We start from the raw sequence: 288,358 nt of genomic DNA on the forward strand, positions 1-288,358 counted from the left end.
ACAGTCTTTTTGCAGAACGAATAAATTCTAAATTTTTATGATCCGTGAGAATGGTTACAGAGTGCTTAGCCCCTTCCAACAGATGCCTCCACTTTTAAAATGCTTCCTTAATTGCCAGCAGCTCCTTTTTTTCGATGTCATAATTCTTCTCAGCAGAAGACATCAGTCGGGAGAAATAAGCACAAGGATGGAGCTGCATTCTTTCGCTGAGAAAGGATAGCTCCCACAGCAGAATCTGCAGCATCCACTTCTACGATGAAAGGTAGCTCTGGATCTGGATGTACCAGTATTGGTGCAGAAGTGAAGAGAGTCTTTAATTTAGTAAAGGCGGCCTGTGTCTCTGGTGACCACAAAAAGAGCACCCCCTTCTTTGTCAGCTGCGTAATTGGAGCAATTACCTTGGAGAAGTTCCTTATAAATCTTCTGTAAAAGTTGGCAAATCCAACAAATCACTGTATTTCCTTAACATTCTTAGGGACAGGCCAATCCACCACTGCTTTGATCTTATCGGGATCCATGCTCACACCTTCAGAAGAAATGATGTATCCCAAGAACTGGATCTTAGTTTGTTCAAACTCGCATTTCTCTAGTTTAATGTAAAGTTGATTCCGCCTTAGTCTCTCGAAGACAGTACAGAGGTGCTTGCGGTGTTCTTCCAAATTATCAGAAAAAATAAGAATATCATCCAAATATGCTATTACAAACTGATCCAACAAATCTCGAAAAACATCATTAATGAAATGTTGGAAGGTTGCGGGAGCATTGCAAAGTCCAAAAGGCATAACCAAAGACTCAAAATGTCCATATCTGGTTCTGAAAGCAGTTTTCCATTCATCTCCGGGACGAATGTGGACCAGGTTGTATGCTCCTCGTAAATCTAATTTGGTAAAGATCTTGGCTGAGCGTAGTCTCTCAAGCATTTCTGGAATTAGTGGAAGTGGATAGCGATTTTTAATTGTGATCCTATTTAACTCCCTGTAGTCAATACACGGACGCAGGGTGGAATCCGTTTTCTCTACGAAGAATAAGGCCGCTCCAGCAGGAGAAGTTGAGTGTCTAATAAACCCTTTTTTTAGATTCTCATCAAGCCACTCCCTGAGCGCCTTCAGTTCAGGTTCAGATAAGGAATAAAGATGGCCAAAGGGGATCTCTGCCCCTGGAAGCAATTCAATGGGACAATTATAAGAGCGATGTGGAGGCAGCTGATCAGCATTTTTTTATCACAAACATCCTTAAATTCAAGATATTGTGGGGGCAGGTCTTCGTATGACTGGGTAGTTACCATAGCTGCTTGCGAGTCCTGGGTTGGTGGTGGGCTTACTTGGTAAGATCTTTTGCAATGTTCTTTGCAATAGTCAGAGGTAAGTTTTAAAGAACGTGTCTCCCAGTTGATGGAAGGATTATGGATAGAGAACCAAGGAATTCACAGGATGATAGGGAATTTAGGCGATGTATCAGCTGAAAGCTGATAGTCTCCTGATGGTCAGTCTCGATTAAGAGTTCAAGTGGGACAGTCTTGTGGGTAACAGGTCCTGAAGACAAAGGTGAGCCATCCACAGTTTCCATATCAATTGGGGCAAATTTATTTCTTTCTTGTATGTTATTATTTTGGGCAAATTCAATGTCCATGAAGTTCCCCCTGGCCCCTGAGTCCAGCATAGCGGAGCAAGGTATTTCACTGCTTTCAGTGATAAGCTTTACAGGGATGACAAAATGAGAAGATAACAAATTAACTTTATGAGCTTCTTGAATCAAAGGAGAGACAGACTGAGAAATTGAGTTTATTTGTTCAGATACCATAAGATCTGTTGCCGCAATTGTTCTTTTAAATTTAATGGGACAATTGATTGCGTAATGCCCAGATTCTCCACAATAAAGACATAAGTTTTCTGAACGTCGTCTTTCTTTCTCCGGAGTTGAAATAGATCTTTTAATAGCATCCACCTGCATAGGTTCAGGAGTGTCAGAACCTGGAAGAACTCTTGGACCCTTAGGAGTATACTGAGTAGTAGAAAAACGCATGCCACCATTACTGCCTAGAATTCCCTGCCTCTCTTTTCTCCTTTCAGTAAGTCTTTGATCAATTCAAATACATAATTTAATAAAGGCCTCAAGGTCATCAGGGCTTTCTACTCGGGCAAGCTCATCTTTTACTTGTTCAGAGAGTCCTTGACGAAACTGACTCAATAGTAGGCAAATTAATGGAAACCCTATTAAAGGATAGGGTTGTGGAACATCTTAAATCCCATGGATTGCAAGATGAAAAACAACATGGGTTTACTTCAGGGAGATCATGTCAAACAAATCTTATAGATTTTTTTGACTGGGTGACTAAAATAATAGACGGTGGAGGTGCAGTAGACATTGCATATCTAGATTTTAGTAAGGCTTTTGACACTGTCCCACATAGAAGACTTATCAATAAACTGCAGTCATTGAGCATGGACTCCCATATTGTTGAGTGGATTAGCCAGTGGCTGAGTGACAGACAACAGTGGGTTGTAGTCAATGGAGAACATTCAGAACAAGGTCATGTTACCAATGGGGTACCTCAGGGATCTGTACTGGGACCAATTTTGTTTAATATCTTCATAAGTGATATTGCAAAAGGCCTCGATGGCAATGTTTGTCTTTTTGCTGATGACACAAAGATATGTAACAGGGTTGATGTTCCTGGAGGGAAACGCCAAATGGAAAAGGATTTAGGAAAAACTAGAAGAATGGTCAGAACTCTGGCAACTGAAATTTAATGTGGATAAGTGCAAGATAATGCACCTGGGGCGTAAAAACCCAAGGGAAGAATATAGAATGTTTGACACAATCCTGACCTCAGTATCTGAGGAAAGGGATTTAGGAGTAATTATTTCAGAAGACTTAAAGGTGGGAAGACAATGTAATAGAGCAGCACGAAATGCCAGCAGAATGTTTGGATGTATAGGGAGTAGAGTTGAGCGGACACCTGGATGTCCGTGTTCGGCGGGTTCGGCCGAACTTTAAAAAAAAGCCTGGGTCCGTGTCCCGGACTTTTGCCGAACTTTTCCCGGACACCGAACCCCATTGAAGTCAATGGGGACCCGAACTTTCAGGCACTAAAATGACTCTAAAACACCAATGGAAAGGGCTAGAGTGCTGCAAATGGCAACAAAAAAAACAACAAAAAAAACAGAAAAATAAAACAATTTTCTTCATCTCTGAAGGATGAGGCCCATATGGAGTAGGAGGGAGGTTGAGGTGGTGGTGGATGTGGCGGTGTCATAGGCGTGCGCACAGGGTGTGCCGGGTGTACCTGGGCACACCCTAATCACCTAGGGCACATAGCATTATCGCTCCGTTTGCCAGTGAGGAGATGGGAAAGATCTCCCTCGGACCTGCTCTGCTCTATTTCTCTTTGCCAGCAGGGAGAGTAATGTATCAGGGCCATGTACATGTAGGCAAACACATGCATGTGTATTTAAACTTTGGGGTGCACACCCTAATGCAATAGGCTGTGCACACCTATAGGTGGTGTAGGCGGAAGCGGCGGTAGAGGAGGACCAGGGCCGGATTAAGAGCATCATGGGCTTGGTGCTGAGGATTTTGAAGGGCCTTAAGGGCCGTGCCTTTGCATGCACCCAGAGGAGGAAGGGTGCAGCAATGCATACCTAATTCAACATGGGATGCTGTCTCTGAAGCCCATAAACACATCCATGCATCGGCAACTGTCCCTCCTTGTCCGGCCTTCCTGCTGTGTGGGGAGGTTCTGAGGGAGCTGCCTGGGGAAGCGAGCATAGAAGCCAGACTTCTGTGTTTACAAGTGACAGAAGAGCGGTAACAGTGAATATGGCCAACCCGGGGCCTATATAAAGGTAGGGGCCTGGAGCTGCAGCTCCAATAGCTCCTACGTTAATCTGGCCCTGAGGAGGACGAGGTAGCCAACACTGCTTCTTTTCAGAAATTTTAAATGAGGGTACACCCCAAAAGAGTGAGAAAGAGCAAAAATAGAACAATGGCTGGGTAAGGTCGGTATCCATCGCTATTCTGCACAAGGTACGGAAAAGTCCAGTGGGATCCATGCCTGGTTCATTTTAATGAACGTGAGCTTGTCCACATTGTCTCTGGACAGGCGGCTGCGCTTGTCTGTGATAACGCCTCCAGCCGTGCTAAATACCCGTTCAGATAATACACTGGCTGCAGGGCACGCCAGCACCTCCAAGGCGTAAAGGGCAAGCTCAGGCCATATGCCCAACTTGGAGACCCAGAAGTTGAAGGGGGCAGACCCCTCATTCAGTACGTCTAGGCGTGTGCACACATACTGCTCCACCATGTTGGTGAAATGCTGCCTCCTGCTAAGACGTTCCATATGAGCTGCTGGTGCTGCTGTTTGTTGTGGCGTGCTGACAAAGCTTTTCCACATTTCGGCCATGCTAACCCTGCCTTCTGAGGTGCTGGCGGTGCCCTGGTTGCGTTGGCGACCTCTTCCTCCTCCTCCTCTGCCTGGGCCTTGTGCTTCCACTTGTAATGTTCCGGTACCTTTGGTACCCTAAATTACACTTTCCACAAGTGTATGCGCCCCACCATTTACTTTTGGAAAGGTGCGCATACACCTTTAAGACTGGAGCTGTCATCACCCAGCACCGGACTAGATGGCTATTTAAAGCACCGGTTCTCACTCACATGTGTTCGTTCAAACACCATTACCTGGATGCTAACCTTGCTTGAAGCTTCCATGCTTACCTCGCTGACGGAACCTCGCCGCGCTGATCCCTGTATCCCGCTACTGGATCATCCGCCTTTCCTGAACCACCCTTCGGCTGTATCGCTAATAGTGCTAAGTACCCCGCAGGGGAATTCTCTATAAACTTATACTAAGCTTACACTATCTAGCTCTGCATAGTAAAGACTGTTTATCACATCTGCATAACTAGATTGCTAGCTCTTGAGACTACTGCTACTTTTCTGCACTGGGTTGATCTCTTTTGTATGTCCACCTGCTATTCTGTCATCTGCTACCATACAACATTGCTAAACCTTCCTGCATCCATCTGCTACTGTCTCACCTTCAAGTGTCTATCACCTACCACCTCCACTCAACCTATCCCTCAACCTTCATCATTGTGTTACCACATACATAAAGTCATTCTAGGAACCAGCTTGCTAATTGTGTGTATTTACTGGCTGAAATAAGACCTTCCACACATGATGAGTCATTGAGGTTGGGAATGGTATCTCAGCATATCTCTTACATGACTACTGATGTGGAACTATTTCTGCAGCTGAAAATCCACACCATATAAGAAACGCAGGAGCGTTACACCACTGTGGCCCCACTGTCAGGTGGGACTGGGAATGCCAGCAGCATCGCGTCTACCAGCGTGCGCTTGTACTCGTGCATCTTGCGATCGCGCTCCAGTGAGTGAATTAAGGACGGTATGTTGTCCTTGTAACGGGGATCCAGCAGCGTGGCCACCCAGTAATCAGCACAAGTTAGAATGTGGGCAACTCGGCGGTTGTTGTGGAGACACTGCAGCATGTAATCACTCATGTGTGTCAGGCTGCCCAGAGGCAACGAAAGGCTGTCCTCTGTGGGAGGTGTATCGTCCGTGTCCTCTGTATCCCCCCAGCCACGCACCAGTGATGGCCATGAGCTGGCCTGGGTGCCACCCTGCTGTGAACATGGTTCCATCTCCTCCTCCTCATCCTCCAGAACTGTGCCCCTGCTGGACAATTGTGTCCCTGGCGTTTGTTCGTGCAGGAACCCACCCTCGGAGCCCCTTGCGAATGACTGCCCTGAAAGCCTTGGAAATGTTACCTCTTCATCCTCCTCCTCATCCTGTGCCACATCCTCTTCCATCATCGCCCGAATTGTTTTTTTGAAGGAGGCATAGAAGTGGGATAGTTAAGCTGAGAATGGCATCATCTGCACTGGCCATGTTGGTGGAGTACTCAAAACAGCGCAACAAGGCACACAGGTCTCGCATGGAGGCCCAGTTATTGGTGGTGAAGTGGTGCTGTTCCGCAGAGCGACTCACGCGTGCGTGCTGCAGCTGAAACTCCACTATGGCCTGCTGCTGCTCGCACAGTCTTTCCAGCATGTGCAAGGTGGAGTTCCACCTTGTGGGCACGTCACATATGAGGCGGTGAGCGGGAAGGCCGAAGTTACGCTGCAGTGCTGACAGGCGAGCAGCAGCAGGGTGAGAACGCCGAAAGTGCGCACAGACGGCCTGCACTTTCTGCAGCAGCTCTGACATATCGGGGTAATTTTTAAGGAACCTCTGCACCACCAAATTCAGCACATGCACCAGGCAAGGGATGTGCGTCAAACCGGCTAGGCCCAGAGCTGCTATGAGATTTCGCCCTTTATCGCACACCACCAGGCCGGGCTTGAGGCTCGTTGGCAGCAACCACTCATTTGTCTGCTGTTCCATGCTCCTCCACAACTCCTGCGCGGTGTGTGGTTTTTCCCCCAAACAGGCAAGTTTTAAAACTGCCTGCTGTCGTTTACCCATGGCCGTGCTGAAGTTGGTGGTGAAGGTGTTACGCTGTCCGGATGAGGAGGCGGTAGAGGATGAGGAAGCGGAGTAGGAGGAGTTAGGAACAGGAGGCAAACTGAAGCGCCCTGCAATCCTCAGTGGTTGAAGGAAATGCGCCAAATTGCTATCCGCCTCAGGCCCATCCGCCACTGCATTTACCCAGTGTGCCGTTAGGGAGATATAACGCCCCTGACCGTGCTTACTGGTCCACGTATCGGTAGTTAGGTGGACCTTGCCACAGATGGCGTTGCGTAGTGCACACCTGATTTTTTCCCCCACTTGGTTGTGCAGGGAAGGGATGGCTTGCCTGGAAAAGTAGTGGCGGCTGGGCACGACGTACTGTGGGACAGTCACCGACATAAGGCTTTTAAAACTGTGCGTCTCCACCAGACGGAATGACAGCATTTCAAAGGCCAAGAATTTTGAAATGCTGGCATTCAGGGCCAGGGATCGCGGGTGGGTAGTGGGGGTACTTCCTCTTCCTCTGAAGTGTTTGGGAGATGGAAAGCTGAACGCTTCCACGGGACATTGTGGAGATGGTTGGTGACCCAGGTGGTGGTGTTGCTGACCGATCGTCTGTTTGCGGGGTGGCAGGTGCCGGTATCACTACAGATGTGGCTGGAGCGGCCGAGACTGCAGCAGAAGAGGAAGCAGGGTGAGCCAGAGACGTTTCTTGGTTTTGAAGGTGTCTACTCCACTGCAGCTCGTGCTTTGCACTTAGATGCCTGATCATGCAGGTTGTGCTCAGGTTGAGAAGGTTTATGCCTCGCTTCAGGCTCTGATTGCACAGGGTGCAAACCACTCGTGTCCTGTCATCAGCACATTTTCTAAAGAACTTCCACGCTAGAGAACTCCTTTGAGCTGACTTTGGTGCGCTCGTTCCCTTGCTGCGTTGGGCAGTAGCAGGCGTAGTGTCTAGGGCACGGCCGCTCCGCTTCTGCACCCTGCTCCCTCTTCTGATGTGCTGGTGGCTCTGTGCGACCACCGCCTCTTCCTCCAAACTACTCAGGTCACCTGCATGACCTTCATTCCATGTGGGGTCGAGGACCTCATCGTCCTCCACATCATCTTCCACCCAGTCTTCACCCCTGCCCTCCTTGTCGGTCTCCACAATTCTGAACGCCGCAGCAGTTGGCACCTGCGTTTCGTCATCATCTGAGACGTGCTGCGATGGTCCTTGCATGTACTCATCTTGAGAAATAAGTGGTTGGGCATTGCTGCACTCAGTCTCTTCCACTTCTGGGGCAGGGCTAGGTGGATGGCCCTGGGAAACCCTGCTGACAGAGTCCTCAAAAAGAACAAGAGACTGCTGTATGGCTTGGGGCTCAGACTGCTTGCCTGATTTGCAAGGGGGTGAGGTGAAAGACGGTTGGACATCGGCTGCAGGTGCCAACTCTGACCTTTCTGCAGTAGACTGGGTGGGAGACAATGTGAAGGAACTGGAGGCACTGTCAGCAGCAAACCAATCTACTATCGCCTCTACGTGTTCTGGCATCATCACTTCTAGAGACGTATGATGCCCTACCAAATACTGATGCAGGTTCTGTCGCCTACTAACACTTGAGGAAGGTGTTTCACTTGTGCGTGTAGCTGGTACAGATCGACCACGTCCTCTCCTTGCAACAGGAGCTCTACCAGCAGCACCACGACCCAGGCCATGGCCCCTATTTGACGGTCTCCTCATATTTCTTTAATTTAAGATCTTGCCCTAGAAAGGTGTTTATTGAATAGCGGAACAAAACAACAACAGTATCGCACGGGTGTATCTCACAGTCAAATGTGCAAACTATGCCGCAATTTAATGTTTTTTACCCCAAAAGGGTGTATATTGAATAGCGGAATAGGAAAAATTTTATAATACGGTGTATCTCACACGTACAAACACAGACTAGGCCCCAATTACAATTTTTTGTACCCTAAAGGCAGGATGAGGAGTAGGAGTTCGGAACAGGCAGGAGGCAGACTGAAGCACCCTCAAATCCTCGGCAGTATGAGATGCGCCCCAAAAATTGGAAAGGTGTATCTCACACGTACCGACACAGACTATCACGCAATTTAATTGTTTATACCCAAAGGTTTTGATTAAATAGCGGAATAGAAAATATGATCAAAAAAAGTGTATGTATCTCACACGTACAGAACAACACTAGGCCCCAATTACTATTGTTTGTACCCCTAAAAGGCAGGATGAGGAGTAGGAGGAGTTTGGAACAGGCAGCACCCTCAAATCTTCAGAAGTATGAGATGAACCCCAAAAACTTGGAAAGGTGGATCTCACACGTACCAACACAGACTATCCCGCAATTTAATTGATACCCAAAGGTTTTTATTGAATAGCAGAATAGAAAATATGATATAAAATTGGTGTGATTTATCAATAGCACATGTGAACAGCAGTGTCTTATATCATTCAGCTCTGCTGCAGGCCACAATTTAATTTTTTTAACCCAAGGCTGTATATTGAATAGTGGAATAGAAAAAAGTGTATGATTTTTGAAACCACTCAATAATAGCACATGTGAACTGAACACTGAACACAGCAGTGTATGATCAGAGTCTGCACAGCACAGCTGAAGGAAAAATGCTGCACACAGTGACTGATAGAAAAAGACTTTTCTCCCTCCTCCTCAGTGGGCAAAAAAGATTGTGTTCACTGCACCCCACACACAGCAAAATCGATGTGGACCACTGACACCTGCCTATCTCCAGCCTCTCCCTAAAAGGATTGATAAGATCGTAGATCGGGTCACTGCAAACCCCACCCCACACAGCAATATCGATTGTAGAACACACTGTCTGACCCTAAAAATCAGCAGCCTCTCTCCCTAAAAGGATTGATAAGATCATAGATCGGGTCACTGAAAACCCCACCCCACACAGCAATATCGATTGTAGAACACACTGTCTGACCCTAAAAATCAGCAGCCTCGCCCTAAAATGCCTACAACTCGCCCTGCCTAACACACTCCGACCTGTCCCTCAATTCTATGCGGACACAAATGAGTTTTGCCTGCCTGTCTGTCCCTAATCAGCAGCCAGCACGTATGTGTGCTCTGTCCCTGAACTACACAGCAGAATGACGCCGCAGCGGCGCTGGCTCTAACTTATAAAGACTTGGTCACATGCTTCAGATGGCCAATCACAGCTACTAATACAATTGTAGGCATGGCTGGGATGGCTTAAGGCACACCAGTTAAATGCTTGTTGATTGGCTGTTGAAAGCCCACCATGAAAAGCGCGCCAATGCATACAAAACCCGGAAATAAAACGACCGAACACGGATTTTTACCCGAATATACAGTAAAGTTTTCGGGTCCGTATTCGGGTAACAAAAAAACAATTATTCGGTACGAACACGAATAATACAGTCCGTGTTCGCTCAACCCTAATAGGGAGAGGTATAAGCAGTAGAAAGAGAGAAGTGCTTATGCCGCTGTACAGAACACTGGTGAGACCTCACTTGGAGTATTGTGCGCAGTACTGGAGGCCATATCTCCAGAAGGATATAGATACTCTAGAGAGAGTTCAGAGAAGAGCTACTAAACTAGTACATGGATTGCAGGAAAAAAAACTTACCAGGAAAGGGTAAAGGACCTTAACATGTATAGCTTGGAAGAAAGAAGAGACAGAGGGGATATGATAGAAACTTTTAAATACATAAAGGGAATCAACTCGGTAAAGGAGGAGAGCATATTTAAAAGAAGAAAAACTACCACAAGAGGACACAGTTTTAAATTAGAGAGGCAAAGGTTTAAAAGTAATATGAGGAAGTATTACTTTACTGAGAAAGTAGTGGATGCATGGAATAACCTTCCTGCAGAAGTGGTAGCTGCAAATACAGTGAAGGAGTTTAAGCATGCATGGGATAGGCATAAGGCTATCCTTCATATAAGATAGGGCCAGGGACTATTCATAGGATTCAGATATATTGGGCAGACTAGATGGGCCAAATGGTTCTTATCTGCCGACACATTCTATGTTTCTATGTTTCTATGCGCTGCTGGATTCCAATTGGTATCTGAAATCCAACGTCTGAATTCAGTTGTGTACTCTGCAACAGAGCGCCTCCCCTGCCGCAAATTGTGCAATTTTGCCTCAGCAGAAGCGCAGCGGTTAGGATCATCAAAAATTTGATTCATGGCAGCCACAAAATTATTGAAATTATCCTGGATGACATCATCTTTCTCCACATAAGGGGAGGCCCAGGCTAAGGCTTCCTCAGTCAGGAGGTTGATGATAAACAGCACCTTTTTCCTGTCAGAAGTAAATGCAGCAGGTTGCATCTCAAAGTATATACGACATTGATTAAGGAAACCTCTGTAATTGTGATGGTCACCATTAAACTTGAGTGGGAGGGGCATTCGTGTGCTAGTATCAACCGCAACAGCATCTCGAGAACGCATGTCCTGCAACTGTCTGTGCAGATCAAGGATGTCCTCTTGTAGCCCTTTCACTTCAGTTTGTAACTCAGCAAACTTTTCCTGGTAGGTAGTACCAAATGCCTGCAACTCAGAGATTTGTACCCTGAAAGGAGCCACAGCAGCTGTTACAATGGCCTCCATGTTTTGGGCCAGAATATTCTGTCACGATCTGGAGTCAGGCTCGAAGACCAATATCTATAGCAGCTTACACAGGAACCAGCTGGATAGGAACACAGGCAGGTCACACTGGCAGATGATGCAGGCTCACCTGAGGTGCAGAATCTAAGTACTAACCAGTGTTCACCAGCACTCCTGATGGTGGAGATGGATTTTGCTGCGTGTTAGTACCAGGTCGCGGTCCTCAGGATCGCCCCACCAGGAGATGAGCAAGCCAGGGTCCAGTAGCAGATATAGCAGGTCAGGATCAAGCAGAAGCGTAGTCTAGGAATAGCCAAGGGTCGGTAACAAGTAGTTGCAGGTCGGGATTAGGCAAAAGCGTAGTTGAGGAACAAGCCAAGTGTCGATAACGGATGATAGCAAAGGTACGGACAGCAGCAGGAGAGACAAGCGAGATATCGGCTGTTGAAGGCACAATATTTTGGCAACCAGGAAGTGCAAAGACATGGCTTATAACAGGAAGTTCATGGGAGGAGCAAAGGGTTCAAGGTTCAAGGTAATAAAGATTCACAGCAGAATCATTCAAGGATTTGTCCAAGGAGCTGTCCAGCATTCCAGGTGGCTCAGCAAGTAGAGTTATTGGCAGACACACTGGAGGTCCCAGGTTCAAGTCCATGTCCTGACATTTGGTGACCAAATGCAGTTATTGTGACTAAAAATGGATTTTTAGACACTTGGAGACCAAAAGAGTCATTTTGACCAAAAAAAAACTTTTTTCAGGCCATTGGCTTTTCCTTTATTCGTTGGCTTTCTTTTTGCTTCTCCTGAGGTGCCATCTTGATATGGCCAAGTTCAAAAGGGTCGAGGGTGGCAGCAGGGATCGCCTATGGCCACATAACCCTGAACGCACCCGATCTCGTCTGATGTCGGAAGCTAAGCAGGGTCAGGCCTGGTTAGTACCTGGATGGGGGACCACCTGGGAATACCAGGTGCTGTAGGCTTTTGGCTTTTCCTTTATTCGTTGGCTTTCTTTTTGTTTCTCCCGAGGTGCCATCTTGCCATGGCCAAGTTCAAAGGGGTTGAGGGTGGCAGTGGTGATCGCCTATGGCCACATCACCCTGAACGTGCCCGATCTCATCTGATCTCGGAAGCTAAGTAGGGTCCGGCCTGATTAGTACCTGGATGGGAGACCGCCTTGGAATACCAGGTGCTGTAGGCTTTTGGCTTTTCCTTTATTCGTTGGCTTTCTTTTTGTTTCTCCTGAGGTGCCATCTTGCCATGGCCATGTTCAAAGGGGTCGAGGGTGGCAGTGGTGATCGCCTACGGCCACATAACCCTGAACGCACCCAATCTCGTCTGATCTCAGAAGCTAAGCAGGGTCGGGCCTGGTTAGAACCTGAATACCAGATGCTGTAGGCTTTTTGGCTTTTCCTTTATTTGTTGGCTTTCTTTTTGTTTCTCCTGAGGTGCCATCTTGCCATGGCAAAGTTCAACGGGGTCGAGGGTGGCAGCGGTGATCGCCTACAGCCACATCACCTTGAAAGCACCCGATCTCGTCTGATCTTGGAAGCTAAGCATGGTAGGGCCTGGTTAGTACCTGGATGGGAGACCTCCTGTGTAGTGGAGGAGTAGTTTAATCTACATTGGCTCTGATGGTAGACAGGAAAACAGGTACTAATCCAACTAGGCAGGTACAGCATGCAACAATCCAGGTAGCATTATACAATCCTTCCCTCCCAAGAACTAGACGACACATAGGCTGGGAGTCAACTCAGAATGCCTTGTTAATTGAAAACACAATAGATCTACACTCTGCCAAAACCCCCTCCCTCTTTGAGTCATTCCACACTAACACACATTCCATAATGTGCTTACAAGGCAGACAGGAACAATAGGACAATGGAATGCAGGTATTCACAATAACAAACCCCACCCCACTAGCAGGGGTCTATGAAACACTGCTGCCATATTCAAGCAATCTGCAATATATCTTTATACATTTCCTCAGGGACACTGTTCAGTACTATTATGGTCATTCTTTCAACACAAGCCACACTCTCAGTGTCCATTCTGCTACAGCCTGGGAATACAAGGTGCTGTAGGCTTTTGGCTTTTCCTTTATTCGTTGGCTTTCTTTTTGTTTCTCCTGAGGTGCCATCTTGCCATGGCCAAGTTCAAAGGGGTCGAGGGTGGCAGTGGTGATCGCCTATGGCCACATCACTTTAAATACGCTCAATCTCGTCTGATCTCGGAAGCTAAGCAGGGTCAGGCCTGGTTAGTACCTGGATGGGAGACTGCCTGGGAATACCAGGTGCTGTAGGCTTTTGGCTTTTCCTTTATTCGTTGGCTTTCTTTTTGTTTCTCCTGAGGTGCCATCTTGCCATGGCCAAGTTCAAAGGGGTCGAGGGTGACAGTTGTGATCACCGTGAACGCTCCCGATCTCGTCTGATCTCAGAAGCTAAGCAGGGTCGTGCCTGGTTAGTACCTGGATGGGAGACCGCCTGGGAATACCAGGTGCTGTAGGCTTTTGGCTTTTCCTTTATTCATTGAATTTCTTTTTGTTTCTCCTGAGGTGCCATCTTGCCATGGCCAAGTTCAAAGGGGTCGAGGGTGGAAGTGGTGATCGCCTACGGCCACATCACCCTGAACATGCCCGCTCTCGTCTGATCTTGGAAGCTAAGCAGGGTCGGGCCTGGTTAATACCTGGATGGGAGACCGCCTGTGTAGCGGAGCAGTATTTTAATCTACATTGGCTCTGCTGGTAGATAGGAAAACAGGTAATAATCCAACTAGGCAGGTACAGCATGCAACAATCCATGTAGCCTTATACAATCCTTCCCTCCCAAGAACTAGACTACACATAGGCTAGGAGTCAACTCAGAATGCCTTGTTTATTGAAAACACAAGAGATCTACACTCTGCCAAAACCCCCTCCTTTTTTGAGTCATTCCACACAAACACACATCCCATAATATGCTTACAAGGCAGACAGGAACAATAGGACAATAGAATGCAGGTATTCACAATAACAAACCCCACCCCACTAGCAGGGGTCTATGAAACACTACTGCCATATTCTAGCAATCTGCAATATATCTTTATATATTTCCCCAGGGACACTGTTCAGTAATATTATGGCCATTCTTTCAACACAAGCCACACTCTCAGTGTCCATTCCGCTACAGCCTGGGAATACCAGGTGCTGTAGGCTTTTGGCTTTTCCATAATTCGTTGGCTTTCTTTTTGTTTCTCCTGAGGTGCCATCTTGCCATGGCCAAGTTCAAAGGGGTTGAGGGTGGAAGTGGTGATCGCCTACGGCCACATCACCCTGAAAGCGCCCGATCTCGTCTGAACTCGGAAGCTAAGCAGGGTCGGGCCTTGTTAGAACCTGGATGGGAGACCGCCTGGGAATACCAGGTGCTGTAGGCTTTTGGCTTTTCCTTTATTCATTGGCTTTCTTTTTGTTTCTTCTGAGGTGCCATCTTGCCATGGCCAAGTTCAAAGGGGTCAAGAGTGGCAGTGGTGATCGCCTATGGCCACATCACCCTGAACACACCTGATCTTGTCTCATCTCGGAAGCTAAGCCGGGTCGGGCCTCGTTAGTACCTGGATGGAAGACTGCCTGGGAATATCAGGTGCTGTAGGCTTTTGGCTTTTCCTTTATTCATTGCCTTTCTTTTTGTTTGGTGACCAAATTCAGTTATTTTGACTATAAAAGGCTTTTTAGACACTTGGAGACCAAAATAGTCATTTTGACCGAAAATTTATTTTCAGGACACTGGAGCAAAAACGGCCGGTTTTAGACAAATCTTGTCTTAAACCGGCTTTTTAAGGCTCTAAAAGACAGAAATACAGTCATTTTGACTAAATGTTTTTATCAGACCTTTGGTGACCAAATGCAGTTATTTTGACTAAAAAAGGCTTTTTAGACACTTGGAGACCAAAATAGAGTAATTTTGACCGAAAACATTTTTTCAGGCAATTCTAGCCCAAATGGCCGGTTTTAGACAAATCTTGTCTAAAACCGGCTTTTTAAGGCTCTAAAAGACAAAAATACAGTCATTTTGACAATTTTTTTATCAGACTTTTGGTGACCAAATACAGTTATTGTGACTAAAAAAGTCTTTTTAGACACTTGGAGACATAAATAGAGTCATTTTGACCAAAAATAATTTTTCAGGTCATTGGAGCCCAAATGGCCGGTTTTAGACAAATCATGTCTAAAACCGGCTTTTTAACCACTTTACCACCGGAGAATTTTGCTGTCTTACGTCCAGGCCACTTTTTGCGATTCGGCGATGTGCGAATTTAACTGACAATTGCGCGGTCGTGCGACGCCGTACCCAAACGAAATTTATGTCCTTTTTTTCCCCACAAACAGAGCTTTCTTTTGGTGGTATTTGATCACCAGTGCGCTTTTTACTTTTTGTGCTATAAACAAAAAAAGAGCGTTTATTTTGAAAAAATAACAATATTTTTAACATTTTTTTATATGAAATTCCCCCCAAAAAATGTAAAAATCAAATTTTTTAAAATTTTTTGGCCAATTTGTTTTCTGCTACCTATGTTTGGTAAAAAAAAGCACGATAAGCTTATTTTGATTGGTTTGCGCAAAAGTTATTGCGTTTACTAACTACGGGAAAGATTTCTGTCATTTTTGGTGTTTTTTTTTTAACGCGTAATGGCGGTGATCTGCGATTTTTTTTTTGGGGACTGCGACATTGCGGCGGACAGATTGGACCCTTGACTGACATTTTTGACACTTTTGGGGGTATCAGTGACATTACTACCTATTGTGAAAACACGGCCGCAAAGTGGTTGTCTAGTTCTGGGAGGGCGTACATGGACGTCCTCCCAGAACCGCGCTCCCGCCATGCCCCCTGGGGCGCGCACACGGGAGTGTCCGTGCTCGCCGGGTCCCGGGGACCCGACGCAACACGGATCGTGGTAAAGGGCCAATGAGAGCGGTCCTTTACCACGTGATCGCTCCGTCCAATGACGGAGCGATAACGTCACAACAAACTGGTGCATGTCCGGTTCATTTCTCTCCTCTCCTCGGACGCTGTACACAGCAATCGGTACAGCGTGCGAGGAGAGGAGAGGAGATAAACTGCAGCTGCACACCTCCTCTGCCTCATTGTGCCCAATTAGTGCCCCATCCGTGTCTCATTTGTGCCCCATCAGTGCCTCATTTGTGCCCCATCTGTGCCTCAGCCGTGTCCCATCCATGCATCATCCGTGCCTCATCCATGCATCATCCGTGCCTCATCCGTGCCTCATCCATGCATCATCCGTGCCTCATCCATGCCCACCCATGCCACCTCAGTGCTCATCCATACCACATCCATGCTCATCTGTGCCACATCCGTGCTCATCCATGCCTCATCTGTGCCTGCCCATGCTGTCTCAGTGCATATCCATCACACATCTGTGCCCACCCATGCCACCTCAGTGCTCATCCATGCCACATCCATGCTCATCCATCCCACATCTGTGCTCATCCATGCCATGACAGTGCTCATCTGTGCCACATCCATGCCACCTCAGTGCTCATCCGTGCCACATCCATGCCACTTCAGTGCTCATCCGTGCCACATCAGTGGTCATCCTTGCCACATCAATACCACGTCAGTGCTCATCCATGCCATGTCAGTGCTCATCCATGCCACATCAGTGCACATCCGTGCCACATCAAAGCCATGTCAGTGCTAATCTGTGCCACATCCATGCCACGTCAGTGCTAATTCATGCCACATCCATGCCACTTCAGTGCTCATCCGTGTCACGTCAGTGCACATCCATGCCACATCAGTGCTCATCCGTGCCACATCAATGCCATGTCAGTGCTTATCCGTGCCACATCCATGCCATGTCAGTGCCACATCAATGCCACGTCATTGCTCATCCATGCCACATCCATGCCACATCAGTGCTCATCCATGCCACACCCATGCCACTTCAGTGCTCATCCGTGCCGCGTCAGTGGTCATCTGTGCCACATCAATGCCACGTCAGTGCTCATCCATGCCACATCCATGCCACATCAGTGGTCATCCGTGCCACATCAATGCCACATCAGTGCTCATCCATGCCATGTCAGTGCTCTTCCGTGCCACATCAATGCCACGTCAGTGCTCATCCATGCCACATCCATGCCAAGTCAGTGCTCATCCATGCCACGTCAGTGCTCATCTGTGCCACATCAATGCCACGTCAGTGCTCATCCATGCCACATCCATGCCACGTCAGTGCTCATCCGTGCCACACCAATGCCACATTCATGCCATGTCACTGCTCATCTTTGTCACATCCATGCCACATCAGGGTGCTCATCCTTGCCTCATCTATGCCATGTCAGGGCTAATCCATGCCACATCAATGCCATGTCAGGGCTAATCCATGCAATGTTACTGCTCATCTTTGTCACATCCATGCCACATCAGGGTGCTCATCTGTGCCTCATCTATGCCACGTCAGTGCTCATCCATGCCACATCAATGCCATGTCAGGGCTAATCCATGCCACATCAGTGCTCATCAGTGCCACATCCATCCCACGTCAGTGCTCATCAGTGCCACATCCATGCCACATCAGTGCTCATCAGTGCCGCATCCATGCCACATCAGTGCTCATCAGTGCCACATCCATGCCACGTCAGTGCTCATCAGTGCCGCATCCATGCCACATCAGTGCTCATCAGTGCCACATCCATGCCACGTCAGTGCTCATCTGGGTCACATCCATGCCACATCAGTGCCACTACAATGCTTATCAGTGCCCTACAGTGCCTCACAAAATTGTAATGGGAAGTCAGGAAATGACGGTGCTCCCTGCATGTTGGGCATCTGTATGTGGCCAGGCTGTGGAAAAATGTCACATATGTGGTATTGCCATACTCAGGAGGATTAGTTGAATGTATTTTGGGGTGTCATTTTTGCTATATGCATGCTATGTGTAAGAAATGTCTTATAAATGGACAACTTTGTGTAAAAAAAAAAATGTGTTTTGGTTTTCTTTACACATTTTCCAAAAACAATGACACATTCAAAAGACTCATTATGCCTCCTAGATTATGTGTTGGGGTGTTTTCTTTCCAAAATGGGGTCATTTTATGGGGGTTTCCATTGTCCTGGTGCTCCAGGACTTTCAAAAGTGTGATAAGTAGTGTTGAGCGAACACGGACTGTATTATTCGTGTTCGTACCGAATAATTGGATTTTTGGTACAAATCTGTGTTCGGTCGTTTTATTTCCGGGTTTTGCATGTTTTGGCGCTCTTTTCATGGCGGGCTTTCAACAGCCAATCAACAATCGTTTAACTGGTGTGCCTTAAGCTATCCCAGCCATGCCTGCAAATGTATGAGTAGCTGTGATTGGCCGTCTGAAGCATGTGACCAAGTCTTTATAAGTTCGAGGCAGCCGCAGCGGCGTCATTCTGCTGCTTAGCTCAGGGACAGAGCACACATACGTGCTGGCTGCTGATTAGGGAAAGACAGGCAGGGAAAACGAATTGGTGTCCGGATAGAATTTAGGGTCAGGTCGGAGTGTTTAGGCAGGGTGAGTTGTAGGCATTTTAGGGATAGAGTCTGCTGAATTATAGGGTCAGTGTGTTCTACAAACTACAATCGATATTGCTGTGTGGTGTGGGATAGGAGATAGGCAGGTGTCAGTGATCCACATCCATTTTTCTGTGTGTGGGCTGCAGTGAACACAATCTTTTTGGGGTGCAGTGAACACAATCCTTTTGGGGTGCAGTGAACAAAATCTTTGTGGGGTACAGTGAACACAATCTTTGTGGGGTGCAGTGAAGACAATCCTTGTGGGGTGCAGTGAAGACAATCCTTGTGGGGTACAGTGAACACAATCTTTGTGGGGTGCAGTGAAGACAATCCTTTTGGGGTGCAGTGAACACAATCTTTTCTGGGGTGCAGTGAACAAAATCTTTGTGGGGTACAGTGAACACAATCTTTGTGGGGTACAGTGAACAAAATCTTTGTGGGGTACAGTGAACACAATCTTTGTGGGGTGCAGTGAAGACAATCCTTGTGGGGTGCAGTGAAGACAATCCTTGTGGGGTGCAGTGAACAAAATCTTTGGGGGGTACAGTGAACACAATCTTTGTGGGGTGCAGTGAAGACAATCCTTGTGGGGTGCAGTGAAGACAATCCTTGTGGGGTACAGTGAACACAATCTTTGTGGGGTGCAGTGAAGACAATCCTTTTGGGGTGCAGTGAACACAATCTTTGTGGGGTGCAGTGAACGAAATCTTTGTGGGGTACAGTGAACACAATCTTTGTGGGGTACAGTGAACACAATCTTTGTGGGGTGCAGTGAAAACAATCCTTGTGGGGTGCAGTGAAGACAATCCTTGTGGGGTGCAGTGAACAAAATCTTTGGGGGGTACAGTGAACACAATCTTTGTGGGGTGCAGTGAAGACAATCCTTGTGGGGTGCAGTGAAGACAATCCTTGTGGGGTACAGTGAACACAATCTTTGTGGGGTGCAGTGAAGACAATCCTTTTGGGGTGCAGTGAACACAATCTTTGTGGGGTGCAGTGAACAAAATCTTTGTGGGGTACAGTGAACACAATCTTTGTGGGGTGCAGTGAAGACAATCCTTGTGGGGTGCAGTGAAGACAATCCTTGTGGGGTGCAGTGAACAAAATCTTTGGGGGGTACAGTGAACACAATCTTTGTGGGGTACAGTGAACACAATCTTTGTGGGGTGCAGTGAAGACAATCCTTTTGGGGTGCAGTGAACACAATCTTTGTGGGGTACAGTGAACACAATCTTTGTGGGGTGCAGTGAAGACAATCCTTGTGGGGTGCAGTGAAGACAATCCTTGTGGGGTACAGTGAACACAATCTTTGTGGGGTGCAGTGAAGACAATCCTTTTGGGGTGCAGTGAACACAATCTGTGGGGTGCAGTGAACGAAATATTTGTGGGGTACAGTGAACACAATCTTTGTGGGGTGCAGTGAACACAATCTTTGTGGGGTGCAGTGAAGACAATCCTTGTGGGGTGCAGTGAAGACAATCCTTGTGGGGTGCAGTGAACACAATCTTTGTGGGGTGCAGTGAAGACAATCCTTTTGGGGTGCAGTGAACACAATCTTTGGGGGGTACAGTGAACACAATCTTTGTGGGGTACAGTGAACACAATCTTTGTGGGGTGCAGTGAAGACAATCCTTGTGGGGTGCAGTGAAGACAATCCTTGTGGGGTACAGTGAACACAATCTTTGTGGGGTGCAGTGAAGACAATCCTTTTGGGGTGCAGTGAACACAATCTTTGTGGGGTGCAGTGAACAAAATCTTTGTGGGGTACAGTGAACACAATCTTTGTGGGGTACAGTGAACACAATCCTTGTGGGGTGCAGTGAAGACAATCCTTGTGGGGTGCAGTGAACAAAATCTTTGGGGGGTACAGTGAACACAATCTTTGTGGGGTACAGTGAACACAATCTTTGTGGGGTGCAGTGAAGACAATCCTTGTGGGGTACAGTGAACACAATCTTTGTGGGGTGCAGTGAAGACAATCCTTTTGGTGTGCAGTGAACACAATCTTTGTGGGGTGCAGTGAACAAAATCTTTGTGGGGTACAGTGAAAACAATCTTTGTGGGGTACAGTGAACAAAATCTTTGTGGGGTACAGTGAACACAATCTTTGTGGGGTGCAGTGAAGACAATCCTTGTGGGGTGCAGTGAACAAAATCTTTGGGGAGTACAGTGAACACAATCTTTGTGGGGTACAGTGAACACAATCGTTGTGGGGTGCAGTGAAGACAATCCTTGTGGGGTACAGTGAACACAATCTTTGTGGGGTGCAGTGAAGACAATCCTTTTGGGGTGCAGTGAACACAATCTTTGTGGGGTGCAGTGAACAAAATCTTTGTGGGGTACAGTGAACACAATCTTTGTGGGGTACAGTGAACACAATCTTTGTGGGGTGCAGTGAAGACAATCCTTGTGGGGTGCAGTGAAGACAATCCTTGTGGGGTGCAGTGAACAAAATCTTTGGGGGGTACAGTGAACACAATCTTTGTGGGGTACAGTGAACACAATCTTTGTGGGGTGCAGTGAAGACAATCCTTGTGGGGTGCAGTGAAGACAATCCTTATGGGGTACAGTGAACACAATCTTTGTGGGGTGCAGTGAAGACAATCCTTTTGGGGTGCAGTGAACACAATCTTTGTGGGGTGCAGTGAACAAAATCTTTGTGGGGTACAGTGAACACAATCTTTGTGGGGTGCAGTGAAGACAATCCTTGTGGGGTGCAGTGAAGACAATCCTTGTGGGGTGCAGTGAACAAAATCTTTGGGGGGTACAGTGAACACAATCTTTGTGGGGTACAGTGAACACAATCTTTGTGGGGTGCAGTGAAGACAATCCTTGTGGGGTGCAGTGAACAAAATCTTTGGGGGGTACAGTGAACACAATCTTTGTGGGGTACAGTGAACACAATCTTTGTGGGGTGCAGTGAAGACAATCCTTTTGGGGTGCAGTGAACACAATCTTTGTGGGGTACAGTGAACACAATCTTTGTGGGGTGCAGTGAAGACAATCCTTGTGGGATGCAGTGAAGACAATCCTTGTGGGGTACAGTGAACACAATCTTTGTGGGGTGCAGTGAAGACAATCCTTTTGGGGTGCAGTGAAGACAATCCTTTTGGGGTGCAGTGAACACAATCTTTGTGGGGTGCAGTGAACTAAATCTTTGTGGGGTACAGTGAACACAATCTTTGTGGGGTACAGTGAACACAATCTTTGTGGGGTGCAGTGAAGACAATCCTTGTGGGGTGCAGTGAAGACAATCCTTGTGGGGTGCAGTGAACAAAATCTTTGGGGGGTACAGTGAACACAATCTTTGTGGGGTGCAGTGAAGACAATCCTTGTGGGGTGCAGTGAAGACAATCCTTGTGGGGTACAGTGAACACAATCTTTGTGGGGTGCAGTGAAGACAATCCTTTTGGGGTGCAGTAAACACAATCTTTGTGGGGTGCAGTGAACAAAATCTTTGTGGGGTACAGTGAACACAATCTTTGTGGGGTGCAGTGAAGACAATCCTTGTGGGGTGCAGTGAAGACAATCCTTGTGGGGTGCAGTGAACAAAATCTTTGGGGGGTACAGTGAACACAATCTTTGTGGGGTACAGTGAACACAATCTTTGTGGGGTGCAGTGAAGACAATCCTTTTGGGGTGCAGTGAACACAATCTTTGTGGGGTACAGTGAACACAATCTTTGTGGGGTGCAGTGAAGACAATCCTTGTGGGGTGCAGTGAAGACAATCCTTGTGGGGTACAGTGAACACAATCTTTGTGGGGTGCAGTGAAGACAATCCTTTTGGGGTGCAGTGAACACAATCTTTGTGGGGTGCAGTGAACGAAATATTTGTGGGGTACAGTGAACACAATCTTTGTGGGGTGCAGTGAACACAATCTTTGTGGGGTGCAGTGAAGACAATCCTTGTGGGGTGCAGTGAAGACAATCCTTGTGGGGTGCAGTGAACACAATCTTTGGGGGGTACAGTGAACACAATCTTTGTGGGGTACAGTGAACACAATCTTTGTGGGGTGCAGTAAAGACAATCTTTGTGGGGTGCAGTGAACAAAATCTTTGTGGGGTACAGTGAACACAATCTTTGTGGGGTACAGTGAACACAATCCTTGTGGGGTGCAGTGAAGACAATCCTTGTGGGGTACAGTGAACACAATCTTTGTGGGGTGCAGTGAAGACAATCCTTTTGGTGTGCAGTGAACACAATCTTTGTGGGGTGCAGTGAACAAAATCTTTGTGGGGTACAGTGAAAACAATCTTTGTGGGGTACAGTGAACAAAATCTTTGTGGGTTGCAGTGAAGACAATCCTTGTGGGGTGCAGTGAACAAAATCTTTGGGGAGTACAGTGAACACAATCTTTGTGGGGTACAGTGAACACAATCTTTGTGGGGTGCAGTGAAGACAATCCTTGTGGGGTACAGTGAACACAATCTTTGTGGGGTGCAGTGAAGACAATCCTTTTGGGGTGCAGTGAACACAATCTTTGTGGGGTGCAGTGAACAAAATCTTTGTGGGGTACAGTGAACACAATCTTTGTGGGGTACAGTGAATACAATCTTTGTGGGGTGCAGTGAAGACAATCCTTGTGGGGTGCAGTGAAGACAATCCTTGTGGGGTGCAGTGAACAAAATCTTTGGGGGGTACAGTGAACACAATCTTTGTGGGGTACCGTGAACACAATCTTTGTGGGGTGCAGTGAAGACAATCCTTGTGGGGTGCAGTGAAGACAATCCTTATGGGGTACAGTGAACACAATCTTTGTGGGGTGCAGTGAAGACAATCCTTTTGGGGTGCAGTGAACACAATCTTTGTGGGGTTCAGTGAACAAAATCTTTGTGGGGTACAGTGAACACAATCTTTGTGGGGTGCAGTGAAGACAATCCTTGTGGGGTGCAGTGAAGACAATCCTTGTGGGGTGCAGTGAACAAAATCTTTGGGGGGTACAGTGAACACAATCTTTGTGGGGTACAGTGAACACAATCTTTGTGGGGTGCAGTGAAGACAATCCTTGTGGGGTACAGTGAACACAATCTTTGTGGGGTGCAGTGAAGACAATCCTTTTGGGATGCAGTGAACACAATCTTTGTGGGGTGCAGTGAACAAAATCTTTGTGGGGTACAGTGAACACAATCTTTGTGGGGTACAGTGAACAAAATCTTTGTGGGGTGCAGTGAAGACAATCCTTGTGGGGTGCAGTGAAGACAATCCTTGTGGGGTGCAGTGAACAAAATCTTTGGGGGGTACAGTGAACACAATCTTTGTGGGGTACAGTGAACACAATCTTTGTGGGGTGCAGTGAAGACAATCCTTGTGGGGTACAGTGAACACAATCTTTGTGGGGTGCAGTGAAGACAATCCTTTTGGGGTGCAGTGAACACAATCTTTGTGGGGTGCAGTGAACAAAATCTTTGTGGGGTACAGTGAACACAATCTTTGTGGGGTACAGTGAACAAAATCTTTGTGGGGTACAGTGAACACAATCTTTGTGGGGTGCAGTGAAGACAATCCTTGTGGGGTGCAGTGAAGACAATCCTTGTGGGGTGCAGTGAACAAACTCTTTGTGGGGTGCAGTGAACAAAATCTTTGTGGGGTACAGTGAACACAATCTTTGTGGGGTACAGTGAACACAATCTTTGTGGGGTGCAGTGAAGACAATCCTTTTGTGGTGCAGTGAACACAATCTTTGTGGGGTACAGTGAACACAATCTTTGTGGGGTGCAGTGAAGACAATCCTTGTGGGGTGCAGTGAAGACAATCCTTGTGGGGTACAGTGAACACAATCTTTGTGGGGTGCAGTGAAGACAATCCTTTTGGGGTGCAGTGAACACAATCTTTGTGGGGTACAGTGAACACAATCTTTGTGGGGTGCAGTGAAGACAATCCTTGTGGGGTGCAGTGAAAACAATCCTTGTGGGGTGCAGTGAACAAAATCTTTGGGGGGTACAGTGAGCACAATCTTTGTGGGGTACAGTGAACACAATCTTTGTGGGGTGCAGTGAAGACAATCCTTTTGGGGTGCACTGAACACAATCTTTGTGGGGTACAGTGAACACAATCTTTGTGGGGTGCAGTGAAGACAATCCTTGTGGGGTGCAGTGAAGACAATCCTTGTGGGGTGCAGTGAACAAAATCTTTGTGGGGTACAGTGAACACAATCTTTGTGGGGTGCAGTGAACAAAATCTTTGGGGGGGTACAGTGAACACAATCTTTGTGGATTACAGTGAACACAATCTTTGTGGGGTGCAGTGAAGACAATCCTTTTGGGGTGCAGTGAACACAATCTTTGTGTGGTACAGTGAACACAATCTTTGTGGGGTGCAGTGAAGACAATCCTTGTGGGGTGCAGTGAAGACAATCCTTGTGGGGTACAGTGAACACAATCTTTGTGGGGTGCAGTGAAGACAATCCTTTTGGGGTGCAGTGAACACAATCTTTGTGGGGTGCAGTGAACGAAATCTTTGTGGGGTACAGTGAACACAATCTTTGTGGGGTGCAGTGAACACAATCTTTGTGGGGTGCAGTGAAGACAATCCTTGTGGTGTGCAGTGAAGACAATCCTTGTGGGGTGCAGTGAACACAATCTTTGGGGGGTACAGTGAACACAATCTTTGTGTTGTACAGTGAACACAATCTTTGTGGGGTGCAGTGAAGACAATCCTTGTGGGGTGCAGTGAAGACAATCCTTGTGGGGTACAGTGAACACAATCTTTGTGGGATGCAGTGAAGACAATCCTTTTGGGGTGCAGTGAACACAATCTTTGTGGGGTGCAGTGAACAAAATCTTTGTGGGGTACAGTGAACACAATCTTTGTGGGGTACAGTGAACACAATCCTTGTGGGGTGCAGTGAAGACAATCCTTGTGGGGTGCAGTGAACAAAATCTTTGGGGGGTACAGTGAACACAATCTTTGTGGGGTACAGTGAACACAATCTTTGTGGGGTGCAGTGAAGACAATCCTTGTGGGGTACAGTGAACACAATCTTTGTGGGGTGCAGTGAAGACAATCCTTTTGGTGTGCAGTGAACACAATCTTTGTGGGGTGCAGTGAACAAAATCTTTGTGGGGTACAGTGAACACAATCTTTGTGGGGTACAGTGAACAAAATCTTTGTGGGGTACAGTGAACACAATCTTTGTGGGGTGCAGTGAAGACAATCCTTGTGGGGTGCAGTGAACAAAATCTTTGGGGAGTACAATGAACACAATCTTTGTGGGGTACAGTGAACACAATCTTTGTGGGGTGCAGTGAAGACAATCCTTGTGGGGTGCAGTGAACAAAATCTTTGTGGGGTACATTGAACACAATCTTTGTGGGGTGCAGTGAAGACAATCCTTGTGGGGTGCAGTTATGACAATCCTTGTGGGGTGCAGTGAACAAAATCTTTGGGGGGTACAGTGAACACAATCTTTGTGGGGTGCAGTGAAGACAATCCTTGTGGGGTACAGTGAACACAATCTTTGTGGGGTGCAGTGAAGACAATCCTTTTGGGATGCAGTGAACACAATCTTTGTGGGGTGCAGTGAACAAAATCTTTGTGGGGTACAGTGAACACAATCTTTGTGGGGTACAGTGAACAAAATCTTTGTGGGGTGCAGTGAAGACAATCCTTGTGGGGTGCAGTGAAGACAATCCTTGTGGGGTGCAGTGAACAAAATCTTTGGGGGGTACAGTGAACACAATCTTTGTGGGGTACAGTGAACACAATCTTTGTGGGGTGCAGTGAAGACAATCCTTGTGGGGTACAGTGAACACAATCTTTGTGCGGTGCAGTGAAGACAATCCTTTTGGGGTGCAGTGAACACAATCTTTGTGGGGTGCAGTGAACAAAATCTTTGTGGGGTACAGTGAACACAATCTTTGTGGGGTACAGTGAACAAAATCTTTGTGGGGTACAGTGAACACAATCTTTGTGGGGTGCAGTGAAGACAATCCTTGTGGGGTGCAGTGAAGACAATCCTTGTGGGGTGCAGTGAACAAAATCTTTGTGGGGTACAGTGAACACAATCTTTGTGGGGTGCAGTGAACACAATCCTTTTGGGGTGCAGTGAACACAATCTTTGTGGGGTACAGTGAACACAATCTTTGTGGGGTGCAGTGAACAAAATCTTTGTGGGGTACAGTGAACACAATCTTTGTGGGGTACAGTGAACACAATCTTTGTGGGGTGCAGTGAAGACAATCCTTTTGTGGTGCAGTGAACACAATCTTTGTGGGGTACAGTGAACACAATCTTTGTGGGGTGCAGTGAAGACAATCCTTGTGGGGTGCAGTGAAGACAATCCTTGTGGGGTACAGTGAACACAATCTTTGTGGGGTGCAGTGAAGACAATCCTTTTGGGGTGCACTGAACACAATCTTTGTGGGGTACAGTGAACACAATCTTTGTGGGGTGCAGTGAAGACAATCCTTGTGGGGTGCAGTGAAGACAATCCTTGTGGGGTGCAGTGAACAAAATCTTTGTGGGGTACAGTGAACACAATCTTTGTGGGGTGCAGTGAACAAAATCTTTGGGGGGGTACAGTGAACACAATCTTTGTGGATTACAGTGAACACAATCTTTGTGGGGTGCAGTGAAGACAATCCTTTTGGGGTGCAGTGAACACAATCTTTGTGGGGTACAGTGAACACAATCTTTGTGGGGTGCAGTGAAGACAATCCTTGTGGGGTACAGTGAACACAATCTTTGTGGGGTGCAGTGAAGACAATCCTTTTGGGGTGCAGTGAACACAATCTTTGTGGGGTGCAGTGAACGAAATCTTTGTGGGGTACAGTGAACACAATCTTTGTGGGGTGCAGTGAACACAATCTTTGTGGGGTGCAGTGAAGACAATCCTTGTGGGGTGCAGTGAAGACAATCCTTGTGGGGTGCAGTGAACACAATCTTTGGGGGGTACAGTGAACACAATCTTTGTGGGGTACAGTGAACACAATCTTTGTGGGGTGCAGTGAAGACAATCCTTGTGGGGTGCAGTGAAGACAATCCTTGTGGGGTACAGTGAACACAATCTTTGTGGGGTGCAGTGAAGACAATCCTTTTGGGGTGCAGTGAACACAATCTTTGTGGGGTGCAGTGAACAAAATCTTTGTGGGGTACAGTGAACACAATCTTTGTGGGGTACAGTGAACACAATCCTTGTGGGGTGCAGTGAAGACAATCCTTGTGGGGTGCAGTGAACAAAATCTTTGGGGGGTACAGTGAACACAATCTTTGTGGGGTACAGTGAACACAATCTTTGTGGGGTGCAGTGAAGACAATCCTTGTGGGGTACAGTGAACACAATCTTTGTGGGGTGCAGTGAAGACAATCCTTTTGGTGTGCAGTGAACACAATCTTTGTGGGGTGCAGTGAACAAAATCTTTGTGGGGTACAGTGAACACAATCTTTGTGGGGTACAGTGAACAAAATCTTTGTGGGGTACAGTGAACACAATCTTTGTGGGGTGCAGTGAAGACAATCCTTGTGGGGTGCAGTGAACAAAATCTTTGGGGAGTACAGTGAACACAATCTTTGTGGGGTACAGTGAACACAATCTTTGTGGGGTGCAGTGAAGACAATCCTTGTGGGGTACAGTGAACACAATCTTTGTGGGGTGCAGTGAAGACAATCCTTTTGGGGTGCAGTGAACACAATCTTTGTGGGGTGCAGTGAACAAAATCTTTGTGGGGTACAGTGAACACAATCTTAGTGGGGTACAGTGAACACAATCTTTGTGGGGTGCAGTGAAGACAATCCTTGTGGGGTGCAGTGAAGACAATCCTTGTGGGGTGCAGTGAACAAAATCTTTGGGGGGTACAGTGAACACAATCTTTGTGGGGTACAGTGAACACAATCTTTGTGGGGTGCAGTGAAGACAATCCTTGTGGGGTGCAGTGAAGACAATCCTTATGGGGTACAGTGAACACAATCTTTGTGGGGTGCAGTGAAGACAATCCTTTTGGGGTGCAGTGAACACAATCTTTGTGGGGTGCAGTGAACAAAATCTTTGTGGGGTACAGTGAACACAATCTTTGTGGGGTACAGTGAACAAAATCTTTGTGGGGTGCAGTGAAGATAATCCTTGTGGGGTGCAGTGAAGACAATCCTTGTGGGGTGCAGTGAACAAAATCTTTGGGGGGTACAGTGAACACAATCTTTGAGGGGTACAGTGAACACAATCTTTGTGGGGTGCAGTGAAGACAATCCTTGTGGGGTACAGTGAACACAATCTTTGTGGGGTGCAGTGAAGACAATCCTTTTGGGGTGCAGTGAACACAATCTTTGTGGGGTGCAGTGAACAAAATCTTTGTGGGGTACAGTGAACACAATCTTTGTGGGGTACAGTGAACAAAATCTTTGTGGGGTACAGTGAACACAATCTTTGTGGGGTGCAGTGAAGACAATCCTTGTGGGGTGCAGTGAAGACAATCCTTGTGGGGTGCAGTGAACAAAATCTTTGTGGGGTACAGTGAACACAATCTTTGTGGGGTGCAGTGAACACAATCCTTTTGGGGTGCAGTGAACACAATCTTTGTGGGGTACAGTGAACACAATCTTTGTGGGGTGCAGTGAACAAAATCTTTGTGGGGTACAGTGAACACAATCTTTGTGGGGTACAGTGAACACAATCTTTGTGGGGTGCAGTGAAGACAATCCTTTTGTGGTGCAGTGAACACAATCTTTGTGGGGTACAGTGAACACAATCTTTGTGGGGTGCAGTGAAGACAATCCTTGTGGGGTGCAGTGAAGACAATCCTTGTGGGGTACAGTGAACACAATCTTTGTGGGGTGCAGTGAAGACAATCCTTTTGGGGTGCAGTGAACACAATCTTTGTGGGGTACAGTGAACACAATCTTTGTGGGGTGCAGTGAAGACAATCCTTGTGGGGTGCAGTGAAAACAATCCTTGTGGGGTGCAGTGAACAAAATCTTTGGGGGGTACAGTGAGCACAATCTTTGTGGGGTACAGTGAACACAATCTTTGTGGGGTGCAGTGAAGACAATCCTTTTGGGGTGCACTGAACACAATCTTTTTGGGGTACAGTGAACACAATCTTTGTGGGGTGCAGTGAAGACAATCCTTTTGGGGTGCAGTGAACACAATCTTTGTGGGGTGCAGTGAACAAAATCTTTGTGGGGAACAGTGAACACAATCTTTGTGGGGTACAGTGAACACAATCTTTGTGGGGTGCAGTGAAGACAATCCTTGTGGGGTGCAGTGAACAAAATCTTTGGGGGGTACAGTGAACACAATCTTTGTGGGGTGCAGTGAAGACAATCCTTGTGGGGTGCAGTGAAGACAATCCTTATGGGGTACAGTGAACACAATCTTTGTGGGGTGCAGTGAAGACAATCCTTTTGGGGTGCAGTGAACACAATCTTTGTGGGGTGCAGTGAACAAAATCTGTGTGGGGTACAGTGAACACAATCTTTGTGGGGTGCAGTGAAGACAATCCTTGTGGGGTGCAGTGAAGACAATCCTTGTGGGGTGCAGTGAACAAAATCTTTGGGGGGTACAGTGAACACAATCTTTGTGGGGTACAGTGAACACAATCTTTGTGGGGTGCAGTGAAGACAATCCTTGTGGGGTACAGTGAACACAATCTTTGTGGGGTGCAGTGAAGACAATCCTTTTGGGATGCAGTGAACACAATCTTTGTGGGGTGCAGTGAACAAAATCTTTGTGGGGTACAGTGAACACAATCTTTGTGGGGTACAGTGAACAAAATCTTTGTGGGGTGCAGTGAAGACAATCCTTGTGGGGTGCAGTGAAGACAATCCTTGTGGGGTGCAGTGAACAAAATCTTTGGGGGGTACAGTGAACACAATCTTTGTTGGGTACAGTGAACACAATCTTTGTGGGGTGCAGTGAAGACAATCCTTGTGGGGTACAGTGAACACAATCTTTGTGGGGTGCAGTGAAGACAATCCTTTTGGGGTGCAGTGAACACAATCTTTGTGGGGTGCAGTGAACAAAATCTTTGTGGGGTACAGTGAACACAATCTTTGTGGGGTACAGTGAACAAAATCCTTTTGGGGTGCAGTGAACACAATCTTTGTGGGGTACAGTGAACACAATCTTTGTGGGGTGCAGTGAACAAAATCTTTGTGGGGTACAGTGAACACAATCTTTGTGGGGTACAGTGAACACAATCTTTGTGGGGTGCAGTGAAGACAATCCTTTTGTGGTGCAGTGAACACAATCTTTGTGGGGTACAGTGAACACAATCTTTGTGGGGTGCAGTGAAGACAATCCTTGTGGGGTGCAGTGAAGACAATCCTTGTGGGGTACAGTGAACACAATCTTTGTGGGGTTCAGTGAAGACAATCCTTTTGGGGTGCAGTGAACACAATCTTTGTGGGGTACAGTGAACACAATCTTTGTGGGGTGCAGTGAAGACAATCCTTGTGGGGTGCAGTGAAAACAATCTTTGTGGGGTGCAGTGAACAAAATCTTTGGGGGGTACAGTGAGCACAATCTTTGTGGGGTACAGTGAACACAATCTTTGTGGGGTGCAGTGAAGACAATCCTTTTGGGGTGCACTGAACACAATCTTTGTGGGGTACAGTGAACACAATCTTTGTGGGGTGCAGTGAAGACAATCCTTGTGGGGTGCAGTGAAGACAATCCTTGTGGGGTGCAGTGAACAAAATCTTTGTGGGGTACAGTGAACACAATCTTTGTGGGGTGCAGTGAACAAAATCTTTGGGGGGGTACAGTGAACACAATCTTTGTGGATTACAGTGAACACAATCTTTGTGGGGTGCAGTGAACACAATCTTTGTGGGGTACAGTGAACACAATCTCATACTTCTGAAGATTTGAGGGTGCTGCCTGTTTCATCCTCCTCCTCCTCATCCATCCTTTTAGGGGTACAAACAATAGTAATTGGGGCCTAGTGTGCTTCTGTACGTGTGAAAAACATACACTTTTTTTTGATCATATTTCCTATTCCGCTATTCAATAAAAACCTTTGGGGATCAATTAAATTGCGGGATAGTCTGTGTCGGTACGTGTGAGATCCACCTTTCCAAGTTTTTGGGGTTCATCTCATACTTCTGAAGCTTTGAGGGTGCTGCCCGTTCCATACTCCTCCTCCTCCTCCTCCATCCTTTTAGGTGTACAAACAATAGTAATTGGGGCCTAGTGTGCTTCTGTACGTGTGAGATACATACACTTTTTTTGATCATATTTCCTATTCCGCTATTCAATAAAAACCTTTGGAGATCAATTAAATTGCGGAATAGTCTGTGTTGGTACGTGTGAGATCCACCTTTCCAAGTTTTTGGGGTTCATCTCATACTTCTGAAGCTTTGAGGGTGCTGCCTGTTCCATACTCCTCCTCCTCCTCCTCCATCCTTTTAGGTGTACAAACAATAGTAATTGGGGCCTAGTGTGCTTCTGTACGTGTGAGATACATACACTTTTTTTGATCATATTTCCTATTCCGCTATTCAATAAAAACCTTTGGTGCTCAATTAAATTGCGGAATAGTCTGTGTCGGTACGTGTGAGATCCACCTTTCCAAGTTTTTGGGGTTCATCTCATACTTCTGAAGCTTTGAGGGTGCTGCCTGTTCCATACTCCTCCTCCTCCTCCTCCATCCTTTTAGGTGTACAAACAATAGTAATTGGGGCCTAGTGTGCTTCTGTACGTGTGAGATACATACACTTTTTTGATCATATTTCATATTCCGCTACTCAATAAAAACCTTTGGGGATCAATTAAATTGCGGAATAGTCTGTGTCGGTACGTGTGAGATCCACCTTTCCAAGTTTTTGGGGTTCATCTCATACTTCTGAAGCTTTGAGGGTGCTGCCTGTTCCATACTCCTCCTCCTCCTCCTCCTCCATCCTTTTAGGTGTACAAACAATAGTAATTGGGGCCTAGTGTGCTTCTGTACGTGAGATACATACACTTTTTTTGATCATATTTCCTATTCCGCTATTCAATAAAAACCTTTGGGGATCAATTAAATTGCGGAATAGTCTGTGTCGGTACGTGTGAGATCCACCTTTCCAAGTTTTTGGGGTTCATCTCATACTTCTGAAGCTTTGAGGGTGCTGCCTGTTCCATACTCCTCCTCCTCCTCCTCCATCCTTTTAGGTGTACAAACAATAGTAATTGGGGCCTAGTGTGCTTAGTGCCTAGTGGCATAGTTTGCATATTTGACTGTGAGATACACCCGTGCGATACTGTTGTTCTTTTGTTCTGCTATTCAATAAAGACCTTTCTAGGGCAAGATCTTAAATTTCAGAAATATGAGGAGAGCGTCAAATAGGGGCCGTGGCCGGGGTCGTGGTGCTGCTGCTAGAGCTCCTGTTGCAAGGAGAGGACGTGGTCGATCTGTGCCAGCTACACGCACAAGTGAAACACCTTCCTCAAGTGTGAGTAGGCGACAGAACCTGCAGCAGTATTTGGTAGGGCATCATACGCCTCTAGAAGTGATGAGGCCAGAACACAGAGAGGCGATAGTAGATTGGTTTGCTGCTGACAGTGCCTCCAGTTCCTTCACATTGTCTCCCACCCAGTCTACTGCAGAAAGGTCAGAGTTGGCACCTGCAGCCAATGTCCAACCGTCTTTCACCTCACCCCCTTGCAAATCAGGCAAGCAGTCTGAGCCCCAAGCCATACAGCAGTCTCTTATTCTTTTTGAGGACTCTGTCAGCAGGGTTTCCCAGGGCCATCCACCTAGCCCTGCCCCAGAAGTGGAAGAGATTGAGTGCAGCGATGCCCAACCACTTATTTCTCAAGATGAGTACATGGAAAGACCATCACAGCACATCTCCGATGATGACGAAACGCAGGTGCCAACTGCTGCGGCGTTCAGCATTGTGGAGACCGACAGGGAGGGCAGGGGTGAAGACTGGGTGAAAGATGATGTGGAGGACGATGAGGTCCTCGACCCCACATGGAATGAAGGTCATGCAGGTGACCTGAGTATTTTGGAGGAAGAGGCAGTGGTCGCACAGAGCCACCAGCACAGCAGAAGAGGGAGCAGGGTGCAGAAGCGGAGCAGCCGTGCCCTAGACACTACGCCTGCTACTGCCCAACGCAGCAAGGGAACGAGCGCACCAAAGTCAGCTCAAAAGAGTTCTCTAGCGTGGAAGTTCTTTAGAAAATGTGCTGATGACAGGACACGAGTGGTTTGCACCCTGTGCAATCAGAGCCTGAAGCGAGGCATAAACCTTCTCAACCTGAGCACAACCTGCATGATCAGGCATCTAAGTGCAAAGCACGAGCTGCAGTGGAGTACACACCTTCAAAACCAAGAAACGTCTCTGGCTCATCCTGCTTCCTCTTCTGCTGCAGTCTCGGCTGCTCCAGCCACCTCTGTAGTCATACCGGCACCTGCCACCCCGCAAACAGACGATCTGTCAGCAACACCACCACCTGGGTCACCAACAACCATCTCCACAATGTCCCGTGGAAGTGTTCAGCTTTCCATCTCCCAAACACTTGAGAGGAAGAGGAAGTACCCCCCTACCCACCCGCGATCCCTGGCCCTGAATGCCAGCATTTCACAATTATTGGCCTTTGAAATGCTGTCATTCCGTCTGGTGGAGACGCCCAGTTTTAAAAAGCTTATGTCGGTGGCTGTCCCACAGTACGTCGTGCCCAGCCGCCACTACTTTTCCAGGCAAGCCATCCCTTCCCTGCACAACCAAGTGGGGGAAAAAATCAGGTGTGCACTGCGCAACGCCATCTGTGCCAAGGTCCACCTAACTACCGATACGTGGACCAGTAAGCACGGTCAAGGGCGTTATATCTCCCTAACGGCACACTGGGTAAATGCAGTGGCGGATGGGCCTGAGGCGGATAGCAATTTGGCGCATGTCCTTCCACCACCGAGGATTGCAGGGCGCTTCAGTTTGCCTCCTGTTCCTAACTCATCCTACTCCGCTACCTCATCCTCTACCGCCTCCTCATCCAGACAGCGTAATACCTTCACCACCAACTTCAGCACGGCCAGGGCTAAACGACAGCAGGCAGTTTTACAACTTGCCTGTTTGGGGGTCAAACCACACACCGCGCAGGAGTTGTGGAGGAGCATGGAACAGCAGACAAATGAGTGGTTGCTGCCAGCGAGCCTCAAGCCCGGCCTGGTGGTGTGCGATAATGGGCGAAATCTCATAGCAGCTCTGGGCCTAGCCGGTTTGACGCACATCCCTTGCCTGGCGCATGTGCTGAATTTGGTGATGCAGAGGTTCCTTAAAAACTACCCCGATATGTCAGAGCTGCTGCAGAAAGTGCGGGCCGTCTGTGCGCACTTTCGGCGTTCTCACCCTGCTGCTGCTCGCCTGGCAGCGCTGCAGCGTAACTTCGGCCTTCCCGCTCACCGCCTCATATGTGACGTGCCCACAAGGTGGAACTCCACCTTGCACATGCTGCAAAGACTGTGCGAGCAGCAGCAGGCCATAGTGGAGTTTCAGCTGCAGCACGCACGCGTGAGTCGCTCTGCGGAACAGCACCACTTCACCACCAATAACTGGGCCTGTGTGCCTTGTTACGCTGTTTTGAGTACTCCACCAACATGGCCAGTGGCAATGATGCCGTTCTCAGCTTAACTATCCCACTTCTATGCCTCCTTGAAAAAACAATTTGAGCGATGATGGAAGAGGATGTGGCACAGGATGAGGAGGAGGAGGAGGAGGATGAAGAGGTAACATTTCAAAGGCTTTCAGGGCAGTCATTCGCAAGGGGCTCCGAGGGTTGGTTCCTGCACACACAAATGCCAGGGACACAATTGTCCAGCAGGGGCACAGTTCTGGAGGATGAGGAGGAGGAGGAGCTGGAGGAGGAGCTGGAGGAGGAGATGGAACCATGTTCACAGCAGGGTGGCACCCAGGCCAGCTCATGGCCATCACTGGTGCGTGGCTGGGGGATACAGAGGACACGGACGATACACCTCCCACAGAGGACAGCCTTTCGTCGCCTCTGGGTAGCCTGGCACACATGAGCGATTACATGCTGCAGTGTCTCCACATCGACCGCCGAGTTGCCCACATTCTAACTTGTGCTGATTACTGGGTGGCCACGCTGCTGGATCCCCGTTACAAGGACAACGTACCGTCCTTAATTCACTCACTGGAGCGCGATCGCAAGATGCGCGAGTACAAGCGCACGCTGGTAGATGCGATGCTGCTGGCATTCCCATCTGACAGCGGGGCCACAGTGGAAGCACAAGGCAGAGGAGGAGGAGGAGGAGGTTAGCCAACGCAACCAGGGCACCGCCAGCACCTCAGAAGGCAGGGTTAGCATGGCCGAAATGTGGAAAAGCTTTGTCAGCACGCCACAACAAACAGCAGCACTAGCAGCTCAGATGGAACGTCTTAGCAGGAGGCAGCATTTTACCAACATGGTGGAGCAGTATGTGTGCACACGCCTACATGTAGTGAATGAGGGGTCTGCCCCCTTCAACTTCTGGGTCTCCAAATTGGGCACATGGCCTGAGCTTGCCCTTTACGCCTTGGAGGTGCTGGCGTGCCCTGCAGCCAGTGTATTATCTGAACGGGTATTTAGCACGGCTGGGGGCGTTATAACAGACAAGCGCAGCCGCCTGTCCAGAGACAATGTGGACAAGCTCACGTTCATTAAAATGAACCAGGCATGGATCCCACGGGACTTTTCCGTACCTTGTGCAGAATAGCAATGGATACCGACCTTACCCAGCCATTGTTCCATTTTTGCTCTTTCTCACTCTTTTGGGGTGTACCCTCATTTAAAATTTGTGAAAAGAAGCAGTGTTGGCTACCTCGTCCTCCTCCTCAGGGCCAGATTAACGTAGGGGCTATTGGAGCTGCAGCTCCATGCAGGCCCCTACCTTTTATATAGGCCCCGGGTTGGCCATATTCACTGTGACCGCTCTTCTGTCACTTGTAAACACAGAAGTCTGGCTTCTATGCTCGCTTCCCCAGGCAACACCCTCAGAACCTCCCCCACACAGCGCGAAGGCCTGACAAGGAGGGACAGTTGCCGATGCATGGATGTGTTTATGGGCTTCAGAGACAGCATCCCATGTTGAATTAGGCATGCATGGCTGCACCCTTCCTCCTCTGGGTGCATGCCAAGGCACGGCCCTTAAGGCCCTTCAAAATCCTCAGCACCAAGACCATGATGCTCTTAATCCGGCCCTGGTCCTCCTCCACCGCCGCTTCCACCTACACCGCCCATAGGTGTGCGCAGCCTATTGCATTAGGGTGTGCACCCCAAAGTTGAAATACACATGCATGTGTTTGCCTACATGTACATGGCCCTGATACATTACTCTCCCTGCTGGCAAAGAGAAATAGAGCAGAGCAGGTCCGAGGGAGATCTTTCCCATCTCCTCACTGGCAAACAGAGCGATAATGCTATGTGCCCTAGGTGATTAGGGTGTGCCCAGGTACATCAGGCACACCCTGTGCGCACGCCTATGACACCGCCACATCCACCACCACCTCAACCTCCCTCCTACTCCATATGGGCCTCGTCCTTCAGAGATGAAGAACATTGTTTTATTTTTCTGTTTTTTTTTGTTGTTTTAAGTTATTTCCCTATCCACATTTGTTTGCAGAGCACTTGCCATGCTCTTAACTACGTTTTGCTGCCATTTGCAGCACTCTAGCCCTTTCCATTGGTGTTTTAGAGCCATTTTAGTGCCTTAAAGTTCGGGTCCCCATTGACTTCAACGGGGTTCGGTGTCCGGGAAAAGTTCGGTAAAAGTCCGGGACACGGACCCGGACTTTTTTTTAAAGTTCGGTCGAATCCGTCGAACACGGACATCTAGGTGTCCGCTCAACCCTAACTGGAATGTATATTTTTTTCTTTGTTTGGGGTTATGTAGCAGCTGACATTGATGATGTTTGTTGTGGAGGACTGGGAAAGAGGGGCCGCTGCTTACCTAGTCCACTGTAACTACTACCTTCAATGTTTAGGGACTACTTTCTGTGTGCCTTTAGAAAATAGCTGTTGTTAAATGATTGTATTCTTGTCTTTGTGTTTCTAGGATCTACAACATCATCTCCCCTATTGGCACCCCCTCCACGTGTGGAAGAGGATAATCCTCCAGCAGTGTCGGCCGCCTCCTTTGAACCACACTGTAAGTACATTGAATGTGATTCTCCCATGTATTGTGTGTGCTAGGGTGATGTGTATCTGTGCTAATCTAAGTTGTAGGCAAAGCAAGTGCAGTTTAGCTACATGTGACAGGAAGGTTGATTAGGATTTTGACATGGAGGATTGGGAAGGTCAAGGATGGAGAATATACCATGAGGGTCGATGTAAGGGTGGCCATTTTTTGGTTTGGTGAGCTTCTAAGACTGACCAATATTTGCAAGGTCATAATGCACAACACTGTCAGCGTGGAAACACTATTGCTTAACTTTCACGTTTAGAAGGTGGTATTGGGGAGCATTACTGGACATGTTAGTCTTTCTTTGCTTTCTGAAGCCACCCTCCTCTAACTTTGTGTTAGTCTCCCTACAAAGGACATGGCATTCTTTGGACTTCTAATTTCTTTGGGGCCATGTCAATTTAATCTTGTCCTGATTTTTTCAACACTTAAAATGTGTGTGGCTTGGCTTGAACATTGTGTGTGTTTCACAACATGTCAAAAATGCTCAACCCCCGGGAATGTCCCAAATTCTAGTTCACATTTTGGGCTTTTTTTTACAGCTTCTCATGACCAAAGGCCATCTGGCTCTGAGGCCCAACAAAACATTGTTGAGGATAAGTAATGTGTCTACTTAGTAAGTGGAGAAATGCTACATGTGTATCTCCCAGATCAGGCTTCAAGTAGTTATAAAGGCAGCAGGTTGTTTATGTGAACGCATTCTATCCATTAGGATTCCAAGTCTTTGGTGTGCATATGCCCCCTTAGACTTACCAGGGCCCTTTTCTTACTGCACAAATTTTCTAGGAAACACTTGTCTGGTCCTGACTCCCCCTCCTCCTTAGCTGAGGTGACAGCATGCCAAGATTGCCTCCTGATGCTGTCACTCTAAATCATTGAGACTATTGGAAGGGAGGGGGGGCAGGCTGGCTCACAGCCTAGTGCCTGAACAGACACAGGGTACTTGGCTTCATCTCAGGTGCCTCCATAGCAAGCTGCCTGCTGTGGGTGCAATCAACAGGAGGGAGGTGCCTAGAGGGGTGTAGAGGGGCCATTTGAAGAGGAGGATCATGACTGCTCTCGTCCAAACCACTAAACAGGCAACAGCGGGTAAGTATAACCTGATTTGTTTTGCCCAGCCATCCAAAAAGGAGATGTTCACAACATTTAGAACAGGCAGGGCTGAGGCAGAAACAACATCTGAGAAACACAATCAGCACAAAACACGGCTTATGTATCTTAAAGCCTACAAGCTTCACCCAGAAGCATTAAGCATGCAGTATAGAAATAAGCCTCCCCACCCTAAAAATTCTAAACTCACACTTTCAGGGGAGTGTGGAGGGGGAAGGAGTTGCTGCTAGAGCTTTTTCATGACTGCCTAACCTACATTTAGTGTGAGTCCATTCCTTGATAAACTTTTTACTCTCTCTTAACACAGTTTTGCTGGATGAAAGCGGATCTGGGGAGGAGAGGGATCAACCCCTGCCACCACTCGGCGTCCGTCTTCCAAGGGGTGAGTCTCTACAATGTGTCTGTTTCAATCTATAGACAGTATTAGATTGAGTTTAGCAAATAGAAATGTAACCATATGTTTGGAGATAGAGAAGCACGTGTGTAGAAAGGCCTACATTAACCAGGGCCCTTACTTGGCCAACAACACTCACAAAATACCAGAGATCAAACACAAACACAAACAAATCAAGTTCAAAATACATTTATTGCATCACAAAATAAAAATGTCAAAGAAATATACATCCACCCTCAAATAACAAAAAAAAAGGGGCCCCACAATTTGGGCAATGGCAAAAGAAATACAGAACTCAAAAAATATAGAAGAAACATCAATAAAAAAATAAGAAGACAAACTAAGGTGGTGGCTCAGCAGGTGCGCTTGAACCCTGACGCACCATCTGAAACATTAGCTGCATAAAGTATAGCATCTGGTCCTATGTCTGCTGCTGCTGTTGTGGCAGTTGTAGTGGCTGCTGCTGTTGTGGCAGTTGTAGTGGCTGCTGCTGTTGTGGCAGTTGTAGTGGCTGCTGCTGTTGTGGCAGTTGTAGTGGCTGCTGCTGCTGCTGCGGCTGCTGCTGTTGTGGCTGTTGTAATGGCTGCTGCAGCTCCACCCGGACTACTTTTTTCTGTTGCTGGGTGTGCGAGGGTTGTGAAGATGTGTGGGGAGGTGTGCGGGATCATTTAGAGGGGCGGGCCACGGTGTGGGGAAAGTGAGCAGGCCGTGTGGTGGTAAATAAGGGGAATGGCCTGGGGAGGAGTGAACAGAGGAAGGTGTGGAGAAAACTTAGCCTGTTGGAAGTGGTAGTGTGGAACCAGATTGTAAATGGGTGGTGCAGGAGGCTTGCTCATTAAGGGGTGTGACATTTGGAAGGGACTGTGAAGTGCTGGGAGTGGCTACAGGAGAAATTGTCCCCTCCCCAGCTGCCTGCCAAGTGACCAACACTGGCGTTGCCCTCCCACTAACACAACCTGCGGTGGCAGGCAATTGTGCTGGTTGGGAGGGCTCTGCCACTGTGGCATCTTCAGCTCCAAACAGGCATTGGCGGCTGTCCAGCACCTGAGTGTCGACACTTTGCCGATCCTGTGGATGCTGGCCTGCAGAGATTAACAAGCAGTTATGCACATCCTGTTGAACCTGTACCAAAGCCACCTGATTTGTGGTCAACATTGATACAGATTGCTGTATGAGCCCAAGCACCCGTACCAACTTACTAGATTCAGCAGCAGGCCTCCTTGGGTCCTTTTGGAGCCGATACTCAGCAAGCAGCATCTCGGCCACATCCTGCAGAGATGGACGAGGTGGGGTAGTTGACAATCCCGCTGCATCCAATGCTGGCTGAAATAAGAAGAAAATGACAAACCATCTTTATAAACCATCATTCAAAAAGAGTTGAGATTAGTTAGACAGCGTAAACACCCCAAGTAGACCCTAGAACAGTGGGATGTGCTTCTAATAAGCACTTGCTCATTGTAATGTTATCCAAGCTAGCAACACTTCTGATAATGGGTACACATTATGGTTTGGTTCCTAATATTACAATGGCAGAACAGTGTCTACATTAACCAGTTCCAAACTAGCCCTGGTCTGGTAGCTTAATTCTTGGATTTGAAAGTCTCTTACTACACCACTGACTTGCAACATTTAAGTAACTTGTCTAAAATATGGCCAAAAAAATGCTACATGACATCCAAACATCCAAAAAAAAATACACACATGAAGTTTGACGTGGAAAATCAAAGACTGCCAGGACTTTAAAGGTCCTGGATGTTTTAGAACCTTTTGGGGCCAGAGAAATTCTACAATTCTTCCCTGACGTTCATGATCAAATTCTTGTGCTGCTGGTGCAGCGTCAAAATGTCCCTGCACAAATTTCACGCAGACAATATAAGCCACATTTATCCAAAAAAACGTACTAACATTTAAATGTAACATTTCCACCTTGTTCCCTTAGATCACATACCCCAGCATCGGATGCAGAATCCTCGCCAGCTCCTGGTCCAACTCCAGCTGCTCCTTCAACAGGGGCCTGATGTTCTTTTAAAAAGAGCAAGAAAAGGCTTAGGAAATAACCTTAGGCAGTAAGAATTTTGGGCCAATTTCAATCCTAGCTTCATGAATTAAGCATTGAGGCCAAACATTCCAAAGTGTTTCTCTGGGCTCATAGGACACTTGCTAGCACCCTCCCAAAGGCTAAGTAGGCATGGTCATAATACAAAATAGGCCACCCATGAATGATGACAACTGTGTTTTGAAGGGTAGACATATTAAGGCTAACACTCTTTCTAAAGAAATAGCATTTGCTTCAACTGGGTTACCAATAACATTCATAAAAATACACATTAGCAATACATACCAACACTTTCCTCCAGGCCTTGCTGTACTGGGGGTGTTTCCTGCTGCTGCTGATGCTCTTCTGTCAAGAGGACATAGCAATATGAGCTCTCATTTGGAAAAGAGAGACTAGTCTTCTATATTGTTTAGCACAGAACGATTTGGGACCTACCAGGAGGAGGGTCAACATTGATGTCAGCAGCCGAGAGTCCGTCCGGGTCGCCGAGCTGCATGGGCTGCGGAGGGGCTGACCTTCGTGCTGCAGATGAACAAATCAAGGGTGTTTGAAAAAGAAATGAAAAAAATTGAAGGCCAAGTATAAAAGTCTATTCATGTCACACATATGATAGTAGTTACTAATTTCCCAACAACTCACACAATTTACATCTAAGTTACTAACCTACCTCTGTGCAAAGCATCCGTATCAACGCCCTCCCTTGAATAGATGGTGTCGGGGCTAAGGATGTTCAGGAATGGCAACTGATAATCCCAGAGAGAGCGTTTGGGAGCTGGATCCAGCCGACCTTGGCGGTCATAAAGGCCCTCCGCAGCCCATGCACACAGCTTCTTCCGAACGGACCTACGCATGTCGTTGACCCTCTTCCGCACACTTGCTACATTGCGGCGTACACTACCACCCAGTGCATTTACGCATCCCGGATTTCCTCCCACAGGCGTGCCTTCTCAGTGCCTGAGGTGGCCTGGGCCCTGGTCCCTTGTAGGCGATCATATCTAGCCATATAAACCTGGACCAGGACCCGGCTCTGCTCGTGGGAGAAGTGGGGAAGCTGGGAGGCTGAGGACACACTGCCTCTCCTCCTCGAAGGTCCCTCTCCAGGACTGGGAGGAGAAGCAGCTTGTCCCCTTGGCGTGGTAACACCCCCCCCCGTCTTCCTCCTCCGGGATGGAGGCGGTGGACTCCCTTCTGGATACAGCTGGAGCCTCCCTCACACCCAAGCCAGACAATCTGCCCCCCCTGGCCCCCCTACCTGATACCCTTGCACTCTTCATTATAGGTCGGGGTGGGGCCATGGGAGAATGAGGTGGGCAGGTAGTCTGGCTGTCTAGCAACAGTAGGGATGGCCACCCAGAATGCCCTGGTCGCTAGCCACTTTACATGTAAGTACTGTAACCGCTCGAGATACGGGATATGTAGTAACTTGCTACTTTGCAGAGTTGACACTCACAGGGAGACAGATGGCAATTAACATCTGCCAATTACACTTGCCATTCTAGATAACGTGTAGTCAACATTCCTAAACTGTTTTACTTGAGCAAGTACATGTACCTCAAACCAAAAACATGTTGGTATTTGAAATAGTGGAGAGGGATGAGAAGACCTAGCAGGTGTTTAGTTGTGTCTGTGCCACCTGTGTAGTTCTTGTCAAAATGAAAGCCTGCTTGGTATCTTATGGTGTATGCATTTTTCAGAATCTGGACTTCTTGGATTGGAATCATGGCACGTACCCTGAGAAGCCTGTGGTGATGGGCTGTCTTGACCTTGCTGCGCTCCTCCTTATGCTGTAATTACATGAAAAATAAATAATTTTCTAAGGAACATGTCTTTCTTTTTTTTTTTTTTGGTGACTACAGACTTAAGTCTGTGTTGATAAAATATGTAGAGGGTCCAATACCAGACACATATATGCTTGGTGTTCATCAAATTCAACAACCATGGTAAATGTGTAAACAATTGCAGCTCAAAAAAATATGACCACACTCATACACTTACAATTGTGTTTGTTCCATTAGTGCTCTGTATATTTATGTAGGGCTCCCCCCTCCCCCGAAAATAAAACCAAAAACCAAAACAGGTTGATGGTAAAATATATCCAAGTGTAGTGATGTTGTTGTGATTTGAAACTATAACCTTGTTAACTGTAGTTAAGTTGCAAAGCAGTTAGCTATTCTGCAGAATCGAGCTGTTTGGTGAAGAGGAAGGAGTGTCTAAAATGGAAAAAAAAAGTGGCTAAAATGCACATATAGCTAAGGTACTGAACATTGTAGGGAATCTAGGAAGAAGACCATTGAAAAAGTGTGAGGTTTTAATGTGGACCTCAAGTGGTGTAGTGGATAGAATGGTTTGTTCTGCACTATGGAACCATGAGTTCAAATCTAGACAAAGATGAGATAATGAAATAGCTGTACATAATGTGAGTTTGCAAGCGCTTCACAGTGTATGTTATCTGTATGTACTTGATGTAAGTTTTGAAGCCATACAAATGATCCAATCTGTCAAGAGTTTTACAAAAAAACATCTCTCCCCAACACAACTTAGGTGGAGATGGTCAGGCTAGAACCTACAGCAGAGTGAGATGCATGAATCAGAGGATGTGTGCAAGATCCCACTAGACCACGGTGCTGTGTGCGAGTGCTCCGTTCACATAGACATAAGTATGAGAATTTGAAAAGCCGCGATCGCCATTCAGCCTACATCAACGCCGCTGAAGGCGGAATTCACCATTGCTGTCATGCTGTCCAGTTCGCCACAGCAGGAGTTCATTGATTTGAACGTGGCGAGAAAAAAAAGCCAAAGAAGAGTTAAGCTGGAGTTATAATGAATTAGGCCCTATGAGACAAAAATACAGTCATTTTGACAAAAAAAATTTTCAGACCTTTGGAGACAAAATGCAGTAATTTTGACTATTAGTGGCTTTTTACACACATGGAGACCAAAATACAGTCATTTTGACCAAAAAAAATTTCAGACCTTTGGAGACCAAATGCAGTTATAGTAACTAAAAACAACTTTTTAAACACTTGGAGACCAAAATAGTCATTTTGAGAAAAAAAATGTCAGACCTTTGGAGACCAAATGCAGTTATCTTGAATAGAAACGGCTTTTTAGACACTTGGAGACCAAAATACAGTCATTTTGACCAACACATTTTTTTCAGACCTTTGGAGACCAAATGCAGTTATCTTGACTAAAAATGTCTTTTTTAGACACTTGGAGACCAAAATACAGTCATTTTGACAAATAAAATGTTTTTTTTCAGACCTTTGGAGACCAAATGCAGTTATCTTGACTAGAAACTGCTTTTTAGACACTTGGAGACCAAAATACAGTCATTTGGACTAGATATTTTTTTTCAGACCTTTGGAGAACAAATGCAGTTATCTTGACTAAAAACAACTTTTTAGAAACTTGGAGAAAGGGTAAACTGGGACCAAACCCTGGGATCACTGACCGCAGAGGAAAAATAAGAATGCTTTAGGAACATATTAACCGCTTTACCGCTGAGTACTGGAATACTGGCTCTTCTAGGTCTGACGACGTAGACCTACATCGCCAGACTCCTCCCCTGTAGGCGGGAGTCGGGCCAGGGGAGGAGCAGCGGCGATCGCCGCTGCTCTGCCCCGATCGTCGGGGATCTAGTGTGGAGATCCGCCCGCTGTGTAAACACAAGCGGGCGGATCTCCTCAGTGACAGATCGGAGTGTTCAGCATAGCATAGCTGAACACTCCGATCTGTCCCTGGCTCACACAGTCACCTGCCCCCCACATGTCAGTAAGCACCAGGCATACATTAACCCCTCCCTCTCCAATAAAATTAACCCCTTCCCTGCCAGTGTCATTTTTACAGTAACAGTGCATATTTATAGCACTGATTACTGCAGTAATGTCACTGGTACCCCCAAAAGTGTAAAAAATGTCAGTCAAGGGTCCGATCTGTCCGCCGCAATGTCGCAGTCCCGCAAAAAAAAAAATCGCAGATCGCCGCCATTACTCCAAAAAAACACCAAAAATGACATAAATCTTTCCCTTTGTTAGTAAACGCAATAACTTTTGCGCAAACCAATCAAAATACGCTAATTGCGATTTTTTTTACCAAACATAGGTAGCAGAAAACAAATTGGCCAAAAATGTAAAAAAAAATTGTTTTTTTACATTTTTTTGGGGGGGAATTTCATATAAAAAATGTTAAAAATATTTTTTTGTTTTTGTTTGCTCTTTTTTTGTTTATAGCGCAAAAAGTAAAAATCGCACAGGTGATCAAATACCACCAAAAGAAAGCTCTGTTTGTGGGAAAAAAAGGACGTCAATTTCGTTTGGGTACGGCATCGCATGACCGCGCAATTGTCAGTTAAAGTCGCACAGTGCCGAATCACAAAAAGTGGCCCAGACGTAAGACAGCAAAATGCTCTAGTGGTAAAGTGGTTAAGCAAATGCATCTTGCAGTGCATTCCTATGGGAAATAAATCTAGAAGAGACAAAGCCAAACCTGGCTGGCTAAACCGTAGCGTTAAAAAAACTTATTAGGGGAAAAAAAATGGCCTTCAAGAAATATAAATCAGAGGGGACAGTATCGGCTTTCGAGCAATACAAGGAGGCATATAAGAAAAGTAATCAATAAATCAAGATGGCTAAAATCAACTTTGAGAGACAAATAGCGGAGGATAGTAAAAAAACCCAAAGAAATTCTTTAAATATATCAACAGCAAAAAACTAGGGCAGAGCATATTGCACACATAATTAACGATGATGGGAGGATGGTTACAGAGGACACTGAAAAAGCAACCGTGCTGAATGCTTTTTTCTCGTCAGTCTTTACACAGGAAACGGAGGGGTACACTGACCATGACTGTATGGTTAGTAGTAATACACAGGACTTGCCACTATGGCTAACAGAGGGAGAAATCAGGGAAAGGCTGGATAAAATTAACACAAACAAATCATCAGGCCCGGATGGCGTACATCCGAGAGTACTCAAGGAACTCAGTAAGGTTATATCTAGACCACTGTTCCTTATCTTTAAACAGGCAAAAAATTTGGGGGAGCATACCCATGTATTTCCAAAGCTGCTGCAGCTATGAACCAAAAGACATGTATATTAAAAAAGAATAGCGCGCAAATGCAAAAGAAATTACTACCAAATCTGAAGAGAGTCCATAAATAAAAATGGGGGTTTGGTCCCACCATATGGCCATATCGTGCGTCAAAGTACCCCATTATCAGTGGGTCCTACACTATCCATGAAAAAGAGATGAATCCAGCCTTTCTAACCCTTGGAGATAATACTCCTTGCTGGGAGAGATGTGCAAATGCACTACAGGGGACTCCTCCTATATCCACTTGATGGTGGACACTGATTGAGTACAGGTGTGTGTGGGGGGTGGGGAGGGCTGCTCAACCTCGATAGTCTGGTCAGACCGAATACATAATAAACAGGCAAAAAATTTGGGGGAGCATACCCATGTATTTCCAAAGCTGCTGCAGCTATGAACCAAAAGACATGTATATTAAAAAAGAAAAGCGCGCAAATGCAAAAGAAATTACTACCAAATCTGAAGAGAGTCCATAAATAAAAATGGGGGTTTGGTCCCACCATATGGCCATATCGTGCTCAAGCCCACTACTGCGTCAAAGTACCCCATTATCAGTGGGTCCTACACTATCCATGAAAAAGAGATGAATCCAGCCTTTCTAACCCTTGGAGATAATACTCCTTGCTGGGAGAGATGTGCAAATGCACTACAGGGGACTCCTCCTATACCCACTTGATGGTGGACACTGATTGAGTACAGGTGTGTGTGGGGGGTGGGGAGGGCTGCTCAACCTCGATAGTCTGGTCAGACCGAATACATAATAAACAGGCAAAAAATTTGGGGGAGCATACCCATGTATTTCCAAAGCTGCTGCAGCTATGAACCAAAAGACATGTATATTAAAAAAGAATAGCGCGCAAATGCAAAAGAAATTACTACCAAATCTGAAGAGAGTCCATAAATAAAAATGGGGGTTTGGTCCCACCATATGGCCATATCATGCTCAAGCCCACTACTGCGTCAAAGTACCCCATTATCAGTGGGTCCTACACTATCCATGAAAAAGAGATGAATCCAGCCTTTCTAACCCTTGGAGATAATACTCCTTGCTGGGAGAGATGTGCAAATGCACTACAGGGGACTCCTCCTATATCCACTTGATGGTGGACACTGATTGAGTACAGGTGTGTGTGGGGGGTGGGGAGGGCTGCTCAACCTCGATAGTCTGGTCAGACCGAATACATAATAAACAGGCAAAAAATTTGGGGGAGCATACCCATGTATTTCCAAAGCTGCAGCAGCTATGAACCAAAAGACATGTATATTAAAAAAGATTAGCGCGCAAATGCAAAAGAAATTACTACCAAATCTGAAGAGAGTCCATAAATAAAAATGGGGGTTTGGTTCCACCATATGGCCATATCGTGCTCAAGCCCACTACTGCGTCAAAGTACCCCATTATCAGTGGGTCCTACACTATCCATGAAAAAAGAGATGAATCCAGCCTTTCTAACCCTTGGAGATAATACTCCGTGCTGGGAGAGATGTGCAAATGCACTACAGGGGACTCCTCCTATATCCACTTGATGGTGGACACTGATTGAGTACAGGTGTGTGTGGGGGGTGGGGAGGGCTGCTCAACCTCGATAGTCTGGTCAGACCGAATACATAATAAACAGGCAAAAAATTTGGGGGAGCATACCCATGTATTTCCAAAGCTGCTGCAGCTATGAACCAAAAGACATGTATATTAAAAAAGAATAGCGCGCAAATGCAAAAGAAATTACTACCAAATCTGAAGAGAGTCCATAAATAAAAATGGGGGTTTGGTCCCACCATATGGCCATATCATGCTCAAGCCCACTACTGCGTCAAAGTACCCCATTATCAGTGGGTCCTACACTATCCATGAACAAGAGATGAATCCAGCCTTTCTACTCAATCAGTGTCCACCATCAAGTGGATATAGGAGGAGTCCCCTGTAGTGCATTGGCACATCTCTCCCAGCAAGGAGTATTATCTCCAAGGGTTAGAAAGGCTGGATTCATCTCTTTTTCATGGATAGTGTAGGACCCACTGATAATGGGGTATTTTGACGCAGTAGTGGGCTTGAGCACGATATGGCCATATGGTGGGACCAAACCCCAATTTTTATTTATGGACTCTCTTCAGATTTGGTAGTAATTTCTTTTGCATTTGCGCGCTATTCTTTTTTAATATACATGTTCCTTATCTTTGCTGACAGTATTAGGACAGGAGATGTACCAGGGGATTGGAGGAAAGCCAACGTGATTCCGATATTCAAAAAGGGGCAGAGGCATATCCCGGGAAATTATAGGCCTGTCAGTTTGACATCGATAGTATGTAAACTTCTGGAGGGGATGATAAGGGACTATATCGTAGAGTTTGCTAAAGACAACAACATCATCAGCAGTGATCAGCACGGGTTTACAAATGGGCGTTCTTGTCAAACCAATCTCTTAACATTCTACGAGGAGGTGAGCTGTGAGCTAGATAGGGGCAGACCAGTGGATGTGGTGTACTTGGATTTCGCTAAGGCATTTGATACAGTTCCCCACAAGCGCTTAATTTATAAAATAAGGTCTGCTAGTATCGACAGCAGGGTTTGCTCTTGGATACGGAACTGGCTAAAAGGGCGTGTCCAAAGGGTGGTAATACAGCGCATACTCAGACTGGTCTGAGGTGGTAAGCAGGGTCCCCCAAGGCTCAGTCCTGGGACCAACCTTGTTCAATTTATTCATAAACAGCATTGAGGTGGGGAGTTTATTAGTTCGATATCAGTTTTTGCAGATGAAACAAAATTGGGCAGGGCAATAACTGCACAGCATGAAGCAGATATCCTTCAGAATTACCTGGACAAAATAACGGAGTGGGCAACGACATGGCAAATGAGGTTTAATGTGGAGAAGTGTAAGGTGTTGCACTTGGGGACTAAAAACATAAAAGCACAATACACTTTAGGAGGGGAACCCTTGGGGAAATCAAAAATGGAGAAAGATCTGGGAGTCTTGATTGATGATAGATTAGGCAATAGCATGCAATGTCAATCGGCAGCTGCCAAAGCCAGCAGAATATTAGCATGCATAAAGAAAGGGATGTATTCCAGAGATAAGACTATAATCCTTCCACTTTATAAAACTCTGGTCCGACGGCATCTGGAGTATTCTGTCCAGTTCTGGTCGCCAGTCCTCAGGAGGGATGTGTTGGAGTGGGAGAGTCCATAGAAGGGCAACTAAACTGATTAGGCGATTGGAGGATCTTAATTATGAAGAGCGTCTGCAATCGCTTGATTTATTCTCCCTGGAGAAGAGACGTCTGAGGGGGGACATGATAGCAATTTATAAATATCTCAATGGGGATCTCAGCTTAGAAAAAAAGCTATTCGGTGGAAGGGATTGCATGAGGACTCAAGGGCATACAATGCGATTAGAGGAGAAGCATTTTAACCTCAGGCAACGTGGGGGGTTCTTTACTGTTAGGGCTACAAGATTGGGGAATTCTCTACCACAAGAGGTGGTTTCTGCGGGAAGTATGGTGGCTTTCAAAAGACTCTTAGATGTACATCTCAAGGATCAGAACATTCAGGGCTATGTGAGATGATTACAGCCACACACACCTACACAGGTTGAACTGGATGGACTATTGTCTTTATTCAACCTCACCTACTATGTAACTATGTAACTATGAGACCAAAATAGAGTCATTTTGACAAAAAAAAAAATTCAGACCTTTTCAAGACCAAATGCAGTTATCTTGACTAAAAACGTCTTTTTAACCACTTTACCGCTGCTCACTAGTGCTCTACTGCGGCAAAGTGGCTCTTGTAGGTCTGATGACGTAGACCTATGTCGGGCGCGATCTCGACTCCCAGAGCGCGCTCCCGCGCGCTGCGGGTGCCGATTCCGATCGGATTCGGTAGGGAACCGTTCAGTCACCAGATACTGACCAATGATTTTAGGTCAGTGTCTGGCGATCGGTCCCAGCCAATGGAAATCTGTCCCCTGTCTGTGTAATGTAAACACAGGCAGGGGAAGTGATGTCACTGTCCCTTCTGGAGCCCTTTCGGTTCCAGGAGAAGACAGAGACACAACGTGAGTTCCACCAAACAGCACACTGACACACCTCACATAGGCACATTTAACCCCTTTATCACCTCTGATCACCCCCTGATCACCCCCAAACCCCTCACAGTGAACACTATGTACAGTGGTATACAGATATTTTACTGATCACTGTATAAGTGTCACTTGTGAGCCTAGTTTGCACCTGCGTTAGGCCCAAATAGGGTTAGGGCACCCGCCACCTATCCCCTAATAAAGTTTTAACCCCTTGATCAGCCCCAGTTAACCCCTTCACTCCCTATTACTCTGTGCACTAAATACAGTATATAGGTAAATACTGATCACTGTATAAGTGTCACTAGTGACCCTAATTTGCACTTGCGCTAAGCCCAGATAGGGTTAGGGCACCCGCCACCTATCCCCTAATAAACTTTTAACCCCTTGATCTCCCCCAGTTAACCCCTTCACTCCCTATAACACAGTGCACTAATATATACAGTAAATCAGATAACTACTGATCACTGTATTTAGTGTCACTTGTGACCCTAATTTGCGCTTGTGCTAAGCCCAAATAGGTTTAGGCCACCGCCATCTATCCCCTATAAAGGTTTAACCCCTTGATCTTCCCCAGTTAACCCCTTCACTGCCCTGTCACAGTGTTCACTATATACAGTGATTACCGATCACTGTATTAGCGTCAGGAGTGACACAACTTAGGCTAGTTAGCGTCAGGGTCCCACTACACCACCGTTACCTAGCGTCAGTTAGAGTCAAGTACACTAATACACACACACCTCCATTACTAGTATAGTGTTTGAACAGATCAATATCTGATCAGAACTATACTAGCGTCCTCATAATTTAGTGTTCCCAAAACGCAGTGTTTGCACAATCAGCACTGATTCCTGCTAGCACCTGCGTTTAGCCCCCTTGCCCAGACCACCTTACCCAGGCAAGTGTAGTAATCAATAGATTACTGACACTTCCAAAAAACACAAATCACACAAAACCGCTGCGTTAGCAGAGTCAGGCCTAATCTCTGTTAGCACTAGCAGTTTTTTTTTTTTGTAGCGACCAAATAGTCCTTGACAACCAGGTGCTTTATTACCTAGTAGTCACACTACTGTACCAGTAAATTTAGGTACTAAAATGACCAAACATTGGTACAGTGGTGAAGAGGTCTACAATATAATGGCCATGTCAGATGAGAGCGAAGGGGAAGCCTCACTGGCATAATCAGGGTCAATATACGAACCAGATGACAGCAGCGGCTCCCTGACAGATAGCTCCGACAGAGGGGTCCCTGCTAAGGTCAGGCGTACCCGACCCCATTCTGGAGTTGCTGATTTGCAAGAACCGGGAGTTTCTCATATGCAGCAGAGTGCCAGTACTAGTGCCGCTCACACTTCTCGTGATCTGGCAAGCACGAGCGGTCTAGTACATCCTGGACCTTCAACCAGCACTGCAGTATCACCTGGTGACGTGGCGAGTCACCTAAGTGCAGTTGAAGCTGGTGCGGTGGCTAGCACGAGTAGTGGCCCGCAGCCACCGCGTATCCGAAGACAGGCCCGTAGAGCCCATAGTGCCCTCCCTGAAGCGCTGGCATTTGCTAATTGGCAGCCCACAGATTCCACAGCGCCAGTACTTCCCCCATTTACAGCCCAACCTGGAATCCACGTGGAGACAGCTGGTTTTAATCCCATTAACTTTTTTGAGCTGTTCTTCACAGAAGATCTTTTCAGATCTATTGTGGACCAATCAAATTTATATGCTCAATAATTCATCGCCGTCAACCCAAATTCACCCCTTGCCAGACCATTCGCCTGGAATCCTATTACGATTCCCAATTTTAAAAAGTTTCTGGGCCTTTCCTTTAACACGGGCATTGAAAGAAAGAATGAAATGCGGTTATATTGGTCCACTGACCCAATTCATCAAATGCACGTGTTCTCTGCTGTTATGTCCAGGATTCGATACGAACAAATATTTCGGTTCATGCATTTCAACGACAATGAACTCTGTCGTCCTCGGGGAGACCCTGAATATGATCGGCTCCACAAAATTCGGCCCCTCATAGACCACTTCAATTAGTGCTTTGCAGCCTTGTTTACCCCCCAAAAAGATGTCTGCATTGACGAGTCCCTGATTACGTTTACTGGCCGCCTTGCTATCAAACAGTACCTCCCCAGCAAGCGTGCCAGATACGGGGTCAAGTTGTATAAGCTGTGTGACAGGGCCACAGGCTATACAGTTAATTTCCGTGTCTATGAGGGAAAAGATAGCACTGTGGAGCCCCCCGATTGCCCAGACTACATAGGGAGCAGCGGCAAGATAGTTTGGGACTTGGTGTCACCCTTATTCGGAAAGGGGTACCACTTGTACATGGACAATATTTATTCAAGCGTGCCACTTTTTAGACACCTCTTTCAATTGCAAATTGGCGCTTGTGGCACCATGCGATCTAATCGCCGGGGCTTCCCCCAACAGCTAGTAAATGCCCCACTGAGCTCGGGGGAGAGAGCCTGCTTGAAGTGCGAGGGATTGCTTGCAGTGAAGTGGAGGGACAAACGGAACATTTTCATTCTGTCCTCCATTCACCCAGACACGGCAGTCCAAATTACTACGGTCTCCAGTGTTGTTGTTGAGAAGCCCCTCTGTGTCCACGACTATAACCGTAAAATGGGAGGGGTGGACTTCAATGACCAGATGATGGGACCGTACTTAATTGCCCGTAAGGCCAGACGCTGGTACAAAAAAAGTGTCTGTATACCTATTTCAATTGGCTATTTACAACTCTTTTGTCTTATACAAAGCGTCTGCCGGAACATTATCCTTCTTTCAATTCCAAGAAGAGATAATCAGAGCCCTTCTGTATCCAGGTGGTGCTCCTGCCCAAATTCCCCAACCAGATGCAGTGAGCCGGCTGCATGAGAGGCATTTTCCGGAATTCCTCCCGAGTACCCCTACCCAATGATACCCCCAAAAAAGATGCCGTGTCTGCAGCAAGCGCGGATTTAGGCGTGACACCCGGAATTATTGTCCTGACTGTCCTGACCGACCTGGTCTTTGGACTGTTTCCGTTGCTACCACACACTAGTGGATTATTAGCGTAGGGTACAGCACGGCACAGTTTAGGGCACATTTACACAGGGTCTCAAAAGATGTTCGATGGCTATCGTCATTTTGAGAGACCCGAACCTGGAACCTGGAACTCGACGTTTGAAGAAAAAAAAAAATACATAAAAGCCAAAAATAGTTGTCATCTCAGTCATTTTTTTATGTTCTTCTACACTTCCTACGGTACTTTTACTGTACTTTGTTTGTTTTTTCATTCTTTTGGGACCTGTTTCTCTTGCAGGTACTCGTTGGCTGCCACGGCATTGATTTTATATATTCTGACACAAACAGCGTTTGCGCTCAGCATATATGGATACCTTTGCTGGCAGCAGCTGTGGTGATTTTCTGATTTCAGCACTGCAGTTAAAATCCTATTTTGGTATACGTGGATAGTGTCGTGTATACAAATCATTAAATTCAGTGGGTGGTTGTTTGGGCGGTTAATGATGAGTAATACTACACATTATTCCTGTGCTGATTTCTGATAGGTTCTCTTTTTTTTTGTTCAGCTCACAGGCTGCATGAAAAAAAAAAAAAAAAAAAAAAAACCTACACTACAGTAATCCCCCGCTACATTGCGGTTCAGTTTTTGCGGTCCCGGTAATTCGCGTTTTTTTTTGTAATGTTATTTTACTATATAAATCATTAAAAATGAAAGATTTTTGTGTTTTTCATAGCTCTTGCTCTGTCTCTAAGTATCTTTTATGTGTTTAAATGAGTTTCTATTGTTTTAAAAGTGTGTTTAAAGACCTTAAAATGCTTCTACACGTACAGTGACAGTAAAAAAATCATGCCTACAATGCATTTTAATAGGGTTTTTCTATTTCGCGGAATTTCACTTTTCACGGCTGGGTCCGGAACGTAACCCCTGCAATGGAGGGGGGTTTACTGTATATGCCAAACAAGGACCAGCAATGTACTAGTGCGTTGCTGGACTTTGAGTGGTTATACCAGGATGATGCCTGTAGATTTAGGCATCATCTTGGTATAGTTTTTTACAGCCAGCGGTCGGCTTACATGTAAAAGCAATCCTAGCGGATAATTGGCCGCTAGACTGCTTTTACATGCAGTGGGAGGGGACTCCCCCTCCTGCCGCCTTCCATGGTTTTTCTTGGGCTCTCCTGTCCCACCGGTTAACCTGAGAGTGCAGTCGGTGGTTCAGTTATCTAACCATAGAGCTGATTGGAGATGAGAATGGCTCCAATCATCTCTATGGCCTAAGATATCGGAAGCTACGAGCAATTCATGACTTCTGTTTCGCCAGAAATAAACAGCGCCGTTGGGAAATTGGGAAAGCATTTTATTGGGAAAGCAAAAAAAAAAAAATCAAGCCCCCCTGTCCCCCCGTGCTTGCGCGCAAATGCATACACAAGCGTTAAAGGAGTGGTGTTTTGAGTCCTGCGCTGTCTAGGGGAAACTATTCAAAAGGGTTGGTATAGATCCCAGATGCTGCTAGTACCAGAACTGGTAACCATACAGTGTCAAAATCATATAAGGGTGGGGGGTACTGCGCTTCTGGGTTGATTGTGCGTGAACTGTGCTTAGTATTAATGCCTGTCACAAAGGATGGGGGGAACTACACCGTGTGTGGGTGGTTTACATAAATATGGTACTATATATACATAAAGTGCAAAATTAATCCATCCGCATCACGTTTATATTTTGCCACAATCCCTGAAGAAGCCACGTGATGCGGAAGTGGCGTAACGCGTAGGGACGCTCGGACCGGAAGTGACGCACACTGCGGAAGTGAGGACCGCGATCCCACTCCGATATTATTATATGCGCTTATCTCTCTCAACAAATGTGAGTTTTTAACCTTATTTAAATAAAGCACCCCTTTTTCCATGACATACTTGCACTATTTCGAGCCTTTGTTTTGAGATCCATTGGGACCGCTGGGAACCTGGAGAGGGAGTAGGGAGCCAACCCACCCGCAGCAGCCCAGATATCAGGCCCTAGTGGAACACGGAACAGGATTGGAGAGGAGCCCCCTGGATAAGCTATAAGGCCTTTACCCTTAGTCCTTGAGGTGAGCTGCTAGGACACTTAGAGGGGTTGAGGAGAAGCACCCCACCACCCTAAGCACGGTGTTAGGTGAAGGAGCATCACCTGTGGAATTCCCCTCACTTGAACACTCACTTAACCATTTTGGACTGTATTTCACCCAGATTGCTGTATTTTTGTGGAGCACAGAGGACACTTTAATTTTGCTTATATTGAATTTTTTTCACATTTGTATATGCACCTGAGCACTTTACCTGTCACTATTGTATTATCAGCACCTTAAGTGGTTTTATATTCTCTTATCTATTTATATATTTTTTAGAGTGCCTTTTTTAGTAATTTTAGCACTGTGAGAATATTTATTTGAGTATGGATTAATTTTGCACTTTATGTATATATAGTACCATATTCAACCCAGAAGCGCCCTTATATGACATACACAAACGTTGGTCTAGTGTCATATGTAAACCGCAATTGCACCATGCATGTGAGGTATCGCCGCGAATGCCAGGTCGGGGCAGTAATTCTTGCAGTAGACCTCCTCTTTAAATCCAAAGTGGTAACCTGTAAAGATTTTTAAAGGCTTTTAAAACTGTACATAGTTTGTTGCTGCTGCACGGGCGTGCGCAATTTTTAAAGCATATCATGTTTGGTGTCTATGTACTCAGCATAAGACCATATTTTAAATTTTACCAAACAATTAGGAATTATATAGTGTATTTCTGCATTAAAAATTAAAAAAACTGAATTTTTGTAAAATCTTACCTGTAAAATTCCTTTCTCTGAGTCCTCCAACAGTCGCTGCCTCCTCTAAGTCATCACAATTGGGTATTGTCCACCTATCCATAGGAATAGCTAGGCATATAGACTTAGTCAAAAGACAAAAGGCATTAGCATGTACACACCCACGGGGGCTGTCCCATCTGGTCAATACCCCCCTGCATCACCACTCCCAACTCAGTTTGGTAGCATAACAGTAGGTAATAAGAACCCCAAAAAGAGGGGCGGGGGCGGCGACTGTCGGAGGACTCAGAGAAAGGAATTTTACAGGTAAGATTTTACAAAAATTCCGTTTTCTCTTACGTCCTCCGACAGTTGCCGCCTCCTCTAAGTCATCACAATTGGGATGTCCCAAAGCAGTGTAGACATGAGGGGTGGGAGACGCAACCGTAGAAAAGGCAACACAGTACCCACATCAGAGAAAGGAATCTTACACGCACTGTAAGAACCAACTGGGCAACAGCAACAAACAAAGCTCAACAGGAGCAACAGCACAGGAAAGCAAATGCCAACAGCCAGGGACCCAGGAAAAAACCAAGGGTCCATCATGGCACAGCCGCACTTGAGAACTTTTCGGCCAAAGGATGCATCAGCTGATGCCAGAACGTCTACTTTGTAGAACTTGGAAAAAGTGTGCACTGACGACCAAGTCGCCGCCTTGCACACCTGGGCCACCGAGGCCCGATGCCAATAGGCCCAGGAAGTATTCAAAGACCTGGTAGAGTGCGCCTTAACAGGGAAGGGCGGAACCCGTTCCTTCAAGGCGTAAGCCTGCTCAATGGTCTGTCTGATCCATTTGGCAATAGTTGCTGCGGACGCAGCCATGCCCTTCCGAGGTCCCTCAGGAAGGACAAAGAGGGAATCCGTCTTCCGAAAGGATTCCGTAGACTTCAGGTAAACCCTGATCGCCCTAACAACATCCAAGGAATGCAAAGCAATCTCCTTCGGATGTTTAGGCTTCGTACAAAGCGAAGGCAGGACAATGTCCTCATTAAGGTGATAATCAGAGATCACCTTGGGAAGGAAGGATGGGGGTGGTCGCAAAACCACCTTATCCCTGTGAATTATCAAGTAAGGGGAACGGCAAGACAACGCCGCCAGTTCCGACACTCTATGAGCCAAAGTGATCGCCACAAGAAAAGCAACCTTTTTCGACAGCAGAGGCAACGATATCTCCCTGATATTCTCGAAGGGAGCACGCTGCAAAGCGGACAGGACCAAATTCAAGTCCCATGGAGGTAAAGGCTCCTTCCTAGGAGGAGCCAAATGTCGCACACCTTGAATGAAGGTGCGCACCAAGGAATGAGACGCCACAGAGCGTTGGAAAAGGACCGCCAGTGCTGACACCTGGCCCTTTATTGTGGCTAGCGCCAGGCGCTGATCCACTCCAGACTGAAGGAAAGCCAAGATCCTCGACACCGAGTAACAACGAGGGGAAAACCCCCTGGACTCACACCAGGTGAAGTAGGCCTTCCAGGTACGGTAATAGATCTTACCAGAGGAAGATTTCCTAGCCTTGATCAGGGTAGGAATAACCTCAGAGGATAGACCCTTGTCCTTCAAGACCTGGGTCTCAACAGCCAAGCCGTTAAAGCCAGCGGTGGAAGATCGGACCTTGAGACAGAAGATCTTCCCGCAGAGGCAGGCGCCACGAAGGTGCCACTGCCAGGTGAACAACGTCGGCGTACCAGGACCGGCGAGGTCAGTCCGGTGCCACCAGAATCACCATGTGCGGTTCCGAGGCCAATCTGCGAAGGAACCGGGATAGTAACTGAATCGGAGGAAAGGCGTACATCAGACAATACTGATGCCAAGGGGCCACCAACGCATCCGAGGCGTCCACCAACGGATCACGCGTTCTTGCCACGAAGCTTTCCACCTTTCTGTTTAGCCGAGATGCGAACAGATCCACATCTGGGGATCCCCACTTCGCACACAGCATCTGAAAGACCTCCGGGTGCAGGGACCGTTCCCCCTGGTCCAGGGTCTGGCGGCACAGATAGTTGGCCTGCCAATTGTCCACACCTGGAATGTGAACTGCCGAGATCGCCGGGACATGAGCATCGGCCCAAGACAGAATGTCGGTCACCTCCCGGGCCGCTCGAGCACTCCTGGTGCCCCCTTGGTGGTTGATGTAAGCCACCGCGGTAGCATTGTCCGTCTGTACACGAACAGGCAGGCCCTGGAGACGGTCCGACCACTGGAAGAGACAGAGTTTTATTGCTCTTAGTTCCAGCACATTTATCGGGAGGGAGGATTCCTCCTCCAACCAAGTGCCCTGGGCAGACAGGTTGCCCAGGACTCCACACCAGCCCGACAGGCTGGCGTCCGTGGTAACCACCGTCCACACCAACGGACGGAAGGACTTGCCTTCCGCCACCGCCGGGGACTGGATCCACCACAGAAGAGCCAATCTGGTCTGGCGACTCAAGGACACCTCCAGATCCAAGGACTGAGGAAGTCTGTCCCACCTGGCCAGGATCTCCACCTGGAGAGCGCGCGTGTGGAACTGGGCAAAGGGAAATCGCCTCGAAGGCCGACACCATCAACCCCAGGCCCCGCATGCAGGTCCTGAGTGACGAGGACGGATTGTCCCTGAGGGACCTGAGTTCGTCCCGCAAAGTCCGGAGCTTGTCCTCCGGCAAGAACACCTTTGCCTGAGCAGAGTCCAGAACCATTCCCAGATAGGGAAGGCGAAGCGACGGAGACAACGCTGATTTCTGAACGTTGATAGTCCATCCGAACTCCTGAAGCGTCTGTACCGTAATGGACAGGTCGCGCACAAGGTCCTGGCTGGCCCTCGATCTCAGAAGCAGATCGTCCAGGTACCCCAGGACCGCAATGCCCTGGGCCCGAAGCAGGCCCAGAACCGGTGCCAACACCTTGGTGAAGACCCTTGGAGCCGAAGCGAGACCGAAAGGTAATGCCACAAACTGGTAGTGGTCCTCTGCAATAGCAAACCGAAGGTACCGCTGATGACCCTCGAAAATGGGGATGTGCAGATACGCATCCTTCAGATCTATCGAAGCCAGGAATTCTCCTGGACTCAAGGAGGCCACAACCGAATGGAGAGACTCCATTCGAAACTTTCGAACACGCACGAAGCGGTTCAGCGCTTTTAGGTCCAGAATAGGACGCACTTTGCCCTCCTTCCTGGGCACAGTGAACAGATTCGAATAAAACCCCCGAAACCTGTCCCGGTGAAGCACCGGTACAATCACTCCCTGGGCAAGCAGGTCCTGCACCGCCTGATGCAAATCCTGCAGACGCCCCGGAAGCAGATGAAGATTGGAGGGAAAGAATCTGTCCGCCGGCCTGGAAAGGAATTCGATCTTGTAACCTGATCGAACGATTTCCTGGACCCACCTGTCCGATACCCGGAGCAGCCAAGGTTGAAGGAAACCGCGCAAACATCCCCCCACCCCTGAAATGGGTGAGGGCGCCCCTTCAGGCAGAGGCGGATTGTCCCACCGAGCCGGCGTTGCCGGTCTTCTGCTTACCCGCCCAGGGCTTCTTCTGGTGGCCCTGGGCCTTGAAGGGCTTGCCCTTGGATTGGTTCTGAAAGGCACGAAAGGACCCCTGAGTGGATCTAGGCGCAGAACCCCGCTTACCTCGGAAGGACTTGTTCTTCGGGTTCTGGGGTAGCATAGTGCTCTTGCCCCCGTGACGCCTTTCACCAGGGTATCCAACGCCTCGCCGAAAAGGCGAGAGCCAGCATAGGGGAAATAAGCAACTGTTTTCCGTGAGGACTGGTCGGCCGACCAGCTCTTCAGCCATATCAGTCGCCGGTTAAGCACCGCGACACTCGAGAGGCGAGCCACCAGGGGGGCCTCATTTAAGGCTGCATCACACAAATACATGACTCCTTGGTGAATTTGATCCACCATAGCCAGCCTGGCAGGTGGAACAGAATCAAAAACGAGGTTGCTCCTAAGCACCTTGATCCAATCAGCCACCGCCTGAGCCACCATAACGGACGCGAAAACGGGTTTGATCAATGAACCCGCCTCCGTATAGGAATGGCGGGCTAGAGACTCCAACCGCCTGTCCGTGGGATCCCGGAAAACCGGAGTATCCTCAGTAGGAACCAAGGTAGCCTTGTTCAGTACAGCCACAGTGTGATCTACCTGTGGAGGCACACACCATCGCGATTCCGTAGCCGGCGCAAAAGGATAAAGCAATTTGAACCGACTAGGCACCACGAATGGACGTTTTAACGTGCGCGGCAGCAGCAGCCATATCCCCATCTGAATCAGAAGAGAGAGACAGCCTGGGCCGTTTTCTCGCAGCCCGTTCAGACATCAGCATTTCCATATTTGCCACTAAAGTCGCAACTACAGCAGCTAAATCAGGTCGCAGCGGAGCCACAGGAGAACTGGGACCCCCCACTAAGGCTGGAGGAAACTTGCTTTCCTGAGCATCCATGGCTCAAGAAAAAATTACAGTGCAAAAAAGATGTACTGTCCCCTTAAATAGCGCTGCGGAGTGCGCAGCCCACCGCTACTGTCACAGCTATGAAGACCCCCAAAAGGAGAAAGGAACTGAGCCAGAAGCAGTATGCAGAAGAAGACTGAGAGAGATGCAGTGCAGAGCCTGCAGATCGTTGCTACCTGAGTCCTTTGCTGCCTGAGAGGAAAAGGAAATGCTGCTGGTAGGGGCTGGCTATAAGCCAGACCTAAGGGAAAATGGCTGCCCATAGGAAATGCATTGGAGGCTTCACTAAAATGGCCGCCAACATGCGGCCGAACCAATCGTTCTACAGCCCACAAAATGGCGGCGGAGGGCGCCAAAACGATCTGTACACCCGCCCCAGAGGGGCCATATCCATGTGTAGTAAAAAACATGGCGGACCGTGCGAACATACCCCCGCAGCGGTCGCCGCACAACACGCATGTCTGCACCCCCAACATGCACCTAAGGTGACACAGGGACAGGGACCCCCAGCAAAAATCATACAATTTGCTCAAAACGAACCCCGCAGGGATCGCACAGGGAGTCACACAGGCACAGACATGGGGACAAACAGCAACACAGACTGCCACCGCAGACAGAGGCCCCACACAGAAAAGTACTTACCTGTACCCGATGGTGTGTGAGAGCCTCTATGCATGGATAAACCTCTGTCCTCTCCTGACAGGGAGTGCCGTGAGCCAGGGACATGAAGCTGCTGCAGCGCAGACGAGTCCTGTGAGGTAGCCACCTCACGGCTGCATCCCTGCAGCGAACAGGGATGGGTCGTTCATAATGCCAGGGCGAACCATAGCTGAACGCTCGATGGCGGGCTGGGGGTCCATCTGACCCTCTGTGCCCTGGGGAACCAGGGCGGCCAGTCCGAATCCCAGCACCGCATGATCCATCTTCATCCGAAGAATAACTAACTCTAAAGCTGACAAAATAAACAGCTAGTAAAGTGAGGAAAAAAAACTGACATTTTTCAAAGAAAATCAAATGAAAGATATAGGAAGGCTGAGACTGAAGCCCCAGCACAAGGGAGCCTGACTATTCCTGAAAGCTAGGCAAACTAAAACTGAGTTGGGAGTGGTGATTCAGGGGGGGTATTGACCAGATGGGACAGCCCCCCTGGGTGTGTACATGCTAATGCCTTTTGTCTTTTGACTAAGTCTATATGCCTAGCTATTCCTACAGATAGGTGGACAATACCCAATTGTGATGACTTAGAGGAGGCGGCGACTGTTCGGAGGACGTAAGAGAAAGTACTTTTTTAACGCAAAAATTGCGTTTGGAAAATGTATGCGCAAATACCGTGTGACAAAAAAATTGCAACATCAACCATTTTGTTCTGTAGGGCCTCTGCTTTAAAGAAATATATAATGTTTGGGGGTTCAAAGTAATTTTCTTGTAAAAAAAAAATATATTTTTTCATGTAAACAAAAAGTCACAGACTTGGTGTTCAAGTGGTTAGAAGAGTGGGTGATGTGTTGCTAAGATTGAGCATAAAATGCCAAGACTGTTCAAACACCACCCAAATGACCCCTTTTTGGAAAGTAGACACCCAAAGCTATTTGCTGAGAGGCATATTGAGTCCATGGAGTATTTAACATTTTGCCCTAAGTTTCAGGAAAATGACAATTTGTTTTTTTTTTGTTTTTTTTTTTACACAAAGTTGTCACTAAATAATATATTGCTCGCACATGCCATGGGTATATGTGAAACGACACCCCAAAATACATTCTGCTGCTTCTCCTGAGTACAGGGATACCCCATATGTGAGACTTTTTGGCAGTCTAGTCACGTACAGGACCCCCGAAAACCAATCCCCATCTTCACGTTTTCTAATGGCGTAAATTGCTTATTTTACCTCTGCACTACCTGTCACAGTTTCAGAGGCCCTGACATTTCAAGATAGCACAAAACCCCCCCAAATTACCCCATTTTGCAAAGTAGACACTCCAAGCTATTAGCTGAGAGGCATGATGAGTCCATGGAATAGTTTATATTTTGCCACAAGTTTCGGGAAAATTATTATTTATTTATTTTTTTTACATAAAGTTGTCAGTAAATGATATAATGCTCACACATGCCATGGGTATATGTGAAATGACACCCCAAAATACATTCTGCTGCTTCTCCTGAGTACAGGGATACCCCATGTGTGAGACTTTTTGGCAGTCTAGCCGCGTACAGGACCCGGAAAACCAATCCCCATCTTCAAGTTTTCTAATGGCGTAAATTGCTTATTTTACCTCTGCACTACCTGTCACAGTTTCAGAGGCCCTGACATTTCAAGATAGCACAAAACCCCCCCAAATGACCCCATTTTGCAAAGTAGGCACTCCAAGCTATTAGCTGAGAGGCATGATGAGTCCATGGAATAGTTTATATTTTCGCCACAAGTTTCGGGAAAATAATTATTATTTTTTTTTTTTACATAAAGTTGTCAGTAAATTATATAATGCTCACACATGCCATGGGTATATGTGAAATGACACCCCAAAATACATTCTGCTGCTTCTCCTGAGTACAGGGATACCCCATGTGTGAGACTTTTTGGCAGTCTAGCCGCGTACAGGACCCAGAAAACCAATCCCCATCTTCTTGCTTACTAAGGGCGTAAATTGTTGATCTCACTCCTTACTACCTATCACACTTTTGAAGGCCATGAAATGCCAAGATGGCACAAACCCCCCCCCCCCCAAATTACCCCATTTTGCAAAGTAGACACTCCAATCTATTTGCTGAGAGGCATGGTGAGTATTTTGCAGCTCTCATTTTTTTGGAAAATGAAGAAAAAACAGGAAAATGCATTTTTTTCCTCTTTTTTCAATTTCCAAAACTTTTTGACAAAAAGTGATATCTGCAAAACACTCAACATGCCTCTCTGCAAATAGCTTAGGGTGTCTACTTTCCGAAAAGGGGTCATTTGGGTGGGGGTTGTGCTGTCTTGGCATTTCATGGCCTCCGAAACTGTGATAGGTAGTCAGGAGTAAAATCAACAATTTACGACCTTGGAAAGCCTGAAAGTGGTGATTGATTTTCGGGGTCTTGTACTCGGCTAGACTGCAAAAAAGTCTCACACATGGGGTATCCGTGTACTCAGGAGAAGCAGTAGAATGTATTTTGGGGTGTCATTTCACATATACCCATGGCATGTGTGAGAAATATATCATTTAGTGACAACTTTGTGTAAAAAAACAAAAAAAAACAAATAATAATATATTTCCTGGAACTTGTGGCAAAATATAAAATATTCCATGGACTCACAATGCCTCTCAGCAAATAGCTTGGGGTGTCTACTTTGCAAAATGGGGTCATTTGGGGGGGTTTTGTGCTATCTTGAAATTTCAGGGCCTCCGAAACTGTGATGGGTAGTGAGGAGTAAAATCAAAAATTTACGCCATTAGAAAACCTGAAGATGGTGATTGATTTTCCAGGTCCTGTACACAGCTAGGCTCTCAAAAAGTCTCACACATGGGGTATCCTCATACTCAGAAGCGGAAGAATGTATTTTGGGGTGTCATTCCACATATACCCATGTCATGTGTGAGAAATGTATCTTTTAGTGACAACTTTGTGTTAAAAAAAAATAAATAAATAAATTGTAATTTTCCCAAAACTTGTGGCAAAATATGAAATATTCCATGGACTCACCATGCCTCTCAGCAAACAGATTGGGGTGTCTACTTTTCAAAATGGGGTCATTTGGGGGGGGTTTGTGGTATCTTGACATTTCAGGGCCTCCTAAACCGTTATAGGTAGTGAGAAAATGCAATGAAAAATGTACGCCCTTTGAAATTCTGATGGTGGGGATTGGTTTTCGAGGTCCCGTACACAGCTAGGCTCCCAAAAAGTCTCACATATGTGGTATCCCTGTACTCAGGAGAAGCAGCAGAATGTTTTTGGGGTGTAATTACACATATACCCATGGCATGTGTGAGCAATATATCATTTCAATGACAACTTTGTGTAAAAAAAAAAATTTTTTTTTTGTCATTTTTCAAACACCTGTGACAAAAAAATTTAAATATTCAATGAGCTCAACATGCCTCTCAGGACATTCCTTAGGATGTCTACTTTCCAAAAAGTGGTAATTTGGGGGGGTTTTGTACTGCCCTGCCATTTTAGCACTTCATGAAATGAGATAGGCAGTCAGAAATTAAAGCTGCGTAAATTTCAGTATTTACACCATAGTTTGTAGACGCTATAACTTTTGCGCAAACCAATAAAAATACGCTCATTGAAATTTTTTTTGTCAGAGACATGTAGCTAAATACATTTTGGCCAAAAAATATGACATAAATTGAGTATATTGCATATTTTTGAAAAGACAAAGTTAAAAATGTCATTTTTTCTCAAAATGTTCGCTCTTTTTTTTATTAATATCGCAAAAAATAAAAAGCGCAGAGGTGATAAAATAGCACCAAAAGAAAGCTCTGTTTGTGGTAAAAAAAGGACGTAAATTTCGTTTGGGTACCACATTGCATGACTGCACAATTGTCAGTTAAAGTCACGCAGTGCCGAGTTGCAAAAAGTGGTCCAGACGTAAGACGGCAAAATCCTCTGGTGGTAAAGTCGTTAAGACACTAGGAGACGAAAATAAATTTTGACTAAAAAAAATTTCAGACCTTTGGAGACCAAATGCAGTTATCTTGACTAGAAGCGGCTTTTTAGACACTATGAGACAAAAATACAGTCATTTTGACTAAAAACATTTTTTTAAAGACCTTTGGAGACCAAATGCAGTGATTTTGACTATTAGCGGCTTTTTACACACTTGGAGACCAAAATACAGTCATTTTGAAAAAACTGAATTTTTGTAAAATCTTACCTGTAAAATTCCTTTCTCTAAATCCTCCATCAGTCGCCGCCTCCTCTAAGTCATCACTATTGGGTATTGACTTCCGCTCCGCAGGAGTAGCTAAGCATAGGACTTAGTCAAAAGAACAAAGGCATTTGCATATACACACCCATGGGGGCTGTCCCACTGGTCAATACCCCCCTGCAGTGACCACTCCCAACTCAGTTTGGTAGCATAGCAGTAGGTAATAAGAACACAACCCCAAAAGAGGGACGGGGCGGCGACTGTCGGAGGACTCAGAGAAAGGAATTTTACAGGTAAGATTTTACAAAAATTCAGTTTTCTCTTACGTCCTCCGACAGTCGCCGCCTCCTCTAAGTCATCACTATTGGGATGTCCCAAAGCAGTGTAGACATGAGGGGTGGGAGACGCAACCGTAGAAAAGGCAACGCAGTACCCACATCAGAGAAAGGAACCTTACACGCACAGTAAAAATTTGGAAAAGGTGTGCACCGGTGACCAAGTCGCAGCCTTGCACACCTGGGCCACCGAGGCACGATGCCAATAGGCCCAGGATGCACAGATCTGGTAGAGTGCGCCTTAACAGGACAAGGCCGCCAGCTCTGATACTCTGCGAGCCGAAGTGATCGCCACCAAAAAGGCAACCTTCTTAGACAGCAGAGGCAATGATATCTCCCGGATATTTTCAAAGGAAGCACGCTGTAACACGAACAGAACCAAGTTCAAGTCCCATGGAGGTAAAGGCTCCTTCCTGGGAGGAGCCAAATGTCGCACACCTTGAATGAAGGTGCGAATCAAGGAATGAGATGCCACAGGGCGTTGGAAAAGAACAGCCAGTGCAGACACCTGGCCCTTTATCGTGGCCAGCGCCAGGTGCTGGTCCACCCCAGACTGGAGGAAAGCCAACACTCTCGACACTGAGTAAGAGTGAGGGGAGAACCCCCTGAACTCACACCAGGCAAAATAAGCTTTCCAGGTACGGTAATAGATTTTACCAGATGGGGTTTTCCTAGTCTTGATCAGAGTAGGGATGACCTCTGGGGAGAGACGCCTGTCCCTCAAGACCTGGGTCTCAACAGCCCTGCCGTTAAAGCCAGCGACTGTAAAGCAGGATGGAAGATCGTCCCTGAGACAGTAGATCTTCCCGCATTGGCAGCCGCCACGGAGGCGCCACTGCTAGGTGAACAACGTCGGCGTACCAGAACCGGCGTGGCCAGTCCGGCGCCACCAGAATCACCAGGTGCAGTTCCGAGGCTAACCCGCGGAGGAACCTGGATAACAACTGAATCGGAGTGTCGGGATAATTGGGGGTGATTGATTCAAATAATAATAGGTAAAAAGAAAAAATGTATTTCATATTATGCATAAGAGATTGTGAATGGTATGGCTTCCTTCTTGTTTTTAGGGGGAAATAAAGTTCATTTTCAAAATGTCTCTTACAAGCTTACAAGAGAGCATAGAATTTCAACAATAGGGTCTTATAATTTCAGCAGACATTTCTATTTTCTTTTGTCATAAATAAGTTGATACCTTGACATCACTATCAGATAAGACTTAGTCAGTCTGATACCAGATGTTAAGGGGATGGTAGTGCCAGTCTGTCTATAAGTATATAACAATGGACAATACCCCAGTATACTCGACATTTAAAGATGAACCATATAAGTTTTTATAGATACGTTATTATATGTGAGAAGATATTAGCCATAATTATGTCATTATATTATGTAAGGCATATACGTATATATATAGGAATGTTATATCACATTTTGGATTTATATTCTTGCAGTAGTAATCTTACTTAGAATTCTTTTTCTAATAAGTGTAAAGACATGTGTATCTCGTCACTAATTACCTCATTTCCGAGAAGTTTGTGTGTAGGTCTGGTGTAAGTTTTTTATGACACTATAGATCTTCCAAACCTAGACTAGATGCCTGACAGTTATGTCAGAATCCAAATAAGTAATTGCTTTTCACTAGCCGACAGGTCAGAGGTAATTAGATAAGAGTGGTAATTGTTCTAATTATTATTTAACACAAAATCGAATGAACAGTGCAATACTGCCTCCTGTAGACGAAATACCAGGTGCAGTCTTGAGATAATTTGAGATATTCCCATATAAAAATATTATATTGTCTTAAAAATATAATTATTGAAATGGCATTACTTGCCAAGGTGAATGATGGAGATACAGATGGACATTTATGTATGTACTGGGAGTCTGGACAAAGTGTTATATGTGTTTAATGATTACTCTTACATATAGAGAAATCATCCTTTAATTTTATTATACCAAGTATTGGGTTAATTATCAAAAGAGGCGTGTCTCTGACCTCACCAGTTTAGGTATAGAATATCCCGACCAATTGGGATAATGTTTCATCCCTCTGGGTTTTACTTATGGTAATTTTTATAGCTCTTTGTTCTTACCATATAAAAGACCAACCCAGATGAGAGATTGGACACACGTTACACTGCCCATCAGACAATACACTTACATCACACACACTATTACATTACTCGATAGACTCATCTAGACATACTCCATGCCTAAATATGCCTTGCTATGTTATTTGATTTTATTCAACAATTGTTTATTTCCTTCCTTATATGTTTTATATTGCATATTTAAGGGTAATGAGATTACAATCCCAGCCGTATAAACCATGGTAGATTTTTCTCTAAAAAGCTGATTTTTGTTTTTATACATTTTTATTAATATCAGATTTAGTGCATTATTTGCAATTTTAAGTCTTCCGTTTTGCATGGCTTATTCTCACTCATCTGCAGTGAGTGACTTTCGGCTATGCATTGCGCAGACCATTGTAGTCTGTTTATATAGAACATTTATTTATGGCTTATGCTACACCTGGGAAGAAATGGTAATCTTGCTTTCATTTTGTTTCAGTTTCACTTTCATTATTGAGCTAAACATCACATTGCATTGATTGTTTGAAGTTAGTAGTTTATGTAAGAGTTATCTTTTTGTGTCACTTCTTGTTTGATCATATATTGTGTTTACATGTCTGGAGAATAAATATTTTTTATATATATTACATACTGTAGACTGTACTCACTAAGATTGGTATATGCTTTTAAAAAGAAATTAATCAATTAAAAAGAATTTACGACATCCTGATTTGTGGCAATAGATGAAGACTCTCCTTTCTTATAGATCTTTGCTAATTAACCATAAATAGAAACTGCTATGTTCAGAGCAGTATAAATATTCTGACATAATGAAGTACGAGCGCGAGATATTTATTATTAAATATTCTTACATATAATGGAGGCACTGCTGAGATAATTATTGATTTCTTACATATGCCAATCATAATTATTGATCATGTGACATAATCAATAACTTTAAAAAAAAAAATTAATTAATTGTGAATGTGATAGAAATGCCTTAAAAATGTCTACAGCAGGTAATGTTCACACTGCCAACTCTGGCAAGGTGTCAGTCCCTAGTGGTAATGCCACAACTCCAGTAGATTTGGCACAGATCATAAATGTGTGGAAACAGCTCTCTGAGTCTGAAATGGTGGAATATGTAAATGCTGGTTAGAGTCATATATCAAAATCCTCAGAAGTCGGGCCAATAATGGGCATCTGACATGGGTAGAGGACAACCTGTATGTATGAACTCACCAATAAGCTTATCTAACACCAAAAGACGTCAGGAAGTGTGGTCACATACTTTTAGAGTCATGGCCAATCTTACTGTATCTTTATGAGGAACTGCACCAGAAGGCTTAGCAAAAAGGAGTTTTGTAAAGTTTCAATCTCAACTCCAAATAAATGAGAGAATGAGATTAGGAACCTCCTTGAGCAGGTGAAAGTAACCTCTATTGGGACGCATAAGTTAACAGAATGTAGCGTGAAACTGCAAAAAGAAGTAGAATTGTGGCAGAAGTTTCAACAAGTAAGCTGTAATGAAAGTAAGCATTTGAAAGAGAAATGTTAATGATTAATGCAATAATAAGGAAATTTTGAGCAAGGAAAAATGTTTTCTAGCAAAAGTTGCCGAGTAACCAGCAGTGGAAAATAAAAAAATAAATAAAATAAAAATGTAACTGTTCAATTCATGACAGGAACTCATAAGTAAGTAAATACATAGGAGAGTTCCAAAAAGTCATGGTGTCCATGCAAAAGGGCAATGCTTAATTAGTCCTGCATTTTAAATATGAAATAATTATTCATAGACCCAGATATGATTCCCAGTCTGTTGGTTATGACCCAGACAAGGGGGGGAATCAGGCAGAGTCCATGTCCTACCCCAGCCATCTTCCTAATATAGGAGGGCAGAAATTGGGCAGCCATGCATAAATAGGTATGAGTCATATCAGGTCATTGCAAAAAGACTAGCACCCCTAAAAAGATACCATGCACCTCCAGTTTTTTTTTTTTTTTTTAAAGTTTTTAAAACAGTACTGTCCTGATTTTATTAATAAAGGGTCCATAAACATTATTGATCATCTTGAGGCCTATGAAAACAACTTTCTGTGTTGTGCCTGCAGGATGTCATTTAAAATGCAGCCCATACAAAAACTTCACTGCTGCTAGAGCTGTTATCTACAATTTAAAATGTACATAGTACCAAAGCTCCATTGATTTTTTTTTCTGCTGTACTCAAAAGTGCTTAACACCCTTCAATGAAGGAGCTGAGTACAACCAACTGGGATTTAAATCCCTGTGCTTTGAGGCATTGCCCATGCACATAATAATAAAAAGTTTGGCAAAGGAGCAAGATATGCCACCTAGGCCCCAAAGGGGACACCGGATACCTTAAGGAGGATACCGGACATCCCATCAACAAGGGGGGGACACCCGCAAATAAATAGGGATTTGCCCCATCTTAGGGTTCCCCAAAATCCTCGGGACAATCAAGTGACATTAAGGCCCAGACCTCACGCCAGAACCGAAAAAATGGTTCTGATAGGGATCTGTCCCATCCGTCTGAACCCGAGAGACATAGGCACCGCAGGAGGCAGAGCCAATAATTCAAATCTGAATACGTTTTCAGCTGAGTAGAAGCCAAATGGATCAGCTGATCACTTGGTTCACTTTGGGCACTGCAGCCCAGGACTAAAATATAAATCCATCTTTAGGAACAAATCCTGTGGCCAGCCAAGGGCCACAAAATCCTTTAATGCCCAAGTGGCAGGAATCAGTGGGATACACTGAATAGAGGCATAGGAAACAGAGGTTCTAGCACCATTTTATTCCCAGGTCACAGCATTGAGGATCCTGAAATCCCTGCCAGGGAATCTTGGTTGTTAGATACTAACTACCCTCCTATTTTTCAGTGGTCACTTCATCCCTCTGACTCAAACAGGTGGTTTAAAGCGGACACATTTTGAAAAATCGCCAATGACGGTGATACCAAGGAGGATCAAACCATAATGATGTAATGCAGTCAAGAGGTTAAAGGTTGTATACGGTAACCAAGAAGGAATCCTCAATGCCAGGTAGTTTTATTGCCTACAATAAATTGCATTGATGCCCCAAAGGGGGAGATATTTTTTTTCCCAAGTAGTAGGTACATTTTAGCAACATATTAGATTACTGTACATTTGTTCAATGCGTAGTATCCATGGCGATAAATACATCCCATGTTAATAAGCCCCAGAAGTCAGTCGCCCCAGGAAAGGTCGCATATATAGTCTCACCTTCCGTGGTGCTCATATAATAAGGACTGATCACATGGTGGACTAAAGGAGAACTCTGAGAAAGCTTAGGGTACCAACATTGCATTGAAATGTCAATTGATAAGAATGTATATTCATACTGTATTTTTCATCTAATAGGAGGGGATTAACCTTCCATGCCAGGTCGTTGATTGGTACCGACGGTGATGTTTGCCAAAGACACAGCGATCGGATGGGTCATCTCTCCCTAGAGCACAGCTCAGGACGGAACCCCTCATTGCATCAGGTCCCTCTTCAGGAATCAAGCTGCGAGACGCCACAGATTCTTGTTGACGGAGAGGAAGATTTGTTTCAACAGATCTTTGTGCATTTGATCCGAGGAAATCCATTGAGAGAAATCGCACTACCTCCTGTTTTCAGTTGAAGGAGATGTGAGAATGGTGCATTGCACATGTGAGCAATACCTCAGTCTAGGTGTATGAGACTCTAGGCCATGCTGAAACCATTCATTATCCAACCAATATCCAAGGTTGAACGTTCAAAGATTTCTCGGATTCCTGATTGCCAACATTGTTTTACTGCGCTTTGAATGGTAGTTGCCAATGCCATTGCAGCAGTTAATTTCTGTCTCCATCAAGACTTTGCAAACTGGAGATGCAGATTTCAAGGAACATTTGAGTTTCTTTACCAGGAGATCGAGATTCAAAGAGACTAATAAGGAACAGTTTGTGACATAGCTAACACTAGCAAAGTCGCTACGAACTGACATTTTGAACTGATGATTTTTTTCTCATTTCTCTTTTTTTTTTTACCGCTTTACTTAAAAGTTATGAACAATTCCCAATATGAACTATTCTCTTACAAAAAGAGAACAAGACATTTTTTTTTTCTTTTGCTACTCCTTCTAAAAGCTTTCTCCCCAGATATGCCTAAGTTGCTCACTTGCCTACTGGGAAGAAAGGGGGGGGGGGATATGTCGGGATTATTGGGGGTGATTGATTCAAATAATAATAGGTAAAAAGAAAAATGATTTTAAAAGCCATGTATTTCATATTATGCATAAGAGATTCTGAATGGTATGGCTTCCATCTTGTTTTTAAGGTGAAATAAAGTTCATTTTCAAAATGTCTCTTACAAGCTTACAAGAGAGCATAGAATTTCAACAATAGGGTCTTATAATTTCAGCAGACATTTCTATTTTCTTTTGTCATAAATAAGTTGATACCTTGACATCTCTATCAGATAAGACTTAGTCAGTCTGATACCAGATGTTAAGGGGATGGTAGTGCCAGTCTGTCTATAAGCATATAACAATGGACAATACCCCAGTATACTCGACATTTAAAGATGAACCATATACGTTTTTATAGATACGTTATTATATGTGAGAAGATATTAGCCATAATTATGTCATTATACTATGTAAGGCATATACGTATATATTTAGGAATGTTATATCACATTTTGGATTTATATTCTTGCAGTAGTAATCTTACTTAGAATTCTTTTTCTAATAAGTGTAAAGACATGTGTATCTCGTCACTAATTACCTCATTTCAGAGAAGTTTGTGTGTAGGTCTGGTGTAAGTCTTTTATGACACTATAGATCTTCCAAACCTAGACTAGATGCCTGACAGTTATGTCAGAATCCAAATAAGTAATTGCTTTTCACTAGCCGACAGGTCAGAGGTCATTAGATAAGAAGAGTGGTAATTGTTCTAATTATTATTTTACACAAAATCTAATGAACAGTGCAATACTGCCTCCTGTAGACGATATACCAGGTGCAGTCTTGAGATAATTTGAGATATTCCCATATAAAAATATTATATTGTCTTAAAAATATAATTATTGAAATGGCATTACTTGCCAAGGTGAATGATGGAGATACAGATGGACATTTATGTATGTACTGGGAGTCTGGACAAAGTGTTATATGTGTTTTATGATTACTCTTACATATAGAGAAATCATCCTTTAATTTTATTATACCAAGTATTGGGTTAATTATCAAAAGAGGTGTGTCTCTGACCTCACCAGTTTAGGTATAGAATATCCCGACCAATTGGGATAATGTTTCATCCCTCTGGGTTTTACTTATGGTAATTTTTATAGCTCTTTGTTCTTACCATATAAAAGACCAACCCAGATGAGAGATAGGACACATTACACTGCCCACCAGACAATACACTTACATCACACACACTATTACATTACTCGATAGACTCATCCAGACATACTCCATTTTGTCCACATCATTCATCTGAACCTTGGAGGAAACTCCTCCCTCACTGGCATCCATCTTAGGACTCTGGTAACGCCCATTTGAAGCTAGCGGCCATCTTAAGTGTGGTAAATATGCCTTGCTATGTTATTTGATTTTATTCAACAATTGTTTATTTCCTTCCTTATATGTTTTATATTGCATATTTAAGGGTAATGAGATTACAATCCCAGCCGTATAAACCATGGTAGATTTTTCTCTAAAAAGCTGATTTTTGTTTTTATAAATTTTTATTAATATCAGATTTAGTGCATTATTTGCAATTTTAAGTCTTCCGTTTTGCATGGCTTATTCTCACTCATCTGCAGTGAGTGACTTTCGGCTATGCATTGAGCAGACCATTGTAGTCTGTTTATATAGAACATTTATTTATGGCTTATGCTATACCTGGGAAGAAATGGTAATCTTGCTTTCATTTTGTTTCAGTTTCACTTTCATTATTGAGCTAAACATCACATTGCATTGATTGTTTGAAGTTAGTAGTTTATGTAAGAGTTATCTTTTTGTGTCACTTCTTGTTTGATCATATATTGTGTTTACATGTCTGGAGAATAAATATTTTTATATATATTCTATACTGTAGACTGTACTCACTAAGATTGGTATATGCTTTTAAAAAGAAATTAATCAATTAAAAATAATTCACGACATCCTGATTTGTGGCAATAGGTGAAGACTCTCCTTTCTTATAGATCTTTGCTTATTAACCATAAATAGAAACTGCTATATTCAAAACAGTATAAATATTCTGACATAATGAAGTACGAGCGCGAGATATTTATTATTAAATATTCTTACAGGAGGAAAGGCATACATCAGACAATACTGATGCCAAGGGGCCACCAACGCATCCGAGGCGTCAGCCAGAGGATCGCGCGTTCTTGCCACGAACCTTTCCACCTTTTGTTTTAGACGAGACGCGAACAGATCCACGTCTGGGGATCCCCACTTCGCACACAGCAGTCGAAAGACCTCCGGGTGTAGGGACCATTCCCCCTGGTCCAGGGTCTGGCGGCTCAGATAGTCTGCCTGCCAATTCTCCACACCCAGAATGTGAACTGCTGAAATTGCCGGAACATGAGTCTCGGCCCAAGACAGAATGTCGGTCACCTCCCGGGCCGCCCGGCACTCCTGGTGCCCCCCTGGTGGTTGATGTAAGCCACAGCGGTAGCATTGTCCGTCTGTACCTGAATAGGACGGCCCCGAAGTCGGTCCGACCACTGGAAGAGACAGAGCTTGATCGCTCGCAATTCCAGCACATTGATCGGAAGGGAGGATTCCTCCTCTGACCAAGTGCCCTGGGCAGACAGGTTGCCCAGGACTCCACCCCAGCCCGACAGGCTGTCATCCGTGGTAACCACTGTCCACAGTAACGGATGGAAGGACTTGCCTTCCAACACCGCCGGGGACTGGAGCCACCACAGAAGATCCAATCTGGTCTGGCGACTCAATGAGACATTTAGATCTAGGGACAGGTAGTCTGTCCCACCTGGCTAGAATCTCCGCTTGGAGAGACCGTGTGTGAAACTGAGCAAAGGGTATCGCCTCGAAGGCCGAAACCATCAATCCCAGGCCCCGCATACAGGTTCTGAGTGACGAGGACGGATTGTCCCTGAGGGACCTGATCTCGTTCTGCAAGGTCCGGAGCTTGTCCTCCGGCAAGAACACCTTTACCTGAGCAGAATCCAGGATCATTCCCAGATAGGGAAGACGAACCGATTGAGACAATGTCGACTTCTGTACGTTGATGGTCAATCCAAACTCCTGGAGCGTCTGTACCGTGGTGGACAGATCGCGCAGTAGGTCCTGGCTGACACTCGATCTTAGTAGGAGATCGTCCAGATACCCCAAGACCGCAATGCCCCGTGCCCTTAGCAGGCCCAGAAAAGGTGGCAGCACTTTGGTAAAGACCCTTGGAGCCGAAGCGAGACCGAAAGGTAACGCCACAAACTGATAGTTGTCCTCTGCGATAGCAAACCGAAGGTACCGCTGGTGACCCTCGAAAATGGGGATGTGCAGATACGCATCCTTCAGGTCTATAGAGGCCAGGAATTCCCCTGGGCTCAGGGAGTCCACCACCGAACGGAGAGATTCCATACGGAACTTCCGAATGCGCACGAAGCGGTTCAGCGCTTTCAGGTCCAGAATAGGACGTACCTTGCCCTCCTTTCTGGGCACAGTGAACAGATTTGAATAAAATCCCTGAAACCTGTTCCAATGAGGCACCGGGACAATCACCCCCTGAGCAAGAAGGTCCTGCACCGCTTGAGGCAGGTCCTGCAGACACCCTGGAGGCAAACGAAGATTTGAGGGAAAAAATCTGTCCGCCTGCCGGGAAAGGAATTCGATCTTGTACCCTGATCGAATGATTTCCTGAACCCACCTGTCCAAAATTTGGAGCAGCCAAGGTTGGAGGAAACCGCGCAAACGTCCCCCCACCCCTGAAACGGGTGAGGGTGCCCCTTCAGGCAGAGGCGGATTGACCCGCCGAGCCGGCATTGCCGGACTTCTGCTTGCCTGCCCAGTGCTTCTTCTGGCTACCTTGGCCCTTGAAGGGCTTGCCCTTGGTTTGGTTCTGAAAGGCACGAAAGGACCCCTGAGTGGACCGAGAAGCGGAACCCCGCTTGCCGCGAAAGGACTTGTTCTTCGGGTTCTGGGGCAGCAAGGTGCTCTTGCCCCCCGTGACGCCTTTTACTAAGGTATCCAATGCCTCGCCAAAAAGGCGAGAACCAGCATAGGGAAAATCAGCAACTGTTTTCCGCGATGACTGGTCAGCCGACCAGCTCTTCAGCCAGATCAGCCGACGGTTAAGCACCGCAACACTAGATAGGCGTGCTACCAAAGGGGCCTCATTTAAGGCCGCATCACACAAATACATGACTCCTTGGTGAATTTGATCCTCCATAGCCAGCCGGGCAGGTGGAACAGAATCAAAAACGAGGTTGCTCCTAAGCACCTTAGTCCAATCAGCCACCGCCTGAGCCACCAAGACGGATGCGAAAACAGATTTGAGCAAGGAACCCGCCACCGTGTAGGAATGGCGGGCAAGAGACTCCAACCGTCTGTCCATGGGATCCCGAAAAACCGGGGTCTCCTCAGTAGGAATCAAGGTAGCCATGTTTAACACAGCCACGGTGTGATCCACCTGTGGAGGCAAATACCATCACAATTTCCGTAGCCGGTGCAAAGGGATAAAGTAATTTAAACCAACTAGAAACCAGGAATGGACGTTTTAAAGTGCGCCACAGTTCATTCACAGTGTAATGAAACTCAGCGGGGCAGGGAAAAACCTGCGCGGACTTGCGGGTCCTGTGTGTCCCAAATGAGGACACAATGCCCGGAGGATTGGGCTCATCCTCCAAATGTAGTGTTTCCTTTACAGAAACAATCAACTCATCCATGGTTGCGCGTTCTTCAGAAGACCCCGGGGGAGAATCATCAACCCCCTCCACCTCCGCCTCCACCTCAGACTCCAGAGGGTCTAAGGATGAGCGAGACCCTGAAAAGGGCACGCCTGCTGCAGCAGCCATATCACCATCTGAATCAGAGGAGAGAGATAATCTGGGTCTCTTTCTAGCAGCACGTTCAGCCATCAGCACCTCCATTTTGTACACTAAGGACGCCACTACAGCGGCCAAATCAGGCATAACAGGGGCCACAGCAGGACTGGGGTCCCCCACCAGGGCTGGAGGGAATTTGTTGTCCCGAGAATCCATTGCCCAAGGTGAAAAAAATAGTGCAATAAAAAAGCATACTGTCCCTTTAACACCGCTGCGGAGTGCACAGCCCACCACTATATGAACAGTGACAAAAGACCCCCAATAGGACAAGAAAACTGAGCCAGAAATGACAAAACAGAAGGTTTTGGAAGAGACAGTCTGCAGAGCCCCACAGAGTGTTACCACCTAGAACGCTGCTTCAGAGGAAAAGGAAGTGAGGTCATAAGAGGCTGAACTATAAGCTGCAAAGGACTCAGGAAAAATGGCAGCCCATAGAACTGAATGGGAGACTTTGGGAAAATGGCTGCCGAACACGTGCGGAACGATCGTTCTGCCACACGCAAGATGGCGCCGGATGGCGCCAAAACAGCATGCAATTCAGCCCCACAGTGAAGCCAACATGCTTGCCCAAAGTAAAGATGGCGGACCGCGCTGTTTTTCCCCCCGCTGCGGCCGCCACACACAACATCTGCACCCCCAGTGAAAACACCTAAGTGACACAGGGAAAGGGGCTCCCACAACCACACAGCACCATAGCGCAGCGTATGGACAAAAGACCCCCGCAGGGATCGCAACAGGGAGGCCCACACCGGCACAGACATGGGGGACACACAGCAACAGAGGACTGCCACCCCAGACAGAGGCCCCACATAGAAGTACTTACCTGTACCAGATGGCGTGGGGAGCCTCTCAGAACGGAAAGCCGCTGTCCTTATCTGACAGGGAATGCCGTTAGCCAAGGACATTACACTGCAATATCGCAGATGTGTCCAGTGAGGTAGCCACCTCACGGCTGCATCCCTGCTGCAAGCAGAGATGGGTCGTTCATAATGCCAGGACGAACCATGGCTGAATGCTCGATAGCGGGCTGGGGGTCCCTCTGACCCTCTGCCCTGGAGAACCAGGGCGGTCAGTCCGATTCCCAGCTCCGCATGAATCCATCTTCATCTGAAGAATCGACCAAAAACTAAAGCTGACAAAATAAACAGCTATTAAATCAAAGAAAAAACTGACATTTTCAAAGAAAATCAAATAAAAAAGATTAGAAAGGCTGAGACTGTAGCCCCAGCACAGGGAAGCCTAACTACTCCTGACGCTAGGCAGAAAGAAACTGAGTTGGGAGTGGTCACTGCAGGGGGGTATTGACCAGTGGGACAGCCCCCATTGGTGTGTATATGCAAATGCCTTTGTTCTTTTGACTAAGTCTCATGCCTAGCTACTCCTGTGGAGCGGAAGTCAATACCCAATAGTGATGACTTAGAGGAGGTGGCGACTGTCGGAGGACGTAAGAGAAAAAAACAGAATTTTTGTAAAATCTTACCTGTAAAATTCCTTTCTCTGAGTCCTCCGACAGTCGCCGCCACTTCATATTCATCACTAATGGGGTTATTGACCTTTGCTCCGTAGGAGTAGCTAGGCAACAAAATTTGTTAATATCAAAGCTTTTAGCATATCCCACCCCTAGGGGGTGGTTCCCTCAGTCAATACCTCCCTGCTTCCTGCATTCCCAACTCAGTTTCAGTAGCATAGCAGTAGAGTACATAAACAAACCCCAAAAGAGGGGCGGGGGCGGCGACTGTTGGAGGACTCAGAGAAAGGAATTTTACAGGTAAGATTTTACAAAAATTCTGTTTTCTCTTACGTCCTCCGACAGTCGCCGCCACTTCATATTCATCACTAATGGGGACGTCCCATAGCAGTGTAAACATGAGGGGTGGGAAAAAACGCAGCCGCGCCTAAAGCAACGCAGTACCCACATCAGAAAAAGGAACCTTACCAAGGTAAGAAAACCAACTGGGCAACATGAAAAAAACTTGCTCAACAGGAGCAACAACCCAGGAAAACAAGTAACCTAGGGATAAAAACATCCCAACAGCCAAGGGCCCAAAACAAGGGACCCTAAGTCACTGCCGCACTAAGAACTTTGCGGCCAAAGCAAGCATCTGCCGATGCCTGAACATCCACCTTGTACAATTTGGAGAAGGTGTGAACGGACGACCAAGTTGCCGCCTTACACACCTGGGCCACAGAAGCCCGATGATGACAGGCCCAAGACGTACTCAGAGATCTGGTAGAGTGCGCCTTCACAGGCATGGGAGGAACTTGTCCCTTCAAAGCATATGCCTGCTCAATGGTCTGTCTGATCCATTTGGCGATGGTATAAGCCGACGCCGCCATGCCCTTCCGAGGTCCCTCTGGAAGGACAAATAGAGAATCCGACTTGCGAAAGGATTTAGTCGATGACAGGTAAACCCTGATCGCCCGAACAACATCCAAGGAATGCAAAGCCACCTCCTTCGGATGTTTAGGCTTCGCGCAAAGCGAAGGCAAGACAATGTCCTCATTGAGGTGAAAGTCCGAGATCCTTTTCGGAAGAAAAGACGGGTTAGGTCGCAAGACCACCTTATCCAAGTGAATCACCAAATATGGAGATCTGCAGGACAAGGCCGCCAGCTCCGACACTCTGCGAGCCGAAGTGATCGCCACCAAAAAGGCGACCTTCTTGGACAACAGAGACAACGAGATCTCCCTGATCTTTTCAAAAGGAGCATGTTGCAACACGGACAGAACCAGGTTCAAGTCCCATGGAGGCAAAGGCTCCCTCTTAGGAGGGACCAGGTGACGCACCCCTTGAACAAAGGTGCTAACCAAAGAGTTAGATGCCACAGGGCGCTGAAAGAACGGCCAGCGCAGAAATCTGACCCTTAATCGTGGCCAACGCCAAACGCTGGTCCACGCCTGTTTGAAGGAAAGCCAACACTCTCGACACCGAGTATGAATGAGGGGAATACCCCCTGGACTCACACCAGGCAAAATACGCCTTCCAAGTACGGTAGTAAACCTTCCCTGAAGAGGCTTTTCTAGCCTTGATCAAAGTGGGAATGACCTCAGGGGAGAGCCCCCTATCCTTCAGGACCTCGCTTTCAACAGCCAGGCCGTCAAAGCCAGCGACTGTAAAGCAGGATGGAATATCGGTCCTTGAGACAGAAGATCTTCTCGAAGAGGCAGACGCCATGGAGCGTCGACCGCCAGATTCACGAGGTCTGCGTACCAAGACCGACGAGACCAGTCTGGCGCCACCAGAATCACCGTGTGTGGTTCCGAGGTCAACCTGCGAAGGAACCTGGACAGCAGCAGAATCGGTGGAAAGGCATACATCAGATGATACTGATGCCAGGGCGCCACTAACGCGTCTGACGCGTCTGCCCGAGGATCGCGCGTCCTTGCCACGAACTTTTCCACCTTGTTGTTTAGACGAGACGCGAAAAGGTCCACATCCGGTGAACCCCACTTGGCGCACAACATCTGGAAGACACCTGGGTGAAGGGACCATTCTCCCTGGTCCAAGGTCTGGCGACTCAGATAATCCACCTGCCAGTTCTACACCCCCGGAATGTGAACTGCCGTTATCGCCGGGACATGTGTCTCGGCCCAAGACAGAATGTCGGCTACTTCCCGAGCCGCGCGGGCACTCCTGGTGCCCCCTTGGTGCTTGATGTAGGCCACCGCTGTGGCATTGTCCGTCTGTACCTGAACCAGACGGCCCTGTAGCCTGTCCATCCAACGCCGAAGGCAGAGATTTATCGCTCGCAATTCCAGAATGTTGATCGGAAGGGAGGATTCCTCCTCCGACCAAGTTCCCTGGGCAGACAGAACGCCCAGAACACCACCCCAGCCCGATAGGCTGGCATCCGTGGTGATCACCGTCCACGAGAAAGGGCGAAAAGACTTGCCCCCCCCACACCGCCGGGGACCGGAGCCACCACAGAAGATCCCTTCTGGTGCGATGGCTCAATGAGATCCGGAGATCCAGAGATTGCGGTCGCCAGTCCCACTCGGCCAGAATCTCCGCTTGGAGACCCCGCGTGTGAAACTGGGTGAAGGGAATCGCCTCGAAGGCCGAGACCATCAATCCCAGACACCTCATACACGTCCGGAGGGACGAGCACTGATTGTCCCTGAGGGACCTGACCTCGTCTTGAAGCGTCTGGAGCTTGTCTTCCGGCAGGAAGACCCTCGCCTGAACAGAGTCCAGGATCATCCCCAGGTAGGGAAGACGAACCGACGGACACAGCGTTGACTTCGGAAAATTTATCGTCCAACCAAACTCCTGCAGCGTCTGCATCGTGATGGACAGGTCGTTCACCAGGCCCTGACTGGTCGCAGACCGAATCAGGATATCATCCAGATACCCCAGGACAGAGATGCCCTGGGCTCTCAATAAAGCCAGAACCGGCACAAGCACCTTGGTGAAAACCCGCGGAGCCGAAGCGAGACCAAAGGGTAACGCCACGGATTGGTAATGATCCTCCGCAATGGCGAATCGAAGGTACCTCTGGTGACCCTCGAAAATGGGGATGTGAAGGTACGCATCCTTCAAATCCATGGAGGCCATGAATTCTCCCGAAACCAGGGCAGCCACCACCGAGCGCAGGGATTCCATGCGAAACTTGCGAACCCGCACAAAGCGGTTCAGAGCTTTCAAGTCCAGAATCGGACGTACCTTGCCCTCCTTTCTGGGCACAGTGAACATATTGGAATAGAACCCCCGAAATCTGTCCCGATGAGGCACCGGAACCACCACTCCCTGGGCCCACAAGTCCCGCACCGCCAGGTGCGGATCCTGCAAGCGCTCTGGAGACAGCTGAAGATTTGAGGGAAAAAATCTGCTCGCCGGCCGAGAGAGAAACTCGATCTTGTATCCAGATCGAACGATTTCCTGAACCCACCTGTCCCGAATGCGGTCCAGCCAGGGTTGAAGAAAACCGAGGAAACGTCCCCCCACCCCAGAACCGGGTGAGGGCGCCCCTTCAGGCTGAATTGGTATGGGCAGCGGACCCGGACTGGCCGGACTTCTGCTTACCTGCCCACGGCTTCTTCGGGGAACCTTGAAGGGCTTGCCCTTATAGTGCGACCGAAAGGCACGAAAGGACCCCTGAGAGGACCTAAAGGAGGTATTCTTCTTACCACGAACAAACTTAGACTTGTGAGATTGGGGCAAGAGCGTGCTCTTACCCCCGGAAATACCCTTTATCAGAGTATCCAGGGATTCCCCAAAAGGGCGAGATCCCGCGTAGGGCAAATTAGCCAAAGTCTTGCGAGAAGATTGGTCAACAGACCAACATTTCAGCCATATCAGACGACGGGTCAACACCGCCACACTCTGGAGACGCGCAGCCAAAGGGACTATATCTAAGTCCGCATCACACAAATACATGACACCCTGATGAATTTGATCCACCATAGCCAATGTTGTCGGCGGGGCAGAATCAGCCACCAGGATGCGCCTGAGCACCTGCGTCCAATCCGCAATAGCCTGGGCTGCCATAATGGAAGCAAAAATAGGTTTCAGCATAGAACCAGCAACCGTATAAGTATGACGGGCAAGAGACTCCAATCTCCTGTCCGTAGGGTCCCGGAACACCGGGGTATCCTCAGCAGGAATCGCAGTGGACTTATTCAAAACAGCCACCGCATGATCCACCTGAGGTGGTACACACCAACGCTCATCAGTAGCTGTCGTAAAAGGATAACGCAGCTTGAACCTACTCGGCACAGCAAAAGGCTTCTTTAAATTGCGCCATTGCTCATCAACCGCACGCTGAAATTCCGCAGAGCAAGGAAAAACCTGCGTTGTTCTGCGTTTCCTTTGCGTCCCATAAGAGGACATAAAAGCAGGAGGACACGGTTCCTCCTCCAAATGCAGTGTTTGCTTGATAGAAGCAACCAACTCATCCATGAGTGCAAGCTCTTCAGACGAGCCAGGGGGAGAATTATCAACCCCTTCTACCTCAGCCTCCCCCTCAGACCCCACAAGGTCTAGAGATGAGCGAGACCCTGAGAAAGGCACTCCAGCCATAGCAGCCCCATCGCCCTCTGAATCAGGGGAAATTGACACTCTGGGCCGTTTTGTGGATCGATCAGCCACAAGCATCTGCACCTGAGCAGCCAAGTTTGCCACAATAGTAGCCAAATCAGTCCCCTCGGGGGAAGCAGCAGCCCCTTGGCCCCCCACCAAGGTGGGAGGAAACTTGCAATCCTGAGAATCCATGCCCCAGCAATAGTTGAAAAAAGGAGTACTGCCCCTTTTAGACCGCGGCGAGCGTAGCCCACCGCACACCACTGAATACACTGACCCCCACAGGGATAAGAGAACACTGGGCAAGGAATACAGGAAAAAGAAAAGGTAAAACCTGGAGAGATCACACAGGCTGCTGCACCGATCGCTGTCCCAGAGCAAAAGGAAGTGATGCAACAGCTGACCGCCCTATAAAGCCTATGCAGGCTACAGGAAAATGGCCGCTCGGCTGAGGATTTCTAGGACAATTAGAACATGGCGCCGACATGTGGCTGTACGATCAATCGCTGCCAAAATGGCGGCGTTTGGCACCAAAACGCCACACCACACAGGACCGGCCACCATAATTTGCCGCAAAAAAATGGCGGATCGCCTCAGCGACCGCCGCACAGCATGTCCAAGCTCAGACTGTCCCATACTGTCACACATCAGAGCGGGAGAGCCCCCCCCCCCCCCGTAGCCCACAGAAAGGCAGCTATTCCTCACAGGAATCTGACAGGGAGCTCAGCAGTAACACAGACATGCAGAGTCACACAGTCCCAGACTGACACCCAAAACAGACAGGTCCCCACATAGATTTGCACTTACCAGTCCGGATGGCGTGGGGTGCCTGCTCCAGCGACCAAACCGCTGCACTGAGGACAGGGAGTGTCGCAGCCAGGATGCAGAGAAACTGCGGTGCGAAACCGCATGGCATCCAGTGAGGTAGCCACCTCACAGGTAACATCCCTGCAGCGAACAGGGATGGGTCGTTCAATTATGCCAGGGAAACCTGAGCTGAACGCTCGATGGCAGGCTGGGAAGCCCCTGGCCCTGAACCCTGGGATCCAGGGTGGCCAGTCCGAGACCCAGCTCCGCACGATCATCTTCATCCGAAGAAACTAACTAATGCTGAAAAATAACAGCTAAGTAAAAGAAAGAGAAAAATACTCAAAATAAAATCAAAAAGAGAATAGAGGCTGAGACTGAAAGCCCCAGCACAGGATCAGCCTTGCTACTCCTAAGCTAGGCATTAGAAACTGAGTTGGGAATGCAGGAAGCAGGGAGGTATTGACTGAGGGGACCACCCCCTAGGGGTGGGATATGCTAAAAGCTTTGATATTAACAAATTTTGTTGCCTAGCTACTCCTACGGAGCAAAGGTCAATAACCCCATTAGTGATGATTATGAAGTGGCGGCGACTGTCGGAGGACGTAAGAGAAAAATTGTTTCAGACCTTTGGAGACCAAATGCAGTTATTTTAACTATAAGCGGCTTTTTAGACACTTGGATACCAAAATACAGTCATTGAGACCAAGTGCAGTTATATTAACCACTTAAGCCCCGGAAGATTTTACCCCCTTCCTGACCAGGCCCTATTTTGCGATTTGGCACTGCGTGACTTTAATGGACAATTGCACGTGCGATGCTGTACCTAAACGAAATTGACGTACTTTTTTTCCCACAAACAGAACTTTCTTTTGTTGCTATTTGTTTACCTGTGCGATTTTTACTTTTTGCGCTATAAACAAAAAAAGGGCGTAAATTTTGCAAAAATAACAATATTTTTCACATTTTTTATATGAAATTCCCCAAAAAAATGTAAAAATCTAAATTTTTTAACATTTTAGGCCAATAAAATGTTACATATGTTTGGTAAAAAAAATCGCAATACGCGTATTTTGATTGGTTTGCGCAAAAGTTATTGCGTTTACTAACTAAAGATTTTTGTAATTTTTTTTCTTTTTAGCGAGTAATGGCGGCTATCTGCGATTTTTTTGAGGGACTGCGACATTGCGGCGGACAGATCGGACCATGGACAGATCGGACCCTTGACTGACATTTTTGACTTGGGGGTACCAGTGACATTACTACAGTAATCAGTGCTATACATATGCACTGTTACTGTAAAAATTACACTGGCAGGGAAGGGGTTAACTTTATTGGTGATGCAGGGGTTAAGTGTGTCCCTAGGGGCGTGCTTCTAACTGTAAAGGGATGTGGCTAGTGGTGTAAAATAGCAGGACCGTATGATCTCTGTTCTTAAACAGGGGAGAATGACAGGCGGCTTTGTTTACATCAGCCGCCTGCCTTTCTCCCTCTGCACCGGACGATCGCGAGTGACCGGCGGACATCGGGTCTGCCGGTCACACATGCGGGGATGTGCAGGAGCAAGCGGGGCAGGAGCCCCCTAGAGCCTCACAGGCTAGTGACGTAGTCCTACGTCGCTTTGCCTGTTAGGGGCTGACTGCTTCAGTAAATATACTGTGGGCGGTCGGCAAGTGGTTAACTAAAAACGACTTTTTAAACACTTGGAGACCAAAATAGTCATTTTGAGAAAAAAACATTTTCAGACCTTTGGAGACCAAATGCAGTTTTCTTGACTAGAAACAGCTTTTTAGACAATTGTAGACCAAAATACAGTCATTTTGACAACAAAAAAAATTCAGACCTTTGGAGACCAAATGCAGTTGTTTTGACTATAAGCGGCTTTTTAGACACTTGGAGATAAAAATACAGTCATTTGGACTAAAAAATTTTTTTGAGACCAAATGCAGTTATCTTTTTAGACACTTGGAGACCACAATACAGTCATTTTGACAAAAAAAAATTTTCAGACCTTTTCAAGACCAAATGCAGTTATCTTGACTAAAAACATCTTTTTAAGACACTAGGAGACGAGAATACAGTAATTTTGCCTAAAATTTTTTTCAGACCTTTGGAGGCCAAATGCAGTTGTCTTGACTAGAAGCGGCTTTTTAGACAATATGAGACAAAAATAGTCATTTTGAAAAATTTTCAGATATTTCTTGACCAAATGCAGTTATTTTGACTATAAGCGGCTTTTTAGACACTTGGAGACTAAAATACAGTCATTTTGACCACATTTGTTTTTCAGACCTTTGAAGACCAAATGCAGTTATATTAACCACTTAAGCCCCGGAAGCCCCTTCCTGACCAGGCCCTATTTTGCGATTCGGCACTGCGTGACTCTAACGGACAATTGCGCAGTCGTGCAATGCTGTACCTAAACGAAATTGACGTCCTTTTTTTCCCACAAACAGAGCTTTCTTTTGTTGGTATTTGATCACCTGTGCGATTTTTACTTTTTGCGCTATAAACAAAAAAAGAGCGTAAATTGTGCAAAAATAACAATATTTTTCACATTTTTTATATGAAATTCCCAAAACAAAATGTAAAAATCAAAATTTTTTAACATTTTAGGCCAATTTGTTTTCTGCTACATATGTTTGGTAAAAACTAACTAAGGGAAAGATTTTTGTCATTTTTTTTTTTTAATGAGTAATTGCGGCGGACAGATGGGACCCTTGACTGACATTTTTGACACTTTTGGGGGTACCGGTGACATTACTACAGTAATCAGTGCTAGGGAAGGGGTTAACCTTATTGGTGATGCAGGGGTTAAGTGTGTCCCTAGGGGCGTGCATCTAACTGTAAAGGGATGTGGCTAGTGGTGTAACAACAGAGACATACGATCCTACATAGCAGGACCGTATGATCTCTGTTCACCGGATAACCGGACGATCGCGAGTGACCGGCGGACCCGATGTCACACGCGCGGGGATGTGCAGGAGTGAGCGGGGGCTAGAGCGTGCCTCCGGCGGTGCGCGCTCACCCCCTAGAGCCTCACTGGCTAGCGACGTAGTCCTACATCGCTTTGCCTGTGAGGGACTGACTACTGTGGGCGGTCGGCAAGTGGTTAACTAAAAACAACTTTTTAAACACACTTGGAGACCAAAATACAGTCATTTTGACAAAAAAAAAAAATTTCAGACCTTTGGAGACCAAATGCAGTTATCTTGACTAAAAACGTCTTTTTAAGACACTAGGAGACGAAAATACAGTCATTTTGAAAAAAAAAAAAAATTTCAGACCTTTGGAGACCAAATGCAGTTACTATCTTGACTAGAAACGGCTTTTTAGACACTACTATGAGGCAAAAATACAGTTATTTTGATAGAAAATTTATTTTCAGGTCTTTGGAGACCAAAATACAGTCATTTTGACAAAGAAAAATCTTTCACACCTTTGGAGACCAAATGCAGTTATCTTGACTTAACCACTTAAGCCTCGGAAGGTTTTACCCCCTTCCTGACCAGGGGGTATTTTGCGATTCGGCACTGCGTGACTTTAACGGACTATTGCACGGTCGTGCGACGCTGTACCTAAACTAATTTGATGTCCTTTTTTTTCCCACAAACAGAGCTTTCTTTTGGTGGTATTTGATCACCTGTGCGATTTTTTGATCATGCGCTATAAACAAAAAAAGAGCGTCAATTTGGCAAAAATAACAATATTTTTCACATTTTCTTATATGAAATTCCCCCAAAAAATGTAAAAATCAAAATTTTTTAACATTTTTGGCCAATTTGTTTTATGCTACATATGTTTGGTAAAAAAAACATCGCAAAAAGCATATTTTGATTGGTTTGCGCAAAAGTTATCGCGTTTACTAACAAAGGGAAAGATTTTTGTCATTTTTGTTTTTTTTTAACGCGTAATGGCGGCGATCTGCGATTTTTTTTGCGACATGCGACATTAGGGCAGACAGATCGGACCCTTGACTGACATTTTTGACACTTTTGGGGTTACCAGTGACATTTCTACAGTAATCAGTGCTATACATATGCACTGTTACTGTAAAATGACACTGGTAGTGAAGGGGTTAACTTTTTTTTAGAGGGAGGGGTGGTGTGTGTCCCTAGGGGCGTGATTCTAACTGTGATTGGCTGTGGCTTGAGCTGTAGGAACAGTGATCAAGGGTCCTACACAGTAGAACCGTATGATCACTATTCCTACACAGGGGAGAATGACAGGCGGCTTGTTTACGTCAGCCGCCTGCCTTTCTCCCACTGTCACGGACGATTGTGAGTGCCCACATCGGGTCCGCCGGGCACACGCGCGGGGGGGGGGGGGTCCCAAGAGCCTCACAGGCTAGTGACGTACCCATACGTCACTTTGCCTGTGAGGGGCTGACCGCCGCAGTACATGTACTTGCGGCGGTCGGCAAGTGGTTAAAACTAGGGTTGAGCGGACACCTAGATGTCCGTGTTCGACGGGTTCGGCCGAACTTTAAAAAAAAGTCCGGGTCCGTGTCCCGGACTTTTACCGAACTTTTCCCGGACACCGAACCCCATTGAAGTCAATGGGGACCCGAACTTTAAGGCACTAAAATGGCTCTAAAACACCAATGGAAAGGGCTAGAGTGCTGCAAATGGCAGCAAAACGTAGTTAAGAGCATGGCAAGTGCTCTGCAAACAAATGTGGATAGGGAAATAACTTAAAACAACAAAAAAAAAACAGAAAAATAAAACAATGTTCTTCATCTCTGAAGGACGAGGCCCATATGGAGTAGGAGAGAGGTCGAGGTGGTGGTGGATGTGGCGGTGTCATAGGCGTGCGCACAGGGTGTGCCTGATGTACCTGGGCACACCCTAATCACCTAGGGCACATAGCATTATCGCTCTGTTTGCCAGTGAGGAGATGGGAAAGATCTCCCTCGCACCTGCTCTGCTCTATTTCTCTTTGCCAGCAGGGAGAGTAATGTGTCGGGGCCATGTACATGTAGGCAAACACATGCATGTGTATTTCAACTTTGGGGTGCACACCCTAATGCAATAGGCTGCGCACACCTATGGGCGGTGTAGGTGGAAGCGGCGGTGGAGGAGGACCAGGGCCGGATTAAGAGCATCATGGTCTTGGTGCTGAGGATTTTGAAGGGCCTTAAGGGCCGTGCCTTGGCATGCACCCAGAGGAGGAAGGGTGCAGCCATGCATGCCTAATTCAACATGGGATGCTGTCTCTGAAGCCCATAAACACATCCATGCATCGGCAACTGTCCCTCCTTGTCCGGCCTTCGCGCTGTGTGGGGAGGTTCTGAGGGTGCTGCCTGGGGAAGCGAGCATAGAAGCCAGACTTCTGTGTTTACAAGTGACAGAAGAGCGGTCACAGTGAATATGGCCAACCCGGGGCCTATATAAAAGGTAGGGGCCTGCATGGAGCTGCAGCTCCAATAGCCCCTACGTTAATCTGGCCCTGAGGAGGAGGACGAGGTAGCCAACACTGCTTCTTTTCACAAATTTTAAATGAGGGTACACCCCAAAAGAGTGAGAAAGAGCAAAAATGGAACAATGGCTGGGTAAGGTCGGTATCCATTGCTATTCTGCACAAGGTACGGAAAAGTCCCGTGGGATCCATGCCTGGTTCATTTTAATGAACGTGAGCTTGTCCACATTGTCTCTGGACAGGCGGCTGCGCTTGTCTGTTATAACACCCCCAGCCGTGCTAAATACCCGTTCAGATAATACACTGGCTGCAGGGCACGCCAGCACCTCCAAGGCGTAAAGGGCAAGCTCAGGCCATGTGCCCAATTTGGAGACCCAGAAATTGAAGGGGGCAGACCCCTCATTCACTACATGTAGGCGTGTGCACACATACTGCTCCACCATGTTGGTAAAATGCTGCCTCCTGCTAAGACGTTCAATCTGAGCTGCTGGTGCTGCTGTTTGTTGTGGCGTGCTGACAAAGCTTTTCCACATTTCGGCCATGCTAACCCTGCCTTCTGAGGTGCTGGCGGTGCCCTGGTTGAGTTGGCGACCTCCTCCTCCTCCTCCTCTGCCTTGTGCTTCCACTGTGGCCCCGCTGTCAGATGGGAATGCCAGCAGCATCGCGTCTACCAGCGTGCGCTTGTACTCGCGCATCTTGCGATCGCGCTCCAGTGAGTGAATTAAGGACGGTACGTTGTCCTTGTAACGGGGATCCAGCAGCGTGGCCACCCAGTAATCAGCACAAGTTAGAATGTGGGCAACTCGGCGGTCGTTGTGGAGACACTGCAGCATGTAATCGCTCATGTGTGCCAGGCTGCCCAGAGGCGACGAAAGGCTGTCCTCTGTGGGAGGTGTATCGTCCGTGTCCTCTGTATCCCCCCAGCCACGCACCAGTGATGGCCATGAGCTGGCCTGGGTGCCACCCTGCTGTGAACATGGTTCCATCTCCTCCTCCAGCTCCTCCTCCTCCTCCTCATCCTCCAGAACTGTGCCCCTGCTGGACAATTGTGTCCCTGGTGTTTGTGTGTGCAGGAACCCACCCTCAGGGCCCCTTGCGAATGACTGCCCTGAAAGCCTTTGAAATGTTACCTCTTCATCCTCCTCCTCCTCCTCCTCATCCTGTGCCACATTCTCTTCCATCATCGCCCGAATTGTTTTTTCAAGGAGGCATAGAAGTGGGATAGTTAAGTTGAGAACGGCGTCATTGCCACTGGCCATGTTGGTGGAGTACTCAAAACAGCGCAACAAGGCACACAGGTCTCGCATGGAGGCCCAGTTATTGGTGGTGAAGTGGTGCTGTTTCGCAGAGCGACTCACGCGTGCGTGCTGCAGCTGAAACTCCACTATGGCCTGCTGCTGCTCGCACAGTCTTTGCAGCATGTGCAAGGTGGAGTTCCACCTTGTGGGCACGTCACATATGAGGCGGTGAGCGGGAAGGCCGAAGTTACGCTGCAGCCCTGCCAGGCGAGCAGCAGCAGGGTGAGAACGCCGAAAGTGCGCACAGACGGCCCGCACTTTCTGCAGCAGCTCTGACATATCGGGGTAGTTTTTAAGGAACCTCTGCACCACCAAATTCAGCACATGCGCCAGGCAAGGGATGTGCGTCAAACCGGCTAGGCCCAGAGCTGCTATGAGATTTCGCCCGTTATCGCACACCACCAGGCCGGGCTTGAGGCTCGCTGGCAGCAACCACTCATTTGTCTGCTGTTCCATGCTCCTCCACAACTCCTGCGCGGTGTGTGGTTTGTCCCCCAAACAGGCAAGTTGTAAAACTGCCTGCTGTCATTTAGCCCTGGCCGTGCTGAAGTTGGTGGTGAAGGTATTACGCTGTCCGGATGAGGAGGCGGTAGAGGATGAGGTAGCGGAGTAGGATGAGTTAGGAACAGGAGGCAAACTGAAGCGCCCTGCAATCCTCGGTGGTGGAAGGACATGTGCCAAATTGCTATCCGCCTCAGGCCCATCCGCCACTGCATTTACCCAGTGTGCCGTTAGGGAGATATAACGCCCCTGACCGTGCTTACTGGTCCACGTATCGGTAGTTAGGTGGACCTTGGCACAGATGGCGTTGCGCAGTGCACACCTGATTTTTTCCCCCACTTGGTTGTGCAGGGAAGGGATGGCTTGCCTGGAAAAGTAGTGGCGGCTGTGCACGACGTACTGTGGGACAGCCACCGACATAAGCTTTTTAAAACTGGGCGTCTCCACCAGACGGAATGACAGCATTTCAAAGGCCAATAATTGTGAAATGCTGGCATTCAGGGCCAGGGATCGCGGGTGGGTAGGGGGGTACTTCCTCTTCCTCTCAAGTGTTTGGGAGATGGAAAGCTGAATGCTTCCACGGGACATTGTGGAGATGGTTGTTGGTGACCCAGGTGGTGGTGTTGCTGACAGATCGTCTGTTTGCGGGGTGGCAGGTGCCGGTATGACTACAGAGGTGGCTGGAGCGGTCGAGACTGCAGCAGAAGAGGAAGCAGGATGAGCCAGAGACGTTTCTTGGTTTTGAAGGTGTGTACTCCACTGCAGCTCGTGCTTTGCACTTAGATGCCTGATCATGCAGGTTGTGCTCAGGTTGAGAAGGTTTATGCCTCGCTTCAGGCTCTGATTGCACAGGGTGCAAACCACTCGTGTCCTGTCATCAGCACATTTTCTAAAGAACTTCCACGCTAGAGAACTCTTTTGAGCTGACTTTGGTGCGCTCGTTCCCTTGCTGCGTTGGGCAGTAGCAGGCGTAGTGTCTAGGGCACGGCCGCTCCGCTTCTGCACCCTGCTCCCTCTTCTGCTGTGCTGGTGGCTCTGTGCGACCACCGCCTCTTCCTCCAAACTACTCAGGTCACCTGCATGACCTTCATTCCATGTGGGGTCGAGGACCTCATCGTCCTCCACATCATCTTCCACCCAGTCTTCACCCCTGCCCTCCCTGTCGGTCTCCACAATGCTGAACGCCGCAGCAGTTGGCACCTGCGTTTCGTCATCATCGGAGACGTGCTGTGATGGTCCTTCCATGTACTCATCTTGAGAAATAAGTGGTTGGGCATCGCTGCACTCAATCTCTTCCACTTCTGGGGCAGGGCTAGGTGGATGGCCCTGGGAAACCCTGCTGACAGAGTCCTCAAAAAGAATAAGAGACTGCTCTATGGCTTGGGGCTCAGACTGCTTGCCTGATTTGCAAGGGGGTGAGGTGAAAGAAGGTTGGACATTGGCTGCAGGTGCCAACTCTGACCTTTCTGCAGTAGACTGGGTGGGAGACAATGTGAAGGAACTGGAGGCACTGTCAGCAGCAAACCAATCTACTATCGCCTCTCTGTGTTCTGGCCTCATCACTTCTAGAGGCGTATGATGCCCTACCAAATACTGATGCAGGTTCTGTCGCCTACTCACACTTGAGGAAGGTGTTTCACTTGTGCGTGTAGCTGGCACAGATCGACCACGTCCTCTCCTTGCAACAGGAGCTCTAGCAGCAGCACCACCACGACCCAGGCCACGGCCCCTATTTGAGCTCTCCTCATATTTCTGAAATTTAAGATCTTGCCCTAGAAAGGTCTTTATTGAATAGCGGAACAAAAGAACAACAGTATCGCACGGGTGTATCTCACAGTCAAATATGCAAACTATGCCGCAATTTAATGTTTTTTACACCAAAAGGGTGTGTATTGAATAGCGGAATAGGATAAAAAACTGTGTATCTCACACGTACAAACACAGACTAGGCCCGATTAAATTTTTTCCTACCCTAAAGGGAGGATGAGGAAGAGGAGTATGGAACAGGCAGCACCCTCAAATCTTCAGAAGTATGAGATGAACCCCAAAAACTTGGAAAGGTGGATCTCACACGTACCGACACAGACTATTCCGCAATTTAATTGAGCCACAAAGGTTTTTATTGAATAGCGGAATAGGAAATATGATAAAAAAAAGTGTATGTTTTTCACACGTACAGAAGCACACTAGGCCCCAATTACTATTGTTTGTACACCTAAAAGGATGGATGAGGAAGAGGAGGAGGAGGAGTATAGAACAGGCAGCACCCTCAAAGCTTCAGAAGTATGAGATGAACCCCAAAAACTTGGAAAGGTGGATCTCACACGTACCGACACAGACTATTCCGCAATTTAATTGAGCCCCAAAGGTTTTTATTGAATAGCGGAATAGGAAATATGATCAAAAAAAGTGTATGTTTTTCACACGTACAGAAGCACACTAGGCCCCAATTACTATTGTTTGTACACCTAAAAGGATGGATGAGGAAGAGGAGGAGGAGGAGTATAGAACAGGCAGCACCCTCAAAGCTTCAGAAGTATGAGATGAACCCCAAAAACTTGGAAAGGTGGATCTCACACGTACCGACACAGACTATTCCGCAATTTAATTGAGCCCCAAAGGTTTTTATTGAATAGCGGAATAGGAAATATGATCAAAAAAAAGTGTATGTTTTTCACACGTACAGAAGCACAATAGGCCCCAATTACTATTTTTTGTACACCTAAAAGAATGGATGAGGAGGAGGAGGAGGAGGAGTATAGAACAGGCAGCACCCTCAAAGCTTCAGAAGTATGAGATGAACCCCAAAAACTTGGAAAGGTGGATCTCACACGTACAGACACAGAATATTCCGCAATTTAATTGAGCCCCAAAGGTTTTTATTGAATAGCGGAATAGGAAATATGATCAAAAAAAAGTGTATGTTTTTCACACGTACAGAAGCACACTAGGCCCCAATTACTATTGTTTATACACCTAAAAGGATGGATGAGGAGGAGGAGGAGGAGGAGTATAGAACAGGCAGCACCCTCAAAGCTTCAGAAGTATGAGATGAACCCCAAAAACTTGGAAAGGTGGATCTCACACGTACCGACACAGACTATTCCGCAATTTAATTGAGCACCAAAGGTTTTTATTGAACAGCGGAATAGGAAATATGATCAAAAAAAAGTGTATGTTTTTCACACGTAAAGAAGCACACTAGGCCCCAATTACTATTGTTTGTACACCTAAAAGGATGGATGAGGAAGAGGAGGAGGAGGAGTATAGAACAGGCAGCACCCTCAAAGCTTCAGAAGTATGAGATGAACCCCAAAAACTTGGAAAGGTGGATCTCACACGTACCGACACAGACTATTCCGCAATTTAATTGAGCCCCAAAGGTTTTTATTGAATAACGGAATAGGAAATATGATCAAAAAAAGTGTATGTTTTTCACACGTACAGAAGCACACTAGGCCCCAATTACTATTGTTTGTACACCTAAAAGGATGGATGAGGAGGAGGAGGAGGAGGAGTATAGAACAGGCAGCACCCTCAAAGCTTCAGAAGTATGAGATGAACCCCAAAAACTTGGAAAGGTGGATCTCACACGTACCGACACAGACTATTCCGCAATTTAATTGAGCCCCAAAGGTTTTTATTGAATAGCGGAATAGGAAATATGATCAAAAAAAAGTGTATGTTTTTCACACGTACAGAAGCACACTAGGCCCCAATTACTATTGTTTGTACACCTAAAAGGATGGATGAGGAAGAGGAGGAGGAGGAGTATAGAACAGGCAGCACCCTCAAAGCTTCAGAAGTATGAGATGAACCCCAAAAACTTGGAAAGGTGGATCTCACACGTACCGACACAGACTATTCCGCAATTTAATTGAGCCCCAAAGGTTTTTATTGAATAGCGGAATAGGAAATATGATCAAAAAAAAGTGTATGTTTTTCACACGTACAGAAGCACACTAGGCCCCAATTACTATTGTTTGTACACCTAAAAGGATGGATGAGGAAGAGGAGGAGGAGGAGTATAGAACAGGCAGCACCCTCAAAGCTTCAGAAGTATGAGATGAACCCCAAAAACTTGGAAAGGTGGATCTCACACGTACCGACACAGACTATTCCGCAATTTAATTGAGCCCCAAAGGTTTTTATTGAATAGCGGAATAGGAAATATGATCAAAAAAAGTGTATGTTTTTCACACGTACAGAAGCACACTAGGCCCCAATTACTATTGTTTGTACACCTAAAAGGATGGATGAGGAAGAGGAGGAGGAGGAGTATAGAACAGGCAGCACCCTCAAAGCTTCAGAAGTATGAGATGAACCCCAAAAACTTGGAAAGGTGGATCTCACACGTACCGACACAGACTATTCCGCAATTTAATTGAGCCCCAAAGGTTTTTATTGAATAACGGAATAGGAAATATGATCAAAAAAAGTGTATGTTTTTCACACGTACAGAAGCACACTAGGCCCCAATTACTATTGTTTGTACACCTAAAAGGATGGATGAGGAGGAGGAGGAGGAGTATAGAACAGGCAGCACCCTCAAAGCTTCAGAAGTATGAGATTGTGTTCACTGTACCCCACAAAGATTGTGTTCACTGTACCCCACAAAGATTGTGTTCACTGTACCCCACAAAGATTGTGTTCACTGCACTCCAAAAGGATTGTCTTCACTGCACCCCACAAAGATTGTGTTCACTGTACCCCACAAAGGTTTTGTTCACTGCACCCCACAAAGATTGTGTTCACTGTACCCCACAAAAGGTTTTGTTCACTGCACCCCACAAAGATTGTGTTCACTGTACCCCCCAAAGATTGTGTTCACTGTACCCCACAAAGATTGTGTTCACTGCACCCCAAAAGGATTGTCTTCTCTGCACCCCACAAAGATTGTGTTCACTGTACCCCACAAAGGTTTTGTTCACTGTACCCCACAAAGATTGTGTTCACTGCACTCCAAAAGGATTGTCTTCACTGCACCCCACAAAGATTGTGTTCACTGTACCCCACAAAGGTTTTGTTCACTGCACCCCACAAAGATTGTGTTCACTGTACCCCACAAAGGTTTTGTTCACTGCACCCCACAAAGATTGTGTTCACTGTACCCCCCAAAGATTTTGTTCACTGCACCCCATAAGGATTGTTTGTCTTCACTGCACCCCACAAGGATTGTCTTCACTGCACCCCACAAGGATTGTCTTCACTGCACCCCACAAAGATTGTGTTCACTGCACCCCACAAAGGTTTTGTTCACTGCACCCCACAAAGATTGTGTTCACTGCACCCCACAAAGATTGTGTTCACTGTACCCCACAAAGATTGTGTTCACTGCACCCCAAAAGGATTGTCTTCTCTGCACCCCACAAAGATTGTGTTCACTGTACCCCACAAAGGTTTTGTTCACTGCACCCCACAAAGATTGTGTTCACTGTACCCCACAAAGGTTTTGTTCACTGCACCCCACAAAGATTGTGTTCACTGTACCCCACAAAGATTGTGTTCACTGTACCCCACAAAGGATTTGTTCACTGCACCCCACAAAGATTGTGTTCACTGTACCCCACAAAGGTTGTGTTCACTGCACCCCACAAAGATTGTGTTCACTGCACCCCACAAAGATTGTGTTCACTGTACCCCACAAAGGTTTTGTTCACTGCACCCCACAAAGGTTTTGTTCACTGCACCCCACAAAGATTGTGTTCACTGTACCCCACAAAGATTGTGTTCACTGCACTCCAAAAGGATTGTCTTCACCGCACCCCACAAAGATTGTGTTCACTGTACCCCACAAAGGTTTTGTTCACTGCACCCCACAAAGATTGTGTTCACTGTACCCCACAAAGATTGTGTTCACTGTACCCCACAAAAGTTTTGTTCACTGCACCCCACAGAGATTGTGTTCACTGTACCCCACAAAGGTTGTGTTCACTGCACCCCACAAAGATTGTGTTCACTGCACCCCACAAAGATTGTGTTCACTGTACCCCACAAAGGCTTTGTTCACTGCACCCCACAAAGATTGTGTTCACTGTACCCCACAAAGGTTGTGTTCACTGCACCCCACAAAGGTTTTGTTCACTGCACCCCACAAAGATTGTGTTCACTGCACCCCACAAAGATTGTGTTCACTGTACCCCACAAAGGTTTTGTTCACTGCACCCCACAAAGATTGTGTTCACTGTACCCCACAAAGATTGTGTTCACTGCACTCCAAAAGGATTGTCTTCACTGCACCCCACAAAGATTGTGTTCACTGTACCCCACAAAGGTTTTGTTCACTGCACCCCACAAAGATTGTGTTCACTGTACCCCACAAAGGTTTTGTTCACTGCACCCCACAAAGATTGTGTTCACTGTACCCCCCAAAGATTTTGTTCACTGCACCCCACAAGGATTGTCTTCACTGCACCCCACAAGGATTGTCTTCACTGTACCCCACAAAGATTGTGTTCACTGTACCCCACAAAGATTTTGTTCACTGCACCCCACAAAGATTGTGTTCACTGTACCCCACAAAGATTTTGTTCACTGCACTCCAAAAGGATTGTCTTCACTGCACCCCACAAAGATTGTGTTCACTGTACCCCACAAAGGTTTTGTTCACTGCACCCCACAAAGATTGTGTTCACTGTACCCCACAAAGGTTTTGTTCACTGCACCCCACAAAGATTGTGTTCACTGTACCCCACAAAGATTGTGTTCACTGTACCCCACAAAGGTTTTGTTCACTGCACCCCACAAAGATTGTGTTCACTGTACCCCACAAAGGTTGTGTTCACTGCACCCCACAAAGGTTTTGTTCACTGCACCCCACAAAGATTGTGTTCACTGCACCCCACAAAGATTGTGTTCACTGTACCCCACAAAGGTTTTGTTCACTGCACCCCACAAAGATTGTGTTCACTGTACCCCACAAAGATTGTGTTCACTGCACTCCAAAAGGATTGTCTTCACTGCACCCCACAAAGATTGTGTTCACTGTACCCCACAAAGGTTTTGTTCACTGCACCCCACAAAGATTGTGTTCACTGCACCCCACAAAGGTTTTGTTCACTGCACCCCACAAAGATTGTGTTCACTGTACCCCCCAAAGATTTTGTTCACTGCACCCCACAAGGATTGTCTTCACTGCACCCCACAAGGATTGTCTTCACTGCACCCCACAAAGATTGTGTTCACTGCACCCCACAAAGGTTTTGTTCACTGCACCCCACAAAGATTTTGTTCACTGCACCCCACAAGGATTGTCTTCTCTGCACCCCACAAAGATTGTGTTCACTGTACCCCCCAAAGATTTTGTTCACTGCACCCCACAAGGATTGTCTTCACTGCACCCCACAAGGATTGTCTTCACTGCACCCCACAAAGATTGTGTTCACTGCACTCCAAAAGGATTGTGTTCACTGCACCCCAAAAAGATTGTGTTCACTGCAGCCCACACACAGAAAAATGGATGTGGATCACTGACACCTGCCTATCTCCTATCCCACACCACACAGCAATATCGATTGTAGTTTGTAGAACACACTTTCCCTAAAATTCAGCAGACTCTGTCCCTAACAGGATTGAGAAGAGATCGTAGATCAGGAGAACTAAGTGCAGACCCCACCCCACACAGCAATATCGATTGTAGTTTGTAGAACACACTGACCCTATAATTCAGCAGACTCTATCCCTAAAATGCCTACAACTCGCCCTGCCTAAACACTCCGACCTGTCCCTCAATTCTATCCGGACACAAATGGTTTTTTCCTGCCTATCTTTCCCTAATCAGCAGCCAGCACGTTGTTGTGCTCTTTGTGCTACCATGTGTGCTCTGTCCCTGATCTAAGCAGCATAATGACGCCACTGCGGCTGCCTCGAACTTATAAAGACTTGGTCACATGCTTCAGACGGCCAATCACAGCTACTGAGACATTTGCAGGCATGGCTGGGATGGCTTAAGGCACACCAGTTAAACGATTGTTGATTGGCTGTTGAAAGCCCGCCATGAAAGGAGCGCCAAAGCATGCAAAACCCGGAAATAAAACGACCGAACACGGATTTTCACCCGAATATACAGTAAAGTGTCCGTGTTCGTGTTCGGGTAACAAAAATCCAATTATTCGGTACGAACACGAATAATACAGTCCGTGTTCGCTCAACACTAGTTAAAACATCTTTTTAAGACACTAGGAGACGAAAATACAGTCATTTTGACTAAAAAAAAATTCAGACCTTTGGAGACCAAATGCAGTTATTTTGACTAAAAACGTCGTTTTTTAGACACTTGGGAGACCAAAATACAGTTGTGACAGGAGTCACTTTGGGCATGGGGGTTGTGGACCCCAAATTCCTTTAAAGAGGTTGGGAGGCACTATGTCCAGCCTTGTGTGGCTTTCTTATGTTTAAGTCACCCTGCATCTGTTATGGATGCAGGGTGACCAGGAGGGTGGTGAACACTGAAAATATGGTTTGGACTACTACAAATGGGACAATCATATTCAAGAATAATGCCTCCCTTGTAATATGAAGATTTTTGTTCCCATTTGCCATGAGCTCTCTGAACAGGAAGTCAACTCCTAATATGGTCATTACAGGAAGTTCTGAGGAGACGGGCTGTCTGAGGTGGCTCTCCATTCACCTATTGTCAGGTGTGCTAATGACCTCACCTGTTGTCTGCTAAGGGATTGTTTCCAGAAGCCCCCTCCTGAGGAATGTCTACTGATTAACTGAGTGCTTTTGTCTAGAGTGGGACAGTGTGTTGGTTGGGTCTGATACTATTGATAAGCATGTTAAAGTGGAGTTCCACCCTAATTTAATACTTACCTCCATCTTCTCGCTCCGGGTCACCTGAAAAAGAAATGGATAATCGCATATTTTTTTTTTTACTTACCTCGTAGCGTAGAAAATATACTTACCTTACTTCCTTCTTCCTCGGCCGTGGCCCGTCGTCACTTCCTGGCTCTGCAATGATTCCTGGGAACTGAACGTCATCGCTCCCAGGAATCATTGCGCCCTGCACCGGCCCCGACGTCAGTTCCGGGTCGCGCGCGTCATCCCCTTCTAAACAGCTTCTGGGCATGCCCAGAAGCTGTGGAGGGATGACGCGCGGGCACCGGAAGTGACGGCGGGGCCGGCGCAGGGCATCGTGGGACAAAAGAAGGCGGAAGAAGACGCCGAAGGGGATCTCGCTGGCTTCAAGCTGCCCACATCTGAGATGGCATCGCTGGACAAGACGTTTTCAAGGTAAGTATTTGTCCTAACAGGTAAGTGCAACCCGGGACAGATCAGAGGCTAGCCATTGTGGACTGCACTAGCCCTGACTGTCCCGGGGGTATTTAAAAAAGAAATCCAGGGTGGAACTCCGCTTTAATGAGCAGACCTGAGCTATATGGGGATATGTTACATGTCTGTGTTTAATGTATAAAAAGTAACTTATTTATTTTAAAGCATATTACTGTATTTGGGTCCCCACGTGTGTAATGGAGCTTTGCCTTTGTCCTGGGAGATAATTGAATTACTTCTCCAATTGTCTCCAGGTCAGAAGGGGGAAAGCCAGGATGCATTGTGGGGATGTTTTGCTTCTGTGAGTCTGTAATGTGATACATGTCTGCCTGTGTCACAGTCTTCCATTTGGTCCCCTAGGGGAGTGTCCACCAGGTGGGAGACCTGCATAAATACAGGGGCAGGTAGCCCTCAATAAACATACCACTGCTTGAGCCTCACACGGAGCCTTGTCTCGTTCTTGGGGGGATTCACTGTATGCTGTTGGAGACTGATTGCTAGGAGTGTAAGCTGATGTATGCTTTTCCTGTTCGTCTGCTAGCAGCTATTCGTGAGGTTCCAGGTTGGAGTGCTATTTTGTATCCAGTTCGGGAGTTTGGTGTCCTGCAAGTAGCTGTGCCTGTAGCCCTGGAAGGGGAAGATCTCCTAAACCTAAAGAGGTTCGTAACAACAGTCATTTTGACAAAAAAATATTTCAGACCTTTTCAAGACCAAATGCAGTTATCTTGACTAAAAATATATTTTTAAGACACTAGGAGACGAAAATACAGTCATTTTGACTGAAAACATTTTCAGACCTTTGGAGACCAAATGCAGTTATCTTGACTAGAAGCGGCTTTTTAGACACTATGAGTGTTGTGCGTCTGACCGGGCTGTGCGACTCAGTGTTGTGCGTCTGACCGGGCTGTGCGACTCAGTGTTGTGCGTCTGACCGGGCTGTGCGACTGAGTGTTGTGCGTCTGACCGGGCTGTGCGACTGAGTGTTGTGCGTCTGACCGGGCTGTGCGACTGAGTGTGTGCGTCTGACCGGGCTGTGCGACTCAGTGTTGTGCGTCTGACCTGATCGGGCTGTGCGACTCAGTGTTGTGCGTCTGACCGGGCTGTGCGACTCAGTGTTGTGCATCTGACTGGGCTGTGCGACTTAGTGTTGTGCGTCTGACCGGGTTGTGCGACTCAGGGTGCTGCGTCTGACTGGGCTGTGCGACTCAGGGTGGTGCGTCTGACCGGGCTGTGCGACTCAGTGTGGTGCGTCTGACCGGGCTGTGCGACTTAGTGTTGTGCGTCTGACCGGGCTGTGCGACTTAGTGTTGTGCATCTGACCGGGCTGTGCGACTGAGTGTGTGCGTCTGACCGGGCTGTGCGACTCAGTGTTGTGCGTCTGACCGGGCTGTGCGACTCAGTGTTGTGCGTCTGACCGGGCTGTGCGACTCAGTGTTGTGCGTCTGACCGGGCTGTGCGACTCAGTGTTGTGCGTCTGACCGGGCTGTGTGACTTAGCGTTGTGCGTCTGACCGGGCTGTGCGACTAGTGTTGTGCGTCTGACCGGGCTGTGCGACTGAGGGTTGTGCGTCTGACCGGGCTGTGCGACTTAGCGTCGTGCGTCTGACCGGGCTGTGCGACTCAGTGTTGTGCGTCTGACCGAGCTGTGCGACTCAGGGTGGTGCGTCTGACCGGGCTGTGCGACTCAGTGTTGTGCGTCTGACTGGGCTGTGCGACTTAGTGTTGTGCGTCTGACCGGGCTGTGCAACTCAGTGTTGTTCGTCTGACCGGGCTGTGCGACTCAGTGTTGTGCGTCTGACCGGGCTGTGCGACTCAGTGTTGTGCGTCTGACCGGGCTGTGCGACTTAGTGTTGTGCGTCTGACCTGGCTGTGCGACTTAGTGTTGTGCGTCTGACCGGGCTGTGCGACTTAGTGTTGTGCGTCTGACCGAGCTGTGCGACTGAGTGTTGTGCGTCTGACCGGGCTGTGCGACTGAGTGTTGTGCGTCTGACCGGGCTGTGCGACTGAGTGTTGTGCGTCTGACCGGGCTGTGAGATTGTGAGTGTTGTGCAACTGAGTGTCAAGTGAGTGTAGCGGAGTACCAGAGGGTGAGAAGGTAGCGTTAGGAAGCCAGGAAATAGCCACATAGGATAGACTTAAATCGGTGAATCCCCATTAGATTAGATTAGTAGGTACAATGCCCGGCGGGTGTGGAGGTGCGACTCGGTGTACATCTTGTGATATGTATGCGTTCCTCAGACATGTGTTCGAGGGCGAATACAAATGCGCAAAATGTAAGCACGTTGCTTCCCTGGAAGCTCAGGTCCTGAATCTAGGGAAGCAGCTGGCAACGCTGAGACGAATGTCCATACCGGAGGAGAGCCAGGATCATACCAGTCAGGTGCAGACAGGGGTCTGCACAGAGGTGGGCGGAGTATTGGAGGTGCAGGCATCAGAGCAGAGTAGAGGGGTGACAGTTAGGAGGGGTAGAAGGGGACAAGGCAAGGAGGCTGATCCTGGGCTGGAGCACCCCAATAGATACGCCCCGTTGTGTGATGTTGGGGAAACCAGTCAGGGGCCAGCATTGCTGGAGCAGAGTGATGCCCCTAGCTGCCAGGGGAAGAACTCCTCCAGTGAGGCCGGGAGAAAGGGAAAGGAAAGACAGGTGCTGGTGGTAGGGGACTCAATTATTAGAAGGACAGATAGTGTAATCTGTGACAAAGACCTTGTGCGCCGAACAGTCTGTTGTTTGCCGGGCGCTCGGGTTCGGCACATCGCGGATCGGGTGAACAGATTATTGGGTGGGGCTGGGGAAGACCCAGCTGTCATGGTACACGTGGGTACAAATGACATAGGCAGAGGAAGATGGAGAGTCCTAAACGATTTCAGGGACTTAGGCGCTAAGTTGAGGACTAGGACCTCCAAGGTAGTATTTTCCGAAATACTACCTGTACCTCGAGCCACACCAGAGAGGCAGCGGGAGATTAGGGAAGTTAACGAGTGGCTGAGGAGCTGGTGTAGTAAGGAGGGTTTCGGGTTCCTGGAGAACTGGGCCGACTTCTCAGTCGGTCACCGGCTCTTTGGTAGGGACGGATTGCACCTAAATGGGGTGGGTGCAGCCGTACTGGGTGAGAGGATGGCCAAAAAGTTAGAGGGGCTTTTAAACTAGGGAATGGGGGGGAGGGTACAGATGTAGAATTAGCCAGTGGAAAGCAAGTTTCAGAGGGCAGAAATGGGGGCATTAGCGGTAGGGTGTTCGGAGCTCCTAAACCCAGGGTGGGTACGGGGAAAAATCAAGAGAACAGCCTAAAAACATCAAATGAGGATAAATGTAACCAATCAAAATTACAAAGCTTGTATACCAATGCCAGAAGCCTGGCCAACAAGATGGGAGAGCTGGAGCTGCTGATGTTTGAGGAGGACTTAGATTTTGTGGGGATAACTGAGACTTGGTTTGACAGCTCTCATGACTGGATGGCGACCATTCAGGGGTATTCCCTTTATCGCAGAGATAGAGAAGGTAAAAAAGGGGGAGGGGTATGTTTATATATTAAGAACAGTATACAGGTAAATATGAGGGATGATATTAATAATGGAGCTATGGACGAGGCAGAATCCCTATGGGAAGAGCTTCAAAGGAAAGGCAAGGTGGGGAAGGTAATATTGGGCGTATGCTATAGGCCCCCCAACCAGAGGGAGGAGGGTGAGGCGGACCTCATGTTACAGATAGGATTGGCAGCAAGGATGGGAAATGTCATTATAATGGGGGACTTTAATTATCCTGATATAGACTGGGCAGAAGGAACCGCGCATTCAGCCAAGGCTCGGCAGTTCCTAAATGTTTTGCAGGACAATTTCATGGGTCAGATGGTGAATGCACCGACAAGAAACAATGCGGTACTTGACCTACTGATTACCAACAATACAGACCTGCTCACGGATATAGAAATACGGGACAACTTAGGGAACAGTGACCATAGGTCAATTGGTTTCAGTATTAATTACAGTAATAGGAAACACAAGGGTAATATAAGGACACTGAATTTCAAAAGAGCCAATTTCCCTAAACTGCGCTCGCTGCTAGAAAATATCAAATGGGATAGAACCCTGGGAACAAAGAACACGGAGGAAAAATGGGAGTGCTTCAAGAGCATACTTAACAAGGGGGTGGGCCAGTGCATTCCACAGGGAAATAAATTTAAAAGAGCAAAACTAAACCCTGGGTGGCTAAACTCCAACATAAAAATGTATATTAGAGCTAAAGAAAAGGCCTTCAAAAAATACAAGACTGAGGGGTCAGTGGCAGCATTTAAGCACTACAAAGAGTGTATTAAGAAATGTAAAGACGAAATCAGGGTGGCTAAAATAGAACACGAGAGACATATAGCGGAGGAGAGTAAAAAGAACCCCAAGAAGTTCTTTAAGTATATAAACAGTAGGAAAGCGAGGCCAGAGCACATTGGCCCCATAAAAGATGATAAAGGAAAAATGGCCACAGAGGACAGAGAAAAGGCGGAAGTGTTAAATAATTTATTTTCTTCAGTCTTCACAAAGGAATCGGGGGGCTACACGAACCCAGCTTGTAAGGCGAACTAAATAATACACCTCAGGAAGTGCCGCCATGGCTAACAGAGGATAGACTTAGAGCTAAACTAGAGAAACTTAACATAAATAAATCCCCGGGACCGGATGGCTTGCACCCAAGGGTTCTTAATGAGCTCAGCCAGGTGATTGCCAGACCATTAGTCTTGATCTTTAAGGATAGTTTACAGACGGGTATGGTGCCAGCTGATTGGAAAAAAGCCAACGTGGTACCAATATTTAAAAAGGGGCCGAGATATATCCCGGGTAACTATAGGCCGGTCAGCCTAACATCAGTAGTCTGCAAAATTTTGGAGGGGATGATAAGGGACCACATACAAGACTTTAGTAATGAAAACGGTATTATAAGTAGTAATCAGCATGGATTCATGAAAAATCGTTTGTGCCAAACCAATCTATTAACCTTCTACGATGAAGTGAGCTGCCACCTAGATAAAGGTAAGCCTGTGGATGTGGTGTATCTGGACTTTGCAAAGGCCTTTGACACCGTTCCCCACAAACGCTTACTGTACAAACTAAGGAAGATAGGTATGGACCATAAGGTGAGTACCTGGATAGAGAACTGGCTCCAGGGGAGAGTACAGAGGGTGGTGATTAATGGGGAGTACTCGGATTGGGCGGGTGTGGAAAGTGGGGTCCCCCAGGGTTCTGTCCTGGGACCAATCCTTTTTAATTTATTCATAAATGATCTAGAGGAGGGGATATCTAGTACAATCTCAGTATTTGCAGATGATACTAAATTAGGCTTGCCAATATCTTCTATGCAGGATGTGGAAACCTTGCAAGCAGACCTGAACAAAATAACGGGGTGGGCAACTACATGGCAGATGAGATTTAATGTTGAAAAATGTAAAGTAATGCACTTGGGGGCCAGAAACCAGAAAGCAAGCTACTCACTAGGGGGGGAACCTCTGGGTGAGTCTAGGATGGAAAGGGACCTGGGGGTACTGGTAGACAACAGGCTTGGCAGTGGCATGCAATGCCAAGCCGCCGCAAGCAAAGCCAACAGAATACTGGGTTGTATAAAAAAGGGGATTCACTCCAGAAATAAAGAGATTATTCTTCCACTCTACAAGACTCTGGTCCGGCCACATCTGGAGTATGCTGTCCAGTTCTGGGCACCGGTCCTCAGGAAGGATGTGCTGGAACTGGAGAAAGTCCAGAGAAGGGCAACAAAAATAATTAGGGGAATGGAGGACATCAGATATGAGGAAAGACTACAAGCACTGAACCTATTCTCTCTGGAGAAGAGACGATTGAGGGGGGATATGATATCAATGTACAAATACTGTACTGGCGACCCTAGCATAAGGAACAAACTATTCAGAGAAAGGAGATACAATAAGACCACTCACTAAAACTTGAGGAAAGGCGGTTTAACCTTAAAGTGCGTAAGGGGTTCTTCACTGTAAGAGCGGTAAGGATGTGGAATTCTCTTCCACAAGCAGTCGTATCAGCAGGGAGCATTGATAGTTTCAAAAAACTATTAGATGGACACCTTAAAGACCACAACATACAGGGGTATACAATGTACGGTTAAAAGCAAACACACACACACATCATAGGTTGAACTGGATGGACTGATGTCTTTTTTCAACCTCACTAACTATGTAACTATGTAACTATGTAACTATGAGAAAAAAATACAGTCATTTTGACTAAAAAAATGTTTTTAAGACCTTTGGAGACCAAATGCAGTGATTTTGACTATTAGCGGCTTTTTACACACTTGGAGACCAAAATAACGGAATTTTTGTAAAATCTTACCGTAAAATTCCTTTCTCTGAGTCCTCCGACAGTCGCCGCCTCCTCTAAGTCATCACTATTGGGTATTGACTTCCGCTCCGCAGGAGTAGCTAGGCATAAGACTTAGTCAAAAGAACAAAAGCATTTAGCATAGACACATACATGGGGGCTGTCCCACTGGTCAATACCCCGCTGCAGTGATCCATCCCAACTCAGTTTGGTAGAATAGCAGTAGGTGTACAAGAAAAAACCCCAAAAGAGGGGCAGGGGCGGCGACTGTCGGAGGACTCAGAGAAAGGAATTTTACGGTAAGATTTTACAAAAATTCAGTTTTCTCTTACATCCTCCGACAGTTGCCGCCTCCTCTAAGTCATCACTATTGGGATGTCCCAAAGCAGTGTAGACATGAGGGGTGGGGGACGCAACCACAGAAAAGGCAACGCAGTACCCACATCAGAGAAAGGAACCTTACACGTACAGAAAGAGAACCTTCTGGGCAATAGAAAAAGCTCAACAGGAGCAACAACCCAGGAAAACAAATTCCCGGGGGATAAACACCCCAACAGCCAGGGACCCACAAAAAAACAAGGGTACCCTATGGCACTGCCACACTGAGAACTTTGCGGCCAAAGGAGGCATCAGCTGATGCCAGAACATCCACCTTATAGAATTTGGAAAAGGTGTGCACCGACGACCAAGTCACAGCCTTGCACACCTGGGCCACCAAGGCCCAGGACGTACTCAATGATCTGGTAGAGTGCGCCTTAACAGGGAAGGGTGGAACCCGTTTCTTCAAAGCATAGGCTTGTTCAATGGTCTGTCTGATCCATTTGGCAATGGTCGCCGCAGACGCGGCCATGCCCTTCCGAGGTCCCTCAGGAAGGACAAAGATGGAATCCAATTTCCGAAAGGACTCAGTGAACGACAGGTATACCCTGATCGCCCTGACAACATCCAAGGAATGCAATGCAACCTCCTTAGGATGCTTAGGCTTCGCACAGAGCGAAGGCAAAACAATGTCCTCATTAATGTGAAAATCAGAGACCACCTTAGGGAGAAAAGACAAATGAGGTCGCAAGACCACCTTATCCTTGTCAACCACCAAATAAGGAGAGCGGCAAGACAACGCCGCCAACTCTGACACCCTGCGAGCCGAAGTGATCGCCACTAGAAAGGCAACTTTTTTATACAGCAGAGGTAACAATATCTCCCGGATGTTTTCAAAGGGAGAACCCTGTAATACGGACAGAACCAAGTTCAAGTCCCATGGAGGTAAAGGCTCCCTCCGTGGAGGAGCCAAATGTCGCACACCTTGAATAAAGGTGCGAATTAAGGAATGAGACGCCACAGGGCGTTTAAAAAGAACAGCCAGTGCAGAAACCTGGCCCTTTATCGTGGCCAGCGTCAGGCGCTGGTCCACACCAGTCTGAAGGAAAGCCAACACTCTAGTCACCGAGTATGAGCGAGGAGAAAACCCCCTGGACTCACACCAGGCAAAATAGGCTTTCCAGGTATGGTAATAATAAATTTTACCAGACGAGGCTTTCCTAGCCTCGATTAGAGTAGGAACGACCTCTGGGGAGAGACCCCTGTCTCTCAGAACCTGGCTTTCAACAGCCAGGCCGTTAAAGCCAGCGACTGTAAAGCAGGATGGAAGATCGGTCCCTGAGACAGCAGATCTTCCCGCATTGCGCATTGGCAGCCGCCAAGGAGGCTCGACCGCCAGGTGAACAACGTCGGCGTACCAGGACCGGCGTGGCAAGTCCGGTGCCACTAGAATCACCAAGTTCGGTTCCGAGGCTAACCTGCGAAGGAACCTGGACAACAACTGAATCTGAGGAAAGGCATACATCAGACGATACTGATGCCAAGGGGCCACCAACGCATCCGAGGCGTCCGCCCGCGGATCGCGCGTCCTTGCCACGAATCTTTCCACCTTGTGGTTTAGCCGAGACGCGAACAGATCCACGTCCGGGGATCCCCACTTCGCACACAGCATTTGGAAGACCTCCGGGTGCAGGGACCATTCCCCCTGGTCCAGGGTCTGGCGGCTCAGATAGTCGGCCTGCCAATTCTCCACACCCGGAATGTGAACTGCTGAAATTGCCAGGACATGAGTCTCGGCCCAAGACAGAATGTCGGTCACTTCCCAGGCCGCCCGGGCACTCCTGGTGCCCCCTTGGTGGTTGATGTAAGCCACCGCGGTAGCATTGTCCGTCTGAACCCGAACAGGACGGCCCCAAAGTCGATCCGACCACCGGAAGAGACAGAGCTTGATCGCTCTCAATTCCAATATATTGATCGGAAGGGAAGATTCCTCCCCCGACCAAGTGCCCTGGGCAGACAGGTTGCCCAGGACTCCACCCCTGCCCGACAGGCTGGCATCCATGGTAATCACCGTCCACAGTAACGGACGGAAGGACTTTCCTTCTGACACAGCCGGGGACTGGAGCCACCACAGAAGATCCATTCTGGTCCGGCGACCCAATGAGACACTCAGATCCTAGGACTGAGGTAGCCTGTCCCACCTGGCCAGGATCTCCGCTTGAAGAGACCATGTGTGAAACTGAGCAAAGGGTATCGCCTCGAAGGCCGATACCATCAACCCTAGGGACCACATGCAGGTCCTGAGTGACGAGGACGGCTTGGCGCTGAGGGACCTGATCTCGTCCTGTAAGATCCGGAGCTTGTCCTCCGGCAAGAACACCTTTGCCTGAGCAGAGTCCAGGATCATTCCCAGATAGGGAAGACGAACCGAAGGAGACAAGGTCGACTTCTGTACGTTGATGGTCCATCCGAACTCCTGGAGCTTCTGTACCGTGGTGGACAGATCGCGCAGTAGGTCCTGGCTGACACTCAATCTTAATAGAAGATCATCCAAATATCCCAAGACCGCAATGCCCTGTGCCCTTAGCAGGCCCAGAACAGGCGCAGCACTTTGGTAAAGACCCTTGGAGCCGAAGTGAGACCGAAAGGTAACGCCACAAACTGACAGCGGTCCTCCACTATTGCGAACGGAAGGTACCTCTGGTGACCCTCGAAAATGGGGATGTGTAGGTATGCATCCTTCAGGTCTATAGAGGCCAGGAATTTCCCTGGGCTCAGGGAGGCTACCACAGAGCGGAGAGATTCCATACGGAACTTCCGAACGTGCACGAAGCGGTTCAGCGCTTTCAGGTCCAGAATAGGACGTACCTTGCCCTCCTTTCTGGGCACAGTGAACAGATTTGAATAAAATCCCCGAAATCTGTCCCGATGAGGCACCGGGACAATCACCCCCTGGGCAAGGAGGTCCCTGCACCACTTGACGCAGGTCCTGCAGGCGCCCTGGGGTCAACTGAAGATTTGAGGGAAAGAATCTGTCCGCCGGCCGGGAAAGGAATTCGATCTTGTATCCTGATAGAATGATTTCCTGGACCCTCCGGAATTCGGAGCAACCAAGGTTGGAGGAAACCGCGCAAACGTCCCCCCACCCCTGAAATGGGTGAGGGCGCCCCTTCAGGCAGAGGCAGATTGACCCGCCGCACCGGCATTGCCGGACTTCTGCTTGCCTGCCCAGGGAATTTTCTGGCTACCTTGGCCCTTGAAGGGCTTTGCCCTTGGTTTGATTCCTAAAGGCACGAAAGGACCCTTGATTGGGTCGAGAGGCGGAACCCCGCTTGCCACGAAAGGACTTGTTCTTCGGGTTTTGGGGCAGCATCGTGCTCTTGCCCCCCGTGACGCCTTTTACCAAGGTATCCAACGCCTCGCCAAAAAGGCGAGAACCTGCATAGGGAAAATCAGCAACTGTTTTCCGTGATGTCTCGTCAGGCGACCAGCTCTTTAGCCAGATCAGTCGACGGTTAAGCACCGCGACACTCGACAGGCGTGCAGCCAAAGGGGCCTCATTTAAGGCCGCATCGCACAAATACATGACTACTTGGTGAATTTGATCCACCATAGCCAGGGTGGCAGGTGGGGCAGAATCAAGACGCGAGGTTGCGTCTAAGCACCTTAGTCCAATCCGCCACCACCTGAGCCACCTGAACGGACGCAAAAATAGGTTTGAGCAAGGAACTCGCTACCGTGTAGGAATGGCGGGCAAGAGACTTCAACCTCCTGTCCGTGGGATCCTGGAACACCGGGGTGTCCTCAGTGGGAATCAAGGTAGCCTTGTTTAACACGGCCACAGTGTGATCCACCTGTGGAGGCACACACCAGCGCGTGTCTGTAGCCGGCGCAAAGGGATAAAGCAGTTTAAACTGACTAAGTACCGTGAATGGACGTTTTAAATTGCGCTACAGTTCATTCACTGTGTAATGAAACACAGCGGGACAGGGAAAAACCTGTGCCGACTTGCGGGTCCTGTGTGTACCAAATGAAAACACAATGCCCGGAGGACTGGGCTCATCCTCCAAGTGTAGTGTTTCTTTCACAGAAGAAATCAACTCGTCCATAGTCGTGCGTTCTTCAGGCGACCCCGGGGGAGAATCATCAACCCCCTCCACCTCTCCCTCAGACCCCAGTGGGCTCAGGGATGAGCGAGACCTTGAAAAGGGCATGCCCGCCACATCACCATCTGAATCAGAGGAGATGGATAATCTGGGCCTTTTCCTAGCAGCATGTTCAGCCATCAGCACCTCCATTTTGGACACTAAAGACGCCACTACGGCGGCCAAATCAGGTATAACAGGGGGTACAGCAGGACTGGGGTCCCCCACCAGGGCTGGAGGGAATTTGCTGTCCTGAGATTCCATTGCCCAAGTTATAGGAAAAAATGCAATAAAAGGTACTGGCCCTTTAAGATCGCCGCGGATGCGCAGCCCACCGCTATATGCACAGTGAACACAGACCCCCAAAAGGAGACAAAACTGAGCCAGGAAGGACAAAACAGAGAGTTATGGAAGAGACAGTCTGCAGAGCCCCCACAGAGTGTTACCACACCGACCGCTGCTTCAGAGGAAAAGGAAGTGAGGTCATCAGAGGCTGAACTATAAGCTGCAAGACCGAGGGAAAATGGCTGCCCATAGAACTGAATGGGAGGCTTCGGCAAGATGGCCGCCGAACATGTGCTCGGAACGATCGTTCTGCCACACACAAAATGGCGCCAGATGGCGCCAAAACAGCATGCAGTTAAGCCCACAGTGAAGCCAGACATGCTTGCCCATACTTAAAATGGCGCACCGCGCGGTTTTTACCCGCTGAGGCCGTCGCACACGCAGTCTGAACCCCAAAACACCGCAGTGACACAGGGGAAGGGGCCCCCCCAAAACCACACAGCACCGCACCACATGTACAAGAGACCCCCGCAGGGATCGCATCAGAGAGCCCCACACAGGCACAGATATGGGGAATACACAGCAACACAGGACTGCCACCCCAGACAGAGGCCCCCACACAGAAAGTACTTACGTGTACCGGACGGTGTGGGGTGCCTCTATGAACGGAAAGCCGCTGTCCTCATCTGACAGGGAATGCCGTTAGCCAAGGACAGGACACTGCAGCACCTCAGAAGTGTCCAGTGAGGTAGCCACCTCACAGGCTGCATCCCTGCTGCGAGCAGGGATGGGTCGTTCATAATGCCAGGACGAACACATGGCTGAATGCTCGATGGCGGGCTGGGGGTCCCTTTGACCCTCTGCCCTGGAGAACCAGGGCGGTCAGTCCGATTCCCAGCTCCGCAAGAATCCATCTTCATCCGAAGATCCGACTAAAACTAAAGCTGACAAAATAAACAGCAAGTAAAGCAAAGAAAAAACTGACATTTTCAAAGAAAATCAAAGAAAAAAGATTAGAAGGGCTGAGACTGTAGCCCCAGCACAGGGAAGCCTAACTACTCCTGACGCTAGGCAGAAACAAACTGAGTTGCGAGGGATCACTGCAGGGGGGTATTGACCAGTGGGACAGCCCCCATGTGTCTACGCTAAATGCTTTTGTTCTTTGACTAAGTCTTATGCCTAGCTACTCCTGCGGAGCGGAAGTCAATACCCAATAGTGATGACTTAGAGGAGGTGGCGACTGTCGGAGGACGTAAGAGAAACAGTCATTTTGACAAAAAAAAAATTTCAGACCTTTGGAGACCAAATGCAGTTATTTTGACTATAAGCGGCTTTTTAGACACTTGGAGACCAAAATACAGTCATTTTGACCAATTATTTTTTCAGACCTTTGGAGACCAAATGCAGTTATATTAACCACTTAAGCCCCGGAAGATTTTACCCCCTTCCTGACCAGGCCCTATTTTGCGATTCGGCACTGCGTGACTTTAACGGACAATTGCGCGGTCGTGCGATGCTGTACCTAAACTAAATTGACGTCCTTTTTTCCCACAAACAGAGCTTTCTTTTGTTGGTATTTGATCACCTGTGCGATTTTTACTTTTTGCGCTACAAACAAAAAAAGAGCGTAAATTTTGCAAAAATAACAATATTTTTCAAATTTTTTTATATGAAATTCCAAAAAAAAAATTTAAAAATCTAAATTTTTTAACATTTTAGGCCAATTTGTTTTCTGCTACATATGTTTGGTAAAAAAAAATCGCAATAAGCGTATTTTGATTGGTTTGCGCAAAAGTTATTGCGTTTACTAAGGGAAAGATTTTTGTCATTTTTTTTTAACGAGTAATGGCGGCGATCTGCAAATTTTTTTTTTGCGGGACTGGGACATTGTGGTGGACAGATCAGACCCTTGACTGACATTTTGACAAGTTTGGGGGTACTAGTGACATTACTACAGTAATCAGTGCTATACATATGCACTGTTACTGTAAAAATGGCAGGGAAGGGGTTAACTTTATTGGTGATGCAGGGGTTAAGTGTGTCCCTAGGGGCATGCTTCTAACTGTAAAGGGATGTGGCTAGTGGTGTAACAACAGAGACATACGATCCTACATAGCAGGACCGTATGACAGGCGGCTTTGTTTACATCAGCCGCCTGCATTTCTCCCTCTGCACCGGACGATCGCGAGTGACCGGTCTAGAAGAAGTAGAGCCTGAATCCCACAGAGCTTGGCCTTGGATCCGCTGTCCCTCTGCCAAGTCTTTAGCCAAAGAGCTCTTTTTGCTGAATTGGTTAACCACTTGCCGACCGCTCACATTGAGCGTACTGCGGCAAAGTGGCTCGTTCCCGTCCAGCGACGTAGACCTACGTCGCTGGACTCCTCCCCCTGTAGGCGGCGCTCGCGGCTGCTCTGCCCCGATCGTCGGGGAATCGAGTGAGGAGATCCGCCCGCCTGTGTAAACAGAGCGGGCGGATCTCCTAAGTGACAGGGACTGACAGATCGGAGTGTTCAGCATAGCTGAACATCCGATCTGTCCTTCTGTCACTCAGTCACCTCCCCCCCCCCCACACGTCAGTAAGCACCAGGCATACATTAACCCCTCCCTCTCCAATAAAATTAACCCCTTCACAGCCAGTGTCATTTTTACAGTAACAGTGCATATGTATAGCACTGATTACTGCAGTAATGTCACTGGTACCCCCAAAAGTGTCAAAAATGTCAGTCAAGGGTCCGATCTGTCCGCCGCAATGTCGCAGTCCCGCAAAAAAAATCGCAGATCACCGCCATTACGCGTTAAAAAAAAACACCAAAAATGACAGAAATCTTTCCCGTAGTTAGTAAACGCAATAACTTTTGCGCAAACCAATCAAAATACGCTTATCGTGATTTTTTTTTACCAAACATAGGTAGCAGAAAACAAATTGGCCAAAAATTTTTTAAAAATTTGATTTTTTAATTTTTTGGGGGGGGAATTTCATATAAAAAAATGTTAAAAATATTGTTATTTTTTCAAAATAAACGCTCTTTTTTTGTCCCCCAGCATGCAACTGTAGCACCAGCGAATTTTCTTCGGGCCCGCTCTCCTAACGTGACCTGGAACCAGAAGTCACGGGTGAAGGCAGAGGTGCCCGCCCCAACTGGAAATGATGTCCCCCGTCTTCCGGCCTGGCTGCTCCAAGCCAGCCGCAGAGCAGGAGGTGGCTTGCACCTCCACCGAACACTCTCCCTGAGCGTGGAGAGTAGGCCCCCCAGCCTGGAAGCTCCCCTGAGCTGAGATGGGGTGATGAGTTTTTCAGTCGACATTTAGGTGGGATTCCCTCCACCCGCGGTCCCAGTCTTTCGGCCGCCTTTGAGAGAGCCTGACTCCCTCTGTTAGCTCCAGCCTCCTAGCTGCTTCAGCTAAGGTTCCTTGGACGGTGTCTCCCCGCTGGAGGAAACACCAGAACTGAGGCAGCCAGCCGGCAGGTGGTTTAAATCTTGATGATTTGGGTGATGTTTCCTGAGATGGGAGGAGCCAGGTTCTCTCAAAGGTGCCTGTCCTAAAGACAATTAGGGAAAAATGGCTGCATAAGCATTTCAATGGGAAAATAGAAAGCATGAAAATGGCGGCCCCCACGGCACACCATGCGGTCTCCCAGGCCCCCCCCCCCAGGGGGTCCCAGGCAAGAGGCATCAGAGGGTCCCTAGGAAGTGACCCCACCAGGACAAGTCAACCCCGAAGAAAAAAGCCGCCGCAATATTTCCGCCCCCCCCCCCTCCGGAGGTAGGACCTGCTATGGGTAGGGGAAAAGATTTGGGAGGGAAAAGGCCTAGTATCCTAGATGCCAGGGGAACCGATGGAAGCCCCGAGGGTCTGACCATTCCATTCCAGGGAGGGGGCCCACATTTCCCCTCTAAAACCGCCATAGGATTGGGGGGACAGTATTACTCACCATACCATGGTATCAGATGGACGACACTCCGCACAGACCACCTCCCACCCAGGGTGGGGGTGCTGCCAGCTGGAGGGGTACGCCGAGACTCGGGGCTTTCCAGGTCGATTGCGTCCCAGCGAGACGTGTCCAGTTGCAGGCTCATCTCCATCCATCGGGGCTCTGTCGCGGCGAGGCCTAGGTTCTGCACTATAACCTGCTCAGGCTGGAAGACCATAAGGATGTAGACATTCCAGACTGAAACCACAGCTGGCTGTTGCTTGTAGTTCTCCAGGAACTCTAAACAGTGAAAATAAAAATCACAAAATAACAAATTTCCCTATTTAGCGAAGACCGAAGTCCCAGCAGGGAACTAGGTCCTAGTCCTAAACTAGGCAGAAAAAAACTGCCTGCTGTAGCAGTGTGTGTGAGCTTAAGCCTGCAGGGACAGCCCCCATAGTAGTGTTAAAGCTTTTTCCCGCCTAGTGCCTATTCCTGATTGGAGGCGCATAACCCAATGGTCTAAGAAGATATGGAGCTGCATCTGCCAATGAACAATAGAGAAATGAAATGCTCTCTTGGCTTATTTCCCTTAATAGGTTGATATTGCGATCATTTTGTTACGCTGATTCAAAAACCTTATTTATCATGTTTGCCTTTCCATGATATGATGATATATCAAAATATCTTTTATAAAAAACTGAATTTTTGTAAAATCTTACCATAAAATTATTTTCTCTGAGTCCTCTGACAGTTGCTGTCCACTCATACAGTCTTCACCAATGGGTATTGACCTCTTATCCATAGGAGCAAGCTAGGCATAAGACTTGTTAGAAACAAAGCAATTTACATAGACACACCTGTAGGGGGCTGTCCCACTGGTCCAATACCCCCCTGCTATCAGCATTCCCAACTCAGTCTGGTAGCAAGCAGTTAAAGTCCAAATTAACCCCAAAAGAGGGGCAGGGGCGGCGACTGTCAGAGGACTCAGAAAGAGAAAGGAATTTTACGGTAAGATTTTACAAAAATTCAGTTTTCTCTTACATCCTCTGACAGTCGCCGCCCACTCATACAGTCTTCACCAATGGAATGTCCCAAAGTGTGTAGACATGAGGGGTGGGAAGCGCAACCGTCACAAAGGCAACGAGGCACCTAGGTCAGAGAAAGGAACCTTATCTGAACAGAAAGGTAAAAACTCTGGGTAACAGAAAAGCTCAACTGGAGCAAACAACCCAGGAAAGCAAATAAACAAGGGGGAAAACACCCCAACAGACAGGGACCGGCCAACGCCATGGCCCCCTCAAGGCACTGCCGCACACAGAACTTTGCGGCCAAAGGAGGCATCTGCTGATGCCAAAACATCAAGTTTGTAGAATTTGGAAAAGGTGTGCACAGACGACCAAGTCGCTGCCTTGCACACCTGGGCCACTGAAGCCTGATGTCGGAAAGCCCATGACGCACTCCCCGCTCTGGTAGAGTGCGCCTCGACAGGGAAGGGTGGCACCCGCTCCCTAATAGAATAGGCCTGTACAATCGTCTGCCTGATCCATTTTGAAATGGTTGCTGCAGACGCAGCCATACCCTTCCGAGGTCTCTCGGGAAGGACAAAAAGGGAATCCGACTTTCTGAAGGATTCAGTAGACGACAGGTACACCCTGATCGCCCGGACTACATCCAAGGAATGCAAGGCAAACTCCTTAGGATGCTTAGGATTCTCACACAGCAAAGGCAAGACAATATCCTCATTCAGGTGAAAATCTGAAACCACCTTAGAAAGGAAAGATTGGTTAGGTCGCAAGACCACCTTATCCCTATGAACAACCAGGTAAGGGGAGCGGCATGACAGGGCCACCAACTCCGACACTCTGCGGGCAGATGTGATCGCCACCAGGAAGGCAACCTTCCGAGACAGCACAGGCAGAGGAATCTCCGGATGCTCTCAAAGGGAGTACATTGCAAAACCGACAGGACCAAATTCAAGTCCCAAGGAGGTAATGGTGCTCTCCTAGGAAGAGCCAAATGACGCACCCCTTGAATAAAGGTGCGTACCAAAGAGTTTGACGCCAAGGGGCGCTGGAAAAGGATTGCCAGTGCAGACAACTGACCCTTAATCTTGGTCAGTGCAAGACGCTGGTCCACACCAGTTTGCAGGAAGGCCCCTGGATTCACATCAAGCAAAATACGCCTTCCAGGTACGGTAATAGATCTTACCAGACGAGGCCTTCCTAGCCTTAAGCAGGGTAGGAATGACCGCTGACGAGAGACCCTGATCTCTCAGGACCTGGCTTTCAACAGCCATGCCGTTAAAGCCAGTGACCGTAAAGCAGGATGGAAGATCGGCCCCTGAGACAGCAGATCGTCCCGTAACGGGAGCGGCCAGGGAGGCTCGACGACCAGTTGTATGATGTCCACGTACCAAGACCGGCGTGGCCAGTTTATCGGCACGGAGGATTCCTCCTCCGACCAAGTGCCCTGGGCAGACAGAGTGCCCAGAACGCCACCCCAGCCCGATAGGCTGGTGTCCGTGGTGAGCAGGCTGACGTCCGTGGTGAGCACCGTCCACAACAACGGCCGGAAGCACTTCTCCCTCCGTCATAGCCAGAGACTGGAGCCACCACAGAAGATCCTCTCAGGCTTGGCGACTCAAAGATATCCTCTTTTCCAAGGATTGAGGAAGCCTGTCCCACCTGGCTAGGATCTCCGCTTGGAGAGATTGTGTGTGGAACTGTGCAAACGGTATCGCCTCGAAGGCTGACACCATCAATCCCAGGAACCGCATGCAGGTCCTGAGTGACGAGGATTCGCTGTCCCTGAGGGACCTGACCTCATTCTGCAGAGTCGGGAGCTTGTCCTCCGGCAGAAAGACTTTTGCTTGGGCAGAATCCAGGACCAGCCCCAAGTAAGGGAGGCGAACAGGAGACAAAGTCGACTTCTGAACGTTGATGGTCCACTCGAACTCCTGGAGCGTCTGAACCGTAGTCGACAGATCGCATAACAGGCTCTGACTGGCACTCGACCTTAACAGGAGATCGTCCAGATATCCCAAGATCGCAACTCCCTGCGCTTGAAACAGGGCTAGAACAGGAGCCAGCACTTTGGTAAACACCCTTGGAGCCGAAGCAAGACTGAAAGGTAACACCACAAACTGATAGTGTTCCTCCGCGATAGCGAATCGGAGGTACCTCTGATGACCCTCGAAGATGGGGATGTGTAAATATGCATCCTTGAGGTCGATGGAAGCCAGGAAATCTCCCGGGCTCAGGGAGGCTAACACTGAACGGAGGGATTCCATGTGGAATTTTTGAACCCGCACAAAGCGGTTCAGAGCTTTCAAGTCCAGAATTGGACGTACCTTGCCCTCCTTTCTGGGCACAGTGAACAGATTTGAGTAAAATCCCCGAAATCTGTCCCGATGTGGCACCGGGACGATTACCCCCTGGGCGAGAAGATCCTGAACTGCCCGATGAAGATGTTGCAAACGATCTGGGGTAAAATGAAGATTTGAGGGAAAGAACCTGACCGCTGGCCGCGAAAGGAATTCGATCTTGTAACCTGATCGAATGATTTCCTGAACCCACCTGTCCGGAATCGGGAGCAGCCAAGGTTCGAAAAAAACGTGCAGACGTCCCCCCACCCCCACCTGGAATGGGTGAGGGCGTCCCTTCAGGTCAAAGAGGACTGGGCCGCCGCACCAGCTTGGGCGGCTTTTGACTTACCCACCCAAGGCTTCCTTTGGCCACCATGGCCTTTGAAGGGTTTGCCCTTGTCCTGTGCCTTGAAGGCACGAAAGGACCCCTGATTTGGTTTAAAGGAAGGGCCCTGCTTACCGCGGAAAAAACAGAACTTTTGTAAAATCTTACCGTAAAATTCCTTTCTCTGAGTCCTCCGACAGTCGCCGCCCATTCACACAGTCTTCACTTATGGGGTATTGACTTAATCTCCACAGGAGTTTCTAGGCATAAGACTTGTAAAAGAACAATAAATCTACATAGTCACACCCATGGGGGCTGTCCTTCTAGTCCAATACCCCCCTGCAATAGCCATCCCAATTCAGTTTTGTCGCAAGCAGTGAAAGTGTATAAAAAAAAGACCCCAAGTGCGCATGCGCGAGAGCTCCGAGATGGCGGCTTAGTCCCGGAGCTCTGCGCCTCTTCGGCAAGCATCGGGCCCCCGCACCGGTTCCTACAGCCATACCATTCCACCACTTGCTCCACTGATAGAGCGGCGCTGCGTGATCCGGCCCTGCATGTCAGCGGGCCCCCGTAGAGAGGTCTCCCGCCGGCTTCAATTCTTATCCCCACAGCGGGATCCGGCCAAGATGGCGGCCGCTCCTTCCCTCTCATCAGGCACAGGAGGCAGCCCAGAGGTAGGAGACGCAGCAGCAGTCCTCACAACCATACCACCAGGCACACCAGATCCCTGGCCTTCCCCTGCAACCCCCATCTATCATTACCAGGCTCCATTTGCCTCTCCAGCCTCCACAGAGTCACTGCTCAGCAGAGCCATGGAGCAGGCCCCCAGGCTGACGGATGTACCTTCACCTGAGGCCCTGGCTCTGCAGCATCACCTAGGCCTGCACTCTCAGGGCCACTTCCCTGGCATTTCTCTCCTTATGACTACATTTTCTGAGATGCTGGCTACTGGACTTGCTCACACTGCCTCTCAGATCACCAGTTCTATCAAAGCTGATCTACAAAATATAGGCAACAGGATTGAGGCCATAGAGAATACTATTGACCAGACTGTGACAAGGACCAATCAGAATACCGCTTGTATTCAGACCCTTCAGGAACAATTGGACACTGCTCTATCCAAATTGGATGATTTGGAGAATAGGAGTTGCCGTCTCAATTTCAGAATTAGGGGGATCCCTGAATCTATTAAGGATATCCCTGAAACAGTTCAAATATTTATTAAGGACATTATCCCAGACATTCCCGACCACCGCCTGGAGCTCGATAGAGCGCATAGAGCCCTCCAACCACCACGTCAGGACGGCCTTCCCAGGGATGTAATTGTTAAGACTCACTATTATGGGGTTAAAGAGGAGCTCATGCGGAAGAGCAGGGACAAGACGGATCTCTCCATCCAAGGGCACAAAATTCAACTTTTTGCAGATCTGTCTCCTATGACCATTCAGCGACGCAGAGCCCTGAAACTGCTATTGTCCATTCTCTCCACTAAATCCCTAAAATATTGGTGGTCCTTTCCCTTCAGACTAAACTTTCTTTTCCAGAACAAAACCCATGGTTTTTCGTCTTTTCAGGATGGTGAACATCTACTCCTTCATTTGGGAATCATCTCCAGAGATCCTTCCTCCACCTCCGCTAGCTCGAGACGGGAATCCTCAAAGCGACCCCCTCCGTTAAGCCCATCGGTCTGGAACAAGCAGCAATCAAAACGCCACCGTGATGTCCAGCCGCCCTGAAGCCTCCAGGGACTCCTGAGTGTCACTCCATTCCTTCTTGGTGGAATCGCCTTCCTCATCTGGATCGGGTTAACCATTAACCCCCACATTTTTCCTTTTTTTTTTTCTTGCTGCTTCCTTGATGATTTTCTTTTTTGACAAACATTACCTATTTGAAACTTTTTTTTTGACTGTGATTTGCCTCCTTATACTATTTTATGTTTTTCCTACCAACCGGTCCCGTGATTTTGTGCTGAGATCACGCATTTTATAGTTGCATAGCCTTCTTATGTATTGCAGTAGCAGAAGTGTCCCACTCCCCTCCAACCTCTTCCTCCTCCTCCCTGCCCCTTTCCCCTTTCCTGCTCCCTTCCCCCTTCCTCCTCCATTCATTGGTCCTCCTCCTCCTATTCTGCTCTGCCTTACTTTGGAGCGCACATGATGTTTGTTATACTTTTTTTTTTTTTTGGATATTTGTTGTATCCATGTCTCAGTAGCTTATTCCAAGGGATGCTGTGTTATTCTAGCATCTATCTGCATGATTTAACAGTCATATGAGTTATGCAAATGTACTGTGTTCCCAGGTATTGATTGATTTATTTTCTTATAGGGAATATTTTTTTACCTTTTCTGAGGATTATATATTTGTGTGTATAGATGTGTGGCATATTAGAATTTATACGGTTACCTCTGTTCACCATATACTTATTCACTGCTTATTGATTAGTGTTTAGTGCAGCTTGAGTTCCTTGAGCTTGAACATCCTATTGCGATTTTTGTTTATTTTTTTTTTAGGTGGCTGCTTATTTATTCATTCGTTACTTTATTTGTGATCTGGCACAGGGTGGAGATCGCTTGTGATTGTCACAAGTGTGTTTCCTTTGGTTTTGGAAATGTTCACTATTTAAACCTAAAGCTGGCCATGCGCTGATCGACCCACTCAGTGGGTGCTGAGTGAATAAAGAAATCATTTGAATTTTTTTTATTCAGTGCCGGTTCACACTATTGCGATGACAGGCATCGCATGTGATTTGGAGCTGCTCCTAAGTGACGGTTCACACTATTGCGATGTGTGAACGCTGCGAATCGTGTTCCCGCATCGCATCCGCAGAACAGACAGTTCACACTGCCATATGCAATACGCTGGGGGTGTCAATTCAAAGTTAATGACACCCCCAGATCAGATCGCATATCGCAGTGCGATCTGACAGTTCGCACATGAATCAGATCGTACTGATGTGAACCACCATGCAATTCGATTCTGCTGCGGACCAAAAAAAGGGTCCTGTGCGAGTTCAATGCGATTCAGATGTGAATTCAGCCATACAATCTGTATGGCTGAATTTGCATTGCACAGAATCACATGTAATGTCTATCATCGCAATAGTGTGAACTGGCACTAAAATCACATGCGATGTCTGTGTGGTGCAAATTCAGTCATACAGATTGTATGGCTCAATTCACATCTGAATCGCATTGAACTCGCACAGGACCCTTTTTTTGGTCTGCAGCAGAATCGGATCACATGGTGGTTCACACCAGTGCGATCCGATTCATGTGTAAACTGTCAGATCACACTGCAATATGTGAACTGATCTGGGGGTGTCGTTAACTTTGAATTGACACCCCCAGCAATTCGCCTATGAGAGTGTGAACTGCCTGTGCTGCAAATGCGATGCGGGAACACGCAGTAGATTCGCAGCGCTCCCGCATCGCAATAGTGTGAACTGGCACTAAGTATGCAGGCTGATCAAAAAAAAAATCTTTAAGTACTGTATATGGCCAGCTTTGATCAAATTTCTAACTTCATAGCAGAAATAACCACCTTAACACACACCTCCCCTCCCCTCCCCTTATACCCTTGGATAGCTTCTAAACCAGGATCAATAGCAAAATATAGATATTGTATGTAGAATAGATTATAAATTACAATTCTGAGTCCTCCAGGTTCCAGCACACACCTTGCAATCCTTTCTTGCTTCCTCCTCCTCGGTTCAGTCAGAGCACTGACACTCCCTCCCTCCAAAGCATAGACTCCACTCCACTAACTCTTCCATGCTTCCTCTCATGTGCCTGTTGTCCCGCGCTGGGCGGCCTCTGCAAGCACTGACAGTGACACTCCCAGTCCCAGGCTCCAACAGATCAGATATCAAAGTCTCCGCAGCACAGGAGAAGACGGATCCACATTTATCTACACACACTGCAGGGAGCCGAGGCTGACCCAGCCATCACCCGAGGAGGGAGGGGGTGAGCGAGTGAGAGAAGATCTGACAGTCTGACAGAGACAGACTGAAATACAAACAAAGTCAGCAGCGGACCCGGCTGCATCGCAATAGTGCAGTGTTCACGGACACTTGCCGATCACTGTCGGTATGGTACAAAGACCAGAGCGGCTGCACAGCACAGGGGAGAGGGAGAGATTAAGAAGAGGAAATCAGTGGCCAGGCGCCCTAGGTGGCAGTGCGCCCTAGGCGACTGCCTAACTTGCCTAGTGGTAGCGCCGGCCCTGCACAGCGCACACAACTCTCGCTTCCACGATGACGGCAACCGTGAGTACTGATTTCTCTCTGCAGGTGGCATCACACAATGTCCAGGGTCTTAATTCTCCTTTGAAGAGGCGAAAGGCTTTCCAACATTATCACTCCCAGGGACTTGAGGTCCTCTTACTTCAGGAGACCCACTTCCCGGACTCATACAGGCCTAAATACGTCCACCATAAATACACAGTCTTTTTCCTGGCTAATGCACCCTCTAAACAGAAGGGAGTAGCTATATTTTTTTCAAAGACAGTGGCATTCTCCCACATTCACACAATTGCGGAACCTCAGGGGAGGTACATCTTAGTTAAGGGTTTTATTGGTGGTGTTTTATATACCTTTGTTTCCTTCTACGCTCCTAATAAGGGTCAGGCGGCTTTCTTTTCCAGGGTGCTCCCCTTCTCTCCACCCATTTCGAGGGTAAACTCATTGTGGGAGGTGACTCAAATTTAGCTTTTGACAACATCCTGGATAAATCCAGGAAGGGACCGCAACGTTTGCGCAGACTCCCTAAACACAGTCTTTGAGTAGCCAAGCTCTTCCATTCCTTGGGTTTGGTGGACATTTGGCGGGAACTTAACCCCTCCACCCAGGATTACACCAACTTCTCAGCTCCTCACAACACACTAGCCAGGATCGATCATATTTTCATCCCCACCTCGGACATCCCCTCGGCGCTAAAATCAGTCATCAGGGATATACCCTGGTCGGATCATTCTTTAGTATTGCTTAAAATCAAAAGTACTTCCTCACGTACGGGCCCATCTCCGTGGCGTCTAAACGAGTCCCTTCTGCACGAACCGGTATGGAAATCCACTATAGAAAAGCTGATCCAGGAGTACTTCACCCTTAATGACTCGCAGGACGTATCTCCCTCCTCCCTCTGGTGTGCCCATAAAGCAGTCATCAGGGGCCATTTCATTCAATTAGGGGCTAAACTTAAACGCGAACGACAAGTGTACATTAATAACCTTGAACGGGAATATAAAAGTTTGAGCATGGCACATAAAAGGGACCCAACCTCAGAGTCTCTGGGTAAACTTGATGCGGTAAAGCTTTCCCTTAATTTAGCTCTAACCACTAAGGCAGCAAAAAGCTTACAGTGGCAAAATGCTCGCATCCTGGCTACACAGGATAAAATTGGACCTAGGCTTGCTTCTAAATTGACACCGAAATATAGGATTGTTTCTATGCCCAAAATCAGGGGTCTCACCGGGGAGCTCACGAGGAATCCTTCCTCGATTATGGCTGCATTCCAATCCTTTTATTCTACTCTTTATGATGATTCTAACCCTTCTCAGGGTCAAAATATTGAGTCCTTTCTAGGTCAGGTCCCCCTCACACAACGCAACAGGGAATCGCGCTCTATCCTAGAAGAGCCCTTTTCTCAACAAGAAATCCTTGTTACAATTAAAGTTTTACGCACCAACTCTTCGCCGGGCCCCGACGGCTTCTCCAACCTTTATTACAAATCGCACGCTGACACACTTGCCCCTTATCTGGCCAGATTTTTTAATTTCCTTAGAGGCGCGGAACCTCTGGATCACTCCATGAATGCGGCTTTTATATCAGTCATACCGAAACCGGGTAAGGACCATTCTGACGTTGGCAATTACAGACCAATTTCCCTTATTAATAACGACCTCAAGCTCCTAACCAAAATATTAGCTACGCGCCTCTCCAGCTTCATTCATTCTTATATACACAAGGACCAGGTTGGCTTCATCCCAGGCCGACAAGGCACCGACCAAAGCCGAAGAGTGATTGATGTGGTCACTCTCCTACGCTCGGGCTGGGATGGAACCCCTCCCCAAGAGGGCTTCCTTCTATCTTTAGACCTGCACAAGGCCTTTGACTCTCTCTCTTGGCCATTTCTCTTCTCCACGTTGGAGAAATGGGGTTTTGGCCCCTCCTTTTTGGCCATTCCTCGGGTTCTCTATTCCCACCCCTCCGCCCAAGTTAGATTACAAGGGCATTGCTCTGAGTCTTTCTCTATTCACAGGGGTACGCGGCAGAGATGTCCGCTCTCACCCCTCATATTTGCCATTGCCCTGGAATCCCTGGCTATAGCCATACGTAACCATCCGGATATCCGTGGCATACAATGTGGGGACACAACACATAAATGCGCTTTATTCGCGGATGACATTATGCTATTTGTCACCTCCCCCTTAATCTCGCTCCCAAACATCGTATCGCTCCTTCATAGCTTCGGAGCTGTCTCGGGTCTGAAAGTAAATATGACCAAATCCCTGGCTCTGAATATCAACCTTCCACTTTCCTTGGTCTCTCCCCTTAAAGATCACTTCCCTTTTTCCTGGCGTGCTGTCTCCATCCCATATTTGGGAGTGCATGTTACAGCCTCGATATCTGACCTGTACTTGGCCAACTACCCTCTGCTTTTTAACAAGTAGAAAAAGGATTTAGAGGAATGGTCGAAATATAATATCTCATGGTAGGGGAGAATCAATGCGGTCAAGATGACCCTTCTTCCGAGACTGTTATATCTATTTAGGGCGCTCCCTATCCCGATTATAAGGACACACCTTAAATCCCTTCAATCGAGTTATATCAGATTTATTTGGGGCAGGAAGGGCCATAGAATCAACAAAACCACACTTTTTAGATCGCGTAAACACGGGGGTCTCGGGGTCCCGGACATTTGGAAGTACTACTTAGCGGCCCAATTGACGCAATTCTCTGTCATTTATATTAAAGCGGAGTTCCGGGCACAGATGTCATTTTTCAATAAGCATACCCCCGGGACAGTCAGGGCTAGCACATTCCACAATGGCTAGCCTCTGATCTGTCCCGGTTCGCACTTACCTTTTAGAAGAAATACTTACTTATAAAATTTCTTCCACAGCGTTTCCATCTCTCTTGTGGGCAGCTGAAGCCGGCGCGGTCCTCTTCTGCGTCTTCTTCTCCCAGAATGCGCCGCATCGGCCCCTCTTGTCACTTCCGGTGCGGCGCCGCATTCCTAAACAGCTTCTGGGCATGCCCAGAAGCTGTTTAGCAGGGGAATGCGGCGTCGCCCGGAAGTGACGTGCGGGGCCGGTGCCGTCGCATTGATTCCTGGGAGCTATGACGTTCAGCTCCCAGGAATCATCGCGAGGCAGGAAGGGACGGGGTGAGCCGCGGTGCTGAGGGAGGAAGTACCCTGAGGTGAGTATTTACGATCTACAATTAAAAGGTGAGTTTTTAAAAAAAAAAAAACCTAACTATCCAATTCCTTTTCAGGTTATGCAGAACTAGCGGACGGGCACAAAAAAAAAAACATAGATTTTGTGCCCGGAACTCCGCTTTAAAGGCGAAAAACCTGACTGGTACTACATGGAAAGACAGGCTGTCCCGCTCCATACTGTGGATTTTTTGCTTTGGAGCCCTCCTGCCTCTCGGCCCCCTATCTTGGCTCCCACACTCTCACACTCATTTGCTCTGTGCGACCTTATTCATAAATCCAGTAAGATTACCTTGCCTTGGGGTCCTCTTAAACATATATTTCACAATCCTGATTTCCCACCTGGAATCGACATTAAAGCTTTCAAATGATGGACGGATAAAGGCCTCTATAGAATTTGGACACTTTTTTGATACACGGGGTCCTCTCTCCTACTCACATTGCATTACTAAACTAAAGATGCCACCTGTGGAGCGATTTCGCTTCTCTCAGATCTCACATTTTATACGCACACTCCAGAGAGGGTATTTCGGGCCCCCTTTCGGTAACCCCCTACGAGCAATGGTGCTCCAAAATTCGGGATGTCAAGGGAGGGATATCCCTCGTTTATGCCTCCCTGGTTGCTCCCGAAGATAAAACTTCATATATGCTGGGATGGGAACAGGACCTGATTGCAGACTGGGACCTCGACATTTGGCATTCCTTTGCCGCAAGAGCCTTTTGTGGAATTCACAATGTGGCTCTCACGGAGGCTAATGTTAAAGTATTGATGCGGTGGTACATGGTACCTTCTCGCTTGGCAAGGATTTTCCCTAACTCTTCCCCGGTCTGCTTCAGGGGCTGCGACCTTCTGGGTAGCCACTTACACATTTTTTGGGAATGCCCCAAAATTTGTGCTTTTTGGAATAAATTGTTCCGTTTGGTTAGACGCGTTACGGGTGTTGCGATTGCACAATCTCCGACCTATGCCCTTTTGGGCCATCGTCTCCCCAAGGTCCCTAGACATACCCAGACGCTCATCTCCTACATATTTCGGGGAGCTAAAATTACAATAGCTAAACATTGGAAACAACCTGCGGTATCCTTCTTAGCTGCAAAACGAAAAATTTCTTGGATAATGACCCAAGAAAAGATGTACAGTACCATGAATGACTCACTGGCACAATTTGAGACAATCTGGGAACCCTGGGCAACTTTTTTGAATGTTACACTATAGGACAGGTTCGACTTGATGCACTCTCTCATGTTGGTTATCCGATTCTGGGTACTGTGGAATCGGACCATGGGATCCTCCTCTATCACTATCCCCTCCTTCCCTATCCCTCTTTCCCTCCCTCCCCTCCTACTGTAACTCCTCCTCTTCTTCTCTTTTCCTCTCACTTCCTCTATCCTGCTCCTTGTTCAGGTCTTTATACAAGGCATGTGCCACATTCTTTACCGCCCTGGTTCGGGGAGGTCTTGGCGCATCCTTTACGTTGTTGTATTTGTTTCTCTGTTTACACACTGATCTGACAGGATTTGTTTGCCTTCTATTACATTTATAAGGGACTATGGCTACACTCTTACAGGTTTTCTCTGCGCTCCTTTTGGCCGCTTCTCTCGGGGGCACAGTTTGAGCCCATTTGGGGTGCCCCTGGAAGATCGGCTCCCATTTTAGGTTTGTAGCTAGCCATATTTGGTATATCCTTTTGATATGAATATAATGTTTTCTTTTTTGCTTATACCTGACTTATTTGCCTGTAACAGATATTTCTCTGGGACTGATCCGAATAACATTTCTTCTGTAGGCTTCCCTTTTACATGCCTTGTAAGCTATTGTTCTGTTATCTGTTTACAAAACTTCAACAAAAAGTATTGAAACAAAAAAAAAAAGACCCCAAAAAGAGGAATTTTACGGTAAGATTTTACAAAAATTCAGTTTTCTCTTACGTCCTCCGACAGTCGCCGCCCATTCACACAGTCTTCACTTATGGGGATGCCCCAAAGCAGTGTAGACATGAGGGGTGGGCAACGCAACCACCAGAAAAGCAACGCAGTACCCACATCAGAGAAAGGAACCTTACATGTACAAGAAGGTAACCTTCTGGGTATCAAAAAAGGGCTCAACATGAGCAACAACCCAGGAAAACAAATAACCAAGGGGAAAACAACCCCAACAGCTACAAAACAAGGGTTCCCTATGGAACTGCCGCACAGAGAACTTTGCGGCCAAAGGATGCATCAGCTGATGCCAGAACATCAATTTTGTAGAATTTTGAGAAAGTGTGCAGCGACCACTAAGTCGCAGCCTTGCACACCTGGGCCACCGAAGCCTGATGGCGATAGGCCCAGGACGCACTCACCGACCTGGTAGAGTGCACTTTGACAGAGAAGGGAGGAACCCGTTCCCGCAAGGAATAGGCCTGTACAATGGTCTGTCTGATACATTTGGCAATGGTTGCTGCAGACGCAGCCATACCCTTCCGAGGTCCCTCAGGAAGGTCAAAGAGAATCAGATTTTCGAAAGGATTCAGTCAACGACAGGTAAACCCTGATCGCCCGGACAACATCCAAGGAATGCAAGGCAACCTCCTTTGGATGCTTAGGATTCGCACAAAGCGAAGGCAAAACAATGTCCTCATTCAGGTGGAATTCCGAAACCACCTTTGGCAAAAAGGACAGATTAGGTCTCAAGACCACCTTATCCCTATGAACCACCAGGTAAGGGGAGCGGCAAGACAACGCCACCAACTCTGACACTCTGCGAGCAGAAGTGATCGCTACCAAGAAAGTCACCTTTTTAGATAGCATAGGCAACGAGATGTCCCTGATGTTTTCAAACGGGGAACGCTGCAACATGGACAGAACCAAGTTTAAGTCCCATGGAGGTAAGGGCTCCCTTCTAGGAGGGGCCAAGTGACACACACCTTGGATAAAGGTGCGAATTAAGGAATGAGATGCCACAGGGCGCTGAAAAAGAACAGCCAGGGTAGATACCTGGCCTTTAATCGTGGCCAACGCAAGGTGCTGGTCCACACCAGTCTGGAGGAAAGCCAACACCCTCGACACCCCTGGACTCACACCAGGCAAAATAAGCTTTCCATGTACGGTAATAAATCTTACCAGAAGAGGCTTTTCTAGCCTTGATCAAAGTAGGAATGGCCTCTGAGGAGAGACCCCCTGTTTCTCAACAGCCAGGCCGTTCAAGCCAGCGACTGTAAAGCAGGACGGAAGATCGGTCCCAGGGACAGCAGATCTTCTCGCATTGGCAGCCGCCACGGAGGCTCTACGGCCAGGTGAACGATGTCCGCATACCAGGACCGGCGAGGCCAGTCCGGCGCCACCAGAATCACCAGTGTTTGTTCTGAGGTCAACCTGCGAAGGAACCTGGACAACAACTGAATCGGAGGAAAGGCATAGATCAGTCGATACTGACGCCAAGGCACCACCAGCGCATCCGAGGCGTCTGCCAGAGGATCGCGCGTTCTTGCCACGAACCTTTCCACCTTGTGGTTTAGCCGAGATGCGAACAGATCCACATCCAGGGATCCCCATTTCGCACACAGCATCTGAAACACCTCCGGGTGCAGGGACCATTCCCCCTGATCCAGGGTCTGGCGGCTCAGATAGTCGGCCTGCCAATTCTCCACACCCGGAATGTGAACTGCCGATATTGCCGGGACATGAGTCTCGGCCCAAGACAGAATACCGGTCACTTCCTAGGCCGCCCGGACACTCCTGGTGCCCCCTTGGTGGTTGATGTAAGCCACCACAGTGGCATTGTCCATCTGCACCCATACAGGACGGCCCTGAAGACGATCCGACCAATGGAGCAGACAGCCTGATCGCTCTCAATTCCAAAATGTTTGTCAGAAGGGAAGATTCCTCCACCGACCAAGTGCCCTGGGCAGACAGGTTGCCCAGAACGCCACCCCAGCCCGACAGGCTGGCATCCGTGGTGATCACAGTCCACAGAATTGGCCGGAAGGACTTTCCGTCCGACACCGCTGGGGACTGAAGCCACCACAAGAGATCCATTCTGGTCTGACGACTCAGAGACACCCTCAGGTCCAAGGATTGAAGTAGTCTGTCCCACCTGGCGAGGATCTCAGCTTGGAGAGCCCGCGTGTGAAACTGTGCAAATGGTATCACCTCGAATCGCCGACACCATCAAACCCAGGGACCGCATACAGGTCCGAAGTGACGAGGATTCGTTGTCCCTGAGGGACCTGACCTCGTTTTATAGGGTCCGGAGCTTGTCCTCCGGCAAGAACAACTTTGCTTGAGCGGAGTCCAGCAACATTCCCAGATACTGGAGACGAACCGAAGGCGACAAGGTCGACTTCTGCATGTTGATCGTCCACCTGAACTCCTGAAGCATCTGGACCGTAGTGGACAGATCGCGCAGCAGGCTCTGACTGGCACTCGATCTTAACAGGAGATCATCCAGATATCCCAAGACCACAATGCCCTGTGCCCGCAACAGGCCCAGAACAGGAGCCAACACTTTGGTAAAGACCCTCGGAGCCGAAGCGAGACCGAAAGGTAACGCCACAAACTGGTAATGTTCCTCCGCGATAGCGAATCGGAGGTACCTCTGATGACCCTCGAAAATGTGGATGTGCAGAATCGCATCCTTCAGGTCTATGGAGGCCAGGAGCTCTCCCGGATTCAGGGAGGCCACCACTGAGCGTGGTGATTCCATGCGCATGAAGCGGTTCAGCGTTTTTAAGTCCAGATTCGGACGCACTTTGCCCTCCTTTCTGGGCACAGTGAACAGATTTGAATAAAACCCCCAAAACCTGTCCCGATGAGGCACCGGGACAATCCCCCCCTGAGCGAGAAGATCCTGCATCGCCTGATGTAGGTCCTGTAACTGCCCTGGGGTCAAATGAAGATTTGAGGAAAGAATCTGTTCTCTGGCCGTGAAAGAAATTCGATTTTGTACCCTGACCGAATGATTTCCTGAACCCACCTGTCCGTGATTCGGAGCAGCCAAGGTTGGGGGAAACCGCGCAAACGTCCCCCCACCCCTGTAACGGGTGAGGGCGCCCCTTCAGGCAGAGGCGGACTGAGCCGCCGCACCGGCCTGGCCAGATTTTTGTTTGCCAAACCAGGGCTTTTTCTGGCCACCTTGGTCCTTGAAGGGTTTGCCCTTGTTCTGTGCCTTGAAGGCATGAAAGGACCATTGAGCAGGTTTAAAGGATGGGCCCCGCTTACCGCGGAAAAACTTGCCCTTAGGATTCTGGGGCAGCAGAGTGCTCTTACCCCCCGTAACTCCTTTAACCAATTCGTCCAAGGATTCCCCAAAAAGGCAAGACCCCGCATAGGGGATGTCAGCCACCGTCTTCCTGGATTTTTGGTCAGCCGACCAGCATTTTAACCAGATTAAGCGACGGTTAACCACAGCGACACTGGACAGGCGTATCGCCAAGGGGGCCTCATTCAGAGCCGCATCGCACAAATACATGACCCCACGATGAATCTGCTCCATCATTTCCACTGTAGTGGGAGGGGCAGAGTCAGCCACGAGGGTGCGTTTGAGCACCTTGGTCCAATCCGCCACAGCCTGAGCCACCATCACAGAGGCAAAAATAGGCTTGAGCATGGAACCCGCCACCATGTAGGAATGACGGGCAAGAGACTCCAGTCTCCTATCAGTAGGATCCCTAAACACTGGGGAGTCCTCAGTGGGTAGCAGGGTAGATTTATTCAACCTGGCCACAGTGTGATCCACTTGAGGAGGCACACACCAGCACGCAGCCGTAGTAGCCGCAAAAGGGTAGAGAAGTTGAAACTTCCTAGGCACCACGAAGGTGTTTTAAATTACGCCATAGCTCATTCACCTTATGGTGAAACACTGCGGGGCAAGTGAAAACCTGCGCCATCTTGTGGGTCCTGTGTGCACCAAAAGAGGACACAATGCCCGGAGGGGTGGGCTCATCCTCCAAATGTAGTGTTTCCTTCACTGCTAGGATCAACTCATCCATAGCTGCGCATTCCTCGGGCGACCCTGGGGGGGGGGGGGGGGGAGTCATCCACCCCTGCGCCCTCAGACTCTTGCTGGTCCTGAGAAGAGCGAGACCCTGAAAAGGCCACGCTACCTACAGCAACCATGTCACATTCAGAATCAGAAGAAAAAGAAATCCTAGGCCTTTTCCTAGCAGCATGTTCAGACATCAGCACATCCATTTTTGACACCAAAGTTGCCACAACAGCAGCCAAATTAGTGATGGCGGGGGATTCAGGAGGACCCTGAATCCCCCACCAAAGCTGGCGGGAATTTGCTGTCCTGGGATTCCATAACAGAAAAGAAAATTTTTATTTATTTTTTATTTTTTGAAACTGTCCCTTTAAGTGCGCTGCGGACCCCCCCCAGCAAACCGCTATAAGACTGTGACACACAGAACCCCCCGCAGGGACAAAACTAACCAGGAAGATTGCACAAGGCAGGACAGGAAAAAGAACAGCAGGACAGAACCCCACACAAGTGTTACCAGCTCCTTCGGTCGCTCCTGTGAGAAAGGAGGAAGTGATGTCACCGCTGGAGGCTGAACTAGGCTGCAGGCCAAGGGAAAATGGATGCCTATTGAAACTAATGGGAGGCTTCGGCAAGATGGCCGCCGACATGTGCTCGGAACGATCGTTTGCCACACACAAGATGGCGCCGTAAGGCGCGAAAGTACACTACATAGCATGCTGTATGAGCGCCCACAGTGAAGCCAGACATGCTGCCCGCACTTAAAATGGTGGACCGGCGGTTTTTAACCCCGCAGCGGTCGCCGCATGTGTCTGTATCCCCAAGCACCCTAAAGTGACAGTAGGAGAGGGACCCCCAAAACCCCACACAGCGCTGCTGTGAGAGAATAAAAGCCCCCGCAGGGACCGGGACCAGGGAGCCCAAAACACACAGACACAGGGGACACCACAGACACACAGGACTGCCGACCCCAGAGGCCCCACATAGAATGTACTTACCTGTACCCGATGGCGTGGGGTGCCTCATATCAAGCGGGAAACCGCCCACCCTCAGATGGCAGGGGAGTACCGCCAGCCAAAACGCAGGACACTAGTAGTGCACAGACGAACCTATGCTGTGTCCAGTGAGGTAGCCACCTCACCTGGCTGCATCCCTGATGGACAGGGATGGGTCGTTTATGAGGCCAGGGCGAACACATAGCCTGCAAAACGCTCGATGGCGGGCTGGGATTCCATCTGACCCTCTGTCCTGGAGAACCAGGACGGTCAGTCCGATTCCCGGCTCCGCAAATGCCGTCTTCATCCGAAGATCCACTAACTAGTGCTGATACAATAAACAGATAGCAAAGTAAAGAAAAAATTACAAATTTTGAAAATAAATCATAAAAGAAAAAAGAGAAAAGGCTGAGACTGTAGCCTCAGCACAGGGAAGCCTAACCACTCCTGAAGCTAGGCAGAAGACAAACTGAATTGGGATGGCTATTGCAGGGGGGTATTGGACTAGAAGGACAGCCCCCATGGGTGCGACTATGTCGATTTATTGTTCTTTTACAAGTCTTATGCCTAGAAACTCCTGTGGAGATTAAGTCAATACCCCATAAGTGAAGACCGTGTGAATGGGCGGCGACTGTCGGAGGACGTAAGAAAAACTTACCCTTGGGATTCTGGGGCAGCAGAGTGCTCTTGCACCCAGTGACCCCTTTTACCAATTCGTCCACGGAGTCCCCAAAAAGCGAGTCCCCGCATAATGGATGTCAGACACCGTCTTCCTGGAAGTCTGGTCAGCCGACCAGCTCTTCAGCCATACCAAACGATGGGTTATCACCGCGACAGCAGACAGTCGTGCGGCTTGCTGCGTCACACAGGCACAGGACAGCCTGAATAATCTGGTCCACCATCTCCAAAGTAGTAGGAGGGGCGGAATCAGCCACAAGGGTGCGTCTGAGCACCTTGGTCCAATCTACCACAGCCTTAGAGACCATCACTGAGGCGAAAATAGGTTTCATCAAGGAAACCGCCACCATATGGAGTGGCGAGCAAGAGATTCCATCTGCCTATCCGTAGGGTCCCTGAACACCGGAGAATCCTCCGTGGGCATAAGAGTGGCCTTGTTCAATCTGGACACGGTGTGATCCACTTTAGGGGCCACGGACCAGCGTGAATCCGTAGGAGACGCAAATGGATAACGGAGTTGAAACCGTTTTGGTACCACAAAATTGCGCTTCAAATTGCGCCATTGCTCGTTCACCGTTTCGTGAAAATCAGCGGGACAAGGAAACACCTGTGCCGCCTTTTGGGTTCTATGGGTCCCAAAGGAAGACCGCTTAACCGGTGGGTTGGGCTCAACCTCTAAATGTAGTGTATCTTAAAACAGCGGTAATAAGCGCAGACATAGCAGCGCATTCTCTGGCCGTCCCGGGGGGTGGAATCATCCCCCGCCTCCCCATCCGAGTGAGAGGACTGAGACCCTTCAGGGGGTACACTGTCTATGGCAACCATATCAGACTCTGAATCAGAGGAGAGAGAAAGCCTAGGCCTTTTTCTAGAATCCCGTTCAGACATTAATAGATCCACCTTGGATGCTAAAGTTGCAAGTGCAGCAGTAATCGCAGATGATTAAGACGTACCTGAATCATCCACCAAAGCTGGGGGGAATTTGCTGTCCTGGGACTCCAGGAGCCCCAGCACAGGGATAGTCTATCTTACTCCTAACTAGGCAGAAGACAAACTGAGTTGGGAATGCTGATAGCAGGGGGGTATTGGACCAGTGGAACAGCCCCCTACAGGTGTGTCTATGTAAATTGCTTTGTTTTAACAAGTCTTATGCCTAGCTTGCTCCTATGGATAAGAGGTCAATACCCATTGGTGAAGACTGTATGAGTGGGCGGCGACTGTCAGAGGACGTAAGAGAAAACTTACCGTTAGTGTACTGGTAACGGCCTTTCTCTTAACCCTTCCAGGACGGCCTACATATGAGAGATTGTGGCTCCGCCTCACAGGAAACACAACTAATTTGCAGCTGTTAAAAAGATCCCACCAATCCTTGAGCTTCTGTAATAGAAAAGTACCTTTCCAACCGAACCTTCAAGGGAAACAGTTATTCAATAACATACAGTTACACATATATACATATATATATACATATTTAACTCACCACCACCTTTGGGTGGGAAGTAGGCCGGCCGTCCTGGAAGGGTTAAGAGAAAGGCCGTTACCAGTACACTAACGGTAAGTTTTCTCCTTTCACCCTTCCAGGATGGCCTACATATGAGAGGATAATAAAGGAATCCATACTGGCCTACCTTAGGGCGGGACCACTGCCTGTAAAACCTTTCTGCCAAAGGCAAGGTCTTGTTGCGACAGTACTTCCACACAATAGTGTTTTAGGAAGGTATCTTGACTGGAACAGGTGGCTGCATGGCGGATCTGCTCCCAGGATGCTCCGGCTCTTTCGGCCCAGGAAGTTGCCATGCCCCTTGTGGAATGTGCCTTCAGATTTGCTGGTGTGGGGGTACTCGACACCTTATATGACATGCTAATGGCTTGCTTAATCCACCTAGAGATCGAGGGCTTTGATGCTTGTAATCCCCTTCTTGGTCCAGAATGTAGAACCAACAGGTGGCTAGACCTCCTAAACCCTTTGGTTCTTTCCAGATATGCAAGAAGACACCTTCTTACATCTAGGCAGTGACATTTTTGTTCCTTTGCACATCTAGGTTTTTCACAGAAAGATGGCAGGACCATCTCTTGATTCCTGTGAAAGGAAGAAACTACCTTGGGTGGGTACAGTGGGTCTGGTCTAAGAATCACTCTGTCTTGGAGAATTTGCATAAAGGGTTCCTTTATGGACAAACTTTGTAAATCTCCTACTCTTCTGGCTGTGGTGATTGCCAACAGAAACGTTAACTTAATTGACAAAATGTTTAAACTAACTTTGTTCAAAGGTTTCACTAGATAATGTCTCTAGTACTAGCGTTAAGTTCCAAACTGGAACATCAGTTCTGTTAATCGGAGACGCTCTTCCCCGAGCTAACAAAAATCTTTTGATTAATGGCTCCTTGGCTAGACTTCTGTCTAAAAAAACAGAAAGTGCCGCTACCTGTACTCTAAGGGTGTTAACCGCCACCCCCTTATCTACCCCATCCTGTAAAAATTCCAGGATAATCGGGATTGAGGCAGAGGAATTTTTCTTCTGACTCTGCCAAGCACAGAATGTTTTCCAGATTTTGGAATAAAGTTTCCTAGTCACTGGCTTTCTACTTAAAAGGAGGGTATCAATGACCCTATCTGAACAACCTTTCTCCTTCAGGATTTGGCGCTCACTACCCAGGCTGTTAGCTGAAAAAACTGTGGTCTGGGGTGAATCAGAGGTCCTTGTAGTAACAGATCTGGAACCTCTGGTAGTTTCCAAGGAGCTGTCACTGATAGGGATACCAAGGTCGTGAACCACGTTCTCTTTGGCTACCCAGGTGTGATCAGGATGAGACGTAGTTGCGGCCATCCGCTGAGTCTCTGTAGAACTCTCGATATTAGATTTTGTGGAGGAAAGGCATAGGCTAGCCTGAAGGGCCCAGGCTGTGCTAGAGCATCCAGGCCCAACATACCCCTTTGCCGTGTCAGAGAAAAGAACTGTCTTACTTTTCTGTTCTGCCAAGTGGCAAACATGTCCACCTCTGGCTGACCAAACTTTTGGACTAGTAGTTGAAAAATTCTGGGGTTCAGTTCCCATTCTGTCTGTTTGATGGAATGACGACTGAGGAAGTCCGTTTCCCAGTTGTCCTTCCCTTTTATGTACATGGCTGAAAGAGAAATCACTCTCTTTTCTGCCCAGCCCAGTGTCTCCTGAGCTAATGTTAACAGGGTGCCCGATCTGGTCCCCCCCTGATGATTCAAGTAAGCTACTGCTGTAGTATTGTCTAAATGGACTTGGACTTCTTTCCCTAGAATGTCCTTCTCGAAGGCTCTTAAGGCCTTTTCCACTGCTTTCAGTTCTCTGTAGTTGGATGAGGCTTGACTCAGCTGTATATCCCAGGTGCCCTGGGCCCGAGCTCCTTCTAGGTGAGCTCCCCACCCTTCGGAACTTGTGTCCGTGGTGATCCTTACGGGTTGCTCTTGACCCCAGAGTCACCCCTCCTTCAGGTTTTGGGGAACTGTCCACCATTTTAGTGATGATATTACTTGAGGGGAAAGTGTAATCTTTTCGTCTGTCTCTTGTTCCAAGAGATCAGGTGGAAAAATTGGAGGTCTCGTGAGTGCAGTTGGGCCCACTCTACAGCTGGAATACACGCTGTCATTAGCCCCAAAACTCTCATGATCTGTCTCCTGGAACACCGAGGATGAGAGCAGATATCTTTTACCGCTGAGACCACCCTTTCCACCTTTTCATCTGGGAGAAAATGTTTCTTTATTCTGGAATCTATCTTGTACCCCAGATAGACTTGGACCTGTGCTGGCTGTATTGAGGATTTTTCCATATTTAGCAGCCATCCTACCGTTTGTAGGACCGACATCACCTTTTGGGTGTCTGCCATGGCCTGTTTTGCTGATCTTGCAAAGATCAACCTGTCGTCCAGATAAGGGATCAAATTTAGGCCTTGCAGATGAAGATGGCCTACTACCTCTGCCAAGATCTTTGTAAAGATCCTTGGACTTGCTGCTAAGCCAAAGGGAAGAGCTCTGAACTGCCAATGTGCAGTTCCTTCTTCCGTCACAATTGCGAATCTGAGAAATGCTTGATGTTTCCGGATAGATTGGGACATGTAGGTAAGCATCCCTTAAATCCAATGTGGTCATAAAGACGTTCTGGAACAGATTTTTTCTGACCGCATAAATGTTCTCCATGGAGAACTTCTTGTATATCAGAAATTTGCTTAATTTTTTGAGGTTTATGACTAGCCGGAATTTCCCTGAGGGTTTTGGCACAACAAATATGTGGGCGTAAAAGTCTTGGAATACCTGACCTTGTGGTACAGGTGAAATCACCCTCTGTTCTGCTAGTTCCAAAATACCTTCCATCAGTGCCTTTCTCTTTTGTTTTACTTTTGAGGGATAAGTCATTGTTATTTCTGACACTGGCTTAGAGGAAAACTCCAGTCGGTAACCTTCCCGAATGATCTGGAGAATATAGGGGCTGGCTGAGATGTTTTCCCATTGGGAAGTAAAATGGGTCAACCTGCCCCCTACCCTGACGCTGGCATCAGTTGGTCTCTTTAGGCTTGGGTCCAGGTTTAAGGAACAGTAAATTGGTTCCTTGTTTTCCCTTTGCAGGACCACCTCTCCTGGCCTGTCCCCTGAAAGGCCTTTTTTGATATTTGTCCTGGAAGTTCCGAAAGGAATACCTTCCCATTTTGTCCTTGTTCTTAATGAGGATTTTTTTCCCCTTTTCTGCGGATCTGGATAAAGCATCATCCAGTCCTGAACCAAACAGAAATGATCTTTCAAAGGGTAATGCGCAAAGTCTTACTTTGGAAGCTATATCACCTTCCCATGCTTTGACCCAAACTGCTCTTCTAGCAGAATTCACTAGCGCTGCTGTTTTGCAGAGGCTACTATTGACTCTACTGCTGAGTCTGCTAAATAGGACACTGCTTTCCCAATCAAAGATAAGGAATCTATTAGGTCTTGTGATCCCTCCATTGTAGAGACATGTTTAGACAATTCCTTGATCCAGAAGTCTGCATTTCTGGCCATACAAGTATTAGCTAGAGCCATAGTCATATTATATGAGTTAGAGGCCCAAGCCTTTTTTAGTAGGGATTCGATCCTGCGATCCATGGCATCCCTAATGTGACCAGCTTTTTCAAAGGACAAATCTGTCCCCCTTTATAGCTGGGCAAGAGGAGCGTCCAGTTTTGGACTTTGTAAATACCTCCAATTCATGTTCCTCAAAGGGATACCTTCTTTTCCAGCATTTTGGTCTGGATAAGGCATGCATAGGGAATTTCCATTCCTGGTGAATCATGTCTATTAACGATTGGTGAATGAGAATTGTTCTGTACTGGGCTCTTTCCAAGCCTTTGTACACTTTGTCTTTACTGGAAGACTCCCTTACTGGGGTAGGGATTCCTTCAGTGGCATGCACCACCTTAAGGAGACTCTCCATACATTCCAAAGGAAAGAGGCTTTTGTTTCTTTTGAAATTATCCCTTTCCTCCTCACTGTCACTTTATGAGTCCTTATCCGAAATGGATGGAAATCCCATGTAACTAGTGCCTTCCCCTGGATCCTCCTTTTCCCTGACATGTGATGAGGGAATGGTTTGTGATCCTGACCAAAGAGACGAGGGTCCTCTTGACCACCCACTATCCTGAGAGGACAAGCTATCCTTGGATACTTCCTCTATCTGTGTTGGGGTCTGAGGGATAGCTGCTGTAGTCCTGAATGACTGAATAGTAGCTAACATTTCCTCTTGCATTGATTTGAGAAAATCCTTCATTAGAATTGATGCTTCTTGCCCTGCTAACTTATTAATACAAGTATGGCATAAGGGCTTTAAGTAAGACTTAGACAATCTATCCCCACAATTCCTACACTTTCTAGACATGCTAGTGTTGGTGTTAGAAGGGGGTTTGGCAGGGGCCTCCTGTGCCGTTGGAAGACCTGTGTATAAACACAAGAAGAAAGAAACACACTAGTGTGAAACAGACATTTTCTAGTCTAACACTGCGGCTACTCAGTTCAGGAAAGGACAAGGCATGCCTGTCTCCCAATAGACAGCAGTCGGCCCGCCACCGGTGTAGTCACTTACCCGGTCCGGTCGCCACCTGCGCTGCCGCTTTCTCCTCTATGGGAAGTGCGGACATCCGTGTCTCTTTGGGGTGTTTCAGACCCTCCGTAGCCGGAGATTCTGCCATGAAGTCACATTAACCTGGCGTCTCCTCCACGCTGCGCCTCTTCCGGGTATCGCTCGCTCCTCCTCTTCCGCCCGGAACTTCCGGGCTTCACAGCGAGGCTTGAGGCGCGCTCCTTGGCGGGAAATTCGAAATCCTTACCGCCTAGTGGAGCAATGGAGGAGACTTTCCTGTAGAGACAACAGGACTTCAGGTATTGAGGGACCTTCTCTGTAATGTAAACCGACTACCTGGCATGTTGGCGACCTGCAAGTTCCTGTTTCCAGGATGCAGATAGGGAGGAACCTGCCATTAGGCCGTCCGTACCTGCCTTCCAGGGTTACCTATCAGACAGTCCTTTGCCTTCAGGTCAGAAAAAAAAAACAAACGTTCCGATGTGAGGTTGGAAACACAACTGAACTGAAGCTCAAGGATGTGTGGGACCTTTTTAACAGCTGCAAATTAGTTGTGTTTCCTGTGAGGCGGAGCGACAATCTCTCTCATATGTAGGCCGTCCTGGAAGGGTGAAAGGAGAAAGATACATTTTTAAGGTGTTCCCAAATAAACTGTTTCCTCCTCTAAACTGTTTCCTCCTCTCATTGGGCCATAAAAAACCCAGCAACATGGGTGCAAAACTAGCTCCTATAACCACTCCCATTTGTTTTTTGCTGATAAAAACTTACCGTTAGTGTACCGGTAACGGCCTTTCTCTTCAATCCTTCCAGGACGGCCTACATTTGAGAGATTGTGGCTCCGCCTCACAGGAAACACAACTAATTTGCAGCTGTTTAAAAGGGTCCCACCCATCCTTAGCTTCAGTAATAGAAAAGTAGTTTCCAACCGAACCTTAAGGAATATAGTTATTCAAACAGCTACACATATATACATATACATTTATATATACATATTCTTTAGAACTCACCACCACCTTGGGCGGGAAGTAGGCCGGCCGTCCTGGAAGGATTGAAGAGAAAGGCCGTTACCATTACACTAACGGTAAGTTTTCTCCTTTCATCCTTCCAGGACAGCCTACATTTGAGAGGATGATAAAGGAATCCATACTGGCCTACCTTAGGGCGGGACCACTGCCTGTAAAACCTTTCTGCCAAAGACAAGGTCTTTTTGCGACAGTACTTCCACACGATAGTGCTTTAGGAAGGTATCTTGACTGGACCAGGTGGCAGCATGGCGGATCTGCTCCCAGGATGCTCCGGCTTTTTCGGCCCAGGAAGTTGCCATGCCCCTTGTGGAATGTGCCTTTAGAGTTGTTGGTGTGGGGGTACCTGACACCTTATATGACAAACTAATGGCTTGTTTAATCCACCTAGAGATTGAGGGTTTTGATGCTTGTAAACCCTTCCTTGGTCCAGAATGTAGAACCAACAAGTGACTAGATCTTCTAAAGCCCTTGGTTCTTTCTAGATATGCTAGAAGACATCTTCTTACATCTAAGCAATGGAATTTCTCTTCTTTTGCACACTTAGGTTTCTCACAGAAGGATGGGAGAACCATCTCTTGGTTCCTATGAAAAGATGACACCACCTTGGGCAGGTACAGTGGATCTGGTTTAAGAATCACCCTGTCTTGGAGAATTCTCATAAAGGGTTCTTTTATGGATAAGCTTTGCAAATCTCCCACTCTCCTGGCTGTGGTGATTGCTAACAAAAAAGTTAACTTAATAGACAAAATGTTTAAACTAATTTTGTTTAAGGGTTCAAATGCTTCACTAGATAGTGCCTCTAGTACTAGCGTTAAGTTCCAGGCTGGAACAATAGCTCTGTTAATTGGAGATACCCTTCTCCGAGCCAACAGAAATCTTTTAATTAAAGGTTCTTGGGCTAACCTTTTGTCTAAAAAAACAGAAAGTGCCGCTATCTGTACTTTAAGGGTGTTCACTGCCACCCCCTTATCTACCCCATCCTGTAAAAAATCCAGGATCCTTGGGGTTGAGGCAGAGGAATCCTTCTTCTGACTCTGCCAAGTACAAAATGTCTTCCAGATTTTGGAATAAATTTTTCTAGTTACTGGCTTTCTACTTGAAATGAGGGTCTCAATGACTCTGTCTGAGCATCCTTTTTCTTTTAGTATTTGGCGTTCACGATCCAGACTGTTAATTGAAAAAACTGCGGTCTGGGGTGAATCAGAGGTCCTTGTAGTGACAGGTCTGGAATTTCTGGTAGTTTCCAAAGTACTGTCACTGATAAAGACCCCAGGGTTGCAAATCACGTTCCTTTTGGCCACCCAGGTTTGACTAGGATGAGGCGTGGTTGCGGCCATCCGCTGCGATTCTGCAGAACTCTTGATATTAGGTTCTGTGGGGGAAAGGCATAGGTTAGCCTGAAAGGCCAAGGTTGTGCTAGGGCCTCCAAGCCCAGCATATCCTTCTGTTTTGTCAGAGGGAAGAACTGCTCTACTTTTCGGTTCTGCCGAGTGGAAAACATGTCCACTTCCGGTTGACCAAATTTTTGGACCAGGCGTTGGAAAATTATGGGGTTCCGTTCCCATTCTGCCTGTTTGATGTGATGGTGACTGATTAGTGACCAAATTATTTGTAGGGACAAAGTAACTTTTTCGTCTATGGAGTTCTGTCTCTTGTTCCAAGAGGCTAGGTGAAAGCCTTGGAGGTCTCTTGAATGTAGTTGGGCACAATCTATGGCTGGATTTGGCCCTAGAATCTACATGATCTGTCTCCTGGCGCCTTAGGGACGAGAGCAGATGCTTTTTACTGCTGAGACCACTTCTTTCACCTTTTCCCTTGGGAAAAAGGGTTTTTTGAGTCCGGTATCTATTTTGTACCGTAGACACCCTTGGCCCAGTAGATCTGTTGATTTTATACAAATCAACATATCTTCCAGACACGGGATCAACTTTAGGCCTAGTAGGTACAGGTACTACTACCTTGGCCAAGATTTTTGTAAAGATCCCTGGACTTGCTGCCAAGCAAACAGGAGAAGCTCTGAACTGCCAACGTGCAGTACCCTCTTATGTTACTATGATGAATCTGAGAAATGCTTGATGTTTTCAATAAATCGGAACATGTAGGTAAGCATCTCTTAAATCCAACATTGTCATAAAGACATTTTGGTACAGATTTTATGTGACCGAATAAATGTTCCCCCTGGAGAACTTTTGTTCTTTTCTTGAGGGATAGGTCACTAATATCTTTGATACCAGTTGTGAGACAAACTCCAATTGGTATTCTTCCCAATGAAGAAAGTAGGGACTGGCAGAGATGTTTTCCCATTGGGAAGCAACATGGGTCAGTCTGCCCCCTAATCTGACGCTGGCGTCAGTTAGATTCTTTGGACTTAGGTCCAGGTTTAAGGAACAACAATTTGTCCCCTTGTTTTCCTTTCCCAGGACCACCTTTCTTGGCCCTAAACGGCCTTTTTTGATTCTTGCTTTAGAAGTTCTGAAAGGAATATCTTCCTGATTTGTCCTTTTTCTTAGTGGGAAACTTTTTCCCTTTTTCTGCAGATCTGGACAAGGTATCATCTAGTCCTGAACCGAACAGTAATGAACCTTCAAAGGGTAGAGCACAGAGTCTTACTTTGGAGTTTACATCACCTTCCCAAGCTTTGACCCAGAGCGCCCTTCTGGCAGAATTTATTAATGCTGCTGTTTTAGCAGATGCTACTAATGATTCCACAGCTGCGTCTGCTAGGTAGGATGCAGCTTTACTAATCATGGCCAGGGAATCTATCAGGTCTTGTGATCCTGTCATATTGCGGACACATTTTGAAAGTTCCTTGAGCCAAAAGTCTGTATTCCTGGCCATACAGGTATCAGCTAAGGCTATAGTTGTATTATATGCATTAGAATCCCAGGCTTTACTTAATACGGATTCAATCCTGCGATCCATAGAATCTGTAATATGCCCGGCATTTTCAAAGGATAAATCTGTTCCTTTTGATAATTGTGCCAGGGGAGCATCAAGTTTAGGATTTTTTGTGAATACTTCCAATTCTTGAGGCTCAAAGGGAAACCTTCTTTTCCAGTTTTTTTAATGACTGGTGAATGGGAATGGTTCTGTACTGGGCTTTCCCCAAGCTTTTGTACACTTTGTCTTTGCAGGAAGACTCCTTTGCAGGGGTAGGGATTCCTTCAGTGTCATGTATCACTTTAAGAAGACCCTGCATATATTCCAAGGAAAAACTGAATTTTTGTAAAATCTTACCTGTAAAATTCCTTTCTCTGAGTCCTCCGACAGTCGCCGCCATCTTCATATTCGTCACAATGGAGTATTAGACTTTGCTCCGTAGGAGTAGCTAGGCAACAGAATATGTCAATATTAAAGCTTTTAACATATCCCCACCCCAGGGGGTGGTCCCCTCAGTCTATACCCCCCTGCTTCCTGTTTCCTGCTTCAGTTTCAGTGGAATAGCAGTAGAGTACCTAAACCCCAAAAGAGGGGCGGGGCGGCGACTGTCAGAGGACACAGAGAAAGGAATTTTACAGGTAAGATTTTACAAAAATTCCGTTTTCTCTTACGTCCTCCGACAGTCGCCGCCATCTTCATATTCGTCACAATGGGGACGTCCCAAAGCAGTGCAAACATGAGGGGTGGGAAACGCAGCCACGCCTAAAGGCAACGCAGTCTCCACATCAAGAAAGTAACCTTACCAAAGGAAGGAAACCAGCTGGGCAACACGAGAAAAAATTTGTTAAACGGGAGCAATAACCCAGGAAAAAAACAAATAACCCAGGGATACAAAGAAATCCCAAACAGCCCAAAGGACCAAAACCAGGGACCCTAAGGGACCGCCGCACTAAGAACCTTGCGGCCAAAGGAAGCATCTGCCGATGCTTGAACATCCACTCTGTGGAACAGAGTGAAGGTGTGCACGGTCGACCAAGTCGCCGCCCTACACACCTGGGCCACAGAAGCCCCATGACGACAGGCCCAAGACGTACTCAGAGATCTGGTAGAGTGCGCCCTCACAGGCATAAGGGAAACTTTTCCCCGCAAAGCATAGGCCTGTTCAACGGCCTGTCTGAACCAATTGGCGACGGCAGAAGCCGACGCCGCCACGCCCTTCCGAGGACCCCCGGAAGGACAAACAAAGAATCCGACTTGTGAAAAGATTCAGACGATTTTAGGTAAACCCTAATCGCCATGAACAGCATCCAAGGAGTGCAACACCACCTCCTCCGAATGTTTAGACTTCGCGCAAGGCGAAGGCAAGACAATGTCCTCATTGAGGTGAAATTCCGAAACCCTCTTCGGAAAAAAAGAAGGGTTAGGTCGCAAGACCACCTTAATCAAGTGATTGACCAGATACGGACAATGGCAGGACAGGCTGCCAGCTCCGACACTCTGCGAGCCGAATTGATCGCCACCAAAAAAAGGTGACCTTCTAGGACAACATAGACAATGAGATCTACCCGATCCGTTCAAAAAAGAACCATGTTGTAACACGGACAGAACAAGATTCCAGTCCCAAGGAGGCAGAGGCACCCTCCTAGGAGGGACCAGATGCCCCCGAACAAAAGTGCCAATCAAGGAGATAGATGCCATAGGACGTTGAAAAAAGAACGGCCATCGCAGACACCTGACCCTTGATCATAGCCAGCGCCAAACGCTGTCAACACCCTTTCGAAGGAAGGACAACACCCCAGACACCGACCACGGGCGAGGTGAAGACCCCCTGAACTCACACCAGGCAAAATAGGCCTCCGAAATACGGTAAAAGACCTACCCCGAGGAAAAAATTCCTCGCGTTGATCAAAGTGTGAATGACCTCAGGGGAGAGACCCCTATCCCTCAGGGCCTCGGTTTCAACAGCCAGGCCGGCAAAGCCAGCGACTGCAAGGCAGGATGAAATATCAGCCCTTGAGACCGGAGATCTTCCCGAAGAGGCAGACGCCACGGGTCGTCGACCGCCAAATGCACGAGGTCTGCGTACCAGGACCGGCGAGGCCAGTCCGGTGTCACAAGAATCACTGTGTTTTGGTTCCGAGACCAACCTGCGAAGGAACCTGGGCAGCAATTGAAACGGTGAAAACGCATACATCAGTCGGTACTGATGCCACGGAGCTACCAACGCGTCTGACGCGTCTGCCCGAGGATCGCGCGGCCTTGCCACGAACCTGTACACCTTGCTGTACAGACGAGACGCGAACAGGTCCACCTCCGGAAGACCCCACGTCGCGCACAACATCTGGAGAACACCCGGACGGAGGGGCCATTCCCCCTGGTCCAGGGACTGGCGGCATCAGATAATCCGCCCGCCAGTTCTCCAACCCCTGGAATGTGAACCGCCGATATCGCCGGGACATGCGTCTCGGCCCAAGACAGAATGTCGGCCACTTCCCGAGCCACCCGGGCCCTCTTGGTGTCCCCTTGGCGAATGACGTAAGCCACCGCCGTGGCAATGTCCGTCTGCACCCGAACCGGACAGCCCTGCAGCCTGTCCGGCCAACGTTGAAGGCAGAGAATCATCGCACGCAATTCCAGAATGCTGACCGGAAGGGAGGATTCCCCCTCCGACCAAGTTCCCTGGGTGGACAGAATGCCCAGAACACCACCCCAGCCCGACAGGCTGGCATCCGTGGTGACCACCGTCCATGAGAGAGGACGAAAAGACTTGCCCCTTGACACCGGCGGGGACAGGAGCCACCACAGAAGAACCCTTCTGGTGCGATGACCCAACGAAATCCGGATCCAGAGATCGCGGTCGCCCGTCCCACCTGGACAGGACCTCCGTTTGGAGACCCCGCGTGTGAAACTGGGCGAAGGGAATCGCCTCGAAAGCCGAGACCATCAATCCCAGACATCTCATGCACGTCCGAGTGGACGAGGACGGAGCGTCCCTGAGGGACCTGACTTCCTTCCTGAAGAGTCCTGAGTTTGTCGTCCGGTAGGAAGAACTGCGCCTGGACAGAGTCCAGAACCATTCCCAGGTAAGGGAGACGAACCGATGGGCACAGTGCTGACAGTGGAAAAGTTATCGTCCAACCAAACTCCTGCAGAGACTGCATCGTAACGGACAGAGCCTTCTCCAGACCCTGGCTGGTCGCAGACCGAACCAGAATATCGTCCAGATACCCTAGGACAGAGACGCCCTGGGCTCTCAACAAAGCCAAAACCGGTGCCCGCACCTTGGTGAACACCCGTGGAGCCGAGGCGAGACCAAAGGGCAACGCCACAAATTGGTAGTGATCCTCCGCTATGGCGAATCGAAGGTACCTCTGGTGACCCTCGAAATTCGGGATGTGAAGATACGCATCCTTCAAGTCGATGGAAGCCATGAACTCCCCCGGAACCAGGGCAGCCACCACCGACCGCAGAGATTCCATGCGGAACTTGCGCACCCACACAAAGCGGTTCAGCGCCTTTAAGTCCAGAATCGGACGTACCTTGCCCTCCTTCCCGGGCACGGTGAACAGATTGGAATAGAACCCCCGAAACCTGTCCCGATGAGGCACCGGGACCACCACTCCCTAAGCCCTCAGGTCCTGCACCGCTAGATGCAGATCCCGCAAACGCTCCGGGAACAGTAGAAGATTTGAGGGAAAAAATCTGCGCTCCGGCCTATAGAGAAACTCGATCTCGTAGCCAGATCGAACGATTTCCTGAACCCACCTGTCCTGAACCCGGGACAGCCATGGCTGAAGGAAACCGAGCAAGCGTCCCCCCACCCCAGAGTTGGGTGAGGGCGCCCCTTCAGGCCGCACTGTTGTGGGCCGCTGAACCGGACTGGCCGGACTTTTGCTTACCAGTCCACGGCTTCTTACCGGGAGCCGTCTTAGCCTTGTGGGATTAGGGTAAGAGCGTGCTCTTATGGAATGAAAAAAATGATAAATGTCAGCAGCCAACACAAAATCAACCAACAATGACTCAAATTAATATTAAACCATAAGTGTAGCGCTAAAAGTAATAAATGATCACAACAAATGAAAAATAGTGTCCAAGTAAATGGAAAAACTAATAATCACAATAGTGTGAATTTAAGAAGGGGAGGGTAGTGTCCAAATGATTAAGTCCAAAAGAAAAAATGATATGAAATCAAATCCTAAATCCACATGCGAGATGATCCAAAGGGGAGGGTTTCTTCCCGTGACACCAAGGGTATGTGAAGGAAGGGGCACACCTCTGTGATGAAATAAATGCAGCAGCTTACCAGATTTCCATGGCTGATCAACTTAATGGCTCAGCCTCTCCCAGCTATTTAATCAAGACCACTGAAGATCTGATGTTACGTGGATGCTTATTCAGAAATAGACCACTTCTCAGGATTCATGGAGGGATCAGTGCAGGAAAAACACTCCTCAATATTTCTCATCGATCATAAATTGAAATATGAAAGGAAAAAGAAAGCGAGGCCCATAGCGTGATCCCGTTTAAAAATAACAATCTTATTTAATAAAAAAAGGTACTCACAATGTGACATTTGTATACAGGCATGTAAAAAATGGTTGTACAAGGGATGGATGTGCGGCGTCCCGCAGACTGTCCCAGGCAACAAAGTAGTAAAGGCCGGCGAAAGGTTCAAGGGGCGTGTGGACGTTGCGTCTGGAGTCGCCAACGTTTCGTCTCAATAGACTAAGTCTATTGAGACGAAACGTTGGCGACTCCAGACGCAACGTCCACACGCCCCTTGAACCTTTCGCCGGCCTTTACTACTTTGTTGCCTGGGACAGTCTGCGGGACGCCGCATATCCATCCCTTGTACAACCATTTTTTACATGCCTGTATACAAATGTCACATTGTGAGTACCTTTTTTATTAAATAAGATTGTTATTTTTAAACGGGATCACACTATGGGCCTCGCTTTCTTTTTCCTTTCATATTTCAATTTATGATCGATGAGAAATATTGAGGAGTGTTTTTCCTGCACTGATCCCTCCATGAATCCTGAGAAGTGGTCTATTTCTGAATAAGCATCCACGTAACATCAGATCTTCAGTGGTCTTGATTAAATAGCTGGGAGAGGCTGAGCCATTAAGTTGATCAGCCATGGAAATCTGGTAAGCTGCTGCATTTATTTCATCACAGAGGTGTGCCCCTTCCTTCACATACCCTTGGTGTCACGGGAAGAAACCCTCCCCTTTGGATCATCTCGCATGTGGATTTAGGATTTGATTTCATATCATTTTTTCTTTTGGACTTAATCATTTGGACACTACCCTCCCCTTCTTAAATTCACACTATTGTGATTATTAGTTTTTCCATTCACTTGGACACTATTTTTCATTTGTTGTGATCATTTATTACTTTTAGCGCTACACTTATGGTTTAATAATAAGAGCGTGCTCTTACCACCCGTGATCCCCCTAATTAACGTATCTAGGGACTCACCAAAAAAGGCGAGAACCATCATAGGGCAGATTAGCCAAGGTCTTACGCGAAGATTGGTCCACCGACCAACACTTCAACCAAACCAAAACGGCGAGACAATACCGCCACACCATGTACACGTGCAGCCAACGGAACCATATCCAGGTCCGCATCACACAAATACATGACACCCTGGTGGATTTGATCCACCATATCCAAAGTCGCCTGGAGGGCAGAATCAGCCACCAGGACGCGATTAAGCACCTGCGTCCAGCTCGCGACAGCCTGGGCCGCCATAAGTGAAGCAAATAAAGCTTTCAGCATAGAACCCATAATAGAATAGGCATGACGGGCAAGGGACTCCGTCCGTTTGTCCGTGGCATCCCGGAACACCGGGATATCCTCATCAGGAATCGCAGTGGGCTTATTCAGAACCGCTATCGCGTGATCCACCGGAGGTGGGACACACCAACGCTCAGCAGTAGCGGGCGTAAAAGGATAGCGCAGCTTAAACCTACTTGGTATAGCAAAAGGCTTGCGTATATTACGCCAATGTTCCTTTACAGCGCATTGAAAATCATCAGTGCAGGGAAATACCTGCGATGTTTTGCGTCTTTTCTGCGTCCCATAAGCCGCCAAGGCAGCAGGAGGACAAGGTTCATCCTGTAAACGCAGTGTTTGCTTGATAGAAGCAACCAATTCATCCATGAGTGCAAGCTCTTCAGACGAGCCAGGGGGAGAAATATCAACCCCCTCAACCTCAGCCTCCATTTCTGACCCTACAAGGTCCAGGGAGGAACGGGACCCCGACAAGGAGACCCCAGCAACAGCAGCCCCATCACCAACACCCTCTGAATCAGAGGAAATTGAAAACTCTGGGCCTTTTTGAGGATTGAGCAGCCATCAGCAATTGCACCTGAGTCGCAAGGCTAGCCACAATCGCAGCCAAATCCCCCCCCCCGAGGGGGAAAACCGCAGTCCCCTGGCTTCCCACCAATGTGACAGGAAATTTGCTTTCCTGAGAATCCATGCCCCAAAATGAGTAAAATAAAATGGGTGACCGCCCCTTTAACCACTTAACGACCAGCCACGTAGATCTACGTCGGCTGACTTTGAGTGGTTATACCGGGATGATGCCTCTAGCTAGAGGCATCATCCCGGTACCGTTGTTTGAAGCCGGCGGTCGGCTTTCCGTCGGTAACGATCGATGCGGCTCGGGAGCCGCTCGATCGTTACCCGGGGGGGCGGGAGGGGACGTCCCCCCCCCTCCCGCCGCCTTCCGCGGCTTTGCTCGGGGCTCCCGTCCCACCGGGAGCCCCGAGCACCCAGCCGGCACGTCCGCCGGCTGGATGGAGTCCCGATGAATGCCGGAAACGGCATCGATCGGGTCTCCGATGACGTAACCCGGAGGCGGCGTCCATGACGTCACATCCGGGTTACCGTGCCGCAAAAGGCGGCAGATTTAAAAAACGGCTGTATGCAAAAATGCCGTTTTTGGCGTTTTGCATACAGGGAAGTGTAGTGGAGGGGTTTGGGGTCTTTTAGACCCTCGATCCCTCCATAAAGTGTACCTGTCACACATATTGCTGTCACAAGGGATGTTTACATTGCTTGTGACAGCAATAAAAGTGATCAGATTTTTTTTTTTTTTAAAAAACCTGTAATAAAGTTAAAAAAAAAGAAAAAATAAATAGGAAAAAAAAAAAAAAAAAAATTTAGCCGCCCCCGTCACCGTTAGCTCGCGCACAAAAAAAACGTATACGCAAGTCGAGCCGCAAATGAAATCGCTGTTCAAATCACACATGTGAGGTATCGCCGCGATCGCCAGAGCGTGGGCAATAATTTAAAAAAAAGAGCTACACTCTAACTCAAAACTGGTAACCGTTAAATAAATTTAAAGCGTCGCAGATTGAGATCTCTATTGACCGTAGTTTGTCGCCATCCCACGGGGGGGGGGCGCAATTTTAAACCGTAACATGTTTGGTATCTATTTACTCGGCGTGACATGTTCTTTCACAATATACAAAAAAAATGGGCTAACTTTACTGTTTAGTATTTTTTTAAATTAGTGAAATGTGATTTTTCAAATTTTTTCCAAAAAAATGGCGTTTTAAAGACCGCTGCGCAAATACCGCGTGACAAAAAATTTTGCAATGACCGACATTTTATTCTCCAGAGTCTTTGCTAAAAAAATATATATAATGTTTGGGGGTTCTAAGTAGTTTTCTAGGAAAAAATACTGGTTTTAACTTGTGAACAAAAAGTGTCCGAAATAGGGCTGGGGGTAAAGTGGTTAAATAAGGCGCTGCGAACGTAGCCCACCGCCACACAAGCACACCCACACCAGGGACCCCCACAGGGAGAAGTTATACTCAGGCAAGGATACAGAGAATAGAGGGAAAAAACCTGGAGAGACCGCTGCTGCTGCTGGCCAGATCGGTGCTCCTGTAGAAAAGGAATTGCTGATATTCAGGGCGCTCCATTAAAGCCTATGGGAGGCTACAAGAAAATGGCCGCCATGCATGTGTACCATGCGGCCGGAGCGAGTACAGCCAAAATGGCGCCGTTTGGCGCCGAAACTGCCGCTCCCCCACCTCATGAAGATGGAATAAAAATACACCACATAGTTATAAAGAACATGGTGGACCGCCGCAGTGGCGCTGTAATGTGCCCCAAACATGATAGCATCAAGTTCCACAGCACACAGCCGTTCACACACTCAGACTGACACAGAAGTGCAGCACAGCCCCCCCTCCTTGCAGCCCACAGCATGCAGTGTGAGAGATAGGGAAACATCAATAGTGTGAACACAGGGCAAGGTAACACAGTCCCAGACTGACACCCCCCAGACAGACAGGTCCCCACATGAATACACTTACCTCTTACATGGCGTGGGGGACCCGCACAGGCGAACAAGCCGCTGTACATGAGACAGGGAGAGTCGCATCCAGGACGCAGCAGAAGGTGGGTTGAGAAACCGCACAGCGTCCAGTGAGGTAGCCACCTCACCCTAGCATCCCTGCACGGAACAGGGATGGGTCGTTCAGAAAACTCAGGAGCGGTACCTGACTGAACGCTCGATGGCGGGCTGAGAAGCCACTGACCCACAACCTGCGACCAGGGGAGTCAGCCCGAGACGCAGCCCGCATTATCCTCTTCATCCGAAGATCTAACTATTGCTGGTAAAAATAACAGCTAAAGAAAGAAAGAGAGAAAAAACTCAAATAAAATCAAAAAAGAGAGAAGGCTGAGACAAAATGCCCCAGCATAGAGACATCCAGCTACTCCTGACAAGCTAGACATTGAAACTGAAGCAGGAAACAGGAAGCAGGGGGGTATAGACTGAGGGGACCACCCCCTGGGGTGGGGATATGTTAAAAGCTTTAATATTGACATATTCTGTTGCCTAGCTACTCCTACGGAGCAAAGTCTAATACCCCATTGTGACGAATATGAAGATGGCGGCGACTGTCGGAGGACGTAAGAGAAAAAGATTTTTATCTTTTTCCCCTTCACTGTTACTTTCTGAGTCCTTATCTGAACTTGAAGGGTCTCTAAAATAACTAGAACTTTCTTCTGGATCCTCTTGTTCCCTAACTTGAGTTGAGGGAATGGATAGAGAATCTGCCCAGAGGGATGGGGGTCCTTTTGACCACCCACAGTCTTGGGAGGACACATTATCTTTTGCTCCTTCCTCTGCTGGGACTAGAGGGATAGCTGCTGTAGCCTTAAATGACTGAACAGCAGCTGCCATTTCCTCCTTCATAGATTTAAGAAAATCTTTCATTAGGTCCTGCCCTGCTAACTTATTAATGCAAGTCTGGCATAAGGGCTTTGTGTAAGACTTCTGCATTGCTGCTTTCTCCCCTGTAAGGATTGCGGCCGCTTGTGTCTCTTTCTGGGGCTTCCGCCCTCTCGGAGTCGGAGAGTCAGCCATGGTTGTACCGAGCTCACACCGACCCGGCGTCTCCTCCACGCTGGGTCTCTTCCGGGAATCAGCCGCTCTGCCCCTTCCGCCGGAACTTCCTGTCTCCATAGCGAGGCTTGGGGCTCACCGCTGGCGGGAAATTCGAAAATCCTTACCGCCCAATGAAGCGAATGGAGGAGACTTCCTGCAGAGACAAGCAGGACTTCAGGTATGAGGGACCTTCACCATAAGGCAAACCGCACTACCTAATATGTTTGGCGACCTGAAAGTTCCTTTTCCAAGGACACAGCTAGGGAGGAACCAGCTATTAGGCCGACCGAAGCTGCCTTCCAGGGGTACCCTCTTGGCCAGCTACTTGCCTCAGGTTAGTAAAAAAAAACAAACGTTCCGATGTGAGGTTGGAAACACAACTGAACTGAAGCTAAGGATGGGTGGGACCCTTTTAAACAGCTGCAAATTAGTTGTGTTTCCTGTGAGGCGGAGCCACAATCTCTCAAATGTAGGCCGTCCTGGAAGGATGAAAGGAGAAACCGAATTTTTATAAAATCTTACCGTAAAATTCCTTTCTCCGAGTCCTCCGACAGTTGCCACCTCCTCCAAGTCATCACTATTAGGTATTGACTTCCGCTCCGCACGAGTAGCTAGGCATAAGACTTAGTCAAAAGAACAAAAGCATTTAGCATAGACACACCCATGGGGGCTGTCCCACTGGTCAATACCCCCCTGCAGTGATCCCTCCCAACACAGTTTGGTAGAATAGCAGTAGGTGTACAAGAAAAAACCCCAAAAGAGGGGCGGGGGCAGCGACTATCGGGAGGACTCAGAGAAAGGAATTTTACGGTAAGATTTTACAAAAAATCAGTTTTCTCTTACGTCCTCCGACAGTCGCCGCCTCCTCTAAGTCATCACTATTGGGAGGTCCCAAAGCAGTGTAGACATGAGGGGTGGGAGACGCAACCGTAGAAAAGGCAACGTAGTACCCACATCAGAGAAAGGAACCTTACACGCACAGTAAGAGAACCTTCTGGGCAATAGAAAAAGCTCAACAGGAGCAACAACCCAGGAAAACAAATATCCAGGGGATAAACACCCCAACAGCCAGGGACCCACAAAAAAACAAGGGTACCCTATGGCACTGCTGCACTGAGAACTTTGCGGCCAAAGGAGGCATCAGCTGATGCCAGAACATCAATCTTATAGAATTTGGAAAAGGTGTGCACCGACGACCAAGTCGCAGCCTTGCACACCTGGGCCACCGAAGCCTGATGCCAGTAGGCCCAGGACGTACTCATCGATCTGGTAGAGTGCGCCTTAACAGGGAAGGGTGGAACCCGTTCCTTCAAAGCATAGGCCTGTACAATCGTCTGTCTGATCCATTTGGCAATGGTCGCCGCAGACGCAGCCATGCCCTTCCGAGGTCCCTCAGGAAGGACAAAGAGGGAATCCGATTCCCGAAAGGATTCAGTGGACGACAGGTAAACCCTGATCGCCCTGACAACATCCAAGGAATGCAATGCAATCTCCTTGGGATGTTTGGGCTTCGCACAGAGCGAAGGCAACACAATGTCCTCATTCAGGTGAAAATCAGACACCACTTTAGGAAGAGTTAGGTCGCAAGACCACCATATCCTTATGAACCACCAAGGAGAGCGGCAAGACAACGCCGCCAACTCCGACACCTTCCGAGCCGAAGTGATCGCCACTAAAAAGGCAACCTTCTTAGACAGCAGAGGCAACGATATCTCCCGGATGTTTTCAAAGGGAGAACGCTGTAACACGGACAGAACTAAGTTCAAGTCCCATGGAGGTAAAGGTGCCCTCTGGGGAGGGGCCAAATGCAGCACACCTTGAATAAAGGTGCGAATCAAGGAATGAGACGCCACAGGGCGTTGGAAAAGAATAGCCAGTGCAGATACCTGGCCCTTTATCGTGGCCAGCGCCAGGCGCTGGTCCACACCAGTCTGGAGAAAACCCAACACTCTCGACACCGAGTACGAGCGAGGGGAGAACCCCCTGGACTCACACCAGGCGAAATAAGCTTTCCAGGTACGGTAATAGATTTTACCAGATGAGGCTTTCCTAGCCTTGATTAGAGTAGGAATGACCTCTGGGGAGAGACCCCTGTTTCTAAGGACCTGGTTTTTAACAGCAAGGCCGTTAAAGCCAGCGACTGTAAAGCAGGATGGAAGATCGGTCCCTGAGACAGTAGATCTTCCCGCATTGGCAGCCGCCAAGGAGGCGCTACTGCCAGGTGAACAACGTCGGCGTACCAGGACCGGCGTACCAGGACCGGCGTGGCCATTCCGGCGCTACCAGAATCACCAAGTGCGGTTCCGAGGCTAACCTGCGAAGGAACCTGGACAACAACTGAATCGGAGGAAAGGCATACATCAGACGATACTGATGCCAAGGGGCCACCAACGCATCCGAGGCGTCTGCCACAGGATCGCGCGTTCTTGCCACGAATCTTTCCACCTTGCGATTTAGCCGAGACGCAAACAGATCCACGTCCGCCTGCCAATTCTCCACACCCAGAATGTGAACTGCTGAAATTGCCGGGACATGAGTCTCGGCCCAAGACAGAATGTCGGTCACTTCCCGGAGCCGCCCGGGCACTCCTGGTGCCCCCTTGGTGGTTGATGTAAGCCACCGCGGTAGCATTGTCCGTCTGTACCCAAACAGGACGGCCCCGAAGTCGATCCGACCACCGGAAGACAGAGCTTGATCGCCCTCAATTCCAATATGTTGATCGGAAGGGAGTATTCCTCCCCCGACCAAGTGCCCTGGGCAGACAGGTTGCCCCGGACTCCACCACAGCCCGACAGGCTGGCATCCGTGGTAATCACCATCCAGAGTAACGGACGGAAGTATTTTCCTACTGACACAGCCGGGGACTGGAGCCACCACAGAAGATCCATTCTGGTCCGGCGACTCAATGAGACACTCAGATCCAAGGACTGAGGTAGTCTGTCCCACCTGGCCAGGATCTTCGCTTGAAGAGACCGTGTGTGAAACTGAGCAAAGGGTATCGCCTGGAAGGCCGATACCATCAACCCTAGGGACCGCATGCAGGTCCTGAGTGACGAGGATGGTTTGTCCCTGAGGGACCTGATCTCGTCCTGTAAGGTCCGGAGCTTGTCCTCCGGCAAGAACACCTTTGCCTGAGCAGAGTCCAGGATCATTCCCAGATAGGGAAGATGAACCGAAGGAGACAAGGTCGACTTCTGTGCGTTGATGGTCCATCCGAACTCCTGGAGCGTCTGTACCGTGGTGGACAGATCGCGCAGTAGGTTCTGGCTTGGACTTGACCTTAAGAGGAGATCGTCCAGATATCCCAAGACCGCAATGCCCTGTGCCCTTAGCAGGCCAAGAACAGGCGCCAGCACTTTGGTAAAGACCCTTGGAGCCGAAGCGAGACCAAAAGGTAACGCCACAAACTGATAGTGGTCCTCCGCAATTGCGAACCGAAGGTACCTCTGGTGACCCTCGAAAATGGGGATGTGTAGGTACGCATCCTTCAGGTCTATAGAGGCCAGGAATTCCCCTGGGCTCAGGGAGGCCACCACCGAGCGGAGAGATTCTATACGGAACTTCCGAACGCGCACGAAGCGGTTCAGCGCTTTCAGGTCCAGAATATGACGTACCTTGCCCTCATTTCTGTGCACAGTGAACAGATTGGAATAAAACCCCGAAACCTGTCCCGATGAGGCGCCGGGACAATCACCCCCTGGGTGAGGTCCTGCACCGCTTGATGCAGGTCCCACAGGCGCCCTGGGGTCAAATGAAGATTAGAGGGAAAGAATCTGTCCACTGGCCGGGAAAGGAATTCAATCTTGTACCCTGATCAAATGATTTCCTGAACCCACCTGTCCGGAATTCGGAGCAGCCAAGGTTGGAGGAAACCGCGCAAACGTCCCCCCACCCCTGAAATGGGTGAGGGCGCCCCTTCAGGCAGAGGCGGATTGACCGGCCGCACCGGCATTGCCGGACTTTTGCTTGCCCGCCCAGGGCTTCTTCTGGCTACTTTGGCCCTTGAAGGGCTTGCCCTTGGTTTGATTCCTAAAGGCACGAAAGGACTCTTGAGTGGGTCAAGAGGCGGAACCCCGCTTGCCACGAAAGGACTTGTTCTTCGGGTCCTGGGGCAGCATCGTGCTCTTGCCCCCGTGACTCCTTTTACCAAGGTATCCAACACCTCGCCAAAAAGGGGAGAACCTGCATAGGGAAAATCAGCAACTGTTTTCCGTGATGTCTGATCAGCCGACCAGCTCTTCAGCCAGACCAGTCGACGGTTAAGCACCGCGACACTCGACAGACGTGTGGCCAAAGGGGCCTCATTCAAGGCCGCATCGCACAAATACATGACTCCTTGGTGAATTTGATCCACCATAGCCAGCGTGGCAGGTGGGGCAGAATCAGATGCGAGGTTGCGTCTAAGCACCTTAGTCCAATCCGCCACCGCCTGAGCCACCAGAAGAGACGCGAAAATAGGTTTGAGCAAGGAACCCGCTACCGTGTAGGAATGGCGGGCAAGAGACTCCAACCTCCTGTCCGTGGGATCCTGGAACACCGGGGTGTCCTCAGTGGGAATCAAGGTAGCCTTGTTTAAGATGGCCGCAGTGTGATCCAACTGTGGAGGTAAACACCAGCGCGAGTCCGTAGCCGGCGCAAAACGGATAAAGCAGTTTAAACCAACTAGGTACCGTGAATGGACGTTTTAAATTGCGCCACAGTTCATTCACAGTGTAATGAAATTCAGCGGGGCAGGGAAAAACCTGCGCCGACTTGCGGGTCCTGTGTGTACCAAATGAAGACACAATGCCCCGAGGAGTGGGCTCATCCTCCAAATGTAGTGTTTCATTCACAGAAGAAATCACCTCATCCATAGTCGCGCGTTCTTCAGGCGACCCCGGGGGAGAATCATCAACCCCCTCAGACCCCAGTGGGTCCAGGGTTTGAGCAAGACCCTCAAAAGGGCATGCCCGCCACATCATCTGGATCAGAGGAGATAGATAATCTAGGCCTTTTCCTAGCAGCTCGTTCAGCCATCAGCACCTCCATTTGGGACACTAAAGACACCACTACGGCAGCCAAATCAGGTATAACAGGGGGTACAGTAGGACTAGGGTCCCCCACCAGGGCTGTAGGGAATTTGCTGTCTTGAGACTCCATTGCCCAAGTTATATACAAAAGTGCAATAAAAGGTACTGGCCCTTTAAGATCGCTGCCGAGTGCACAGCCCACCGCTATATGCACAGTGAACACAGACCCCCAAAAGGAGACAAAACTGAGCCAGGAAGGAGAAAACAGAGTTATGGAAGAGACAGTCTGCAGAGCCCCCACAGTGTTACCACACCGATCGCTGCTTCAGAGGAAAAGGAAGTGAGGTCATCAAAGGGGCTGAACTATAAGCTGCAAGAGAATAGGGTTTTGGATCTACTGGAGGTTCGATAGTTGTGTCTGCCACCATCCCAAAAAACTGACTTGAGGCACCACAAATACCACAAACTATAAGCTGCAAGACCCAGGGAAAATGGCTGCCCATAGAACTGAATGTGAGGCTTCGGCAAGATGGCTGCCGAACATGTGCTCGGAACGATCATTCTGCTACACACAAGATGGCGCCAAAACAGCATGCAGTTAAGCCCACAGTGAAGCCAGACATGCTTGTCCACACTTAAAATGGCGGACCGCGCAGTTTTTACCCGTTGCGGCCGCCGCACACAGTCTGCACCCCCAAAACACCGCAGTGACACAGGGGAAGGGGCCCCCAAATCCACACAACACCGCAGCGCATGTAAAAGGAGACCCCCGCAGGGATCGCATCAGGGAGCCCCACACAGGCACAGACATGGGGAATACACAGCAACACAGGACTGCCACCCCAGACAGAGGCCCCACACAGAAAGTACTTACCTGTACCGACGGAGTGGGGTGCCTCTATGAACGGCAAGCCGCTGTCCTCATCTGACCGGAATGCCGTTAGCCAAGGACAGGACACTGCAGCACCGCAGATGTGTCCAGTGAGGTAGCCACCTCACAGGCTGCATCCCTGCTGCAAGCAGGGATGGGTCGTTCATAATGCCAGCACGAACACATGGCTGAACGCTCAATGGCGGGCTGGGGGTCCCTCTGACCCTCTGCCCTGGAGAACCAGGGCGGTCAGTCCGATTCCCAGCTCCGCAAGAATCCATCTTCATCCGAAGATCCGACTAAAACTAAAGCTGACAAAATAAACATCTTGTAAATCAAAGAAAAAAACTGACATTTTCAAAGAAAATCAAAGAAAAAAAGATTAGAAAGGCTGAGACTGTAGCCCCAGCACAGGGAAGCCTAACTACTCCTGATGCTAGGCAGAAACAAACTGAGTTGGGAGGGATCACTGCAGGGGGGTATTGACCAGTGGGACAGCCCCCATGGGTGTGTATGCTGAATGCTTTTGTCCTTTTGACTAAGTCTTATGCCTAGCTACTCCTGCGGAGCGGAAGTCAATACCCAATAGTGATGACTTAGAGGAGGCGGCGACTGTCAGAGGACGTAAGAGAAAATTGATTTTACCAGAAGTAGCTATTTTTTTTTTTTTTACAAAAATCTAGCCACTTAATGAGATTTCCTCAGCATACTCGTGAGTTTGGTGTATAATCTTTAAAGCCCACTTGGTTGCTTCACATGCCTGGCAGTGATGAATTTGCATATAATGATATGACCTCAGCCATAACCTATCAGTTCATCTACTTGTATCTCTTCCAGTTATTGCAATGCATGCTTAGTATCTTTGAGGGATGCTTTGTACCACTGGTGGCAAAAAATGCTTGATGTATTGCCACATCCTAGCTTGTATTGAGTCCATTCACTATAGGCCTTGGTGGTGGATCTTTATTTTTATGTAGTTTAGGTATTGTATATATAAATTGGTATGCGACATAGCTGGAATTCGGTATCTTGCTTCCTTTTTATTTATATGTTTGAGACCCAGATGTACTGTTTTTTTCCAGCTTTTTTTTCCATTTGTACATTGGATTACTTTGTAGTTCTTGGTAAGTATCTTTGTCTCCCAATAGTTTTAGCATATTTTCATATTTATCTATAGATTGTAGCACAATTCCCCCTCCTTTATCTGCAGGTCAGATGACAAATGTCTTTTCTCTGAGTTTTCTAATGCCCGTTTGTATATATCTTGGTTCATCTTTCATTGTAATTTTAAGCTAACTACTGTCTTGTACGACAAGTTTTTTAAAAACTTCTATGCATTTATCTCATTGTCGGATTGAAAATGGATTACGCAAATCACTATAATGTCTCTCGGTTTCTAGGTAAAGAGCATGTCCAGAATATCCAAAAGGGATTTGACAAACATTGCCCATAACAGAGACCCCTCCCATCCAAAGTTTTGGGGATTGCACGATATATTAAACACTGGCAGAGCAGTCACAAAGTGGGGTCCCTTAGCCAGTGGGAATAATCAAAATGTATTTTCATTATGGATACACTCATCCTTGAGGGTTAAATGTAGAGTTCGATCGTAATTGTTAAAGCGATTTATAATAATTTTTTTTCTCTGAGTAATTCGAGATATCTTGGTGTCATCTATTATGACTCCACCTACTACACTATCAAGTTTTTAATATTTTTTTTGGTACATTAAAGTTATTTGGGAACTCAGGTTTTTTTTTGAGATTGTGGTCCACTAGAAAACTCATTGTAGCTCATTTTCCAATTCTCACTCACCCGATATTCATTTTTTTGCACTCTAAGTTTAGTACTTTTTTTTCTCATTTTTTATTATGGCTTGTATCGTCTCGCTATCGTGACCCCGTTGTTTATGAGATCATGGTTTATATACATAGCCTAGTATCCATGATCCTAAGAATTCTTTTAGGTAAAGGGTTTAAGATGTGTCTACATTTTTATAATTTTTCTCTTTAATTTTTTTTTTTTAAGAAAAGCTTTATACAGCTAATTCGTCTGATTCTTCATTATCAATTTATGTTATTTGTTTATGTCCATGCACTGATCATGCGTTTATGCCACTCTTCATTCATATAATTTTGCTTGAATTTAAGCCCCGAGAGCCAATTTAGATTATATCTTGGCTTCCAGTGTGTTTTTGCCCTTATGCTACCTTGACTGATTTTAGTTTGCTATATGATTTTATACTATGCAAGTGCCTACCAGCATTCCTGAACCTGACCAGATTCGGTTTTACACATTTACAGTTTTAGGTCAATCATATATATATATATATATATATATATATATATATATATATATATATATATATTATATGTCAGCATTTATATACATCATGTATCTATAGTATGTTTTTTTTAGCCTGTTATTCCCCCCGGGTGTCAACCATATCTTCATATAGCAATATGAAGCTTTAATACCACCTTACACAGTGTATTCCATGTGATTGTCTGAGAGAGAGACACACAATCACTGGAAGACTTCCCTATTGTTTGTGTATTGGGAGGGAATGTGGATTGTGCCTGTCTCATTGTTAAATGTTAATGACCTCACATTGTTCTGTCTGCCTTAAGATAAGCTTATTATGGGATGTATATATGTACGTGGATTGGCTGCTAAGGGGGAGGGGGGATTGTCCAAGTGTATATCTTTGTGTACACTGTATAGGAGTGTAAAACTGTTTTCAAGGCCTAAACCTGTCAGGGCCTGTTTTCAACAAGGTCCACCTGGGCGCTAACCTTGTGGGGGAAAACTGTATAAAAGTGTGTTTCTTGTTCAATAAAAATGGATTTTTGTAAGATCTTACCGTAAAATCCTTTTCTCTTAAGCTCATTGACAGACGTAGTCCTCCTTGATTAATATCAACTCGGGTTATACTGCCCTCTACAGGAGTAGGACTAGACAGGAAAGAAAACGTTCTGGCCACACCTTAGGGGCAGTCCCAGAGGGTATATCCGCTCACTTCCTGCTACAGGATATCAGTTATGTCACAAAGCAGTGTCAGAGAATTTAACCCAACCCAACTCAAAAACAGAGGGGCGGGTACTACGTCTGTTAATGAGCTTAAGAGAAAAGGATTTTACGGTAAGATCTTACAAAAATCAATTTTTCTCTGTCGTTCATTGACAGACGTAGTCCTCCTTGATTAATATCAACTCGGGACGTCCCAAAGCAGTGCCACAAATGAGGGGTGGGAAAATGGAAATCAAAATCCAATCTAGAAGGCCCAACCGGTGCCAACTAGAAGTTTTAAAGGCTCATCAATCAAAAGATGAGACAACTGAAATTCCAACGGAAAAAAACCCTCGAGGTAGACCACCGGTCTCCTCAAATTGCGGCCTGCAAAATCTTGCGGCCAAATAAGGCATCCGCTGATGCCATCACATCAACTTTATAAAATTTTGTAAAGGTATGCACCGATGACCAGGTAGCTGCCTTGCACACCTGGACCACTGACGCCTGATGGCGGTAGGCCCAGGAAGTACTGAGCGCTCGAGTGGAGTGCGCCTTAACAGGGAACGGAGGATTCTGCCCCGTAATAGAATAAGCCTGTACCACCGTCTGCCTAATCCATTTGGAGATAGTCGCGGCAGATGCAAGCAACCCCCTTTCTGGGGCCATCCGTGATCACAAAAAGTGAATCCGTCTTACGGAACGATTCCGTAGTCCTCAGGTATACCCTGATTGCCCGCACCACATCCAAGGAATGCAACACACATTCCCGAGGATGACTGGGCTTAGGACACAAGGAAGGTAGCACAATATCTTCATTCAGATGAAAGTCTGAAACCACCTTAGGAAGAAAAGATGGCTTCGGATGAATAACTACCTTATCCCTATGAATCCCCAGATATGGGGAATGACACGATAATGCAGCCAGTTCTGACACCCTGCGTGCAGAAGTGATAGCCACCAAGAAGGCCACCTTCTGGGATAATGTAAGCAAGGGAATCTCCCTGATATTTTCAAAGGGAGGTTTCTGAAGAACCGACAACACTAAATTAAGATCCCAGGGTGGTAAGGGCGCGCGCACTGGCAGAGCCAATTCCGCACCAAGGAATGAGTAGCCAGAGGCTTCTGGAAGAAGATTGCTAACGCTGAAACCTGACCCTTGATAGTGCTCAAGGATAGTTTCTGCTCAACCCCCTTTTGCAGAAAAAGCCAAGATTCGGGTCACCGAATAGGTACGTGGGGGAAAACTCCAACGATTCACACCACACAATATAAGCCTTCCATGTGCGATAATAGACTTTGCTGGAAGTCGCTTTCCTTGCTTTAGAGTAGGAATAACTGAAGCTGACAATCCTCTGTCCTTCAGTACCTGAGTCTCAATGGCCAGGCCGTTAAAGCCAGCGACTGTAAAGCACGATGGAAGATCGGTCCTTGAAAGCGCAGATCCTCCCTGAGAGGAATTCTCCAAGGAGCGTCCGCGACTAGTCTGCCCAAGTCAGCGTACCCGGCTTGACGAGGCCAGCCTGGAATTACCAGGATAACTGGAGTTCCCTCCACCTCTATCCTGCGGAGAAATCTCAGCAGTAACTTGAGAGGGGGGAAGACATACAGTAGCTGATACTGCCCCCTACTGGGCGCTCAGCGCGTCTGCTGCGCCCGCTAGAGGATCGCGGGCGCGAGCCCTGTTGAGCCGACCTGCCAACAGATCCATATCCGGGGTGCCCCAATGAAGGGACAGCTGGTGAAATACCTCTGGATGTAGAGACTATTCCTCTTGATCCAGAATCTGACGGCTGAGATAATCTGCCTGTCCACCCCTGGGATAAATATCGCGGAGAGAGCTGGAACAACTGTTCCGCCCAATAAAGAATGTTGGCCACTTCTATGGCTGCCAGGGCACTCTTGGTGCCCCTTGGTGATCAACATAAGTCATGACCGTGGCCTAGTCCGATTGGATCCGAACCGGGCTGCCCTGGAGCTGCTCGGTCCAGTAAATCAGACAAAAGTCTGATCGCTCTCAGTTCCAACACATTTATCTGTAACCTGGAATTTATCAGAAGAAATTACTTCCCCTGGCTGAGCATCGGAGACCGAAGCCACCAGACCAGAGCCTCCCTGGTCCGCTCGCTCAATCGGATCCGATTGTCCAGGGAATCGGGATTCCGATTCCATATGAGAAGAATCTCCTCTTGGAGAATTCGGGTATGAGACTGGGCAAACGGTACTGCCTCTAAGCAGGCGACCATCAGTCCCAGCCAGTTGACGGACAGCAACATCCGAATCATTGACTGAATCTTCTGGAGTTTCTCCGCATGGAGAAACACTCTTGCCAAGGATGTATCCAAAATTGGGCCCAGATAGTTCAGTCTCCTGGTGGGAACCAGCCTGTGAAGATGGGGATATGAAGATAGGCATCCTAAATGTCTATGGACGCCAGGAAATCCCCCTGATGCAGGGAGGCCACCACTGTACGGATGGACTCCATCTCTCCCACCAGAATTGGATGCACCTAGCCCTTTTTCCTGGGCATTGTGAACAGGTTCGAAGAGAACCCCTGAAACTGTCCAAGGAATAGGAACTACCACTCCTTGTTGCATCAAGCTGTCCCCTGCAAAGCTTTTTAAGTGACCCGGGGATGTCGAATATTGGAAGGGAAGAATCGCACCGGTGGAAGTGATCGAAACTCGATCTTGTATCCCGACCGTATGACCTCGCGAACCCCTTTATCCGGGATTCTGGAAAGCCATGGATCCGGAAACCGGTGAAGACGTTCCCCCCACCCTAGAGATGGGTGGGGCCCATTCTGTCAATCCAACGGGATAACAGTGGCTTTATTTAGTCTGGAAATCAGTGAGTCCACTATTGGTGGTGAAGGGGAATGACAGGACCTCTTTCTAGTTGCTGGCAACCATTTTCTAGTGCTTCACCTGTGTAACACCATTTTCTTTCTTACAACTCTGACTTGTAATGACTTGTTTCAGTTAAGGTTACTTTAAGTCTTTAGTTAAACACGAACAATGACCTAAGTAAATCACCCGATATGTTTTTTCAGTGTTTTCACACCTTAGCTAAAGATACATTCTTTATCGCACATTAACTTCCTCTTTAGTTATACTAAGTCTTAGGGTCTAGACAAGGCATATTTTGCAATTTCTAACGAACATTCTGTATTAACCCATTGTTAAACTTTTGTGAGACATGACTCTTCCTGAGAGCACTCATTCCCCCCTCCCAACTGTATTTCCTGTTCAATACTGTGTATAATAGTTACCCCTCTTTGCAAATAAAACTAGAATGTTTTAGACTGATCACGGTTTGGACGTGTTTTCTTTAGCAGGATAGAACATTCTCCAGAGCTCTGCCTTATTTGCATAGAACAGACTAGACGTTGCTATTAAGTCAGGGACTTAACTTTTGAGTATACATTCAAGGTATCTAGGGTGAATATAAAGAGAAATCACCAACAGTATTGGGGGCTACGTCTGGGACGGAGAGAGAGCGGCCATCACGGGTCCAAGGATTCACCGGTCTGGGTAAGGAGATATTTTATTTTATCTGTTTGCCTGTCCGGTGGGACTTGGCCGTTTGGCCCTGGTTCCGTTCTTTGAGCCATAGACACCAAACGCTCAGGGAGCGTGTTGGATAATAGAGCAGCTCTGGGAGACGCTCTGGATTTTTTACATATATATATAGAAGCTTCAGGGAAGCTTGAATACTAATATATATATAAGGAGGCTTCAGGGAAGCCAGAATAATATTTTTCAGGGAAAGATATTATATGTTAGGTTGTTGAACCTGAATACGTTCCGGGAACGTATCGAGACAGTGTCTCTGGGAGACACAGGATTTGTCATTTATAAGGAAAGACAATATCCGGGGCTTCTGGGAAGCCCAGGGGATTTTTTCTCGAGAAGAATCCCGTTCCTCTGGGAGGGACAAATAAAACGTCTCTGGGAGGCGTTGAAGCTGTCTTCAACAAAGACAGTTTTTTTCTTTGGGTTTCAGGGAAGCCCAGGGGGTTTTAGGAAAACCCCGTTCCTTTAGTGAATAATAAATAGATGTCAGTCTGTTCTGTGTAGAAAACAAATACTTTCCTTTTCTTGCTTCTATCTTTCTATCGCATAGAAACTGTAAGATTTAGAGTATAAGATAATTTGTTTGTGTGATCTAAAAAAGCTTATTTAGTAAGTAGATAAGTTCGTTCATCACGTGATTATTTTGTTATTTCATTTGAAAATATTGTCATATTGTATTGGAGTATTATATTGCTGGTTTGACATATATGGAAACTGTGTCTATAATTATATATGACTTGTAAAAATCGCGCCTGCTGACTGTTAATATAACACTGATAACGACAGTTTCATTATTACTGTAAAAATTGACTGACCGATCGTAGGTTATCAGACAAATCAAGATAAATGTTTATTATGTGTATTGTCTGTTTGTCTATAATGGTAGGAAAGCCTTCTTGATAGCCACTATACCTGGGAGTATAAGGTGTAATATACATACACCAAATGGCTTTTCAGGAGGGTTTTTAACCATAAAGAGGGTCTAAGGACCCAGATACATTTAAGTGATTTTGTGAATGTGTAAATCTTAGAGACATGTTTTGTTTATGCTTTTGTGAAATTATACTGAAGGTTTAGGTCTGATGCTGGCCATACATGATACAATTTTCTTACAATTTTCAGTACAGTTTTTCTTGAAATTTACCTTCAGCTATGTAGTACAAACGTCTGCCTAATTGGATACAAATGAATGTGTATAATTTTGACCTCCTATGAGGTTTGTGGTGGATCTAACAGAAAATTGTAAGATAAAGAGTTGTCTGGACATGTGTGGCCAGCCTTAGAGATATTAAGATACAAGTAAATATTTTAGTAAATGTTTAGTTGTAATATAAAGTACATGGAAAATGTGGGGCAAATTGGTTTATTTATGCCCCGTATTAGTACAAAAAAAAAAAAAAAAAAAAAAAAAAAAAAAAAGCTACGTAGAGCTATTAGAAGTGAAAGTGAAAGTCTTTAAATACGTAGATATAGACCACAGCGATTGCCTATAGACAGAAAACGGGTGAGAATTTGGCGTTTTTGGGCAGTGAAGTGTCATTGCTGAGTAGCACAGTCTTAGAATTCAAACATTTGCCGTTAATTTAAAGTCACAGTACATGTTAATTGTAAAACAGCAAGTTTCTGATTGGGCTACGAAAACTTTGTAAGGTTTTCAAAAAAGCCATAACAGAGAGCGATGTGGCTGGCTCTTTTGATCTGTCTAAAGAAAAGCAGCCTGTCAGGGCGCATTTCCAAGGACCTTATCAGAAGAGGCAAATCAAAGAGTAGGACATTTTCAACATAGGTCCCCCTATAATAATAATAATATTACCTTACAAATACCCCTGACCACACCTGCACCCCACGGTTTCATTCTCCAAGGCAGGTGTAGTTTTCTTCGTAATGTCAGACAAGCAGAAAATGTTTATGTGTCAGATACATTTAAAACTATTACATTTCCTTACACGAGGGGAAAAGAGGGGGGGTCACTTCTGCAAATGAACGGTCTCAGCATTCCTACACATATGCAATTATTTTTATATAATTTTTTAGAAGTTTTGCCATTTATACAATTGTGCCCATCCTGTATGAGCGTAGTAATAATGAATAAAAACACTATTTTATTAAAAAAAAAAATATATATATAAATTGCCGTTGTCGGCAGGATATTTTGAAGTTATTTTTTATAGAATTATAGATAATGAAAAATTATATTTGGCAAATGGTCTCCTATGTGAAGGGGAGCCTTCCTGCAAAATTTTGAAAATTGGCTACTTGCCAAGAAAGCGTTCAAATGTCATATCTTTATTCCTGTCATAATTATGGAATTTATTTTTGGACAGAAAGAGTTACCGCAATTAGTGTGACCATTGGACCCTGTTGGCACAGAGCCAAAAGTTTCAAATCAGATTAACTTTTTATCTGATTATAGTTTTTAAATTATGTTTTATGTGTATCCTCTATTAAAAGAGGGGAACCTCTGGCCAGATTTTTGTTAGAATCTGAAAAAAAAAAAAAAAAAAAAAGTTTTTGGGAAAATTGGCACTAAGCCAAAAAGTTTTTTAGTTCTTAATCTGATCATAGCATGCAAGTGGTATCTGATATGCCATCTCTACTGACAACCATACCATCCGATGCTACCCACTGTACAGTGATTGGTTTAAGTAGTGTGTTTTTTTTTTTAAAGCGTCCTATTGGACGAGGAGACACAGCCATCTTTGTTTCTTATTTTTTCAGTCCAGGTAACTTACCTGGTGTAGAAATGCCTTAGGGCCAAGCAGACAATTCAATTGTCCGCTCTATAGTTCTCCAGACCATGCAAGAGGGGATGGACACCTGCTCATGGGTCAGTCCCGCTACAATATGTATCTGACATATGTAGTCACTTTGTGGAGGTCAGTCAGAGCGAGTGAGTTTATTGAAGAAATGTACATGTATGTGGAAACAAAGTGTCACAGGAATTATGACAATGGTGTCAGGAAAGTGTTGTTTACCTTGGTTTTGTTCTCACAGGTGATAGTAGAGTCAGTCATATAAGAAGTGGGTCTTGCCAGCCCACAGTGGGTCTTGCCCGCCCACAGGATCATTGTTATAGATCCAGACTGCTCCTATCTATAATAACATTTTGAGACAAACCACAGGTCCAGAAATGTCACAAGTAATGTTGAATGCGTTTATATATCTGAAAAATGCTATGATTGTAGCGCCTGCACTGGGCCTCCCAAATCATGGAAAAATGTTTTGTGTTTATGCAAGGGACAATTGTAAGACCATGACAGGTGTACTTGCCCAGGAGTATGGTGGTAAACTTTGCCCTATAGTTTTTGTCCAAAGTTGGTCGCAGTCCAGGCCTAAAGGCATGCCTGAAGTGACTCCAAGCATAGCATCTTGTGAGATGGTAATAGGGATGACCACATCATTTGCCCTAGGTAGGCCCCAGTTTTAAATGGGGCTACTGGTATAAAAGGTTGTGTTACACCACAACATAATATATAGGCAGCCATAGAGGGAGCAGAGGATGTTTTAGTTAATTAATTTCCTGCTCCAAGCCAAAAGATCACACATTATTGAAGCTACAAACACATACTACAGAACAGGTTTCAAGGACTTGGGTGATGTTTTAGAAAAAGTTGAGAATAGCCTTTTTCTAAAAGAGGGGAGCTCTTGTGTGTATCCCCGCAGCTAGCGCCCCACTGTTTATTGCCTAGTATTATGGAATAGGACACAGGGGGTGGGAAAGAACATATGAAGTATTACTGACAGTTTAGTGCAAGCATATGTTGCTAGGTGCATCACCTGTATTAGGAACAAACAATCCAAACATGAGCATCTCCAATACCCAAACAAACCCATTCACACATCTACAAATAGATTTCACATATAGGCCTAAAGCAGGGAAGAAATAAGAGTTCTTTTTAGTCAAATAGTGGACGTGTTTAGCAGATGAGTGGAAGCTTTTAGGACCACAAAAAGGGAGATGCCCACACGGTGGCATGCATTCTCAATCAGGAGATTATTCCTGGATGGGGGTGCCTGCCTTGAATTAGGCTTAATTATGCTCCAGTTTTCATATCAAAAATATGCCAGGAACTAGTTAAAATCTTGAAAATAGATTATTATCCGCAGAGTTCAGGTATAATGGAAAGAATGAATAGCACAAATAAAGAGTAATTGAAACTTAAGAATCAAGTGGAACGGAACGAAAAGTTGCTCGCACCTTTTCTTTTCTTTTTACAGGAAAATACCCATCCCTTCAGGAAGGAGACGTGGTAGTAGTGAAGCTGTTGCCCAAAGCAAAGAAGCAAAAGGATTTCGCCTACGGCCCAGAGACCACTGTGGTAGCAGTTACCAGGACCGCTGTCTTGACCGAACACAGCCCTACTTGGATCCATGCCACTAGAGTGAAGTTGGTGCAGACAGGACCTGAGCCAGAGGATCCAGAAGCAAGCAAGAAGGTACTAACGGGGGCAGACCGCCCTGACCTTGAACAGGAGGATCCAGAAGCAAGAGAGGTACTAACGGGGGTAGATTGCCCTGACCTTGAACAGGAGAGTCAAGAAAAGGGGGTACTGACAGGGGCAAACCGCCCAGACCCTGTAGAAAATGACTTTTCCAGTTGCACCGGACTCAGCCAAGCTATGGCTGCTGATAATCCCGATTCCATTTTCAGTGTTTTCCCTTGTATGGACTGTTACTAACTGCATCTATCATCACCCAGAAGATTTGGGTGTCATGAGAAGTATATGCGGACCATACCCTGCACATGAGACACATAATAGAACAAAGAGATAATTGAGTATTGAGCATGATGTAGATGAGAATCCACCCACTTTTCATAGTGAAATGTTGCTAACAAAATTTAAATATGCTTATGCTAGGAAGTTAGGTTTTGAGAAATGTTGGATATGTAGCAAACTCCATCCAGAAACAGCCCGCATCCCTTTTATTGCTGTCCCTTTGAATATTACACAATTCCTTAATGACACCTCTGCTACTTTAAAGAGGTTGTAAACTCATTTAAAAAATTTTTTTTTTTTTTCCAACCTGCAAGAGAAAGACATAATGAGCTAGTATGCTTCGCATACTAGCTCATTATGAAATACTTACCTTAGAACGAGCCCCCGCCGTGCCGCTCTCTTACCTGTATGACGGGCGACATGACATGTCGCCCGTCTTCCGGGATCGCGGCATCCGGTCATCTGATTGGCCGGAGCCGCGGTGACGTCACTCCCGCGCACGCGCACGGGAGCCGACGGTCACGGCACGGGGCTCTGAAGGAACGGCACGATCAGCCGTTCCTTCAGAGCGCATGCGCCAGTGACGTCACTGGCTGCATTAAAGGTAAATATCTCCTAAACGGTGTAAGTTTAGGAGATATTTACAGTACCTATAGGTAAGCCTTATCATAGGCTTACCTATAGGTACAACTTCCTGAGGAGGGTTTACTTCCTCTTTAACTAATGTGCCAAGTAATAATAATATCACCTTCCCAGTAGATGGTAGAAGCCATTTCCCAGACTGGTGTTTCAGCCTAGGAAATAACACACGTGTTAACCCTTCCATTTGCAAAAAGTAAATTCTTAATATTACTTCCTGCCAAGTCCCATTAGGAGAATCATGTTCCCTGTTTGATATATCAAGTCCTAGTTTAAATAAGACCATAATGAGTAATTACCAGAATTTCTCTAGAGACATACAAAAAGTACTGGACCACCTTGTGACCGCAGTACAGAATAGACGCCTACAAGAATTTATTGCCCAAAGACCGTTTTCACGGGGACAAAGTATATATGTATGTTGTGGGAAGGAATGCTATCCCCGGGATTAAATAATTATTCTGGAATCATTGATGAGATCATGGAAAAGAATTCAGATGATATTAAGTTGCTGAATCTTGAACAAAGGGCCATTAGGAAGAAGTTAGAATTACATGAGCTAGCTATAGAAAGTATGAGTGCTGCCCTGACTGGCCTCTGTGAGCATACTGAGGACTATGAATGTTGCACTTGGATATACAATACCACTTTGGAAGTGCCAAATTATTATGACATAATTGCCCAACACAGAAAGGAGGTCAATAAGTTGCAAGAAGAGGCCCGCAACATTGCTAAAGGCTGGGATCCCTTTGTAGGTATGGGAGGGTTTGGTTTTGGAGGGATGTTTTCCGGGTTAAAAGACATTGCTATGATGATTGTGATGATTTTACTTTTTCTATTATTTTATATGCATGCTTTAAGCTTATTATGTGCCTAATTGCTAAAACCACAAAGAACCCAGACTCACCTAGTAGAGGGGGATCTTATGTAAGTTTGTACTTTAACAGAGATGCTGAAAATGTTGACACAGTTCTAACAGCTAGACAAGGTGTGCTGATCCAACAAACCCAAACCCCTTTTGATTACCAGGAATATGTAAAGTTCTATAAAGCCAAGAAAGCTAAGTCTATCATTTAAGTGGGCAGGTTTAGGTCCTTATTTGATTATACTAAGGAAGCAAAGGACATTGTCGCCTAACCTGTTATTCCTTTCCAGAGAGGCCTTGTGTCCTCTGATGACACCGTATAAATGATAAGGAGAAAAATCATGCATATGAAATTATGATTTTTTAGAGGGGATTGAAGGGGAATGACAGGACCTCTTTCTAGTTGCTGGCAACCATTTTCTAGTGCTTCACCTGTGTAACACCATTTTCTTTCTTACAACTCTGACTTGTAATGACTTGTTTCAGTTAAGGTTACTTTAAGTCTTTAGTTAAACACGAACAATGACCTAAGTAAATCACCCGATATGTTTTTTCAGTGTTTTCACACCTTAGCTAAAGATACATTCTTTATCGCACATTAACTTCCTCTTTAGTTATACTAAGTCTTAGGGTCTAGACAAGGCATATTTTGCAATTTCTAACGAACATTCTGTATTAACCCATTGTTAAACTTTTGTGAGACATGACTCTTCCTGAGAGCACTCATTCCCCCCTCCCAACTGTATTTCCTGTTCAATACTGTGTATAATAGTTACCCCGCTTTGCAAATAAAACTAGAATGTTTTAGACTGATCACGGTTTGGACGTGTTTTCTTTAGCAGGATAGAACATTCTCCAGAGCTCTGCCTTATTTGCATAGAACAGACTAGACGTTGCTATTAAGTCAGAGACTTAACTTTTGAGTATACATTCAAGGTATCTAGGGTGAATATAAAGAGAAATCACCAACAGGTGGTACCGTCCATCTTTATAATGAGGGATTCCTCAAACTGATAGCGCCTAGCAATGCGTTTGGAAATAGCAGGGGTTCGTTTTCGGACGACCCCATTTGGGCAAGGGAAACCCTTCGCCATTTTGGTAGGCTTGCTAGTACCAAAAAAGGAATATCAGTCTCAGCTACCTCAGCCGGTGTAACCTCAAGATTTAAGGTTTCCCGGACAGACACAACTAGTGCTTCCACCAACGCTTCTTGTGCTATGGCGGAGGCAGAAGCGTCCTCCTCACTGTCTGAGGAGACCGTACCTGAGACAACAACCCCAGAAAAGGGGCTGCAATGACCAGCTCAGAATCCGTATCTGAAGTATCAGATGAAATAGGGGTAGGTGGGGGTCGCTCTTCTTGACCCCCGTCCCTGACAGGTTACCTCCACCCGGGATACCAAAGACTCCAAAACTGCTGATAATGCATCATCACAAGTGGGGTACTGGAGGGTCCTGTGGCCATCTCGAGGGGATCAAGTGGGGATACATGTGTGGCAGGGTTCATGATTAACAAGACACTTGCCAGCAAACACAAAAAATTAATTGCAAGAAAATTTTTTTATTTTTTTTTACTTAGTCCCCCAGCGCAATAGCGCCCCTCAGTGTACCCGCTTGGATCCCTCAGAAAGAGAGAGAGAGAGACCCCAAGGCTCACCTGATGCACAGAAGTTTCTTATCAACCTGCTTCCAGCACTGTCTGTTACAGACAGGAAGTCTTTGGCTTGCTTTCCAGGGCCAAGGAGGCGGCTCCGCCCCTTTACACGCCTCCCAATTTCTCCTCGAGGTGTTTGGTCACCTCAAACATGGCCGCCCCCATGCTGGAGACACGAGGCTACGCCAATATGGCGGCCTCGTGCGATCTGCAGGAAAATGGCCGCGGCTTGAGCAAAGTAGCAGTGGCCTGCGGGAGTGTGCGCTCGGCCTGTGTGGCCTGCAGGAGTGTGCGATCGGCCTGTGCGGCCTGCGGGAGGTAATCCTCGGCCTGTGCGGCCTGCGGGAGTGTGCGCTCGGCCTGTGTGGCCTGCGGGAGGCTGTGCGGCCTGCGGAGGTGACCGGCTTTATGGAAGGATGGCGACCTGCGGATGCGGTAATCCAGGCATAGGCATCGGCCTGTATACACATTATGTCAGGTAGGATACCTCTATACCTTAATAGTAATGCCTTTTAGCAGTCTGCCACTGACTTGTCATCTCCCTTATAGTGTCATATAGTGACTATAGTCAGCTCCCAAACCAAGCTCTTAAGAGGGGGATGAATGACACCTTGCTAGGATCACGTCCATCCATCCATCCATCCCAGAAAGGGGCCGGCGTCCACCAACAAACCCGACAGGGGGAGAGAGGGAACATTTTACTTACCATACCGGAACCAGGCGGCGCCAACTCCTGACAGAACCCCTCTCCACCGGGGTGGGGGGGCTGTCGACCAATACGGACGCCGTGACTCAGTTTGCAACTGGTTATTGGCGTCCAGGCGAGACGTTTAACTCGCAGGGTCAGTCCCCGTCCAGTGGGACTATGTCGCAGCCGACCCAGCGCGGAGCTATGGCCTGCACGCGCTCGTAGGCTGAACTGGGGTGACCACTGGATCTCAACATCCAGCCCGTCGCCCAGTTTCAGCGTACTTGCTTGAAGATCTCACAGGAACACTGGAGAAGAAAAGCTGCCTAAAAAAGTATTTCTAAAAAATCTTGCCAAGACCAAAGATCCCAGCTAGGAACTTAGGTCCTTACTCCTAACTAGACAAAAAAAAAACCCGATATCCTGTAGCAGGAAGAGAGAGGATGTACCCTCTGGGACTGCCCCTAAGGTGTGGCCAGAACGTTTTCTTTCCTGTCTAGTCCTACTCCTGTAGAGGGCAGTATAACCCGAGTTGATATTAAATCAAGGAGGACTAAGTCAGTCAATGAGCGACAGAGAAAGTTGCGTTCTACTTCACCCTCAAACTAGTGTCCTGTCTCTCATTGAGGGAATATGCTACAAGGGATTGCCATGTCCTTCATACTCCCTTATATAATTACTAAGCTCTTGTAAGAGCTTGTTCCTGTTGCACTCTCTGGGGAAGAGGTTCACCCACAGGAACCTGGAGCCTTGTCGTAGGTCCAGGGTGGGTAGGAGACGGCGAGACCCTAACCAAGCTGCGGCGGTTCGTGGGGTCTGAAGTGGTTACGGTGTCTGGTGGAGTGCTTGGAGCCCTCGAAAAGCACTAGGAGCATCCGTCAATGGAGGTGCCCGGTCGGGGTGGAAGTTAATCCGTTACAGGTGGCGGTCTTAATAGCAGCAAGTACTGTATTTTTTCAGTAAATTCAACCTTTGTATAATTGATTATGATCAGAGTACCAATGAGTATAGTCTTTAAATGGTGATCATTACCACTCGATATAAATTTAACCACTTCCACACAGAGCAGTTAGACCCCCTTCCTGACCAGACCAATTTTCAGCTTTCAGCACTCTCACACTTTGAATGACAATTGCTCAGTCATGCTACACTGTAACCAAACACATTTTTTTATCATTTTTTTCACACAAATAGAGCTTTCTTTTGGTGGTATTTGATCACATCTGGGAGTTTTTTTTTTTGTGATATAAGCAAAAAAAGAGCAAAAATTTTGAAAAAAAAAACTTAGTTTCTATTATAAAATTTTGCAAAAAAATTAAATTTTTCTTCATACATTTGGGCCAAAATTTATAATGCTACACATCTCTGGTAAAATTAACCCAAATTAGTGTATATTTAGTCTGTGTGAAAGTTATTGAGTCTAGAAGCTATGGTACCAATTACTGAAAATTGATCACACCAGATGTACTGATGGCCTATCTCCTTTCTTGAGGCCCTGAAATGTCAGGGACAGTACAAATACCCCCCAAATGACCTTTTTGTAAAGTAGACAGTCCAAGGTATTTAGTAAGAGGCATGGTGAGTTTTTTGAAGTTATAATTTTTTCCCACAATTCTTGGGAAAATTAAGAAAAAAATTCTCTTTTTTCCCCCAAAACGTTGTCAATTTATAAGCTATTTCTAACACATAGCATGTACACAGCAAAAATGACACCCCACAATTAATTCTGCTACTCCTGAGTATGGTGATACCACATGTGTGAGACTTTTACACAGCCTGGCCACAAAGACTCCAAGTAGCACCATAGGGCATTTTAGGAGCATAAATACACATAAAATATAAAACTTTCTTACTACCCATCACACTTTTCAAGGCCCTAGAGCACCAATACAATGGAAAAGTCCACAAAATGACCCCATTTTGGAAAGCAAACACTCCAACGTATATTCTATGAGGCATTATGGGTCCTTTGAACATGTCATTTTTTTCCACAAGTTTTTGGAAAATGTGGGAAAAAAATAAATTTTTTTTTTTTTTTTACACAAAGTTGTCAATTTATAGGATATTCCTAACACATAGCATGTACATAGCAAAAATGACACCCCGAAATACATTCTGCCACTCCTGAGTATGGCAATACCACATGTGTGAGACTTTCACCGCCTAGCCATATAGAGGGGCCCAACATCCAAGGAGCATCATCATGCATCCTAGCCACTTGCCTAGGCCTATTTTTGACATTTGGTGTTTACAAGCTAAAATCAGTTGTTTTTGCAAGAAAACTACTTCGAACCCCAAAACATTATATATTTTTTTTATCAGAGACCCTAGAGAATAAAATTGAGATTGCAATATTTTTTATCACACCGTATTTGCGCAGCGGTCTTCCTAACGCAATTTTTTTGGAAAAAAAAAATCACCTTTTTGAATTAAAAAATAAGAAACCAGTAAAGTTAGCCCAATTGTTTTCCATAATGTGAAAGATAATGTTACGCCGAGTAAATAGATACCCAACATGTCATGCTTCAAAATTGCACACGCTCACAGAATGGTGACAAACTTTGGTACTTAAAAATCCCCATAGGCGACATTTTAACCACTTTAGGACCGCGCGCGGTAATACTACTGCGGCAGTGCGGCACGATACCGCTCAGCCACGTAGTATTAACGTCATGCGCGATCGCGGCTCCAGAGCGCGCTCCCGCGAGCCGCGGGTCCCGATACCGATGGCATTCGGTAGGGAACCGATCAATCACCAGATACTGACCAATGATTTTTGGTCAGTGTCTGTAGATCGGTCCCCACCAATGGCAATCTGTCCCCTGTCTGTGTAATGTAAACACAGACAGGGGAAGTGATGTCACTGTCCTTTCGGTTCCAGGAGAGAGACAGAGACACACCAAAAACGTGAGTTTCCACCAACACTACACTGACACACCTCACATAGGCACATTTAACCCCTTCATCACCTCTGATCACCCCCAAACCCCTCACAGTGAACACTATATACAGTGGTATACAGATATTTTACTGATCACTGTATAAGTGTCACTTGTGAGCGTAGTTTGCGCCTGCGTTAGGCCCAAATAGGGTTAGGGTACCCGCCACCTATCCCCTAATAAAGTTTTTACCCCTTGATCAGCCCCAGTTAACCCCTTCACTACCTATTACTCTGTGCACTAAATACAGTATATAGGTAAATACTGATCACTGTATTTAGTGTCACTAGTGACCCTAATTTGCGCTTGCGCTAAGCCCATATAGGGTTAGGGCACCCGCCACCTATTCCCTAATAAACTTTTAACCGCTTGATCTTCCCCAGTTAACCCCTTCACTCCATATAAAACAGTGCACTAATATATACAGTATATCAGATAACTACTGATCACTGTATTTAGTGTCACTGGTGACCCTAATTTGCGCTTGCGCTAGGCCCGAATAGGTTTAGGCCACCCGCCATCTATCCTCTATAAAGGTTTAACCCCTTGATCTCCCCCAGTTTAACCCCTTCACTTCCCTGTCACAGTGTTGGGTAGTGAGGAGTAAAATCAAAAATTTACGCCATTAGAAAACCTAAAGATGGAGATTGATTTTCGGGGTCCCGTACACAGCTAGGCTCCCAAAAAGTCTCACATATGTGGTATCCCTGTACTCAGGAGAAGCAGCAGAATATATTTTGGGGTGTAATTACACATATACCCATGGCATGTGTGAGAAATTTATTTTAGTGACAACTTTGTGTTAAAATTTTTTTTTTTTTTTATTCATTTTTCAAACACCTGTGACAAAAAAATTTAATATTCAATGAGCTCAACACGCCTCTCAGAACATTCCTTAGGATGTCTACTTTCCAAAAAGTGGTAATTTGGGGGGGGGGGGGGTCTTGTACTGCCCTGCCATTTTAGCACTTCATGAATTGAGATAGGCAGTCAGAAATTAAAGCTGCGTAAAATTTCAGTATTTACACCATAGTTTGTAGACGCTATAACTTTTGCGCAAACCAATAAAAATACGCTCATTGAATTTTTTTTTGTCAAAGACATGTAGCTAAATATATTTTGGCCAAAAAAAATGACAAATTGAGTATATTGGATATTTTTTAAAAGAAAGTTGAAAATGTCATTTTTTTGCAAAATTTTCGCTCTTTTTTTATTATCGCAAAAAATAAAAAGCGCAGAGGTGATCAAATACCACCAAAAGAAAGCTCTGTTTGTGGGAAAAAAAGGACGTAAATTTCGTTTGGGTACCACATTGCATAACCGCACAATTGTCAGTTAAAGTCGCACAGTGCCGAAGCACAAAATGTGGTCTGGACGGAAGACAGCAAAATCCTCCGGTGGTAAAGTGGTTAAAAATGTCTATAGGTTGCTATCTTAGAGTTACAGAGGAGGTCTAAGGCTCAAATTATTGCTCTTGCTCTAACGATCGCGACGATACCTCACATGTGTAGTTTGAACACCGTTTACATATGTGGGCGGGTTTCCGTATACGTTCGCTTCTGCGAGCGAGTTCACGGGGACAGGGCGCTTTAATTTTTTTTACCATTTATTTTATTATTTTTACACTGTTTTTTTTAAAAAAAATTGATCATTTTTATTTCTATTACAAGAAATGTAAACATTACTTGTAATAGAAAAAGGCACGACAGGACCTCTTTTGTGAGATCTGGGGTCAAAAAGTCCTCAGATCTCACAAGTACACTAAAAGATAGATGAAAGGTACTGATGAGCAAGTGGCAGGTACTCGAGTACTCAGATAGGCAGGTGATAGGTACTGATGAGTAGTACTGATACTGATAGGTGATACTGTACTGATGGGTACGGATGATCAGTACTGATACTGATAGCTACTGATGAGTAGTGATGGGTACTGATGAGCAGGTGGCAAGTACTCAGGTACTTCAGGTGTGAGGTACTCTGATGAGCAGGTGGAAGGTACTCGGGTACTCTGTTGGGTAAGTGACAGGTACTCGGATGACAGGTACTCAAAGTACCCGAGTACCCGTCATCAGAGTACCCGTCATCAGAGTACTCGAGTACCCGTCAGAGTACCCGAATACCTGTCACCAGCCCATCAGAGTACCCAAGTACCCCTCTGTATCCCATCAGAGTACCCGAGTACCTGTCACCTACCCATCAGAGCACCCAAGTACCTGTCACCAGCCCATCAGAGTACCCAAGTACCTGTCACCAGCCCATCAGAGTACCCAAGTACCTGTCACCAGCCCATCAGAGTACCTGATGGGCTGGTGACAGGTACTCGGGTACTTTGATGGGCTAGTGACAGGTGCTCTTTATTGGGGGGGCAATCAGTGTGTTTGGGGTGCACTGTATTTGGTAACTAGCTGTTACCACAATCTCCTCCTCACACAGGATCACTGTGTGAGGAGGAGAACACGGTGACAGCTAGTTACCGTGTTCTCTGTTGACATTTGTGACCGGCTGTGATTGGACACAGCCGGTCACGTGGTAAAGAGCCAATTTCATTGGCTCTTTACCTAGATCGGGGATGGGCTCTGTCCGAGGGACATGCCTCGCCCCCGATCGGCACGGGGGGCGTGCATTGAGAAGGGAACGAGCGGCTCACGCTGGAGCCGCTCATGTGATCGGCTGTGATTGACACAGCCGATCACGTGGTAAACAGCCAATTTCATTGGCTGTTTAACGCGATCAGGGTTGGGCTCAGTCCAAGGGACGAGCCTCATCCCCGATCGCCGCGCGCCCCCGGGGGTGCGCAGTAGCGGGGAGATCCGGGCGCCGTCATATGACGTCCTCCCGGATCGAGAAAGGATTCCTGCCGCTGTCATTTTACTATGGCGCAGTATGGAAGGGGTTAACATACTACACAAGTCATGGTTTCCAAGAAATTGGACGCCATATCCGAGACAATCACCAATCTATACAAGCTTAACCTGTGCGTAGGACAGGGGCATACCGGAAGTGACGTTCAGACGAGCTTGGCACTCTTGGATGTTAGGATTGTAAACTGTTTATTTAAATGTGAGTACTTTTTTAAATAAAATCTTTTAAATGGTAATGCACTATGGAGTGTTTATCTTCATTTACATATATTATGGAGTGTAATTATGGATAACAAAAGGAAGACCACGGAACTGAGTTCTATCCTAGAGAGACTGATATTTACAACAAAGAGTATCAACCTATGCTGTTACCTTACAGCAGTAAGGTGAGCAGCCTGAGAGAGTTGACACTGTAGTGGAGATCTTTTATCACTTTACGTTCATCACATGAAGGGAGATGCTGTGATATTATAGACTTTGTTCTAGTCCCAGTACGATTGTTCATTCGTCCAGTATTCTATTCATTATTTTTTATGTTTTATTGCACTTCCTGTCACAGATTTATGCAGAATTTCAGGTTTTCTTTTTTGTATCATAGTATTTTTATTTACAGTGCATGACAGTTTTTTCGTTAGAACCTTTATATACCACATATGGTGTGTAGTACTTTTGGTATTCACAGTTTTAACCAGCGCAGCATTATTTATATATTTTGAAGAGGTTGAGGCTTTTTTTTTTGCACCATTATGTGGTCCCCTGATTTTTCATTTCTGTAAGGCAATGCTGTCACATTGAGGTTTAGCAATAATCTCCCGATTATTCTGTATTATATCTAGAACAATATATAAAAAAAACAAAGCACTCAAATACTAAGACAGGCAACAGAAGAATAACTGAACACATTTTATTTGCACATGAGACTTAAGCCTTGACAGCAAATTTGCGCATTGAGTACAGTCGTTCTTTTCTTTGCTGCTTTTTAGTCCTCAAAGACTCCTCATGCTTGTTCAGCCTGCGCCTGAGAGCCCTGGTCTTCTTTGGCCTCAAATCCAAAGGCTTATACTTCTTCCCCTGTTAAAAAAAAAAAAAAAAAAGGCATGTTAATTGTAATAGCACAAAAGCAATAAAATTAACAAGCCTAAACCTCAAATGATGCCTGGCAATCTAGTATAATCCTACACTTCATCTAACCCCAACCCCAAAATGTAATCTGCAAAGGTGCCTGTGTTCTTCAGGCTCCCCACTGCCACTTATTTTTATCTTTAATCCTGTGAAAAAAATAACCCCACAGTGGCTGTCTCGTGGTGGCTTATTCCTCCATGTCCTCTATAGAGGGAGCCATGGCTGCCACACAGGCTACCAACATGTTTGGCTTTGTTCATCTCCATTACAAGGTGACTGGACGGGATTAGTAGTTTACAGAAGGGCACATCTGCCAAGATCAACAGGTTTACACAAAAAAAAAAAAAAAAGAAAAAGAATAGCAAATTTTACTATGTGCGGACACCCAAGCAGAGTCACAGCTCTCGGTGTCGATTCAGACACTGAGCCATTACCTGGCCCTGCCCCTTCTCTCCTGATTGGCTGACTGACCGCAGAGGGAGCCAAATCACATTGTGCTGCTGTCTCAGCCAATGAGAGGAGTTCAGAGCAGCTGAGAAACTCCTGCAACATCGCTGGATAAAGATGGGCTCAGGTAAGTATTAGGGGGGCTGCTGCACAGGTTGTTTTTTTATCTTAAGGCATAGAGATTATATACGGAACGGGAGGAGGAGGAACAGGAGGAGGAGAAGAGGGGGAGAACCCCAGCTCCCGCAAATCAATCCGGCCTCCTAACCGGAGGTTAGGAGTGGACCCCGCGGTGCAGCCTGAAGGATCCTCGCGGCCGGATTGATTTGCAGGAGCTGGGGTTCTCCCCCTCCCGTTCCTCTTCCAGCCCCTGAGTGTTTCCATCTCCAAGGCCTTACACCCGGACAGGCGTCTCCACCCTATTTCTGGGTCCTCCCTCAAGGTATTGCCTCATCATCGGACATTTGCGGTCATCACCGTAGATTCCATTGTTTATCACCATCATTATTTTAGCCTTTTAAATAAACTTGCCAATTTGACTTAAGACAAGTGACTTATAAGAGCCCATTGTCATCGTTTTTGGGAGCGCCAACACCCATCTATTTGTTGTACTGCCTGTTATGTGAACCTTGGATCCATGGATAAATGAGCACTTGTTTCAAAGTGCTTTTTTAACATTTGATAAATACTGTAGTATGCATAATCTGGGCACAGTTTCATGAGGTTACGGAATGTTCTTGCTACATGTAGCAACAATTCAGACGTAAAAGATTGAATAAGCATAGGCAAAAAAAAAAACAAAACATGTACACACAAACAGGGAACACACAGACATTACATTGTGCCCTGTAAAGAGACAGGATTCAAGAGACTGCAATCTTGAAATCACGTGGTTATATTGTTTGGCGATTTTGAGGGCAGCTCGAACTATAAAGTGGTTGTAAAAAAAAAATCAGAAGATTTTTTATCCTAATGCATGAAGATAAAAAGCCCCGTGTGCAGCAGCCCCCCAACATCCCCCTCCTCACCCACGTTCCAGCAATGTCCATGAATGCCTCGAAGTCTCTCCCTCTTGATTGGCTGAGACACAGTAGTTGCACCATTGGCTCCCGCCGCTATCAAAACTTAGTTCGCCAAAGAGGAGAGAGGGGGCCGGTCCAAACCCCAGCTTCATATCTAAATGGATACACTGAGCTGTGGCTCAGCTCGGGTGCCCCCATAGCAAGCCACTTGCTGTGGGGGCACTCAACAGGAGGGAGGGGTCAGGAGCAACAAAGTGGGATCCGAGAAGAGAAGGGTCCAGGCTGCCCTGTGCAAAACCACTGCACAGAGCAGGTAATTTACGTACAACATTTTCTTTTCAATTAAAAACACACAACACGACACTTTAGTATCATTTTAAACCTATTGGAACTTTTCAACAATGACATCAGTTCATAGATGGAAAAACTGGATTTTTGTAAGAACTTACCGTAAAATCCTTTTCTCTGAAGTTCGACAGACGCAGCTCCATCTAGTCAGACTATAGGGATATGCTCTTATCAGGAATCGGCAGGAAAAAAGCTTAACCACACCTATGGGGGTATGGGGGCTGTCCCTGCAGGCATAACCCCACACCCCCTGCTATCAGCTAGTTTAGTTGCAAGTAGTGTTTAGAATAGAAAAAACCCCATTCACTCAGAAGTAGAGGTGGCTGCATCTGTGGACCTTTAGAGAAAAGGGATTTTAAGGTAAGTTCTTACAAAAATCCAGTTCTATATGTTTCGACAGATGCAGCTCCATCTAGTCAGAGGCCATAGGGATGTCCCAAAGCAGTATATTCATGAGGGGTGGGAAGACCATGCAAAACGGAAACGCAACTTCCCAAAGACTAAACTTAGCCAACCAGGTAACATGGAGCTCAACCAGGAACTGGAACTCACCCTGAAAACACAATACACCCACAAAGAGAACCAAAAAAAAAAAAAAAAAAAGCCTGAACTACCGTCTGCCTGAGCCATCTGGCTATGGTCGCCGCAGATGCACGAGATCCTTCAGAAAGGATAAAAAGAGCATCTGATTTTCTAAAAGACTCAGTGGTCTCCAAATAGACCCTGATCGCCCAAACCACATCCAAAGAATGCAACGCAAATTCCTTAGAATGTTTGGGCTTCGGGCAGAGTGAAGGCAACACAATGTCTTCATTCAGATGAAAATCAGATAACCTTACAAAGAAACGACTGATTAGGTGTATCACCAGATAAGGTGATCGGCAGGATGCCGTGGCCAGTTCAGATACTCTGCGAGCAGAAGTGATAGCCACCAAAAAGGCAACCTTCTGGGACAACGAAAGCAGAGAAATCTCCCAAATGTTCTCACCAGAATGATCGTAATCCCTTCCGGCAAAGGCTTCTGCGCATGATAGGGGGTGGCGTTTCAAGGGAGGAAAGGCATAAATATTAGCAGAGATACTCACCCCCAAGGAGCCAGCAGATCGTCTGGAGTCATCCAGAGGATCTCCAGACCTGGCTACGAATACTTTAGAGAGAAGCAAAACAGATCAACCTTGGGAGTCCCCCACCGAACACACAAGAGATGAAACCCCTCCAGGTGCAGGGACCACTCCCCTTGATCCAACACCTGACAAACTCAGGTAATCCCCTTGCCAGTTCTCCAAACCTTGAATGTGTACAGCAGAAATTGCTGGAATAACTTTTCACCCAGGCTGGAATCTCTGCCATCTCCTTGGCTGCCAAGACACTGTTGGTGCCCCCCTGGTGATTGATGTAAGCCACAGCTATGGTGTTGTCTGATTGAATCCGAACGCGTACAAAGCGGTTCAGAGCTTTTAAGTCCAGAATTGGATGCACCTTGCCCTCCTTTCTGGGCACAGTGAACAGATTCGAGTAAAACCCCCAAAACCTGTCCCGGTGAGGCACCGGGACAATCACCCCCTGGACGAGGAGATCCTGCACCGCCTGATGCAGGTCCTGTAACCGAGGGAAAGAATCTGTCTGCCGGCCGCGAAAGGAATTCGATCTTGTATCCTGATTGAATGATTTCCTGAACCCACCTGTCCGGAATTCGGAGCAGCCAAGGTTGGAGGAAACCACGCAAACGTTCCCCCCACCCCTGAAACTGGTGAGGCCTTAAAGGCACGAAAGGACCCCTGATTTGGTTTAAAGAAGGGGCCCCGCTTACCGCGGAAAAACTTGCCCTTAGGATTCTGGGGCAGCAGAGTGCTCTTGCCCCCAGTGACCCCTTTAACCAATTCATCCAGGATTCCCCAAAAATGCGAGACCCCACATAGGGGGTGTCAGCCACTGTCTTCCTTGAAGTCTGGTCAGCTGACCAGCTTTTCAACCATATCAGGCGACGGTTAATCACCGCGACACTGGACAGGCGCGCAGCTAATGGGACTCATTGAAGGCCGCATCGCACAAATATATGACCCCTTGATAAATCTGTTCCACCATCTCCACAGTAGTAGGGGGGGCAGAATCAGCACAATTCCCGGAGGATTGGGCTCATCCTCTAAATGTAGTGTTTCCTTAATGGCAAGAATTAGCACATAGATAGCTGCGCAGTCCTCGGCCGTCCCAGGGGGGGAATCATCCACCCCTGCAACCTCCGCCTCCCCCTCAAACAGAGAAGAGCGAGACCCTTCAAGGGGCACGCTACCTACGGCAACATAGATTCAGAATCAGAAGACAAAGAAAAACGAGGCCTTTTTCTGTCAGCACGTTCAGTCATCAGAATATCCACTTTGGACACCAAAGTCGCCACTGCAGCAGACAAAGTAGTCAGAGCAAAAGATTCAGAGGAACCTGAATCCCCCACTAAGGCTGGGGGAAATTTGCTGTCCTGAGACTCCATAGTAAAATAGTTTTTTTATTTGTAAGGTACTGGCCCTTTAAGCAAGCCGCGGACCCCCGCAGCACACCGCTACAAGACTGACAAAAAGACCCCTAAGCAGGAATAAATGGATTTTTGTAAAATCTTACCGTAAAATCCTTTTCTCTTAGCTCATTGACAGACGTAGTCCTCGGTGATTCAGCACCTTCGGGTTATGTCGCCTCCACAGGAGTAGGACTAGACAGGAAATAAAATGCTCTGGCCACACCCTAGGGGCAGTCCCCAAGGGTATATCCTCTCTCTCTCTGCCACAGCAAATCAGTTATGTCACAAAGCAGTGTTTAGAGAATTTAACCCAACCCAACTCCAAAACAGAGGGGCGGGTACTACGTCTCAATGAGCTAAGAGAAAAGGGTTTTACTGTAAGATTTTACAAAAATCCATTTTTCTCTATCGCTCATTGACAGACATAGTCCTCGGTGATTCAGCACCTTTGGGACGTCCCAAAGCAGTACCACAAATGAGGGGTGGGAGAAATGGAAATTAAATCCAATCTAGAAGGCCCAACCGGTGCCAACTAGAAGTTTTACAATGCTCATCCTCAATGATGAGACTCAACAAAAATCTTTCAACAAAAAATCCTCGAGGTAGACCTCCGGTCTCCTCAAATTGCGGCCTGCAAAACCTTGCGGCCAAATGAGGCATCCGCCGATGCCATGACATCAATTTTATAAAATTTTGTAAAAGGTATGTACTGACGACCAGGTGGCCGCCTTACATACCTGGACCACTGACGCCTGATGGCGGAAGGCCCAGGAAGTACTGAGCGCTCGAGTGGAGTGCGCCCTAACAGGGAACGGAGGACTCCGACCCTTAATAGAATAAGCCTGTACCGCCGTCTAATCCATTTGGCGATAGTCGCGGCAGATGCAGGCAACCCCTTTCTGGGGCCATCCGTGATCACAAAAAGTGAATCCGTCTTACGGAACGATTCCGTAGCCTTCAGGTATACCCTGATTGCCCGAACCACATCCAAGGAATGCAACGCATGTTCCCGATGATGATTGGGCTGAGGACACAAGGAAGGTAGTACAATATCTTCATTCAGATGAAAATCTGAAACCACCTTTGGAAGAAAGGATGGCTTAGGATGAAGTACTACCTTATCCCTATGAATCACTAAGTATGGGGAATGGCATGATAATGCAGCCAGTTCTGACACCCTGCGTGCAGAAGTGATAGCCACCAAGAAGGCTACCTTCTGGGATAAAGCAAGCAAGGGAATCTAACTGATGTTTTCAAAGGGAGGTTTCTGTAGAACCGACAAAACCAAATTAAGATCCCAGGGCGGTAAGGGCGCGCGGACTGGTGGAGCCAGGTGCCGCACCCCCTGGATGAAATTCCGCACCAAGGACTTCGTAGCTAAAGGCTTCTGAAAGAAGATTGCTAATGCTGAAACTTGACCCTTGATGGTGCTCAAGGCTAGTTTCTGCGCAACCCCTTTTTGCAGAAAGGCCACTCTATCCTTCAGTACCTGGGTCTCAATGGCCAGGCCATTAAAACCAGCGACTGTAAAGCACGATGGAAGATTGGTCCTTGAGACCGCAGACACTCCCTGAGACGAAGTTCCCAAGGAACGTCCGCGACCAGTCTGTCCAAGTCGGCCAGACCGGCTAGACGAGGCCAGCCTAGAATTTCTAGGACCACTGGCATTGACTGGATCTGAACCAGGTGGCCCTAGAGCTATCTGGCCCCGACCATCAGTCTGCTCATTCTCTGTTCCCACACATTTATCAGACACCTGATTCCTATCAGGAACGGTGATCTCTTCTGGTTGAACTTCCGGGACCGAAGTCACCTAGCTAGAGGCTTCTTGGCCTGTCTGTTCAACCGGATCCGTTTCTTGTGGGGAACTGAGACTAATTTTTGGAAAAGGTAAAGGAAAAGATCTGTTCAGGGAACGGTAACTGCCACTCCCTGTAGTACTTAAATGTTGGAAGGGAAGAATCGCATCGGTAGCAGTGATAGATGCCCGATCCAATGCCCTGAATACCGGTGAAGACGTCCCCCCACCCTCAAACTGGGTGGGGGGCGCACCTTCAGGCTGTGTATGCTTCGGGTTTGGCTGAGTCGGTCTTTTGTTTGTCCGACCAGCCCTTCTTGAACCCCCCTGGAGGAGCCTTGCCTTTCCCGCTAGTTCCAGCCAGGCGTACGAACCCTTTATGGGCAGTAAAGAAAGGTCCTCGCTTGTTACGAGGTCCCTTAGCTTTAGCCCCCTGTGGCAAGAAAGTGCTCTTGCCTCCAGTGGCATCCTTAATGATCTCATCTAGGGTGGCCCCAAATAAGCGATTCCCCTGAAAGGGGAGATTCGTTAAGGTCTTTTTGGAACCTAGGTCCGCTGACCAGCACTTCAACCACAGCACACGTCTGAGGATTACCGCTGACATAGATGCATGCCCCAATAGGGGGGTAGCATCCAAGGCTGCATCACAGACAAACTGTAGTCCTTGTATGATTTGTTTTCCATTAATTCACATGTTCCCTGGGGGATATCTTTCCCCTTCAGGTCCTGGCACACCAATCTCGCCCATTCCGTAAGTGTCTGGGAAACTAGACCAATGACAATTACTGGTCTAAATGCTGACCCTATCCACCGGATCCTTAAAGGACGAAGTGTCCTCTACTGGAATAACCGTGGCTTTATTCAGTCTGGAAATAGGTGGGTCCACCACTGGTGGTACCGTCCATTTCTTAATGAGGGATTCCTCAAACGGATAGCGTCTAGCAATGCGTTTGGAAATAGTAAAAGGTACGCTTAGAATGCTCCCATTCTTTAATTTTATTACCAAAACACTTGGGTACAGGAAAAACCTTCACCGTCTTGGTGGGTTTGTTAGTACCAAAGGGAATCTGTTTCAGTTGCCTCTGCCGGTGAAACCTCAAGTCTTAAGGTTTCCCGCACCGCCACAACTAGCGCGTCCACCAATGCTTCTTCCCGAATTATGGCGGAAGTATTAACGTCCTCCTCACTGTCTGAGGGAACTTTACCTGAGACAACAGCCCTTGCAGAGGGACCTGCAGCTGCAATGACCATCTCAGACTCTGAGTCTGTCCGATAATATAGGGGTAGGCGGGGGTCGCTTTCTTGACCCCCGTCCCTGACAGGCCGTCTCCACCCGAGCCACCAAAGACTCCAAAGCTGCTGTAAATGCATCCATACTCTGTGCACCAGCGGGTACCGTGGCCCCCTCGAGGGAAACAGGTGGGGGTACTTGTGTGGCAGGGTCCATGATTATTCCAGTAACTACCCGGAAAATTCAATCCAAACTTAAAAAAAATTTTTTTTTCCAGACCCCCAGCGCCACAAAAGCCCCTCAGTGTTACCTGCTAGGGATCCCTATCGAGCGAGAGAGATAGATAGACCCCCAGGCTCACCACTTGATGCTCAGAGTTCACTGCAACAGGTTACAGCACTGTCTCCACAAACAGGAAGTCTTTTGGCTGGCTGCCCGGGAAGAAAGGAGGTGGCTCCGCCCCTCTGCACGCCTTACGGCACCTCCCCTAGCTCCACTAGGTGTTTGAGTCACCTCAAACATGGCCGCCCCCATGCTGCAGACACGAGGCTACGCCAAAATGGCGGCCTCGTGCGAACTACGGCGGTATGTTTACAGCATAGCGGCGTCCTGCAGAGTAACTAGGCATCGCAAAATCTCTCATGGAGATCAGCTTGACCGGCAGTACCGAACCCTGGCGGTACCGCGTGGCCGTCGGGAGACATGCTTCAGCTGGAGGAATGACCTGGCAAGCCGCATACATGTCTTGTGGCTTCTGACAGGTAGGATACTTCTATCATCACAGTAAGATTCCAGTGCTGCCACATATTACAATCATTTAAACATACTTTGTAATTAGATTGTCAGATCCCAAACCAAGCCTGCTGGCTTTTTGTACACACAAATCACACTCAATATAGGGGGATCTGTGCTATGTTATAGGATAGAGGGGAACCCATCCTTACCATTACAGAGGGGCCCGCGTTCACCAGACCCGTCAGGGGGAAAGGGGGGAACATACTACTGACCGTACCGGAACCAGGCGGGCGCCAACTCCTGACAGTACCCCTCTCCACCGAAGTTGGAGGGCTGTCGACCAATACGAACGCCGTGACTCATGGTCCTTGGCGTTTCAGCGAGACGTTTAACTCGCAGGGTCAGTCCCCGTCCAGTGGGACTACGTCGCGGCCGACCGAGCGCGGAGCTATGGCCTGCACGCGCTCGTAGGCTGAACTGGGGTGACCACTGGATCTCAACATCCCGCCCGTCGCCCAGTTCAGCTTTCTTGCGTGAAGATCTCACAGGAACACTGGAGAAAAAAAGCTGTCTAAAAAATCTTTTCTAAGAAAAAAATCCTGCCAGGACCGAAGATCCCAGCAAGGTATCTAGGTCCTTACTCCTGACTAGACAGAAAAAAACAAACTGATTTGCTGTGGCAGAGAGAGAGAGAGGATATACCCTCGGGGACTGCCCCTAGGGTGTGGCCAGAGCATTTTATTTCCTGTCTAGTCCTACTCCTGTGGAGGCGACATAACCCGAAGGTGCTGAATCACCGAGGACTACGTCTGTCAATGAGCGATAGAGAAAAACTGATAGCCAGAAGTATTTGCACAAAAAAAGGACAGCACACAGACCCCCACAAAGTGTTACCACCGCAGCCGATCTCTTCTGAACAGAAGGAGGAAGTGATGTCACCGCAAGAGGCTGAACTTCGACTTCAGGCAAAGGAAAAATGGTTGCCTATAGAAAGGCATGGGAGGCTTTGGGAAAATGGCCGCTGACATGTGCTCGGAACGAACGTTTTGCCACATACAAGATGGGACCGCAAGGTGCCAAAACACACCACATACAATGCTGTATAAGCGCCCACAGTGAAGCCAGACATGCTGCCCACACCTAAAATGGCAGACCGGCAGTGTTTAACCCCGCAGCGGTCGCCACATGTGTCTGTACCTCCAAAAAGCACCCTAAAAGGGACACAGGAGGGACCCCCACAAACCCACAGTCTGTGAGAAAAACCCCGGCAGGGACCGGGATCAGGGAGCCCAAAAAACGCACAGACATGAGGGGATAACAGACACACAGGACTGCCAGCCCCAGACAGAGGCCCCACACAGAATGTACTTAGCTGTACCCGATGGCGTGGGGTGCCTCTCATTGACGGGAAACTGCCCACCCTCAGATGGCAGGGATGCCGTCAGCCAAAAACGCAAGACGATAACAGTGCACGGAGAACCGTGGGGGGACGTCCAGGCGAGGTAGCCACCTCGCAGGCTTGCATCCCTGAGGACAGGGATTGGTCGTTTGCGAGGCCAGGGCGAACAGTGGCATCCTTCAGGCTTCCCTCTGCCCTGGAAAACCAGGATGACCAGTCCGACTGTCAGCTCCGCAACGCCGTCATCATCTTGAAGAAGTGACTAACTAAAAGCTGAGAAATAAACAGCTAGTAATGTGAAGAATAAAACACATTCCCTGAAATAAAATCATAAAGAAAAAAGAAGGCTGAGACTGTAGCCCCAGCACAGGGAGAGCCTCTCTCACTCCTAACTAGGCAGAAGACAACTGAGTTGGTATGGCTGATAGCAGGGGGGGTATTGGACCAGTGGGACAGCCCCCATAGGTGTGTGTCTATGTAAATGCTTGGTTTTTAAGCATTTACATAGACACACACTGTAGGAGGACGTAAGAGAAATACAATTTTTGTAAGATCTTACCGTAAAATAATTTTCGCTGAAGTCCATCGACATAGCATCAGCTGAATGGGTTATGCTGCCCTCTGCAGTAGTCTAGGCAGAAAAAAAAAAAACACACCACTTTACATGTACACGCCCACCTCTGGTGTCCCCCACCGGGCACACATGAGGTGAAACACTTCCAGGAGAAGATCATTCCCCTTGATCCAACACCTGACTCCGGTAATCCGTTTGCCAATTTTCCACACTCGGAAAGTGGACTGCGGAGAGAGCAGGAACATTGGCTTCCGCCCAAACCATCAAGGGTGCCCCCTTGATGTAAGCCACAGCCGTGGCATTGTTCATAGTGATGTCCACCAAAGTAGCAGATGACTTCGCATGCAGTAGGAGGGTTGTCCAGGTAGCCCAATACTGCGATAACCCGCTGAAGTAACAACCCTAGCACCAGGGCCAACACTTTTGTGAAGAGGAGAGGCGGCGAGACCATAGGGTAACGCAATGAACTGAAAAACGCTCCTCTCCCACAGCAGCGGAGGAAGTGTTGGTGACCGACACACATTAGAATGTGTAGATAAGCGTTCTTGTCGATAGGGGCAAGGAAATCCCCCCCGATGCTGGGATGCCGCCACCGTGCAAATGGGACTATTCTGAACTTCTGTACCCACACAAAGCAATTCAGTGCCTTGAGGTCCAGGATTGGACGCACCTTGCCCTCTTTCTTGGGGACTATAAACAGGTTTGAATAAAACCCCTAAAAATGTTTTGAGGTTGGAACCGGGACAATCACCCATTGAAGCCTTTAGGTGGTCTGGGGACAGTCGCACGTTACAAGGAAATAACCTTTCTGGAGGGCAAGAACGAAACTAGATTCTGTAGCCGGACCATGACTTTGCGGACCCACTCATCTTGCACCAAGGAAGTCCACAGGGCCGGGAACCAGCAGAAGGGGTCCGCAGGTCTGGAGAACCCTGCTCTCGACTTGCCAGACCAAGGTCGCTTGGATCCTCCCGAGAAGGCTTTGATCCCGTTGGCCAACCCCGAAGGGAAAAAAAAAAAAAAAAAAAAAAGGACGGCCACGTCTAAGACGAGGATCGTTACCCTTACTAAGCATGCAGAAGGAAGGTACTCTTCCCCCCTGTGAGACCCTTAATGATGTCATCCAGGGTAGCTCCAAACAGGTGATCACCTTGAAAAAGGGAGATCAGTTACGGCCTTTCTAGAAGTCTGGTCCGCAGACCAATATTTGAGCAAAAAAAAAAAAAAACACTTAAGGACACAGAAACAGACAGTCTGGCAATCAGGGGAGCAGCATCTAAAGAGGCATCACAGATAAACTGCAGTCCCTGAGCCAACTGGTCCGCCAGCTCAGCAAAGGCAGAGGGGAGCTGCTGTCCCTCCAGGTCATGGCGTAAAAAAATTTAGCCCACTCGGTCTGAGTTTGCGACACCAGGGCAATGGTGAGTACTGGCCTAGATGCTGAACCAGCAAACGCTAACATATTGCAGGCCACAGCTTCCGCCTTCCTGTCAGCCGTTTCCTTAAAGGTCAGCGACTCTTCAACCTGAATCATGGTTGCCTTGTCCAATCTGGAAACCGGGGGGGTCCACCACCGGTGGAACAGTCCACTTTTTAGGAAGGGTCTCTTCAAAGGGGTACCACACTGCAAATCGCTTAAGAACCCGGGGGGGGGGGACTTTTGACGCCCCCACTCTTTTGGGACATTCCTGTCAAAATAGGAGAGGAAGGGGCAACACCTTTGCCGTTTTAGATGGCTTTTGAGTCCCAAAAGTGAACCAGTGCCTCCACCGCAACTTCAGTGTTTGTCCACCAGCGCCTTTTCGTGCCTTACCGATGATTGGACCCCAGAAGGGCCGCAGCCTCAGAGGGGGGTCAGATGGGGAAACGCGCTCCAAAGGACTCCTTGAGCAAACAGGGGGACCCCCACAAAGTGCCAGACTCCCTTCCCCACAGAACAGGCAGCACCAGGATAAACTGCACTCCATGTGCAGCGTCCAGAGAAAGAAGAGACCCAGGTGTCAGCACCCGGGGATAAGGAGGGGCACCCACAGCTGAAAATCGTAATACAGAAAGGCTCCATTGTCATGGTCACCGCCATTTTTAATGCCGGACTAGCACAAACATGGCGGCCGAGGATTACAGAATACAGGCCACAACAAAATTGCGGCACCATGAGGCTCTCAGGGACCTAGGAGGGATCCCTAGGCCTAAGGCAAGGCACGAAAAGATCCCATCGCCAGCACAGCACCCTGCCCCAGGAGGTAGGCCAGACCACCACACTACCCAAAGTATAGGGGGGGGCGGCAGATGGGGGGAGGCTAGATGACCCACAAGTACCCAGAAGATGGGGGGGGGGGGCCTCCAAACCCTGGAATGGCCCTACTGAATCTAGATACTCTCCCTCCCACACATGAAATACCACTATACACATATTCCTTGCAGCAAAATTAAACATTACCAGAAGCTGGAAATCCCCTATACCCCCAACAATCTGGGATACAATAGAACTCAGTCACACTCCCTATACCTATGAAACTGATGGCAGCCGCCAACGGAACCTTGGCACACTCACAGTGTAAATGGCAACCATGGATTAACGGATGGCCTCTCCCCTTGGACACAGTATGCTTCCATAGGAGTGTCTAAGTGGGGGGGACAAGTATTCCTCACATACCATGGAGTGCCAACTCCCCAACCTGTGGGAATAAATCAACCTTAGCCTTGATTGTTTTATTATAACCTGTTGTCAATCCCTGTTTCAATTGTACATTCTGTTACGAACATTTGCAGTCTTGCACGACTCCAATGCTTTATGTTCACTTGTTTATTTTCTGTTTATCCTATATGAAACTCAAAAACCGCTGTTGAATAAAAAAAAAAAAAAAATGGGGGGGGGAGGGGGGGGGGGGGGGAAGACTCGAGGGGTCCAACCAACCCCATAGAGAGGGCCCACGTCCACCACAAAGCCTTTCGGGGTGGTGGGGGGGGGGGGGGACGACAGCTACTTACCATGCCAGGAACCGCTTCAGGCAGAACCTCCTTGCCACCGAAATGGGAATGCTGCGACGTAGGCCAAGACCTGGCCGACCTCACGAGGCGTTTAAAATCGCAGGCCAGCCACCGTCCAGTGGGGCTACATCACAGCCAACCTAGCGTGGAGCTGAGGTCTGCATGCTCTCATTGGCCAGACTCCGGAGGGAGGCACTGGATCTAGATTATCCAGCCTATTGTGCAGTCTGGCAGTTGGATTGTTGACCTCGCGGGGGGAAAAAAATTAAATAAATAAAAATCTATCTAAAAAGGGATCCCAGCAAGTAACGAGGTCCTTACTCCTGACTAGGCAGAAAAAAAACTGGGCATCTATAGCAAAGGGGGGGGGGGGGTGTGTGCTGTATACCTCCTTGGCAGTCGGTGGCTTTCTGCCTAGTGTCATACTCCTGTAGAAGGCAGTATAACCCAATCGTTAAGATCAGAAGAGGTGTCCGTCAATGAATGAAAGAGAAACCCTTATTTACCCAATACTTTGCTCCCCTGGCAGACTGTGCTCCCCTATGCTCCGGCAAACTGTCCCTCGAGGTCACAAAGTGAAGTCTAATGCAGGAGTAAGGACCCTACAACAGTCTTGATGTCAGGAGCTTAGACTGTTGGAGCATGAAAGTCACTGCAGGGACCAATCTAGTAGCATGGAGGAGCCAATGAATGCACGAGTAAATCTGCTTTTCCATGCCCCCCCCCCCCTAAAGCAGCTGGTAACCCACAGATCTGTGGATGTAAGCAGGTAGAAAGAGATAGCCAACTCATTCCACTGGTCGAATACCCAGAGCAGGCAGGGATCACTAAAGATGCAGCATTAAGAAAAAAAAAAAAAAAAGCTTTAAATTGGTGAGCAGTGGATCGGGTTTGTGCATAATATCTGCTCCCCCGCCACACACTGGTTTCTTCTGCTGGCTTGTATGTCACCACAGAAGTTTGAGCCAGCTGGAAGGAACCAGAATGTGTTAGTTAAAATAAAAATGTACTCATCTAGGGCTGAAACAACTAATCCTCAAAATCAATAATCGATTACAATCGTTGTCAACGATTGTCATTATCGATTAGTTGATCCTCCGATTAGTTGCGCTGCATTCCTGACTTTAGCTGCCTTTCTCCTGTGAAGTCGTCGGCTGCACTTGCTGTCTCACTGCTCGGCACTTCCGTGACTTCCCCCCTCCCTCCCTCTCTGCCTTTCCTCTCCGCCCATTTCCTGACGTCAGTGAGGGGAGTCAGTGAGTCATATCGAGGGAGAGAACTCAAGCAGCAGCACAACGTGAGTGTCCCGAGATTACAGTGCTACAGTCAAGTGTCCTGTGACTCCTGTCCATGCAATGCAGCCCTGCCAAACAAAAAGCTTATCCAGAAGAGTTAATAGTCCTTATAAAGTGCAATATTAGAATAGAAAAATAAGTGATTAAAAACGTCCATATAGCACATATAGGGGGTCTATGCTCCCCATTTCATATCTCTGGCTGACATGGATGGTTTTATTCACTTATTTTTCCATTATAATATTGCACCTTATAAGGAATATTAACTTTTATCTAGATAAGTGTTTATTTACAGTATATAGGAGCTTAATTAAATAAAAAAAAAAAAAAAAAAAAAAGAAAAAAAAACGTTTTGGTATAAGTCCCGGTTCACATTTGTGCGATGCGGGAACGCTGTGAATATGCAGCGTGCTCCCGCATCGCATCCGCACATCTGGCAGTTCACACTGCCATATGCGATACGCAGGGAGTGTCAAATAAAAGTTAACGACACCCCCAGTTTGATTGCATATCGCAGTGCGATCTGCAAGTACGCACAGAATCGGATCGCACAAGTGTGAACCACTGTGCGATCCGATTTTGATGCGGCTCAAAAAATGCCTCCTGTGCATCTTTGGTGCGGATGCAGTGCGAATTCAGCCATACAAAGTGTATGGCTGAAATTCGCACCGCACATGAGATCGCATGTAATGAAGGAGCAGTGCACTCCGAATTACATGCGATCACCGCAGCCGCACAAGTGTGAACCGGCACTCAAAGTACTGGGAGCATTATGTGCCCTGCAAATGTTACTTTTATTCTCACACAATGCCCCATCACTGGTGTTGCCGGGGGGGGGTACACAGTGCCCCATCACTGGTGTTGTCGGGGGGGGTACACAGTGCCCCATCACTGGTGTTGTCGGGGGGGGTACACAGTGCCCCATCACTGGTGTTGTCGGGGGGGGGGGGGGGGGGGTGAGTAAACAGTGCCCCATCACTGGTGTCGTCATGGGGGGGGTACACAGTGCCCCATCACTGGTGTTGTCGGGGGGGGTACACAGTGCCCCATCACTGGTGTTGTCGGGGGGGGTACACAGTGCCCCATCACTGGTGTTGTCGGGGGGGGGGGAGCAAACAGTGCCCCATCACTGGTGTTGTCGGGGGGGGGGGGGAGCAAACAGTGCCCCATCACTGGTGTTGTCGGGGGGGGGGTACACAGTGCCCAATCACTGGTGTTGTCGGGGGGGGGGGGGGGGGGGGGTACACAGTGCCCAATCACTGGTGTTGTCGGGGGGGGGGGGGGGGGGTACACAGTGCCCCATCACTGGTGTTGTCGGGGGGGGGGGGGGGGGTACACAGTGCCCCATCACTGGTGTTGCCGGGGGGGGGGTACACAGTGCCCCATCACTGGTGTTGCCGGGGGGGGTACACAGTGCCCCATCACTGGTGTTGCCGGGGGGGGTACACAGTGCCCCATCACTGGTGTTGCCGGGGGGGGTACACAGTGCCCCATCACTGGTGTTGCCGGGGGGGGGTTGGGAGAACAGTGCCCCATCACTGGTGTTGCCGGGGGGGGGGGGGGGGGTTGGGAGAACAGTGCCCCATCACTGGTGTTGCCGTGGGGGGGGGGGGGGACAGTGCCCCATCACTGGTGTTGCCGGGGGGGGGGGGGGGGGGGAACAGTGCCCCATCACTGTTGTTTGCCGGGGGGGGGGGAACCGTGCCCCATCACTGGTGTTGTCATGGGGGGGTACACAGTGCCCCATCACTGGTGTTGTCATGGGGGGGGTACACAGTGCCCCATCACTGGTGTTGTCATGGGGGGGGTACACAGTGCCCCATCACTGGTGTTGTCATGGGGGGGGTACACAGTGCCCCATCACTGGTGTTGTCATGGGGGGGGTACACAGTGCCCCATCACTGGTGTTGCCATGGGGGGGTACACAGTGCCCCATCACTGGTGTTGTCATGGGGGGGGTACACAGTGCCCCATCACTGGTGTTGCCGGGGGGGGGGGGGGGGGGTACACAGTGCCCCATCACTGGTGTTGCCGGGGGGGGTACACAGTGCCCCATCACTGGTGTTGCCGGGGGGGGTACACAGTGCCCCATCACTGGTGTTGCCGGGGGGGGGGGTACACAGTGCCCCATCACTGGTGTTGTCATGGGGGGGGTACACAGTGCCCCATCACTGGTGTTGTCATGGGGGGGGTACACAGTGCCCCATCACTGGTGTTGCCATGGGGGGGTACACAGTGCCCCATCACTGGTGTTGTCATGGGGGGGGTACACAGTGCCCCATCACTGGTGTTGCCGGGGGGGGGGGGGGGTACACAGTGCCCCATCACTGGTGTTGCCGGGGGGGGTACAGTGCCCCATCACTGGTGTTGCCGGGGGGGGGGGGGACAGTGCCCCATCACTGGTGTTGCCGTGGGGGGGGGGGGGGGACAGTGCCCCATCACTGGTGTTGCCGTGGGGGGGGGGGGGGGGGGGACAGTGCCCCATCACTGGTGTTGCCGGGGGGGTTATTCATCAACTTAACACTGCAGTGCATGTAGATGTTGAAGAATAGTTTTTTCTAACTTTACATAACTAAATTGCACTCAGTCTCCGAAATTTTTTTTAACTTCTAGCTGCAAAAAAAAAAAAAAACTCATTATAAAAATGGCTGAGGATGCTGACACAATGACTGCAGAAAAAAGGGTGCGACCCAAGTCTTATAAGGCATGGGAGCATTTTAATTTAAATGACGCAAAGAAGGCGGTCACCTGTAAAATTTGCAAGATGGAACTTGTATGGCACGGAAGCACAACAATGATGCACGAGCACATGAAACGGAAACACGTGGGCTTCACAGAGGAAGGCGAAACATCAGGACGGTAAGTTAAACCCAAAAGATATATTGTGTTACACAGAAATAGCTTTTCCTGCATACTGTACTAAGTTATCATTCATATATTTTTCATTGCAGAAAGAAACAGCGCACCATGACAGTTTGTGCAGCTAAATCCTCCGAGCACTCCCCGAAAATCAGCAATTATAACGGATTCAAATCATGAAAATGCTAGTCACTGACATGCGGCCATTGTCCATGGTTGAAGACCGAGGATTTAAAAGCATGATCAGCGTACTGAACCCTGGATATACTCTTCCATCAAGAACCCATTTTACTAAACTTGTGGAGAGAAAGTACCAGGAGGCATTTCAGAATGTGAAGGATGCAATCAGCGCTAATGAAAGCAGAATTGCCTTTACTGCGGACATATGGACAAGCATAGCGACTGAGGCTTTCCTTGGCATTACATGCCACTACATAGGGGAGGGGTGGAAGATTATTTCTATCTCCCTCACTATGATGCCTCTGGAAGACAGACATACAGCATCAAATATTGCAGAATGGTTAAAGGAGGTCGCTGCAAAATTTGAAATTCCAGCTCAGAAAATAATTGCCATTGTCCATGACAATGGTGCAAATATTGTAGCTGCTGCCAAAATCCTGGAGGACACGCATGGTTGGACCAGTATCCGCTGCACTGGCCACACCTTGCAGCTGGTGATCGGTGCTGCTCTGAAGAATTCGGGAATTGAGAGAGCTGTTAGTGCTGCAAGAGGACTAGTTGAACATTTTTAAAAAAGTGAGCTAGCCAGCAGCAAATTAAAAGAGAAGCAGAAGCAAATGGGTACACCTGAGCACAAGCTTCTTCAAGATGTAAGCACAAGATGGAATAGCACTTACTATATGGTTGACAGACTCATTGAACAAAGGTGGCCGGTAACTGCAACTCTGTCTGACCCATCAGTTACACAAAGGGGCAAACATTATCTGGACTTAAAACCAGATCAATGGAGTATTCTTGAAGAAGAACTTTCCACTGCTCTTAAGCCCTTTGAATGCTGTACTGTATTCATGAATGGCCAAGAATAGGTTACCCTATCATCCGGCCTGCACTAGTGAAGGGGCTGTTGCGTTCCAATGAAGGTGCTTCTTTTGAATCATCTCCGCTGAAGACCTTTCAAGCCACTGCAACAGAACAGCTTCAAAGCAGATGGAAGGGGGTCCTTTTTGAGCAGGTACCGAACACAGTATTCTTTCCTCTGCCCTGGACCCAAGATTTAGAAGAATACAATTTTTATCACCAGAGCAAGTTATTAATGTACAGGCAATAGTACAGACAGAGGCGCTTGCTTTAAGAAGGGAGATGCAGCAGCACGCAACCACTTTGCCTGCAACTAGAGTTGCTGAGCCTTCAACATCTCTACTTGATTCACTCCTTGAGTCTGGGGGCAGCAGTGAAGAGGAAGAGGGGGAACTTGAGGAGGATATTCATACGCAAGGAATGAAGTTCAGGCCTATTTTGCAGAGAAGCCACTTGCCAAGGAGGGAAACCCTTTGAATTGGTGGAAGGGTAACCAAGAGAAATATCCTACCTTGGCAAAAGTAGCAAAATCCTTCTTGTGCATCCCAGGCACCTCCACTCCATCAGAGCGCCTCTTTTCTGCTGCAGGCAACATAGTTTCCAAAAAGAGAGCCAGCCTGAGCCCTGAGCACGTGGACATGTTGACATTTTTACATTCCAATGCAAAGTTTCTTGAACCGTTATAGTCCAAGTCCACCTTTTTTTCAGAAGGTTTGTTTTTGTACTGCTTTATAAAAAATTGCATAGTTGTGTAATGCTAATTGTAGAGTTTACGTTTTTGTTTCTGCAGTTTGTGTGCAACACTGTTTGTTCATTATTATTTTAAATAAATGAAAAAAAAAGGCATATTGAGTTTTTTTATGATTTTATCCGATCGAAAAAATAATCGGCAACTAATCGATTATTAAAATAATCGTTAGTTGCAGCCCTATACTCATCTAAATTGTCAAATACCTGCAGCACCCAGGAAGCAGCAAAGAGGTGGTATTTAACAAACTGGCTGTGGGAAAAGTAAACAGTTAAGTCTTATACCATGTGGTTAATTTAATGCTAGCAACTCTATGCTTGAACGGGCAAAAGTGAAGGATCTGCCCCAACTGGACAGTGATGGTTTAGGTTCCAATAGTGAACATTTGAGTACATAGAAAATAAATAAAATTCACTCACTTTGTAAAATTTCCTCAGGTTTTCTTTTTGTGTCTGATTGATCACAGTCAAAACTCTGGCAATGGACTTGCGAACAACACGGCTGAAAGAAAGAATATTAATGTAGAACATTCTCTAGTCTTGTGCATAAAACAGACCATTAACACAGAAGTTAGGTTCTATATGATTTAAGTACAAAGCTTTCACCACGAGCGCCAAGAGTCCTGCATGAAGCACAAATCTCCTTCAACCACTTGCCTACCAACCCACTTTTACCCCCTTCCTGCCCAGGCCAAATTTTCAGCGCCGTCTCACTTTGAATGACAATTGCACGGTCATGCTACACTGTACCCATATGACATTTTTATCTTTTTCACACAAAGCTTTCTTTTGGTGGCATTTCACTACTGGGTTTTCTTTTTTTTAGCAAAAAATTAACACTGGATTTTTGTCTTACCGTAAAACCCTTTCACATATGTGAGGGATTAGCTCGGTGGCGGGTGTGGATGACCCCTTGGGGGGTGCGTTTTCCCAGAGAGGTAGCCGACAAGTGCTTGCAAACAAACAGTGTGGTTTATTAAATGGTGTTTTCTTCACCAGGCTGTATGCAGCAAAACATCCAAAATAAAATAAAACAGAAAATAAATCCTTGCCTCTGTGGGCGGCTACCTTCTCACAACTGGAACCTGCCTAAGTATCTGTCTCCAACCTACCGTCGGGCAGACTTCCTTGTCCTACAGCGGACACTCAATAGTCCTTTTATAATAGCTTCACAGGGCAACACAGTCCTTTGTTTCTTTCACATCAACAGTTCGTCTTCTCACCTTTGAGACGATTTCACCCTTGGTTACCGTCCCGGGCACACATCACTCCGGGGGGGTCTTCTCCCAGGCCCACACATCCTGTCGGGAGGCACACGCTGACTGTCCTCCTGCTCCCAGCCCACATGGCTTCAGGATGCAGCTTCTGGAGGCAGCAAACAATAGGAATTTCTCTGAACAAATTATAGAGCCTTAACTCCCTCATTCTGAACAGGTGAAGGCCTTTCAACTTCCTGCTGGCTAGCTCTGTAGCCAACACCCTAAATTAATTAATGGACTTTCTAAATCAGGTAGAAATGTATCTCCTTCCTGTGACTACATTCCCAGATTTAGCTGACTTCCTGTTACATACCCCCCCCTCTTGTTTCAACCCTAGGGTTGGGACACAGATTTCCAGGCACGCATGTGTCAAGCACTGCTGACTCACTGATAAGCCTCCTATTATCCTCAAGCTTCCGGATGAAACTGTTTTGTCATCTTCATTGACGGATTTCTCATAAATGCCACACAGTTTGTCTCTCATCTCATATACACATTCTTCAACTGCATTTTTGGCATCATTTCGCTCCTTCTCGTTTCTGTCATCTTCATTGACAGCTTTCTCATAAATGTCAGACAGCTTGTCCCTCATAACCGTCTGTCCAATCCACCATGGAGGACCGTGATCCATAGGCAACTCAATTGGGCTAGTCTTAATGTCTTCAACATTCTTAAGACGCCTCTCTCTGCAATCCATAAATGTTTTCCACAAAACTTTGAGAACCTTTGCTTCACTAAGCTTTGTTCCAAGTAGGGACTCTTGACATCCCTCTGTGACTTGAGTTGCCTCTCCATACAGCTGTACACAATCATTGACTTTTTGTTGTAAAAGGGAATGATCTTCCTTCTTGAGCTTTGCTTGCTCTAAGATGCTGTGCAGAGGATTTTCCAATTGAGACAACAGGCTGTCACACATTTCTTCAAAGTGACCCCTGTTCCTTTTCCCAGAGATATCAATATCATTCAAACATTTCATATTCATAGGCAGATCTGAAGCATTTGCACTCATCAACTTCTTAAACTTTTCGCCCTCCTGAGCGAGTCGCAGTAAAGGCCTACTATTTGATTTGATATTCAGTTTATATTTCTTGCCAAACTCTTCACAGAAGTAGCCAACCAGAACATCATCAACTTTCCTTCCACCAACATAGGGGTCAAAGGCAACAACACAGTTGAACCCAGCGATCTGGGTGGTATCCATTATAGACCTCCTCTCTGCATCAGTGAAGAAGCATGGAACTGCAACACATTCTTTTACAGGTTTCTTCAATGCACTTTCTGCTGAACTATTTGACCGCTCAAGGTCACCTAGTTCTTTTTCTCTATCTGAATTCCACATGGAATGCATCTCAAGATCACGATCAAACTTCTGCCACCCGTCTTTCACCAGTTCCATTTTGGAAACACTCCCTGAAAGGCACTTATTCATTTGCTTCACGTTTTCACCAACAGCCTTAGTTTTCTCCACTAGGTTTTCAGCCTGAACTGAGAAATCACCACATTTCTTACTCAGCTCCTTTGTTTGCTGAAGTTCTAATGATACATTTTCCAATGCTTGAAGTTTTTGAAGGAACGGTTTATTCCAAAGGGGTGATTCAAGCCACATGTCGTCACATTTCTGAGGCTCACTCAGGACAGACCCCAAAACACTGATCCTTTTAAAAACTGCATCAGGCACACTATCCCCTCTTTGGGACAGATCCTCTGTTGCCTGGAATTCCTCTTCCAGTTCCTGCAACGGAATCTTCATCTCTTCTACTTGCTGTTCTAAGGCTCGCTTAGACTTTTCTAGCTCCTGAACGCTTTTCACAACATCATCCTTGGAGCTGACCAAATCTTCCATTTCTGTACACAGCTGTTGGTTAACTCTTTCTAGTTCAACCTTACACTCTAGAGCTTCCTCCAAAGAGCGAGCCAAGAACAGGGCTTTGCTCTCGTTATCACGCACCTCCGTTTCTGCACGGGCGCGTTCTTCTGCATATTTTGCAGACACAGTCTTCTCTTCACCAAGCATCTGATCAAACTTCTTTTTCACATCTTCAACACACTGTAATGAACCAACGCTTTCTTCCATGCGTTTTTTCATATACGCTATCTGAGCTTGCAATGTTGCGACTTGCTCTGATAGGTTTTTCTTTGCTTCCTCCTCCTCTTTTAATTGTTCCAGGAAGCCATTTTTCTCATCTTCCATTTGTTTGAGCTTTGTGCTAAAACTCAGCCTTTGACACCTCTCTTCCTGTAAGAGTTCCTGCGTGTCTTGCAGCTGCGATTCCAAGATAGAAAAATCTTCCGCAATTTCTCTAGATTTGCTGTCTGCTTGAGAAAGCTGATTTGTAATATTGTCCAACTCAACCTGCAGTCGGTTTGCCTTCTCTGACAGCTTAGCACACAATCGGTCACCTTCTGACACCTTGACTTGCGATTCCAGAAGCTGTGCCTCTACTTTTTCCCTCTTATGTTCACAATCTCCTTTTCCCTGCATAAGAGCCTTCACCTCATTGGCTAGCATCTGGGAATAAGAATGTAATTCTGCCACACAGGCTTCTTTCTCCTTTAACTGCTGCTGGACACGTTGGGCTTCCCCTTTCCAACTTTCACAGTCCGCACGCCATTCATCTACCACATTGCTCAAAGTAGTGAGCTCATACACAGTACTCAGTAATTTAGCCTCTCTTTCACTTTTCTCTTTGTCGCTGAGAGACAATGTCGCTTTCAGAGCGACATTCTGTTCCTGCGACTCCTGCAGGTCTATTTTTGTAACTTCCAAACACTGAAGACTTTTTTCCAGCTGATTACGCAACTCCAACATTTCACACATACTTTGCTCCTGCAAAGTCTTAACTTCAATTTCCTTCTCCATAAGGATGGTATCTTTCTCCTTTATAGTGTCTTTGCGTTTTTGCAACTCGACCAAAAGAAGAGCAGTGGATTCTTCCCACTGTAACACATGAGACTTGAGTAGTTCATTCATTTCCTGCAAGTTTCTATGCTCCATTTTAAGCAATTCCAAGGCTTGTTCCTTTTCTTCCATTTTCCGTTGCAAGGCATCCAACTCAGCCCTGCACACATACTCGGTTTCCTCCAAACCGATGGCCTCCATTGGCTGCTGGCGTCTCTGTTTCCAGCCTGCCATGCTCTCTTGATGAGCCTTTTGTTGAGCTGCAAAGCTCCGCTGAAAATCCGCATTTGCCTGCTGTTGAGCTGCATTTGCCTGTTGTTGAGCTGTATTTGATATAATCAGTTGTTTCAACATCTCCTCCATTTTGAGCTTACTTTTCATCTGAGCACACTGCGTCTCCATAGCAGTTTCATCAGTGTTGCTAGGGACAACAACCTTCCTCTTTAGTAGACTCTCTTTAGGCATGGATGGGGCTGGTTCAGACGGCAACATCCCCTCCATCCATAGAATCCGGTCTCTCATTTCATCTATCTTTGCATTTTTCAGGCGTTTGGACCGCCCCATCTTCAATAACTCCACAAACAAATTTTTCACAGTCCAGCAAACAATTTTCAGACCACTGTCTCTTCAACACATGTAGTTTTTCTCTCTCTTGCAGGATCTCTTTTCCTGCACACACAGTTTGTGCAGTCACTTGCACCAGACACAACAAAGTTCATCAAATAATTTTGAGACCGCTGTCTCTTTAAAACACTTTTTTTTTTTTTTCTGTCAGGATCTTCTCTCCTGCACACATAGATTGTGCAATCTCATGCACCAGACAAAGTTCATCAAACATATGCACTCCATTGCAGGGATCTCTGCTTATGCCCACTGCATACCTCCACCATATGTGAGGGATTAGCTCGGTGGCGGGTGTGGATGACCCCTTGGGGGGTGCGTTTTCCCAGAGAGGTAGCCGACAAGTGCTTGCAAACAAACAGTGTGGTTTATTAAATGGTGTTTTCTTCACCAGGCTGTATGCAGCAAAACATCCAAAATAAAATAAAACAGAAAATAAATCCTTGCCTCTGTGGGCGGCTACCTTCTCACAACTGGAACCTGCCTAAGTATCTGTCTCCAACCTACCGTCGGGCAGACTTCCTTGTCCTACAGCGGACACTCAATAGTCCTTTTATAATAGCTTCACAGGGCAACACAGTCCTTTGTTTCTTTCACATCAACAGTTCGTCTTCTCACCTTTGAGACGATTTCACCCTTGGTTACCGTCCCGGGCACACATCACTCCGGGGGGTCTTCTCCCAGGCCCACACATCCTGTCGGGAGGCACACGCTGACTGTCCTCCTGCTCCCAGCCCACATGGCTTCAGGATGCAGCTTCTGGAGGCAGCAAACAATAGGAATTTCTCTGAACAAATTATAGAGCCTTAACTCCCTCATTCTGAACAGGTGAAGGCCTTTCAACTTCCTGCTGGCTAGCTCTGTAGCCAACACCCTAAATTAATTAATGGACTTTCTAAATCAGGTAGAAATGTATCTCCTTCCTGTGACTACATTCCCAGATTTAGCTGACTTCCTGTTACACATAGTTTGTGAGGTTGGAAAAAAAAAAAAAAAAAAAAAAACACATCAGTCCATCCAGTTCAACCCATGATGTGTGTGTTTGCCATTAACCATACATTGTATAAACCTGTATGTTGTGGTCTTTAAGGGCCCATCTAATAGTTTTTTGAACCCATCGATGCTCCCTGCTACTAGGGATGCCCCGAAATTTCGGCCACCGATATTTTCGGCCGAAAATGCAACTCTCATTTCGGCCGATGGCGGTTAAATATGCCGAAAATGTATGGCCGCTGATCTGTGCAAAAAGTGAGCTATTAACGTCCCTGTCCGTCGCGATCCTATGCCTTCATTGTGATTTACAGCTTTCTAGACCAGTGATGTACGGGGGGAGAGGGACGCAGAATGCAGAGTGTAGGAGGATCTCATTCTCCTCCGCGCCGACTGCTGCATGCTCCACCCACCTCCTCCCTTCACGTGGTGTTCGCTGCGGAGGAAGGTAAAGTTATGTGCTGTAAAAAAAATAAAAAAAAAACTCTCCCCTTTTGTCCTGCATAAGTGTCAGTAGTAGAACGGATTCACAGCCTAGAGCTCATCCCCTTCTAATTGCAGCATGCGTGTCAGTGTGTCAGTCAGTGTGTCAGTCAGTGTGTCAGTCAGTGTGTCAGTCAGTGTGTCAGTCAGTGTGTCAGTCAGTGTGTCAGTCAGTGTGTCAGTCAGTGTGTCAGTCAGTGTGTCAGTCAGTGTGTCAGTCAGTGTGTCAGTCAGTGTGTCAGTCAGTGTGTCAGTCAGTGTGTCAGTCAGTGTGTCAGTCAGTGTGTCAGTCAGTGTGTCAGTCAGTGTGTCAGTCAGTGTGTCAGTCAGTGTGTCAGTCAGTGTGTCAGTCAGTGTGTCAGTCAGTGTGTCAGTCAGTGTGTCAGTCAGTGTGTCAGTCAGTGTGTCAGTCAGTGTGTCAGTCAGTGTGTCAGTCAGTCAGTCAGTGTGTCAGTCAGTCAGTCAGTGTGTCAGTCAGTCAGTCAGTGTGTCAGTCAGTCAGTCAGTGTGTCAGTCAGTCAGTCAGTGTGTCAGTCAGTCAGTGTGTCAGTCAGTCAGTGTGTCAGTCAGTCAGTGTGTCAGTCAGTCAGTGTGTCAGTCAGTCAGTGTGTCAGTCAGTCAGTGTGTCAGTCAGTCAGTGTGTCAGTCAGTCAGTGTGTCAGTCAGTCAGTGTGTCAGTCAGTGTGTCAGTGTGTCAGTCAGGATTGATAGAAATAACATTTAAAATCATTTGGGGAAAAAAAAAAAAAAAAAAAAAAAAAAAATTTGGTTTTCGGCCAAGGGCATCCTGAATTTTCGGTTTCTGCCCAGAATTTTCATTTCGGTGCATCCCTACCTGCTACTACTGCTTGGGGAAGAGAATTCCACAGCCTTACTGCCCTGACCGTAAAGAACCCTTTACTTATTTTAAAGGTTAAACAGTTTTTCCCCCTTTAGATTTAGTGAGTGGCCACGTGTCTTATTGTATTCCCTTTCTCTGAATAGTTTGTTCCCTATGCTAGGGTCACCACCAGTACAGTATTTGTACATTGATATCAGATCCCCCTCAAGCGTCTCTTCTCCAGAGAGAAGATAATGCCTGTAGTCTTTCCTCATACCCAATGTCCTCCATTCCCCTAATTATTTTTGTTGCCCTTCTCTGGACTCTCTCCAGCACATCCCCAGACAGACACAGGTCTCTTTTCAGGAGTGGGACTAGGCAGAAACCATTTTGGCTATGCCCCTGCAGTCCCAGGGGGTATACCATCACTTCCTGCTATAGGACTTCAGTTTGTAACAAGCAGTGTCAACAGAATACATAACTCAACCCAACAGAGAGACAGGTGCTTTGTCCCATCAGTGAACTTGAGAAAAGGGATTTTTTGGCAAGACAAAAATCCAGTTTTCCCTTTCGTTCACAGCTTCATGTCTTTTCTATCAACATGAGGAGTGGGAAGAAAGAAAAAAAAAAAAAAAAAAAAAAAACACACGCAATACATATAATCCCCAACACCACTACACATAGCCAACCAGGTAAATCAGCCAACCAGGTAAAACAGGAGTTCAACCAGAACTTGAGCTCACCGCCAGGAAAAAAAAAAAAAATACATTACACCCTCAAGTTGGAGGGGCTTTTAAACTAGGAGACGGGGGGGGGGGGGGTCTCAGAAGTAGAGTCAGTCAGGAGGGAGCAAAGGACTGAAGGCAGTTGTAGAGTCAGCAGCGACAGTAGTTTCATTACGTCAATTGGTAGGTCTGTGCGGGAAAACCACAGACCAAACAGGAACAAACAATCACCAATCACGATTAACATCCGTAAAACTAAAAGGGGTATATGCTAATGCCAGGAGCCTAGCTAATAAAATGGATGAGTTGGAAATGTTAGTACATGAGGATGACATAGACCATGTGGGAATAACTGAGACTTGGTTCGACCCCTCACATGACTGGCTGGCCAATATCCAAGGGTATTCGGGGTACCGGAAGGACAGGGTAGGAAAAAGAGGGGGAGGGGTATATCTCTGTCAAGAACAATGCAAGGGTGATAGAGAGGAGTGATATTACGGAAGGGATGAGTATGGATTTAGAATCTGTGTGGGTAGAACTCCATAGCAAAGGAGAAAAGGGAAAAGTAATTGTGGGGGTTTGCTTTAGGCCACCTAACCAAGGGGAGGAGGTAGAGCTGGAATTTTTAGCACTATTGGGTAGTGGCAAAACTGGGATCAGTCATCATATTGGGGGACTTCAATTATCCCGACATTGACTGGGAAAAGGGGACTGCATACTCACAGAAGGCCCGTCTATTCGCAGAAACCTTACAGGATAATTACATGTCACAGTTGGTGGATTCTCCGACTAGAGAAAACGCAGTCTTGGATCCATTGATCACCAATGACCCAGACCTAATCTCGGAGGTAGGAGTCCAGGACTACCTGGGCTCTAGCGATACCAGGATGATCACATTTAGTATAAACAATATAACAAGGCAAGTGGGGAACATAAGAACCCTAAACTTTAGAAGGGCAAACTTTCCAAAATTGTACTCATTGATGGAAAGGGTAAACTGGGACCAAACCCTGGGATCACTGACCAGAGAGGAAAAATGGGAATGCTTTAGGAACATATTAAGCAAATGCATCTTGCAGTGCGCATTCCTATGGGAAATAAATTTAGAAGAGAAAGCTAAACCTGGCTGGCTAAACCGTAGTGTTAAAAAACGTATTAGGGGAAAAAAATTGGCCTTCAAGAAATATAAATCAGAGGGGACAGTATCGGCTTTCGAGCAATACAAGGAGGCAAATAAGAAAAGTAAACACGAAATCAAGATGGCTAAAATCAACTTTGAGAGAAATAGCGGAGGATAGTAAAAAAAAAAAACCAAAGAAATTCTTTAAATATATCAACAGCAAAAAAACTAGGGCAGAGCATATTGCACACAATTAACGATGGGAGGATGGTTACAGAGGACACTGAAAAAGCAACAGTTATGAAAATGCTTTTTTCTCGTCAGTCTTTACACAGAAAACAGAGGGGTACACTGACCATGACTGTATGGTTAGTAGTAATACACAGGACTTGTCGATATGGCTAACAGAGGGTGAAATCAGGGAAATGCTGGATAAAATTAACACAAACAAATCACCAGGCCCGGATGGCGTACATCTGAGAGTACTCAAGGAACTCAGTAAGGTTATATCTAGACCACGGTTCCTTATCTTTGCTGACAGTATTAGGACAGGAGATTAAGGAGTTAAGACAACGTGATTCCGATATTCAAAAAGGGGCAGAGGCATATACCAGGAAATTATAGGCCTGTCAGTTTGACATCGATAGTATGTTGTTAACTTCTGGAGGGGATGATAAGGGACTATATCGTAGAGTTTGCTAAAGACATCCCTATTGCCAATGACAGTCGTGAGGAGCTGGTATTTTTTTTCACTGTTTAGTCAAGGGCTTTTTGCTCAGGCAATAGCCCCATTCATGTTTTGTTTTATATGCCTGCTCTTCATGGGGTTGGGGTATTATGCTTCCACACAGTTGAGGTTGTGGAGAGTGGGGTGGGGTCCGTTTTTTATAGTTTCTCACAGTTTAATTCACTTATTATGCACTTGATGTGGTTGCTTAATGGATACAATGATCATTTTATACTACATGCCTTTTCTAAATATAATGTGTACACCTGCCTTGGGAGTTCCCCGCACATATATGCTGTTTTTATTTTTACGCTGTGATGGCTAATGTGAAGTTTCTCACGTGACTTGATTGGGTTCAGAACCGATCAGTCATCAGGTCCAAATTGGGCGCAATTAGCCATTTTCCCTTCCCCCTGCGTCATGTGGCTCAATAGCGTTACAAGGTCTAAAAATGTGAATGGGGAGCAGGTGTGTTAAATTTGGTGTTATTGCTCTCACTCTCGCATACCGGTCACTGGAAGTTCAACATGGCACCTCAGGGCAAAGAACTGAGGATCTGAAATAAAAAAAAAATTGTTGCTCTACATAAAGATGGCCTAGGCTATAAGACGTTTGTCAGTACCCTGAAGCTGGAAACTGACTTGCAGCACAGTGGCCAAGACCATACAACGGTTTTCCAGGACAGGTTCCACTTGGAACAGGCCTCGTCATGGTCAACCAAAGAAATTGAGTGCACGTGCTCAGCCATCATATCCAGAGATTGTCTCTGGGAAATAGACTGCCAGCATTGCAGCATAGGTTAAAGGTAGGGATGTACTGAAATGAAAATTATGGGCCAAACAAACTGAAAATTCAGGATGCCCTTGGCCGAAAACGACTGACTGTCTCCGTATTCTCTCCCTGTTCCCCATCTTTCTCTTCCAGTCAGAATTTTTTTTTTTTTTTTTTTTTTATGGCACTGCTGAGACTAGCCCCTCTCTAGCATCCCCTTATTTTCTCCAACATCTCCCTTTTGTTCCCCACTCTTCCCTAGAAAACAGCACTCTGTTCTCTTCCTCTAGCAGTCACTTCTGTAACTGTTAACTTTAAATTCTTTTCTTGCCCTCAAACTCCTTGTCCCCCCTTTTGGCATACATCAGCTCCTTTAGTGAAAATTATCTGCCGACACTCACTTACAGTAGAGGAAGAACGTCCGCTGTCAGGTCCGGAGCTGAGCAGCAGGCGGCTGGTGTGCTGAGGGAAAAATACAGGTCAGAAGGCCCCTCCAGCCTCCCCCCCACTGGGCGTGACAAGTCCCAGCAGAGTAAGTTACCTGGGACAAGGTCCTATTTGGTGGGACTGTCCCGTCAATAAACGAGACAGTTGGCAGCTATGATTTTCATCATATATGACCCGTTTTCAGCTGAAATGGGATAGGCCCATCTTCGGCGGAAAATTTGGGTTGCCGAAATACCGGTGCACCACTAGTTAAGGGATTGGGGGGGGGGGGGGTCAGTGCTCAGACCATTCACTGCACAGTGCCTCAAATTGGTCTGCATGGCTGTCGTCCCAGAAGGAAGCCTCTTCTAAAGAGGACGCAAGAAAGCCCACAGTTTTGCTGAAGACAAGCAGAACACATGGATTACTGCAACCATGTCGTGTGGTCTGATGGGACCGAGATAAACTTATTTGGGTCAGATGGTGTCAATTGTGTGTGTTGTCAACAAGGGGAGGAGTACAAAGACAAGTGTGTTTTGCTTACAGTCAAGCATGGTGGTGGGAGTGTCATGGTCTTGGGCTGCATGAGTGCTGAGAAGCTACAGTTCACTGAGGGAACCACGAATGCCAACTTGTACTGCGGCATACTGAAGCAGAGCATGATCCCCTCCCTTTGGAGACTGGGCCGCAGGGCAGTATTCTAACATAACGACCCTAAACACCTCCAAGACTACCACTGCCTTGCTAGAGAAGCTGAGGGTACAGGCGATGGACTGGCCAAGCATGTCTCCAGACTTAAACCCTATTGACCATCTGTGGGGCATTCTCAAACAGAAGGTGGAGGAGCGCAAGGTCTCCCAACATCCACCAGCTCAGTGATGTCGTCATGGAGGAGTGGAAGAGGACTCCAGCGGCAACTTGTGAAGCTCTGGGGAACTCCATGCCCAAGAGGGTTAAGGCAGTCCTACACAAAATATTGACAATTTGGGCCCAATTTTGACATTTTCACTTAGAGGTGTACTCACTTTATTGCCAGCGGTTTAGACATTAATGGCAGAGTGTTATTTTGAGGGCACAGCAAATTTACACTGTTCTACAAGCTGTACACTCACTATTTTACACTGTAGAAAAGGGTAATTTTTCAGTTGGGTCACAAGATATAAAATATTTACATAAATGTGAGGTGTGTACTCACTTGTGAGAAGCTGTAAAATTCTCCATAGGCGCTGCTTTAAACATTTAACAGTTACAGAGGAGGTCTTTTGCTAAAATCATTGCTCTCACTAAGGAGAACGGCGATACCTCACGTTTGAGCACTTAACATTTGCGGGCGTGACTTGCGCATGCATTTTCTTTGGCGCACATGCTTCAAAATTTTTTTTTTTCCACGGTGCCTTAAAAAAGAAAATTCTGATCACTTTTATTGCTATCACAAGGAATGTAAACATCCCTTGTGACAGTTAATAGGCAGCGACAGGTACTCCTTATGGAGAGATCTGTGGTCTAGGAACCCCAAACCCCTCTGAACGTTAATGTTTTCAAAACGTCAAGAGCTGAGTTTTTGAATACTTAGGATTTTTTTTTTTTTTTTTTTAAACCGCACCACTGGCTGCCAAGTAAACCAAAGTGACATCACTTCCATGTAACTATATAATTTATCAGAGAGCTGATCAAAGCAGGTTTTGGCTTTTTTGGGGTCTCCGGCCGGGGAATTTTCCAGCTGGTCGATTGGATCTCCACGTGGGACAGTAAACTCGGGCAATGCAGCAGGACATAGCCTTTCACTACTTGTGATAACGGACGAGCGGTTGTTTAGCAGCATCAGTTGTCGCATGAAAGCTGACCGTCCGCTCCAAAAAACAATACCGGGGTGATGCCTCGGGTGGAAGGCATCACCCCACTACAACCACTTCCCCAAAAATGACAAGTCAGGCGGAAAAGAAAAGGGTGTGCATTCTACGAAAGTGTAAAATATACTCACATTTTGGACAGCTTAGAAGCAGCTCCTCCTGTCACCTTAGCAACTCTGAGTTGTGATAGTTCAACCTTGAGGTCATCCAACTGCTTCAATAGCTCTTCCTTCTTCTTACCACGCAGGTCTCGGGCCTTAATTTTAGCCTATATACAAAATAGAATTTTACTTGTTAGAATAATAAAGATAAAAACATTTTAAACTAAATATAGTGCTTGCAATAGCACAACCACTTGATGTTCACATTCCCAACAGATTGACAACCATTTGGGAGTGGGAGAGAGAAACACACACACAGTAGACCCAAAGTTTGGACACACCTTCTCATTCAAAGATAATTCTTCATTTTCATGACTATGAAAATTGTACTCACACTTCAAGAGTTAGGCTGGCCATACACTATACAATTTTCTTATTCAATTTCCTTTAGATTTACCTTAAACTATGTAGTGCAAGGGCCTGCCTGACCGCATACAAATTGAAAGTGTTTAGGTTTGACCCTATATTACATGGTTTTGGTAAATCTAAAGGAAAGTTGAACAAGAAAATTGTATAGTGTATGGCCAGCCTTAGTCACCTGAAATGGTTTTCACTTCACAGGTGTGCCCCGTCAGGTTTAATAAGTGATTTCTTGCCTTATAAATGGGGTTGGGACCATCAGTTGTGTTGTGCAGAAGTCAGGTGGATACACAGCTGATAGTCCTACTGAATAGAACTGTTAGAATTTGCATTATGGCAAGAAAAAAGCAGCTAAGAACAGGAAAAACGAGTGGCCATCATAACTTTAAGAAATGAAGGTCTGTCAGTCCGAAAAATTTGGAAAAAACTTTGAAAGTGTCCCCAAGTGCAGTCACAAAAACCATCAAGCGCTACAAAAACTGGCTCACATGCGGACCGCCCCAGGAAAGGAAGACCAAGAGTCACCTCTGCTGCGGAGGATAAGTTCATCCGAGTCACCAGCCTCAGAAATCACAGGTTAACAGCAGCTCAGATTAGAGACCAGGTCAATGGCACACAGAGTTCTAGCAGCAGACACATCTCTAGAACAACTGTTGTTAAGAGGAGACTCTGTGAATCAGGCCTTCATGGTAGAATATCTGCTAGGAAACCACTGCCATTACCGGTAACTTGTTTTCCAATAGTCTTTAACCACTTAAGCCCCAGCCCTATTTCGGACACTTTTTGTTTACAAGTTTAAATCAGTATTTTTTCCTAGAAAACTACTTAGAACCCCCAAACATTATATATATTTTTTTAGCAAAGACTCTGGAGAATAAAATGTCGGTCATTGTAATATTTTTTATCACGCGGTATTTGCGCAGCGGTCTTTAAAGCGCCATTTTTTTGGAAAATTTTTGAAAAATCACATTTCACTAATTTTAAAAAATACTAAACAGTAAAGTTAGCCCATTTTTTTTGTATATTGTGAAAGAACATGTCACGCCGAGTAAATAGATACCCAACATGTTGCGGTTTAAAATTGCGCCCCCCCCGTGGGATCGCGACAAACTACGGTCAATAGAGATCTCAATCTGCGACGCTTTAAATTTATTTAACGGTTACCAGTTTTGAGTTAGAGTGTAGCTCTTTTTTTTAAATTATTGCTCACGCTCTGGCGATCGCGGCGATACCTCACATGTGTGGTTTGAACAGCGATTTCATTTGCGGCTCGACTTCCGTATACGTTTTGTGCGCGAGCTAACGGTGACGGGGGCGGCTAAATTTTTTTTTTTTTTTCCCCATTTATTTTTTTAACTTTATTAAAGTTTAAAAAAAAAAAATCTGATCACTTTTATTGCTGTCACAAGCAATGTAAACATCCCTTGTGACACCAATATGTAGTGACAGGTACACTTTATGGAGGGAATCGAGGGTCTAAAAGACCCTAGACCCCTCCACTACACTTCCCTGTATGCAAAACGCCATTTTTGCATAAAGCCGTTTTTCAAATTTGCCGCCTTTTGCAGCACAGTAACCCGGAAGTGACGTCATGGACGCCGCCTCCGGGTTACGTCATCGGAGACCCGATCGATGCCGTTTCCGGCATTCATCGGGACTCCATCCAGCCGGCGGACGTGCCGGCTGGGTGCTCGGGGCTCCCGGTGGAACGGGAGCCCCGGGCAAAGCCACGGAAGGCGGCGGGAGGGGGGGGGGGGGGGGACGTCCCCTCACGCCCCCCCGGGTACTGATCGAGCGGCTCCCGAGCCGCATCGGTCGGTACCGACGGAAAGCCAACCGTCGGCTCTAAACCACGGTACCGGGATGGTGCCTCTAGCTAGAGGCATCATCCCGGTACACTATCGCAAAGTTTACCGACGTAGACCTACGTTAGTATGCGGTAAGTGGTTAAGGACAGCACCTTAGAGAGATGGCTCCTCCCTCTCAACAGGAAACACCCCATCCACCAGATTTTTAAAGGAGGCTTCTCCCACCATCCACCAGTTTGTAGAAGAGTACCTCCAGCCCATGCTGGAACACAAACAGATATGGGTTAATGAAGAGATAGATACACACACACTGTATAGGTATATACCCTTGCGCCTCTGGAGAAGGCCTAATTTAAAAATTATCTATATTAATAAAATAAATATTGTGTATCTAGTGATGTAAATATGTTGATAAATAGTGAATATTAATTAGCAGCTGCTATAGTTTAGAGTGTATAGGAGTTATAGCCCCCTAAGGAGTTAATATAGCGCTTGCTTTTAATCAGGGGTTAACAATTCCTTGGTCACACACCTGAATAGTGAACAATAGGTGAGGGAAAATTTTAATTCCTAAAAGGTGATAGCAAATATAATAAAGTACATAGTGCTAGATAAAATATATTGGTGTATAAATATATATAAGTGATCAAAATTTCCAAAATAATAAACAAGTCCCAAAATAAAGTTCCTTTGTGATCTTGTGCAAAAAAGTGTCCTAATAAAGTTTCTCCAAAACTGCTGGTATAATCGGCATACAGTTGTGTTCAAAATTATTCAACCCCCACTGAAATGGATTGTTTTGGCCAGTTTGACATTGATTTTGATCATTCAGTCATCCTGCTTACAATTAAATCAAAGAGGCACGTGTAGGTCAGACAAATCTAACATAACATTTATAATGAAATAACCACAAATGTATTTTCTGTGCTCACATCATTATCGGTTTTATTCAACCCCCAAGTGACATTCAATATTTGTACTTAGTACAACATCCTTTTACAGTTATAACAGCTTTTAAAACGTGAAGCATAGCTTGACACAAGTGTCTTGCAGCGATCTACGGGTATCTTCGCCCATTCGTCATGGGCAAAAGCCTCCAGTTCAGTCACATTCTTAGGCTTGTGCACTGCAACTGCTTTCTTTAAGTCCCACCAGAGGTTCTCAATCGGATTTAAGTCTGGTGACTGATGGCCACTCCAAAATGTTCCAGCCTTTAATCTGCAACCATGCTCTAGTGGACTTGGAGGTATGCTTGGGATCATTGTCCTGTTGAAAGGTCCAACGTCTCCCAAGCCTCAGGTTTGTGACGGACTGCATCACATTGTCATCCAATATCTCCTGGTACTGAAGAGAATTCATGGTACCTTGCACACGCTGAAGCTTCCCTGTACCTGCAGAAGCAAAACAGCCCCAAAGCATGATTGACCCCCGCCATGCTTCACAGTAGGCAAGGTGTTCTTTTCTTCATAGGCCTTGTTCTTCCTCCTCCAAACTTAGCGTTGATCCATGGGCACAAACAGTTCCAATTTTGTTTCATCAGTCCACAGAAAACTTGTGGTTTGTCCACATGACTTTTGGCATACTGCAGTCGACTTATTCTTTGGAGACAGCAAGGGGTGCGCTTGGGAGTTCTGGCATGGAGGCCTTCATTACGCAGTGCGTGCCGTATTGTCTGAGCAGAAACTTCAGTACCCACATCTGACAAATCTTTTCTCAGTTCCTCAGCAGTCACACGGGGACTTTTCTCCACTCTACGCTTCAGGTAGCGCACAGCAGTCGAAGTCAGCATCTTCTTTCTGCCACGACCAGGTAGCGTTTCAACAGTGCCCTTTTCCTTGAATTTGCGAATGATGCTTCCTATGGTGTCTCTTGGTATGTTTAACATCTTTGCAATCTTCTTATAGCCATTGCCCTTCCTGTGAAGAGTAATCACCTCTTCTCTTGTCTTCCTGGACCATTCTCTTGACTTCACCATGTTTGTAACCACACCAGTAAATGTCTAGGAGCTGAGTATCACAGTCATTTTAAAGCTGCCTAATTGGTGCTTATTAAGCTTTATTGCTGCTCCCTGACATCCACAGGCGTTTTCAATACCTGATTGAAAACACTTCAATGAACCTCTGTTCTTCAGAGTAGAGTGGTAGTCTTTAAGGGGGTTGAATAATTGCGTCAATGAAGAATTCACAAAATAAACATTTACTACTGTATTACAAAACCAATTGATGTCATTTTAGTTGCATATGGTTCTTTAAGAAGTCCTTGTAGGATTTCATTCTGAACAATTACAAATGTACACTAAATTCCCTAAAACCCTTTTTAGCATTGGGGGTTAAATAATTTTGAACACAACTGTAACTTGTAGCATAAGGGGTGCACACTCACCGGATTTGGTGGGTCTTGAGTGCCATATAGCAACAAGACCGTGCAAGCTTATGGCTTCCCAAGCCTGTAGGTGACTGCTGGTCTCTGGTTCACTATGGTCTTTGACTCCTGTGTTGGAAACCGATCCTCCAGGTCCAATCCGAGAGGGGACAAAAAAGTGCTCCAATAGTGCAGTACCGTTTAAAAATTGGCGTTTTATTAAGAATTGCCAATAAAATATGACATATAGAGTAAAAAACAAGTGGACGTCCGCTAAGGGTGACTGCCTGGGAATGGAGAGCGGCGACTGCCGGTTTGCGTCCCACAAGGCTACCCGGAAGCGTGCGTTCCACCTGGGTCAAGTCAAAGGCCATAGTGAACCACAGAGACCAGCAGTCACCTACAGGCTTGGGAAGCCATAAGCTCGCAAGGTCTTGTTGCTATATGGCACTCAAGACCCACCAAATCCGGTGAGTGTGCACCCCTTATGCTACCAGTTATGCCGATACCAGCAGTTTTGGAGAAACCTTATTAGGACACTTTTTTGCACAAGATCACAAAGGAACTTTGTTTATTATTTTGGAAATTTTGATCACCTTTATATATTTATACACCAATATATTTTATCTAGCACTATGTACTTTATTTGCTATCATCTTTAGGAAATAAAAAATTTCCCTCACTTATTGTTCACTATTCAGGTGTGTGAACAAGGAATTGTTCACCCCTGATTGTTTAAAAGCAAGCGCTATATTAACCCCTAAGGGGGCTATAACTCCTAGATATGGTTAATCACAGCAAAAATTTTATACAATAGGGCGGGACTCCTGCTGTCCTGAAAGACTATTGGAAAACAAAGTTACCGTTAAGTCTAAATGGAATTTTCCCTAAAACGTCTTTCAGGACAGCACCTTAGAGGGGATTATCGAGACTTAGTTTAGGGAGGGACCACAGCCTGAAGGACCTTTCTACCAAAAGCCTGATCTCCAGCTGCCAAAAAAGGTCCAACCTATAATGTCGGGAAAAAAGTAACTTGACCACATAGCCGCTTTGCAGAACCTGATCTGCAGTGGCACCAGCTTACTCTGCCCATGTAGTGGCTAGAGCTCTAGTAGAGTGAGCTCTAATCCCCTGCGGGGGGGGGGGGGGGGGGGGGGGCGAATTTCATTTGGGAGCAAGCCTCTAAAAATAGCGGATCTAAGCCATCTGGCAATTGATCCTTTTGATGCCTGGCGACTTTTTTGTTGCCAGAAAAAAACGGAATTTTTGTAAAATCTTACCGTAAAATTCCTTTCTCTGAGTCCTCCGACAGTCGCCGCCACTTCATAATCTTCACTAATGGGGTAATTGACCTTTGCTCTGCAGGAGTAGCTAGGCAACAAGATTTGTTAATATCAAAGCTTTTAGCATATCACACCCCTAGGGGGTGGTCCCCTCAGTCAATACCTCCCTGCTTCCTGCATTCTCAACTCAGTTTCAGTAGCATAGCAGTAGAGTACATAAACAAACCCCAAAAGAGGGGCGGGGGCGGCGACTGTCAGAGGACTCAGAGAAAGGAATTATACGGTAAGATTTTACAAAAATTCCGTTTTCTTACGTCCTCCGACAGTGGCCGCCACTTCATAATCTTCACTAATGGGGACGTCCCAGAGCAGTGTAGACATGAGGGGTGGGAAAAACGCAGCCGCGCCTAAACCAACGCAAGAGCCAAGACGTACTCAGAGATCTGGTAGAGTGCGCCTTCGCAGAGAAGGGAGGAACCTTCCCCCTCAAAGCATGCGCTTGCTCAATGGTCTGTCTGATTCATTTGGCGATGGTCGCAGCCGACGCCGCCATGCCCTTCCGAGGTCCCTCAGGAAGGACGAATAGGGAATCCGACTTGGGAAAGGATTTAGTCGACGACAGGTAAACCCTGATCGCCCGAACATCCAAGGAATGCAAGGCAACTTCCTTTGGATGCTTAGGCTTCACGCAAAGCGAAGGCAAGACAATGTCCTCATTAAGGTGAAACTCCGAGATCCTTTTTGGAAGAAAAGAAGGGTTAGGTCGAAGGACCACCTTATCCAAGTGAATTACCAAGTAAGGAGAGCTGCAGGACAAAGCCGCCAGCTCCGACACTCTGCGAGCCGAAGTGATCGCCACCAAAAAAGCAACCTTCTTGAACAGAGACAACAAGATCTCCCTGATCTTCTCAAAGGGAGCATGCTGCAACACGGACAGAACAAGGTTCAAGTCCCATGGAGGTAAAGGGTCCCTCCGAGGAGGGGCCAAGTGTCGCACCCCTTGAACAAAAGGTGCTAACCAAAGAATTAGACGCCACAGGGCATTGAAAGAACGGCCAGCGCAGAAATCTGACCCTTAATCGTGGCCAACGCCAAATGCTGGTCCACGCCCGTTTGAAGGAAAGCCAACACTCTCGATACCGAGTATGAGCGAGGGGAATACCCCCTGGACTCCAACCAGGCAAAATACGCCTTCCAAGTACGGTAGTAAATCTTCCCCGAAGAGGCTTTTCTAGCCTTGATCAAAGTGGGAATGACCTCAGGGGAGAGACCCCTATCCTTCAGGACCTGGCTTTCAACAGCCAGGCCGTTAAAGAGGAAGTAAACCCTCCTCAGGAAGTTGTACCTATAGGTAAGCCTTATCATAGGTACTGTAAATATCTCCTAAACATGTACGGTTTAGGAGATATTTACCTTTAATGCAGCCAGTGAAGTCACTGGCGCATGCGCTCTGAACGGCTGATCGCGCCGTTCCTTCAGAGCCCCGTGCCGTGACCGTCGGCTCCTGCGCGCGTGCGCGGGAGTGACGTCACCGCGGCTCCGGCCAATCAGATGGCCGGATGCCGCGATCCCGGAAGACGGGCGACTGAACATGTCGCTCGTCATACAGGTAAGAGAGCGGCACGGCGGGGGCTCTAAGGTTAAGTATTGTCTGTCTTTCTCTTGCAGGTTGAAAAAAAAAAAAAAAAAAAATTTTTTTTTTTTGAACGAGTTTACAACCTCTTTAAAGCCAGCGACTGTAAAGCAGGATGGAATATCGGTCCTTGAGACAGGAGATCTTCTCGAAGAGGCAGACGCCAGATTTACGAGGTCTGCGTACCAAGACCGGCGAGGCCAATCTGGCGCCACCAGAATCACCGTGTGCGGTTCCGAGGCCAACCTGTGAAGGAGTCTGGATAGCAGCTGAAAATCGGTGGAAAAGGCATACATCAGACAATACTGCCAGGGCGCCACTAACGCGTCTGAGGCGTCAGCCCGCGGATCGCGCGTTCTTGCCACGAACCTTTCCACCTTGTTGTTTAGACGAGACGCGAACAGGTCCACATCCGGGGAACCCCACTTCGCGCACAACATCTGAAAGACATCCGGGTGAAGGGACCATTCCCCCTGGTCCAGGGTCTGGCAACTCAGATAATCCGCCTGCCAGTTCTCCACCCCCGGTATGTGAACTGCAGATATCGCCGGGACATAAGTCTCGGCCCAAGACAGAATGTTGGCCACTTCCCGAGCCGCTCGGGCACTCCTGGTGCCCCCTTGGTGGTTGATGTAGGCCACCGCTGTGGCATTGTTCGTCTGCACCCGAACCGGACGGCCCTGAAGCCTGTCCGTCCAACGCAGAAGGAGAGATTTATCGCTCGCAATTCCAGAATGTTGATCGGAAGGGAGGATTCCTCCTCCGACCAAGTTCCCTGGGCGGACAGAACGCCCAGAACACCACCCCAGCCCCACAGGCTGGCATCCGTGGTGATCACCGTCCACGACAAAGGACGAAGGACGAAAGGACTTGCCCCCCCCCCCCCCCCCGACATCGCCGGGGACTGGAGCCACCACAAAAGACCCCTTCGGGTGAGGCGGCGCAACGAAATCCGCAGATCCAGAGATGGCGGACGCCGGTCCCACTTGGCCAGGATCTCCGCCTGAAGATCCCGCGTGTGAAACTGGGCGAAGGGAATCGCCTCGAAAGCCGAGACCATCAATCCCAGACACCTCATACACGTCCGGAGGGACGAGCACTGATTGTCCCTGAGGGACTTGACTTCGTCCTGAAGCGTCCGAAGCTTGTCTTCCGGCAGGAAGACCTTCGCTTGAACAGAGTCCAGGATCATCCCCAGGTAGGGAAGACGAACCGACGGACACAGCGTTGACTTCGGAAAATTTATCGTCCAACCAAACTCCTGCAGAGTCTGCATCGTGATGGACAGGTCGTTCACCAGGCCCTGACTGGTCGCAGACCGGATCAAGATATCGTCCAGATACCCCAAGACAGAAATGCACTGGGCTCTCAAAGCCAGAACTGGCGCAAGCACCTTGGTGAAAACCCACGGAGCCGAAGCGAGACCAAAGGTTAACGCCACGAATTGGTAATGATCCTCCCCAATGGCGAATCGAAGGTACCTCTGGTGACCCTCGAAAATGGGGATGTGAAGGTACGCATCCTTCAAGTCTATGGAGGCCATGAATTCCCCCGGACTCAGGGCAGCCACCACTGATCGCAGGGATTTCATGCGGAACTTGCGAACCCGCACAAAGCGGTTCAGAGCTTTCAAGTCCAGAATCGGACGTACCTTTCCCTCCTTTCTGGGCACAGTGAACAGATTGGAATAGAACCCCCGAAATCTGTCCCGATGAGGCACTGGAACCACCACTCCCTGGGACCGCAGGTCCCGCACCGCCAGGTGCAGATCCTGCAAGCGCTCCGGAGACAGTTGAAGATTTGAGGGAAAAAATCTGCTCGCCGGCCGAGAGAGAAACTCGATCTTGTATCCAGATCGAACGATTTCCTGAACCCACCTGTCCCGAATGCGGGCCAGCCAGGGTTGAAGAAAACCGAGCAAACTTCCCCCCACCCCAGAACCGGGTGAGGGCGCCCCTTCAGGCCGAATTGGCATGGGCAGCGGACCCGGACTGGCCGGACTTCTGCTTACCTGCCCACGGCTTCTTCTGGGAGCCTTGGCCCTTATAGTGCGACCGAAAGGCACAAAAGGACCCCTGAGAGGGCCTAAACGAGGTATTCTTCTTACCGCGAACTTATTCTTGTGAGTTTGGGGCAAGAGAGTGCTCTTACCCCCGGAAATTCCCTTTATCAGAGTATCCAAAAACTCGCCAAAAAGGCGAGATCCCGCGTAGGGCAAATTAGCTAAAGTCTTGCGAGAAGATTGGTCAACCGACCAACATTTCAGCCATATCAGGCGACGGTTCAATACCGCCACAATTGAGGCGTGCAGCCAAAAAGGGACTAAATCCAAGTCCGCATTACACAAATACATGACACCCTGATGAATTTGATCCACCATAGCCAATGTTGTCGGCGGGGCAGAGTCAGCCACCAGGGTGCGCCGGAGCACCTGCGTCCAATCCGCAACAGCCTGGGCTGCCATAATGGAAGCAAAAATAGGTTTCAGCATAGAACCAGCAACCGTATAAGCATGACGGGCCAGAGACTCCAATCTCCTGTCCGTAGGGTCCCGGAACACCTCAGCAGGGATCGCAGTAGATTTATTCAAAACCGCCACCGCGTGATCCACCTGAGGCGGCACACACCAACGCTCATCAGTGGAGGGTGTAAAGGGATAACGCAGCTTGAACTTACTGGGCACAGTAAAAGGCTTCTTTAAATTGCGCCATTGCTCATCAACAGCGCGCTGAAATTCCGCAGAGCAAGGAAAAACCTGCGTTGTTTTGCGTTTCCTTTGCGTCCCATAAGAGGACATCAAAGCAGGATGACATGGTTCATCCTGCAAACGCAGTGTTTCCTTGATAGAAGCAACCAACTCATCCATGAGTACAAGCTCTTCAGGTGAGCCAGGGGGAGAATTATCAACCCCTTCTACCTCAGCCTCCCCCTCAGACCCCCTAATGTCCAGAGATGAGCGAGACCCTGAGAAGGGCACTCCAGCCATAGCAGCCCCATCGCCCTCTGAATCAGAGGAAATAGACACTCTGGGCCGTTTTGCGGATCGATCAGCCATTAGCATCTGCACCTGAGAAGCCAAGTTCGCCACAATAGCAGCCAGATCAGCCCCCTTGGGGGATGTAGCAGCCCCTTGGCCCCCCCACCAAGGTGGGAGGAAACTTGCAATCCTGAGAATCCATGCCCCAGCAATAATTGAAAAAGGAGGACTGCCCCTTTAAGACCGCGGCGAGCGTAGCCCACCGCACACTACTGTATGAACCGACCCCCACAGGGATAAGGACACTGGGCAAGGAATACAGGAAAAGGAAAGGTAAAAACCTGGGGAGAGACCACACAGGCTGCTGCCACCGATCGCTGTTCCAGAGCAAAAGGAAGTGATGCAATGACTGACCGCCCTATAAAGCCTATGCAGGCTACACAAACATGGCCGCTCGGCTGAGGCCTTTTAGGCAATGAGAAAATGGCGCCGACATGTGGTTGTATGATCGATCGCTGCCAAAATGGCGGCGTTTGGCGCCAAAACACCGCGCCGAACCACACAGGGCCGGTCACCACAATTTGCCGCAAAAAAATGGCGGGCCGCAGCAGCGGCCGCACAGCATGTCTAAGCTCAGTCTGCCCCATACTCTCACATAGAGCGGGAGAGCCCCCCCCCCCCCCGCAGCCCACAGAAAGGCAGCTATTCCACACAGGAATCTGACAGGGAGCTCAGCACATACACAGACATGCAGAGTCACACACTGACACCCAAAACAGACAGGTCCCCACATAGAATTGCACTTACCAGTCCGGATGGCGTGGGGAGCCTTCTCCAGCGACCAAATCGCTGCACTGAGGACAGGGAGTGTCGCAGCCAGGACGCAGTGGAACCGCGGTGCGAAACCGCAAATGGCGTCCGGTGAGGTAGCCACCTCACATGCAGCATCCCTGCAGCGAACAGGGATAGGTCGTTCAATATGCCAGGGAAACCTGAGCTGAACGCTCGATGGCAGGCTGGGAAGCCCCTGGCCCTGAACCCTGGGATCCAGGGTGGCCAGTCCGAGACCCAGCTCCGCATGATCATCTTCATCCGAAGAAACTAAACTAATGCTGAGAAAAAGAACAGCTAAGTAAAATAAAGAGAAAAATACTCAAAATAAACTCAAAAAGGAGGATAGAAGGCTGAGACTGAAAGCCCCAGCACAGGATAAGCCAGCTACTCCTAAGCTAGGCATTAGAAACTGAGTTGAGAATGCAGGAAGCAGGGAGGTATTGACTGAGGGGACCACCCCCTAGGGGTGTGATATGCTAAAAGCTTTGATATTAACAAATCTTGCTGCCTAGCTACTCCTGCGGAGCAAAGGTCAATTACCCCATTAGTGAAGATTATGAAGTGGCGGCGACTGTTGGAGGACGTAAGAGAAACAAAGATTTTGAGGATCTAAACTCTTTAGTAACCTCTAAGTAGTGTATAAGAATTCTTACATCTAAAACAGTGAAAACTTCTTTCCTTATCTCCTAATGGACTAGGACAGAAGGTCGGTAATACAATTTCTTGTGATCGGTTTATATATACACACACATACACACACACGCCGGTTTTCGGTAATACGATATATCGCGGTATTGCATAGCCACGGTATTGTTATTGTGGCATTTTTAAAATACCGAGTTTCTCTGCTCCTGGGTCTGACTTGTGAATTGATACATTTCAGTGAGCTGGATGACTCATTCACTCACACAGCTAAGCCTTTCAGCATTAAGGCTACATTCACACCTGAGCGTAGCGTTTTTCACCGCGATTTTTGCGGCGTTTACCGCGATTTTTGTGCAGGCGTTTTTAGATTGAATAGAGATCAATGGAAAACGCCTGTAATCTGCCCAAAAAGAAGCTCATGTACTTTTTTGAGCGTTGGGCCTTTTGTATACAGCGTCAAAACGCTCAGATGTGAACAGGGGCCATTGAAATGAATAGGATTTGTCTTGTTGGGCGTTTTGAGAGCTGATCCTAGAGCAGAAAAACGCCCCAAAAACGCCCCAAAACGCCTAGATGTGAACGGAGCCTAAGTCTCCCAGTAACTATAAACAAAATGATTACATTGTATCTTTTCCTTCCCTCTGCCAGGGAGAAAGGAAGTTTAACCTCTTAGACTGGACCTTTTTCTGACACTTGTTGCTTGCAAGTTAAAATCAGTTTTTTTTTGCTAGAAAAGTACTTAGAACCCCCAAACATTTTATATATATTTTTTTAGCAGAGACCCTACAGAAAAAAATGGCGATTGTTGTAATATTTTATGTCACACTGCATTTGCGCAGCAGTCTTTCAAACGCAATTAATAGACTTTAATGAATAAAAAAAAAAAAAAAAAAAAAAAAACTTAACAGTAAAGTTATCCCAATTTTTTTTTTTTTGTTACAGAGAATCGTGATCTTTATTCCAAGCTAAAAAATCGTGATTCTCATTTTGGCCAGAATCGTGCAGCTCTAATATATATTTTATATATATATATACACATACATACATACACACATACACATATATACACACACGCATAGCAGCCCACTAGACATATGCCGGTTTTCGGTAATTCGATATATCGCGGTATTGCATAGCCACGGTATTGTTATTGTGGCATTTTTAAAATACCGAGTTTATCTGTCAAGTCTGCCTGAGTTGTGAATTGATACATTTCAGTGAGCTGGATGACTCATTCACTCACACAGCTAACCCCTTTCAGCATTAAGTCTTAGTTCACACTGCCGCTACCACTAAAGTAGCGTCGCTTCCAGCGCGACTTTGACGCGACTTTGACGCGACCTAATCGCGAGGCAACTTTTTATTTGGCCAATCACAATCTGATGTCTTGTGACCTAATTTCCTTTTCCTGTGTTTTTTTTTTTACATATTTCCTTTTTCCCATGTGTGCAGTGTTGTGTGTCTCACATAGCTTTGTTTGTCTGTCCAGAAACGTAAAAAAAAAAAAAAAGAGCTTTTTTCCTATAATTTTTAAGAAGCACATGCCTCCAAAGACACCCAAAAAATGCCCGTAAAATGTCTGCAAGAAAAAAAGCCAGCCGCAGAGAAGCCATATTACAGAAAATATAGTAAAAATGCTGTTTTTTAGGGGTTCTGGACATGCTACAGAGCTGAAAGTTGACAGGTACACTTTTTAGACACCCAGACACTAAATCCCAAAAATGACATGCCTGCCTAAAAAAAATGCCCGCTAAATGCCTGCAAGAAAAAAAGACAGCTGGTAAGACACTACAAAAAATTATAAGAAAAATGATTTTTTTTAGGGGTTCTGGACATGCTACATAGCTGAAACTTGACAGGGACACTTTTTTGACCCCCCAGACACTAAATCCAGAAAATGACATGCCTGCCTAAAAAAATGCCCGCTAAATGCCTGCAAGAAAAAAAGCCAGCCGCAGAGAAGCCGTATTCCTGAAAATATAGTAAAAATGCTGTTTTTTAGGGGTTCTGGACATGCTACAGAGCTGAAAATTGACAGGTACACTTTTTAGACCCCCCAGACACTAAATAAAAAAAAAATGACATGCCTGCCTAAAAAAAGGCCCGCTAAATGCCTGCAAGAAAAAAAGACAGCTGGTAAGACACTACAAAAAATTATGAGAAAAATGATTTTTTTTAGGGGTTCTGGACATGCTACATAGCTGAAACTTGACAGGGACACTTTTTTGACCCCCCAGACACTAAATCCAGAAAATGACATGCCTGCCTAAAAAAATGCCCGCTAAATGCCTGCAAGAAAAAAAGCCAGCCGCAGAGAAGCCGTATTCCTGAAAATATAGTAAAAATGCTGTTTTTTAGGGGTTCTGGACATGCTACAGAGCTGAAAATTGACAGGTACACTTTTTAGACCCCCCAGACACTAAATAAAAAAAATGACATGCCTGCCTAAAAAAATGCCCGCTAAATGCCTGCAAGAAAAAAAGACAGCTGGTAAGACACTACAAAAAATTATAAGAAAAATGATTTTTTTTAGGGGTTCTGGACATGCTACAGAGCTGAAACTTGACAGGGACACTTTTTAGACCCCCCAGAAACGAAATCCCAAAAATGACATGCCTGCCTAAAAAAATGACCGCTGATGAATGCCTGCAAGTATAAAAGACAGCTGGTAAAGACACTACAAAAAATTAAAAGAAAAATGATTTTTTTTTAGGGGTTCTGGACATGCTACAGAGCTGAAACTTGACAGGGACACTTTTTAGACCCCCCAGAAACGAAATCCAAAAAATGACATGCCTGCCTAAAAAAATGACCGCTAATGCCTGCAAGAAAATTATGCTCTTTTCTTGTTCACTGCCATTTTTTAGCAAAGTCGGATGACAAGTCGGATTACAGGTCGCTTCAATTAAGATAAGGAGGCGACTCCCATTGAAGTATATGGGACAGGTCGGATCACTGGTCGCCTGAAAGTAGTACAGGACCCTTTTCTGAAGTCGGAGCGACCTTAATAGCGGCAATTAAGACGGCACTGATTCATTTACATTGGTTTGGTCATGTCAAGCGACCTGGGGCGACACAAGTCGCCTCGTGAGTCGCCCTAGTGTGAATGGGGGCTTAGTCTCCTAACTATAAACAAAAATGATTACATTTGTATCTTTTCCTTCCCTCTGCCAGGGAGAAAGGAAGTTTAACCTCTTAAAGACTGGATCTTTTTATGACACTTGTTGCTTGCAAGTTAAAATCAGTTTTTTTTTTTGCTAGAAAAGTACTTAGAACCCCCAAACATTTTATATATTTTTTTAGCAGAGACCCTACAGAATAAAATGGCGATTGTTGTAATATTTTATGTCACACTGTATTTGCGCAGCAGTCTTTCAAACGCAATGATTAGACTTTAATGAATAAAAAAAAAAAAAAAAAAAAAGTAACAGTAAAGTTATCCCAATTTTTTTTTTTTTTGTTACACAGAGAATCGTGAGAGAATCGTGATCTTTATTCCAAGCTAAAAAATCGTGATTCTCATTTTGGCCAGAATCGTGCAGCTCTAATTATATATATATATATATATATATATATATATATATATATATATATATATATATATATATATATATATATACACATATACACACACACACACACACACGCATAGCAGCCCACATTACATTATTATATAGCCATCAAGCAGTGTCTACAAAAAATGCAGAAAGCTTGCCAGAGCAGGAACTGCAGGTTAGTCGCATGGTGCAAAAGCAGGATGGATTTCAAGGCCACTGAATTTTAAAAAAAATGCTGCATGCACCTTTTTTCTGCGGAAAATGAGGGCATAGCAGCCCGTTCAAATCAATGGGCTGCTATGCCTGTGCAAATGTGGGCCGCCAACCCGCATACATGTGAACCACCAACCCGCATACATGTGAACCAGGCCTAAAGCAATAGTAAAGTCATTTATAAACAACACCTCCTTCAGGTTTAACCACTTCTTGACCACAAGGATTTGCCCTCTTAATGACCAGGCCATCGGATCGGAGCCCGAGCGCCAGGACCAGTTATCACCAGTTAGGCCAGACACTGCTTGATGACCTATTTTAGGCCTGGTTCACAGAGTCTGTACTAACTGACTATATAATAATGTGCATAAGTGAACCAAAGCCCCTAAATTCAGCAATGAAATTGAAGTGAGGTGGAAATTTAATAACTTAAATTTAATAATAGAATACCGTGATAATACCGTATACCGTGGCAAAACCTTAATCAATTAATCGCAGCATGAAAATCTGATACCGTCACAAGCCTACAGCCCACATTACATTATTATATAGCCATCAAGCAGTGTCTGGCCTACCTGGTGATGACTGGTCCTGGCGCTCTGATCCGATGGCCTGGTCTTTAAAGGGGCAAATCCTTGCGATCCAGAAGTGGTTAAACCTGCAGGAGGACTGGTGTTTTTATCTATTAATGACTTTACTATTGCTTTAGGCCTGGTTCACATGTATGCGGGTTGGAGGCCGCTCGCCCCGCCCTCCCGCCTGGTATGTCCATTCATAATGCACAGATCGTAGTAGGGACATCATTGAGAGGCGGTGCCGTCGGCCAGTGGCGGGACTTTTAAATGAAGGACACCCGAGGAGGGAGACACTGAGGCAGTGGGGGGGGGGGGGGGGTGGGAGATGGGGGGAGCTGAGGCAGCTTACCAATATTTGTATTATGCAGCATGAGGGGGTTAATGTATTGTCAATGCTGGTCACTGATGTATTAGTGACCGACCAGTGGCAGTTAATTAACCCCTTTGTGCTGCATTAGTGCAACCAGTATCAGTGTTAATTAACACTGGTTGCACTGATACAGGTTGCACTAATGCAGCACAAAGGGGTTAATTAACTGCCACTGGTCGGTCACTAATAGATGAGTGACCAGCAGTAGCAATACATTAACCCCCTCATGCTGCATAATAGAAATACAATTGGTAATTAAATTAACCTCTTGCCAACCCGTCACAGTTCATATAATGTGACAGGGTGGCAGCGACAGGTGTACGTTGCTGCCTGTTTTTGGTGTATGCCCCTCTTCTATTTTAAATTTTTTTGGGGGAAAAAGTCATTTTCGGTTTTCGGCCAAGGGCATCCTGCATTTTCGGCCCAAAATTTTCATTTTGGTGCATCCCTAAAATATAATATATATATATATATATATATATATATATATATATATATATATATATATATATATACATACACACACATACATACATACATACATACACACACATACACACAATACATTACACAAGACAACACCGGGTGGGAGTCCGGCTGTCCTGGAAGACTACTAGAAAAGGAGTTACCGGTAAGTCTAACTCCGCTTTTCTCAAATAGTCTTCCAGGACAGCCCATGAGACGATGAAAACAGAAACTTACCAGTCTAGGGAGGGACTGCTGCCTGGAGCACCTTTCGACCAAATGCCTGTTCCTGAGGAGAGGTCCAGGCGATAATGTCTAACAAAGGTCGAAAAGTTAGACCAGGTAGCTGCCTTACAGATTTGCTCTGGTGAGGCACCAGCCCAATACGTGGACAAGGCCCTTGTTGAATGTGCGTTGATACTTGGTGGAACCACATTCTTTGCTAAATAGGCTTCTGTAATAGTCTGTTTTATCCACCTAGCTATGGTGGCTTTTGAAGCTTTTTCACCCCTATGTGTACCAGAGAACAGCACAAATAGGGTATCACACTTCCTAAAGGTTTTAGTCACCTCCAGGTAGGTCAGAAGAGTTCTTCCGACATCCAAAAAAACTAAAATTCTTCTCTCTTTCATTATTTGGAGAACTACAAAAAGGTAGTACAATATCCTGTGCTCTATGGAAGGAAGTAGCTACCTTAGGTAAAAACCCTGGATCGGTTTTTAACACTATTCTGTCTTCAGAAATCATAAAAAGGGCTCTCTGGTTGAGAGGGCCGGCAGTTCAACTCTTCAAGCTGACGTCACTGCAACTAAAAAACTGAATTTTTGTAAAATCTTACCTGTAAAATTCCTTTCTCTGAGTCCTCCGACAGTCGCCGCCTCCTCTAAGTCATCACTGTTCGGATGGGAAGTCAATACCCAACAGTGATGACTTAGAGGAGGCGGCGACTGTCGGAGGACGCAAGAGAAAAAGATTATTCTCCCACTCTACAAGACTCTGGTCCGGCCACATCTGGAGTATGCTGTCCAGTTCTGGGCACCGGTCCTCAGGAAGGATGTGCTGGAACTGGGGAGAGTCCAGAGAAGTGCAACAAAAATAATTAGGGGAATGGAGGACATCAGCAATGAGGAAAGACTACAAGCACTGAACTTATTCTCTCTGGAGAAGAGACGATTGAGGGGGGATATGATATCAATGTACAAATACTGTACTGGCGACCCTAGCATAAGGAACAAACTATTCAGAGAAGAAGGGAATACAATAAGACACGTGGACACTTACTAAAACTAGAGGAAAGGTGGTTTAACCTTAAAACCTAGGGGGTTCTTCACTGTAAGAGCAGTAAGGATGTGGAATTCTCTTCCGCAAAAAGTCGTATCAGCAGGGAGCAATGATAGTTTAAAAAAACTATTAGATGGGCACCTTAAAGACCACAACATACAGGGGTATACAATGTACGGTTAACACACACACACACATCATAGGTTGAGCTGGATGGACTGATGTCTTTTCAACCTCACAAACTATGTAACAGAAAACCACTATGTAACCTGTATACAGTGTGCAATGTGACCGGGGGGGGGGGGGTGGTTATCCTAAGCCTAAAAGTAATGGTCACAGGTGCTAAACCAAGTCACACTAACACAGAAATATAGGAAACTGCCATATACTGTATATAGGAAACTGCCATATACTGTATACAGTGTGCGATGTGACAAGGGATGTAGGGGTTAAATTTGCCAACTTACTTGTGTGGAAGTGTGCTGGTGCAGTAATCACAGTTTTGATCCTCTTCTCTTGATGAATCCAAAAAAGGATTTTGGGAGGAGAGAGAGAGAGGGTCATTTCTGTGCCTGTGTTTACATTACACAGGCACAAGTCAGTTTCTGATTGGGCAGGAACGATCAATGGGTCCAGGCCAAAAATCATTGGCCTGGACCTGATGACTGATCGGTTCTGAACCAAATCAGACCATCAGCTGGGCCGGGGGCTTGCGGGAGGGCGCCCCAGAGCGAGCGACGTTATATTACATCTCTTTGCCCAGCAGCGTCTGCCTGCCGCAGTGGAACTATGGCAGGCGGTCGTTAAGTGGGCAAATCTTTTCCACTCCAGAAGTGGCTAATGTATAGAATGAGTTATGAAAAACTCAAAGACCCCTTTCACACCTGTCCGTTCCACAGACGGACTCAGTTTTTCTCAGCGGGGAACGATCCACTGACCCCCGCTGAGCAGGCCGGTGACAGATCCGGAGATGGAGGTGTCAAATCCCTGCTGTCCTCTATGGGGGAATCGGATGAGAATGGACCGCCTGTCCGTTCTCATCCGATCCGCCAGACGGATTGAAAAATAGGATTTATATCCATCCGGATTTGACAGGCAGGATCGGATGGCAGCGCATATGTCTCCGCTGACATCCGCTGCCCCATAGAGATGCATGGGGCTTTCGTTCAGGTCCGCCTGAAAAATTGACAGGCGGATATGACCCAAGAACCACTTTAATTACTGCACTCTGCCATTACCTACAATTGCTTTTACTGTATGTTTCACATGTATAAAAGAAATTCAGTGGTAAAAGCAGTAGGCTGCCGTTACTAATGTAAAATGCTAGTTTATCAAAATAATTCTCCAGCTTTTAACAATCTGTAAATCTCTGTGGTCCTACTCAGACCTGACACACTGGATGCAGGCCTGCTCCAGATCTGTGGGTCAAACCACTGGACTTGCCAAGTCAACTTGACAGTTTGGTACCTACCATCAGAAAGAACCCGTCAATGTCAACCTAGCCATATAATCACAGGCACAACAATCACAAGAAAAAGCTCTATGCAAGGCAGTGAATGCCAGAGCTGAGTGTTTCTGGGTTGAGAGCTATAAAACAGTGAGTAGGAATGCCGCAGGTTGGAGGCACTTTGTCCAAGGCTTTTTTTAGGGTTGAAGCAGACAAGACATGGGACACACACAAAAAAAAAAAAAAAAAATACTCCAGATATCTTCATAAAAAGCCTGTCACTGCCAGGGAAATATAACATTGGAGGGGGTTTAAATTACACCTCAGACCAAGAACAAACAATATATTGCAGCTTAACAGGTCTCAGATGTTATGGATGCACTAGTCTTTCTTCAGGCTCCTCCACCTTCAATTTTACCCAGTGATCTTACCAGTAACACTTCCTGTCGTAGGGTGACACAATGTATATGTAAAAGGCAGTTTTGTCACCCTAGGATAGAGCTACAGAACATCAACCTCTGCTCTCCAGTGGCCAGAACATTATGACATAGAAATAATTTGATGATTGGGCCAGAATACCTATTTAGAGGATAAGTTTACCTTTAGTAAAGTTACACCCATATTTAAGGTGCATCAATACTGCCCCCCCCCCCCCAGGTGACCGTGGGCTGAGGATCTTCATTCAGAGTTCTGTGAATGGGAGAGCTACAAGTACCATCAGCCATTGCAGCTGACAGTTTGTAGTTATCAATGAACTACAAGAGAGCTGACGTGTACTCTTGGTAATTCATTGATCCTTCCTGTCACTCAGTAACTGCCTGCCAGCCTGAGAATGCATCTGTGAACTGCTGATGTGGGTGCAACGCTTTGGAGACTTCTAAATAAATGCATTTTTTTTTTTTTTTTTAACCGGCAAAAAAAGTAAAATAAAGTGAATCTTTTTTAAGGTGAACTTATCCTTTAAAGCACACAGGGCCTCTATGTTTATAACTTATGGCCAGAATACACGATAAGAAAATTGGCCGAAAAATTCCGTTTAGCGGACGATATTCTACTGGTTAATGCCTAGCCATCAATAAGCGATAGATATTGTGAACGGAAAATACCATTTGAAAAAAAAAAACAAAAAATTCTGTAGTCTCGTTTGCGAATGAACGATATTCTATACATTGGTGTTAAGGTCGTTCATTTGAAATCTGTAGATCATCATCACGCTGAACACTTTTGATGGTCAGCGGTCAACGGTCGGGCGATATTCAGCCCGTGTATGTTGGCAACATTTTCGACCAACGAACACTTTTTCATAAGTTGGTGGTCGAATGATCGGGCGATATTCTAATGGTGTATTCCGGCCATTACTGCATAAACAAAGCAAACAAAGACAACTGCAAGGCAAGTACCGTATATACTCGAGTATAAGCCGAGTTTTTCAGCACTTTTTTGTGCTGAAAACGTCCCCCTCGGCTTATACTCGAGTCAGGAAGAAAAAAAAAAAAAAAAAAAGTTCCTGGTCGCTCCGACGTGCTTAAGCTTTAAAAATGGCACCGCCCAGCGCATACATGTCATTGCGCATGCGCCGCCGCTCGGGAGAGGCCGGGAATAGCCGAAAGTATACGAGCGGCGGCGGCGCGTGCGCAATGGCGTGGCGGCGCCATTTTTAAAATGAAGGCGCCTCTGGAACAGGTAAGTGAAACAGCTGCACTACCTGCCATTCATTATGCAGGGCTGCGGCCATACTACAAGGGATGCAGTGCTGCGGGCATGGTCCACCTGTACCATGCCAGCCACCCTGCATTCTCCTGTACCATGCCAGCCGCCCTGCATTCTCCTGTACCATGCCCGCCGCCCTGCATTCTCACCCTAGGCTTATACTCGAGTCAATCTTTTTTCCCATCTTTTTGTGGTAAAAGTAGGGGCCTCGGCTTATACTCGAGTATATACGGTATGAATTCATTAGAGGGTAAGCAGAGGGTGACAAAAAGGATAACAGCATAAAAGGACACTTTAATGGGAAACAGGAATTGTGTTTGGTTTGTATTAAAAGTATTTTTTACAAATCAGGTTTAAACACAAGAAAAAGGACTAACCTTTTTAAAGATCAAATTATATATTTGTTGCTTTTTCGATTGTGGAGGGTGTCCAGTTTCCATCCCCAAAACAGAGCAGCAAATTGGAAACCTTTCAAAGTGCAGTGATATTGCCTCGGAAACAGTTAGTGAAGCCGGTGTGTATTACAGTAAAACCTGCGATTTCACATCACTACAGGACAATTTACAGTCTGTACAGGGGGCTTCATTTAGTATTTATTACAGGAACTTGTTTTAACACCATCAATTTACACAGCGCTTTACGTACATATTGTAAAATTTATTCTAGGAACAGTTTAGACAGGAACCAATTAACCCAACAGCCTTTCTATGGAGTGTGGGAGGAAACCAGAGTACCCAGAAGAAACCCATGAAGACACAGGGAGAACATACAAATTCCAGGTAGGTATTGCCATGGTTGGGATTCGAACCAACCACCCTAGTGCTGCTGGGAGGAAGTGCTAGCAACTGTGCTGCCCGCTTTTTCATTCTCAAGAGTAAAGAGACTTTCGATAAACCATACAGCACATGCATTTTATGGTGCCACTTAACTTAGCAATAATCAGTGTATTGTTGTGCCCACTCACATTCACTGCTCAGCCTTGCCAGGAGTACCTAAACTGCGGGCATGGAAGCTGACAGAGAAACCCTAGGACAGGTTTAACACACTCCAGAAACCTGCTTCTATAACTTCTCAAATTATACAGAGCGCGCTCTTTAATGAAGTCCAGATAAAGCCACACATAGTCGCCTACTATAGAACACACTGCTCTGCTACAAAGCAGGCCGAGCCCTCACAAGGAGGACAAGGCCTTCATAACTTTCGCGGGGCATACAGCTATCACTCGACTAGGAACTCTCGCAATACAGACCGAAACTCACTCCAGGCACTGTCCCCATTCTCCCGGCACTTTGTGACCGGGCAACTAGCCACTCAGTGCGAAGGATTATACCGGATTACACAGGAGCAACTCATTCTACTCACCATGATCGCCGCCAGCTGCAACAGGAAAGGGAGGAGATAACGAGGAGCGGAGTACTTCCGGGTAATGGACAGTTCCAAAATGCGGCGAGATAAGGGGAAGATGGGACAGCGTCTTGGTACAGTCTGAGTGTGGCCTTGGAGGGGCGGGATTCAGTGTTAGGGAATGGAGTTAGACGCACGGTTATATGTATGTAATAAATAAATGTACATCTAGTCTATCATGTATACTTATGAACAGCGTCGCAATTTTTCACTTCCACTATGGTAAAGTGACAAGTTCTCTTTCATGAGACATTCTAATGTTTCCCCTGTGCTTCACTGAATGTATGTAATACAAGGCAGCATAGGTGTGTGCAGCCTATTACAGACATCCCAACCTGCAAAAACTCATTTCAGGGAGGTGAGCCCCCCCCCCCCCCCCACGCCGCCGCACCCCCCCCCCCTTTCCAATTTAACACTACCAGATAATAATGAAATGAAATGTAATCAGTATACCTGGTCACTGGTGCTGGTCACTGGTGCTGGTACTGGTGCTCGTACTGGTACTGGCCTGGTCACTGGTGCTGGCCTGGTCACTGGTGCTGGTACTGGTCACTGATGCTGGTACTGGTCTCTGGTACTGGCCTGGTCACTGGTGCTGGTACTGGTCACTGGTACTGGCCTGGTCACTGGTGCTGGTACTGGTCACTGGTGCTGGTACTGGCCTGGTCGCTGGTACTGGTCACTGGTGCTGGTACTGGCCTGGTCACTGGTGCTGGTACTTGCCTGGTCACTGGTGCTGGTACTGGCCTGGTCACTGGTGCTGGTACTGGCCTGGTCACTGGTGCTGGTCACTGGTGCTGGTACTGGCATGGTCACTGGTGCCGGTACTGGTCACTGGTGCTGGTACTGGCCTGGTCACTGGTGCTGGTACTGGCCTGGTCACTGGTGCTGGTACTGGCCTGGTCATTGGTGCTGGTCACTGGTGCTAGTACTGGTCACTGGTGCTGGTACTGGCCTGGTCGCTGGTACTGGCCTGGTCACTGGTACTGGTGCTGGTACTGGCCTGGTCACTGGTGCTGGTACTGGCCTGGTCACTGGTGCTGGTACTGGCCTGGTCACTGGTGCTGGTACTGGCCTGGTCACTGGTACTGGCCTGGTCACTGGTGCTGGTACTGGCCTGGTCACTGGTGCCCCCCCCCCCCCCACGCCGCCGCACCCCCCCCCCCCCTTTCCAATTTAACACTACCAGATAATAATGAAATGAAATGTAATCAGTATACCTGGTCACTGGTGCTGGTACTGGTCACTGGTGCTGGTACTGGTCACTGGTGCTGGTCACTGGTGCTGGTACTGGTGCTCGTACTGGTACTGGCCTGGTCACTGGTGCTGGCCTGGTCACTGGTGCTGGTACTGGTCACTGGTGCTGGTACTGGTCACTGGTGCTGGTACTGGTCACTGATGCTGGTACTGGTCTCTGGTACTGGCCTGGTCACTGGTGCTGGTACTGGTCACTGGTACTGGCCTGGTCACTGGTGCTGGTACTGGCCTGGTCACTGGTGCTGGTACTGGTCACTGGTGCTGGTACTGGCCTCGTCACTGGTGCTGGTACTTACCTGGTCACTGGTGCTGGTACTGGCCTGGTCACTGGTGCTGGTACTGGTTTGGTCACTGGTGCTGGTACTGGTGCTGGTACTGGCCTGGTCACTGGTGCTGGTCACTGGTGCTGGTACTGGCATGGTCACTGGTGCCGGTACTGGTCACTGGTGCTGGTACTGGCCTGGTCACTGGTGCTGGTACTGGCCTGGTCACTGGTGCTGGTCACTGGTGCTAGTACTGGTCACTGGTGCTGGTACTGGCCTGGTCACTGGTGCTGGTACTGGTCTGGTCACTGGTACTGGTGCTGGTACTGGCCTGGTCACTGGTGCTGGTACTGGCCTGGTTACTGGTGCTGGTACTGGCCTGGTCACTGGTGCTGGTACTGGCCTGGTCACTGGTACTGGCCTGGTCACTGGTGCTGGTACTGGCCTGGTCACTGGTGCTGGTACTGGCCTGGTCACTGGTGCTGGTACTGGCCTGGTCACTGGTGCTGGTACTGGCGCTGGTCATAGGTGCTGGTCATTTGCTGGTACTGGTCTCAGGTGCTGGCTCTCTGGTGCTGCTCTCAGGTTAGGTCACTGTGTCTGTCACAGAGTGGGGTGTCACGATGATTGGCGCGCCAAAATGCCTCCTGGAGTATAAGATGTGGCTGTAGTAGAGAGCAAACTCCCACAGGCAGTGTGCATGACTCATATCACTCCGCCTGTGAGCCGGATCTACTTCGGCTCCGTGCAGGGCTGCAGGCTTGCTGACACACTCTTCTGCCTGCATCGATGAGTCATCTGACTCACACACAGAGCCGGGATATTGCCCTGAGCTCGCGGGTGTCCGTGAGCTCAGGGCGGAAAGCGGGAGTCTCCCGCGACTTGCGGGAGACTTGAGATGTCTGCTATTAAATTAGGGTGTGTACCCCAAAGCTCAAACACACGTGTTTGTGTGTGTCTACATATATATGACCCCTGCACATTAATCTCCCTGCCGGTGTAACGTTAGAAAACCATACCTCGTTAGATTTCCATACCCTCGTCACTTCCTGTCCGAAACAGCTGAGCAGCGTAGCAGTGCGCATGCTCAGAGCCCCGAAAACACCATTGAACAGCTGTGAAGTTGAGAAGTGCGCATGCTCGGAGGGTATGAAATTATTACGGAAGTGTGTATAATGTTATACTTGCGGCGGTTACATAAAAACAGTTCGGCTGCAACATCAATCATCTCCTCTGCTATCCCTGTCACTTCCCCGATGTCGGCTAATAAATATATAAGCGGTGGCGGGTGTATGAATTCGAAATGACGGAGATGTCGGCTCCATGATCCGCTTTTATATTTATTACCTGAGATCAGGGAAGTGACAGAGGAAGGAGCGGAGATGATTCATGTTGCAGAGGAGCTGTTTTAATGTAACCGCGGCAAGTGTAACTACCGTGAGAAAACCATACCCTCCGTAGGTGCACCGGAAGTGACAAGGGTATGGTTTTCTCACGGGTATGGTTTTTTCATGGAACACCGGCACATTGAAAGCAAGTGCCTAAAGACTTCTCTTATGGCATTTCCCATCTCCCTGCCAGCACAAAAAGTGATAATGTTAATGTACATGGGGTGATTTGGGTGTGCCCAGGCACACCCTGTGCACACGCCTATGCAATGCAGATCGCATTGCAGTACGTTCTTCTCCTGAGAACATGTCACTTTCCTGACAGACTCCATGGCAGCAAATGTACAGGTAGCTCTGCCTCCTTTCCTACCCCATAGGACACCACTCCCATAAATGTTTGCTCCGTGCCAGGAGCTGTGTTCCTTTTTTGGCCTCCTCCTACATTACCCTGCGGGATGCGTTACTGTGTCTGCGGCCTGGTGGAGTGTGGTGAGATGATCCTGACGTTGCTTTTTCTTGTGACAGTTCAGCAATCCCAGCTACTTACTGGGTGGACACGAGCAATAGATATGGTGCCTGGAAGAGCCATAAACCCTGAAAGATAGGTGGGCTGCACCTTTGGCCAAACATCCCAGCTACTAGCGGGAGGCCCTGATGCCCTGCCGCTGGACTCCTGGCGGTGGGGAGCATTTCTTGCCGTGTTCACAGGTCCTGTGGTAAAGTGTGTATATATATATATATATATATATATATATATATATATACAGTGCCTTGCGAAAGTATTCGGCCCTCTTGAACTTTTCGACCTTTTGCCACATTTTAGGCTTCAAACATAAAGATATAAAACTGTAATTTTTTTGTGAAGAATCAACAACAAGTGGGACACAATCATGAAGTGGAACGAAATGTATTGGATATTTCAAACTTTGTTAACAAATAAAAAACTGAAAATTGGGCGTGCAAAATTATTCAGCCCCTTTACTTTCAGTGCAGCAAACTCTCTCCAGAAGTTCAGTGAGGATCTCTGAATGATCCAATGTTGACCTAAATGACTAATGATGATAAATAGAATCCACCTGTGTATAATCAAGTCTCCGTATAAATGCACCTGCACTGTGATAGTCTCAGAGGTCCGTTTAAAGAGCAGAGAGCATCATGAAGAACAAGGAACACACCAGGCAGGTCCGAGATACTGTTGTGGAGAAGTTTAAAGCCGGATTTGGATACAAAAAGATTTCCCAAGCTTTAAACATCCCAAGGAGCACTGTGCAAGCGATAATATTGAAATGGAAGGAGTATCAGACCACTGCAAATCTACAAAGACCTGGCAGTCCCTCTAAACTTTCAGCTCATACAAGGAGAAGACTGATCAGAGATGCAGCCAAGAGGCCCATGATCACTCTGTATGAACTGCAGAGATCTACAGCTGAGGTGGGAGACTCTGTCCATAGGACAACAATCAGTCATATACTGCACAAATCTGGCCTTTATGGAAGAGTGGCAAGAAGAAAGCCATTTCTTAAAGATATCCATAAAAAATGTTGTTTAAAGTTTGCCACAAGCCCCCTTGGAGACACACCAAACATGTGGAAGAAGGTGCTCTGGTCAGATGAAACCAAAATCAAACTTTTTGGCAACAATGCAAAACGTTATGTTTGGCGTAAAAGCAAAACAGCTCATCACCCTGAACACACCATCCCCACTGTCAAACATGGTGGTGGCAGCATCATGGTTTGGGCCTGCTTTTCTTCAGCAGGGACAGGGAAGATGGTTAAAATTGATGGGAAGATGGATGGAGCCAAATACAGGACCATTCTGGAAGAAAACCTGATGTAGTCTGCAAAAGACCTGAGACTGGGACAGAGATTTGTCTTCCATCAAGACAATGATCCAAAACATAAAGCAAAATCTACAATGGAATGGTTCACAAATAAACATATCCAGGTGTTAGAATTCCCAAGTCAAAGTCCAGACCTGAATCCAATCGAGAATCTGTGAAAAGAACTGAAAACTGCTGCTCACAAACGCTCTCCATCCAACCTCACTGAGCTTGAGCTGTTTTGCAAGGAGGAATGGGCAAAAATTTCAGTCTCTCGATGTGCAAAACTGATAGAGACATACCCCAAGCGACTTACAGCTGTAATCGCAGCAAAAGGTGGCGCTACATAGTATTAACTTAAGGGGGCTGAATAATTTTTCAGGCCCAATTTTTCAGTTTTTTATTTGTTAAAAAAGTTTGAAATATCCAATAAATTTCGTTCCACTTCATGATTGTGTCCCACTTGTTGTTGATTCTTCACAAAAAATTACAGTTTTATATCTTTATGTTGGAAGCCTGAAATGTGGCAAAAGGTTGAAAAGTTCAAAGGGGCCGAATACTTTTGCAAGGCACTGTATATATATATATATATATATATATATATATTATTTTGTTCATGCAGTATGGCAGCCCAGGGCCGATCCTGGGCTGGTGTGCGGGGTGCACCGCACCCAGGCGCAGCGTGAGGGGGGGGGGGGGCGCACATAATCCTAAATCTCCCGCAAGTCGCGGGAGTCTCTCACACAGCGAGGCTGCAGTGAGAGAACGGAGCCGCTACATCCTTTGCAGTCCTGGCTTACAGGCAGAGTGATATCAAATGCACTCTGCCTGTGAGAAGAGGAGCCGTACAGACGAAGCAGTGGCTTTGCTCTCTACTACAGCCGCCTGCTTTCTCTGTACGGCTCCTCCTCTCACAAGTGGAGTGCATTTGATATCACTCCGTCTGTGAACCGGGACTATAGAGGAAATAGAGGCGCCATTCTCACAGTGACAGCCGCAGCCCCGCGGGATATCGCACAGGAGCCCAGCACCACAGAGCCCAGCACCACAGGGTCCGGCACCACAGGAACCAGCACCACAGAAACCAGTACCACAGAGCCCAGCACCACAGAGCCCAGCACAACAGAAACCAGCACCACAGAGCCCACACCACAGAGCTCAGCACCACAGAGCCCGGCACCACAGAAACCAGCACCACAGAGCCAGGCACCACAGAGCCCTGCACCACAGAGCCCAGCATACCACAGAGCCTGGCTCACCACAGAGCCCGGCTCACCACAGAGACCAGCACACCACAGAGACCAGCATATCATGGAAGCCTGCATACCACAGAGACCGGCACCACAGAGACCAGCATATAATTATGTACCCACACTGAGACCAGTATAACTGACAGCATTTCCCACCAACAGTACCCATCAGCAGTACTCACCATCAGTACCCATCAGCAGTAACCGCTAGCAGTACCCACCGTCCGTACCCGCCTGCAGTACCAGCCAGCAATATCCACCGTCAGTACCAGCCAGCAAAATCCAACATCAGTACCAGCCAGCAGTACCCGCCAACAGTACCCCCCGTCAGTACCTGCTAGCAGTACCCGCCAGCAGTAACCACCCGCAGTACCCGCCAGCAATACCCACTGTCAGTACCAGCCAGCAATATCCATCATCAGTACCTGCCAGCAGTAACCGCCTGCAGTACTCGCCAGCAATACCCATCGTCAATACCTGCCAGCTGTACCAGCCAGCAGTACCAGCTAGTAGAACCTGCCGGAAGTAACCACCAGCAGTACCAGACAGTACAATGAAAGTGCAAAATAAGTAAAAAAGGTATGTGCATTAGTGTGTATAAATTGTTGCAATGTGTTTTTTAATACCTAGCTGTGTTCTGGCATAATAAAATGTCATGTCCTTGATCATACATGTATGAAGAAGGACATGACATTTTCTGTCTGCTTAAGTCACATGTGTTAGGGGTGCACCCAGGGCCGGCGCTCCCGCTAGGCGAGCTAGGCGACCGCCTAGGGCGCACTGCTGCCTAGGGGCGCAGTCACGGGTGCTGTTCTCCCTCCCGCCCCCACCACGGATGCTGGCACCCTCGCGCAGCGCCCCCCCTCTCATGGATGCTGGCCACAGTCCACCTCGCGCTGCACCCCCCCCCATGTATGCTGGCTCCTTAGCGCTGCGCCCCCCCTCCTTCATGGATGCTGGCAACCTCGCGCTTCCTTTCCTCTCTCAGCGCCGGGGTTGGGGAGCTCCGCCCACCGCTACTTCCGGGTTTCTTCACATGGATGGAGCCGTGGGCGGCAAGGATCTGGCTTCCTCCGGAGGAGACCAGAGAACCGGAGGCTGAGCTGTGGGGAGGCGGCGGTGCTGTGGCTGCTGGTGGGGAAGGTAAGTGCATGGAGACCTGTGTGTGCTGCTGTGCCTAATATGGTACCTGACACCCTGGCCCTGCTACCCCCCCACCTGACACCCTGCTACCCCCCTCACCTGATTCACTGCCCCCCCACCTGACACCCTGCTACCCCCCTCACCTTATTCACTGCCCCCCCACCTGACCCCCTGCTACCCCCCTCACCTGACACACTGTCCCCCCACCTGACACCCTGCTACCCCCCTCACCTGATTCACTTCCCCCCCCACCTGACACCCTGCTACCCCCCTCACCTTATTCACTGCCCCCCCACCTGACCCCCTGCTACCCCCCTCACCTGACACACTGTCCCCCCACCTGACACCCTGCTACCCCCCTCACCTGATTCACTGCCCCCCCACCTGACACCCTACTACCCCCCTCACCTTATTCACTGCCCCCCCACCTGACCCCCTGCTACCCCATCACCTGACACACTGTCCCCCCACCTGACACCCTGCTACCCCCCTCACCTTATTCACTGCCCCCCCACCTGACCCCCTGCTACCCCCCTCACCTGACACACTGTCCCCCCACCTGACACCCTGCTACCCCCCTCACCCGATTCACTCCCCCCCACCTGACACCCTGCTACCCCCCTCACCTGACACACTGTCCCCCCACCTGACACCCTGCTACCCCCCTCACCTGACACACTGCTCCCCCCACCTGAAACACTACTACCCCCCTCACCTGACACACTGCCCCCCCACCTTAAACCCTGCTACCCCCCTCACCTGACACATTGTCCCCCCACCTGACACCCTGCTACCCCCCTCACCTGATTCACTGCCCCCCCCCCACCTGACACCCTGCTACCCCCCTCACCTTATTCACTGCCCCCCCACCTGACCCCCTGCTACCCCCCTCACCTGACACACTGTCCCCCCACCTGATTCACTGCCCCCCCCACCTGACACCCTGCTACCCTCACCTGACACACTGTCCCCCCACCTGACACCCTGCTACCCCCCTCACCTTATTCACTGCCCCCCCCCACCTGACCCCCTGCTACCCCCTCACCTGACACACTGTCCCCCCACCTGACACCCTGCTATCCCCTCACCTGATTCACTTCCCCCCCCACCTGACACCCTGCTACCCCCCTCACCTGACACACTGTCCCCCCACCTGACACCCTGCTACCCCCTCACCTGACACACTGTCCCCCCACCTTAAACCCTGCTACCCCCCTCCCCTGACACCCTGCTACCCCCCTTCACCTGACACACTGTCCCCCCCACCTGAAACACTGCTTCCCCCCTCAACTGACACCCTGCTACCCCCCACCCCCCACCTAACACACTGTCCCCCACACCTGAAACACTGCTACCCGCTCATTTGACACCCTGCTACCCCTCCCTCACCTGACACACTGTCCCCCTTACCTGAAACACTGCTACCTTTCTCACCTGACACCCTGCTACCCCCCCTCACCTGAAACTGTCCCCCTCCCTGACACACTGTTCTCCCCCCACCCGGACACACTGCTCTCCCCCCCTCCCTGACACAATGAGTGATGCAAGTATAGGGGGGAGTATGGAGAATGCAATGAGTGTGCTGGGAATATAGGAAAATAGGGACATTTTGAAGGTTTTTATATTTATTTATGGGGGGGGCAGGTAGCTGGTCTTGCCTAGGGCGCGGAATAGTCTAGCACCGGCCCTGGGTGCACCTAGCCCCCAGCACATAATTGTAAATATCCCAGCATGTTCAGTGTTTCTGACTCCTACCACCATGACCTCTTCAAATCACTGAAGTGTTCATAGTGGTTAGGTTAGAGTGTTCCTTTAACCACTTTACCACCGGAGGATTTTGCTGTCTTACGTCCAGGCCACTTTTTGCGATTCGGCGCTGTGCAACTTTAACTGACAATTGCGCGGTCGTGCAACGCCGTACCCAAACGAAATTTACGTCCTTTTTGTTACCATAAATAGAGCTTTCTTTTGGTGGTATTTGATCACCTGTGCGATTTTTACTTTTTGCACTATAAACAAAAAAAGAGCGACAATTTTGAAAAAATAACAATATTTTTAACATTTTTTTATATGAAATTCCTCCCAAAAAATATGTAAAAATCTAATTTTTTTTAAATCTTTGGCCAATTTGTTTTCTGCTACCTATGTTTGGTAAAAAAAATCACAATAAGCATATTTTGATTGGTTTGCGCAAAAGTTATTGCGTTTACTAACTAAGGGAAAGATTTCTGTCATTTTTGGTGTTTTTTTTTTAACGAGCAATGGCGGCGATTTGCGATTTTTTTTTTGCGGGACTGCGACATTGCGGCAGACAGATCGGACCCTTGACTGACATTTTTGACACTTTTGGGGGTACCAGTGACATTACTGCAGTAATCAGTGCTATATACTGTATATGCACTGTTACTGTAAAAATGACACTGGCAGGGAAGGGGTTAATTTTATTGGAGAGGGAGGGGTTAATGTATGCCTGGTGCTTACTAACGTGTGTGGGGGGAGGTGACTGAGTGAGCCAGGGACAGATCGGATGTTCAGCTAAGCTGAACACTCCGATCTGTCACTCCCTGTCACTTAGGAGATCCGCCCGCTCTGTTTACACAGGCAGGCGGATCTCCGAACTAGATTCCCCAACGATCCTCCCCTGGCCCGACTCCCGCTGTGAATTAAAACAGCGGGAGCGCGCCTCCGGCGGCGCGCGAGCGCCGCCTACAAGGGGAGGAGTCCAGCGACGTAGGTCTATGTCGCTGGACGATAACGAGCCACTGTGCCGCAGTAGCAGCACAGTGGCCAGAGGTAAAGTGGTTAACCACTTAAGCCCCGGAGGATTTGGCTGCTAAACGACCAGGGGGTATTTTGCGATTTGGCACTGCGTGATTTTAACGGACAATTGCGCGGTCGTGCGACACTGTACCTAAACAAATTTGACGTCCTTTTTTTCCCACAAACAGAGCTTTCTTTTGGTGGTATTTGATCACCTGTGCGCTTTTTACTTTTTGCGCTATAAACAAAAAAAGAGCGTAAATTTTGCAAAAATAACAATATTTTTCACATTTTTTTATATGAAATTCCCCAAAAAAAATGTAAAAATCAAAATTTTTTAACATTTTCAGCCATATGTTTGGTAAAAAAAATCGCAAAAAGCGTATTTTTATTGGTTTGCGCAAAAGTTATCGCGTTTACTAACAAAGGGAAAGATTTCTGTCATTTTTGTTGTTTTTTTTTTAACGTGTAATGGCGGCGATCTGCGATTTTTTTTGCGATACTGTGACATTGGGGCGGACAGATCGGACCCTTGACTGACATTTTTGACACTTTTGGGGTTACCAGTGACATTTCTACAGTAATCAGTGCTATAAATATGCACTGTTACTGTAAAAATACACTGGTAGCAAAGGGGTTAACTTTATTTGAGAGGGAGGGGCTGTGTGTGTCCCTAGGGGCGTGATTCTTACTGTGATTGGCTGTGACTTGAGGTGTAAGAACACTGATCAACGGTTCTACATAGTAGAACCATGTGATCAGTGTTTTTACACCGAGGAGAATGACAGGTGGCTTGTTTACACAAGCCGCCTGACTTTCTCCCTCTCCCCCGACGATCGCCGAGTGACCAGCGGACATCGGGTCCGCCGGTCACACGCGCGGGGGGGTCCGTGACCGCGCTGGAGCGAGAGCGCGTCACCGGCGGCGCGCGCTCGCTCCCAAGAGCCTCACAGGCTAGTGACGTTAATTAACGTCACTTTGCCTGTGAGGGGCTGACTGCCGCAGTAAATCTACTGACGGCAGTCGGCAAGTGGTTAATATCTCTCAAAAGAAGTAAACCTCTGTATACTGATTCCATTTCATTTCATCATCCTTTAGTTGTGTTAAATTGGTGGGGGGCTGCATCGTGGAGTGCCACCTCCTTGAAATGAGTTTGTGCAGGTTGGGATGTCTGCATTTAGCAGTGCGCTGTCTCCCTGAGGCCTGGGGTGTGAGATTTGGCGGCACTTGCGCTCTTCGCTCTTGGGCTCAGGAAGGGTTCAAGGTGTATGACTGCAGCGATCTGCGCCTATGCACAATGGTCATGTCAGCAGGAACAGCTGGGGTTTTCCAGCATGTAGTGAGAGGATAAGGCAAGTCTCACAATACTTGTGCTGCAGCCAGCAGAGTGAGCAATGTGTGAGCCCACTGAAGGAAGCAGCGTTTGCTCCATTTTGTGTTGTGCACGCTTGTTTCCTGTTAATTACAAATAAATGCAGGGTGCTGATTTTGAGGACGGTAGCTGTGCTGCAGATGAGCCTGGGGGGATGTTTGGACTGCTTTTGTTTGTTACATAAAGTTGTAACAGCTACCCTCTTCAAAATCAGCACTCTGCATTTATTTGTAATTAACAGGAAACAAGCAAGCACAACACAAAATGGAGCAAACGCTGTTTCCTTTAGTGGGCTCACACATTGCCCACTCTTCTGGCTGCAGCAAAAGTATTGTGAGACTTGCCTTATCCTCTCACTACGCGGCTCTGGAAAACCCCAGCCGCTCCTGCTGACATGCCCATTGTGTGTAGGCGCCGATCACTGCAGTCATACACCTTGAAGCCTTCCCGAGCCCAAGAGCAAAGAGCACACGCGCTGCCAAATCTCAGATCCCCGACCACAGAGAGGCAGTGTGCTGCTAAATGTAAGTGCGCCCCCCCTCACGTGGCACCTGAGCGCGGTGCACCCTGAGCACCCGCCTAGGATCAGCCCTGTGTTAGGACCATCATCAGGACTGATCCTGGGTGGGTGCCAGGGCTGCCATCAGGGGGGTAAAGCCCATACACTTGTAAGGGGCCCGAGCCTCTGGACGGGCCCCGCGAGGATGGCAAAAGGGGGTGGATGCAGCTGTGCTCCGTGACTGCCCTGGCTTTGAGTGTGAGTCGGAAACTTCTGCGTCTCTGTGTCATTGAGCTCAAATCGGGCTCTTTGCTGCCACCTCTGGCTACTGCCTGCATTTGCACTCCTCGTCAGTGCTGCCTTTACTGTATCCTGGACTGCAGCTCCTCTCTGTGTCACAGTCACATGGGTGAAACAAGAGCTGGGGATGGGACGACCACCTTACAAGTAAGGGCTATGTACAACTGAAGGGGGGGGGGGTGGCTGTGTACATGTGTGTAGCGGAGTAGCCGTACGATCCACGATATCTCCACTGGTAGTCAGGCAGAGCATACAATAATCCTGGTAGCGTATAATATTAACAACCCTATAATAACCAGCAGACACATGGCTTGAAGGTCAACACTAGACTGCCTTGTTTATTGAAAAAACACAGGGATTACACTCAGCCAAAACCCCTCCCTCTTCGAGACATTCCACACACAAAACTGAACATCCCATAATACCTTACTCTGCCAGACAAACAATAGGACAATATCCAGTGCCTGTGTTTGCCACACGGGGTCTCCACAGAGGGACAGCAGGGGTTTCCAATACACATTCATGAGCCAGCAGCTAACACAATACAAAATCCTACAGGTACTGCTCGGGTTACGTTTACACATACAATGCACACATAATACAGTTGTACAATCATTCCTGACAGAATACTCTGTAAGTGGCGATGTTTGCCACAATGCTCCCCCCAGAACCAAGCCGGCATACACAGTCTGATCCATAACGGATCGGCTTGGGGATGTCCGGGGAATACTCACAGATCATTTTTCCAGTTCAGTTTGTCGAGATAACCGTCAGCATTGCCATTCTGTTTTCCGGGGCGGTAGTGAATAGTAAAGTCATAAGGTTGTACCACCAAACTCCAGTGCAACAACCGGGCTCAATACTGTTCTTAATCCAAACATTGAAGCGTCTGGACCTCAGAAGGCCAGTAGGTCTCCAGGATATTGGCCGGGGATCTGGACTGGCAGGATCGCTGAGGGCAACTGGCCTAGATCGTTCCCCAGTAAGATGTCGGTGGGGAGCTCCCGTATCAACCCCACATCAATCAGACCTGACCCGGCACCCCAATTCAAGTGGACCCTCGCAGTGGGTAGTCGGTGTACTGCTCCCCCTGCCATCCGTACCACTGCTGAGCCTCCGGTTTGGGCGGCATCTGGAACCAGGTGTCGCTTGACCAAGGTGAGAGTGGCTCCCGTGTCTCGGAGACCTTGAGCGGGCATTCCATTTAACTGGACCGATTGTAGATGATGCTGTTGGTTCTCCGTGGCGGCTTGCACCGGGTTAGCTTCATGAAGGGTACCCCATTGCTCCTCTGTGTGTTTGAACCTGGGTACAACTGGGGAAACCTCTGTGGGATAGTAGGGGACCGTTGTCCGTGCTGAAGGGGGTGACCCTGGTCGGATCCATGCAGCTTGGTTCCTGCTATGGGTACAGTCTCGTCGATAGTGCCCAAACTGCTTGCACCTGTGGCACTGTACCCCACTGCGGGACGGGTATCTGGGTGTCTGGTGTTTGGAGGAGTTTTGCCCCGTCTGTGGTAGTAGTGGTCCTGTGGTGCGAGCCTGCTGCTGGGTAACAACCGAATAAGCTTCGTGGATGGTAGATTGGGGAACAAAAGCTGAAGTCAGCTCCCCCAGGTCGTTGCCCAAAATAACATCTGCGGGTAAATCCTGCATCATGCCCACCTCCACATTCCCTGACCCAGCTCCCCAATTCAGGTGTACTTTCGCAGTGGGAACTTTGAAAATGGCTCCCCCAGCTACTCGCACAGCTACAGAATCCCCAGTGAGTTGTCTGGATGCAATAAGGTGATTCCGGACCAATGTGATGGTAGCCCCAGAGTCACGTAACCCTTCTAGTTGTCTCCCCTCCAGGTGAACAGCTTGCCGATGGTTTTGTCGATTGTCCGATGCCGCTTGGATGGGGTTAACCTCGTGTAGGGTGCCCAGGGGTTCCTCCATTTGGAGTGCTGTGGGGGGTTGTAATGCAGCGGCTGCTTGGTAACAGTGTACAGCGGCTCGAGGTGCTGGTGCGTAGCCCTGATTCGGCCAGGGCTGACGAGGCCGATTTCGGGGACAGTCTTTCTGTATGTGCCCCATTTGGTTGCAGAGATGGCACCGGGTATGGGCTCCTGGTTGGTACCTGGGGTACTGACTGTTACCTCCTCCTGAACGTGGGCGTGCTGGTTCGGTAACTGCTGGTCGGTGATAGGGTTGCTGGGCAACTACCCTAGGCGGTGGTCGTTGTTCCCGTCTAGTGTCTTGGTGCTCATCTGCTAATTTAGCAGCCTCTGGAAGGGTGCAAGGTTTACGGTCCCTTATCCAGAGCTGCATTTCTTGAGGTAGTCTCCGGAAAAACTGCTCCAACAATAATAATTGCAAAACATCCTCTCGTGAAGTGGCTTGTGTTGCATCTAACCATCCGGTGGCCGCCCTGTGCAACCGATGGGCAAACTCAGTGTGGGAATCTTGGTCCTGCTTTTTAAGATCCCGGAATTGGAGTCGGTATGCCTCGGAGGTGATGGCATACCTGGTCAAAATCGCCTGCTTAACTTTCTGGTAGTCCCGGATGTCGGCATTAGGGACTGCCCGATACGCATCGGCCGCCCGGCCAGACAATTTCCCAGCCAATATCTGTACCTGATCCTCTGGGTCAATGTTATGTAACTGGCACAGCCTCTCGAAGTCTTGCAAATACCCATCTATTTCTCCCTCCGTGTCCGTGAAGTTTTTAAATGCCTGGTACGGTATTTTGGGTTTACCTTGCGGCATGCTGAGTGGAGTTGGGTGTACTTGGAGAGGTTGTGGCTGGGGCCCCCTTATGGCCATGATGTATTCATGTACGTCCGCAGCGACCCGTTCATGGGTTTCCATTGATGGGGTACTTGGATACAACGCTATCCTGCTGAGAAATTCCAGTTCAAATTCCCGGTCTGTTTCTGGCCTTGCATCCATGGCTGCTCTGTCTTCTTCCATGAGTTCTTTGATCAGTGTCGCCTTGTTCTTGTTGCTGGCTATCTTGCCTCTTGCCTCCAGCAATGCTTTCAATGTCTGCCGCTTTAGCCGTGTATAATCCGTTCCCATTCACCAGCCTTTCGTGTAGTTTTACATACTGCCGAACTCCGGTTTCATCTGAATGGTTTCTTTTCTCTTTGTTCGCATGAATACTGCCGAACGCTGCTTCGCTGTGTGGATAAAGATCCCGTCGCTTGCCACCAATTGTAGCGGAGTAGCCGTACGATCCACGATATCTCCACTGGTAGTCAGGCAGAGCATACAATAATCCTGGTAGCGTATAATATTAACAACCCTATAATAACCAGCAGACACATGGCTTGAAGGTCAACACTAGACTGCCTTGTTTATTGAAAAAACACAGGGATTACACTCAGCCAAAACCCCTCCCTCTTCGAGACATTCCACACACAAAACTGAACATCCCATAATACCTTACTCTGCCAGACAAACAATAGGACAATATCCAGTGCCTGTGTTTGCCACACGGGGTCTCCACAGAGGGACAGCAGGGGTTTCCAATACACATTCATGAGCCAGCAGCTAACACAATACAAAATCCTACAGGTACTGCTCGGGTTACGTTTACACATACAATGCACACATAATACAGTTGTACAATCATTCCTGACAGAATACTCTGTAAGTGGCGATGTTTGCCACAATGTGTGTCTCTGTATGTACGTGTGTGTGTGTGTGTGTGTGTGTCTGTGTGTACACATATCTGTGTGTGTCTGTGTGTGTACATGTCTGTGTGTGTACATGGGGGTGGGTGGGTGTCTGTGAGTATGTGTGTTTGCATGACTGTGTGTTCATGTCTGTGAGTGTACATGTTTGTGTGTGTATATACAGTATCTGTGAGTGTACATGTGTGTGTACATGTGACTGTGCGTACATGCCTGTGTGTGTACATGTCTGTGAGTGTACATGTGTGTGTACACATGACTGTGTGTGCATGTGCGTACATGTCTGTGTGTGTGCAGGGCAGCCATCAGAAATTGTGGGGCCCCTTACACAGCTTTAGGCCTGGGCCCCCCCCCACCGGCCTGACCACCAACATCCAGCAGGGCCTGCCCATAGGCCATCCCACCAAATCCACCCACTAGCCATAACAGTGAGTCCTTCAGTGAACATTTTTATTTTAACACTTACAACTAGTGTTGAGCGAACACGGACTAAATTATTCGTGTTCGTACCGAATAATTGGATTTTTGTTACCCGAACACGGACCCGAAAACTTTACTGTATGTTCGGGTAAAAATCTGTGTTCGGTCATTTTATTTCCGGGTTTTGTATGTATTGGCGCGCTTTTAATGGTGGGCTTTCAACAGCCAATCAACAAGCGTTTAACTGGTGTGCCTTTAGCCATCCCAGCCATGCCTACAAATGTATTAGTAGCTGTGATTGGCCATCTGAAGCATGTAACCAAGTCTTTATAAGTTCGAGACAGAGCGCCGCTGCGTCATTATGCTGTAGTTCAGGGACAGAGCACACATCATACGTGCTGGCTGCTGATTAGGGACAGACAGGCAAAAATCATTTGTGTCCGAATAGAATTGAGGGACAGGTCGGAGTGTTTTAGGCAGGGTGAGTTGTTAGGGCATTTTAGGGCGAGGCTGCTGATTTTTAGGGTCAGTGTTCTACAATCGATTTTGCTGTGTGGGGGTTGCAGTGCCGGCAGTGACCGATCTTATCGATCCCTTTAGGGCGAGGCTGGAGATAGGCAGGGTCAGTGTTCTACAATCGATTTTGCTGTGTGTGGGGGGGGGGGGTTTGCACTGCCGGCAGTGACCGATCTTATCGATCCTTTTAGGGAGAGTCTGGAGAAAGGCAGGTGTCAGTGGTCCACATCGATTTTGCTGTGTGTGGGGTGGTGTGAACACAATCTTTTTGCCTGCTGAGGAGGAGGGAGAAAAAAGTATTTTTTATCAGACAATCACTTGTGTGCAGCGTTTTTCATTCAGTGCTGCTGTGCTGACTGTGATAATACACTGCCGTGTGCACATGTGCTATTATTGAGTGATTTCAAAAGTTTTACACTTTTTTCTATTCCACTATTCAATATACACCCTTGGGTTAAAAAAATTAAATTGTGGCATAGTCTGTACTAATCTAGTTAAAAATTACAAACTTAAAAGGGGAATTTTCTTTTTTTTTTTCTCCCCATAGCCTGCAGCAGAGCTGACTGATATAAGACACTGCTGTTCACATGTGCTATTGATAAATCACCAATTTCATATCATATTTTCTATTCCGCTATTCAATCTACACCTTTGGGTAAAACAATTAAATTGCAGGATAGTCTGTGTCGGTACGTGTGAGATACACCTTTCCAATTTTTGGGGCGCATCTCATACTGCCGAGGATTTGAGGGTGCTGCCTGTTCCGAACTCCTCCTACTCCTCATCCTGCCTTTGGGGGGGGTACAAAAAATAGTAATTTGGGCCTAGTCTGGGTCTCTACGTGTGAGATACATACACCTTTTGATATCATATTTTCTATTCCGCTATTCAATCTACACCTTTGGGTAAAAACAATTAAATTGCAGGATAGTCTGTGTCGGTACGTGTGAGATACACCTTTCCAATTTTTGGGGCGCATCTCATACTGCCGAGGATTTGAGGGTGCTGCCTGTTCCGAACTCCTCCTACTCCTCATCCTGCCTTTGGGGGGTGTAAAGTTTGGGGGTTCTAGCTCCACCGGATTGAGTGCACAACCGTTTAAAACATAAACAAAAAGGCTTTATTTCAGCAAACTTAAACAGGCTTCCAGCAGTGCATAAATCAAACACAAAATAAAGTCCGCTTTTCTTCAGCACAAAGGAATAAAGCAAGAAAAAAGGCACATACGGTTTTGTGGATGGGTCTTCACCCCAAGGTTTGTAACAGTCCTTACTAGACCTCTCAGCAGCTTCCAGCAAACTTGCAGCTCCTTCATACAGGTGCAACCACCAAACTACTCCTCCCCCACACTCACCTATTGCTGCTTCCTGTCTCTTAAGGACTGCTTCTCATGGGTCTTAACCCTGTGTGTGCTGGAATCCCTTATGGTCAGGGGTGGGGGCTCTTTCCCACCCGAATATCACTACAGAGCCCCCCAAATTCCGGGTCCCAAATATCTCTCTATTCAACCCAGAAAGAACTGCGATTCAGTCCTCCTGATTTTTGCTATTTCCAGGAATTTCTCACCCGTCTTGGGTGACCCCCTGAACATTTCCCAACTTTCCTTAAAGAGACCACAACCCAAACACAGGAGATATATAGCGACTGTCCAGGACCCAACCTTGGCGTCCTGTACATATCCCCCCCCTCTGCCTCAACGCGGAGGTGTTGGAGGCACCACTCGACAGCATACAGTGGACTCGGGAGAGGGCATCGGCATTCTGATGCTGTCTCCCGGGTCTGTGTTCTACCACAAAATTAAACTCCTGGAGAGAAAGGAACCACCTTGTCACCCTGGCATTGGTGTACTTGTTCTGTCTCATCCAGGTCAATGGGGCATGGTCTGACACCAGGCAAAACCTCCTACCTAGGAGAAAATACCGTAGGGAGTCCAAAGCCCACTTGATGGCAAGACACTCCCGCTCCACCACAGCGTAGTTTCTCTCTGCTGTCGTTAGCTTCCTACTCAGAAAAACCACGGGGTGTTCTTCCCCATTGACCACTTGAGAGAGGACCGCTCCTAATCCTTCGCTTGAAGCATCTGTCTGCACTACAAAATCCTTGGAGAAATCGGGAGCTACGAGCACCGGATGTTGGCATAATGCCGCCTTAAGCTTCTGAAAAGCTTCTTCGGCATTCGCGCTCCACTTTATCATCACTGACTTTCTACCTTTGGTCAAGTCAGTCAATGGTGCAGCAATGGTGGCAAAGTTGGGGACAAACCTCCGGTAGTAGCCAACTATGCCCAAAAATGCTCTGACCTGCTTTTTGGTTAGGGGACGGGGCCAGCCCTGTATGGCTTCTACCTTATTCATTTGGGGTTTAACCAGCCCTCTACCCACAATGTACCCTAGGTACTTGGCTTCCTCCATCCCAATTGCACATTTCTCTGGATTGATGGTGAACCCTGCTCTTCTCAAGGAGTCTACGACTGCCTGAACCCGGGGAAGATGGGACTCCCAATCAGTGCTGAAGACGACTATGTCATCCAGGTAGACGGAAGCATATCTTTGATGTGGACGTAAAGTTTTATCCATGGCCCGTTGGAATGTGGCAGGGGCAGAGTGCAGACCAAATGGCATCCTTTTGTACTGGAAGTGGCCTTCCGGGGTGGAGAAGGCTGTTTTCTCCCTGGCCTCCTTGGTTAGGGGAATCTGCCAGTACCCTTTTGTGAGGTCAAGCGTGGTGATATACCTGGCTGGACCCAACCTCTCAATTAACTCGTCTATCCGGGGCATAGGATATGCATCGAACTTGGAGATTTCATTAAGCTTTCTGAAGTCATTGCAGAAGCGAAGAGTGCCGTTGGGTTTAGGCACCAACACAATTGGACTCGACCACTCGCTCTGCGACTCTTCAATGACATCAAGCTCAAGCATTCTTTTTACCTCCTCAGACACTGCCACCCTATGAGCTTCTGGGATACGATACGGCTTTAACCGGATTTTTTCATTGGGCTCGGTTACAATGTCATGCTCGATGACATTGGTGAGACCAGGTAACCCTGAAAACATGTCCCTATTTCTTTGCAGAAATTCTTTTGCCTGTTGGGTTTGGGGCCTAGACAGGGTAGCAGCAACCTGCACCAGGTCAATCCCTGCAGGGTCCCCTGACTGGACACCTATCACTGCAGACACCTGTTCTCTGTCTCTCCAGGGTTTCAACAAATTTATGTGGTAGATCTGGTATGGCTTTCTTCTCCCAGGCTGGTGTACCTTGTAGTTCACTTCCCCCATTTTTTCCACTATCTCAAACGGACCTTGCCACTTGGCCAAGAACTTGCTCTCCACCGTTGGTATTAGGACGGCCACCCGGTCTCCTATTTGAAATTGTCTGATTTTAGCCGACCGGTTGTACACCCTTCTTTGGGCATCTTGAGCCTTCTGCAGATGCTCCCTCACCAACGGCATTACCTTAGCCACTCTCTCTCGCATTTGGGAGATATGCTCTACCACAGTTTTGTGTGGGGAAGACTCACTTTCCCATGTCTCCTTTACTAGATCTAGCAACCCCCGGGGCCTTCGCCCATACACTAACTCAAACGGTGAGAAACCCGTTGATGCTTGTGGAACCTCCCGGATGGCAAACAACAGGGCAGGGAGTAACATATCCCAATCCTTCCCATCTTTCTGGACCACTCTTTTTAACATGCATTTTAAAGTTTTATTGAACCTCTCGACTAGGCCATCAGTCTGCGGGTGATAGACGGACGTCTGCAACTGCTTAATCTGGAACAGTTTGCACAAGTCCGCCATCACTTTGGACATAAAAGGGGTGCCCTGGTCCGTCAATATTTCTTTGGGGAACCCCGTTCGGGAAAACATTTGAAATAGTTCCCTGGCAATGGCCTTAGAGGAAGTTTTCCTTAAAGGGACTGCTTCTGGATATCTAGTGGCATAGTCTAGGATGACTAGTATATATTGGTACCCCCTTGCTGACTTCACCAGGGGTCCTACGAGATCCATTGCAATTCGTTCAAATGGTACCTCGATAATTGGCAAGGGTACCAGGGGGTTTCTGTAATGGGACACCGGGGCAGTTAACTGGCAAGTCGGACAGGACGCACAATACCTTTTAACCTCGGCCTTTACCCCTGGCCAGTAAAACCGGTCAGTTACCCTGGCCTCTGTTTTTTCTGCCCCCAGGTGTCCTCCCAGTGCATCATTGTGGGCTAGATCGAGAAGCATCCGCCTATAAGGCTGGGGAACCAGCAACTGCTCAACAGTTTCCCCTCTGCTTTCAGCCACTCGATAAACCAAGTTATCTTTCAATGCAAAATGAGGAAACCTCTGGTCTGCACCTGGTATTTGTGGGATCCCATCAATAACAGAAACCTGCTCTCTAGCATTGACCAAGGTAAGATCCTGCAATTGAGCGGTGCCAAACGCACCCCTGGATACGTCCAGGTCTGGATGCACTGGCCTTGAGGAGGTTTCCCCTTCACTCTCCTCAACCTGGGACTGTGGTGGGGAGAGTTCCTCATCATCCTCTCCCAGCATAACCTGTAACGGGGAGACTTCCCCCCCCTCAACGGTCAGCTCGGTCTTGCGACCTGAAATAGAAACAATATCGTCCACTTTAACATTTTCTGCAATGTCATTGTTAGTGATAGGTACCTCCCCATCAGGGGGTTGTGTTGTGGGGATTTCAGGCCCGGACCCCTCAGACTCTGTTCCTTCGAGGCCGAGGGTCCCCAGTCCCCTTGGTTGTCCAGGCTGTTCACACTGTACCTGGTTCCATAGTTCAAAAAACAGTGGGCAGTCCCGCCCCACTATGACATCATGTATCAAATTTCTTACCACCCCGACTTCTTGTGTCACGGAGGTACCACCATAGGCAACAGTCACTGGCACCAGGGGGTACTCTCTGGTGTCTCCATGGATACATACTACCCGTAGAGTCTTACTTACTGGGCCGAGTCTTCCGATCACCCTGGTATGTACCAGCGTTACCATGCTACCAGAGTCCAGCAGAGCCTTGGCAGGAAGGTGGTTCACCCATAGTTCACATTCAAACTGTCCGGCCGCTATATCAAGATGGGTGGCACATGCTCTTTGCACATAAAAAGAGCTTCTCCGAACAGTCCCGCACTCCATAGGCTCCTCCTGAAGTGGGCATTGTGCCCGGGTATGCCCCCAGGACCGACATCGCCAGCACTGTATGTCACCAATCCTTGGGACAGGAACCAACCTCCGTGGTTCTGCTGAAGAAGATACCGGTTTGTGGGTGACAACGTCTGGCGGAGCTTCTCTCCTAGGTGCTGTGGCTGGCCTGGTTGCCCTATGTGTGGGTTCCCGATGCTTGGCAGGCCCGAGCAGGTCTTCCACCACAGTGTATCTTTCGACCAACTCTACCAGCTGGTCAGCGGTTGCAGGGTCGCCATGGCTTACCCAGCGCTGTAGGTCATCTGGTAGGGACCGCAGGTACCAGTCCATCACTACCCGTTCCACCATTTGCGGGCCTGTCAGCTTCTCTGGTTGCAGCCATTTTTTCACCAGCTGTACCAGTTCGTGCATCTGGGACCTGGGTGGCCGATTAGGTTTGTACCTCCAGCGGTGCACCCTCTGAGCCCGGACAGCTGTGGTCACCCCCAGGCGGGCCAAGATCTCTGCCTTCAGACGCTCATAGTCGCTGATGTGCTCAGTTGGAAGGTCAAAGTAGGCTTTTTGCGGGTCACCAGTAAGGAAAGGGGAGATAATGCCAGCCCATTGGTCACGGGGCCACCCCTCTCTCTCCGCTATCCTCTCAAAAGTTGTGAGAAAAGCCTCCACATCATCACTGGGGGTCAGTTTTTGCAAGTAATGGCTGGCTCTCACAGATACTGGGTTGCCATCGGCAATGACTGCTTGCTCTCGTCCCTGAGCCAAACGCTGTACTGCCTCCTGCAAAGCAGCCACCTGTGCTTGAGTGGACTCCTGCTGGGCAGTAAACTGAGCAGCTAGCAACCGTGTGCTTTCCTGTTGTGCCTTTACAGCCTGTGCCAGGGCTTGCTGCTGCTGAGCCATTGCTTCCTCATGGCGACGGTTTGCCTCTACTGAGGCTTGCTGCTGGGTCACAGTGGCTTGCACCAGTGCTTTAATAACCTCCTCCATGCCTGCTGTTTGCAGTGTCTGAGCTGTTTTCACCCAGGACATGCCATAGGTATACTGTCTCTTTAAATGTCAGTTTTTGGTTTTAAACGGCTTTTGCGGCTGCAAAATGCACTCTGCCCGCATCCGAGACACCAGTTGTAAAGTTTGGGGGTTCTAGCTCCACCGGATTGAGTGCACAACCGTTTAAAACATAAACAAAAAGGCTTTATTTCAGCAAACTTAAACAGGCTTCCAGCAGTGCATAAATCAAACACAAAATAAAGTCCGCTTTTCTTCAGCACAAAGGAATAAAGCAAGAAAAAAGGCACATACGGTTTTGTGGATGGGTCTTCACCCCAAGGTTTGTAACAGTCCTTACTAGACCTCTCAGCAGCTTCCAGCAAACTTGCAGCTCCTTCATACAGGTGCAACCACCAAACTACTCCTCCCCCACACTCACCTATTGCTGCTTCCTGTCTCTTAAGGACTGCTTCTCATGGGTCTTAACCCTGTGTGTGCTGGAATCCCTTATGGTCAGGGGTGGGGGCTCTTTCCCACCCGAATATCACTACAGAGCCCCCCAAATTCCGGGTCCCAAATATCTCTCTATTCAACCCAGAAAGAACTGCGATTCAGTCCTCCTGATTTTTGCTATTTCCAGGAATTTCTCACCCGTCTTGGGTGACCCCCTGAACATTTCCCAACTTTCCTTAAAGAGACCACAACCCAAACACAGGAGATATATAGCGACTGTCCAGGACCCAACCTTGGCGTCCTGTACAGGGGGTACAAAAAATAGTAATTTGGGCCTAGTCTGGGTCTCTACGTGTGAGATACATACACCTTTTGATATCATATTTTCTATTCCGCTATTCAATCTACACCTTTGGGTAAAAACAATTAAATTGTGGGATAGTCTGTGTCGGTACGTGTGAGATACACCTTTCCAATTTTTGGGGCGCATCTCATACTGCCGAGGATTTGAGGGTGCTGCCTGTTCCGAACTCCTCCTACTCCTCATCCTGCCTTTGGGGGGGTACAAAAAATATTAATTTGGGCCTAGTCTGGGTCTCTACGTGTGAGATACATACACCTTTTGATATCATATTTTCTATTCCTCTATTCAATCTACACCTTTGGGTAAAAACAATTAAATTGCGGGATAGTCTGTATCGGTACTTGTGAGATACACCTTTCCAATTTTTGGGGGCATCTCATACTGCCGAGGATTTGAGGGTGCTTCAGTCTGCCTCCTGCCTGTTCCGAACTCCTCCTACTCCTCATCCTGCCTTTGGGGCTACAAAAAATAGTAATCGCGGCCTAGTCTGGTTCTGTACGTGTGAGATACATACACCTTTTTTTTGATAATATTTTCTATTCCGCTATTTAATCTACACCTTTGGAGTAAAAACAATTAAATTGCGGGATAGTCTGTGTCGGTACATGTGAGATACATACACCTTTTGATATCATATTTTCTATTCCGCTATTCAATCTACACCTTTGGGTAAAAACAATTAAATTGCGGGATAGTCTGTGTTGGTACGTGTGAGATACACCTTTCCAATTTTTGGGGGCATCTCATACTGCCGAGGATTTGAGGGTGCTTCAGTCTGCCTCCTGCCTTTTCCGAACTCCTCCTACTCCTCATCCTGCCTTTGGGGCTACAAAAAATAGTAATCGCGGCCTAGTCTGGTTCTGTACGTGTGAGATACATACACCTTTTTTTTGATAATATTTTCTATTCCGCTATTTAATCTACACCTTTGGAGTAAAAACAATTAAATTGCGGGATAGTCTGTGTCGGTACGTGTGAGATACATACACCTTTTGATATCATATTTTCTATTCCGCTATTCAATCTACACCTTTGGGTAAAAACAATTAAATTGCGGGATAGTCTGTATCGGTACGTGTGAGATACACCTTTCCAATTTTTGGGGCGCATCTCATACTGCTGAGGATTTGAGGGTGCTTCAGTCTGCCTCCTGCCTGTTCCGAACTCCTCCTACTCCTCATCCTGCCTTTGGGGGTACAAAAAATAGTAATCGCGGCCTAGTCTGGTTCTGTACGTGTGAGATACATACACCTTTTTTTTGATAATATTTTCTATTCCGCTATTTAATCTACACCTTTGGAGTAAAAACAATTAAATTACGGGATAGTCTGTGTCGGTACGTGTGAGATACATACACCTTTTGATATCATATTTTCTATTCCGCTATTCAATCTACACCTTTGGAGTAAAAACAATTAAATTGCGGGATAGTCTGTGTCGGTACGTGTGAGATACACCTTTCCAATTTTTGGGGCGCATCTCATACTGCCGAGGATTTGAGGGTGCTTCAGTCTGCCTCCTGCCTGTTCCGAACTCCTCCTACTCCTCATCCTGCCTCTGGGGCTACAAAAAACAGTAATCGCGGCCTAGTCTGGTTCTGTACGTGTGAGATACATACACCTTTTTTTGATATTTTCTATTCCGCTATTTAATCTACACCTTTGGAGTAAAAACAATTAAATTGCGGGATAGTCTGTGTCGGTACGGGTGAGATACATACACCTTTTGATATCATATTTTCTATTCCGCTATTCAATCTACACGTTTGGGTAAAAACAATTAAATTGCGGGATAGTCTGTGTCGGTACGTGTGAGATACACCTTTCCAATTTTTGGGGCGCATCTCAAACTGCCAAGGATTTGAGGGTGCTTCAGTCTGCCTCCTGCCTGTTCCGAACTCCTCCTACTCCTCATCCTGCCTTTGGGGCTACAAAAAATAGTAATCGCGGCCTAGTCTGGTTCTGTACGTGTGAGATACATACACCTTTTTTGATAATATTTTCTATTCCGCTATTTAATCTACACCTTTGGAGTAAAAACAATTAAATTGCGGGATAGTCTGTGTCGGTACATGTGAGATACATACACCTTTTGATATCATATTTTCTATTCCGCTATTCAATCTACACGTTTGGGTAAAAACAATTAAATTGCGGGATAGTCTGTGTCGGTACGTGTGAGATACACCTTTCCAATTTTTGGGGCGCATCTCATACTGCCGAGGATTTGAGGGTGCTTCAGTCTGCCTCCTGCCTGTTCCGAACTCCTCCTACTCCTCATCCTGCCTTTGGGGCTACAAAAAATAGTAATCGCGGCCTAGTCTGGTTCTGTACGTGTGAGATACATACACCTTTTTTGATAATATTTTCTATTCCGCTATTTAATCTACACCTTTGGAGTAAAAACAATTAAATTGCGGGATAGTCTGTGTCGGTACATGTGAGATACATACACCTTTTGATATCATATTTTCTATTCCGCTATTCAATCTACACGTTTGGGTAAAAACAATTAAATTGCGGGATAGTCTGTGTCGGTACGTGTGAGATACACCTTTCCAATTTTTGGGGCGCATCTCATACTGCCGAGGATTTGAGGGTGCTTCAGTCTGCCTCCTGCCTGTTCCGAACTCCTCCTACTCCTCATCCTGCCTTTGGGAGTACAAAAAATAGTAATCGGGGCCTAGTCTGTGTTTGTACGTGTGAGATACACCGTATTATAAAATTTTTCCTATTCCGCTCTTCAATATACACCCTGTTTGAGTGTAAAAAATTAAATTACGGCATATTCTGTATCGGTACGTGTGAGATACACCTTTTTAAATTTGTTTGGCGCATCTCCTTCCACCGCAGAGGATTGCAGGGCGCTTCAGTTTGCCTCCTGTTCCCAACTCCTCCTACTCCTCTTCCTCATCCTGCCTTTAGGGTACAAAAAATAGTAATCGGGGCCTAGTCTGTGCTTGTACGTGTGAGATATACCGTATTATAACATTTTTCCTATTCCGCTATTCAATATACACCCTTTTGGAGTGTAAAAAATTAAATTACGGCATAGTCTGTATCGGTACGTGTGAGATACACCTTTTAAATTTGTTTGGCGCATCTCCTTCCACCGCCAAGGATTGCAGGGCGCTTCAGTTTGCCTCCTGTTCCGAACTCCTCCTACTCCGCTTCCTCATCCTCTGCCGCCTCCTCATCCGGTCAGCGTAACACCTTCACCACCAACTTCAGCACGGCCAGGGGTAAACGACAGCAGGCAGTTTTAAAACTTGCCTGTTTGGGGGAAAAACCACACACCGCGCAGGAGTTGTGGAGGAGCATGGAACAGCAGACAAATGAGTGGTTGCTGCCAGCGAGCCTCAAGCCTGGCCTGGTGGTGTGCGATAACGGGCGAAATCTCATAGCAGCTCTGGGCCTAGCCGGTTTGACGCACATCCTTTGCCTGGCGCATGTGCTGAATTTGGTGGTGCAGAGGTTCCTTAAAAATTACCCCGATATGTCAGAGCTGCTGCAGAAAGTGCGAGCCGTCTGTGCGCACTTTCGGCGTTCTCACCCTGCTGCTGCTCGCCTGTCAGCGCTGCAGCGTAACTTCGGCCTTCCCGCTCACCGCCTCATATGTGACGTGCCCACAAGGTGGAACTCCACCTTGCACATGCTGGAAAGACTGTGCGAGCAGCAGCAGGCAATAGTGGAGTTTCAGCTGCAGCACGCACGCGTGAGTCGCTCTGCGGAACAGCACCACTTCACCACCAATAACTGGGCCTCCATGCGAGACCTGTGTGCCTTGTTGCACTGTTTTGAGTACTCCACCAACATGGCCAGTGCCGATGACGCCGTTGTCAGCTTAACTATCCCACTTCTATGCCTCCTTGAAAAAACAATTCGGGCGATGATGGAAGAGGATGTGGCACAGGATGAGGAGGAGGAGGATGAAGAGGTAACATTTCCAAGGCTTTCAGGGCAGTCATTCGCAAGGGGCTCCGAGGGTGGGTTCCTGCACACACAAACGCCAGGGACACAATTGTCCAGCAGGGGCACAGTTCTGGAGGATGAGGAGGAGGAGATGGAGGAGGAGATGGAACCATGTTCACAGCAGGGTGACACCCAGGCCAGCTCATGGCCATCACTGGTGCGTGGCTGTGGGGATACAGAGGACACAGACGATACACCTCCCACAGAGGACAGCCTTTCGTTGCCTCTGGGCAGCCTGGCACACATGAGCGATTACATGCTGCAGTGTCTCCACAACGACCGCCGAGTTGCCCACATTCTAACTTGTGCTGATTACTGGGTGGCCACGCTGCTGGATCCCCGTTACAAGGACAACGTACCGTCCTTAATTCACTCACTGGAGCGCGATCGCAAGATGCGCGAGTACAAGCGCACGCTGGTAGACGCGATGCTGCTGGCATTCCCACCTGACGGCAGGGCCACAGTGGAAGCACAAGGCCAAGGCAGAGGAGGAGGAGGAAGAGGTCGCCAACGCAACCAGGGCACCGCCAGCACCTCAGAAGGCAGGGTTAGCATGGCCGAAATGTGGAAAAGCTTTGTCAGCACGCCACAACAAACAGCAGCACCAGCAGCTCATATGGAACGTCTTAGCAGGAGGCAGCATTTCACGAACATGGTGGAGCAGTATGTGTGCACACGCCTAGACATACTGAATGACGGGTCTGCCCCCTTCAACTTCTGGGTCTCCAAGTTGGGCACATGGCCTGAGCTTGCCCTTTACGCCTTGGAGGTGCTGGCGTTCCCTGCAGCCAGTGTATTATCTGAACGTGTATTTAGCACGGCTGGGGGCGTTATCACAGACAAGCGCAGCCGCCTGTCCAGAGACAATGTGGACAAGCTCACGTTCATTAAAATGAACCAGGCATGGATCCCACGGGACTTTTCCGTACCTTGTGCAGAATAGAGATGGATACCGACCTTACCCAGTCATTGTTCTATTTTTGCTCTTTCTCACTCTTTTGGGGTGTACCCTCATTTAAAATGACTGAAAAAAAGCAGTGTTGGCTACCTCGTCCTCCTCCACCGCCGCTTCCACCTACACCGCCCATAGGTGTGCGCAGCATATTGCATTAGGGTGTGCACCCCAAAGTTTAAATACACATGCATGTGTTTGCCTACATGTACATGGCCCGATACATTACTCTCCCTGCTGGCAAAGTGAAATAGAAGTGTGTGGCACTTCTCTTATGGCAGAACAGGTCCGAGGGAGATCTTTCCCATCTCCTCACTGGCAAACAGAGCGATAATGCTAATGTGCCCTAGGTGATTATGGTGTGCCCAGGCATACCCGGCACACCCTGTGCACACGCCTATGACACCGCCACATCCACCACCACCTTAACCTCCCTCCTACTCCATATGGGCCTCGTCCTTCAGAGATGAAGAACATTGTTTTATTTTTCTGTTTTTTTTTGTTGTTTTAAGTTATTTCCCTATCCACATTTGTTTGCAGAGCACTCTAGCCCTTTCTATTGGTGTTTTAGAGCCATTTTAGTGCCTGAAAGTTCGAGTCCCCATTGACTTCAATGGGGTTCGGTGTCCGGGTAAAGTTCGACAAAAGTCCGGGACACGAACCCAGACTTTTTTTTAAAGTTCGGCCGAACCCGCCGAACACGGACATTCAGGTATCCGCTCAACTCTACTTACAACGTAATATATGAAAATGAAAATTCTATTCCAAGTCATCAGTGCTATCAAGATTTAACAGTAAGGAATTATATTTTGTCCAAAAAGATCCAAATTCAGCAGCTGTACACACTCAGCCCCCCTCACACGTGTACGCACTCAGCCCCCCCTCACACGTGTATGCACTCAGCCCCCCTCACACGTGTACGCACTCAGCCCCCTCACACATGTATATATTTCACACACACATGTACTGTCAGGGTCTGGACTGGCGGCAGATGACGGCAATAGGGGTGGATCCTCTGTGTCAGTGAGGGATTGGCGTGGACCGTACTAGAGGACAGGTTCTAAGTTACTACCGGTTTTCACCAGAGCCCGCCGCAAGGCGGGATGGACTTGCTGCGGCGGTAGCAACCAGGTCGTGTCCCCCGGTAACGGCTCAACCTCAATGACAGCTGAGACAGGCATGGTACAGTAGGACAAGGCAAAGGCAAGGTCAGACGTAGCAGAAGGTCAAGGCAGGCGGCAATGGTTCGTAGTCAGGGGCAACGGCAGAAGGTCAGATACACAGGCAAGGCAAACACAAAACGCTTTCTCAGGGCACTAAGGCAACAAGATCCGGCAAGGACAGGAAAGGGAAGTAGGTTTTTATATGTTTTGGACTGATTGGACCAGGCACCAATTAGTGGTGCACTGGCCGTTTAAATCTCAATGCAGCGGCGCGCGCGCCCTAGGGAGCGGGGCCGCGCGCGCCGGGAGGAGGACAGGAAGGAACCCGGTGTGCGCCGGGAGCAAGGGAGGACGTGACCCGGCGGGTAAGCAACTAGAGATGCGGGGGAACAGCGCTCACGGTCGGGGACGATGACCGGAGCGCTGCTGCCCGCAGGACGCCTCGAGTGTTCCGGGGAAGCCGCGGGACCCGGAGCACTCAGCGTTACAGTACCCCCCCTTTGGTCTCCCCCTCTTTTTGGAGCCCAGGTACCTGTGGATGAGCTCCTTGTCGAGAATATTGGACTCGGGCTCCCATAATCTCTCCTCAGGACCACAATTCTCCCAGTCAACAAGAATTTTTTTTTACCTCTGACGACCTTGGAGGCGAGGATCTCTTTCACCGAGAAGACGTCAGAGGAGCCAGAGACAGGAGCAAGGACGGTGACCTTGGGGGAAAATCGGTTAAGAATGAAGGGTTTGAGAAGGGATACATGAAAGGAGTTAGGAATACGGAGAGAGGGAGGAAGATGGAGTTTGTAAGAGACAGCGTTGATTTGGCTTTTGATTTTAAAAGGCCCGAGATAACGCGGACCCAGTTTGTAGCTGGGGACCCAAAACCGGATGTATTTGGCAGAGAGCCACACTCTGTCCCCAGGGGCAAAGACAGGAGGAGTTCTTCTTTTTTTATCTGCATGTCTCTTCATGCGAGAAGAGGCCAGGGTGAGTGACTTTTGAGTTTCTTTCCAGATGGAGGAAAAGTCCAGGGTCAAGTCATCAATGGCAGGAACTCCAGAAGAAGTGGGAATGGGGAGGGGGCAGCGGGTGACGGCCGTACACCACAAAAAATGGAGATTTGGTGGATGACTCAGAGTCTCTAAAGTTATATGAGAATTTGGCCCAGGGCAACAGATCGATCCAATCGTCCTGACGGGAGGAGACGAAGTGTCGCAGATAGTCACCAAGGATCTGGTTAACCCTCTCCACTTGTCCATTGGACTGAGGGCGGTAGGCGGAAGAAAAGTTCAACTTGATTTTTAATTGGGTGCAAAGTGCTCTCCAGAATTTTGAGATAAACTGAACGCCTCTATCGGAGACGATATGTGTTGGAAGACCATGGAGACGAAATATGTGCAAAAAGAATTGCTTCGCCAGCTGTGGCGCAGAAGGGAGACCAGGAAGCGGGACAAAATGGGCCATTTTGGAAAACCTGTCAACAACCACCCATATGACTGTGTTGCCATGGGATACGGGAAGGTCAGTGACGAAGTCCATTGCTATGTGGGACCAAGGCTGTTCGGGCACTGGCAGAGGGAGGAGAAGACCTGCAGGCCTCTGGCGGGGAGTTTTGTCACGTGCGCAGACAGTACAGGCCCGAACGAACTCCGTTGCATCTTTCTCAAAGGAAGGCCACCAATAGTGTCTGGCAATTAGCTGAGTAGTCTTTTTAATTCCCGCGTGACCCGCCAGGTGAGAGGAGTGACCCCATTTGAGAGTCCGGAGGCGAAGACGTGGAGGAACAAATGTTTTCCCTGGCGGAACTCGTGCCAGTGAAGCAGGGGCAGTTGAAATCACACACTCAGGAGGAATGATGTGTTGAGGAACGGTTTCAGCTTCGGAGCTATCGGTGGAGCGTGATAGGGCATCCGCCCTAATGTTCTTATCAGCAGGACGAAAATGGATCTGGAAACTGAATCAGGCAAAGAACAATGACCACCTGGCCTGGCGCGGATTAAGGCGCTGGGCAGACTGAAGGTACGACAGATTTTTGTGGTCAGTGTAGATGGTGATAGGATGAAGGGATCCTTCTAGGAGATGTCTCCATTCCTCTAGTGCCAACTTAATGGCTAGTAGTTCACGGTCTCCAATAGCATAGTTCTTTTCTGGAGGGGAAAAAGTTTTAGAGAAGAAGCCCCAGGTGACATTTTTTCCTTTAGCGGACTTTTGAAGAAGAACCGCTTCGGCTCCCACAGAGGAGGCATCTACCTCCAGGAAGAATGGTTTCAGCGGATCGGGCCTAGACAAGACTGGAGCGGAGGCGAAGGCGCTCTTAAGGCAAGTAAAGGCTTCTTCCGCTTGGGGAGGCCAGGATCTCGGATTTGCTTCCTTCTTGGTTAGTGCCACAATAGGCGCCACAATAGTGGAGAAGTGGGAGATGAACTGGCGGTAGTAATTGGCGAATCCGAGGAAGCGCTGGATAGAGCGAAGTCCCGAGGGGCGTGGCCAATTCAAGACTGCGGAGAGCTTGTCGGGGTCCATTTGAAGACCTAGTCCAGAAACTAGGTATCCCAGAAACGGAAGACAGCTACGTTCAAAGAGGCATTTTTCAATTTTGGCGTAAAGATGGTTAACACGGAGACGCTGGAGCACTTGACAAACATGGAGACGGTGTTCTTCTAGAGTAGAGGAGAAGATTAGTATATCGTCAAGATAGACCACTACGCAGGTATACAACAAGTCCCAGAAGATCTCATTTACAAAGTCTTGGAAGACTGCAGGGGCATTGCACAGGCCAAAGGGCATGACAAGACACTCAAAGTGGCCATCTCTGGTATTGAAAGCGGTTTTCCACTCATCTCCTTCACAGATTCTGATGAGGTTGTAAGCACCCCTGAGGTCAAGCTTAGTGAAGACCTTTGCTCCGCGCAAACGGTCAAAGAGCTCCGAGATGAGAGGCAGCGGGTAGCGATTCTTCACTGTGATTTTGTTGAGACCGCGATAATCAATACAAGGGCGTAGTGACCCATCTTTTTTGGCAACAGAGAGAGGGTAAATCCTGCCACGGGGTGGTGTGGTACCAGGAAGTAAGTCGATGGGGCAGTCGAAGGGTCTATGTGGTGGTAAGACCTCTGCCTGTTTTTTGCAAAAGACGTCAGCAAAGTCTTGATAGGCTTTAGGAAGGCCGAGCAAAGGAGAGGAGATTTGTCTAGTGGGTACCAACTTGAGGCAACGAGTGTGGCAGGTAGGGCCCCATGATTTAATGTCCCCAGAAGTCCAGTCGAGGGTAGGAGCGTGGCCCTGGAGCCAAGGCAAGCCAAGAAGGATGTCAGAAGTGCAGTTAGGCAGAACAAAAAATTCAATCGTCTCTTGGTGGAGAACCCCTATGGTCATGAGCACGGGTTCTGTGCGGTAACGCACGGTGCAGTTCAGATTCTCTCCGTTAACTGTGGAAATAAAGAAGGGCTTGATGAGACGGATAACAGGGATGTTAAAGCGGTTGATGAAGGAGGCTTTAATGAAGTTTCCTGCAGAACCAGAGTCCAAGAAGGCCTCCGCAGAGAAGAAGACTTTAGCGGCTGGAGAAATTCGTACTGGAACAATCAGGCATGGAGAGGAAGAATTTACACCCAGTGACGCCTCTCCCACGTTCACTAGGTGCGAGCGTTTCCCTGACGCTGAGGACGAAGAGGACAGTCCTTTAAGAAGTGTTCAGAGCTTGCACAATATAAACATACATTCTCGTTCCTCCAGCGAGACCTCTCATGCTGGGTCAGGCGAGAACGATCCACTTGCATGGCCTCCTCGGCAGAAGGCACGGTAGCATGCTGCAAAGGGTGCTGGAAGAGAGGAGCCAGGCGTGGGTATCGCCTTACGCGAACAAGCTCTTTCTTCTGGCGGAGCTCTTGACGCCTTTCAATGTAGCGCATATCTATGCAAGTAGCCAACTGGATAAGTTCAGTCAGGGAGGCAGGTATCTTTATCCAGCCAAACAATCCTTGATATGGCTGGATAAACCCTTTTTAAAGGTCGCGCAGAGAGCCTCGTTGTTCCAAGCCAATTCGGAGGCCAGAGTACGAAATTGTATAGCATATTCTCCCACTGTAGAGTCTCCTTGGACGAGATTTAGCAGGGCTGTTTCCGCGGACGAGGCATGGGCAGGTTCCTCGAAGACACTGCGGATTTCAGAAACGAAGGACTGGACAGAGTTAGTGGCAGGATCGTTGCGGTCCCAAAGCGGCGTGGCCCAGGCCAAGGCCTTCCCAGATAATAAACTGACCACGAACGCCACCTTAGACCGTTCTGTGGGAAACTGGTCTGTCAACATCTCTAGGTGCAGGGAACATTGGGACAAGAATCCCCGGGAACATCTTAGAGTCCCCATCAAACTTGTCCGGGAGAGATAAACGGACTCTAGCGGTAGCAGCAGCAGCTCGAGGAGGAGGAGATGCAGAAGCTGGCTGTGAAGGCAGAAGCTGCTGAATCATGGCGGTCAACTGCGTCAGTTGTTGTCCTTGTTGGGCAATCTGCTGGGACTGCTGGGCAACCACGGTAGTGAGGTCAGCGAGACTAGGCAGCGGCACATCAGCGGGATCCATCGCCGGATCTACTGTCAGGGTCCGGACTGGCGGCAGATGACGGCAATAGGGGTGGATCCTCTGTGTCAGTGAGGGATTGGCGTGGACCATACTAGAGGACCGGTTCTAAGACACTACCGGTTTTCACCAGAGCCCACCGCAAGGCGGGATGGACTTGCTGCGGCGGTAGCAACCAGGTCGTGTCCCCCGGTAACGGCTCAACCTCAATGACAGATGAGACAGGCGTGGTACAGTAGGACAAGGCAAAGGCAAGGTCAGACGTAGCAGAAGGTCAAGGCAGGCGGCAATGGTTCGTAGTCAGGGGCAACGGCAGAAGGTCAGATACACAGGCAAGGCAAACACAAAACGCTTTCTCAGGGCACTAAGGCAACAAGATCCGGCAAGGACAGGAAGGGGAAGTAGGTTTTTATATGTTTTGGACTGATTGGACCAGGCACCAATTAGTGGTGCACTGGCCCTTTAAATCTCAATGCAGCGGCGCGCGCACGCCCTAGGGAGCGGGGCCGCACGCGCCGGGAGGAGGACAGGAAGGAAGGACGTGACCCGGCGGGTAAGCAATTAGAGATGTGGGGGAACAGCGCTCACGGTCGGGGACGATGACCGGAGCGCTGCTGCCCGCAGGACGCCTCAAGTGCTCTGGGGAAGCCGCAGGACCCGGAGCACTCGGCGTTACATGTACAGACACGTACAGGCACACACAGACATGTAAAACAAACACAAAGAAAGGGCGCACCAGCCTATCGCATTATCCTTAACAAGCTTTTTAATAACAATTGTTTAAAATCAACTACTCACAAACATGCGTGGTAGATCAGCATATTGATTCCAACGAACAGCATGACTTAAATAAAGTGAGCAGGCCCCACATCGGTCATGGCCCTCAGGCTCTGAGGAAGAGGCGAGGCCTCGAAACGCGTCAGCTCTCCGTCTATATGAGACATCGGACTTTTTCATTTGATGCTGTTCATTGGAATCAATATGCTGATCTACCACGCATGTTTGTGAGTAGTTGATTTTAAACAATTGTTATTAAAAAGCTTGTTGAGGATAATGCGCTAGGCTGGTGCGCCCTTACTTTGTGTTTGTTTTACAGTGTTTTTGACCACCCCGGTCGTAGAGGGCAGCAAGGCTTAGCCATAAGGGATGCCAAGTGTGGGTTCCTAGATTGAAACAGCCTGAGGACCTGGTTTTGAGCGCAGGAGCAGGGTGCTTAGCATCACTTTTTTCTTTTTTGGATTACACACAGACATGTACACACACACACACACAGTCACGTGTACACACACATGTACACTCACAGATATATACACACACAGACATGTACGCACACGCACACTCAGTCACGTGTACACACACATGTACACTCACAGATATATACACACACAGACAACATGTACGCACACGTACACACAGTCATGTACACTCACAGATATATACACACACAGACATGTACGCACACGGGGAGCCGAATTTATAAAAACTGCAGCTTCAGACTCCTTTGGCTTGTTTAAGTCTCGCCGTTTTCCAATCAATTAACTAGCGCACTGGCGAATTTGACAGAGGGACAGCAACAATGAATTCCGCCGTCAGCCTCATTCAGTTACGATCGCGGCTTCGCAAATTCTCATACTTATGTCTTTGTGCACAGAGTAGTTTCACATAGCACTGTGGTGTAGTGGGTTTGTGCACATATCCTCTGTAATTCATCTCCCTCTGCTGTAGGTTTGAGGCTGACCATCTCCACTTAACTTCTTTTCTCAATTATTTTTTATTCTTAAAAAACTCTAACGGATTGGATCATATATATTGCTAAATAATGTACGTCACGTAAATACACCCAGAAGCGCTTGCAACTTACATCATGTTAAGTGATTTCATAATCTCATCTGTCTGTAGAATCAAACTCATGATTACACGGTGCAAAGCCAAGTAATCTAGCCACTAGACGTCCACATTAAACCTCACATTTTTTCTATGGTCTTCTTCCTAGATTCCATACAATGTTTAGTACCTTAGCTATATGTGCTTTTTAGTCTTAACACACTCCTTTCTTTTCACCAAACAGCTCTATTCTGCACGTCATAACAACGTCATGGTTTCAAATCCCAACAATCACTACACTTGGGATCTCTTTTCACTATCATTTTTTTAAAATATATTTTTAAATTAATATGTAATTTTGGGGGTGGGGTCTACAAAAATATCCCACACATTAATGGAACAAACACAATTTTAATTGTATGAGTGTGGTCCTATTTTTCTGGAGCTGCAATTGTTTACACATTTACCATGGTTGTTACAATTTCTGGACCAATAAACATATGTGTCTGATATTGAACTCTCTCCATATTTGATCAACACAGACCCTCATAGTCCAACACTACACTTTGCCTCACACCTCAACACAACACTGTCCCATCCCTACCCTACATTCCAACCCCTCACATCACCAGTACAAGCAGCATACAAAGTGCAAAGCTCCGGCATTGGCAGCTTAATAGGCCATACACTATAAAATTTTCTCAAGACTTTTTCCTTTAGACTTACCAAAACCATATAATATGAGGTCAAACCTAAACACTTTCAATTTGTATTCAATCTGGCAGGCCCTTGCACTACATAGAAAAGTTAAATCTGAAGGAAAAAGTCTTCACAAAATCTTATAGTGTGTATGACCATTTAGTATGTAGCCACCCACAAAAAAATAAAGACATGTTACGTTCAAAAGTATTTATTGTTCATGGAATTACAGCATAAGGAGGGATGCAGCAAGGTAATATTGACAGTCTCCAGTCCGTGTGCCTTTACAGCACCAGCCCACGATCTTTGCTACATGGCTACATTAGGCAAGGATGAGGGATTCTGATATCTTCAGCAACTTCATGCAGATTCAATAAGCAATTCTGCACCTCTACCAGCTCATAGAGGACAGGCATGGCCATGTTGCTGTTCAGCTTCCAAGCCACTTCTGAAGTTCCAGGGTGTTCATATTGGTCATCGATGCCAGTTCTGGGCATGTGCCTCCCAAAATATACACTGACCACAATTGAAGACGTGTGGAGTCCATGAAGGTGGGTTTCTACCAGCTACAACCGCAAGCAGTACCACTCCTGGAAAAATAAAGCAAAGGATAAGCCATTTCATCATGAAATTCACATCTTACTGCCTGCTTGCTTCATTTTTAACTTCATTTAATTTCTACATCACGAGTGAAATAACACATTTTCTCACAACTTACACAAACCAGAAATCATTAATGCAAACATTTGAATACACACCTGTGATGCCAGACAGCCCATCACCACAGGCTTCTCATGGTACGTGCCATGATTCCAATACAAGATATCCAGATTCTGAAAAATTAGGACACCATTAGATACCGAGCAGCCTTTCATTTTGTCAATAACTACACAGGTGGCATAGACACAACTGAACACCTGCCAGCTCTTCTCAGCCCTCTCCACTATTTACAATACCAACATGTTTATGGTTTGAGGTGCATGTTCTTGCTCAAGTAACACAGTTTACGAATGTTGACTACACTTTATCTAGAATGGCAAGTGTCATTGGCAGATGATAATTACCATCTGTCTCCCTGTAAGTGTCAACTCTGCAAACTAGCAAGTTAATACACATGCCGTATCTCGAGCGGTTACAGTACTTACATGTAAAGTGGCTAGCAACCAGGGTATTCCGGGTGGCCATCCCTGCAGCGGTGCTCCGCCACCTGGGGGCCGCCAGCTGACGGACCTCTGGCTCCCTCTCCTCCGTCAGCTAGAAGACCTATGTCAACTCAATGATACTCTGGCTTTTCCGCAAGGCCCTGTTGTAGTTCAGTTGTGCTCAGACCTGATTGGAGCCATCAGCCACGTCAGCTGCGGGTAACCAGCATCCCCTGAAAAGAAAACAAAATATACATTAGTTCTTCATATCATGTGACTTTAGATCAGTGGTCCTCAACCCTGGCCTACAGGGCCCACTAACAGGCCAGATTTTAGGTATTACTTTGGGGAGATGCAGACGAGAGTACTGCAATCACTGAGCAGCAAATTGTATCACCTGGGATGTATTTCAGTTATCTTGAAAATCTGGCCTGGTAGTGGGCCCTGTAGGCCAGGGTTGAGGACCACTGCTTTAGATGACTCCTCAAAATGGGAGACAATGATGCATTTTTCAAAACAACCTGCTCATCTGTGTGCACCAAAAGTGCTGTCTTTCTCTTGCACGTTCCAACTTTTCCCATATTAACTTTTCCCATATTTTTTTCTTATTACATTAGCATAGGCATTACTTCTGAATGATATCTTACACTAGAGTGAGGAAACCAATATTGACTCACTTATGCAAAGGACTTTTGGGATATGGCAATACCATTGGAATCACGTTTATGTTTTGCTTGTGTGGCATTAGGACACCATTTACACATTGGTTAACCACCTTCATTTGACTCGAAGACAACTTTGGAAATATTTCTGTTGTGAGCTGGTAGGCTGATGATCTGGTTGTGTGCAAACAGCCTGCCAACTCATAACACATACATTTTATGTAGGCTTTGCTTAAATCAGGGTGTACACCGATGTAGCTTATTCATATGTCTATGTAACCTTACAGTTTATGTTGTTGTCACAAAATAATACTTTGAAGTATAAAAAATCCGCGCTTAGGATATTGTTAGATTCCCTATTAATGATGGCTGCAGCCCACCTTTAAACTATATTCCGGAGATATATAGTATAAGATAGAAAATAAAGGGAGGTGTATGGCTGTAACGCTCCTGCGTTTTACGTATGATGTGGATTTTCAGCTGCAGAAATATTCCACTTCAGTAGTCATGTAGAGAAACGCTGAGACACCATTCCCAACTCTCAATGACTCATCATGTGTGGATGATCTCAATTCAGCAAGTAAATACACACACTCAATAAGATGTTTCCTAGAGTGACTTATGTATATAGTAACACAGTGATGATAGGCTGAAGAGACAGGTTGGGTAGAGATGGTAGATGACAGACACTTGAAAGGAAATGTTCTTGAAAGTAAGATAGTAGCAGATGGGATGCAGATAGGTTTAGCAATCATGTATGGTAGTAGATGACAGAGTAGCAGGTGGACATACAAGAGAGATCAACCCAGTGCAAGAACAGGTGGTAGTAGGCTCAAGAGCTAGCAATCTTAGATAATGCAGATGTAGTAATAGTCCTTAGTATGCAGAGCTAGATAGTGTAAGCTTTAGTATAAAGGTTATAGAGGTTTCCCCTGTGGGGTACTTATCACTAATAGCAATGTAGCAGAGGAGAGGTTCGGCAAGAGCGGATGATCCGGTAGTGGGATACAGGGATCAGCGCAGCGTGGTTCCGACAGCGAGGTATGCTTGCAAGCATGTGAGCTTCAAGACAGGTTAGCATCAAGGCACAAAGCAGTTTGAACGAACACATGTGAGTGAGAGCCGGTGATCTAAATAGCCATCCAGTCCGGCGCTCAGTGATGACAGCATCAGTCTTAAAGGTGTATGCGCACCTTACCAAAAGAGAATGGCGGGGCGCATACACTTATGAAAGAGTAATTAGGGTACCCAAAGGTACCAGAACATTACAGTACCCCCCCCCCTTAAGGCCGGCTCCTGAAGGCCTCTGGAGCTGGTTTGTCTGGGTACTTCGCATGAAAATTGCAGATTAATCTAGAGGCATGTATGTCAGAGGTGTTTAGCCAGGTGTCGTCTTGGGGCCCATAGTTCTTCCATCGAACCAAGTACTGAAGTCTTCCTCTGTGGATACGGGAATCCAGAATCTCTTTTATCTCATATTCTTCTCCACCTTCAACTTGTACAGGAGGAGGAGGAGGGATAGTAGGCCTTATTCCTTGGTCAGGAACATGGGGCTTCAGTAGCGACACATGGAAAATGGGATGTATTTTTAAGGTCTATTGGCAATGTAAGCTGTACTGCAGCTTTTCCAATAAGTTTCTTGATTGGGAAAGGTCCCAAGAACAGAGGTCCAAGCTTTTTGCTAGGGATTTTCAGTCTTAAATTTTTTGTTGAGAGCCAAACGAGGTCCCCGATAGCGTACTGAGGAGAAGGTCTTCTGCGAAGATCATAGTACTTCTTTTGTTGACTATGAGCGTGTGCAATGGTAGTATTAAGCAAACCCAGAGAGTCCTTTATTTGGGTAAGATAGTCTGAAGCTACTGGGTTATTTGAAGGAAGGATGCGTGGTGGAAGAATAGAGGGATGAAACCCATAGTTCAAGTAGAACGGACTCTGCTTGGTCGTACTGTGGGTTGCGTTGTTGTAGGCAAATTCTGCCAGAGGGAGAAGATCCACCCAATCATCCTGTTGGTAAGAAGTGTAACAACGTAAATATTGCTCGATGCATTGGTTGACTCTTTCAGCCTGTCCGTTGGTCTGCGGATGGTAAGGAGAAGTGAGCTTCCGCTCGATCCGTAGTATGTGACATAGTTCTTGCCAGAACTTGGAAATAAATTGTGATCCACGGTCAGACAGAAGAGTTTTTGGGATACCATGTAACTTAAAGACATGTTTCATCAGGAGTTCTCCTGTTTGTTTGGACGAAGGTAGTCTGCGAATAGCAATGAAATGTGCCATTTTTGTCAGATGGTCCACTGACACTAAGATGGTATTAAATCCTTTGGAAGGAGGCAATTCCACTATAAAGTCCAAGGACACAACTTCCCATGGAGTTTGGGGTATTGGTAGACCGGATGGTCTCGTAGTGTCAATTTTGGACCTGGCACAGACATTGCATGAAGAGACGAATTTTTGTATAGATGTTTTCATGTCAGGCCACCAGAATTGCCTGGTAATCAGATTAAGAGTCTTTGTCATGCCCATATGTCCTGCCATAGGCACATCATGCGATAATTCCAAGATCTTGGTGCGTATGGTAGGTGGTATGTAAAGTTTGTCGTTGTAGTAGAGGAAGCCTTCTGCATCAGTATTTAGTTGTGGTGGGGGTGAATCCAAACTTATACCATGCAAAACCTCTTCCTTCAAGGAACGGACAACTCCAATAATGCGTTTGTGAGGTATTATAGGAACGTAAGGGATTTCGAAGTAGTTTTCTTCAGTTAGTCGTGATAGTGCATCCGCCTTTTTGTTCTTATCTGCAGGTGTGTAGGTCACTAGGAAGTTAAACCTTAGAAAGAATAGTGACCATCGTACCTGTCGGTGCGAGAGAGTTTTGTTAGTCTGAAGATATTGGAGATTTTTATGGTCCGTGTATATAAGTATTGGTAATTGGGTGCCTTCGAGTAGATGTCGCCAATTCTCCAGAGCCAATTTTATAGCAAGCAGTTCCTTTTCACCCACGGGGTAATTTATCTCTGGACTGCTTAGGGATTTAGAAAAAAAGGCGACTGGATGAAGTGGTGAAGTGTGAGTTGGTCGTTGGGAGAGTATTGCTCCTACTGCCATGTTTGACGCATCTACTTCCAGAATGTATTGGAGGGATGGGTTACATAGTTAAATAGTTACATAGTAGGTGAGGTTGAATAAAGACAATAGTCCATCCAGTTCAACCTGTGTAGGTGTGTGTGGCTGTAATCATCTCACATACCCCTGAATGTTCTGATCCTTGAGATGTAAGTCTAAGAGTCTTTTGAAAGCCACCATACTACCCGCAGAAACCACCTCTTGTGGTAGAGAATTCCACAATCTTGTAGCCCTAACAGTAAAGAACCCCCCACGTTGCCTGAGGTTAAAACGCTTCTCCTCTAATCGCATTGTATGCCCTCGAGTCCTCATGCAATCCCTTAGAATGAACAGCTTTTTTTCTAAGCTGGGATCCCCATTAAGATATTTATAAATTGCTATCATGTCCCCCCTCAGACGTCTCTTCTCCAGGGAGAATAAATCGAGCGATTGTAGACGCTCTTCATAGTCAAGGTCCTCCAATCCCCTAATTAGTTTAGTTGCCCTTCTCTGGACTCTCTCCAGCTCCAACACATCCCTCCTGAGGACTGGCGACCAGAACTGGACAGAATACTCCAGATGCGGTCGGACCAGAGTTTTATAAAGTGGAAGGATTATAGTCTTATCTCTGGAATACATCCCTTTCTTTATGCATGCCAATATTCTGCTGGCTTTGGCAGCTGCCGCTTGACATTGCATGCTGTTGCCTAATCTATCATCAACCAAGACTCCCAGATCCTTCTCCATTTTTGATTCCCCCAAGGGTTCCCCTCCTAACGTGTATTGTGCTTTTATGTTTTTAGTCCCCAAGTGCAAAACCTTACACTTCTCCACGTTAAACCTCATTTGCCATGTCGTTGCCCACTCTGTAATTTTGTCCAGGTCATTCTGTAGGATATCTGCTTCATGCTGTGCAGTTATTGCTCTGGCCAATTTTGTGTCATCTGCAAAAACTGATATCGAACTACTGATCCCGACCTCAATGTTGTTTATGAATAAATTGAACAAGGTTGGTCCCAGGACTGAGCCCTGGGGCACCCCGCTTACTACCTCAGACCAGTCTGAGTATGCGCTGTTTATTACCACTCTTTGGACACGCCCTTTAAGCCAATTCCGTATCCAAGAGCAAACCCTGCTGTCGATACCTGCAGATCTTATTTTATAAATTAAGCGCTTGTGGGGAACTGTATCAAACGCCTTAGCGAAATCCAAGTACACCACATCCACTGGTCTCCCCCTATCTAGCTCACAGCTCACCTCCTCGTAAAATGTTAATAGATTGGTTTGACAAGAACGCCCATTTGTAAACCCGTGCTGATTACTGCTGATGATGTTGTTGTCTTTAGCAAACTCTACGATATAGTAACTTATCATCCCCTCCAGAAGTTTACATACTATTGATGTCAAACTGACAGGCCTATAATTTCCCGGGATATGCCTCTGGCCCTTTTTGAATATCGGAATCACGTTAGCTTTCTTCCAATCCCCTGGTACATCTCCTGTCCTAATACTGTCAGCAAAGATCAGGAACAGTGGTCTGGATATAACCTTACTGAGTTCCTTGAGTACTCTCGGATGTACGCCATCCGGGCCTGGTGATTTGTTTGTGTTGAGTTTATCCAGCCTTTCCCTGATTTCACCCTCTGTTAGCCATAGTGGCAAGTCCTGTGTATTAATACTAACCAAACAGTCATGGTCAGTGTACCCCTCCGTTTCCTGTGTAAAGACTGACGAGAAAAAAGCATTCAGCACGGTTGCTTTTTCAGTGTCCTCTGTAACCATCCTCCCATCATTGTTAATTATGTGTGCAATATGCTCTGCCCTAGTTTTTTTGCTGTTGATATATTTAAAGAATTTCTTTGGGTTTTTTTTACTATCCTCCGCTATTTGTCTCTCAAAGTTGATTTTAGCCATCTTGATTTCTTGTTTACTTTTCTTATTTGCCTCCTTGTATTGCTCGAAAGCCGATACTGTGCCCTCTGATTTATACTTCTTGAAGGCCAATTTTTTTCCCCTAATAAGTTTTTTGACGCTACGGTTTAGCCAGCCAGGTTTGGCTTTGTCTCTTCTAAATTTATTTCCCATAGGAATGCACTGCAAGATGCCTTTGCCTAATATGTTCCTAAAGCATTCCCATTTTTCCTCTGTGGTCAGGGATCCCAGGGTTTGGTCTCAGTTTACCCTTTCCATCAATGAGTACAATTTTGGAAAGTTTGCCCTTCTGAAGTTTAGGGTTCTTATGTTCCCCACTTGCCTTGTTATATTGTTATTTATACTAAATGTGATCATCCTGTGATCGCTAGAGCCCAGATTGTCCTGGACTCCTACCTGCGAGATTAGGTCTGGGTCATTAGTGATCAATAGATCCAGGACTGCATTTTCTCTAGTCGGAGAATCCACCAACTGTGACATGTAATTATCCAGTAAGGTTTCCGTGAATAGGCGGGCCTTCTGTGAGTGTGCAGTCCCCTCATCCCAGTCAATGTCGGGATAATTGAAGTCCCCCAATATGACGACTGATCCCAATTTTGCCACTTTACTCATTAGTGCTAAGAATTCCAGCTCTACCTCCTCCCCTTGGTTAGGTGGCCTATAGCAAACCCCCACAATTACTTTCCCCTTTTCTCCTTCCCTATGGAGTTCAACCCACACAGATTCTAAATCCATGCTCATCCCATCCGTAATGTCACTCCTTTCTATCACCTTTATATTGTTCTTGACATAGAGACATACCCCTCCCCCTCTTTTTCCTACCCTGTCCTTCCGGTACACCGAATACCCTTGGATATTGGCCAGCCAGTCATGTGAGGGGTCGAACCAAGTCTCTGTTATTCCCACAAGGTCTATGTCCTCCTCATGTACCAATATTTCCAACTCATCCATTTTATTAGCTAGGCTCCTGGCATTAGCATATACCCCTCTTAGTTTTACGGAAGTTAAGCGCAATTGGCGGTTATGTTTATTCCTGTTTGGTCTGAGATTTTCCCGCACAGACCTGCCAATTGACATTGTGGACCTACTGTCGCTGCTGACCCTACAGCTGCCTTCAGTCCTCTGCTCCCTCCTGACTGACTCTACTTCTGAGCCCTCCCCCCCCGTCTCCTAGTTTAAAAGCTCCTCCAACTTGGTGGCCATCTTTCTCCCCAAAAGAGCTGTACCGTCCCCATTAAGGTGCAGCCCATCCTTACTAAAGAGCCGGTAGCCGACTGAGAAGTCAGCCCAGTTCTCCAGGAACCCAAACCCCTCCTTCCTACACCAATTCCTCAGCCACTTGTTAAGTTCCCTAATCTCCTTCTGCCTCTCCTGTGTGGCTCGAGGTACAGGCAGTATTTCAGAGAAAACCACCTTGGAGGTCCTTTTCCTCAATCTATTACCTAAGTCCCTGAAATTGTTCTTAAGGATCCTCCACCTACCTTTAACTTTGTCATTAGTGCCCACATGCACCATGACCGCTGGGTCATCCCCAGCCCCCCCCCATCAATCTGTCTGCCAGATCTGCGATGTGCCGAACTCGGGCGCCCGGTAAACAACAAACTGTTCGGTTCACAAGATCTTTTTTACAGATTGCCCTCTCTGTCCTCTTGATAATTGAGTCCCCAACTACCACAAACTTTCTAACCTTTCCTGAGTTACCGCCCCCCTTCTTCCTGGAGCCGACCCCCCCCTGGCAGCTGGGGGAGGGCGCGTTCTCCAGTTCTGCAACCCCTGAGTTGATATCCCCCTCAACCTGCAACTCGGCAAATTTGTTAGGGTGTACCAACTCAGGATTGGCCTCCCTGGCACTCCTCCCTCTACCCTTCCTAACAGTCACCCAGCTGCGTACCTCTGCTGCTTGCGTCTCCTCTGTTCCTCCCTCCTCTATGCTGGCCCCTACCAGCGCCTGATAGGCAATGTCCAAGCTCCTTTCCAGGTTGTTGATGCCACGCAGTGTTGCCACTGTGTTCTGTAGGTCCAGGATCTGGTCTACCAGAGCAACAAGTCGCTCACATCTTGCACAGCAGTATTCGCCCTCGATTGGTTCATCAAGGAACGCATACATGCAGCAAGAAGTGCACTGAGTAGCATCCGCAATCCTGTTGGACATTATTACCCTCTACTCCATGGGGATAATATTAACGACCTGCTCTTCCTTACCTACACTACCTCTGTCTCCCCTGGTACTAAACCTGGGGTCCTCACCAGTCGCTAATATACTAACCAGTCGCTAAGATACTCACCAGTCGCAAAGATCCAACAGACGCAACGATACTCACCAGTCGCAAGGATACTCACCAGTCGCAAAGATCCAACAGACGCAAAGATACTCACCAGTCGCAAGGATACTCACCAGTCGCAAGGATACTCACCAGTCGCAAGGATACTCACCAGTCGCAAAGATACCCACCAGTCGCAGGATACTCACCAGTCGCAGGATACTCACCAGTGGCAAAGATACTCACCAGTCGCAAGGATACTCACCAGTCGCAAAGATACTCACCAGTCGCAAAGATACCCACCAGTCGCAGGATACTCACCAGTCGCAAGGATACTCACCAGTCGCAAGGATACTCACCAGTCGTCAAGATACTCACCAGTCGCCAAGATACTCACTAGTCGCAAGGATACTCACCAGTCGCAAGGATACTCACCAGTCGCCAAGATACTCACCAGTCGCAAGGATACTCACCAGTCGCAAAGATACTCACCAGTCGCAAGGATACTCACCAGTCGCAGGATACTCACCAGTCGCAAAGATACTCACCAGTCGCAAAGATACTCACCAGTCGCAAGGATACTCACCAGTCACAAGATACTCACCAGTCGCAAAGATACTCACCAGTCGCAAAGATAATCACCAGTCGCAAAGATACTCACCAGTCGCAAGGATACTCACCAGTCGCAAGGATACTCACCAGTCGCAAGGATACTCATCAGTCACAAGATACTTACCAGTCGCAAGGATACTCACCAGTCACAAGATACTTACCAGTCGCAAGGGTACTCACCAGTCACAAGATACTTACCAGTCGCAAGGATACTCACCAGTCACAAGATACTTACCAGTCGCAAGGGTACTCACCAGTCACAAGATACTTACCAGTCGCAAGATACTCACCAGTCACAAGATACTTACCAGTTGCAAGGATACTCACCAGTCGCAAAGATACTCACCAGTCGCAAAGATACTCACCAGTCGCAAGGATACTCCCCAGTCGCAAGGATACTCACCAGTCACAAGATACTTACCAGTCGCAAGGGTACTCACCAGTCACAAGATACTTACCAGTCGCAAGGATACTCACCAGTCACAAGATACTTACCAGTCGCAAGGGTACTAACCAGTCACAAGATACTTACCAGTCGCAAGGATACTCACCAGTCGCAAGGATACTCACCAGTCGCAAGGATACTCACCAGTCGCAAGGATACTCAGTCGCAAGGATACTCAGTCGCAAGATACTTACCAGTCGCAAGGATACTCACCAGACTTCCCAGGTACTCTGTTGCAGAGACAGTCACACAGCAGTCAGTCGCAGCACTGTCAAACAGCTATTGATTTCTCACAGAGCTCAGTCACACAGCTTTCTCCCTGTTTGCAGCTGCTGCCTTACTCACAGCTGCTGCCACACACACACACTGGGACGGATGTCTCCTCCTCCTCACTGGGCACGGACGGTCCTCCTCCTCTTCATCCAGGCACTAAGGGAGGCAGTTTCCGACCTCCCCCGCCGCGCTCTTCCTCGGTCCCTGCACCCGTTATCCTGGTGCGGTTGTTCACGTCCCTGCTGCCGCTCCCTCTGCTCTTCTAGCGGCTCCCGTCCTCCACCGCCGCTCAGTTGATGGTTACCGGCCCCCTGCACGGTGCACCCGCACCCCTTGTGCGGCTTCCCCCGCACTTGTCCCCGCAGCTCCTCTTCCTCCTCGCTCCCTTGCCGCACGTACACACACTTCCTGTTTCTCTCAGCGCCAGAGTAGTATGGGAGCAGAAGTAAACCTTGTCTTTAACAGGCAAAAAGCTTTATTTGCTTCATCTGACCATTTGAATGGTTTTTTAATGCTAGTGAGCTGTGTGAGGGGTCTCACAATGGCAGAGAAGTTTCTAATGAACTTCCTGTAGAAATTCGAAAATCCAAGGAATCGCTGTAGCGCCTTGCGTGTGGTTGGTGTAGGCCAATCCTGAATGCAGGATATCTTACTCATGTCCATCTCGATTCCTGTTTTGGATATGATGTAGCCTAGAAACAGTACCTCTTCTTTATGAAACAAGCATTTTTTCAGTTTCACATAAAGGTTGTGTGCAAGCAATCTCGATAATACTAGTCTTACATGTCTTATGTGTTCAGACAGGGATCGTGAATATATAAGTATATCGTCCAGATATACCACAACACAGACATCTAGTAAGTCTCTGAAAATATCGTTTATAAATCGTTGAAAAACTGCAGGGATGTTGCATAGCCCGAATGGCATTACAAGATATTCGAACAATCCGTATCTGGTTCTGAATGCAGTCTTCTACTCGTGTCCATCACGGATTCGAATGAGATTGTATGCTCCTTTCAGGTCCAATTTTGAAAAATAGGTAGCTCCACGCACCTGCTCAATGAGCTCAGGGATAAGCGGTAGAGGATAGCGATCTTTTATTGTAATAGCATTCAATTGCCTATAGTCGATGATAGGCCTGAGACTTGAGTCCTTATTGCGGACAAAAAAGAGTCCTGCTGCTGTGGAAGAAGTGGAAGGTCTAATAAAACCTTTTTCCAAATTCTCATCCAAATAGTCTTTGAGATGGGAAAGTTCATCCTGTGAAAGAGGATAAACATGACCGAACGGCAATTTGCTATTTGGGAGTAGATCAATGCTACAATCATAGTCTCGATGGGGAGGTAGTGCTTGAGCATTTTTCTCAAGAAAAACCTCAGAGAGATCCTGATAACATAGTGGTGCAATCTCATCTGTCACCACAGACAGGATCTTCCCGAAAGACGGGAGGTTACACGTACCCTCGCAATAGCAAGAGAGGAAGGTCAGGGTCCGTTCCTTCCAATCTATGGTTGGTTGATGTGTGTGCAACCAGGGTAGTCCCAAAACAATGGGAAAGTGGGGTGAAGGTATTAGATCGAAGGTAGTGGTCTCCATATGAGACCCGTTAGTAGTGACTAGAAGTGCCTGTGTCTGATCAATGATCGGACCAGAGGATAAGGGAACACCGTTAATAAGACTCACTGAGACAGGTTTAAGTTTAGAAAAAATAGGAACTTTATTTAAAGCAGCAAAACGTATGTCAATATAATTTCCACAAGATCCTGTGTCAATCATGGCCTTAGTAGTAATCCTGTTCTGGTCCCACTGTAATGTTAAGCAAACAGAAAGGTAAGGGTTAGTGATTGAAGTTGTCAATCCCCCTAGGAGGACATGTGAACACTCACCCTTCTTTTTGTAGACTAGGAGACAGACGTTTATCTTGTGATCCGGGGATGCACAGTACAAGCAGAGATTACCAGATCGTCTTCTGGCTCTTTCCATAGTTGATAGAGGTGGGCGTATGGTTCCTACCTCCATAGGAACGGGGTCAACGGCCGAAATCCGAGAAGAACTGGATAATGGCATTCCCATTTTCTCAGCCTTTCTTTCTTGTAGTCTTCTATCTATGGTGATACTGAGTTGTATCAATGCATCCAGGGTTTTTGGCAGATCCGCTCGGGCGAGCTCGTCTTTAACGGCCTCTGATAGGCCAAGCCTAAATTGGGATTTCAGAGATGCATCATTCCATTCTGAATCAAGGGTCCATCTCTTGAATTCTGCGACAAAGTCTTCTACAGGTCTCCCACCTTGTTTTAAGGATCTTAATTGAAGATCGGCAGTACTCTGCCTATTGGGATCATCATATAGGCTAGTGAGTTCTGCTAGGAACAAGGCATAGGAGTTGAGAAGCTGGTCGCTTTTCTCAAAAAGAGAGTCTGCCCAGGCCCGAGGATCGCCTGTTAGGTAAGAAATAATAGTACAAACCTTAATGTGATCAGTAAGGTAGGTCGGGGTTTTAGCAAGAAAAGTAACTCACATGCGTTTTTAAATTCGCGAAATTTTTTGCTATCGCCTGTAAATACCAAAGGAGGATTTATTTTGGGTTCAGGGGGCTGAGCAGTGGTAAGTTGTGTCAGTCTAATTACCTGCTGCGACAGAGCCTGATTGTCTTCTTTTAATTCAGCAAGTGCGTGTATTAACGCAGGTACTTGCTGTTTTAATTGTGTCATCTGAGTGGTTATTTCTGCTGAATCCATTTGTGGTTCGTTCAATCTGTAACGCTCCTGCGTTTTACGTATGATGTGGATTTTCAGCTGCAGAAATATTCCACTTCAGTAGTCATGTAGAGAAACGCTGAGACACCATTCCCAACTCTCAATGACTCATCATGTGTGGATGATCTCAATTCAGCAAGTAAATACACACACTCAATAAGATGTTTCCTAGAGTGACTTATGTATATAGTAACACAGTGATGATAGGCTGAAGAGACAGGTTGGGTAGAGATGGTAGATGACAGACACTTGAAAGGAAATGTTCTTGAAAGTAAGATAGTAGCAGATGGGATGCAGATAGGTTTAGCAATCATGTATGGTAGTAGATGACAGAGTAGCAGGTGGACATACAAGAGAGATCAACCCAGTGCAAGAACAGGTGGTAGTAGATAATGCAGATGTAGTAATAGTCCTTAGTATGCAGAGCTAGATAGTGTAAGCTTTAGTATAAAGGTTATAGAGGTTTCCCCTGTGGGGTACTTATCACTAATAGCAATGTAGCAGAGGAGAGGTTCGGCAAGAGCGGATGATCCGGTAGCGGGATACAGGGATCAGCGCAGCGTGGTTCCGACAGCGAGGTATGCTTGCAAGCATGTGAGCTTCAAGACAGGTTAGCATCAAGGCACAAAGCAGTTTGAACGAACACATGTGAGTGAGAGCCGGCGATCTAAATAGCCATCCAGTCCGGCGCTCAGTGATGACAGCATCAGTCTTAAAGGTGTATGCGCACCTTACCAAAAGAGAATGGTGGGGCGCATACACTTATGAAAGAGTAATTAGGGTACCCAAAGGTACCAGAACATTACAATGGTGCTGCCAATATACTTAATATTCTGTACACATCTCCAAAGGTGTCAAAGTGCAAAACAAATAATGAAACTGTCTCAAATACAGTGAATGTTACCTTAATTGTGTTAAAATAAATAATGAATAAGTGACACGTGACTAAATATACTTGTAAAGTGCTAGGTGCAGTAATACTGTGCTGTATATATTCTGGGTGATTAAATAAATCAATAGATCTGTGATAAGTAACCCAGTTAGGTAAAAAGATATACTGGAATGTAGTGCTGAATCCAGAGACAAATATAGTACCACAATATCAATTCAAACTAGTGATAATAATGTTAAATGTGTGGTAAACGCAACCTATAATAAATGAATAATAAATATATAAATAGTGACATATAATGGTGATAAAAAATGGACACCTATGTATATCCTTGAGAGTGTCAAATAAAACCGCAGGGAACTGTAAATAAAACCTTACAGCAGGTATATAAAACAGTAAAATCAACCTTAAAAAATAGCAGCAATAATCAGAGCTTCAAAGGAATAAATAGTCCATAAATACTTAAAACAATAGAAGTAGTAACAGAATTAGTCCATAGGTATTAAGTGCAAAAAAGTGACTTCAGTGCAGGTGCTTCTAAATATTGCCTTAAGGGTGCCCAGATTCCGGTGATCACTCTCTGCTCCCCGCACCCCCAGGACCGCACTCACCAGAGGTAGTTACCCCTACAGGGGTATCAGGCTTTGGGTATATTGTCTCTGTATCCCCTCTGATCTCCCTGGATGGCGCTATGGATAGGAGTATGGTCCTGACCTGCCCGAGTCCTTCGTCACACTATCCTTAGGAATGGGGTATCCACGGGTATGTGGGGAATAAAGGCTCACATAGGGTAGTACCGTTTGACAAGGCTTTAATAATTTAAAAGAAAAATGGTACTCACAAACATAAAAGAAACAATCGGCAGGTATAAGACTGTTGCGGTCGCGCACTTGAGGGACGCCATGCGCTCCACAGACCGGATGTGCGTTCCAACCAGGCGGATGTGACGCGATGACGCTCTACGCGCTTCGTCAGTGTGATGCCGTCATCATGCCATCTCCGCCTATATATAGCAATATGGTAATCGGGCCATTGACAATGTTCCAATCGCAAAATTGTATTTGAACAACCAATAGGATAATGTGTCGCACTTAGTTGCCGGGTAGGAAACTATGTGTTCTATTCCGTACTAAGCTCAGAGCTGCTGAACAGACTTCCGGCTTCCCTTGTAAACACCGGATCTTATACTACGGACTTACGCACATCTTATGTTAATTAAAGAGCAAAATCCTTCCAATATTAACAATAGTCCGCATTAT

The sequence above is a fragment of the Pelophylax lessonae genome (genome assembly GCF_965119305.1).
Source record: "Pelophylax lessonae genome assembly, chromosome: 7".
Lineage (NCBI taxonomy): Eukaryota > Metazoa > Chordata > Amphibia > Anura > Ranidae > Pelophylax > Pelophylax lessonae.